At 38.1% G+C, this 288,358-nt stretch overlaps 3 protein-coding genes and 1 long non-coding RNA gene across 11 annotated transcripts; 2 read left to right on the top strand and 2 right to left on the bottom strand.

The window, feature by feature from the left end:
• Positions 1-47,426: 47,426 nt before the first annotated feature.
• On the bottom strand, positions 47,427-170,973 carry CEP128 (centrosomal protein 128). 6 transcript variants are annotated; one of them, XM_082059633.1, is made up of 25 exons: positions 170,835-170,947; positions 168,475-168,577; positions 165,707-165,866; positions 164,254-164,340; positions 161,973-162,099; positions 160,928-161,049; positions 157,946-158,037; positions 157,166-157,238; positions 147,754-147,870; positions 136,136-136,222; positions 134,580-134,654; positions 133,219-133,351; positions 131,377-131,537; positions 121,945-122,295; positions 116,931-117,581; positions 113,045-113,209; positions 109,200-109,376; positions 105,649-105,708; positions 103,809-104,001; positions 79,485-79,534; positions 73,671-73,694; positions 59,553-59,630; positions 57,765-57,878; positions 53,958-54,066; positions 47,427-48,008 (listed from the first exon to the last, which is right to left on the bottom strand). In XM_082059633.1, the coding sequence occupies exons 3-25, from the start codon at positions 165,851-165,853 to the stop codon at positions 47,902-47,904; spliced, it is 3,300 nt and encodes a 1,099-aa protein (XP_081915759.1). In that variant the 5' UTR covers positions 165,854-165,866; positions 168,475-168,577; positions 170,835-170,947; the 3' UTR covers positions 47,427-47,901. The 6 variants fall into 6 exon arrangements, with proteins under 6 accessions (XP_081915759.1, XP_081915760.1, XP_081915758.1 ...); XM_082059634.1 differs by lacking the exon at positions 170,835-170,947 and adding an exon at positions 170,105-170,226; XM_082059632.1 differs by lacking the exon at positions 168,475-168,577 and having other exon boundaries at positions 170,835-170,973.
• A 7,784-nt stretch (positions 170,974-178,757) lies between these two features.
• Positions 178,758-240,389, top strand: TSHR (thyroid stimulating hormone receptor; the record flags this gene model as incomplete). 3 transcript variants are annotated; one of them, XM_082058580.1, is made up of 10 exons in its annotated part: positions 178,758-178,927; positions 205,987-206,058; positions 211,389-211,463; positions 216,689-216,763; positions 217,958-218,036; positions 221,524-221,597; positions 222,573-222,641; positions 232,249-232,326; positions 237,200-237,388; positions 238,982-240,389. In XM_082058580.1, 10 exons carry the CDS (start codon positions 178,758-178,760, stop codon positions 240,387-240,389), a joined length of 2,289 nt encoding a protein of 762 aa, XP_081914706.1. The 3 variants fall into 3 exon arrangements, with proteins under 3 accessions (XP_081914706.1, XP_081914707.1, XP_081914708.1); XM_082058581.1 differs by lacking the exon at positions 211,389-211,463; XM_082058582.1 differs by lacking the exons at positions 205,987-206,058; positions 211,389-211,463.
• Positions 240,390-251,154: 10,765 nt separating this feature from the next.
• GTF2A1 (general transcription factor IIA subunit 1) lies at positions 251,155-282,445 on the bottom strand. The gene is made up of 9 exons (XM_082059540.1): positions 282,020-282,445; positions 274,586-274,687; positions 272,688-272,895; positions 270,059-270,123; positions 267,836-267,911; positions 263,855-263,988; positions 262,687-263,007; positions 260,149-260,238; positions 251,155-255,777 (listed from the first exon to the last, which is right to left on the bottom strand). The coding sequence occupies exons 1-9, from the start codon at positions 282,047-282,049 to the stop codon at positions 255,670-255,672; spliced, it is 1,134 nt and encodes a 377-aa protein (XP_081915666.1). The 5' UTR covers positions 282,050-282,445; the 3' UTR covers positions 251,155-255,669.
• On the top strand, positions 281,003-286,383 carry LOC309443034. Its single transcript, XR_014184726.1, has 3 exons — positions 281,003-281,083; positions 284,655-285,093; positions 285,625-286,383. It is a non-coding gene; the product is annotated as an uncharacterized lncRNA (long non-coding RNA).
• The last annotated feature ends 1,975 nt before the right edge of the window (positions 286,384-288,358 follow it).

Below are 288,358 nucleotides of genomic sequence, written 5' to 3'. Positions count from 1 at the left end.
TCTTTGTGGCTCTGTGCTGGACTCTCTCAAGCAGTTCCCTGTCCTTCTTGAATTGAGGGGCCCAGAACTGGACACAATATTCCAGGTGTGGTCTCACCAGGGCAGAGTAGAGGGGGAGGAGAACCCCTCTCGACCTACTAACCACCCCCCTTCTAATACACCCTAGGATGCCTTTGGCCTTCCTGGCCACAAGGGTACAGTGCTGGCTCATGGTCATCCTGCTGTTCAACAGGACTCCCAGGTCCCTTTCCCCTATGCTGCTCTCTAATACTTCATCCCCCAACCTGTACTGGAACCTGGGGTTGTTCCTGCCCAGATGGAAGACTCTACACTTTTTCTTGTTATATTTCATCAAATTTTTCCCTGCCCAACTCTCCAGCCTGTCCAGATCTTGCTGGATGGCAGCACAGCCTTCTGGTGTGTCAGCCACTCCTCCCAGCTTGGTGTCATCAGCAAACTTGCTGACAGTGCACTCTATTCCCTCGTGCAAATCATCGATGAATATCTTGAATAACACCAGCTCCAGTACTGGCCCTTGAGGCACTCCACTAGATTCAGGCCTCCAAATGGACTTCGCCCCATTGACCACGACTCTCTGGCTTCTCTCCTTCATCCAGTTCGCAGTCCACCTCACCACCTGACTGTCCAGAGCGCACTCCCTCAGTTTAGCTATAAGGATGCTGTGGGAGACTGTGTCAAATATCTTACAGTCCAGGTTCTTTAGCTCAATTTTCCTTCTCTAACCCTTCTTCTGCAATGAGAGTGGCATTTAACCAAAATTTCCATTTTAAAATATATTCACAAACTGTTCTGTTGTCCAAGACAAAGAACATGTCAACAGGCTCTGAGCGTTCAGTGTTGTTGGAAAAGACATTGGCAAACACTGAGGAACAGTGTGAGAACCTTCCTGTGCCTGTTCCCCGGTCCGAACCCTGCACAAGGCACACACAGCAGCCATCTGGCTGCCCAGCATCCCGCAGCATTCACACTACCAGATTTCTGGAGTTTTTTGATATATAGAATTAAGATGGAATTTGCTGTGTTATCAGAGCATCACCAACATAACCTCCACCTAAATACTTGTCAATGGTATTTTATTCCCAGTGTTTTGACTACAAGGTGCAAGAGAATTCCTAGACTTACGTCAACAGACTCTCCACCAGATGGTTTCAAATCACACAGAAGCATTTTATGTTCTGTTACATGCAGGATAAAATGTGAGGCAGTAGCTGAAAAACTACTAATTGACTTTTTCTTAACACCCTGAAAAAACATGCACAGAACCTGAAAACTCTCTGATTGCGTTTAATACATGGCTTTGGTTATTAAGATTAGAAATGTAATCCACCGTCAGTGAGCAATTATTTTGGGATGTTTTCAGGGTTTAGCCACAAAGGGAATGCATCCACTACTACTCCATGTATGTATTTGTTCCTTAGTGCAGTAACAGATTCTTAGACTGATATTTAGAAATCTTACGGGGGACTAAGAGTCTCCAGCACTGGTCATCTCATGGCCCACCTCAAAGGCTGGGCTCCATGGCAATATTTCTTCTAAAAGGTTCAGCTTAGAGGTAGAAGAGGCAAGCCCAGGCTTTCATATTTAAACATTGTCCATTGTGACAAAGACCTGTTGCCAGAGTCCAAAAATAGGTCAAACACCAATCAATAGAGGATGGAGTACAAGACACATCCCTTCATTTCTCTGTGAGAAAGCGAAAAATGCTGGATACCCAAATACAGGTACTATGTTCTGATTAGCCAAGATCAGAGAGTGGAAAAGGTAGGGAGCTACTGAAAGTATGATGAAATATACTGAAATTACGATGATTTTTTTTAAATAGCTGTATGCTAGCTACCAAGGTAACCACAATGAGTGAAGAATAAGCCACATCTTTTAAAAGTGCCCAAGTGAATCACATTATATCCAAACTATACTGAAAAGACACAAATATAGATTGTTTATGAATGTATCAGGATGGTTTTAATTTTTGAGTAGCATTAAAGAAACTTAGTTAAAAGAGAAAAAGAAACCATTCCTTGTTCCTTATCGACAATACTCTGAAGCAAATAAACACCATGACTCCTGGCCAAGATCCCTAACTGTTAACATGAAGTCTATTCATGCACTTAAAAAAATAGTGCAAGGGGAAGGGACAATAAAGCCTGAAATGTGAAATGTCAAGCTTTATGCTTTAATTATTCAGAGCTGGGTCTTGGGCTGTGGCCAAGCAGCATTTTTTACTACTCAGAGCAAAGGACTGGAGTGAATGTGTACATATGGCTTTGAAACCCCGGCTTGCCCCTAGAGTCTGTCAGAGCAGCCAAAAGATTGTTCTAATTAACACCTGCTACTAATGGTTCCAAAGGGTCATTCTGACATCTGAGGATCCCAAAACAAAGCAGTTGTAAAGGAAGGGGAACTAGACTTTTCTCTGCTGTTCTTGCTGTGAGCAGAGAAAGATCTTTCAATATATGGAAGAACTTGGTTAAAGGAAGTTTTGATGCACGAGAATGTCACAAAATATGATTTGCAGTACTGGAAAGGTCAGATCTATGATATATTTTGCTGCACATAATGAAAACAATTGTAAAACCTTTCTAGTTTTAGCTTCTTCAAATGATCCTGTCTTTCTGAGAGGGATTCCTTTGTGGAAACAGAAGAGGGACTTTTCCCTGAAGCTTATTCTTAGCCAAAAAACATGAAAGGGTTTATTTTATTTTCAATTTAAATGAAATTAATAAGCCCATTTAAGAAAAGGTAGTTGAATTTTGTTGTCCTCAGAAGAGCAGCAGAGTATCCTTTTCCCAAGAAATCCAGGTCTCCCAGATACACTAGAACTAACTTTTCATCTTCCCATGCTATACTTCAAGTCTTCCCATACTATACAACCACCAAGCTGTGGAAAAATACATTTTCAATGAATATTCTCACTGCCCCAAATCCTCCTCTCCCCTCATAGCATTTTTTTCTGTGGGATCTTAGTCTCCCATATCCCAATACTTAGTATTTTGCAAGAAATCCTGCATGAGGGGCAAGAGAAGAGCAGGACAGTCAGGTGCCATCAGTTCATGGTATTTTTTGGGGATCCTAATGATTAACAGGTCTCTGGGAAGCTCCCATCTACTGACCTCCCTCACCCTTGGCAATACTACTTGGAGTATTTTTATGAGAAGTTTCTTCTTTTATGAGAAGTACTTCTTTCTTCCTCAGGAAAAAAAAAAAATCTAGAAAATTAAATGAAAAAATAAAGTGAATGCACTGTTACGTTCCTGCAAACATTTATCTAGTGACTAATGTTATCCATGTATATACAAAGTTATACAAAGGTCTAAATATTTCAAAATCTGATCCAAATGTGGTAAACCACTTTCAAAATCAGGAAATTCCAATGGAAAGGTTAGTTACATTTGCATCTGTATTATTTTCTGCTCTTGCTTCCATTTTTGGTGAAAATTTTAATATAATCCCAGTCTCCTAGCTTATACTATAAAATAAATAAATGGTTCAAGCTTTCTTTGAGTATAAGGCTAATTATGCCACTCAAGCAAGTAAGAGACCATGGAAAATAATTATGTTAGTTCATGTTTACAGTCTCTTAAAAAAGCTAAAGGGATACAAAAACATTTTCTTGTACAAAAAAAAATCAAGTTTTGCAGAATGGCTGTGGTAAAGACCTCAGATCTGGGAAGCTTCTGACTAAAAGTCTTTCATCTCAATTTTTAACATTGGACATGTCCATTTTTAACATTGGACAAGTCTGCCTCTTTGGACCAACTTCAGCATAGATGAACTAGAGCACAACTAAGAAAACAAACAAAAAACCCTGAGGAAAATCAGAATGTAATGAACTATTCTGCAAGAATAACTAGTCCTTATAGTACATCCAGAAACCTGTCAGAACTGCACAATGCTGGCTTACATGTTGCATGAGCAGGACATATTTACAGTTCACAGGCATAATTTTTAACCTACAATCAGCACTGAGATATATCAGAGTATCTACTGACCTTCAGGTTTGGCTCAAATACTATACAACACATGAAAAGGGGAAAGAGGACAAAGGAGGAAAATGACAAGGAAAAAATACTGTGAAACAGTTTGTACTTTACTACGCCTACTCTACACTTACTGTTCAGAGCTATTTCCCTACTACAGGTGCACGTGTGCCTGCATGCAAGAGAGACTCTTCTGATACACATGGATACACCAGACTGGTTCCTGCTGCTGCTACACATGTAGCAACAGCCAAACTGTAAATGAGACCTAGATAGATTAAAATTTTACCACTTTAAGTATTCTTAAACTAGCAGTAATTTGAGTTAGCTCCTAAAAATTTTTAAAGGGTTACTAAGGAAGGAAAAATATTCCAACAAGCTTCTCGTATTTCATACCTCAGCTGGTACATGAATCACTGTCATCAAGACTTCACATTTTTCTCCAGGATCAGTTCTCTCAGTTGAGAAAAGAAACCCACTATTTCCTTCCACGAGTAATATACTCCATTTTCTAATGAAGCATGTACAAAGCTAAAGAATAAAGACAACTTGAAAGATTAACAGCATTCAGCTGTACTGCCAGAGGGCTATTATCTGCTTAGTGCCACACCCCAGCCGTGCTAATTGAAGTGAGGATAAGGTGGGAAAGACCAGCCCTCACAAGATGAGTCCTGGTTCTGTTTCATAACACTTTCCTCTGACATCATCTGCTCTACAGATAGAAAAAAAGAAAGGAGCGGTTTCCAATAAGTTCACTCAGCAAAAGTTGTCAGCCTGAAGTAGTAAAGTCTTATTTACAGAACATCTACAGCGTGGGAAGCTGTACTGAGAGCTTCTTCCACAGCTTTTTGCTGGCAGGCCTGCTCCCTTCCCTGGAAGAATGCTGGATATCTTGGGAAGTAAGAGCAACCACAATTAGAAATACAAAGAATATATATACTTTCAGAGTATATCTTCACCACTAACTCTCAAAACTGAGCAAGAATCATCATCGTATGGCCTGGACTGTTGTTTGCACCTTCTTTTCAAAACACTGGTATTGTTTCCACACTTTAACACAAGATACTGTGTTAGATGGAACCTGAGTCTGGTCCTTCTGCCTTTTCAGTCTGCTGACCCAGTGATAACTGTCCTGTGATCTGGAAAGATGGATTGTGACTGACCAGAAATTCACTATAGTCACCAGTTAATTTCCCAACAGTGTCAGGTGATGGTTTTACTTGAGGCCATTCACAACCCACACAGAAGAGAATGACTCTTAACAAGTTCACAATCACTTATGTGGTATGTAGCTCCAAGCTACTCTTTCATTTGGAATTACTTCTTTGATGGATTATGTGTATGGTAACCTAGTACAGTTTGTCAGAATCTGACTGCAAAACTATCATTTCTTTGTACTCTTCTTTCTGATTATGATATTCATTTTGCCTTCTTCCAAATTGTATTGTAAAGTCCTTAGAGAAGGGACCTCTCTTTACATGTCTGTAGAGTATTTGCAGTTTCTCATATTTAAAACACATTTTTATAATTTTACTTTTCCCAGCATTTAATCCAATTGTCTTATTTGTATAATAAATGAAAAAAAAATTACCGATTAAGTAAATTAAGAAGGAAATAACAAGACTTTTTGTGTGGGAAAAAGAATGAAAAACTGAAAGGAATGGAATAAAATCAAACACAAACTATTCACAAACATGCACAGCTTTACTAAAGATGTCATAGTCTGTCCTTTCACTGTGGAAATTTTCTAGGCTATGTACTTCAATGCATGTGGAATATAGGTGTCTATATGCCCCCTGGGGTCTTTTGGTAGTACAACAGCTTTATCTAACCAGTGCATTAGATGGACTAGCTCAGAAAAAGCTTTCCACTCAGAAGAACAAAGCTTGAGATATTCCCATCTCCACCACTCATTTCTAGACAGTGGTGTATTATCCCTCCACCACTGTTGGTGCAACTATTTGTGGATCCTGCTTCAAAATAACCCAGCAGAAAAGAAGGGTGTTTTTCAGCCCTGGATCCAGTTTATTACATGGTCCCATAAAGACTTGTGCCAGCAAAACTGAGAGGGAAAGTGCCAATGATAACGACAAAGTAGGGCAGTGGGTGCTTTCATTCTTGTCCCATAGGGCATGGCCTTCTAGAATGAACTGAGCTTTTTAGAAACCAGTTTTAACATTTGGACAGCACTCAAGTTTCAGTGGGAGCAACCACTGAGCTTTTTTAAGCACCTGGAAGCAGCAGACAAATGATGCAACATGTTTTCCTGATGCAACACATTTTCCTGATAGATAACCATAGACAAGACTAAATATTAGTTTTTTTCTGTTGGGAGTTCATCCAAAAGGCAAGCAACAAAATCTTTTTCAACTCATGGTCATTGTGTTAGACATTTTGTTCTATGTCTTCATTTGTTTCAACCACATTCCTTCTATTTAAGAGTTTCTATATCATAAAAGGTCCACTGTCTATCTAATCCATGAGACTTGTGTCAGAAGTTTTGGAGAAAATTAGCATCCTTGTGTGCTCTGCCTGTCAGAAGCAGCAGGTAGTCTCCCAGAGTTCTAAGCCTACACAACTGTCCTACCCCTGCCTCCAAACCCCATATAATTAATGGTCTTCAGTATGCAGTAGTGTGGCATGTGAAATGAAGACAGGGAAAAAGATCTATTCAGTTTCATTCAGAACATTACATCAGTTCCTGCTAACGTTTTCACTGGAAATTTATGACACAGTTTGCTTTTACAAAGGTGAAAAGATTTCACACACGGGAAGCTTATCTTATCTCTACTGCGCATCCAGACTTTGTACTAGATTCCAGGAAGTATTGATTTTTTATTTATTTTTACATTACTGGAATAGATTCAAGAGACCCATATTCTGAACACTGAAAGAGGTGAAGGTCTTGTATTTTATCTGGGAAAAGCTGGAACATCTCAACATTTCACAGTAGTAGCTTATCACTTTCAAAAGGCCATGGCCATATTTAACAAGTGTGGGGCCTGGTATGAAATCATCATAAAGCAAGAAGGAGAGAAAGATACTTGCGAGGTTCATGGCAAGGAAATTACGGAATCTAAACTGAATATGTAATATTATTTTGCTGAGTACTGCAAAATTACTTTCTGTACTGTTGTCTTGAAGATGGGCAACTTTTAAAGGGTATTACAACTACAAATTCATAACAATAAAGTTGGTAGCACATAAAATGGTATAACTCTACAAAATCAGGAATAAACTATAAAAAGACAAAAAATAGCTTCTTAGATCTGTATTCAAAATTGCAAACAAAAAACCAGAATTAACTTCATAACAAAATAAATGGCGTTTCACAACTGATTAATCATTTTAAAGTTACTGTATCAATTAAAATCAATATTCAGAAATGTAGTTCAAAAATGCCATATATTTCAGTTCTAAAATTGGAAATAATAAATAAATCTTCAATGTGCTCCATTCTACGTGAAGTGCCTTATTTTTTCTCTTCCATCTTCCTCCCTTCACTACAGAGTCTTGTGCAGAGGCACAGACAGCACAATCAGCAAGAGTTTAAAGATAATTCTGTATATCAGAGAGTTATATCAAAGCTTCCTATTCGTTCCTACACTGTACTCTGTGCTCACTAATGTTCAGTGGGCTCAAGGCAAAGATCTGTAGATCCACAAATGAACAATGGATCCAAGACATTTTTGAATGTTCTATATTAAAACTAAAATTGTAAGATACACTTGCAATAGAAGACAACTCTAAATCCCTTTATTTATTTTTAATGAAATATTTTAAAAAGTAGACATACGTCACAGCGTATTTATGCCAGAATAAATAGAAATGTTCATAAGTAATCACTGTGAATAAAAAAAATTTAAAAATAAATAATTTTTTAAAAAATTAGTAGTTTCCACTTCCTGGAGAAACAGACCACGGAAGTCAAAGTGGGTCCAGATAACTTTTGCTTGTATAAAGACTTACTACTGAAAAGGAAGAAACTAAAAATAAAAATAAACATACTGAAAGCTGAATATGCTGAGGATCATATGACATCAATAATCTAAATGTCAGCTTCTTATAAGCACTTACTGTAGAAATATTTCCTGTTGTGTTATCATTTCCAATTATTTCTACAGCCAGAACATGCAAAGTAATATGCCAGAGGTTACAAATCAGTGCCTGAGCTAAGAGAAGCAGCAAATGATGCAGTTCTGTGCCTCTCTTTTTAATCAGTAGAGACTATTACCATGTTTAAAAACCAAGTCTGTACACATACATCTCCAGATAAACATTTTTAATTGTCTGACTTTTTATAATTCACCATAATTTAACATACAGAAGTAACATTCTTCAGTTCTATTAAAAGAAAAAAAAAAAAGGTCATTCATTAGGTGAGTATATTGGTATTTTCTTCTCTTCATTCTGTGTATGTTTGTCTACTACTTGCATCTGGCAAAATGAAATAGTCAAAATAAAGAAAAATATAGACATGGGTCTTTCTTCTTTAAAATACGAAGCTAGCAGAATAAAGTACTGTTTCTTCCCCATATACTTCCACACATTTTACTATTTTCTTTCTCAAGAGAAGCCATATGCATCCCAGTTGCATCTCTCACATTTCCCATATTTAATCCTCTTTTCCCAGAACTGCCTCTTGAAGCAACCAGTCAACTGTTTGAGAAGGCTCCTTGAAAGCTGTTGACACCAATCTCTCTGATTTTATTTTCCTTCCTTTGTGGTTCATTTGCAATACTATTTAAGCCACTGTGCTAGTGAAAATGCTGACTTGCTAATGGGACTAAGATCATCCTAGCAACAGCACTTATATTATAAGAGTAAGAGAGATGCATCTGGTGCTTTGACTGTGTGACAGTCCTGAACTCTGAAGATCTGAGTTCAATCTTCTGCTCTACAGCAAACAGCCTATGTGCCTTTTAGCAAAATATCATGATCCTTAGTCCATCCAAACTGCATTGGTGAAGTATAAGTAATATTTTCTTGCTCTCCAATAGAGCCACATCAAGTTCCTCTGCACCTCTTCTTTCTTTTTACTTTGTTCTGTTCTACAGCCACCCTCCCTATCAGCAGCTTCCTCCCACAGTTTGGAATGGCCACCACTTATTGGATTCTTAGAAAAACTAGTACCACACATAAAGAAAGACTTAAGAAGGATCAGAAGAAATCCAACATGACTAAAAAGCAGGATACAGTCAGCTTCTAAAGAGAGAAAGCACCCTTCAGAAAACTCAAGTGCTGGCATGTTAAGTGAAAAAAAATCACAGTAAGGCACAGTAAGGCAATCCAAACTGGAGACAGGAAAAAAAAAAAAAAACGCATTAAGCATGGGAAGAAACTTGCAAAAGACATAAGAAACTAATAATAAGGCATCAGCAGCTGCTGTTCATCTCAAAGTTCTAAGGGAACTCAAGATGAAATAAGGAAGCACTAACTGCAGTACACTTCTTGTCTAAAGTTGTCTTGGTACTAGAAGATGGCCAATGATGCCAATCTTTTTTCAGAAGTTCCAGAGAGACCCAAGAAAGACCTAACCAATGAGCAACATAATGATCTGGGCAAGTTAGTGGAAGTTATTCTACATAATAAAATTAATGGACATATGGATAAATATGAATAGAAAGAGTCAACATTATTTGCTTGTTGATTTTGTTTTGAAAGAAAAATTGTGCCTCACAAATTTGTTTAATTTCTCTGAAGAAGCAATTAAGAATGTGGACAAAGAGTATTCCTTTGATATGGTCTAATTTTTTTCCAAAAGGCATTCAGTAATTTTTCTCACCCAAAGACTCTTAAATAAACTAAACAACATGGCAATGTCCTTGGACAGATAAAGAATGGTTTAGAAGATCTGAAACAGAGCCTAAGACTTAAAATGGAATGGAGTCCCGTACGGTTATGTGCTAGAACCTGAGGTCCTCAGTGTATTCATAAATTAAAGAGGAGAGAATATTTAGCTGACAAAGAATGGTGATGACACTAGACTATTCATGGCCATAAAGAAGAGAGACAATTTAGAAAAGCCTCTTGATAATGAGAAACTTGGCAAAGAAATGGCAGATGAAATTCAGCTCAGGTGAATGCACACCGGAAAATTCAACCTGAACTTTACATATAAACTGTCACTCTGGTCTGACTGTTACCAGGAAAGATGAAAATCTTGAGGTTTTAGTAAACAGTTTGATGAAAACATAATCCAAATACTTTGTAACAGTTCAAAAAAGACTGGTGAATATCAGGAATCATGAGGACAGGAAAATTCCACTGTGTAGCTCCCTGACACTTTGGTATCATGAAAATTACAAGTGGGTCTGATCCTCCTTTCCCAAAAGAAATAAGGTAGAATTGGAAAAGATATCAAAAAAGACAAGTAGTATTGCCAGAGGTAGGGAGCACAAACCAGAAAAACTAACTATCTAAAATTCTTCAATCCGGAACAGAGACCATTTAATCCGAAATATATTAGTGGTTTAAAAGGTAAACAGTGGAATGTAAAAGATTTTTCAGTGTTTCTTTCAATATAATAACTAGAGAATAGCAAGCAAGATGATCATGACTACATTCAAAATAATAGAAGGAAATATTTCTTGACCACTGTGATGTTTAAGTGATGGAACTCCTGGCCATAGAAAACAGTGGATGCTAAAGGTCTTACAGATTCAAAAAGGGAATGAACAAACTCACAGCAGTAAAAGCCATTAAAGTCTTAAAGGCATGTGTAGATTCCTGGCTTCTGGGAGAGTATTCTGGGGAAATATCAGTATGCACTTGCCTGTACTTATCCTTGCTGCCTTCTACAGGCCACTATTTCTGGTTTGGTTTTGAGACATTAATTGATGCAGCCATGCTACAGGTTTAGAACTGCAGATTCTGGAAGAACTGCTTATTCTTACAGTCCTGCATCTTTCCTCAAATTTTACCTCTGCTTCATACTTAGTTTTGCATATTAGTACTCAATGCTTGAATGAACCCTTGTTGGCAGCAGTTTTGTACAAAGGGATATCAACAGAACAGCTGTGGGCATCAGGTAGTTGTAGTTATAAATCTTAATAGAGTACTTGATCTGGAATGTCTTTTCACCTTCTCCTGTCCATTGTAGCTGCTTGTTCCCATGGGTAGCAATAAAGCTTGGTGCCTATGTTCTTCACTATTGTAGCCCTGAGCAGGGAGCAGCAACTGACTTAACATCCCTGCCTCAAAGACCCTGCTGCAACAAGACCATGTGAGGGAATCACTGCTCCACCGACCATTCAGCTATGACTCCAGTACATAACTCTGCTTCTTTTCCTGATATGAGTCCTGCTGGAGTTAAAGCAGTGGCTTAGATGATTTTTTGTTCTGACTTGGCATGACTTTTCTTTCATTCATCACTGTCTGCTTCCCTGCCTCCATTGTCCTGCTCACCTTTTTCCCCTGTGCTCTACTTCTCACTGCCTCCTAGAGTTGCTGCTGTACTTACTACAGTCTAATTGCCAATGCCTCTGCAAGCAAAAATGGCAAAAAGTAGCTGAAAAAGATTGTAAGTAGAAGTGGGAGGACATAGTGAACAAGGACATTTCCCAGCTTGCTGTCTGGGCAGCAGTGGCAGTAATTGTGACTTTCTATCTCTTTCCAGAGAGACAGAAAGGATGAGACTGCCTATTTTTCTTTACTCCACTTCAGCTGCTTCTTTTGTTCAGACTATCAGTTCTTTGCATCATACTCTCAGAAGTCTGTTAGCACAAAGGGGCCCTGACACTTGCAAGTATTGTTGCAATAAAAATGAAGTCTGGTAGTCATGGCCATTCTCAGCCCTGACGTTCTGTCCTAGTAACTGGATCTGGGTAGGATCCTTCAGATCCTGTTTTGCTGCTCTTCATAGCATTCCAGGCTGGGGAAGCAAAATGAGTGATCCAGGAGCAGGTTTAAGGCAAACACAGGGAAGAATTTTTAACTCAACACATTATTAAAATGGGAAATTTATTGCTACATGATGTGAGCACTAAATAAACAAAAAGGGTTCAGGAAATAGACTAGTGTAAAGCAGATCTATTATCATGGCTAAAAGAGCTCTAGATGGAGCTTCTAAGCCACAGCTTGAGGGAAACTGAACAGAGTTCACTCGATACATGCCCTCTAAGAATCTTCTACTGGACAGTACCACAGGCAGGCTGATAAGCTACATGGATCACTGTCACTGGTCAGACAATGAATAGCTGTTCACATGTTCTTACATTAGCATTTCTGTAATTGATTAATATCTTTAAGTCCTTGGTGGGGAAAAGCAATGAAGGATGGATTGGCTAGTAAAGTAACCTTTGGTAGAACACAGTTTGAAATTGTTGGATGCCATTAGAAATGTCAGCCATTAATGTTTTATTAGGCTGGGCACTCCTAGAACACAGAGTAGTTAAGCTGACAGATTCATACTGAACCCAGCAATATCTGTAATGTGAAGGTGAAAGCAAGAAAGCTGAGATTACTTTAGCAATCAATGTGACTGCATTAGCAAGTAAAGCTGTTTCCTTTTTAAAAGACCTAAAAGTTCCAAATATGTACAAATTAACTATACTTTTTCTCCTAACGTTTAAAAACACACTAACTTCTTTTTTCTTTGGCTAAATATTAAGAAAAAATAATTAATAGCTATTAATATATTATTATATTAGTATTTAGCATATGGACTGCAATACACTCCTGAGGTCTCTGCCAGTACCAGGACTCACTGTATTCACAACACAACAGGGGGACAGTACTTCAGTACAAAGGTTATAGCTTAGGAAGGCACATAGTGTACAGAAGATGGGAAGACAGAGAAGCAGCCAGACAAAACATTTTTGTGAACTTCATATTTAAACAGTCAATTACTCCCACTGGGGCAGCTGTGCACTATTGCTCCCTGTGAATATTCAGGAAGAAATGAATAGTAATATTCAAGAATGGACTCTGATCAGTCTTCTCAAGGTCTGGATAAACATCAATAGCACCTTAGGTAAGTGATATTAAAGGCATGTGCTAGATCTGAGATATTTAGCATATGCTCTTCCCTCAACAGGAGTTCAACGGTGAGTACAATCAGATCTCTCCCCAAAAAATGCATAATTGTATTTATGAAACTCATGTGTCACTGGAGACCCTACATCATGTTTTAAATGAGAGTGAAAACTTCAAAACAGGGACACGCTGAAGATTTTTGTCAGCATCAGGAGACAGCTCTCTGTCAGGGGAGCCAAAAGAAACCCAGAAAAAAAGAACCCAAAGGAAATTGGCATCTTGCCTTTTAGATGGAAGGCATTCAAATATAAACTTCAGACAATGGCCCTAACACCTCCCAAGTGATTTTTACCAGCCAAATAACAATCTGCAGTCACAGCTCAAAACTGTCCCTGCAGCTCTTAAATGTCGTTATGGAGCACTGGCTAATAGTAAAGCAAAGATGACAACCGCATCTGCATCTGCAGGACTGAATTCTGCAACAATGGAAGCAGACACTGTGGTCCAGATTCCAGGGTCTTATGGACTCCTTTCCATTACAGGGTGTAAAACAATGCAAATTAAACACAATGCTCATAAGCAAGATGTATTCTAGCAGCTACACAGTAAAAGCTATTTATAGCTTCAGAATTTCATTTCAACTATTGTTTCAGCTGTGGGCTTAGGTAGTATATAAGGTAATGGAGGTTGGCCTACAAGTTACAGAAACCAAACTGTAATTTGATTTAAAGCTTCCCACACAAAGAAAGTTAAGAGGAAAGACTGGTTTCCAGACTCTTGTAGCTTAAAAATAATATAGCTGGAGACCAAAAGCTGCAATACCAGTTTCTTCTGTAGAACACAAACAAATGCATCCAGATTCTGTCACACTGATGTTAGTCTCCTAAAATCTCTGAAGTTTCGCTGTTACAAAGTTACTGAAGTATTATTTTTTTTTCCTATCTTAAAGTAGATGGTAGTGTTGTAATACTACCTAAAGTACTTAAGAGAAGTCCTGCATGAGATGTGAAACAACACCTATGATTTTTCATTCATTGTCCTGTTCAGCCTATAGTCTTTGTTGTGGGGGAGTCAGCAAAATTTCAAATTTGTTATTACTTCTGTTGATACAAACTTGGGGTCTTTGAGTATAACTTGCTGTGACATGGCCATTGGCCCTGAAGACATGTCTAGTTTCCAAATTTGCGCTGAAAAGTACACAGGAACAGAGGAAATGTGCCCTTAACCAGAGCTAGTTAGAAGCTGTAACAGTTCCATGAACTTTTGGTGGACTTCTGATAAAGACAGAAAATGCAATTAAGAAAAAAAAGTACATATACTAGAAGTGAAATATACCTTATTTGCATATTTTAACCAATTAAAAAAAATATAATGGGAAAGGGATGCTTGGTTCTTAACTTAGAATTTTTTCATAATCAGTTTTACCTTGCTAATCTTCAGAAGAAGGTCTGATTTCAACAGCAATCCATAGCAAAGGTGGCTTGGGAACAGAAAATATAACACTACAGAGTTTTAATCTTTTTTTCTCAACTACAAGTTGTTGAACAGCTTTCTTGAATCCCAGTTAAAAATCCCAACTCATGACAGTTCTGTGAAGTTCTCTCTTTCCCTGGCAAAAAAAGCTAATTCATTGAAGATGTCAAGAAAAAGTGTTTTTTCCCCAATTTTCATTAACTATGTATTGGGCAAATTATTCACAAACATTACAAACTAAATCATGTTTGATTAGATATCAGCAGTGAAGTTAGAATGGATTTTGAATTCTTGTGAATGAAGACATTGTTCAAGGTTAAAGAAATATTGAAAGTCTCTCTTTTCTATATCTATACCTACAAAGTAAAACTTTTAATTTTTTTCTATAAACATGAAGTGACATCATTCTTATGAACTGCAAATGACAGTGCATCTCTTTGAAAGAAGTAAAAGTGTCAGCTGCTGCCTCAACATTAATAATTGACTGTGTTTGCAAGGGCCAACTGCAGACTTCGCCACTCTCCATGTATGTAGAATGGATATCACACTGAGTTCTGACACTAGACCTATTATCTTTGCATAAGATCAAAAAATGGTTAATGGGGTGGATGACTGGCAATCCCATGACATAAGTACAGTGGGCTAAGCCCTGAATCATCAGTATGGAGTACAAGAGCTTTGTCTGACAGATTCAGCTTAGACTATCTGGCCATGTCCTGCTGCTGTTCCCTGGTCCATCTAGACCAGTCTCCAGCCTCTATCAGTAAAAATTCCTTGAGACAGTTTCCCAGTTGCCATACTTTAACTCTATATTTTATCATTTTAGATCTTAAGTTTGGAGTTAAGTTCCATTCTCTTCACCAAATCTCAGCTCACAAAGACAAAGAGAATATCTCAGATATTCCAAAGGCAATAAATTAAAAACTCCTATTCCCGAATCACATGTTAAGGGACAGACATATTCAGAAGTCCCAGGATTCCTCCCCCTCAGATGACACATGGAATGACAAAAGAGTATATCAAATACACCTCTCAAAGACTCAGGGCTTCCCAGCTCTCGCTACTTTCAAAAGAGAGAATGTCAGATGGGCATGTTCTCTTACCTTGCTTTCACTATCCCAAATTCATTCTACTTTGCCCATCCCACAGCTGGCAGTCATGACCCCATTCACCTCAATTCCGCAACTTTCTAATCTTTTCGCGTCTTAGCAAGCATTTGTAGATACAATGTATTTTATTCATAGAGTAAGTGGAAAGCCATATGAGTTCTCTGCATAATTCAGATAACATTCCTACAAAATGAAATCTCACTTTGAGAGACATATTTTAGAAAAATATTAACTTAATTTTTCCTCCAATTTCTAAGAGAAGGTGGAGCTAAGCCGAAATAAGAGTGTTTGGGTGCTCTGCCTGTTACAGATCAAGCCCTAGGGCTAATATATGTCCCCTAAACTACCCACCTTGTACAAAAGCCAGCTGTCTAGAAGCTGCTTGGCTGTTCAGTGCAGACATGTATTGGTTTACTCTATTTGACTGTGTTCTGTGGAGTGGCATTCCAACTTCTTGGAATGCCACTTGAAAATTGCCCACATCAGGGAGCTCTGGTTTGTTCTCTACAAGGAACAGGACTGGCAGAACTCTCTATTAAAAATTTGTCTGGGAAAGAGTTAATAATCTCACTAACACAGTTTCTAACCCAAGATCATTCAAGGAACAGTGTGGGTCCAAAAAGAATCCAGGTTCACAGAGAGAGGCTTTCAATTTCCAGTCCGAAGCATCCAGTGTTCTCTAATACCAAAACCATTGTTCTGTTTCTCATAAAAAACAGCAAAACTAGATTTACCAGACATTGTACTCATCTAGATTGTCCCAGCTTTAAGGTGATTGAAAAGCTTTTTGCATTCAAGTGCAACTCTGATTATTAAAGACCAGGTATCCTCAGCTGGCATGGTCTGAGTACAGGCAGGATGCTCTCACCATCTGTCAAGCTTTGAATGTCATACTCATTTCCCAAATGCTTTAGGGCACTGGGAGGGCACTTCTTTGCCAAAGACTTAGCAAGAATTGCATTCTGTTGTTTAGCTGGCTGGCTGATTTGCGTATTACTTCTCCCTTCAGATGGCTGTTTCTGATTTAAACCATATGTAGCCATTTTTTCAATGACATTCAGGTTCCTCTTCAAAACCAACCACTTCCTAATGCAATCAAAACCTGCCATTTATCCTATAGTACAAATGTAAAACAGAATTGATAGCCATATTCAGCATACCTCAAGTTATAAATCACAAATTGAAGTTTTGCTGCTTTTACATGAAAGCATCTGAAGTCATCTATACCAATTCTGCAAACTGAGTCATGCATCCTAATGAAATACCCATTCCACCGTAGATATTAGCTCCTTAGAGCTGTGAATTTTTTTACAGGGCTTTATTTTATAAAAACATAAACTCAATGCATATATTAATATTATGAAGCAACTTGCAATAATTGGAACTATGGTATGTCAGAATTGAAGATTTTCAGTTCAAACATTGTGAATTTTTAAGATGGCCAAAATTTGAAAAGAGCTGAAAGTCTTGTAATTTGACTATACCTTCTAGGTTATAGCATGAAATACTGAATTACATGTTACTGTTGCAGGACTTCCAAAATCCTGTCTGCATGATCAAAGATGGAACTCTGTGCACTAGATTGTGCACATGAACACCATCAGGATTCCATTCTTGCTGACTTAGAGGAATCAAAAGACTGGAGACTGAAAGGCTCCTCAAAGGCACAAGAAAAGGGAATCCTAGTTATTATTTCCTTCCTGAAATTGATGGTAATTTTGCATTATACTTGACTGGGACAAGATTTTACCTGTGGTCTATATACAGCATCCAGAAACTGAACTTTGATAGTTTGATGTCTTGCCTTCCTTTTGATTGCAGAGAGTTGATTTAGGTGATGTCTCATTTCTAACTAATTTTGCTGATGACTGGAAGTTCTGCTTCCTACCTAGATTTGTTAGACTTTTCCCCCTTCTTTTCAAATGTCAATTATCTTCCAGCAAGTCAGAAACAAACTAGCAGGTATTTAAAATGTTTGCCAAGAGAAAAACCTTAATAAAGAAGTTACATAAAAGTACAAGCTCAAGCACTGCTTAATCAGTTTGAATTAAGTACATCAGGTTTTGTTCACTCAACTGGAAAACTAACATTTGTTCAGCTTGGCAACTTTTTGTGTTTACTGGTGTCTGAACATAATGTACAGATCTCTCCAGTATAGTGTTTATTTAGTACCTGTGCACGCATCCACTGATTGGTTAGATTAAGCTGAGAAACTTCCAGAGACATTTGGCATTCCAGAGGAAAATGTTAAAAAAAAAAAAATATCTTTAATGCTTGGAATGAATTTGTTTTCTTCTATTTAAGATTCTCAGCTGTGGAAATTGGTACACTTCTATTGTCAGTGAAGTTTTTGACCCAGTCGCATTTTTCTTTAATGTGTGACATTTCAGACGATAAATTCAGTTGATAAAAGTTGCACTTATTTTACCAGCAACTCAATAACTAACCTATTCTCAAAGAAAACTCAGACAAGCTTTAAGTTAGCTGGCTTGAGAGGCAGTCCTGCTGTGGAAGTCAAATCTTGGCAGGCTGTATATCCTGTATCTTGGATAAATTGAAAGTCATGCAGGCTAGCGAAGCACTGTCTTTTTTTTTTTTTTGAGTATATCTGAAGAAGGCTGGTTTGTTTCAGGAGCATGAGAGGAGGTATTTAAATATGCACAACAGTGAAGTTTTCATTTCTGGGGACAAGTTTTGTTGTTTCTCTCAAAGCTTTCCATAAACAGTTTGCAAACTGTTTTAACCTATTAGTAATAAATTTACATTCTCTCCTGCTTACTAATAAACAAAATTATGTTTGAAGTGTTTATTTACATCTCAACTCATTTGTCCTTCACCCTCTTAGGAAGGCAAATAAGAATCTAATTCTTCTTTTTCAGTTTCCTAATAAAAATCATCTCAGTGTTTTCAGCATGTTGTGTTTGGTCTTTCCCTGAGATAATGTTTTCTTATATCATATATTGTATCTTAAATCTCTTCTTTCTCTTTTCTCTGCACCTTCTTCAACTGGTATTTTTCTTAGCTCTAATACTCTTACTCATTTCTTCCATCACTGATAATGTGACATTTTTCCTACCTGTTGTCTCACATATTTGTTCTTGGCATTAGCAAGGAGTTCTCACTTTGATATCATTTTTTCCATCTCTAAATTCCTCTCCTAGAGCTGCCAACTGGCTACTATTTCCTTAGCAAAAGCACAGATACCAGATCTATTGCACAAATATGAGACAGTGCAGAGCAGCCATTGTTCTTAGGTGATCAAGCTAAATTTCTGCAGTGGCAACTCTATCCTCCCACATTCTCTGTCTTCTCTCATTTAGCATCATTTTCTCACTCTGCATTTGATGAATTCTGCTTTCACAATCTCCTGAACCACTCATTTGCTGCTGTCTCTCCAACAGTTGTGTTGCTCACAACTCTCTGACTCTCCTCATTCTTTGTTCTGTTTCATACATGTTCCTATATGCATTTCTCAGTGTTTGATAATTTTATCCTGTTGGCTGGACTTCCAGTGATCCATCAATCCATCCCTCTTTCCCACTGTCAGTTTTCGCTCATACTTTCCCAGCAATGACTTGAGGATGGCAGATTTCCTTGGTTTTGGCAGCAGCCCTCTACTGTTGCCATACAGAAACAGAAAAGCAGATGAGACTGTATTGAATAAGGCAGGAAGAGAACACATTCGAGTCAAAACCAGTGACAGCTATCCTTAAGAAGCTAGCTCTTAATGTTTTTTTTTTAGGGACAGCTAAACTACAAGGCAGATATCCCAGAAATATATTGCACTGAACTTTTCTGTGTATTATTTAACTTGTACGATCCAAATCATAACATCTTATGGTGTGAAATAATCTGAAACTTTGATGGAAAATGCTGGGCATAACTCTAGGTGTGATAATAGAAACTGAATATGAATCTTTGAGGCAGTAAAAGAAGTATGACTACAGAATTGCAACAAGCAGAGAAGGAATAGGAACTGATTTGTATCATGGTTTCTACACATATAGCGCCAAATTTCTAGTGTTTATTATTTTCATTCAGGTAGTTTCTAATCAAACAGCACCAAGTCTCTGTGAAGGTGAAAGTGACATTCAAGAAGAAGGTAAACATTGCCAGCTACTTTAAATGAAGAACTGCTCACAGACAGAGGAGCTGAAAATTCCCAAAGTCACAAGTGATACAAAAGGATCTGTAGATCAAAGCAGTTCGTTCTGAGACTCCTACATCTCAGCTGTCTGCTTTTCAAAGGGATTTTATGTCAGACTAGGTTCAATTTGGCCACCTAGAATGAAAGCTGTCATTAATGCGGTTTGAAGCTGTCTGAAGGCCCAGTTCCTGGTGCTGGTGTCATTAAGGGGCAGCTGGAGTGAAACTTCTAATTTAATTTTCAGTGAATTAAGACTTGTTCTTATGCACCAAAAATGCTAGCTGATCTAATATTTAACAAATTTTATTCTCCAGCATATTTACTCACTTTACCTTCATCAACAGAGTTTTGATATCGGTCAGATATACATAACTTGAAAGAAAATGTCCATCTTTCAAGCTGACTATCTACACCCTCAAACAAGCACGTTTGAAACAAAACACTAAAAGAGATATTTGCAACTCTGGCAAGTCCACTGGAATCCTGGAGTTTTTATCTTTAAAGATTGGTGCAAATCAGCTGCTTGTGCATCTGAGAGGTTTTTTAAGTTATCAAAAACTGGTTTCACTTTAACAACCCACAGAAAAGCAAGGGAGGTAGTAACGCTAGTTAACATCTTGTTATATCCTCATCCCTTAGCTCTGATGCTGTTTCTTTCACACGTTCCAAAGCCTTCTGTTCCTGAGTAGCATGGAATATTTATTCTCATTCATTCACAGATGACGGTCCACTTTGAGGTACACCAGGCAATTAATATATGAATACAGAAAAAGTCAATGTGACACTTAGCAGCAAGAGCTCCACTTACACTGCCTTGAAGAAACAAATTGTGGAAAAGGCAATGCAATCATCCTGGTATTTTAAATTACTCACAATATTGTGTAAATATATTAGGTTACACTATATTGGAAAAGAAATGTTTTTATAACGCACTATTAATAAAGCACTACCTTCAAAGGCAGATAAGAAAAGTTTAATGCAAGATAAAGATCATAACTGGAACAAACAGTGATTCTCTGCTTTTGTGTTTTTGAAGCAGCATAAATTGTATTCTTCCTTGCAGCTTTTTTGCAGGATATATGCCAATGGAAAGTCTGATCAAATTTAAAATACAAATAGCTTTGTGTGGCTGTTAGCGATATTCACTGGCCAATTTTTAAGAAAGGTTTGTGAAATTTTGGGAGCCAAAAGGTAATAATTATTTTTTTAAAGTTCTAATTAAGATGTTAGACTGGGCAGTGGAATGTATTTAGAATCCCACGTAATTTGATTGTGTTGGCCTATTTAGATAAATTGCTTTGGAAAGACAAATAAACCAGCTACTTAAAATGTCCAAGAGGCCCAGGCTTTGTTCCAGTGTTTCAAGCAATGACTGAAGCAACAGCCTTTTGCAACTAGCAGCCAGTGCAGCGACATCCAAGTGTCAAAGTCTGATACAAAGAATGATACAAGCGCCTGAATCACCATCACTAATAAAATAAACAGTACATAGTGTTATTTAAGCTCAAACTAAGCTTTTTTTTTTCCCCCTTTGAACTGCAGACCTTTGGAGACTAGCATTAAAGGAAATCAACACCCAAAGTTTGAAACATCTGCAGCTGAGACAGTGTCCCACATAAACCCCTGGGAATATTTGGGTTAGTTTAGTTAGTGTGATTTCCATTCAGTAGCTGTACTAAACCTGTATGACAAACCCAGGGTTTAGAACATATTAATATTTTGCTGTCATAACCTGAGATTCTAAAGGCTTAAAAATTCAAAATAGAGTCTGATGCATTAATATATATATACCCAGTTCATCAGTTTGAACCACAATGAACTTTACAATCTGTTGCTTTTTCCTTCTACCAGCAGGTAACGTCAAAAGTGGAAAGGCTTAGAAAAGCATGTTCGATTTCCAGAGGAGGTAGCTTGGTACCTTCTTGTCCTTGCATTCCTTGTCATAGGGTAAGTGTAGGCATGGACAGCAAGAGGCAGCAGATGAGCTTCTTGGTAATCTACCCAAACAGTGCCTTTCTGATGCTCTCAGAGCAGGTTTTCTTCCCTGACTGTTGATTTTGTCTCCTGTCCCTAAGAAAAGGACAGGATTTTAGTGCTCCATAGGACTCTAGTTTCATTCCTGTTTGGGGATTTTTGTGCCATTGATTCCATGTTTTTTCTTGCACTGTGCAACTCATGTGTCACAACCACTGCTCAGTTTCAGGGTCTTACAAGGGCAATTGTTCAGTTGCCAGAATAGATGAAACAAAACTTTCCCTTTGAGCTGTGGGCACAGCAAACATAGGAGGGCTCTGTGGCGCTTTGGTATGGCAGAGGGGACATGGCTGCCTTCCCAGGTCCCCTTCCACTTCCCAGGCTGCACAGCAGATTACGCCCTGAGCTCCCTCCAGGGTAGCAGGACACCCAACTACAGCCACACCAGGCAGCCTCAAGGAGCGTAAGAAAGGTAGGTATTCACACTTACTTGGGCAGACTTTGGTCATTCCCATTAGTTTTTTCTGTTTGGTTGGTTTTTTGTTGTTGCTGTTTTTAAGAGGAGGAGAGAACATTTTCCTAGCCAGCAGGCAAACAAAACTTTGCAATGATTTTGCATGTCTTTGCAGCTAATGTACCTGCTCTAACACTGCCTGGAGATGTTATTGGGACCCAATTTCCATCCCCTTCATTTGCATCTGAGTTTCCAGAGCTTAATGAAATAAAGTTATATTTAAATTTAAACTACTGGGTTTCTCTGCCATTCCTCAATGATAATGATGAGACAATAGGATATCAAAAAGTTATTACAACCATTAATTTCATGCTAGTACCTGAGGTACTAAATCAACCCAACTTCCAACTCATTAATCAAGTTTAAAGTAGCAGGAATAGAGTGTTATGCCACAAAACTAGAATAATCCAAAAGCCTTGGAAAATTACAGTTCCCATGACAGGCATGTATAGGAGCTCCCAGCCAAGGCAGCAGGCAAATTATGTGAAACATTAGATACAGGGTAGGCCCTGGCATGCTTAACTTCCCCAGCGTGTTATTTTATGTAATTAAAATTAAATTCTTCAGATTTCCTCTTTTTTTTTTTTTTTTTTTTTTTCCCTTAAATAGTGAAGAAGATTGGGACCAGGACTGGTGTTTCCTGACAGCTGTGACCAGTCACAGACTCCTGTCTTCTGAAGTAATTTTTTTCTTTCTGTGACTTGTGCATTTTCTTTCAAGGTCTTCCTGTGTTGATTTACTCCCAGTTCCCCTAACCGATATCTTGTTCTCTTCTGTGCTTGGCATGACTGTGCCCCCCAATCACTTACTTAGACAGACTCAAAATGAGTAGTGCAAAATCTACAGAGGTAATTCAAGCCTCTTGCTGGTTCTCTTAAAAAAAAATCAAAACTGGACATTAGAAATATATCTTACAATTTCTGATTAAAAAGTACCACTACACTCTTTCCTTCTGTTTAGCCTGCTAACAAAGGCAACTTGTTAGACTGTATAATGTCATTTTTAGTGCAGATAAAGAACTTTGCACATAAATAAATAACGTAAGTAGATTATTGCAGAGTCCTACAGTTAGAGCAAGGAGACTTGGGACTAGGAGTCTTCCTGGTTTAACCACAAGCTTGCCGCTTTACTTTGATGAAGGCACTTTACATACCAGGAAATTAAGACGAAAGTTAAAAGTAGATATCATGCCTTACCTACCATGAGAAACAAGATGGCAGATTTAATTACGGGTTTGGCAGATAGCAGGAAACACTACAGAAACAGTGAGAACAGTAAAACATCTTGCAGAGGTACCAGCTCACTGAGGTTACTCACTATGCAAGGGCCCAATTTGTACAAAATTATTCTCGCGCATAATGCTGATTGTTTTATTTATCAACCATCTTCTTCGTGTCCACAGTATTTGGCATAAAGCATTAAAAATATAATAAATAATAATTAAAATTTCATCAAACACACAATAGAGAAGACAAGCAAACACTAAACAGAGTAATGGAGCATTGAAAAGCAGGCTTTTACATCTCAGCCCCTGTATAGCTTCCAGCATCCTGCTGGGACATTGTTTCAGTATTGAAACAGATGGAAGAACAACCCCTCTTGAGTCACCCACATCAGTCCTTCTGGCACCATGGAGAATACTGCTGTCAGCACTGACTTCAGTGAATAATAGCCCTTCCTTGCAACCCCTCTCTACTGCCTGTAGCATAGACACCACTAGCAGCAGGCCAAGACTCTGGTGGTCACAGGAATTGTTAAGGAAAAGCACTCCAATATTCCACAAAACAATGGACTTCCCCCAGAATTGCTAACTTTGAAAAAACTTGGGTTCTTCAGGATCAGACAAGGATGAAAACACTTCCAGACAGGCAGAGATCAGAGTTGATTTAAGAGCCCAGTTGTGTGCAGTGGTGGCTGCTATTCTGCAGATGAAATTTTGTGTATGGTTAAACAAAACTGTGTCTGTATTGTAGGTTTGCCTGTACACTGTATTGTCTCACGAAGGGTAATTCCTTCCACATTAGAGCAGAGTGTTGAAATCCAGCAAAGATTACTTAGGCTTTGAGTTCCAGTATAAAACAATCCAATATGAAACAGCAATCTTCTATTGTTTGATAAAAAGACACAGTTGCAGTAATGTACCTGATTAGTCTAGGCTACTTGAGGAAACGGAGAACATCATTCCTCCTCAACTTCATTCAGATACTTCACCTTGAAAAAAACAGTTTTGCTAGGCCCCATATGTCTTCTGTCCATTCATTCCCTTCAACCATGGAAATGAGCTAGTCTATTTTATTAAGTGATCTTATCTGTTTAGCAGAAAAGCCTTGGTTCCTCAGAAAAACAACATGTTTTATTGAGACTAAGATGCATCTAAGGGACAGATCCTCCATCAGAGGTCATGAGATGTCTGGTTCACACATTGTTGTCCAAGTGTCACAGTATAAATCCAGAAGGGTCTAACCTCCCTCCAGTAACTAACAACTCAAATGAATCTTTCTTCCTTGACAAAAAATTCCCATTCACATGGTTTCCTTGCTGCTGAAGCACTTGTAAAATATCAGGCAGCCCGAGAAGAGACTGAGCAGCTGAGAAACAACTTGAGTCTTTTCTTTTCTACATTAATTTTAGAAAAGCAGATTTTATGATAAAAGAAAGGTCTTCAGGATACATTATCTTTTACTATAGTAAAAATCAGGTCACTTGAACTAGAAGCTTGTGAGAGGCACATTCAAAAGGGTGACTACACCCACACCACATGGTTGAGTAGCAGAACTCTTTGCTGAAGGATCTTATGTATGCTAGAAGTTACTACCAGTTCAAAAGTGTCAGCACAAATTCATGGAAGCAAAAAGAAACCCTGAGGCTATTATTATTTTGGCGGCTGGTCATAAGTGGTGTTCCCCCGGGCTCAGTATTGGGGTCAATTCTGTTTAATCTCTTTATCACTGATCTGGACGAGGGGATCGAGTGCACCCACAGTAAGTTTGCAGACAACAGCAAGTTGGGTGTGAGTGGATCTGCTTGAGGGTAGGAAGGCTCTGCAGAGGGAACTGGACCAGCTGGATCAATGGGCTGAGGGAAATTGTATGAGGTTCACAAGGCCAAGTGTTGGGTCCTGCACTTGGGTCACAACAACCCCAGGCAGCACTACAGGCTCAGCGGAAGAGTGGCTGGAAAGGACCTGAGGGTGTTGATCAACAGCCAGCTGAATATGAGCCAGCAGTGTGCCCAGGTGGCCAAGAAGGCCAACAGCATCCTGGCTTGTATCAGCAACATTGTGGCCAGCAGGACTACAGAAGTTATCGTCTCCCTGTACTTGGCACTGGTGGGGCCCCATCTTGAATCCTCCGTTCAGTTTTGGGCCTCTCACTATGGGAAAGAAATTGAAGTGCTAAAGAGTGTTCAGAGAAGGGCAACGAAGCTGGTGAGGGGCCTGAAGCACAAGTCTGATGAGGAGCAGCTGAGGGAACAGGGGCTGTTTAGCCTAGAGAAAAGGAGGCTGAGGGGAGACCTTATCGCTGCCTTCAACTACCTGAAAGGAGCCTGTAGCATGGAGGGTGTTGGTCCCTTCTCCCAAGTAGCAAGTGATAGGATGAGACAAAATGGCCTCAAGTTGTGTTGGGGAGGTTTAGATTGGATATCAGGAAAAATTTCTTCACAGAAAGAGTTGTCAGGCAGTGCAACAGGCTGCCCAGGGAAACAGTTGAATCGCCATCACTGGAGGTGCTTGAAAGATGCATAGATGAGGTTCTCAGGGAAGTAGTTTAGTGCCAGTGTTAGGTAAATGGTTGGACTTGATCTTTTCCAACCAAAATGATTCTATGATTTTATGTTTCTATGATTAAATACAAGGTTCACAGGTTCAGAAACTGAACAAAAAATGTTGAATTCTAGGAAAATACTCTTAAACACAGGTTGTATTTGCAAAGTTCTCAGTATTATTCCTTGGTATCGGGAGAAAGGATTCTAGATTAGATGAAACTTTTATTTGAAGTGGTACCACTGTTCTTGGGGTTTTTGTCTCCAAAACTGTACCTTACTTTGCATTCAGGTACTTTATAACAGAGCATTTGAACCTTTGGCAGTTTGCTCTGAGCTGAGTTCCTGCCAATAAATGTGCAATTAAAGTTGGCTAAATCAGGGGTTACTGCCAGCCAGTGCCCACTGTAGCCATAGCATCAAGATAGTTCAAGCCTGCACTGATGAAACACATGGAATACCTGGAACTGAGCAAGAAATTTTTCATTTGTGAATCTAAACAGAAAGACCCCAAAGGAGCTGGAATATATAACTTTCCTCGGATTATCAAGAAGCTTCCTTACCAGAAGGCTTATATGCATGTTAAGTAATTATGTGATATCAAGAAGAAAAAAAGAAAACCTCTAATCAACTTGTGACTAGTTAATTGCCTTCTGGTGGAAGAGGAGTAGCTGGCTCCTCCAAGGACAGAGGCTGGAGCTGAGAAATGGAGGCAGGAAGGAGAATTAGGAGACAGATTAGAATGGTTGGCAGAGAACAAACAGGAATAAGCAAATGAATGAAGTTGGCAGGTGCATGTAAATAATCCTGCTGAGGAGGAGGCTTGTGTACTGAGACCTTGAGGTAAAGGGTAACGAGCAGTACAGCTCCAGGATTTGGCCTGCTCTGAAGAGACAGAACTCTGAATAAGAGTGAAGTTGAAGACACGGCACCATGGGGCCTTGAGTCAAGGAAGTATGGAAGGTGGAGCTTTGTAAACACTCAACCCAGATAAAATTCCCCCTTCAAGGCTACAAAGATTTTAAGAAGGAAGAAAGAAGCATTGTCAGAATGCAGGTTAGAATAATTATCCTTTCTTAAAAAAACAGAGCTCTTAAAATATTTAAGTAAAACAGATTAAGATTAAAAGCAACTCTAAACAAATTTCCTCCTGCCCACAAATGAGTCCTTTCTTCCAGGCTTGGTGTCAGACCAGCAAAATGGTGTTTTTCTGAGATGTAGCAAATGATGCACAGTCCCTCCTTAAGTCCACAGGAATGCTTAAGTCCATCACCTTTCAGGCTTGGCTGTGAGTCTGTTCCCTCTTCTCTGCAGTGTGCTAGTTTTGCCTCTTGCTGAGCTATCCCTCCCTGAGTGCCCCACCCCACGTACTGAAAACTTCTCTGCCTAAGCACATTCAGTTGCTCCTTGGGGAGAAGTCATCTTCCTGCTTTTCTCCAAAGTTTCCTGATCCCATCAGCCTCTTTTTTTAAAGAAATGTGACATACAAACTCAAACAAAGCAAATGTGACCCACTGCATGGGGATTACAAGACAAAAGAATTTGGGAAATGGAAAGCTGCATGTGCCCTGAGGATAAGATGAACAGTTGAGATGCCAAGAGACGAACTCTCAGGAACTCTGAAAAAATGACCAAAAACCTGGCCATAAAATCCACAAACCTATTCTCCTAACTTGATTTATGCTCATAAACTTTGTTATGTCTGTATTTGGTTGGTGTCCTAAAGGTTGAGTTTATTCCATTTCTACCACAAAACTGAGCTTACAATAAACTAAATGAAATAACATTGCTTTTCTAGACAGGGTAGACTGGGGAGAATTTTTGTAAACATCTCTTGGTAAAGTCAGAGTATAGTTTGTTCCAAGGGACTGTAATGAAATCACAAGCAGCGCTCATCTCTATCACTGTTGTTGGTTGCAGCAGTCTATGCTGCATTCACTGTTATATATATCATTGCCTTTTTGGAAGTTATCACAAAATTGACTATTAACTGGCTTGCACATTGCTGTAAACAGACTGTTACAGAATTTTCAGATTCTGAGAAAAAAAAAGTAAATTTTAATTTTCAACATTGCCTATTGTTCTTATTTCACAGTTCTCAGGAATCTTTCATAGACCAAAACGTGTCCCCTGGTTTAGTTCCTATCTGAATTTGAGGCATTGGGAGGTGCACAGGGCCAGGCCAGGAAGCAACACCATTTTATAGTTCTGTGGGGTACTGGATTATAGAATAAGCATAAAGTGAGGTCACAGATCATCTAGTCCAATCCCCCTGCCAGAGCAGGAACACCTAGATGAGGTAACACAGGAGTGTGTCCAGGTGGGTTTTGAATGTCTCCAGAGAAGGAGACTCCACAACCTCCCTGGGCAGCCTGTTCCAGTGTTCTGCTACCCTCACTGAGAAGAAGTTTCTTCTCATATTTAAGTAGAACCTCCTGTTTTCCAGTTTATACCCATTGCCCCTTGTCCTATCATTGGTTGTCACTGAGAAGAGCCTGGCTCCATCCTCGTGACACTCACCCTTTACATATTTATAAACATTAATGAGGTCACCCCTCAGTCTCCTCCAAGCTCAAGAGACCCAGCTCCTTCATGCTCCACTCCCTTAATCATCTTTATTGCCCTGTGCTGGACTCTCTCCAGCAGTTCCCTGTCCTTCTTGAACTGAGGGGCCCAGAACTGGACACAATATTCCAGGTGTGGTCTCACCAGGGCAGAGTAGAGGGGGAGGAGAACCTCCCTGGACCTACTAACCACCCCCCTTCTAATACACCCCAGGATGCCATGGGCTTTCTTGGCTACAGGGACACAGTGCTGGCTCATCGTCATCCTGCTGTCCACCAGGACCCCCAGGTCGCTTTCCCCTACACTGCTAACAGGTCGTTCCCCAACTTATACTGGAACCTGTTTTTTTTCTGCCCAGATGCAAGACTCTACACTTGCCCAGTCCACAGTACTGACCTAGGGTCAGGTGGAGTGTCTGAGGACACAACAGATGCATTTTCCTGAGACTACCACTAAAATTCTCATGAAACCTATTTGCTCACTCTTTATATCAATGTACCTTCGTTGCTCATGGAAAAATCTTGTTTGAGCTGTAACGGGTTGCATAGCCAAGTGCGTCAGAGATGTTGATTGACTTATCCTCATACTCATACTGTCTTCTGCAGAGCCACTGGTGCTTCCAGCAGTGGTTTTCAAGCAGCCAGTTCCAGACAGTATTTGCTGCTTTTTTAATTCTACCCAAGGATCACAGATTCTTAAGGTATCCAAGAGGAAACGAGAATAAACTTGTTTACACTTCTAGAGGAGCCTGTAGGGTATTTGTCTGCCATCATGACAGTTGTATTGTCAGGGGATGCATCTCAAGCTGCAGTCTCCACTAGCAGCTGTACCTCCTTCAAAAGCAATAAAGACATGCCTCATTACTTCGGGATAGTACACTAGGCTACAGGAACCAGTACAAGACTGCCCCAATTAATAGTGATCACCATCCAAAATTTTCAGTAGGTTCGAAATACCTTTCTTCCATACCTACTGACTCCTGGGAGAATTCTATAACCCATTCTTTAGAAAAGGTAAGTTTAAACAAACTAATACAAAATTTGCATATACATTTCTAATATTAAAAGCTTTTAAAGGAATCTGTAGTAAGTTTTCTTTTTGTGGTATTTAATACAATGGGATCCCCATTCCTAACTAAGTGGTTTAGTAATGCAAACCTCATATAATAGGATATTCCTGGCTTTTTTTTTTTCCATTGTGGATTCCTAAGACTATTTATTGTGAAAAGCTTCCCTTGAAGAATAGCTACAAGACGGCTGAAAGCATATGGGTAAGAATTAGAGACCAAGACAACAAGGAGAACTTTGTAGTTGGTGTCTACTACAGGCTGCCTAATCAGGGGGAGGCTATTGATGAAGCCTTCTTACTCCAGCTACAGGAGGCAACACACTCTTTTCCTACAAGTAGGACAGGGAGCTGTAGGCAATCCAGGAGACTCCTGGAGTGCATCAAGGACAACTTCTTAAGCCATAGACAGCTCTACCAGAGGGGATGCAATACTGGACCAGTTGGTTACTAATCAGTAACATCAAGACTGAGGGCAGCCTGGGCTGCTGTGATCATCCACTGGTGGAGTTCACAGTCCTGAGAGATATGGGACAGGTGAAGAGTGAAGTCAGGACCCTGAATTTTAGGAAAGCAAACCATCAGCTGTTCAAGGAGATAGTCAATAGGATCCTTTGGGAAACTGCCCTCAGGGACAAGGGAGCAGAACAGAGCTGGCAGATCTTTAAGGACACTTTCCATAGAGTACAAGAGGTCCTGGTCCCTAGGTGTAAGAAATCAGGAAAGGAAAGCAAGAGACCAGCTTGGATGAGTCAAGACCTGCTGGTCAAACTAAAGGGCAAGAAGAAAACAGGCAGGGAAGCAGGGACAGGTATCCTGGGAAGAGTACAGGGAGACTGGCCAGTTGTGTAGGGATGGTGTCAGGAAGGCCAAGGAGCTGCTGGAGCTGAAGGAGCTGCTGGAGCTGAAGTTGGCAAACTCCTTCTCCACGTTGTTACTACTGTAAGACCATGTAATTTATATATAAGCAATGTAATTAAAAATGTGGACCAACAGATACAATTACAGATATACAGATTATACGTTTTATATATTTTGATTGCAATTATTTATTTATTTCTGTAGGACACAAGAAAAGTTACATACCCACGTTACATATATAGAGTGAAGGACAGCTCTTTCATACCACTCAGATTGCCTCTTGCATTTCCCTGCCGTGATCACTTTTGGACTAATCTATCCTTCCTCCCACAGGAAACAGCAGTGCAAAAAATGCAACATTGATATGATGAAAGAATTTCAAACTGGGTGAAATGCCAAAGGGTAGAAAAAGTGTATGTAACAAATTCAACTGGAATTTGGCCAGAGCTCCCAGGTTAAATCATGGAAGCTGGCAAAAAGCGTTGAGAAATCTATGAAGAGATGTGATGATCAAAATCCTTTTTTTGTTGTTTGATTTTTTTTTTTTTTAATAGTCTCAGCTGACAGCTATTCCAACTTAATACATTTCAGGCCAACCCAGCCCTAAAATCCCATGAAATGGGATTAGTCCCGGGCTAGCAGCAGCTGGAGCCAAAGATCACTTCTTTACATCTGAAGAAAAGATATCATTAGTTAATGAATAATTAATGTCAGCTACTAAACATTCCTTTCAAACTTTTTTTTTTTTTAATGCAAGAATGTATTCAAAATGTATTTCTATAAAATAGCATCTGTCTACTCTAATAAAATATAAAACATTCATGGTAAAATTTGTCCCTGACTCCGTTTCTGTGGCATTAATAACTACTCCTATTGACGTACTGCTTTTGCGTATGAAAACTTGTACATTCATGATTTCCATCGACATAGCTACAAGACACTGCCAAGTATTAGCTTGTTTTTTAACCTTGCTGACCTCAGTTTTACACACAAAATTAGAACAAACACACTGAGGAGAGAGAAAAAATGGCCTGAGAAGGGAAAAAGATGTTTGGCATAAAACAACTGCAGATCACAAAACTACATAACAGACATGCAAAATCTCTCAGCTCCAAAATGAAAGGGAATATGTAATTGAGGAGAACTGAATTAGTAAAATAATTACAGGCTTTCAATTAGTGTTTTCTCAGATTATAAAGAAACTTCAGTTTGGCCATGAGAAACCAGAATGAGAAAACTTCTTTATACAAATGCAACACATTTTATTTTTGGGTTTACTTTATGTTTTAAAATAAAATGCAAGGCTTTGCTTTTTCATTACATGCTTCCATAGAAATTTAGGTCTGTGGAACTTTCCAGCAACAATTATTTTTGTTCTATTAAATATTGCCATGTCTCAATCTCTTTGCCTGTTTAACTGCATCCCATTCCACTGACTCTAGTGGTGTCTTTTATTTAAGGTCACAAACAACTTACCCTGGAATCCAGACAAAGCACACATGGAGAGACTCTACCCTGTGGGTCAGCATGGTGAACCCTATCTGACTTAAGTGACTATAATGTAGACATATTGTCATGGAGGCACCACAAAATGGCTCCAGGCAAATAACAGGCTTAAACCCACCTTAATTTGGAATCAAAACTCAAAACCAAAACCGAATTGAGAGACTGAAAATAAACAACAGAAAAGTCAGGGGGTGGGGAGATAGTGGGGTGTGTAATAAAAAAAAAAATCAGTCAGCATCCTGACAACATTTAATAAACTGCAGGTTCAATATACCAGTGGGGGATATTATTACTATGTGACAACACGAGAAGATTATCCAAAGCATGCACACACTCAAAATAAACTTCTCTCCTCAATGGTCCCCAGAAGAAATAATCACTTACCCAGAGGGGGTAAACGGCTCACTCCAGGATACGTCTAGAAGAAATAACCACTCACCAAAGAGAAGGTGAAGGCACTCAATCCCAGGAAGTCTCCTTAAACGATGTCCATTTTTAAGAGGAGGGCTCTGATCATAGTTTCACTACTCCAAGAAGACCACTCAAAGGGTATCTTCAGAGGGGCCCCATTTTACAGCCTGGTCGCATCTGGGCTGTGGTTATTTATGGGCATACTACAGATGCTTTCTGGGTTCGGGGGTGCGTCATTGGCTGAGGACCCTGTCTGTTGACCGAGGGTCTCACCGCTACCGCTCCCACAACTGTGGAAATGTATGTGCCTGACGTCACCATGCCCCAGGATGGGGGAGATGCAATGGTCGACACCCAGCCAAGGTGCGTACATGAGGACGGTCACAGTGGGGCACAAAGGGTGTGAAAATGCCAGCAGCTGCTGTGTTGAAAGCCTTGGACCTTATCAGGGTGTGTGCAACTGCCACACATATGCGCCTAAGGTACTGGTGCAAAAAGAATTGCAGTTTTTGCACTGTTGAAATTTGCCATTTGATATTGAAATACATTCCTAAAAAAATGTGGTTATGTTATACATCATTTTAATGCTGTTTTCTCACTTTACTTTTTTTTCCTACTGACGTATTACTTGCTGTTTATTTTATATTTATTTTAGATTATGGAAATGATGTTATATATAAAGCAAATTCGAGCAATTTTCTTATTCAAGTTCAAAATGGGTTGTAAAGCAGTGGAGACAACTTGCAACATCAACAATGCATTTGGCCCAGGAACTGCTGACAAATGTACAATTGGAAAGGTGAAAAAGCTTGGTAAGCGGGTACCAACCGAAAATCAAAAGAATCCTTGTTTCGAAGTCTCATCTTCTATGCAACAACAAACAACTTCTTGATCGGATTGTGACATGCGACAAAAAAGTGGATTGTATACAACAACTGGCGATGACCAGCTCAGTGGTTGGACCTAAAAGAACCTCCAAAGCACTTCCGAAAGTCAAACTTGCACCAAAAATGGTCATTGTCACTGTTCGGTGGTCTGCTGCTGGTCTGATCCACTACAGTTTTCTGAATCCTCGTGAAACCATTACATCTGACAAGTATGCTCAGCAAATCGAGGAGATGCACTGAAAACTGCAACACCTGCAGTTGGCATTGGCCAACAGAAAGGGCCCAGTTCTTCACAACACCAACACCTGACGACACATTGCATAACCAATGCTTCAAAAGTTGAACGAATTGGGCTACGAAGTTTTGCCTCATCTGCCGTATTCACCTAACCTCTTGACAACTGACTACCACTTCTTCAAGCACCTCAACAACTTTTTTCAAGGAAAACGCTTCCACAACCAGCAGGATGCAGAAAATCCTTTCCAAGAGCTCGTTGAATCCTGAAGCATGGATTTTTATGCTACAGCAATAAACATACTTATTTTTTGTTGGCAAAAATGTGTTGATTGTAATGGTTCCTATTTTGATGAACAAGGAGGTGTTTGAGATTAGTTATAATTATTTAAAATTTCTGGTCCAAAACCACAATCACTTTTGCAACAACCTAATAGCTGTCCATTTTACCTTTTTGTTAATGGAGATCTAGTCAATATAGTTAGAGCAGCTGGCCACAATTCATTTGATCAAACCCTGGCTATTTATTTTGGGGAGAGATGAATGATGCCATAGATTGCAGGTACCCTGTTGACTACAAAGGCAAGTTCATTTAGATGAAAGCATGTGTTCTGTACAAATCAATCTTGGTCACACTCTGTGAGGCTGTGGGCATAACAGCCTTGTCCCATTCAGGGGTAACTCTGGAAACACTCAAGTGATTCATGGCCAATGTACTGGCCCACCCCTGTTTTAACACTATAATATGTTGCCAGATTTCTTTTTTGGTCCATAATGGTAAACAAATCTTTTACCTAAATAAGTGTTTTAAACACACTTCTGAGGAAAACTACTGGCTTGAAATGACCCTCTTAGTTTTCAAACAAATTTCACAGAAGAAAACAAAAAAAATCCGAGAGCATGTTGTTGTACTCAGTGGCAAGTTAAAAAGCAAAACCTGACAACAGAAATCCACATGGCACATTTATATTTCACACAAAACAAAAAAGATCAATTATAAAAAACAGGTCCACACAAAAGTTTGGCAGTGTTAAGCAAATGAATACAGATGCTAGGCACTGCTTGGAAAAATAATTTATTTTGTTAGCTTACAAAAATGACAACATTTCATGTTACACTTTAAATTACGAGTACAGCTAGCAACTTTGATCCTGCAAAGGTACTAACTATCTCCTGAGTTGCAGTAAATCCTTGTGAGTTTGCTTTCAGGAATAGCTTGGAGTAAGTCCCAACTGAATAAAAAGTAATGAAGTTCAATACTTTTGTTACTGCCTCATTGGCTAACATTTTATATTCTGATCACAGAAAGTAGGTACAAATGTTGACATTAAATTAACATATGAACTTTCCAGGTAGAGCCGTGACCAAATTCATACATAAAAATACTTGTAGACTCTGTCAAGCTATCAGCTTGCAGCAACATACTTATAGCACAACAGCTTTCATACACTCCATACGGTAATAACTTGACACAGTCTCAGCACTTAGTATTCTGATTGGTAGTTATGCTTTATACATGAGATTTGACTCTGGCTTCATTTTGGTATAAATCAAGCACAGGCATTCCAAGTTCAATGCAGCACCAAGAGAATAAAATCGGTAGTCAATTATTTACTAGATTTTCTTGAAAACTGATGTGAAACAAAACATTTAGTGCTGATTGTGAAATACAATTGATACACCTTAACAATGAACTCTTTCTCCTTTGAGAAGGTTTCATTATTTTGAAAAAGCTGAAGTAACACACAAGAGTGGAACAAAGAACTGTAACATTTCAGAACTTTGCAAATTTCATAAGTCTGCATTGATGCCATCTACAAGTACAGTAGCTTTCATTATATAGCTAAATTTTAGTTTTCTTGAAAACTAAAAGTAAATACACAAAAGCCTAAATGAAGTAAAATCCCATTTCTCAGGTTTTGAAAAAAATTTCTAATACAAAAATGAGTGCCAAAATATTCAAAATATTTACCATTTGTTACGCAATTATTCTTGTAAGATCCTGGATTTTTCAGTAAGTATTTCCTACTCCCCAGACCAACACATATTATAGACTTGCAGACATCCAAACTGCAATGAAAAAGTACACTGAGAAAAGATTTCTTTCCCCTTTTCTCAACCTCAGCATGAAATTGTAACTCCACTGGTATTAGAGGCAAGGCCTCTGCTAGTTTTAGTGTAGTCAGGATTTCCAAGCACAAAGGAGTACTTTTTTTTGACCAGTCAAGTTTTACAGTGTATAAACACGTTTATGCGTGTCTACGTCTATAAGAAAGATATGTAATTATGTGAACAGAATGCTACAGGAAGTCTGCATAGCTATTAAAAGTTTAAACACATCCTTACATTACAGAAATCAAGTTTGAAGGAAACTGGAATAGTTCTGGTTACTACAGCAATGTCAGCATCAACATTCTGCCTCTGGTGCATTTGACAGGAATGGAAGGTCGCAGCATGTTTACACGTACACACAGAATCAAACTTGGGAGAAAGTATAAATAAGATGAAAATTTAATAAAGAAAAGACAGATACAAATTTTTTCACATAGATGTCCCTAATACCCTGCTGAGAGTTGAACTTATATGAGAACGTGACAGGGAGCCTTTTCTATTAAATCAGGACTTGGACTACTTGCTTAACTACTAAAGGTCTTGCAGGGACTTTAGGTCAGGAAATAATTGCATGTTGAGGAATTTCATTCCACTGTGCCTATTCCCATTGCATTAGCAGGTACCACAAGGTTTAGAGGAAATAAACCAACCTTTATGACTTCACCCCAGTATAGAGACATCCTGCATACCTGTTATCCCATGAAATTCTGCAGATTCTTTAAGGTCATTTTACAGTATACTGCAGTGCCAATAGCTGACTGAGAAATGTGATGTAATACATGTATAAGATGCCTGGGAAATTATTAGTTTTAGAATTTCCCAATGTAAATGCTAGAACATAAAACTCATTATGTTGCAGTTTAAGACTACTAAATGTAAAAACCACTATTTTATTCAAATTAAATGAAAACAAAAGATCTGGAGGAAAATGACTCATGCATCAACCAACTTAATTAGTAGTGCTTCTAAGGAGGTATGGGATTAGCTGCTTTTCTATTATCACAGAATGTTAGGGATTGGAAGGGACCTCAAAAGATCAGCCAGTCCAATCACCCCACCAGAGCAGGAACACCAAGATCAGGTCACACAGGAATGTGTCCAGGTGGGTTTTGAATGTCTCCAGAGTAGGAGACTTCACAACCTCCGTGGGCAGCCTGTTCCAGTGTTCTGTTACCCTCACTGAGAAGAAGTTTCTTCTCATATTTAAGTGGAACCTCCTGTGTTCAAGTTTGCACTCATCGATCCTTGTCTTATCATTGGTTGTCACCGTGAAGAGCCTGGTTCCATCCTCATGACACTCACCCTTTACATAATGAGGTCACCCCTCAATCTTCTCCAAACTAAAGAGACCCAGCTCCCTCAGCCTTTCCTCATAAGGGAGATGCTCCACTCCCTTTATCATCTTTGTGGCTCTGTGCTGGACTCTCTCAAGCAGTTCCCTGTCCTTCTTGAATTGAGGGGCCCAGAACTGGACACAATATTCCAGGTGTGGTCTCACCAGGGCAGAGTAGAGGGGGAGGAGAACCCCTCTCGACCTACTAACCACCCCCTTTCTAATACACCCCAGGATGCCATTGGCCTTCCTGGCCACAAGGGCACAGTGCTGGGTCATGGTCATCCTGCTGTCCACCAGGACCCCCAGGTCCATTTCCCCTATACTGATCTCTAACAGGTTGTTCCCCAACTTATACTGGTACCTGGAGTTGTGCTTGCTCAGGTGCAAGACTCTACACTTGCCCTTGTTATATTTCATTCCCTGGATGGCAGCACAGCCTTCTGGTGTGTCAGCCACTCCTCCCAGTTTGGTGTCATCAGCAAACTTGCTGACAGTACACTCTATTCCCTCATCCAAGTCACTGATTAATATATTCAATAGTACTGGTCCCAGTATCGACCCTTGAGGGACTCCACTAGATACAGGCCTCCAACTAGACTCCGCCCCATTGACCACAACTCTCTGGCTTCTTCCCTTCAGCCAGTTCACAGTCTACCTTACTACCCAATCGTCCAGACCACACTTCCTCAGTTTAGCTGCAAGGATGCTGTGAGAAACTGTGTCAAATGCTTTACTGAAATCAAGATAGACCACATCCACTGCTTTACCATCATCTATCCACCTGGTTATGACCTCATAAAAGGCTATGACATTGGTCAAGCACAACTTCCCCTTGGTGAAGCCATGTTGACTGCCCCTAATGACCCTCTTCTGCTTGATACGCCTTGAGATGGCACCAAGGATAAGTTGTTCCATCACCTTTCCAGGGATGGAGGTGAGGCTGACTGGTCTATAGTTACCCAGGTCCTCCTTCTTGCCCTTTTTGAAGACTGGAGTGACATTTGCTTTCCTCCAGTCCTCAGGCACCTCTCCCATTCCCTAAGACTTAGCAAAGATGATGGACAGCAGTCCAGCAATGACCTCAGCCAGCTCCCTCAGCATCCACAGGTGCATCCCATCCAGACCCATGGATTTATGAATGTCCAGATTACTTAATTGGTCCTTAACCCAGTCCTCATCCACCAAGGCAAACTCCTCTATTGTCCTGCCCTCCTCTGGCCCCATGCGTCCAGGGCTTCTCAGGACAGCCTCTGGCAGAGCAGACAGACACAAAGAAGGCATTAAGTAATTCTGTATCTTCTGTCACCAGGGCACCCACCTCATTCATCAGTGGGCCTACACTGCCTCTGGTGTTAGTTTTATCTGCCATGTATTTGAAGAAACTCTTTCTGTTGTCCTTGACCCCTCTCACAAAGTTTAATTCCAAGGAGGGCTTAGCTTTCCTAGTTACCTCCCCACATCCTCTGACAACAGCCTTATATTCTTTCCAAGCAGCCAGCCCCTCCTTCCATGATCTGTAAACTCTCCTCTTCCACTTGAGTTTGCCCAGCAGTTCCCTGTTTAACCAAGCAGGTCTCCTGGCTCCCTTCCTACCTGTTGGGATGCTCTGAACTTGAGCCTGGTAGAAGCAGCCCTTGAATGCTAACCAACTATCTTGGGCCCCTTTACCTTCAAGCAGCCTCGCCCATGGGATTTCTCCTAGCCATTGCTTGAAAAGGCCCAAGTTTGCCCTACTGAAGTCCAGGGTCGTAATTCTGCTTGCTATTCCGTTCCTGCCATATGAGATCCTGAACTCCACCATCTCATGGTTGCTGCAACCAAGGCAGCCCTCAACCTTTACTGCTTCAACCAGATCCTCCTTGTTAGTGAATGAGATCCAGCAGCGTTTCTCTCCTAGTTGGCTCATCCACCATTTGCCTCAGGAAGTTATCATCAATGCGCTGGAGGAACCTCCTAGACTGTGGCTGGCTGGCTGAGTAGTCCTCCCAGCAAACATCAGGGAAGTTAAAATGCCCCATGACGACCAGTACCTGTGACTGTGAGGCCACTCTCAGCTGCCTGTAGAAGGCCTCATCAACTTCCTCACTCAGATCTGGTGGCCTGTAATAGACACCCACAACACTATCACCCAGGCCAGCCTGCCCTTTAATTCTCACCCACAGACTCTCAACTCACTCCTCATCCACCCCTGGACAGTACTTAATACACTGTAGTTGCTCTCTCACGTAAAGAGCAATGCCACCACCTCGCCTGGCTGGCCTGACTTTCCTGAGAAGGACATAGCCATCCATGACCACATTCCAGCCATGTGAGCTGTCCCACCATGTCTCCATAACTACCATCAGATCATAATCTCCTGACCAAACACAGGTTTCTAACTCCTCCTGCTTATACCCCATGCTGCATGCTTGGGTGTGCAGGCATTTCAGAGAGCAAGCTGAGCACACCGATTTCACCCTAGGGGGTGGGAGACCTCCCGGTCACCTCCCGGTCTTCATCAAAAAAAGAGTGTTGCCCCACTGGTACAAGCCCAATTACAATCCCATACCCCTTCGAATCTAGTTTAAAGCTCTCCAAATGAGCCCTGCTAATTCCTGTCCCAGCATCCTTTTGCCCCTGTGAGATAAACCTTTCCCACGTATTACTGTCCGGACTGGAGTCTTATAGAACCAGCCATTATCAAAGAACCCAAAGCCCTGCCTGTAGCACCAGTCTCGTAGCCAAGCATTTATGGACTGGATCCTTCTATTCCATGCCACATCATCACACAAAAATGGAAAGAGGGAAGAGAAAATAACTTGTGTCCCAGACTCTTTCACCAACTGTCCCGAAGCCCTGAAGTCTTTCTTCATTGCCCTCAGACTACGGGATGCAGCTTCCTCCCCACCTGTCTGGAAGATCGGCAGTGGGTAGTAGTCTGTCGAGTGCACCAGGTTGGGGAGTGCCCTGCTGATATCCCTGATCTGGGCTCTAGGTAGACTCCACACTTCCCTATGATGAGGATCAACTCTGCATATTGGGCCCTCTGTTCCTCTCAGAAGGGAATCACCTACTACAATTACTTTTCTTTCTTATCAGAGGCAGTCTTGAGGTGTGGTGTCAACTGCCTCTTCCTTTGTGACCTCATAGACAGGCCTTGCATCACATCCTCACTTACCTCTCCTTCAAGATCCAGGGCCTCAAACCTATTTTGCAGGGCCACCTGGGGAAGCAAAGCAGGTAGGGAGGGGGGTTGCCTGCAATGCCAGACTGGGACTTGCTTCCAACCCTCCTCGTCTTTTTGGTCTCCTACCTCTGCCCAACAGCGACAGGGCAGGGGCTGTCTCAGGTCTCTCCTTCTGCCTGACAGGGCGGGGGGTCCATCACCTTTTGGGGTCTATGTCCCTTGCGCCTTTCTGGCCGGAACACCAGGGAGTTAATCCACCAGTCAACCTCCTTGTCATACTCCCTGATGGTCCTCAGTCTCTCAACCTCCTCCTTAAGTTCCACCACCATGCTGAGCAGATCTCCCACCTGCTCACACCTCACGCAGGTGGAATGCTGCCTCCCTCCCTCAGCAGCAGCAGCCTTTGACACTCCTTGCAGCCAGACACCTGAACAGCCACACATTGGGGCAGGTCTTCCATCTGGGTCAACACAGTCTTTTTGGGGCAAGCTCTCTGTCTGTAGGAGACCATGGTCAGCTGCAGTCTGGGAGACTGCCAATAGGTGAGATGGTCTACTGAGCAAGAAGGGACAGCCTCTGCACCCTGCTGCATGAGCTACCACACCTGCTGCTGCAGCACAGTGTGGGTGGTACTCACAGCCTCACACGTTGGTCTCACTTCCCAGCGCATAGTGGGACGTGTCGCTGCCCTTCCTGAGGCTTTTTCAAGGCTGGGGAGGGGGTGTGATCACCGTTACCCTGGCAATGCCCACACCACTTTCACAAGAGCTGCTGGGTCACGCTGCTCTCACGCGGTTCCCCGTGAATCTCCTGAGAGGAGAAACCTTCTGAAACCCCCTTGTACTTCAAGATCTGCTGCTCTGACCAGTTGACTTCAGGGACGAGTGCTATATCGTCAAATTAAAGAGAAATTGGCAGCAGAAAATGACAAAACATGTTCCAGAACTGAAGTGACTAAAATTTTTTTTTCTCACACTCTCCAAGGAAAAAAAAAAAAAATCAGCATTTGCTAATAAGCAAATATAGATATTTCAGCCTCAGGTGATTCACCTTCAATATCACAGTAATACACTGAATGGACACTCTTACCTGCACTCTAAATATTTATCTATTTGTCACTTCCTTCTGATAATGTAATACCAAGGCTGAAATTTGAATATCTGATATATTTGTTAAGAAACATTGTACCAGTCAACACTCCATACCTAGCACATCAGCTATTGCATATGAAATTATTTTGAGTCTAATACTCAGAGCACAGTGCACATAACAGAATTTTCCAAAATATAGAACATAATTAAGTCTAAATCAAGGCAAGCAAGACTCTCACAATAAGAGGTGATAATGAAGTGAGATTGATAAAAGCTATAACTTAGTGAAGTTTAAGAAATTACTTACATTCTGGAAAAATAAAGCATTGCTTGACTTTGATACATGACTTTTCTATTTTCACAAAGATTTTTTTGTCTACCAAATAAGAATAATATATCCCACTTTTTAAAAAGTTGTTGATTAGTCTTTTGTTAATTTACAGGCCTCAAATCAATCGATGGAACACATGCTAACAGATTGACACTCCATGGCTAGTGAGCCTCACTGCTGATGTAGTTCACACTAAGATTTGTGGCTTTTCCAGCTTTATGACTGCACTGGAGGCCTCTCCAGTGAAAATGAAACAACTCCATGGTTTCTGACGGACTGACAAAGTCAGTCAAAACATATAACAAAAAGTCTGCCAGCTACATGATGTCTTCATGGTTGCAGCTGTTTGGATGAAAACATGTCAGTGCTGCAACCAGCAGTGAAGCTTCATTAAAAATGGTGCACACATTGAGCTCCATACACAAAATAGCTTATGTCAGAGAAGCAAACTGTTCTTTTAGCCAGCAGTAAAACACAGTTTATCTCCATTGTTTTCCACACTAAGTGCAAAACTGGGTGACTGGTGGTTTCTGTGAGGGGGTTTGGAGCACAAGTCTTACGAGGAGCTGTTGAGGGAGCAGGTGCTGTTTAGCCTGGAGAAAAGGAGGCTGAGGGGAGACCTTATGGCTGCCTACAACTACCTGAAAGGAGGTTGTAGCATGGAGGGTATTGGTCTCTTTTCCCAAGTAGCATGTGATAGGACAAGAGGAAATGGCCTCAAGTTGCCTCAAGGAAGGTTCAGATTCGATATTAAGAAAAATTTTTCACAGAGAGGGTTGTGAAGCATTGGAACAGGCTGCCCAGGGAAGTGGTGGAGTCATCGTCCCTGACGGTGTTTAAAAGGCATTTAGATGAGGTTCTTAGGGACATGGGTTAGTGCTAGAGTTAGGTTATGGTTGGACCCGATGATCTTGAGGGTCTCTTCCAAATGAAATGATTCTATGATTCTAAAAGCCTAATGGAGAAAACAAATGAGGCCAGCTCCCCAGTTCAATGCTTGTTTAACGATGTGAGTGACACAGAAATCCACATTTGCAGAATGATACTGTGTGATTATTTTGAGCAAATTTCAGTATCAGAAATATGTTAGACATCAGCAAGTGTTTTTACTGAGGGAAATTTGATATTGATACACTGAAGAAATATACTTTGCAAAAGAAGTTTTTTTAAGTTCTAGACTAAGCACTTAGGCAGATCTGAATTAGTTGTAGCCTCTTTTTCTGTCTAGAATCAATAATATTTCTGGGTTACTGCAGCAATGTCTATCCTTTACTATTTTGCACTACAAACTAAGTAGAATGAATGGTAGCATTTAGAAAATCTAGACAAATGTAGTAAGACACATTTACTTATGCCTGTGGGATAATCTTTAAAATTAGGCAGCATGTGACCTGGTGTTAGTTTATGAAGTTATGAAGTAGGTTTTATTTCAGTAAACAAGATTCTAAGAAACAACTGTTTTCATAATTAATAATTAATATAATTCCCTGGGCATATCAACTACCAAAATCATCGATAAGGGGTAAGTGAAGAGATGATGATATGTCTTCTAACATATTAGTGCACTGTGGATGGCAGATAAGAAAAGCACTCTAAGATCAGAACAATTCTGGTCTGAAAACAGATAAAAATAACAGACAACTGAGGCTGTACCTGTTCAAGAAAAATACCTATTACGAAGCCATGTTCCTAAATAAAGATAGCAGGATTACCCTAAAAGAGATGTCTTTATGCAGTTCCTGTATTTAAATGTACTACTTCAATGAAAACATGTTAGCAATCAGGTTCAAAAGATATTTAGTTCTAAATAGTACCAAGTAGGTACTTAAATAACTAGAAATTAAAAACAAACATGTATTTTCTCAAGACCCATGACATTTTTGCCACTCTTAAGGCAAAGAAAACAAAATCCCATTCACACAGCCCGAGAAATGGCAGATATGCAACTTTAGCTATAGAAACATAAGAGCTATTGTTGTCAGCACAAATGACAAACGCTGGACATTGTTGTATTTTAACCACAGCAATCTCTTTCATTTTTGTTGTCAACATTCCCAAAAGTATTAGTTTACAGATTTTTGAAAGACTGATGTTATCAGATTCTGTTCTGCTGTACTTCTATATACAGCACTAACTTCTTCTTCAGATTTAAATTCTAATTTAATTCTTTACATAGAAAAGCAAAACAGTTCATACAACAGCCAAACATGTTTACAACAAAAGGTTGAGATGAGCTGTGCTAGAGTAGAAAGTATTTTAGTATGTAAAAAAATAATTTATCCAAGATGGAATCTTATTTAAGGATCACATTTATTTTGATGTAAATACTAGCTCTAAAGTAGTCTTTAAATTAGGGCACCAAGAATAAAAGTGTCCTGACATTTTAATTTAATCATGAGCTGCTTTCCATTCCTTCTACTACTAGTTTTCCTTTACCTCTGCTTCCAAATTCTACAATTAGATCAAAACCACAAGAATTTGTGTGATGTCCTCCTGCACATCCATTTTTGACAAGGCTGCATCCCCAGATATTGGCCTGCAGCTCACATGAGCTTCAGTATCAATTACATCTGTGAGGTGAAGACAGGGTTTGGAGAGAGATAAATATATTACTAACACACTTCGAACATGAAGAGTTTTACAGAGCCATGGTAAAATTCTCCTGTAACAAGCACTCCCAGATAAGCTTATGAATAAATTCTTCTGCCTGTTGTATACATGAGAATGTATTCAGGTTTCATACCACTCATTTTTAGCCATAAAAATGGTATGTGTGTCACAAAAATTCCTAATCGTTTACTTTCAGAGTAACAGTGGCATTTTCATTCATGAAAAATCCATTCAGTGTTACACAGTGCAGAGACTATGCCTTGTAAGCCAGAGATGAACTGATAGGCAGATTCCTCAGCTTAAAAGTGGATTTTAGAATAGTATTTTCTTTGTTCTGAGGAATTTCAATATATTTATTTTCTTTGGTAGGTTAGCTAGTAAGAATGTGGCTGTGGTCTGGATATCCAAGGAGCACTTTTACCATCAATGAAGACTGGCTTCCATCAAAAATTTAATAAGTAAATGTAGGAATATTGTTTTATTTTACACTGTGAAATTTTATTTTTTTATCCTGGACTAAGTTTCATTTTTAATTTGATGTTTCTTCTTAGGATTGCATAATTACATAATAAAAATAAATTATTTGAATATTTAGTAAATACCATCTCAAAATTAAAAATAAGTACTCTAAAGACTGTATAAAACATTAAGTAACCAATGGGTATAAAATAGAAAGGTTATCCAAGTGACAATTATTTGATGCTGAAATAAAAGATCAGTGCATTTCTGAAACCACAATATTGAACCATTATATTTCAGGACAGTATTAAAAAAAAAAATGGCTGCCTTATACTAGCTTTTTTAATCTTTGTGTACTTAGCACATACATACAAAGTTGCCTGATTTACCAAATGCTGAACAGAACAAAGAAACAAATCACCATTTTTAAGTGTGATACCACATTTTTGATTTTGAAAACTACTGCTTTGGGCAGGAATGGACAAACAGGTCATTAAAGGGTTAAAGGATAAAAATAACCTGATTACCAGAAGGGACAGCAATTTTAACAATCTGAAATATACAAAATGTTTGATGAAAAAATTATCTGTTTTTCTACTTTAAAAACTGAAACTGGTCAGAGGAATATTATTTCAGGCCAGTATGGAAAAAATATTATTTCTTAAACCACAAAGGGACAGTTTCACATAATGTCATGAACGGAACTTTAGCCTTTGTAATACGAACCTCTATCAAAGGTGGAAGAGAGACAAATATTACATGTTATCTGGACTGCCTTGCCAAGAGGGTAAATTTAAAAAAGAATTTCCTGGCTTTGGAGTCCACAGGCCTACTCATTGAAAATTCCTCTTTTTTTTTTAATAGTGGTTTGACTTCTTCCCTTCTGTTTCCCCAGCCCTTTAGAAAATTTTTAAAAAGGATATAAACTCTGCTGAAAAACCAGCCACATGGCCAAAGGCAAATATACTAAGCACTGAGCATACTTAGTCTTAAAGTGAAAATTATGCACCTAACAGTCATTTCTGTCCTTCATTGTGCTTAATACTTAATGTAATAATGAGGGAATTCAAACTGCTTATCCTTATTTTTCTAACACTATAAAGCACCAGTGATAGTATTTTAAGGAAACATACTTCAAATTTCTTAGTTACAAGTGAGGGAAATATGTATAAAGACCAATCAATATGCAAAGTTTTACAAATTCCTTAGGAAAAAGAGAAGACATTTTTCTGTGCATCACTTCTCAGTTGAGACTCTTAAAGCCTCATTCAATTCCCAACAGGCGCTTTATCTTAAAAATTGTTTCAGCTTCAGTAAAGTGGGCTGGGCATACATTTATCCATCAGCAATTCATGCATCAGACCTCATTACAACATGAGGTGTTTTGAGAGCACAAGTTATTGTTTTATAATTAAAAATGACCTTTCTATATTTTAGCCATAACTTGTAGGTACCATAAAGCCTGCAAGCTGATGACATTTTATTTTGCAATTTGTTAATGTTTCACCAAACCAGCTAAAATATTTTAAACACTGTGTTTCCAGCTGCGCTCTGATGTAATTAAAAAAAAAAAATTACAAATGTTTAATACACTTTAAGTGAGTTTACTTTATGGTAACTGTGGCTTGAGCTAAACACTGCTTCATGAAATCCACATTTTTTACAGACTATGACACAAACAGGCTTCTATTTGGCCTGCCTTTTCCACAGTAGAAGTTTATTTGTTTCTGGTTTTGTCTTGACCCTGTCATTGCTTTTGAGATCAGAAGAAGACGGATGTGCGTGTTTTGCTTTCTTGACCTTCTGAACGAGCGGATGTGCCAGAAGTCTGCAAAAAGCCAATGCCAGCACTACAATGCACAGCACTCTACACAAACAACAGGTAACAAAAACTTTTTTAACCAAATTAGAGTTTTTTTTAAAAAATTAAGTAATTTAAGTGTATAGAAAATGAAAGGAAAATTAATTCTTTTTTTTCTCATTTCCTTGTCCGATTTTTATGTTCTCAGCAGGAAGTTCTGTTTGAAACAGACTGAATACAACAGCATTGTCAAGTAAGTGCACTGTCCAGAGAAGCCCCTGGGGCTGCAGAACACGTCTTCAGAATATTAATTAAAATTAAAAAAAAAAAAGAAAGGTCCTGTTTTCAGGTGGCACATAGTGACCTGCAAATTATGTCTCAGACACCTACAGTGCTAAGACAACACAGTGTTTTGGAGAAGAATCAGGTTTCCTAAATATGTAAGAAGCCTACAAAACAAAATTGTTTCAATGGTGTTCATGTTGCTGCAGTATGCTGATAGATTTGGCATAATCTTTCAGGCACATTTGTAGTGATGACATCAGAAGCACTAGAGAGGGGAGTAAAATGAAGACTACCAGAAACACTTTCATTTCTTTTGACATCAGAAAATTCTGCTGTGATGTGCTGTTTGAGAGCACAGTGACACAGAATTGTATCCACTTTGTTTAGAATAGAGATATCCAAACAAATGCAACTGTGCAATACTGTATTTCCATATAATTTAAAAATCTATATGATGTCTCTTCTAAAAGAGAAGAAAACAGAATAAAGAAATGATCATTAAACCCTCCTATTGAACTTTTCACAGCCACATAGCAATGCTCGTCAACATGCTTAATGCAGATGGGTGAGATTCAGGTGCTGTTTAGTGCCTTACCAGAGGTCATCTGATAAAACTGTTCTGGTCAGAAGAATAATTCTAAACAGCTGATAACAGATATATGCTGAACCTGAAATCACGATACAAATTCCCACTAATTTTGAGGAAATTTGGTTTTAATATTTATCACTTCTTTCTTAAATGAGTGTTGCAAATTGAAGAACCTAAAATCATAAATGTGTCTGCACAGCACTGTACAATGGATCTCACAATAAATATTAGGACAAAGGGCATTTCTGAATATTTTTTCATTATCAATAATGTTATAAAAAAAACAAACGTCAGAACAATTTCTGTGCAGAGGTGAATAAGCTCATAGCAAAGATTAATATCACAGGTCTTTAATTTCATAATATTTCCAGAATACAACAAATTTAGATTAGGAGGACTGCAGAAACAAATGCAATAGAATAGCATAATCCCAGAAAACCTTTGATGTACAAGTTCCATAACTTATCACAAGTGTTCATTAGAGTCACTTTTGGTGCTCTTTCATTTAAGTGTTTGGTAAGAGCTGAGTCACTAAGGGTGCATCACTCTTATAGCAGATGGAATCACTACTGTTCAAAACCAAAGAAGAGCAGAATGGAATTTACCACAGAGAAAGCTGGTGTGTTTTTGTAAAATGTGCTACTGCTTCCGTCTTTCTGTTTGCAGCTTCATGTCACTGCCAGCAACATTAATGGAATCTTCCTTGGTGGCACTTGTATCAAAAGGAACCATTCTTTTCATAAGCGCTACAAAGAAATCAGACAAAAAAGTAATTAAATGCTTTCAGAGAAACACATACATTTTGCTGAATTACGATCAATGTTTATATGAAATATATATTTGATTATACAACACAATTTACACAGTAAGTAATATGGTATTAATAAATATTCAATATTCATAATGTTATGGATAGAGAAACGGACTTATTTTTCTAGAAAAACAGATTTTAATTCTGTACAATACAGGCATGGCCAAGATCTTTCTTATACAGACGAAGAGTATACTGCATTAAAAAAAACAGATAATTCCATTGACATTTCCATTTAATTTCCCAGTATTTTTGTTTAAGACAAAACAAACTACTCAGAAAATTCCTGAAGGAATATCTTTACCAATAGCACAGACTAAAGTCAACAAGCAACACTGAACAGGTGTTCATAGGACGCCATACTGTGTATGTACCTTAATAGTCCAGTAAAACTGCAGCAGCATGTAACCAAAGGTTATTTAATAGAGAGCAAGTGTTCACAGTTCGATTACAAGGAGGGATATGTTTTCATCTTCTGAAGGAGAATTGAATCACTGTGTTCAGGATATTAGTAAAACAGTGAGTTATGATTTTTCAGCATAAAGTTTTCAGTATTAGTCCAAAACAATGCCACTTCATGCTCTTTCATCAGTATGTCCTGTGGCCAGTATTGAAAGTAAGGTGAAAAAACAAAATGAAAATTCATTGCTAAACTAAATAAATTTGCATTTTTCAAAACGATGATGTCAAGTTTCCAATCCTGACAAGTTCTTATCCTTGAGCAGCCTTGGAAGGTTTTTTTATAGAATGGTGTCCCACAGGATTAGGATGTTACAATGTCTTCTTACTTTTAATTAACTTACTTATTTATAAATGTCAATATAAATTGTCTTAAGAACTTATGAAAAAGTATGCATAGAGGGATAAAGACAGACATCAGCATACACTGAAGGAGTTAACTGTTATGACAATAAAAACAGCATTCAGGACAATCTGGTTTTATCTAAGCATTATATCATTCCTACTATATATCATGTTGACACATGAGAGTTGTGGAGCACCAAAGCAAAAGGGTCACAGAAGACTGCGGTCCCAGCTACAGAAGTTGGGAAAAATGGTGGCTATTGTCTTTTCCATCAAGTCACAGCTTATGAAGCCCTGGGACATAAATTCTCAACAACAACAGAAAGCCTGAAAGCCATGTGGCTTCTGGGAAAACATCCAGATTAAAACCTTGCAGTGATGAACTGTACAAAGGGAAAGGCAGGACTCAATTCACAAAGCTAATGCAAAACTTGTGTAACTCTAGGGACCTTTATAATATAAAATCCAAGAAAAATAAAATGGCCATGAAAACAATTTCTGGAGATTATTCTTTAGATAACAACTAGTGGTGACTTCTTAAACCAGCCGTTTTGGTCTGATAATAATACAGACTGCAAACCATGTCTAATGAATGCTTCCTTGTATAAATTATTTTCTCAGTTAAACCTCTTCCTTTCTAAGAAAATGGGTATAGAAACAAAAGCTCATTCCCACAGGATCTTTAAAGTAGTTTGTAATGGAAAAGCTGTTATAACTGTAGAAATTATACCAGAAACGTGAAGATTAGACATAAAACTGAATGTTCATGTTAATTACTTTTCCTTTTAACTGCCTGCTGCATTGGCAACTTTTTACTAAATATATATGGAAGCAGATTGCTGTTTCCCTATTTATTTTTTTATACTTTTTACCCCTCTTTCTTTAATCAATTTTAAACTTAAATCCCAGGATCCCACACACAGGTAAATTAAATTCTATCAAATATGTCTGCTCTCCTCCCTGGTGCTCGCTACAACTCATAAGAGAACCAAATTGGGAAGGAATCTTCTAGTACTACTTACTGACTCTATAATTTGTAAGGTTTCCTGAATTTAAGAGAGATGGAGTGCGGAAACATGAAATCACAAAGGCTTGGAAACTGTTCCAAAAGGTAAATAAAAAGTTCACTCTTCTGTTTCTGAAGCAGGAAGGAGACAAATTAGTCACAGAAAATAGGTGATGACATTTTTAGGTAGATTTATCAAAAGCTACAGGAGGTTTGGGAGCAAAAGAACTCAAATTATGCTTTGCTGTCAAAGTCTTAAATTATAAGTAATTAATATAATTACTGGAATTAAAAGTTCATAGTGTTTATGAGACTAATATGACTGAGGTAGCCAATTTTATCATTTGCCACTCACTGGCAATTACAAGAAAAGCTCCTTAATGTTAATACCACTGCAGAATTGTTACTGTCCTCAAGAACTATTGCAACAACTTCAAAAGACACATTTGACAGGTGGAGATCAGATTCAGCGTAAAGGTAAAACATACAGGCACTAGCCAAAGTCTGTGAAGTAATTCAAATACTTTAGTGCCATAAGGTATCAGAGACATCCACAATGGGCTGCGAAAGATGTTGGGACCTATGGGAAACCTCTGCATTCCAAAATGACAGCTAGAAGCATACTCTAAGACATTGAAAATGATATCAGGTGTCTTCAATGGGCACCTGACTTACTCTCGTACTTATTAAGCATAAAGAGCATATAATAGCATTAACTCTTAGGAGAAAAGAATCAGCAAAGTGAGAAATTAAGAACACCATCTTCATTCTATCAGAGTGAAATAAACACAGGGATAGAAAAAATGCTCTATGCTTACTTCTCTGTTTTAACAGAATTTTATAGAATACAAGTAAGAAACTAAAACTCTGAATATTTTTGTATCCAGTTCCTTTCACTTAAAAACAAATAGGAGAAGGTGAAAAGCATTCACTGTTTTCTTACTTTTTGCCTTTTAAAAAAATATTTTTTTAAATAGCTCTTTACCATCTGTGCAAAAGAATAAAACTAACAACAGTCTCAGCACAATTCTAGGATTTGGAAAATATTAAATATGAAAATCAGCTTAATTTAAAATGTGGAAAATACCTTCCTAAAAGTTTTAAGCAAGGAAAAAGAAATGGTTCCTCAGTCATGCCTCAACATGGTTTCAAAAGCAGCCTTCATCAAATGCTGAAGACTCCAAATATTTTATATTTATCAATATTGAATCACTATTGTCTTTCATTCACCACTTTTTAAACTCCAGAAAGCCTAGTGCTGGTAAAAACTGTTGAATCAGAGAATAATTATCCAGAACTGGTTCATCAGATTGGTATTGAGGTCATCCCCTGCAACTGTACTGGACCTGTTGTTCTCCTCTTTCCGCCCTCACAACAGAAATATTAGAAAACATCCCTTTCAAGGGCTCATTTAGTTTATGTCTTTGCAAAGAATGCCTACCAAGGACTGCAACCTTAAGAGGATATAGTTTGATATGAACATCTTTTCATAAGGAGTATGAGAGAATGATTCATATTTACCACCACTATTGAGAGGAAACTACTGAAATAGAAAAGACAAAGGTTTAATCCTACTACCAGGCTCCTACCCTAACATTAAGTCCCACTAATGCTATAAAAAATGATGTGGTTAATTGTGATTACTTTTAAATCTTGAAAGATAATAATATTTAAGCAAAATAATAATAACGACATGACTACATACACTTCAGTGTTTTTCCCAAAGCAACCTTCCTGTTCCCAATAATAATAGTTTCCTGTGTCAGGAAGGCCCCTGTGAAAGATAATCCATGTTTTATCCAAATAGCAATACAACCATGCTCCAGTTTCAAAACCGCAAACCACCAACATTATGTCACTTATTTGCAAGGTTGATCACTTTAAGCATTTTTAAGTCACTGGTACTTATTCCATCAAATTCAATGCTCTTTGCTCTTTCCCTTATTTCCTTTATTCCATATACTAATCAGCCTTTAAAAAAAAAATAAATCTACTTTTCTAACATCACCATTCCTTAATTGCCTCATTTAGCCACACATTAGAAAAATATGGGAAGAAGGTGACTGAAATTTGCTCTAATATGTGAAGACCTCAAAAACAGAAACTGAAAGCAGATATTGAAATTGCATCTGTACCACATAAAATTCCAAGATTAAACCACAGCCTACTCAATTTCTTGGCCTGTTTTTACTTGTGTTATATATGTAATGTTCACAGATGTATTCTTCTCTATTCCTTTCACTTGTTTTATTTTGTCCTATAACCCTTAAAGAGTGTTTGCAGGGGCATACTCTTTGCAAAATGTCTTTGCTATGCCAAGAAGTTTAAGGAAGAATAAAAGACTAAAGAATCAAATTTATTTACTTTACCTCGTAGTCAATAATGTGTTCCTTGAGCAAACCTGCTTCATCATTAACTTGCATCCTGCATCTCTACTCTTACCTATTGCACTTACCCAACAGTGCCACTTCCCACACCACGTTCCCACCTAAGTGTACTCTACTTGCAATACCTGCAGTTTCTCCATACATTTTGCAACATCTTCCTCCCCTAAGTGGAATAGAGAAAGCTGTAGCTGTTTTTAAGTTCTGCATATGAGCTGGCCAATAGACAAGGTACTGCCTATATAGCCAGCAGATCAAATAGAAGATGTATTTGAGCACATGGTGGAACTTTTCTTCTGTTGTGGTAACTAATTGGGCCTTTCTTCTAAAGCAACTACTGATTTTCATGAAATCTGTAATAACTTACTTGTCTTTGGGAACTCAATTCTGACAGTTTTAACTGAAATTTGCTGTATAGTTCATAAGTTATTATAGGAAAAAGTAAAGACAGATGGTATGATCAAATGGATCCTATTTCTCTGACAACTGTCTAAAATTGATTAAAAGTACTAAAGTAACTAAAGTCCTAGCAAGTTCCATTCAGGTTAAGCAATATAAAGATATTGTAATATTTTAGGAACATTTATGCTGCACATTTAAATTTCAGTGAGTTTTTGCAGTGGGATCACAGAGTTGCTGAGGTTGGAAGAAATTGCTGGAATACAACTAGTCCAACATGCCTGCAAGGTATGGGTTATTTCTTTTCTGTACCCCAACCAGGCTGGGCTGTACTTTGCCTTGCAAGGCTTTGATGGAAATGAGGCCAGGGAACATGGAAAAAACATCTGAGTCAGAGCAAACTGTTCCCAAAGTACAGATGAGATGGAGGCATTTACTCTTATGCTTTGTTCCCACTATTGGTTTTTCAGTATGCTCTGCAAAAAGATACTAATCACAAATTGCAGATTCTGAAAGGAAAAGAAACCAATCATCTTTAACCTCATCAGATCAAGTCAGGACTTACTGGAGATGAGCAGTAATGCACTGCAGTACTCATTCTAAGATGCAAAGGTCTGAAAGTACAATGAAGCCTGAAATTGGACTTTCCATTACATAGAATGCAACTTAGTGAATAGGTTCCCTGCACACAAACTGGCTGTATTGAAAAGAAATGGAAGGGGATGCCATTCTGAAGAAAAGTATTCTGACACTCCTGCAAAGGTGTTCTTGTACCAGATAAAGATCTAATATGTCCTCTCCTACTGAGCAGTTACTAGCTGTATCAGAGATCCCATAACTTTTCATGACAACAAGCTGTATATGCACTAGAAGACAGAAAGAATAGTTAAAAACTATTGAAGCAGAAGCAAAATTAGTGACTTCAGCTTCCACTGGCACAAAAGCATGAGACTAATTGGTACAAATGAAAGCTGAGGGTGTCTCTTTGGCCCTTGAAAAGATATACAGCTTAGACAGGTATGATTCTTCATGCAGAGATTCAGAATCCAAGTGCAACCTTCTTTTTTTTTGGCATATGTTTGGATGACAAAGAGAATATATTGTATTTCCCAGTTAAGGAAGAAAGAAAAAAAGGGGCATCTAAAGCTATTATAAAACACAGGAGGACTCTTAAGATGGCTCTAGCATTTTTTGATGAAAAGTAGAATATCTCACTCTCTCAAGTAAGACAGCTTTATAAGAGGAGAATACATTACTTGTGGATTTTTTTTTTATGTGAAACAATACTTACAACCTGAATCTGAGAGCAGTGAGCTGGACAAAAAGCTGTTTTGAGTTCGCCAACTGGAAGAGGGAGCAGCCACTTCTATATCAGAAATTTCAGCATCCATTTTCATGTCCTATGGCAGCCACATAGAAATAATTTTTCTCTGTTAATATCAAGAAGATGTAAACTTTAACAAAAAACATACACTAGCGAACATACAGGTATATGCTGTGATTTCACACATGCTGGAAAATACTGATTTGAATTCCCAGAATTCTCAGTATTGCAGTCAGGTTCAAATTAATTTGCTTATGAATTTCATGCCCACTTCATCACTACAAAATCTTTGGAAAAAACTGCTTTGCCTTGAGAAAAGCACTGGGAGCACTGCAAGTTTTTGTCACCACAAAAAGTTGCAAAATGCTCTGTTTTCCTGTTTATATCATATCCACGGTTCAGGGAGAAGCATAGCAGCAGGACAGACATCAGTGGATGATTAATTCCTCGTCAGTGAATGGTCCACATTAATTCACTGAAGTTCCACAAGTAAGTAGTAATAAAAATTAAATCAATTTTCCCTGCCACTGAGGAAACTCAAACTTCTTTGATTTCTCATATCAAAATACCTTCAGTTGCTTTTCCATATTTTCTGTTAAATGATTAAATAAAGCCTGAAGTACAATGCTACTATTTACTGTGAGACGCATAGAGTATAGCTTTTTGGTGAGTAAAGTCATTTGGTCTATAAGCTTTAAAAAAAATCATTTTCAAAAAGGTCATTTAAACAAAAATCTCTGTAAATCTGTATTAGCACTGCTGCAAGTAGTCCCCAGTGGCAATACCTTCCAAAATAAGATAAGAAGCTTGGCTTGGTATCCAAATTACTCAGTTTCTTGAAATGAGAAGAGATAATGCACAAATGCATCAGTTCATGAAAATACTCAGTTTTGCTACTGAACTCTTATCATAAAGAGCCTCAGGGAATTTTGTTAAAACATCTTGTGATTTATAATTCATGCTGATACTAAGATTTGAAAACTAAAAGAAAACAAAATAAAATTCAATATTAATTTAGAGACAGAATGAGCTTTTGTCCTGCCACTGAAGACGGATTTACTCCTATTAAGACTAATGGGAATTATACATATTAATCCCCTTATGTGCTGATGAGAGGCTTAATACCTTAAGGGTACATAGCACAATAGCAACTTTTAAAGAATAAAAAAAGGTTTTGTCTTTTCAATCTGCTTCCAGAAATTTTATCTTAGAAGAGATCTTTCAAACAAGTAAGGTGCTTCTACCAGCATCTACAATACACAATGGCTTTCTCTTCACAGAAATTTTAACTTACATAAAATACCTTTCCTCATGTATGCTGTGCTTGACTAGATGGTCAGTTGTTCGTGGCAGGGAAACTGTCCTAAAATATTTGCATTTACCTATCACATTTGCCTTTTGTTTTCTAACTTTCTCCTTTGTTTTTGCTTCAGTTTGTATTCTCTATTATTTATTTTATTTTTATACATTATATTTACTTTCTTTTTCCCCAGTTTCTTCTTTATCCACTATTACTTAGCCCTTTCTTAACAGAAAAATCACTGTTGTTGTACTTGATGGTATTCTGCCAGCCACTGGCCTCCTTTATTTCTGGAAATCTTACATTTTAGCACATACAAAGAGCAATTTTGATTTTCCTGGGCTTCTAAGCAACACATATTTTACAGTCGTCTGACAAGACTACAGAATATTGAAAAGATTGAGTAGGGACAAATGAAAAGGGAGGAAGGGAGGAAGGGAGGGAGGGAGGGAGGGAGGGAGGAAGGGAGGAAGGGAGGGAGGGAGGAAGGAAGCAAGGAAGGAAGGGAGAAAGGGAGGAAGGAAGCAAGGAAGGAAGATAACTGCTTTTAGAGTAACATTTGACTTTGGTTTCATTTTTGCTTCTTAAAATGAAAAGAGACTAGGGCACAGGATTAGATAATGTTTAAAGAAGTATAGTACAAGAAAGGCGAGAAAGCAGATCATAACAGAAGAGAAAGATTAAACAAACAAGTCGTTTTATCTCAAATTGTCAATGTAAAAATTATACAAGAACTCCCGTTTTTTTTAAACATGCATTTTCTTATCATCTACCAAATACCTGTCTACTTTGTATTGCAGTACTATTACATTGTGTTCAGAACATGAGACAAAACTATTAGAAAGAATTAACTTTGATATCCTCAAGCCTACGCTCTTCACTCTTTCAACCAATCAATTTTAGAGATTCCCGATTGAGAAACAGTAAAATAAAAGAAAAACAAAACAGATCATTTGAGTTAGTTCCAAGGGAGGGTAAGAAAGGCGAGCATTAAAAAGGGTTTTTTTAGACTAAGCTAGCCTGATCACTGAAATCAGATTAGCAACTGCCTGTTACTTGGTTTTGAACATTCTGTTCTATTCGTAACAGCCGTGACAGCAGACAGTACAGTATGTCATGCAAAAACCCAATTAGGCCTGACTAAATGGAAGCCATTAAATGTTCCCTGTTGTCTAAAGAAAGAGGAAAATAGAGCTAGAATCAGCTTTATACTGGATTCTGAATAGACAGTTCAAATCATGCAAGCTCAGTAAGCTCAGTCAGCTGAGTACAATATTATACTCTACTGTCAGCTGATTGCATTCCACTTAGCTTTTCAATGTTTTCCAAATTTCAATGGCTACTGAATTAGTAACTCTTATGTGAAGGCAACAGAAATTAAAGAAATTGAAGATTATCATTATCAACAGACCTGTTTCTTCCTTTCAATTCTTTCTTACAGAAGAGCAACATGGCTTTTTCAAGTAGCTTAATACCTTCTTCTTATAACAGCAACTTACTAAGATAAAATAATCTGTATTTATTTTACCTTTTCCATTTTTTAAAAGACTTACTGGTAAGTATGTCCTCATTTTACAGAAGGAAGACTGCTATGGAGGAGGTGGGGAACACAAACAGCTTCAAGTATTTTGATATATAGTGAGTGATCCTAGATTTTGAGCTTGACTGCTTAGACACACTGGGTAAGATTCATTGCAAGTGAATCTTGATTTGATTGTGCTAAGCACCAGAAACACTAGCATGCCTCTTCAGTGCTGATCACTTATTTCAACAGCATCCATAAGAAATTGTGGTTCTGCTAAAGGAAGCTGCTACCATTCTGTCACGCACTGAGAAGTGATATGACAATGAACAAGCCAATATGAAGAGAAAGAAAGTGTGTTAACAGCTGGAAAGGTGAAATCATTACAGGCAAATGTTTCTAAACAAGAGCCCTGGATTTGTATTGCAGGGAGTCAGGAAATCATGCTTAGCCCTGAGAGACCTCTAGCAAATTACTTCCCCTCTGTGTGCCTGGATCTCGTTTATGTATGAAGTGTATCTTTTGTAAAGACATAAAGATCAACTACTGAAAAATCACTATACATGATCTACAAATTAATCATCCCTTAATGGAGGAAACAGGTTCTATATTTATCTTTTCCATGAAAGGACAAAGGAAAATTGAACAAATCAGTCAAAAAATTGCTGCAGACAGCAATTTGACAAAGCAGGTAAGCGCTTGAGAGTAGCAAGGTACAGTAAGACATTTTTCTGCAACATTTTAAAGATTTTTTTGAAAATATCCATGGCATTTTACAATGAAGACAACATTTCTGTCATCAAGTTTTATATCTGTCATGGCAGCTACCTAAAACAGAAACATTCCTGTGTGATTCTAGTCTGTGTTTGTACTGGGAGTTAATATACATCAAATAAGCTTACACTGTTGATTAAAAATAATAGAGAAACAGAAGTGGAATACACACACATACCTTGAATTTTGGGGCTCTCTGTTTTGAATCTTCCAGTTGTTGCTTTAGAGAACTCACTATTTCTTTATACTTTGCATACCTTTCCTCAATCATCTCCCTTCGGCAATGGGACTCCTAGAAATGCATTGAAAGATCTAAATTATTTTGAAATGTGAAAAGCTGTTAATAAATGTTGGCTGGATACTATAAACACGTGTATCAGGAAGGATTTTCAATACAGTAAGAGTGAATTGATTACTAACTTTCAGAGGTTGAAGTGCATTAAGATGAAAATAGGTTAAAATGTGAACAGCCTCATCCTTAATTGGTGAATGACTTCTTGTACAACTACCACACAACTTTTGAGGTGTTACCAAAGATTTACTTCTTCTTTCTTTCTCTCTTCTTATGAAAACATTGAGGGAAGGACTAGCAGTGGAAAGCAATGGATGGCCTTGAAATTACTTCATTCATGCCTACCACTTCAGAGTAAAATATGCTATTGTACAAAAAAAAATAAGTGTATTATTTTCAAATAGAAGAATTAATGAAACTCCGAACTGGCATCATTCTCACAGGTAAGGTATAAAGATTAGCTCTCTTGAATAATAAATGGAAAAATTATAAATTAAACAATACACGGTTGTTGGCAGAGACTTATCTTAAGAAAACAGTCTTTAAAAAACTTAACTTCATCAGGGAGAAGGCCAGAGCTCAAATTAAACCAAACGATTTGGGTTCCAATCTCAGGAATGCTGGCTAAGTGATAACTACAGCAAACCAGAAAATTACAATGTCATTTTGTAGTAATGTTAAGCAAGAGAGTGCAAGTGTGAAGGAGACTGAAGAATCCCCACATTCAAGCTTCTGCTTTGCCTGAGAACAGAATTTTTTCTTTAGCAGTGTGAAACCATTGGAAACAGAAGGCAAATGTCAACCTCTCTGAAAGTAAAAAGCTCTTCTGGGGATACCTGGAATGTGAAATTAAGACTACACATTTCAGCAATATTTTCCTTAAAAACCCCCAAACATTTCAATCAGCATTTGTGTTCCTACCTCTGTGGACGATAGCAATAAAATAGTGTACAATTTTTAACACATGACCTCGTGCAAGAACACTTAAAATACAAAATGTTCCAAACAAGCATTTTTTATGACTATCTCAGTATGAGTAATTCTACATAGCAAATAAAATGCACAACATTATGCATTTGTTGATCTGTGATTTAATACCAATTTACCATGTGGTTCAGCCACATAGCCACTTAAGATCTAATTTGACGCTTATCACTCTTGACAGTACTCCATCACTACTGTCAATATGTCCCATTATGTTCAAACAAACACATCTTGATTTTACAGTGATACTGGGAAAATAAGTGGCAATTATTTGCATTATGTCAAAACAACAACAACAACAATATGTAAAGGTCACCCATTTCCACTCATTACTTTAAATATTGAAATAACTGCATAATTTATTTCATTACAAAATTTTCATTTTTAACAAGCAATAACAGAATTTGCCACTCAATACAAATATTCTGAAGCAGTAAACAGGACTTGATCTATTACGCCCAGTTATCAATGTTTTCTTACATTATGTAGCACCTCAGCAGTGCTACTTATTAGGGATAAATCAATAAATTAAAAAAAATCTGTATAAACATGAAAAAAAATTTCAGTATGTTTTTCTCTACATAATATGTACATATATGATTTTAAATATCTTATTAACCAATTTATCCATACATTAATTAACCAAAATATTTTAGAACTACTGAAAGAGTCAAATAAATTCTTTCTCACTCCAATATCCTTAAAATCTTCTAACAGGCTCAGTTTCTCAGGAACAGACTCCAGATGGTCTAAAGCTACTCGAGTACTCTAAAGAACAGAAGATAAAACACAAAAATTAATCAATTCTTCCAGCCATCTCAAACATTAAAAATCTATTACATATATGGATATATGGAAACAAGATCATAGGTATATATGTGTCTGTAAATTAAACAGGTCAACACTAAACAGGCTGTTAAGGAAAAAGGGCAAAATAAAGCACAGAGCAGTTTCCTTAACTTGAATCTCCATGGATAGTTGCCAGTTTATTGAGCAGAACAATACTTATTTACAAATTTGGAGTTTATGTATCCTTCAGAATGAAAATTTCTTTTATTGCACTTCAGGGAGTAAAGTACATTTAACAAAAGTACAAGTCGATACTCACAATGTTTACATCTTTGCAGTTAAATACAAAACAGAAATCTGTTGTGTTGTGTTTTGGTTTGGTTTTTTCTCCGAGTACAAATACATGCAGTTAGCACTTAGCTAAATATAGAACAATCAAATTTTGTATTTTTGGTTTAGACATATGGTATGTATTGCTGAAAGATGAATTACCACTCTAGAGAGATTTAGAATTGGACTCAACAACAAGATCTCACCTGCACACCAGGGAGAAAGAAAAAAATCCGGTTTATAGCATGACGCAAAGAATTGAAGAAAATGAGTATCACGTTGTGGGTTTTGTGCACAGGTGAAGTTAGTTGGTCATGCATAACAAGTAGTGTTGCCCCATAAGCCAGAATCTCTGGAGCTTCACAAAGGCTGCCCTCCTATTATTTGCTGAAGAGCAAGCAGAAACAGTACTGTTCGTACTTTCTGAACAACAGTTGGTATTGCCTCCACAATTCTATAAATCACACTTCTTCGGATAAGGTTCCATTAATGTGGTATGCAACCTGCCAGTAATAGGCTTCATTAACCATACTACTGCCTTGGCAATCAATAAAATTCAACAATCCTGATGTCAAATATCGTTATGCTGTAAAGTCTGTGCAAAGTTAATTAACTTGCCCTTAACTACAAAAGCTCTGTTACCAGTCTTGGAAAGTCTCAATCTGACCAACATGAAAAACATCCCATTTAAATCCCAGACTTAAAACCTGAAGAGACTAAAACCTTCAGTCACACCAGGATAAGAAAAATCAGTGGGAACCTCTCAGTACAAGTGCAGTCTACTCCAAAAACTGTGTTTCATACCATGTAACGCTCCCTGACAACCTTCAAAAGCAACCCAATGAGTCAAAACTGTAATAGCATTCTACGCTGGGTAAATAAACCACAAAACACAAGTAGTATTAGCACACAACAAAAATACCCAACCAATTATTAATTCTGAAGGAACTGTCTACGGGCTTCATTGTTACAAAAAAGTGTATATCCAGGTAAGTTAATCCCCTAGAGAAGAACGTGTTTCTTTAAGAATGTAGCTCATAAGAATACTTCCTTAGTTAAAAATCAATCACATAAAAAATTACTAAAAAACTGAAAAAGGAGGAATAGCAATGAAATGAACACTCGTGAGGAGCAGGCAGCTTAGGTAACAATATTGTTTTATTAATATTCTGTTAATAATCACATTACAAATAGAATGGATGTTATATACTGTAATAGGTATATTAATAATTCACTAATAAATTAAATAGCATTATAAGAAACATATATTGTATATATATATAAAGGCACATAGAAATATTACATATTTACATATGATCATACATTAAGAGCAGTATTATTAAAATTACTATTTATACTGCTACCATGACTGTCTAGCATCCACAAATCTTTTTTTCTACATGCTGCTATTAATTATATAGACAAAAAGTTACCTGCACAATGAACTAAACAAGCCATTGCGGCTGAAATTTATAAGCAATATTGCAAATTACAATAACATAATACATGTGAAGCCATCATATTTTGCTTTGAACCAACCACTTGCTAGGTTAAGTACACGCTCTCTCATTCTTACACCATAGGAGAGAGTCTACAATCACCCTCTATTCGTCTTCTCTCTGCAGCTTCTCATTTTACAGACCTCTTCCAATCTTTCCCATTCATTTCTTTTTCAGGCTGAAGAGTGTACCTGGTTCTTCCTCATATGGAAGAATTTTCATGCCTTTGATTGTTATTATGCCTTGTGCAGCCTCTCTAGTTCTGTGTTTAAGGTAGAGAGGGGGACTGAAGAGTGGAGAACCAGGACTGAACAGAGTAACCTCAGTGCAGACACAACATCAATTTAGAAGCAACAATGTCCTATTGTCTGCTTTTTTCCTAACAGCTCCAAACACACAGTTTTTAATACTTTAAGAAATATGCTTTCCATAACAAATGAAGGTCAAGTTTCATAAAACAAAGGGATTCATTTGCATCTCACAGGACTGAACTTGTGACCAACGTTCAGTCCAAATAAACTAAATAAAGTAGTGGGCACGAGACTCTTCTGTAATTATATGTATGCAAAAATACTATGCATTTAAGAGTATTTCTTCAATTTTCTGTAATTAGGAAAAAGATGTACTGGCAGTTAATATGCTGATGATACTAGGGGCTATTTTTATAAAACCACCACCTGGTTAAATCAGTTTTGCAGATATTTGGGTTCTTTTTACTTCTGAGACTAATGAGGTTCAAACAATATCTCCCACCTTCTAGGAATAAAATTTTACCCTTAGACTGTATGCTTCACTAAAAACAGTCTCTTTTACAACACCATTGCATTCTGCAGAAGGATGCAAGATGAGGTAGGAGAAAAATATTTGGGAATTCCCAAATCTGTCCCATTTTTCAGGATAGTTTCTACTCTTCATACAGCACAGAAGAGAACAAGAATACATTCCAGTCAAAGGTGCTAGAATAATAACAACTCCATTATCATAGGTAAGAGGAAAGAATTTTACAAGAGGTTGGATGAATTGCAGCTTCAAGAACCATAGAAAGAGTAGGAAGCCTACAAAATGGGATAAAAGGATTGACCAGCGCAGAACGATATGTTAGATTTCAAGAAGCAGAGGAAGAACTCTTGAAGATGAAACGGAGTAAAACAAAGATTCTTCAGTCATTTAGTGAGAACAGGGAAAATAAGGTAAGGTTAATTTAGGTATGAACCCAAAATGAGTACTTTGCTTTTATACTAACACATTAATTTTGTTAGATTTCAAAAAAATGTACAGGAATTATACAAGACTAAATATATGAAGTTATGCCTGAAATATGGGTAAACTACTTCCTGAAATGGGCAGCACTGAGGACACCCAGGTACAAAAAAAGTCCTTAATTGCATTGTTGACAGCCGACCATGGCAAATGCTGGAAAAAGCCTGGAAAGAAGAAAGGTGAATAGTTGCACTGGCTTCCACTGAATAAAGTATGGCAAATCAGTTTTGCAGAACTCAAAGGCAGAATTAATAAAGGTTATTTCTTCTAACAAGGAAACGGTAATTTCTTCTTTCTTACCTGCTGCATGAGAAAGGAAGGTAAGCAGATTTCACACTTAGATAGTAATGTTTGGACCAAATCTAAAATTTATTATATTATCTTCATAAGACATCTTGTATTATAATGTGTAACGTAATTTGCAATCAGGTCTTTTTTATTACTTGCAAAATTCACCAAAGAAGATTTTACAAGGAGAAAGAAAAAAATACTTCTCCTGTCATATATCTAGTTCTTTACCAGAAAATAATTACAGAACCTGCATTCATATATTAAAATTAATATGTAAAATCGATTCTTCATATTTTCAGGATTCAAACAGGCAGGTAGTCTACATAGTGCATTTAAAATGCTTTTCACAGATTATAGTGTAGAAATGTTTTTATAGCTATAAAATACTTTTTTTTTTTCAAATGCCACTATACATCTCTACTTGAAAGTAAAATTGCCTAGAGGTATCTATCAATCTCTAATATTTCCCTCTTATAAGAATCAAGCATTTCACTTTTACTACAGTAAAGCAGCCTTCATTCATATTTCATGCTTCATTTATAGTGGCCTTATGTTCAACAAAGCATTAATTTTCCACTCCATTAATTTATGATGAGATGTAATGTTTGCTGCTTCTTGCCAGAGTAGCCCCTGTTACTGGTCTGCATGTGTGTTTCTAAGTCTGGGAAATATATGAGAGATATCAGACCCTAAGCAATCCAAAGTTAACTATATGTGAAACAAAATACTGAATCCTAACGTTCAGCAGTCATCGTAGTGTCACACAGATCTGATGGACACATGTCCACAACGTTTTTTACTTTGAACACTAACAACTTCCCTACGCTTTGAGAAATAAAATCCTTCCTCACAGGAAATAACCCCAAAATTGGAATATCCCTCACTCTTCTTGGTCGAGTAGAAAATGAAATCATAAATATTTTAAGCTTATGTTATATATTACCTGACACATTTTGCTAAAATATTTTAGTTATGAACTGCAGAAAAATATACCTTTGAGATGTCACAGAGTTGAAATAAAGTTACCTGGGTCACAGGACACATTTCATGTAGTGGCTCCTCAGCATGCTATAAAGTATATTCAATTTACAGCATTTTTTTTTCCAACTACAAAAAGTTTTGCTTTTTTCCCCCCTATTTTAACAAACAAAACCTGTGATCTGTTCTCTGCATAAAAGGAACTCAGGCCCTAAGTGTAAGCCCATGCCTGACGCCATCTCATTTTTCAATTCTTTCTCTAAACTGCAATGCCAAGACCTCATTTCAACATTGTCTGTAAATGGCGTCAAGGAAGATGCTCATGATCTGTTCTCCCAAAGTGTCTCCTAAATATATCCCCTCTAATTCACATCGTTTTTGGGGAAACAAACAAATGTCTCAGCTAGTCCTCATTAGTGACATTAAGAAATGTAATCTTGAAAGCAGAAGATGAGCCTTTGAGTTACGTGCATACTCAGTCCTTGTTTTTTTGGTTTCATCAATAACCATGTTGATAAAAGATGATATAGGCTACTTAGATTTCTGAAAGCTTATTTTTTTAGATTCCTAAAATTTAAACCTAACTTCACACACAAAATTAGGGGCTCCAGGCTAACAGCTGCTGCTCAGGAAGTAGACCATGGGGTAATGACACATATTTCCAAGAACTTGCTAACTCAGTGCTCACTATCCATCAGAAAAGCAAAATCAGTACTGAATATAAACAGAAGAGGAAAAAAAAAAAAAAAAAAGAGAAAAAAAAAATCCAGAGAACATGGAGAACTGGGCAATCACCAACTGCATAAAGTCCAACAAGGGCAAGTGTCGGATTTTGCACCTGGAACACGGCAACCCTGGCTGTACATACAGGCTGGGGGACAAGATACTGGGAAGCAGCTCTGAGGAGAAGGATCTGGAGGTTCTGGTCAACAACAAGTTGAACATGAGCCAACAGTGTGTCCTGGCAGTCAAGAGGGCAACCGTGTCCTGGGCGCATCCAGCACAGCATGGCCAGCCGGGTGAGGGAGGTGATTGTCCCGCTCTGCTCTGCACTGGTGCGGCCTCACCTGGAGCACTGTGTGCAGATCTGGGAGCCACAGGATAATAAAGATATTAAGTTACTGGAGAGTGTCCAGGAGAGGGCTATGAAGTTGAAGGATTTGGAGCGGAAGCCATAAGAGGAGCAGCTAAAGTCACTGGGTTTGTTCAGCCTGAAGAAGAGTCTAGAGCTTCCTCACAAGGGGAGGAGGGGCAGGCACCCAAATCTTCTCTCTGGTGACCAATGACAGAACCCGAGGGAATGGCAGGAAGATGTGCCAGGGAGAGTTAGGCTGGACATTAGGAAAAGGTTCTTCCCCCAGGGGGTGGTGGAGCACTGGAACAGGCTCCCCAGGGAGGTGTCACAGCCCCAAGCCTGACAGTGTTCAACAAGAGACTGGACAATGCCCTCAGACACATGGTGTGAACTGTGGGATTGTCATATGCAGGGACAGGAGTTGCACTCAATGATCCTTGTGGATCCCTTCCAACTCAGGACATTCTACGATCCTCTGATAATTATTCCCAAGTATGAATTTACAGTGTGTTTGCCTCTTGACTACTGAGTGCAGCTGCAGACCTCTATTTCAGCACCAAAATAGGGAAAGGTCAGAGAAGAGCAACAAGAATGACCAAAGCCACGGAGCACTGTTTCCATGTGAGAAAAGATTAAACACAATGACTCAAAAAACTACGACTTTTCAGCCAGAAAGACAGATGCCTGAGGGGAGAAATGACCAATTTGCATAAAATCAGAAGTCACATAAAGATAGAAAAGTTTATACGGGTTTAAGCAGAAAACTGAGCAAGTTCATGAATAAGAAAGACCATGGAAGGGTTCCAAATTCACAGAAACTACATCTGGGTCTGGAAGTCTCTGAGCTTTGAATGGCTGGAATCAGAATGAATGAGTGGGAAACAAAATATATGTCAGTTCTGTTCATACGCTCTTCCCTAAGCATTTTATTTTGGCCATTGTTGGCAATGTCTATAGCTGGGCTAGACTGACCTCTGGTCTTAACCAGAACAGTTACTTTTATAGTCTAAAATTCTCACAGTCTTCTGAGCAGTTGGTGAAGTGATTTGAATAGGATAACTCACACGCTAACATTTTTCAGGGACGGAAATGTGTGCTTTTTTCATAAAAACAATGAAAAGAATGGTAGTGATGTGCAAATAAAAACAGGAAAAGAACAAAGCCAAGTTTGTTAGGGGTAATTCAATAAAGAAGGAGGCAACAAAACATGTTGAAGAATGGGAGGGGAGGGTGATGGAAGAGCTTTTAGTTGGTCCACAGAAGTGGTCTGGTAATTTAATGAAATGCACAGCAACCTCCTAAACATGGATCAAATGCCATATTTGTATCATTAATGACTACACTCTATTCTATTAAAAGAGATTGATTTAACTGCACAGATAAAATGCAGTGAAGGATGTTAGACGCACCTGACACAGAGGGCAATTAAGTACTGTTAACTTTTTTCCCAGAAATCAGAAAGCTGTATGCCATAATGCATACGAATAATCCTAAAGAGAGCAATCACATCTGTCTGCTCATTGTTTAAAAGGGAACAGAAGGTCCTGATACAGTGTACTGATGGTACTGATAAGAGGAAGAAAGACCAATTGTACTAATTGAAGCAGTATTAATGACATTTTACTTAAAAACAGTCTCTTCAATAGAGTGCTATTAATCTTGCTGTTTTTAAAATAAAGATTATTTACTTTGAAAAGGGGCGTTCTATGTTTTCACAGAGAATGACACAACAAATTACTCATTTTCCATGACTTCATACAAACACTTTGATGTTTAAACTGCATGTGAACAGTTAATCCTCTTATATTGATGTATTCTTGGTGATAGAGCATTTCATGCTGTCTCAAGGGACAGATCTAAATCAAAATCAGATACACATTTTATTTTCAGTCTCAAAGCTGCAATGCTAAATGCAAATAAATCAAAGCAGGTTTGTATACAGTCCTCCTAAAGTTTGCCTTTATAGTTGATATATTGAAAACACAAACATAAACCAGAATCCAAACTTCATTGACTTTCAGGTACAGTGGTCCTTTCTGTTCTGAGGTAGGTAAAAACAAATGGCTATCTGTATTGCACAGATATTTTTGAAAATTAGAGCTGACTTAAGTACCAGTTAGCTAATCCCCAAAGAATCCTCATAAAAAAATTAAATGCGACTGTAATTTTAACTGACTGCAATGGATGTGAGCAGGCAGTTACTCACAATTCAGATGAAAGATATAATGTTAAAGGTGACCTACAATGACTTATTTTCAAATGGCCTTAGCATGTTGAATACTGAAACAGCAAGAATATGAGGCACCCAGCACATACAAAGGTATCCTTTGCTTTCTCTGTTAACATCTGTAACACTATGCATTGTCAGCTTCTCTCTCCAGCACTAGACTGATCCATCATACACTTCTTTTAATCAGGGTGTCACTATACTTAAGAGGCCTGAGGTTCTCTGACTCTCATATGCCAGGCAAACTTCACGATACCTGTGACATCCTGCGATGCAGTACATCGTATGTTTAGAGGGAACTTTAAGAGCAAACAAAAAATGTATTTTGTATCTTTATATTCCATGTATACCATTACTCCAATTATACCACTGTTTGATGATTTCAGCACATCAAGAAATCAATTTACCTTTACAAAGATAGGCAACACATAAATGTATCAAGTTACACAATATGCAAGTTCAGTTGTTATTTTTTTCTATACTACATTGTTTCATCAACATTTAACTAGTAACACTTTTTTTTCAACAAAAAGTATATTTATACTAATGAAAAACAAAAGACCTTTGTTAACAAAGCATTGCAAATGTCAAACTAACTGAACTTTTGATTTAGACTCCAGATGTTTTTGTGTGGAGTGGGTGGACCACATTTTAATTAAGAAGGCTTCATGGATGCTTCCTTTCCTGTTTGCAAAGACATGGACCATTTCTTTTCTCATCCATGAGTATACAACATCTCTGTGGTAACTACAGGAAGTTTTTATATGGAAAAATGTTAGGAAAGTATTTTATGAATTTTTGCTTGTTTGATGCATACCAACAGCTGGAAATGTGGAGGAGGCAGTGCAGTTCTTTGGCAAGCCGGCTCTCTGTGAATCATCAACCAGTGCTCCAAGTACTACTGGGGATCCACAGGACTAATTTTTGAGAATCTATTCTTTATAATTTAAGATTTTCATCAGACATCCAGATACTGGAAATTAAAAGAAACATAACACAAGAGGCAGAGTGTGTAAAGTAAAGCAGTGTTAGAGGGCACACACTCATAAATGCTATCTTCAACTTTCTGGAGCTTTGCATGCTAAAAATTGTCACATGTAATTTATGATAATGTTTTGTATGCTAACAGTATTTCACCAAGCCTTCCAGAAAACACCACAAAACTTTAAGTAACACAGCCTTCATGGGAAAGAAGAAATTTCATTCAGTTTTACAGCTGAGAAAAGTTGAAATACAAAAAGAAGTGATTTAACCAGGGATACACAACAAATCAGTGTCAGAGTAGAAAAAATAATTAGGAATTTGGTGTATTGATTTCCCGATTTTAATCAAAAGATGCACAACAAAAGGAAAAAAAAATCTATGGCAGCATCAATATGTTTGTGTTCATAAGGTTATACCTTGATCAAATGTAAAACATTTTAATCTAAAGTGAAGGATCTAGCAGCATACTAGAAACATTTTAGTTAATAGTCTATGGTCAAAATTTATCTTGTTTTCTGATATATAAACCAAACAAAAATGCATGCTATGCCTATCTATGTTTTACTTATCAAGTTACAAGCATAGTATATTCTGTGAAAGAACTCATAGATACACATTCTACAGATGAAAGGCCAACATTTCTAAAGTGAATCCTACGGATGAAGCACATAGGATCTCTCTTTAAAATTATATTTACATACACACATAATATGTTCAAAAAAATGGAAGTTAAACTAAGAACTTAAGATTAAAAAAAATAGATTTATACTGAGATTTTTACCTTCTCTAATGGAAAAGAGATTTTGGTTTATTAAAATCTGGCAAAAACATTCAATATGTGGAAGACATCTTCACAATATTGAAAGGAGCTTTCTAGTTAGAGAATGTAAGGGTTGCATGAGGAGGAGTGTTGCCAGCAGATAAAGGGCAGTGATCATTCCCTCTAGTCAGCCCTGGTGAGATGCACGTGTAGTGCCAGGTACAGTTCTGGGTTCCCCAGTATGAGAGAGAGATACTGCAGACAGTTCAGCAGAGGGTAACCAACATTCCTTACAAGCCTGGAGCATCTCTCCCATGAGAAAAGGCTGAGAGAGCTGGGACTGTTTAGCTTGGAGAAGAAAAAGCTCGGGAAGATCTCATCAATGGGTAAAAATACCTGAAGGGAGGGGGTAAAGAAGAGGGAGCCAGGCTCCTTTCAGTGGTGCCCAGTGCCAGGACAAGAGGCAACGGGCACCAATTGAAACACAGGAGGTTCTGTCTGAACATAAGAAACACTTTTTCACTATGAGGGTGGCTGGCACAGGTTGCTCAGGGAGGAGTCTCCATCCTTGTAAATATCCAAACGCCACACAGACACGGTCCTGGGGAACTGGTTCTGGGTGACCCTGCTTGAGCAGGGGCACTGGGCCGGATGACAGAAGTTACTTGGTGGGAGTGAGCAGAGGAAAGGCTTGGGGAACTTTGGGAAAGTTCTCCACACCTAGCAAAGGGATGTGATACACTGGCTCAGCCATGAAAGGAAAGGAAAAGGCGAGGCAGGACAGAGGATCTCGGACTGTTGCTCCTCTCCCAGTCATTTTTATATGATCAAAGAACAGCTGGGGGGACCAGAAGGCCTTTGATGTAATGGTAGTTTTTGCCAGACACTACAGAAGCAAACTAAGGGGAGAAGGAAGTATTAACACTCAGATTCAAGGTTTCCTAAACATTCATGCTTACAAAGTACAACAAACATGAAATGGTTACAAGAGCTAACAGCAAAGTTTGCTTATTGATGGAAGGCATGTTGAGAAACAGAACCCTGAAATGGATAGCGTCAGACCATTACACAATCTCTCTGTGAAATGCATTGGGCATTGTCACCCTTCCAATTCTTCTTTTAAAATGGGTGATAAATCAGAAAAACTAATGCAAATTTGAGCCTGCTACTACAGTAGAAGAATCTAATAGCTTTTACATTGCTGAGCGTGTGTGGACAGAAATTTGTTTTACTGGTATTCAAAAACGTTACTGTCATGAACATAAAATATGAGTTACAGCAAAATACGTAAGTGTTCATACTGAAAAGGAAATTCATATTAAGTAACAATTTTACAGAATACTTACAGCATTACTGGAGTTAACCTAGATTTATAACATCGTAACAAAAAGCTGAATCATGTCCAGAAAAGTCTGATTCAAGCATTCTAAGCAAGTGGTAACCTCACTGCTGGGTTCTCTACTGAAAGCAATAAGCTGCCTTATTGATCAAAGGATATAGAATGCATACGTTCTCTGGAATAACTTCAGGCCGTGGTTGATTTCAAATTAGACTTCCCAGTCTTCTAAGTCAGACTAATAGTACTAAGGCAGAGAAATGTGACTTGCATCTTATGCTCCCAAAGAACGTGATGTAGTTTACAGAAATCCACTGAAATCACAAACATGGCATGTACCTACAAAATACACCCTGACCTCTTTATGAGAATTAGATACACTTCCCATTGTAGCTACATCTGAGAATACAATACTGACTCTTGTACACCCTTTGTATGTAAGAACCAAGCTACACTCAAGAATAAACTAAAACACCTTAAAGAGAAATCATATTCATTCTAGTAAAACATCAGACTACATAATTAATTCCTAAAGTATTCAGAAAAATTACTTGTTAACAGCTATGTAATAATTAAATTCACTTTATTAAATAATACTAAACAAACAAACAAAAAATCAAACAAAATCTCTCGGTACTCAAAACCTCCACTTTGCCCGTACTTGTTACTCCCCTGGCACTTCTCATGAGTTGAAGGATTATTTCAGAGTAGACCCTGGTTCTTCAGCTCCATTTCTATCTACTACTGAGTCAAAGTACCCCTGTTCTTCTTTCTAACCTTCCAGCTTCTGCTCCTGCCCTCTGTACCCTGCTGGAGCAAGAACTGGTGTACCTATCTATTGAGCTATACTGTAGGACAGATCTGATTGAAGAAAAAGAGCCAAAAAATCCAAAAGATTCTTGTGATGGGTACTGTTTGTTCTCGGGTCCCTTATGGGAGTGACCAGATCAGGTGTCACGCCCTGGTAATACAGCATTTTCCTTGGGAACCACATTAGTTGGATAAGGAAAAAGAAGATTCAAGAAACTGTTGGGTCAAGCAGACAGAGTGAGTAATGGGTAGGAGATGGAGCTTCCAGCTCAAGCAGACTGCTGAGAGGAGAAGGAGCTGCAACTCACAAATTCACTGAGTTCTAGTAAGGTAGGCCTGGAAGGTTTATTCACCCTGAACTCTGAAAAGAACCTGCTTGGTTCCTGTCACATTTCTTCCACAATTATTTTTTTGCTTAAGTTGCCAAGTTCATCATATGGTTACCACAACAATTTTACTGGCAAGTGCAGGAGGCAGAAATGAGTAGATTGTAGACAAAGAGTAAGGGCTTCTCTCTCATAGCTCATCCTGACACATTCATATCACATAAGTATTCCTCTGTGTGTATTTTCTTTTTAAGATCACTGAAGGGGAGGGGGAGAAAGAGAGAGAGAGAAAGAATGCTATCATCCTCAGAACTGAAATGGAGATACAAAGGTCAAAACCACTTCTTATTTTAAAGTATTCACACAATCAGCTATCTAACATCTGACTTTCGAGTACACCTAGAGATATATTTAGCTGGAACTCCCATAGAATTTACCTATTAGTAAAACTTTGTATTTCTAAAAATCAGGCCTGAAAAGTCACAAAGTCAGATATCCAGAAAATGAGGAACACAAAGTAATTAACGGTCTGTGAAAAATTTGGTTTAAGTGATTTGCCTGACATCATAGAGGAACTTCATGGCAAAATAAAACTGAGTGCCTTCAGAGCATTTGACAGCCTTCGTGATGACCATAGTTCTCTTGCCTGCAATCTCAGGGCTTAACATTACACATCTTCCAATGTCAGCAATAATGAAAGCAGTGATTGATTTCAGGCTCTAGGACTCAGCATCACAAATTTGCATTCAGGTGTCACCTCCCAACTTGCATTGAGAAATAAAATTATATTTTACTGATAATAATCCTCTTCTATCGGAACAATAACTTACAAATCTTCCTTCTTAAAGCAGAGGAGTTTAAAAGTAGAAAGGCCTCAGAAAAAATAGAAACAAATATTGTCACAAAACATGGATTGAATTTGCATGATGTTGTGCATTTTGCAAGCAGTTACCCTCTGCCTGTGTCAAAATGGCTTCTGGGCACAGAAAGGACAGGGCATTTGGAAGCAGTTTAACTCATGGTTCATCAGAAACAGATGGCAAGTGGTTACGTGCCCAACTGGTTGTCACGTAAGCAAACCATGAGTAAGAGATGCTCCTGAACAGAGCTAATGTCCTGGCAACACTTTACATTCACAGAGCACTATGTGAAGTGCCAGGACACAGAACCTGAGCATTAGGTCCCTGCTCCTACGAGGCAGGAGTTCCAACACTGTACTCTGATTTACAAAGGGACTTTTATTAAAATATCGAGTATCATTTAAATATATTTTTGAAATCTGAAGGTGTTTTCAGAGAGGCACAGACAATCAGGAAGGATAAAATAATAATTTGCACAAGCACATTTTAAAAGTTTATATTTGTAGCCTTGATATTGTCTCATTGCTGGTTTTTTAGATGGAATTTTCTGCATTTCCGATGAAAAGAAACTACAAGCCTGACACATACTATTGTGTGACGTCTTATTAGACATTCCTGTGCAAGGGAAAGAAGCACAGTTCAGAAATACTAGGGCAAGCCAAGACTCAACAAAGCTATTACACCTGACAGGCTTACTATAATAGCTTGATGCATCTGGATAATCCAGTTGCATTCATGGCATGTACATGCATGAAGGAAGACTTTTGTCCTTCCAACTTAGTATCTCATTAAATGATATTATTTAATCAATTAAAATGGCATTCCTTCATGTTTTTATTTGCAATGATGATGTGGGCAGATGAACTGATTCTGTCTGCATCTCCCACCATAAACATCTAAAACGCATCCACAGCAGTCACTGGAATTACTAGATCTTTCACATGGACTTTCACCATAAGAAGTGTTATCAGTAGAAAAATAACACCCTTTATACAGCTCAAATCTAGGACATTTCCCTTCCCAGGGAGGGGACGAGGACTGCACTGTACATAAAAACTACAACATTACACTGTATTTCATACAACTGGTACTTAAATACAGTAGTAAAAATGTAGTAAGAAAGATGCAGTATAAAATTATCACATCTTAAAAGTGAAGTGACAGTTAAGAACTCAGAACCTCCACTTCTTCTTTTAAGTACATAAAAATAATATTTTTCTTAATTTAGAAAAATATCAGCAACATCACTGTGATTGGTTTGGAAATGAATTTAAGACACTTACCACTTCTAAGGCCATAATACGTTCCTAAAAATAAAGTACAAGATCCCATTAGAAGGTAAAGAATATAAACGCAACGTAAGTTGAACAATGATGAAAAGCATTCATTTTGGTTTTTTGCTGGTCATGTGTATGAAATTGTGTAAAAATCTCTGAATAGGAACTGTTGTACTTAATTGGAGCTCTGGCTCATTTATCATACTATCTCACAATTTGCTCCAAAGAGAAGAAACTCCCCAGAAACAGTGTAAGAAAGAATTTGAAAATATTAACTCCATTATGTACTTTTTTCCAATAATACAATTAGATTTTCAATATTGTTGATTTTACTCTTATGTATCGCAAAGCTCGATTTCTTTTTTTGATAATCTGTGACCATAAATCTGCTGTGTTTTGGAGTTCATGTCACGTTAGCATCTGGCTTAGTTTTCTTTTAGACATTTCCTTAGAAAACTAAAAAGTAAATTCCATATCATTATTCTGTTATCCAGAAATAGCTCTGAAGAATGTTTTATTAATAACAAGATGACATTAGTCAAAGTCTAATGTCAGATAAAAATAAAATGCAAATAAAACAAGCTTGTGTCAGTTTTAATTCAGCACAATATATAGAGAACCAAGAATTTTAAATTTACTGCATGTATTTTAACTTTCAGTTTCCATTTAAAAGTACCTCCAAGAAAAATATTAAGAAAGTAAAATCAAGATCATGTAGTCTGGCACTATGTCTAGAATAGGTAGGATATTTTTGACTAATCTAAGAAAACACACATTAAAGTGTCTAGGTGAGCCCATACTTACAGTATCTGACCATTAAGACATTGCAGGAATTCTTACCTTGCTCAAATATTACCTTTTTGAAAATATGAGAGAGGAATTTTTTTTGTTTTCCTTTCTGGGTGGATTAGACTAAGAATCACTGTACTTCTTCCTGTTCTATCTCTCCCTAACAGGTAAAAATGATTGTAATAATCTGGACTTATTTCTGCAGCATAAAAGACAGACAAATCTGAACTGATTTCACTATTTTGGAAGAAACAGGTACAATAAAAATTTCTTAGACCAATGGAAGAATTTGGGAGCCAGAAACAGTTCTTCCCATTTGCAAGATTTCACTTGGTTTGTTCAGCCTGGAGAAGACTGAGGGGAGACCTCATTGCAGTCTAGAGCTTCCTCACAAGAGGAGGAGGAAGGGTAGGCATTGAACTCTTCTCTCTGGTGGCCAGTGATAGAACCCGAGGGAATGGCAGGAAGATGTGCCAGGGCAGTTTAGGCTGGACATCAGGAAAAGGTTCTTCCCCCAGAGGGTGGTGGAGCACTGGAACAGGCTCCCCAGGGAGGTGTCACAGCCCCAAGCCTGACAGTGTTCAACAAGAGACTGGACAACACCCTCAGACACATGGTGTGAACTGTGGGATTGTCATATGCAGGGACAGGAATTGGACTTGATCCTTGTGGATCCCTTCCAACTCAGGACATTATATGATTCTAAGACTGCAAAAGTATTTTTCTAAGACTAGATGGAAATGAGTTACAGAGACTGTTCTAGAGTTATTATTGTCATAAAAAGCTTTGGAATAATGGTTAAGTTTACTAACTGAAGAAGCATATGTATTTGTGTAAAAACAGTATTTACAAATTGCATATTTACATATTTCTGTAAAACCAGTGTCCCTTGGATTACTATAATCTTTTGAAGAAAACACTCAGTTCACCCTAGTGAAATGTTTAAAGCTGTTTGGGGTGTAAATGATGTCAGTTTTCCACAGCCAGTTAGAATTGTTGTACCTTTGATTATACTTCTAAATCATGGGCAGAAAGTGAGACAATGTACTGTAGGAAAAACAACTGCATGAAGTAAGGCTGACAAAAAAATAGCCTCTGGAATGGACTAATTGGTTTTGAAAGACAAGGAAGACTGTTCAGCAAAGTATGTACAAGGAAATATCTAAAGGGAAAACAGGAATGCACACATAAACAGATTTTATGGAAATCTAGCACACTATCAAAATATAATTGTTTAAAAACAATGCTAACATTTTGCCAGTAGTGGATGCCACTAAATTGGCTGATCCTATAACTGCAGACACAGTGGTTCAAAATTCCCTGTGCATAAACTGATGAAAAATAATAAAACAAACATATGAAGAGTAAAAAAATGCAATCCTCTTACCATTTTCAGTTACTGGAATCTTTCAAAATAGCAGGTTAAAGAAATAGACAAAAATGTTTGGGTTTGTGTTTGTTTTTTGTTTGTGGGAGTTTGGGGTTTTTGTTTGGTGTGTATTTGTTTTTAACACAATGGACAATGATCTTATTCCTAAGAGCTGGGAGTTAAAAAACTCCAGATTCACATCTCGGGTTTCCTATAGACTTATTTCACCTACATTTTAGCTTCTCATCAATAAAATTAAGATAATATGAGGTTCTAGAATACTTAACTTCGACCTGTCTATTAAAAAATGTTTGCTTAGCACCTATCTCAATACATAGTAGTTGTGGATTTCAACTACAATGTTGCATAAGCAAAAGTTTACCAAATTGCACTAAAATTTTTGCTCAGAAAAGGTCGTGTATTAAATACTAAAGTCTTAATTCATTATTGCAAGCAGGTCTGAGATACAGGCAATTTTGGTACATCAGAACAAACTTATAACAAAAAACATTATGTGAAAAACTCAAAAATATTTATTTTGAGATGCTTGTTCCTCCACAAACTTGCAGTTGCTGAGGCAAAACCTCATATTTATTTAAAGACTGCAACAATACCCAAACTCATTGCCATAAAAAAGATGGTATTTCCACATCTCATAAATTTGTGCACTTCAGACACAAATTTCTTCATTTAAAAAGGACTATTTTGAAGAAAAAAAAAAGTCTTAGAGTGACTGTATTAGTAGGATGGTTCCAAGGGTAGAATAAATATGACTCCATATATTAAATAAGGCAAATGATCTAGCTGCCAAATTCGAAAAACTGAATAAAACCTTAAAATCTTAGCAGATAATCTTCTGAAGACTTGCACGTAATACATTAGTAAATTTACCACAGATAATTTATAAATTATCAATATTTTATGTTTTCAAATTAAAATTATGTATTTATTATATATTATATATTTAATTTATATTATCATGTCACTAATTACAAAGCAAATGAAAATTGCTTGCAATTATTTCCCCAGACAACATCCGCACAGTTGAATATTGCGATTATCATGCATAGCATATTATTTCCATGAATGCAATCTTTTGTACCACAGAACAGTTTTCACTAAAATGAAGGTAAAAACCTTATAATCAGAGCCTTTTTTCTCTCCATGAAGTAAGAAAAGAAGTGAGGTTATATTCTTGGAGTGGCTATCAGAAAGAATGTAGAAAGTGATCTAGACTCCTCACAAGCTAAAAATCATTACGATGAGTATGAGTACACATGTTAACAACAGAAAGCAATCATACATGCAATGAGAACATAGATATAACCTAGAATATACATAAAGTCATATATAACTATATAAGCTCATATATAAATATAAATGTTTGTATAATATAGAAACTCTAGTAAAAAATATGCAAAAGGTTCAAAATGGAAACCAAGAATACAGTGATGTCACTCAAAGCATTGGCCTCCTAGCTCCCAAAACACCCTGTTTTCAAAGAACCACATAGGAAATACTACATACAGCTTCCATCTTGACCACATAATGTGGGACAAGAGATTCATGTAGAAAGATGTAGCTATGAAGACTTCCACTGGACTGTAGGCCTTGGGAGCAAAGAGCACTATTTTATTTGCTAGTGGTCCTTAAATTGACAAACAATTACCTTCTAGCAATCTCCTTTAATGAAAGCATTCATACATTCACCAACTATATACATGCTTTGTTGAACTTGGGCTCAGAAGAAACAAATATTCCATGTCACCTGGAATGGGACTGCCACTTTCAGCTCTGGGAAGTGCCATACTTAAAGTCTTACTTTCCGTTTACTTCCTAGGTTTTATATATTGAGATGCAACAGCTTGCAGAGATTCAGCCGTGATGACACAAGTTGTTTTTTACAACTACTTGCTAGCAAAGTTGTACATATTCAGCCACTGTCAGTTTAGAATACAACTTTACAAGAACAAAGGATCCCAGACTGGGACCATTTTGAAACATATTGAGTAAGATAGACATAATACTATCTAGAAAAATAATAGCTGGTTTTGCTGAGTATTTGGGCAATGCAAGCATAGGCATCTGAAGAAGTAAAAAACTGCTATCAGACATTTGAATATAAAAATAGCAGTCAGAGCAGTACAAGTCACCCACTTAACCAGAAGCACCAGTTAGGGATGGACATAAAGCAATTTGATCAGGAACTTGACAGACCATAAGAAATACAGGCAAGCACATATATGCACACAAGACACTATTAAGATGCCACTCTCTGCAGTATAAAATTACTCCTCATTCAATCAGCAGTATCATTAGGACAATTTGTCAACTACAGAGCTCCACATGAAAGCAGATGCAGAATTGCTTCACATGAAAGAAGATCTTTTTACATTGATGTAACCAGATACGCACCTGTGTAAACTGCTTGCGCAGACAAGCTCTCAGCCTTGTTGAACTTGAGCTGCCAGAGAGCTGGGCCAAGATTTTTGTTTCAACAGGAAACAGCTGGATTGGTGTGTTGTGTAACTTTTGGGTCTTGCAACTTGTCTCCTCTTACTGGATCAAGCTGTTTCTACACTAGCTCTTTGATACCTCTAGCCCTCAAAATGCCTTGTATTTATTACAAGAGAACAGAAGGCTTATCTTCAAACAAACTCTTATGGTGAAAACTCAGGTCAATACATAATTTCGTTTTCCTTAACAGCCTTACCTTCATTAATTCCCTCATAAATGGTCTAGTTCAATTACACTTATAGAACGGTGCTTCATGGATACACTCTTCATGTTCTATCTAAACTTTTTTATATCTATGTTCAGTATTGTTTGTTGCAATTTGTTGTTAAATATGTCTTTTTTCCTTCTGTATTCTGAAGCATACACTACCCTCCCTAATAACCTCCTGAGCTTCACAATTCAGACATTCCAGCTTGATTTTGCTTTCCCAGCCAATTTTTTTTTAAGTAGTACATTTTCTTTGACCATAATGCTAAAATACTATTCCAAAACTGAGCCTAAGATAAATCTTACTTTCTAAGCACAAATTTAAAGTGCTTAGCATAAGCAGCTTTACTGCTAGATGCCACAAAATGAGGATTTACCATATTGTATCAAGTCCTACCATGTATTGACTGGTCCCTTCTTCCTCTGGAAGGTGATTATGGACATTTAATATTTCAGAGATTCAAAATACTTAAAATCAGTAAAACTTTCCGTTTTATTCAGATGTACAGGAGAAAACAACACAGCCCAGAAAAGCTAACCCAATAAATTATGTATAATATAAAGCATTTTTGCAGTTCTGAATGCAGATTTGCACTGCCTCTACTCACATACAGTTTCAGTGAAGCCAGCAGTATGACACAACAGAACAACTTCACTATATAGTTTAAGCTAAAAGCAGCATTCTTATCACTGATGGACTAAATTTATTGACTCATTTATGATGACTACCTTAATCGCAAACGTGCAACTTATTTGCTGGGCAGAAACTCAGCAATGAGTATTACAAGCTATCTGGTCTGTATTTGGCTGCATATATTAATATTTCCAAAGCTGAATTTCAGATACAAGGGAGTTCAGAAAATAGCAATGTTGTAATACAGTTTAGTAATTTGAAGGGTGATAAACAGCGTAGCTAGTTAATTAAATAGAAAGTATACCTGGAGAGCTCCCACTTCTTCCTCTCTTCTGAGAGTCTTCTCTAGTAGCTCTGTAAAATGAAAAATGGAACTTATAAATTCAACTTCCTGTCTCATGGCCTGCCAGGAAAAGGCCTGTGGAAAATAGTGAGTTTTTTGTTCTACAGCTTTCACAACATTCCTTTTCAGCTGATTAAACTAATTGATGAAATGTGTCAGCAATATGATCCTTTCCAAGCAAGGGCTGTAGAAGTGACTAAAGAGCAGCCACAAGATGACGGTTTGACTAGAGGTGTGGGGGGAAAATCACAGAAAAAACTTACTATGTTTAAATCAATCTTTTGTTGTCTTTTTGGAATTGAATGAAAAAAAATCAAAGAGATTCAAGCTGAAAACTGATTAAAACAAAAGTAGATCAAAGCTATGCAATTGTATATGAAAAGTTACTCTAGGTCACTTTTTTAATAACCAAGTAACATCTGCTGGAGAAACGACTGCAGACAATTTTGACTGTTATCACAATAATGACCTTCTCTCACTAAAATGGAACGGATTTTATAACCGAAATAGCCAGTTTACTGTAACAAACATATTAGAAAACTTTTATAGTCTTTATACCATAAATACTAATATCTTATATTCACATGTGTGACAATTATATACACTGGCACATCCATGCACATATGTCACATTTCATGTTAGAAATTAATTTCTCTTTGAGTTCTGTGGGATCTGTCACTTATTACTATTTTAACTATCAGAAGATCACTCATGAGTTTTACAAAAGAAGAGCACTGCTTTAACTAACCCAGAGACTGACTTTGAATGAAGATATGCCCCAGTTTGCCAGCAATTAGGAGAGTTCTGAGATTATGAAATTATCCTGACAGCTTCATAGGACTGAATCCTGACTGTTAATTCCCTCAGCATCCAAGTACAGAACAGCTAACTGAAAGTACCTGTTTATACTTCTTTAAGTTTACTGATAAATGCACAGTTCAGTTATCAAAGATTAGCTTAAATGATTTACAATAGAAACTACTTAAAATATTCTACTGACATGAATTTGCCTTCTTTCCTTTATTTATCTGATCTTTTAATTTTCTTTCTCCTTTCTCTCATTATGAAGCCTCCTTGTGAGCACCCCAACCTCCTACCTCTTCTCATAGTTCATTATCCATTTCTGACTATGCAGATTATTTGAGACTTATTTTCAGGCAACAGTCCTTTAAAAGCAATGTACATAAGAATAATTTAGTTATTTCTTTCAGAAACAGAGAGATTGATTTGCTGTTCTTTCTTCCTACCTTCTATGCAGTTTTTTCAAATCCTTTCTTAAAATTAATAAAATGCCGTTTCCTCACTTTCTTTTGGCACATTCCTGTTTTTCTGGATTATTCTTTGGTGTGCTTTCCAGTACAGTGACCAAACTGCCATATAAATTACTGTAGCTAAATGTGCTGCCATCAACATTAGTTAGTGCAAGAATTTAGGTTTGGAAAGTGGCTGCCTGTATGTTTTCCTTGGGTATATTCCAGTATTATAACTGAGTTGGTAAAAATTAGTATTGTAATACTAGCTTTCAAAAAAAAAATGAAGAGGGACGAATAAGTCTATGAGAAAGGGATGGGAAAGAAGAGATTCTTTCCCATGATCCATCTGACCTAAAAAAATATTCTTATACTTCACCCTCTATTTTAATTCCAATGCATATTTGAGATTCTGTTGTACACATATGATTGGTCTAAGTGAAAAGGATGTTATTACAAGGTTCTTTTCAAAGGCCTTTTGCAAATGTTAGGGAAGTTGAGATGATTTCCACTAACAGTCTCTGAACTTGAAAGTTCTGTATCTGAAATTAGGGATATCTAGAAACCATTTATTGTACCACTTTCTAAATTGGCTGTCCTGCAGAGTTTCACAAAACTCTGCCCACAGAAGGGCAGGTAGATATTAAAGTGGTGTTATTTAACTGACAATATATGCCTGCTTTACAGAGTCATCCTTTATGACCATATATTTAAGAACCAAGTTCTGCATTTAACCTGATGATTCAATTTAATACTCCATCTAAAATAATAGCATGTTTTCTCCAAAGCTAAAGCAAAAAAATAAAAGTTAGAGCAATAGATATTAAAAAGTTTTATAAAAAGTTCCATAAAAACCACAGTATATAATTATTTTAAATGCTGCTGTTTATAATGACAAAATATCTTCACTTACTTGATCTGAAAAGCTTTGTAAATTTGTTTTATAATTTGTAAAACGCTTTCCATATTTAAGTTCTTGTGCAAACATGGTTTATATATTCAGTGCCAGAAAATCATGTTACAATAAATTCAGGTTAGAGAATGCATTGTGTCTTTAACATAGCAAGTATGGTCACTAGTCCTAGTGGGCACTCTTTTCATTCATCCTGTGAACAGCCTCTGAGTTTCTCTAATTATAACTTTCTTTCCTAAAGGAAGTGGCACAGTGGCATAAGTTTCTACATTTGTCAACAATCCTGATATGATCATCTTTCAAGGCCTAATATAACCACAGGGTTCTTATTTTTTTTCAAAGCAATATATCATTATTCTCATGGGGCACAGAACGCATCAATTTATGGATTGTCTAGAGGAATCAGCATTAATGAAAGGCATTACAAATGCACCTTCAGGCATTGATGGTTCTTCCCAAAAGACAAATAATACAAGAGAAATTACTCTTAGAAATAAAGATATTCATCAACGTATTCCCTTTTTTTTTTTTATTTTTAGCTCAATATGAAGCTTATAACGAAATATAAGCTAAAGCTATTTAAAAGAATCAAATACTGCTCAAAATCAACGGTAATTTCAGGATATTGCCTGCAAAATTAGGGATCATACTTTCATGTAGCTTTACAAAAACAAGTTATTTGCAGTGGTTAAACTCAAATCCTCTAAGGATTGTATCTCATTCAGCTATGCGTCAGTGAACACTGAGTGTCCTTGCAGTTATACCACAGTGGCTTAGATCTACCTGATAGAACTTCCAAGAAGTATGCAGGTCATGATTTAAAACATTCCATAAGAACCATTATATTTTGCAGTTTGCCTGACACTCAAACAACATAGTATGCTGCAAAATATTGCAAATGAAGATTTTTATATTTCATTATAATTCTCAGGTAAGGAAAAACACATTTGTAGTAATTCAGATAGACTTTTCACACACGCAGTTGTAATTTTCACTGCTGATGAAAAATATCAGAAAATAGATGTAGGAACAGATATTTATTGATCTGAATGAGTAAAACACAACTCTACTATCTTATTTATCCTAGTTGATCCATTAATGTGCCAATAACTAAGTCTAGAATGTTAAAAAAACAATTAAACTCCTTTACTTCTATGCTGGGAGTAACAAAGCTGGGAAACAAGACACTGGCTTCATATAATCTGGAGCAAGCAACGTCCCAAGAATTTGAATTTAAAAAATCACAGGCTTATTTCAGAAATAACACTGAACAGCTTTCATTATTAAATAGGAACTGGATTTTAAACACTACACAACCTCCCGTTTTAAGAACTGAAGATAGCGATGAACCACATTCTGCTTCACATTTTTTGTGAAGACTAAAGTGCAGAGAAAAGTCAACAAATTGGATCTATACTGAATTTGTATGTTCACCACTAAAAATTTAAATTTGCTACCTGCTAATTCACAACTTGTTCTAAGCAAAGGGGAAACGTACAAATACAGAACTCTACACAAAACCAGTTCTTATAGTCACGAGTATCGTGTCATATAGTAAAAAACCCTGAAATATGATTGAGGTTACACTGAAGATGACACTTGCACATCAGTTCAGTTGTGCATACATAGCTAACATGCTGTAAACTATGCAAGATATCTGCAAGCTGCCAGTAGATCCAATTCAAGACTCTCCTCCTTCCGAAGCAGCTGCAGATCACACAGAAACTATATAGCACCTCATATACCATGCAAAATACTGCTACTATGGGGCATTAAAACAAGAAATCTAGGTTAGTATCAGAAAAGAATGGCAGTTTGGAGAAAAGTGCCAACATATTTTTTTTAATCATCAAGCCAAGAACAGTTCTCCAAAGCACCAGTCAGGGCTCTCCATTATACTTCAGTAAAACTATTTTTGATTTCCTAAAGTTTACAACCCTAGAAATTTAGGGTTTATATTACGCAAACGTATGGCAAACTCTTGAGAAATCGCTTAGACAGACAGATCATTTTATCTTTAAATTTGTTTTGATCAAAATTACAGTATATTTATTTCAAGTCTTTCCTATCATTCTTCCTTCAAATATGCATCCTATGGCTTTCATTCATCATTCAGATAAGTTTCCCACAAAGCTGCTGAACAGAAACTGCAGCATTCCTGTAGAATCACAAGGCAGCCAAGCAGGTTTCCATCAAGTCTGAAGGATTTCCAAGCAGCTGAATAAACTGGTTTCTCTCATCTAGAAATTACTTACATTGCACATGTCTACAGAGCAAAGTTTTGAATCACATACTATACCAATTACAAGTTTTTCCCTTCACACAAGTCTGACATGAAGGCCCTGTTCTGGGGGGTGAATTAATTTGTTTCTAACTGAACCAGTTTAAGCACGATGTTTCAGAACAGATATATTCATGGATAGCAGAAACAGAACACATGCAATTTTGCCCTGTACCTGTGTTAGCATGATCCTGCTGAATGGCCTCACAGTACCTTGACAAAGGTCCAGAAACAATAATAAAAGATGCTTCAATGAGGCTGAAACTTTGTATATCAGGACAGATACCACAAATCACCCTAGCACTAGAACAATGGAGATACAAAACGGTACCGGAATTCGCTTCAGAACACTTTAATTGAAACAGTATTTGCCCTGCATGTAAGACATAAAGGGAATTTCTACATAAATACGTTATAATCTAAAAAAACTCTAGAGAAATAGGTATTTCTTAGAACCTTATTTTTTGCTGGTGTAGAACAATGCCCACATATCATGAGCATTTTAGGATATGTTTATGTCATTCAAGGCAAAATCTGAAAAAAATAAACAAATCTCTGAAGTCAGAGGTGAAACTGTTTCACCTGAATACAACATACATGATCTGTAAAATAAAGAATATTTCTATCCTGCTAGTTTCATCCCCAGTGCATTCATAGGTTTAGTGAATGAAAACAGAGCAGGGAGAAATCTCAAAAGTTCTTATTTTCTTTGGAATTGTATTCAGATGGCTAATAGTTTTCATTACAAACTCAATGGTCACTGTATTTTATTTGTAGCTTCTGCTAAACCTAAAAAGTCTCAAATTTTTAATAAAGATTAAAGGTTTCTCGTCCATTAGCAAACTGCTATATTAACATTCAGCACATTCCACTATCTTTAAAGATTATAATTCAGTTACAACCACTGCAACCGCCAAGAATGGAACAGCTCTTTATCTGTATCAAAATCAATGGCTTGCTCATCCCTGTAAAAAGACATCCAAACTCAATGGAACGCCATTTTTAAAAAGGGATTATCTTTTGCCATATTCTTTGCCTTTATAAAGCAAATCAATTTATTAGCCACTGTCATCTTTAGTAAATAACATAGTCTATATATCAAAAGAATATACTTTACACAAAACTTTCATTTAGAAAACCTCTTCCAACTTTTCATTTGCCCCAAGGAGCTGTCCTAAATTGTCCCCATCAGTTCTATAACCCCTCCGTACCTACCATTACCTGAACTATTCAATGCCTGCCTTACGCTGAATTCAAAAATACAAGAATGGATACATGTATACTTCACATACAATTTAAGTACACAAGATACTACGCTGAGTTGCTATAACTCCCCTCTACAGTCCAAATATATTTTCATTGGAATAGTCTGTCTGAATAGGAGATTAAATAGATACAGAGAGGTTCCAATGTGCTGCTTATGCATTTTTAAGAGGCCTTTATCAAAAGAACGTGTTTTGATCTTGTTTTGTTGTTTGGCTGGTTGTTTTTTAATGCTTACATAAGACTTTTTAGTTCTATTCCTGGCTCTGCCACGTGTGTTAGCATCTCCCTGGGAAATTTTCTGTGCTTAAGGAAAAAAAAAATGGCTAACGAAAATATTTCCCTGTCTTAACAGAGCTGATGTGAGGCTTAAAGTGCACTGAAATACATGCAAAAGATATTCTTATGAACTCAAAAGGTGTAAACAGTAAGACACAATGAAAATGCTGATGTGAATGGGAAACAACCTGCTTTGGCTTTTTGCAACTCTCTACTGTTAGCTGCAGTCAGCAACTGAAATACACCAGTAAGTCATTGGCTGGAGTAATTGAACCAAAGGTCAACTAGAACTTACTGTGCTAAAAGAGAGCCCTTTGACACTGGTCTACCAGGTTTACTATATAGAAGAACAGTAACTTGCCACAGTAACCAGCAGTCACTGGTCATTTTGGGTTCTGTGGCCTTTTCAACTTCCTTTTAAAAATGACAGTTTTGGGGTCAGCACACATTTGCTTCACGTAATGATTTCTTTCACTCATGATATCTGTCCCTGTGAAGGTTTAAAAAGGATATTTTCATTATTTCAAAAGTGTGCTAGCCGAGGATGCTGTAAATCCAGTTAGCAAGCATAGTTGTTAGAAATCATACTGACTTCATCTCTAAAATAGTCTAACTAACTCTTTTCTTCTACAAGTCCACATGAATGTGAATTTGACAGCATGTGAAAAGCAGAATCTCCTCTAGATGAAAAATATCAATCAAGACAAACAACGGTACTTCAAAGTCCATAACCTATATTTGGGTTTGGTGCTATCTTGAAAGACATCAGTCACAATGATTTCAAGCTTCTCTTTGGGTAGGTGTAGCCACTCTTTTAAAAACAGATTTAATCACAGGTTGCATAGAATTCTATCATCTGTGACAGGGTAACTATGATCTGGGCGGGGAAAAATTTAATGAAATATAACAAGGGAAATGTAGAGTCTTGCATCTGGGCAGGAACAACCCCAGGTTCCAGTATAAGTTAGGGAAGGACCTATTAGAGAGCAGCATAAGGGAAAGGGACCAGAAGGTCTTGGTGGACAGCAGGATGCCCATGAGCCAGCACTGTGCCCTTGTGGCCGGGAAGGCCAATGGCATCATGGGGTGTACTAGAAGGGGGGTGGTTAGTAGGTCGAGAGAGTTTCTCCTTCCCCTCTACTCTGCCCTGGTGAGACCACACCTGGAATATTGTGTCCAGCTCTGGGCCCCTCAGTTCAAGAAGGACAGGGAACTGCTGGAGAGAGTCCAGCACAGGGCAAGAAAGACGATCAAGGGAGTGGAGCATCTCCCTTATGAGGAAAGGCTGAGGGAGCTGGGTCTCTTTAGCTTGGAGAAAAGAAGACTGAGGGGTGACCTTATTAACGTTTACAAATATATAAAGGGTGAGTGTCATGAGGATGGAGCCAGGCTCTTCTCAGTGACAGCCAACAGTAGGACAAGGGGTAATGGGTTCAAATTGGAACACAAGAGGTTCCACTTAAATATGAGAAGAAACTTCTCCTCAGTGAGGGTAACAACACTGGAACAGGCTGCCCAGGGGGGTTGTGGAGTCTCCTTCTCTGAAGACATTCAAAACCCACCTGGACACATTCCTGTGCAACCTCATCTAGGTGTTCCTGCTCCAGCAGGGGGATTGGACTAGATGATCTTTTGAGGTCCCTTCCAATCCCAAACATTGTGTGATTCCATATACCACATAACGGTCCAGACCAGAGGATGTGAATAAATGTATGTTAAGTTTTTGCCTTTTCATTCAGTCATCTTTTGACCTGTGAATCACTCAATTGTAAGTAAGTGCAGGTACCATGTCCTTGCTGAATTACTGCCACTAAGCATTTTGTGAAGATTACCAATGCTAAGCCCTTAAATGCCACTATTTCAATAATAACTTGATTCTATGACAAGACACAATTGTTACCAAGTATGTAGGTGTTGATTACTCATGCAGCAGTAATGTTGCCAACTAGTGCTGGAATGTGGGCAAAAATATTCCTATTATTAAAAAAAAAAATCTAGAGAAGAGATGAACAGGTTTGTTGTTTGATTTTGTTTTTTTGTGTTTTGTTTGTTTGTTTGTTTTTAAATCTAACCTACAATGCTACTGAATAAGCACTTCAAATTTTACAAGAGCTTGAAAAATCAGCAGACATTTATACAACAGAGAAGGTTTTACTTAAAGGTGTTAGCTTTAAATGAGCTAGTTTGGGTACTTAGGGACTTCATGTCCCATAGAAGGTAGTGCAACCCTAGCTGAAATGGTGCTAGCAGTAAGTGCTCCAGTTCCACCAGATGTGGCCAGATCACCTCATGGATTGCATCTGTAGATTGCACTAGCTAAAAGGCATGAAGGTCTCTGCTCCCTGCCTCTGGTGTGCACTGCTCTTACTTACTTTGTCTGGCAAATGTGCTGGACTTGGACCTCCACAAAGGTCCATTTAGTTCACTACAACGAGAACAGAGTACGTGGCAAAAACCACAGTCCAATGTGGCTAATTGTGAGTAAAATATGGTTATAGGGGGATCCAACAAGGAGCAGATGTGAAACAAGAGAAGTAGCAAGTAGCACAGATGGGAGTGAGAGAAATAGAAGCAAGAATTTAGCCTTTTGTCTGCAGTGACATGAAATGGCTCTGTTGAATGAGAATCTGCAGTCTGACCCACTAACTTGTGATTATTTTGGATTTGTGTGTGTGAGCTGTAATCACACCAATGTCTGTAGCACATCTCTCCTTAAGCTAACTGACCAGTGGCTTTTTCTCTCATAGTCTTGATTAGAAATTCTATTAAATAGCCTAGAAAGAAAAAAAATCAGCATTACACAAAATATAGTAAGAAATGTTCTCAAAGAGAACGGAAGAGTTGACATTTTAAACAGAAAAATACAGTTGAACATTCTGTTTTGTCACTGCATACAACATATAATTGTTACAATTCTCTCCTGAATGGAGAAACATTTCCTTTTTGATGATGAATAAAATATGCCAGGAGTACACAGAAAGAAATTGAAACTTAATTTGTTTTCATTCACGAAGTGCAAGCTTGAAAAGATAATTTGTCATTTCTTGTTTTAGAAAATTATGTTGCTATGTTTATGGGCATAGCGGCTACATAAAAATTATGGTATGGCATATATAAATGACAAAACAGGAAATTGAATGCCGCTGTCTTCAGTGAGTTCTCTGTCTTAATATCCTAGGCTTTTCTTTTTTTGATGTTTATCATCCCAGCCATATTTATGCATATCAGCAAATTTCCTTTTGACTACATCTGAAAGGCAGCTGCACATCTTAATGCAAAAATACACAGAACTGATCTTGGACCTAATAGCTAAGGAAAGGTCAAAGATTAAGGGTAGCAAGTTTTTAAAACAATTAATTTGAATTGAAGTAACTGGGGAAACTGAAGGTGGCTGCCAGCTGCAAAACAGAAAGCTCTTCTAGCCAAGGACACTTGTTACTAGAGTAATTTGGAGCTTAGACATGTATTTCCTAATTGGGCTGTGTGAAGCTAGAGCTAAACAATCCATTTGCAACATCTGTAGCAAAAGACAGCAGATAATATACAAACCTGAAAGATACTGGTCCTGAAATTAAGTTTCCCTCCCAGTCTCAAAAAAAAGGATCTTTTAGCAGCTTGGGCATTTTAATAAACTGTCAGCAGAGTAAAGCACACAAAAAAGTTATAGCTCTGTGGGATTCAGTCCTTTACAAAAGCTTTTAATTCTACTAGGTGACCCCATGTATCACTAAGAACCAGACAGCTTCCAAGAAAACATTTACTTTAACCAAGCATACACACACAGAGGTCAGTTTTGTCTTGTTGCCAAACAAAGAACTTCCCCAGATTTACAGAAGTTCCCTCTTTGTAATTAGACAGGGATTAGAAACCACTATATGATACAACCAGTGGTTATATAATGCCCAAGCTCCCCATACACACTTTGGAGGAAGATGCATGGAACCGTAAGCTGGCAATGACGAAGAAAGCCATCATAATGACTCTTATTCCTGATTTTCTCAGCTGTACTTAGGCTGTGAGTCTCTTCCTTGGTGAGGGAATCCTGTTGTACTGTCCCATGGTAACTGATGATATACACATGAGACTTACCAACTCAGCTGGTAAACCTTTCAACTTTGAGTGACTGGCAACATTTCACTTAATAGCTAAAACCCTATTTTGAAAATTCTAACATCTAAATGCAATAACTTATTATTCCCTCCATACAGCCATGTCCAAAAATCTACAGTAAAACAATTCAAGTAATTTTTTCAGACAATAACATTTAATACAAAGATTAGAGGAATAAACCTTTTAAGACATATTAGGAAGAGAGTAGCATAAAACATCTAAGTTAGCCATTGCTTCTCATGCACAAGGGAAATAAACATAAATTGATTTTTTTTCCCCCCAATTTAATAAACTGCATAGCAACACCAGAGCATTGTTTTTCTCTTGTGCAGTGGAGTACATACCATTTTGAACTGACACTTTTTATTTCTGATCAATCTAATTCCGGGAGACTGATCACAACAAAACGAAATTTACACTGCTGTTTTCGCTGAGTTAAAAGGTACGAAGGTATTAGTCTCAGAATGGAAATTACACAGAGAAATAAATATGCAGTATGAGAAGTATAATAAATGTATTATAAAATTTTACTCGTTACACACAGACACTGTAAATCTTATTACGAGGTTGACAAGAGCTGCAAATGAGTTATGTTTATTATGGAATTCCTTATCCCGTTCTCCTAACACTTCATAATTTCTACAGGTAGAGATACTGAATTAATATTTAGCAAAAAAGTGGCAAAATGAATGTCAGAATCCCACAAAAATACCACTGTAAATGGGAGAACAAATTGTATATCTTACACACCTAATTCTTGTACCCGTTTACATCACAGTTGTGTGTCTGTTTAGTCTCAAGAAAATGCTAGAAACAAACTGAAGTTTGAAAAGCTGATTAAATGTTTCATATGATTTAATGATAAATGCCTCTTGAAGCAGCACACTTTATAAAGTACATTGACAAAGAGAAATCTAGAAAGTGCTTTTAATAGCTGGGGCATCATCTCCTACATTAGGAATGGATTTTTAACAGTGTCAGGAATGGAGAGAGAGGTACCAGGCAAATAGTAAGTGTTTATTCTTCTTCATCTGGATATGCCCCTGAAGTGTGTAACTGGTATGAGACATCAGTTAAAATGTTCATTGATCTCCTCATGCCTCTTGAAAACTCCCTACAAAAAACTAGCCTGTCAGAACTTATGCTCAGTGTTAAAAATCTGTACTATTTAGGTAAGATTTTTATATCCTTTAGCACCCTTAATAAATACCTAGATTTCTCTTCCCTTGTGTTTGTTTTTTGGTTTTGGGGTTTTCTTTTTATGTTGCATAACATAAAACATAGTGACAGCAAATTAAAGCTCCTGACCCTGAGAGTTTAAACATTTTGGCTCTCAAATACTTTGCCCTGTGAAAAAATGGCTCTAAACTTTTCAGAAAACAAGAAAAAAAAAACAAAATGAAAAACTGGTTCTGATTTTCAGAAACTTTTATGCCTCTTACCCAAAGGATTAAACCTGCTCTGTGAATTCTATAGTTTTTCCCCTTTGGTTAGTATAGTTTCACTTGCTGCAACATTGCATTTCTGCTGCCAGCATATTTATTTCAAAAAGTCTTTTGTTTAATATAAGGACCAGATTTTTTTTTTTCTGTATGGCGTTCTACAGAATTGACAACTGAAGTACAAACCATAGACAACTTTCAGTTTCAAAATAATCTCTGACATTAACCATGCTAGGTTTCTCTGACTGTATCAAACTTTCCAACAGTATCTTTTCCAGCCCTGTTCTTTACACATATTATGATGTCAGAGTTCAACACACAACCGTACTTCTCCTATACACATTTGATCCTCAAAGTTAATTTCATCCAAAAGTCTAACTTTATCAATCATTACCATTTTTCCCACTGAATAAGAACTTCTATTGTACCTTGTAAATGTCTGTCCTGCCGCTGTCTTGATGTATATTTCATGTACTAGCAAATCAGTGCACTTAGGCTGATAAACAACAGTATCAGAACTTTTCTGGAATAAACTCTGTTTTTGTTGGATCTTGTTTACTCTGCTGAGACAGTGCAAAGTCTTTAAAACAACTTAATTCAAGAAAACAGCATAGTCTCTTACAGGGCCCAGATCAAAAACAGGGAAAAGAATAATGTCTGATGACTACACACTTCTTATAGAGCTCTGTAAAAATGCTGTGATTATAGTTGGTACCACTGTCAGTGAACTGACACTATGATCACCATTTCTTCCAAAGCCAGATGCACCATGAGTGGTTTCTGGATCTGTCCAATACTGTAACAGTCCTATTCATGTAAGTTAGATTATTACAAGCTAGCAAATCATCATCAACTTGCAGTATTTCATTTCTCTTGAACAAAAAGATAAATTAATTTCATGAACTACACAAGATGAGTAGCAGCAAATAAAATGCTGTAATTAAATCTGTAGAGTACCATTTAAGGAAAAAAAGAAATCATAACTTTGTGAACTAAAAATATTTCACATTGACTTCCATTATTATGATAACAACAGGTCAGTACATGAAAAGCATAATTGTATAGCTGAATGACCTGTATCATCATACCATTGATTCTCAGTCACAGTAAGGATAAACATTTTCATATTTTAGTAGTAATAATATTGGTTTTATTGTAAATAAGTCTTTGGAAATCAAAATTTCCTTCCATACAACAAGTATAATCCACTGAATACAGCAAAACTGCAAAAGAACTCATTTTATTTAATCAAGCTGTTTTAGAAATCAGAATATGAAGTGTTTGAAGAAGCAACATAGGAGATCAAAACAGGAGTTCTAGTTGCAGTGTACAGTAAACACATTATATTTTAAAATATAGTCATTTTTAAAACAGTCTAACAAGAAATCTTAGGAGGTTTCCAGTTATTATTCCCCTCACAATGAAATCTTCCTCAGAAGTCATCATGGAGATGTCATGCTATATACACACTGTATATAAAATACATATCTCATGAAGGACAGAATATTTTGATCTTTTCAAATTTGAAATATTTGTGCAATAAGTTAGAAACATTCCAACCTTAAAAGTGAGACCTTAATACTACTTTGTTGCTTGCTCCCTAGCAGCCTGTGTTTCACTGTGATATATCAAAAGTTCATGGCCATTAAACCAGTCTGTGTACGTAAGCCTTATTGTACAAGAATGAAGTATTCCTAATTTTCCAGCTTTAAAGAAGAATAAGCATTTTAAGAAGAATAAGCACGGATATAGCAGAATACTTACACTCTACTCTTACTTAAGAAGCCACTTTCATAATGAAACATAGCCCAACATACCCTTTAACACACTTGAAAAGCATCAGCTCTACAGTCTTGGAAAAGGAATTCCCTTCTTCCTTGAAAACAAGGATGACATCAAGCTCTGTAATGGTAACTTCCTCCAAGTTTCATCACACATTTCATGCCTTGACAGAAGCAAGGCATCTAAAAAACTAAGTTCTCTGCCATTTAAATATGCTTCTGGTAAAAGTAATTCGTAATATTCATTAAGAACTTGATAGGGAAACTCTGGACCACCATACAGCCGTAAGATCATGACTGAACCCACTTCCTTCCTTAGTCCGACCCAAGCTAGTGTTCAAGGACTTGAAAGGCAAAAGATTGTCGCCTCTGACAGTTTGAGTCAAATAGGCTTTTTAACATTTACCCACTAGATAAATTGTAAAATGGTGATAATTATGAAAGAGCTTCTTTCCTTAGAGCGGAGAGATTATCTTTTGAAGGAAATTTTCCTTTTTCCTACTTACCTCAAAATATCCCCAATTTCTGCTCTTAGTTTAACTAATACTATTGCTATTCCCACTATACCTCTTCTCAGATGCTACATATGCATCTGCTAATGTGCCCTTAAGTCTTGTTCAACAACTCAAACTGGGAGGACAGAGACCTTAATGAAACTACTCAGTGTAATAGTTCTTCATGCAGTTAAATGCCTGTGTTGATTGACAGCATCCAACTAATATACCAATTCAATAATGGAGTCTGTATATTCCAAAGTAAAATATTACCTAGTTTTTTTACTGTAAACTGAGCATTAAGATTAATTAATTTCTCTGTAAGAAAAAAAAAGTTAGATTTTTTTTCCTTCAAAGTTGTTTGAATTTTAAAATTACCCTTTTAGATTGTTTCCAGTTCTTTAAAATCTCTTAACAGAAAAAATAAGGAATGAGATTGTAAAGCCAGATAGAAACTCTTTATATTTTATAATCTCACTTTTCAGCATGGATTACATCTTCATGAAAATGTCAAAAGCAAAATCAACCTAAAAGAAGATGATAGATGGACAAACCCCAGAACAATTATTCTATTATATTGAGTTATATTCAATCTAAGTAGTACAGTCTTTGGACCTTAAGTTTTCACCTTTATTTGATACTACTTCAGACATCTCATCAGTAGTCATTAGCTAAAAATTGCTTTTATTGACAGCATTCTATGAGCAGGGAATACTTTGTGGGAAGGTACTTCTATACAAGGTCTCTGGAAACCATCATTGCTTCAGCTAAAAGCCACCACAGTGCCTTCCCCAAGAAACGAACCGAAATTCAGCTTTTCTGTTATTTGCAAACTACACAGTTGACTGCCCACAATATTGCCTCCTTGCCACTGACTCACCTCAAGACTGAAACAAGAGGAACATTCTAAACTCAACCTGCTTGAAAGTCACAGCATTTCTTACCAAGGTCATGGGAGCCAAACTACTGTGCTGGAAAATGTGTTTCAAAGGCACAACTGTAACAACTCTACAAAAAACATTATGCTCTTCATAGCATACAATACTGCTGAGGGACAGAAAGTTTCCATTATAATTTTTAAAACATCAACTTACTCAGTTTCTGATCCTGAAATTACAAAACAATATTTGGGCAATTTTACAGTCTTTACATCATACTCAGGATTGTGCTAAGTTAATTCTGTCCTTTGAACTCTTCCTTGCTAAAAATGTGCTCCATGAATTCTAAGCACACTGCATTTGAGTAAAATGCTCCCATTAGGATTTTCCATTTGACATAGTATCTTGCAAGAAATTGTATCCTGTCTGGTCATTTGACTTCGCAAATGGAAATGTTTTTCCATACAGACAACATTCAAACATTCTTTTCCAAAAAACGCTAGAGCTTCAAACTAACCAAGAAAGTAATGATTTATGGTCAAGATGTGAACTGCAATTAAAATCAGAAAGACAAACTTTTTGCCCAGGCAGCTGAAGTATGTACATCATGCATTGATGCAGTATGTATGTATGCATATATTTCAATGAGTGCACATTCTTGGTTTTGTACTTTGTTTCTTTCTCTAGTGGCATCTCAGTTTACCAGATACACTAAAAAAAAAAAAAAAAAACCAAACACACCCACAACAAAATCAAACTTAAACGTGTAAGAATTGTGAAACAAGAATTAATATGGCGAATAAATTTTACATTTAAGTATTGTCTGTTAAACAATTTTACAAATTGGCAGTACATAAAGTTGCAAAAAGGTGTTGGTCAACTACTGCAAAAAAAGTACTGCAATATGAATGTTTGTATTTTAAAATAAATTCTCAAGAGTAGAAAGGTGCTCTAGAATTAAGAAAGACCAAGAAACAGAAGACCCAGCTTTATCCTTAGTTCTCCTTTCTTTTTTTTTACATAACCAGGAGCAAGGATGTTACGATTCAGATACTGTGTCTGTCCAGCAAGAAAACATTATTTTATAGCAACAATGTTTAATAACAGTGCTTAATAACCTGCAACTGGAGTCCTCTATAAAATAGGGAAACGTCTGCAAATCATGACCAAGACTACGTTATGACCTTCTGCTAAAAACATAATATACACAGACAAGAAAAACACTGTGATTCTCTTTGCCCACAACAAAGAAGACTGAAATTTAAGTGCCCATTATTACAAGGACTTTCTATTTGGAAAAAAAATATGTAGCTTGTTCTAGTCATTGATACTGTATGAACTATAGAGTTAATTTGCTTGCCTTGATTGACTGAAAAGGCAAAATCCCTAAACATGTTTTTAATTACAAAATCCGTAAAGCATTTAAAATTTAAAAGTATCAAGCACAGTTCTTGTGTGTTCTTTTATTTTGTAAAACCAAAACCAAGGAGACTCATTCAAAAAGTGCAGGAAACAAAAGCTGAATTTCAGATTCAGCCATTTATTACATTGGTTAGAACATAGCAATTTCTCATATTTAAACCACTAGAAGGAAAACAATGCAAATATTAATTAACCACTTAGTTAATTTAATCTTTATATATAAAAAAACCCAGCTTGTTTTCCTTTTTTTCAAAGATTCACTTTTAAATGTCTATTCTGTAATTAAAACTATTTTGTTGTATACAGTCAACATTAAGAGTTGTTTTTATTAGTGACTGAAGTTCTTCTCAAAGTGAGAAACTTTTTGGTAGTGAAACAGAACTGAAATTTCAATTCTGCAAATACACAATATCATTAGCGCGCCCTTCAGAAAAAAAAGGTTTTAAATATCATGTCAGCTGAAAGGATATAAAAACTGTTAACATATCAATGAACTACACTGAAATAAATATTCTAATACAGCCTGATAAATCCTAAGCAAAAACATAACATGAGCTCTAATTTTAAAAGACATTGAACATATAGCAATATACAAGATTTTGAACACCTTTTTCAATTTCAATACCTTTATTATGTTAAAAACCTTAGACAGTAAGTTGCTTTTCATTTCTGCTCAACTTCCCAACATGATTCATCTGTATTTTAGACTAAAATGACTTTGACTATGGCAATAGGTGGGAGGACCACAGAGCCCTAGGTTCAGTTTCATTTCCTGTAACACAGCATATTATTTAATTAAACAGGCATCTTATCAGTTATTAAAGAGTTTCCTGGGAACGTTATTTCTACCTAATAAAGACTGAGAGATAGATAGCATGTTTCTGTTATGTACTTCTCAGGAAAATACTAAATTCAAGGCACAAGCTGTGCCTGTGTTGGTTGTCTGGGTGGGGTTTTTTGTTGCTGTTTTTTAATAGTTGCAAATCAGTCATGCTGATTTGGTATGGAAACACTATATAACATGAAAGCATGACAATGCTTTCCATGCTAAGTCAAGGAGTTCTGATGAAGCTGTTGAGATGTTTATAAGATTCTCTTTATTACATGGTGTTAAAGCAATGTTAAAACTGTGATTATATACACTCTTGTGCCATCATTTTAACAGCCATAAAAAACAAAACAAAACAAAACCCAATAGTTCTTAGAACATCAGCTCTTTAGCTTGGTTTAAAGAAAAAAAGTCATCATTCACAAAAGGAGGCAAATATTAAATAATAAATTCTATTTATTTAATATACACTATATCCCCATCCCCCAGGGTACTTCTGTTAATTCTGATTTAATTTTCAGTATGTGTAGGTAAAACTAATAAATTTATTCTCTTAACTGTTAGTGTGCACTACAAACTCAGCAATTTAATGTTTAAAGGACACATCATGCTTTCTAAACTATAAATCTGTACGTAAGTTTCAGATAAACATTTAAAGTATGAGATTCAGAAAGACAGAGAAAAAAAAAAATCAAAGTCTTAAAAACAACTACAGTTTGATCCCATCTCTTACCTTCACTTTTTCACAATGGTAGCCATGTTTTTATGAGTGCATAAAAAGATAATGGCAAACAAAAACAGTTGTATAAAATATTAAGTAATTAGAGCAATGCATCTCCAGACTGATATTTCCAGTTTTCCAATAAAAAAAAAAAAAAGGTAAGATTTCCAAATGATTTGGGCTTATTTCCATTCCTCTAAGACTCTGAAAGCAGGTTCATTTTGGCAAAGTTTAAAATCACTTAGAAGTCCTCCCTCCTCCTTCCCCCATCACATTAAAAAAAACCCAAACATTATTTAAAGGGCAAGAACACTATTAAGAAGAAATTAATTATTTTAACAGTAATTATATTTTGACTTTATCATTTTGAAACTCACCATGAAAAACATGTATTACGAAGAGTTCCTCTGAAACCCTTCAGATTCTTTCCTTTAAGTAGGCTTAGAATAATTTTTCTCTACTTGATGTTTCCATTTACTGTTCAACAAGAGTTGACCTTAAAATACCTTGCAATGTTCCTTGCTGCCACAGAAAGGACTGTGTTGTCATACAAGGACAATATGAGGTAATATATGAAAAAAAGAAAACAAATGAGAAAGAAAGAAACAAAGCTGAAAGGGCAGAACAAAGCTTAAAGTTATATTCAAAACAGTACATGTAGACCACTATTAAACATAATAATTCATAACAAAGATTTTACAATATTTTGATTTTCACTGATTCTACTTCTCTTTTTCTCTGTTTAAGCAACAGAGATTGCTCGGTGTCAGCGCATTTGCACTCAATTTAGTGGATCGTCTCTGTATTTTGAACTTTTATGCTTTCTGCTTTAGTGGTTCTCGACTCAAAAATCTGACTTACTGACTTAAAAATATATGTAATTTGGAAGGCGAGATTTTGTCAAAGTCAGCTTTTATCTACATTTCAAATATACTTTAATGCAACAGCCTCTTTGAACCTACATTTTCCACAGCAGCTAGATAAAAAAATAATCCTCACTGAACCTAACTAAAAATAATAATCCCTCAAAATTAAAATAATGTCTTCAGAGATCACTTACCAAAATCTTTGTAAAATATACTTAATTTACCTTCACAAGTAATAAAACTGGTAGCTAACTGTATGATTAACAGAGATGACACCATAGCTTAGAACAGTTAAAAACTTCATTCAATTTTGTACCCTCAAATATAAGACAATGCAGAGAAAAATATTTTTGCCTCTGACTCTATTACAATGAAGGTAACTAGAATGAAAACAGAATGAATGATAAACTTAATGCATAAAGCCTAACACCACAGACTTGCCCAGCATAGGTTTGTGCTTGTGACAAAATCATCTAACATAAGACTACCCCATCCAGCTCAGGACTAGAATCAATGCCTTCTTACACCTTACTTAGCAGTATAGTCTACATCAGAGTAATTCTAAAAATGTAATAATATAAGCATGATTATAGACTGTAGATGCTGAAAAGTGGTACAGAATATGGCTTGCATCATGTGTGACTTTACGTAAATCAGAGAAATGCACCTGCTCTTCTTACATCACCACAGCCTTCCTAACACAGCTTTATAACAAGAGAATGCATTCGGCCTTGCCAAATACATCAGATGTTATTTTGCAAAACAATGTTTCTTTGTTGACTATCCTTGTCTCCTCTGAAGCAGCAGGATATTATGCTGAAACAAAAGAACTGTGCAGATTCCATGTCTCAGTGCTATACCACACCACATCTAGCTTCTATACATTGCAGTATATTCAAAGAAAGATTTTTATTGGAATAGTTACGTTTCAGGATCTATTCAAACTAAGTTTTCTCTCTGTACTCCTTCCCAGAGTATAAGTGAGCCTTAATGAAATAGAAAAATACATACTTTTGTACAAAAGGTAAATATTTATTAAAGTATTTAGTATATGTTACCTACAACCACAATGTTAATACCTTCAATTACAAAATTACAATATCCAGAATATTTTAAAGGGTTTTAAGCAATAACAAACAAACAAAAAATTGCTACAGCTTAATGCTGCTTTTTCTTCTAATCAACTACTCTTCACTATACATACACAGTATTAATTGTCTCCAGAACTAAATTCAAGATTATAAATATCCTGGCACACTAACAAATATGGCCAAAGCTACTGAAATCTCACAAATACAAAGATGGAAAGACAAAGAAAGGAACACACATTGGTAAATAAGGCCAGGGCCTGAGCTCAACAGTCAATGTTATTCAACTAGTTAATATATATTTTTGAAATGAACATATGGTCAAGATAATAAGTCCCAAGTAGGCTGAAAAAATAAATGCTAAAAGTATTCATGATCAGTAACTAAGAATTCAGACACGCAAAGAGGAAATAAATTACTATTATTTACAGATGAGATAGTTTGATTACAAAATTTAAAGGGAGTGGACATGGTAAAATATTTAAGTGGTTTGGTGTGAATGGAAATTTTTTCCTTGCAAAAAATAAAAATAAAATTGTAGCAAGCACCTTGACTATGTTTTCCAAAAATGTTGATGTCCTACTCCTGAAGAAGAGACAGAGCAGATACTTTGACTAAACCAGCCATCAACTGAAGTAAATCTAAGTCTGTAAGACCAATGGGTGCTTCCAGTATCAAATATAGACTTTCACTGATTTGTATGATAAGCTTTTCAGACTATCCACTCTGGCTGAACCATATAAAATGGGATAATCCAAAGAAATTTGGGGCTGGTCTTGGATGCAATTCAGGAAGATGGTATTTTTCCTGCCTTCAAACATTTCTCTGTAATGATAATAAGATCCTTGTGATTTGAACTAATTTTGAAACAAATCTGTAAGCTTGGCAAGCTCAGTGATTCCAGAATGCAAATGAAACTTAGTTAAAAGGTATAAATTCCAGTTTCTTATTTCCTCAGACTTTGTACCCTTTGTTAAAACACTGAACACTTAGTGCAGTGCTATTAAAATCAATTTGATTATGAGATCAAAATCTCTTCAGAAGAAGTCCAAGAAATTTTTATCTAAGTTGTTACTTACTGAAATATTCCATTGGGTTACATGCTAAAGAAAAAACTTGTTAAGTAGTGAACCATATTCAAAGCACAAACCTGCAAATCTGAAATTAGAATCCACATCCTCTTGAGTTCCTAGGTATTCATTATATTGCTACTCTTCTCAACTTTCCAGGACAGTACACTTATCAAGAAGGGAAGAAAACTGCAGCCAATCTCGAGGCACCATGAGAGAACCATGAAACTCCTGCTACTCTGTGAGAACGTTAACACTTGCACAGAAATTCACAAGGAGGATCCAAAAGCCTACAACTCCGTAGATATTTACAAATGCTCCAGTGAAGAAAAAAGCAAAAAACTATGTAGTTAGGAGTTTTAGTAGATGTATTTATGCTTACAAAACTTCCTGAAACATATTTGTCAATAAAGCAGTTTAAATATTAATCCTACCTACTTTTGGTAGGTCCACCAGAAATCTCTATTTTTATTCTTTCCCCCTAAAAAACATAAGTAAGCTATAGTATCAGATCCATTGAACAGAAACAAAAAAAGTAAATTATTAAGAATACAATTTCTCTGTTTCGTTTTTATAATTTGATTTATGCAATTTTAAATTAATGCAGTATTTTAGACAAATGGTTTGTGTTGCTGAGCACAGTCAGCCACATCCATGGATATTCACAGAATCAGTCTGATAAAAGTTCTACCTACAATCTGCATCATTCCAAATGGAACAGAAAATATTTTCATCCATCTACACCAAATTTGATTGAAAATCCATTTTATATATAATTCTTATATTTAATCATCACATTTGCATTAGTCATTTCCTACATAGTCCCACATTGAATGCTACACAGACAACGACAATACTATGTCTTCTGTAACATCTATCAGTTATCTGGTAATTGCCAGCTATCTCAAATGAATGAAATACCAGGAAGTTGGGCTCAGAATACCTGTAGTAAATCTCAGTTGTATTTAATTTCTCCGTCTCTAATTATTCATTTGGTAAATGTTCATTTTAGAGTCTTGAATACTATTAAGAGTAGAGAACCTACTGCTGGAAAGCCTGTGACACCACAGCAGCTAAAGTTAAATAAACACACTGCTTCTAGGTCAAATCATAACTTCATCTGTATCCACAAAACCTGTTGACTATTAGATCTAATAAAATTAAAATGTGATTGACTCATAAGCATAGTCTTCACATGTGCAAATTTAACTGTGTACATAAATAATTTTATTTGTAAATGGAAATAACTGTTTCCCTCCTCCAACACTGTTTTTTGTGGCAAAATAACAAAACAAAACAAAAAAAACACAACACACCCACACCAACCAAAAAAACCCTCTACCACATCACATGGCCAGGTTTCAAACTATCTTATTAAAAAGCGTTGAGTGTGAAGATCCAATAAGGTGTTTATAGTTACCTACAAACACTCATGACTCCCTATTTCCCTGTAAAACAGTAAACATCACTACCATTAATTGTTTAAGTCAGAAATATTTTTTAAAAATCTTATATGAATACTTTTAAGTGAAGACAGCAAGGAGGATGTTTTGGGAAAATCCACCAACAGCAAAGTTACCCGCCTTCCTCTGCTGCTGTCTTCATACCTGCTGGTTCTGGATGCTCAGTATGTGCACATATCCTGACCCCAGGCCTTACACCCGACCCTGCCTGCATTGTCAGCAGCCTGTTTGTTATCTCCTTGTAAGTCCTATTTCTCATCCTATCTTTGGTAGAATTTTAAAGCATGTTTACTGTTTTGTGTTATGTAGCAAACTTCAACAACTACACAACTTATTTCCTTTTTCTCACCTACTTTTAACCAGCAGCTGCCTCTAGAAGTAGACAGAAGAGAACATAATTTACTTAGAATTACAGAAATAGTAATATGCCAAGTAACAAATGGAACTGAGTGGACCTATAGGGAATAAAGAAGTGGCTCTTATTACTGGAAGGTATGAGATTAAATACTATTTTTTGTGCTCAGTGAATAGCATTACTTTTTACTACTCTCTTCCGTTTAATAATTTCCCATGATAACGTCACCTATAGCTTGAAATTTAAATACAGGCTGTTAAATTTTCCACAAAGCCTAAACCAAATTAGGTACAGTAGAATTAAAAACTAAATAAGGTTTGCTTTATTTCCTGTGCACTTAAAATTTAAAACGGCAAATAAGGACTCAGGGAGATCATGTTAACGGATAATTATGCAATCAAAGAACACTAAAAAGCTATTATATCAGGGTCTTGGAGATATATTAAACAAATGAAGGATAACAATAGAAACATTCAAGCTTGAAAGATCAAAGCATGTTCTCTTTCAAACTTCTTTGTAAGTGGAGGAAGAAAATCTTGATAGGATCTTACTATTCTAGTAAAGCAAATAACCTGCATTGTTCTATAAAATATTTAAAAGAATGTTTTTATTTGGTTTTGCTACTGTTTCATTTTTGCTACAATATTTCACAAAACTTTTTCAATAATATTCAAGTCAGCCACAAAAAACTATAGCTACACTTAAAAGTTTACTCTCATCTAATCTGAGTCTACAATCTAAATACAAAATGACTACTAATAAAATTATTAAAAAGAGTACTTATTCTGTTTGACCAAAAAAAATAGCCCACCATTACCAGTATTGAGTCCTGAAAGAAGGCCAGAATAAAGTTTTTAAAGAAAATGCAAGAAAACAAAACCTGAGAGGTGATGCCTTCTTTTAGAAAATGAGGCCATAGAATACAATTAAAGATCGCACCATGACACTTTGAGGTTTGCAAATAGCATTCTAACATACTACATAAAAAGATGCAAACCAATCACAAGTCAGCCCTACACTACATCAACCCATCCAGCACGTTGTTAGTTCTCAAGGTTTACCTACCTGCAAATTTTCAATGGAAGTACTTTATTCTCCTCCACAGTTCAGGTTAGCAACAGACTCTTACAGATGTTAAAATACAGTCTCCTCATCATGAAGCCTTCCATTTTTTCAGGTTTATCTAGACCCTCCAATAAAATTTTATATGAAAGAGGTGGAACCAAAGACCTATTTCAATATGGAAATTCTGATCTCTGGACCCTGCGTCATTTAGCCGGTTTTCTCAGTGACCATTTTCACGCACTGGCTTCATCTCTTTTTCCTTTGATCAAATTCCTTCTAGCTCTACCTGTAAGATTCCCAGCTATCCACATTTTCCTGAGGCATTCAGAAACCTTCTTTTCTGCTGGGATAGTACCTTAGAGGGAAAGTGCGACCAGGTATACACACATGCACAGGCCCTGGGGAGGTAATATTCTCAAAACATCCAGTGCACATCTTGAGATAATGTTATGCCTTACTGCCAAAAATTAACCTCGTATGACATTTCTTTCCTTCCCTCTTCTCATATAAAAACGTCTGGCTCCAGTTCCTTTGGTTACGGAATTCTCAACATCAGCTACATTATGCTTTTTATTATACCATTATGCATTTAGACAATGATACCTAGGGACAGAAAGTTGATAAAATACATCCAAATGTGCCACAGGAATTATAATTAGTAAAATTTTAAAATTCTTCCTCCCTTTTATTAACAAAAATGAAAGCAGCAACATACCTCTTTTTTCTCTGTGAACTTCTTCCAAAAGTTTTTCTTGCTTTTTTATCTGTTTAAAGAGAGACTGATGTTCAGCCTCTTTCAACTGTGTAAAGTGCTTGAGCTGTTCTCGGCTCTGCAGTAAGTAGCATCGCAGCTTTTTTTCCTTACTTTCTCTCTCCTTTACCTCCTCACACAGCCACTGAAGCTTGGTCTATGTTAAAAAAAAGGGACAATAAAAAGTAGAGAATTCTAATTCAAATAAGAATACATATATATCAACTGATCAAATTATTTTTGAGTCACAGATTACTTATTTGTACCTATTACTGAATAACAACAATAAAAGGGGACATTCAGATATATTAAGATGACATATGTTGACCTTCTCAAAAGACAGATGTATTTTGGCTAATAATTGGCTGTGAAGAAGTAATAAGCAGATTTGGTTTTTTGTGGGGTTTTTTGTTGTTGCTTTTTTGTTTCGTTTGTTTTTTGTTTCTTTTGGTTTGTTGTTTGTTTTCTAGGTTTTTTTGTTTTTTAAACAGGATCATAAATTTGCTAGGGCAGGTATAGAAATTCACTTTGAATTAGCGTACACACAAGCACCAAGAGATACTCCTTCCTTTCACAACACCTTTCTCTCTCTGTTCTATGCTGATGGAATTTAAAGCATTTATCCATTCTGAAAAAAGTGACATCGACCCTTTCTGGTCAGCAAAGGTTAATATTAAAGATTTATGCAGAGGAAAAAGAAAAAAGCTCATAGACAAGATAGGTCATGGTCAATACAATAGATCTAGAAGTGGTAAAAGAGAATACTTTCACTGCCTATTTAAAACAAAATTTAAAAAATGGGGGGTGGGAGGGCAGGATTTTAGGTAGTCATTCATTCTAGACTTCCCTCTAGTAGCTAAAGGAACTTAGATGATAAATGTATGCAAATGATTATTAGGTGCTCTTTGAAAGATCTTTTTAGTAATATGTCAGTGTCACTTATTTAAAATGAAGAAAATACTCCCTGCATAATATTTCTCCTTTGATTCCAATCTTATCTCTGCTATCTATAGTGGCAGTCGCTCTTAATCGACAAGTCTTACATAGTCCATATATCATCAATAACCTTAAATTATCTTACATCCAAACAGTTGCAATTTTCCTTAAGTCAATTTTCCTGTGGCTTTGAGGTTTTTTACATGAAGAAAAAAAAAGCATGTCTTCTACAGTTTCTCATGAACCACTTTGATCAGGAGAAACTTACTCCTTTTAAAAGACACTGGATAAGAAATATGTTTATGCGTGTGAATCGGGGCAGCAGGAAGTACCCTGCAAAATGAAAGGCAAGGGTCGTTAAGTTACCGGTCATCACTTTGAAGAAGTTTTCAAGCATGTGTGCACCCACATTACAGTGTTCAAAAGCTTCAGATAAAGGGGGAAGAAAAATAATTCATTGTCCAAGAATCCAATCTAATACCCTTTAGTTTTAATAAATAACAGCCTTATTTAAAATCATTCTTTCCTTGTTATAACCCTGTAAGAGAAACTTAACCTGTTGACTACATTCTCATGTTTTTCTTGACTGAAAATAATTGAACCAGATCTAAAGGGTATCACTGCAGTTACTTCAATGCATTACTATTTATTTTGCTATAGAGACAGCTATTTCTTGTTGATAGCAAAATTCAGAAAATTATTCCACCAGTTGAAATAACAGTCTGGGAATATCAGAATTATTGCCAACGGAATGCTGTTGTTTTTCCTTTTCCCTTTGAAGTGCCTTTTCAAACACACTTTCAGCTGAATAATTACAAATGTTGGATATTAGCTTATTCAGTAAAATTTCAGGAGGTTTGACTATTACCTTTGTTTCTGCTAACCAGCGATGAGGATCATTCAGAACCGTTGGCATAAGTGATATTGCCTATGGAATAGTATGGGAGAAAGAAATAGGCATAAAAAAAGGAATTAGACACAAAAAGGAGAGTCCTGCTTACTGGAAAATCATCTAATAAATATTGTTTCCTAAAAATCCAGCTTGGAAATCATATCTGTAAATGGTTTAATAGAACTATTTAACCATAAATTTGCCACATTTAAAAGTATAGAATCATAGAATTACTTCGGTTAGACGAGACCCTCAGGATCATTGAGTCCAAGCATCTCTAGCACTAAACCATGTCCCTAAGAGCCTCGTCTAAATGCCTTTTAAACAGCTCCAGGAGTGGTGACTCCACCACTTCCCTGGGCAGCCTGTTCTAATGCCTGACAACCCTTTCCGTGACAAATTTTTTCCTAACATCCAATGTAAGCCTCCCCTGGTGCAACTTGAGGCCATTTTTTCTTGTTCTGTCACTTATGCAAACCCACTGATACAATTTTTTTTTTTAAAAGTTGCAGCTTCAGTTGCAACAAAATAAGTTATTGTATTATGAATCTGTAGAGTTTTCTCCTAAGAATCACTACAATAATGTATTTCAAACATCCCCAGAACATAGGTCTGCATGAAGGTATATATTCTTGGTTTGAAACTGTTTGTCCTTTTTTGAAAATATCATTATTTCCAAATAATACAATCAGCCTCTACTTCAAAATGACGACTTCTTAAGAAAAGACCAGCTACAAAGTCATTCAACTCTTTTTTCTTCCATTCTGCAGAACAATAGTGGCTGCACATAAACCAGAACTAGTAATACCAATTGTCATTAGTCACTGAATTGTTATCAGTATATCTACAGAAATACTATGTGCAGCATCATAAATGTCTTATCAAAAAGTAAAAAAAAAGGACAAACCCCCAAAATCCTTAAATTATGCTTCGTTATGATGGTCTTAGTGTTTTCAGAAAAATGACAAATCTCTTGCTTTGAATATCTGATAGGCACAAAAAGAAAACTGAAATCTTCACTAAGTGGATAAAAAGAAGATAAACTGGGCTGGAATGCTTCATTAATACTTCATACAATGAGAAAACGTGATACGTCTTTTTTTCTGCATTCAAACTGAACTATGTTAAACTTGTTTTAAAGGTACTTTTACATATGTTTTCTATAGCACGTACTAAAAAGGTAGTGATAATGTGGGAGGTTTTTTTCCCCACTTTGAGTTGATGCACAAGAAGAAAAAAAGTCTCATACACAGCTCTCTCAACTGAAATCCATTCAATATCAAGTAAGCTACTTATATTATGCCCAGCTCATCTTTTATCTCCTGTGGTCCTATCCCATTATTACTACACTGTGCCTTTCTCTAATTTAAACATTTTGCGTGGGTTTTGTTTTTCATTTACCATATTTTGCAATTTAGCAAGTCTTTATGTATTTTTAGTTGTGGTCCAGCAATTTTTGTAAATACTTCATTAAGAGGTATTATATTTATCTGGGCTTTATTAACAAAACTGAGACCAAAGATGCCTAAACAGCATCATCTAATTATGTAAATACATATGTTTTACATGACAACTATCATGATATAAGGACACAGCTGAAAAGAAAAGCTTTAGTAGGCAAGTTGACCAAAACTTCACAAAGTGATGCACACCCAGAAGTTGTGACTTCGTGGCAGCAAACCTCATTCTGTGCAACCACATTCAAAGAAGGCAGTATTCAGTTTATAGTCTAAGAATAACTGGTGTAGTTATTTGCAAGCATAAGATTTCATACTACAAAAGACTGATTAGAAAAATAAATCTGAACAAAATATGTGGAATTCTTTGCTTAGAACACCAGTAAGTGGTGATTATAAAAACTCCAGTACATTTTTAATCAGAGAAGATTAAGCCTGGTGTCTAAGTTCTCTGAATACAAGTATTTATCCAGTGAATTCCTACTTGCTCACCTCAGTTGCAATGGTAACTTCTTGAAGTAAAGAACTTGTCAGAAACGTTTTAGAAACATTGGCAATACCTAAAGTACTGGGCAGAGGAACAATATAACAAAGGAAACCTCTTACCTTCAAAAAAGAAAATTCAGACCAGACACCACAAAACTGTGTAACATTTGTTTTCACATTAGCTGTCCAACCAAAATTTCAGATTCGAATCTGTTTGAACTTTCCTAGCGATAAATGGTCAAAGGGGATAAATAAGGAGAATTCTGAAAACAGGAATCAGCAAAACTTTACCCAGAGGACAAAAACTCTGCAGGAGTTGGGAAGCAAGTCCAAGACATCATGGTTAATGATCAAGAACCTGGCAACTACAGCAGATCACAAAGACTTAATAAAAAAAGACTTATCTGTAAGGATATAGAGGAGAAAGCTTGTTTGTGAAATACATTTTCTTAGATTTCTTATCTGTTTGTGTGCTGAAACATCCCAACTCCAGTGGTAAGTGGGAAAAAGGCACTACCATTTTACAAGGCTGAAAAAAAGTGACTTCTCTGCACACCTTCAACCAAAACAGGTGAGGAGACGAGCTTAAAACAGAAAATAAAAAAATATTTAAAATATAATGGACTTTGTGTCAATGCTGAAAATTTCTTTTTCAAAAGCAGCCTAGCCCAGTCAAGTGGCCATGGACTTTAAATTAGAAAGCATGCTCTGTTTAAATAGCAAGACAAAAAGGTGTAATCTGAGCATACTCTGTGGTTACAGCTAAGGCTAAAAAGCCAGCAGGCCAAGCACTTGTGATAGACTCACAATGCCAGTGAGCATGGCAACAAGCTGTCAAACCGTGTTTTCTTTCTTCTCAGCAGTGTACAATGCCAATTTAATAGGATTAGTCATGTAGAATCATCTAGAGGAAGGAAGAGAGGGTTCTGTCCATGGGTAGCAAATGAGACTGCTCAGGAAAAAAGCTACTGGGGCTACAGAAGAAGTAGTAAAGGAAGGGGGAAAAAAAAAAAAGTTACAGCAAGCTACAAGTTTCCTGAAAAGTTGAGTTTTCTGGATACAAGGACCTGCTGTGCACAAGGAAGTTATAATTTTTTTTTTTTCCACTTCCAGCATTTATTTCTCTACTTAAAAAAAAAAGGGGGGGGGGGGGGGGAAGGGGTGCATCTAAACGAGTTTTTAATAAAAACCTTTCTTTCTTTTTTCCCAATTTTAAAAGCATTTTAGGTCTTTCTTGGAGATTTCCCATCTCTAAGGAGGTGGCCTAGGAAAACTTGACTCAAAATTCTGGCTGATGTAAGGTCCTTTCAGACAAGCAAACAAAAGGAGAACAATTTCTCACCAAAAAAGATACTGTCAAAAGAAAGCGTTGGTGATTAACATATGGGCACATCTTGATAGTATCCCATTCTAATACCTAGCAATGTGCATCTGTACCATTTAAATCTAAATATCCATAATCCAACTGTCCATAAATTATCTATACCAATTAAGTGACAGGTGACAACAATGCATGCAAATTCTGCCACAAACATTCATTAAGAAAATAACAAAATCTGCAGCATACTTAAAACTTAGAATTACTTTGAATTTCTCCACAGAGTCCCGAGAAAAAATTTCACAAGCAGCATCAATTTCACTTCCTATCATGGTGAGAATGGATTCCTGTTCCATTTCTAAGTGACGCAGCTGGTCTTTAAACTGCAGTCTGGCCTCATCCATCCTTCTCAAATGATCTTCTTCATTGCTGATCTGTTTATCCTGGAGTGAAAGAGGGAAAACAAAACAAAGATGAATTATTGCATTATTAATATAACATAACTCATTAGCAATATATCTTTCAATCTTATACTATACTCTGTCATGCAGTTCAGTTCCCTGCCATGGAAAATAATACTTTCTAAGAGTACTCATAAGTTCCTCTCCTGATTCTCCTGATTCTTCTGTAAATCAGTTATGAAGAAACTGCTAGCACATCCAAACCCAACAAGCTCAGAGCCTATTTTCAGAGTCAAAACCAGACATTCTATTATAAATCTCTTTTTCATGAGTAGAGAGAGCGCCCACAACAAATATCGCTCTTATTATCTTTTGCCTTGAACCAGTTACAGGCATCTAATCCCTGTCATCACAAAAAGAGGTCCCTGAAGGAAACCTGCATTGGCAGTCAGTATGTTCTCAAAGGAAAAGTATTCAAAGAACTTCTTATGGGACAGTGACTGGCATTGAGGAAGCATTTTATGTTACCATCCAATGTCAGAAAGACAATTAAATATGTTATATATATTTTTAAAATTCAGATTCTCTTCCTTTATATCTGTGATAGAGCCATCATGTAAAACTGAACCCAGTAGCTTTTTTGTTACAAAATATATTGAATTAGGCATTGTAATTAATATAACAAAACTATCTTGTAAGAAGAAGGGAAACTGGTTCACACCTGTCCGCTACTGAGATCAGGAAGATGTAATGCAGTAAAGGGAAAACACTTCAACACGGAACATCTGAGTTATGTGCAAGCACACTGAGAATGGTGAGAAAAGCAAGAATAATAATTCTGAAAATTTATCAATTATCAACCCCCACAATGACAAGTTGTGACTCTTTAAAATGAATTTATTAGAAATCTTAATACACTGCTCTCATGAGACACCACTGTGAAAGAAGGTAATTTCTAACATACAAGTTCTGTGATTGGGACACATGGAATCACAGAATCATTTAGGATGGAAAAGATGATCCCTTGCAAAAGGGATCCAACTGTAAACCTAACACTGCCAAGTCCACCACTAAACCATGTCCTTAAGTGCCACATCTACTCACCTTTTAAATATCTCCAAGGATGGTGACTCAACCACTTCCCTGGGCACCTTGTTCCAATGCTTCACAACCCTTTCAGTGGATCTTTCCTAATACCCAATCTAAATCTTCCCTGGCACAACTTGAGGCCATTTCCTCTTGTCCTATCACTTGTCACTTGGGAGAAAAGATTAACACACCCACCTTGCTACAATCTCCTCGTCCTTTCAGGAGGTTGTATACTTATGTATGTATAGCTGTTAAATCTATTAGCAAAACAGATTTTTTTTTTTCATATAGGTGATCTTCACATATGAAAAAGCTATACCTGATAAGCAGCATGATTTTTTCATTTAATTCATACAAGAATACTTGAGTTAGACAGTAGCTATGTCAAACTGAAGGAATTACAAGAATTTTTAATACGCCAGGTTCTGGTATTTAAGTACCGCCCACATGGGAGTTGAAATATCAGTTCTGATGTAGATCAGTATTCTGAAGGTAATAAGATTGTATTATATTTGCTTCCAGTGTCAGTATTGTGTCAGTATTATTAACTGAACACTGTCCATCAGATGCCAAATTTCAGTCTCAAAGACCATGACTAAAAGAGTATTTAACTCACTGTTTTTGACTTTAGTTTACATCTACTTGATTTTCTGAGTGTGCCAGCACTCCTCAACATTCTACTTTCAGAGCCTACAGGATAAGTGAAGTCACTAATTACTCAAAAGTGCACAGAAGGAAAAGAAACAGAAAATTTTAACATTATTCTCTGCCCCTTTACCTTTCTTGGAATAAAAAAAATTCCAAGCTATAATACCTGTATTTCTTTGAATTACTATTTGTGCTTGTGATAGAATGACATTTGAAGTATAAAAAGTTTGGAAAAAAAAGAATTCTTTTGAAACACAGTAGGCTTCTGTGATTAACACAATATGACAGCTACCACGAGATTTCTCATGAGGTAATATTATCACTTGTACCAGCCTAACACCCCTTCTGACCCACAATAAAACCACAATAGTAAATACGCTCCTAAGTTAACCAATTAATGCAATCAAGTGGAATTCTCCATCTGCATTTATTAATACCTTTAAAGGTTGAGACCACATGATTGTGTACTTAAAAGACTCTCCATTGTTTTTCACCTTGGAGATAAAAGATCACCTCAGTCCAAAAACTCTATCTTCCCAATATTAGGTAACGTTGGAGCTCATTTATGACTGCAGAAGACTGTGTACAGTCCTACAAACACATTTCCTTAATAATTATAACACTAAATCCCCAATCTAGGAAAAATCCATTTTGAATTTTCATTTGAGGAACTTCTTCTTAGTCTGACAAGTTGAAGTTTTAAAGCACTTCCTGTTAGTTAAACAAGCTAAGAGAAATACCAGGTTTAAGATTTTCTCATACTTTCAAAAAAACAAACAAACAAAAAAACCAAAACAAACTACAATAACAACAACAACACCAAAACACATACATACACACACACACACACACACACACACACACACACACAAAAAAAACCCACAAACCAAACAAACCACACACAAACACCCACCACAACATTTTTCTCTCAGGGTTCATAGTCACAGCATACTGGCTGACAGACAATCAGCATATGTTGAAAATTCAAGAAGTATGCATGACAAAATGAGCTAATAGCATTTCCAGTCACTTTACCTACATTCAAAATAAGCCCATTAGATTTTAAGCTCAACACCTGAGTGACACTGTGCACTTCGCTTAAAATATCAAAAATTAAATTGAAAAACTGGAAAAGCCACAAAGGATCTACAGTATCTATGGGCCTCTTATCTGATGTAAATAGTTTCAAACTATTTAGCTGATGAAGAATTACCTGACGAACATTCAGCGGTCCATCTGAAATGAATGAACAAACCTCTTGTACCATGTTAATATAAGTGCCAATACAAACAAATTTATTTTCCCAAGGATGAGAAATTACTAAATTGACATATGGTTTAATCTCAGCCAGAAACTCAGCACCACACAGTGCTCACTCTCTCCAATGAGATGGGGGAAAGAATCAGAAAAGTGAGAAAACTCAGAACACCAGGCAACAAGAATGGCTGGCAGGCAGTGTCTATCTTTAGAAACACAATGCCAGTACAAGAGAGGAATGTGAATTTCTTTAAATATTTAAAACATGGCAAGTTTTTAAACAGAATAATATTTTCATCAAGTTATTTAGAATTTCTTTTACTGTGCTTACATTGCTTATCTACTTCAAATTAGCTCTAAAGTATTCATAACTGCACTGCAACTTTAAGGAAATGTGAAGTAAACCAGAAGTGTTTGGTTAAACATTTGTTAGTTACCTCTATTAGAAACAGGGTGGGCAAAAGGACTTACAATTCTGCTCCTAAATGATATTAGCAAATCTTTGGAGGGATAAAATTAATGACTTGGCCAAAGCACTTTTGCCTTCTTTGATTTATATAGAAACTGTATACTACAGTATGACTGCATATATTCTTTAATAGGTACATGTGTTTTTTCTATTTAAAGTTTACCATCTATTTCTATAAGTCATCATTTATTTTAGCTATTTATCAGTAGAGACTGAAAAAATCATGTTTAAAACCAGGTAAGTTTACCTTTTTTTCAAGTTCTTGTTTTACAAACTCACATTTCCGTCTGAGTTTTATATTTTCTTCTTCATTTTGGGATAATTCTTCTGTCAATTTATCACACTCAATTTTTATCTTCTCCAATTGGCGACATTGAGTCTTGATTACATTTTTCTCTTCTACAAGTTCCATCTGATGGTAATGGGAAAAAACATTATAAGGTCACTGTATGGGTTATTTTAAAACATTACCAGACTGTAGAGTTTCGAATCCATGGAACACTACTACAGAAGGATAATTTTATTTAATTTTTTACATGTAAGTTAGTTATATTAAGAGCAATCACTTATCTGAACATGGAAAACATGTATCACAGAGTTCTAGAACTATGTAGTGTTTTAAAAGCAAAAAGTAGAAGTCTCAGGGTCTGCATTTCAACTCTGCTACACTCATCAGCTTACATCATCTTAAGAAGCTTTCTGCAACTTTTCCATTACTGAAATAATTTGGAATCAGAAAGTCTAGAACTATAATTTCACTTCAGGACCTAAAGTTAAATTAATATCTGCAGGGAAATAACTGCAAAGATTTGGTATTTTTAATATTGTGTGGTTTTAATGCTCTTCATTTAACACTGGAGAGAAAAATTAAGAAAAAAAATCAATGGATTTGAAAGCCCTAAATAGGTGAGTGAATAAAGTATACTAACTTTCCAGTGGAAAACATAACTGACTGGAACTGACAGATCCAATAAATTCTCTAGATTATCTAAAAAATGAAAAAAAAAAACCCACACCCACATATATTACTCAAAACCAGGTTCATATTGTAAGAGATGAATTGTGGGATGCAGTTGCACACAAAAATAAACCTGCAGAGTAAATTCCTTCTTGAGGAAAAACAAAAATTCTATTCTCCCAATTACACTATAAATGTAACTTTTATGGGGAAGAAGGGTAAGGAGAGAAGTTTTACAAGTTAATTTAGACACCAGAGCTAACAGAGCACAAAAGCTCCTCTGAAGAACTATTCTGAGAAAGAATTTTGGTGTCTTGAGTCCACAAAGACTTATAGACACGAGGTCTGCAATGCCTAAAACATTTTCTGCGAATATGCTTATAAAAATCAACTTTTCACTTCCTACTAAAGGTAATTGCATTATAATGTCTATACAGATGGAGATAATCCAAGAACCAAATTCCTCACTTATATTACTTCTGAGACATAATGAAGAAACTCAAATTTTTTTGATTTCCAGTATGGACATGGCAGATGTGAGCATAATTTAATTGATCTGGATTGAACCCATTTTCCACATCTGATAATCTTCAGAAGAAAAATACACCCACTTGGTGTATAGGAAACAATTCAAGAAGAAATATGCATATATACACAACTTTATATGTATAGATACATATTTCTACATAATCTCACCTTAAAGGTTAATACTTGAAAGTGCTGTCAGGCATAAGCACATTTTGTATTTCATTATTCTAAGAGAATAAAGATATTTTTAAAGCAAATGAGGACCTGTAGCAAAATTAGGGGTCAGATTCAGACCTTCTGAACCTATAGCTGACTGGGGACCACTGAGCAGTTGGTCCTAGAAACACTGCTCTGCAGTCTTGGTTTCCTGAAACTAACTCACCAAAATTCCTCCTCTAGTTAAGTCTAAGGCTTTGAGTCTTCATAAAATAAATGTGTTAAATTTCCCTTTACTCCCCTGTTCTCTCCCAACTGACCTTTATTTTTAAGACACTAACTTTAACAACCTCTGGACACGGTTATGTATATTCTTTCCCAAAAGCAGTTACAAAGGCTGGATGAGGCTGAGGCATAAACAAGGTCAAGAATATTAGTATAACAGTAGAAGACGCATGATTACTGGGCACAATAAAAACCCAAAACTTACTAGTCTGGGGAAAAAAAAAAAAAAAAAAAGTAAAAAATTCCCTTTCTGTTGTATTTTCCTAAACTCTACTCTAAAACTGCAATATTCAAATAGAATTTGATAAAATGCATGGTAAGTTCACCTTAATTTGGAAAAAAAATATGTCCATAAAACTGAAACCCAATTGCAATGTAATGATGAGTTCAAGCAAAAAGTAACCAAATCAGCAGCACGATGACATGTTCTTACCAGATCTTCCCCGATTTTCTATTTTGTTTCACTTTCACCTACAGTCTTTGAATCAAGAGAAAGTTGTGCCTTATAATTTTATATACTTCTAAAAAAAGTTTCCTAACCTAATATCTTACAAAATTCATCTCCCTCAAGCCTTCTGCTTGTCTCTGTTTCAAACCAAAAATATATGTAGATTAAGGATTCTGGGAAAGTAATGGCACTGTAAATGAAAGAGGGAAGTGGCTTTTTAAAATATTCTGTTTAGGTATAAAAATCAGTACCAATATCAAGGCACTTTCTGCAAGATTCAACTTTCCATAGAAGAGGAACACAAGGTCATGATCAACTCATTTTTTGATTACTACAATCCAAAATACACTTTCCTTCTCTCCCATTGATGTTAAATGTACACTCTGAAATTCAATGCAATTGTCCAAGTAAAAAAACAACACACACACATATTTAGATAGATCATTTAAATAACGCTAGACACATTACAAATTAAATGCCCAATGTGAAACACTGCTGTCAAAATATTTTCCTTTTAATGATCCTTCCATTAACAATTATATTCATAATGCTTTCTGGGTTAGTAATTGCTTAAGAATTATTGTCAATTATTATGCCATGAATGATACATTAAATTTACATCCTTTTCTAAGGAATGTCAATTCATAACTGCAAAAACATGGAAAATATGCATTTTTACCTAGCTGCACATTTGTGAGAAGAAGAAAGGAAATAAACATGCTTATATTACTTATGACAAAACACATAATTAATCACTTAAGCTTTGATTAAGGATTTTATAGCTTTTTAAGGTTAAATTGATAGAATTTTGACATAAATAAAATTTTTAATTTGATGGGACTGAGGTAGAATGCATATTTATAGTGCTTCAGAAGCGCACTCAAACCATATTGGTAATTTACAACCTACCTACAAAACTACTGCCTCCATTAAGATGAATATACAAATTATTAGTACTATTAGGACATACAAAATACTCTCTTACATATACATTTAACCATGTAACCAAAATTGCTTCCATGAAAGTACAAAGTATAGTTTATACAACTGTTAACAGCTAATTCTGCAACTTAGACCACTTCAACTTTTCAATTTTATTCAGATCATTAAAGCCACTAAAATGCTCATTTTCTTTGCAATGCAATAGCCTTGAATCAGGAACAAATGATGTAAACTAAAGACAGTAACTTGTTTCTTCCTGAAAAAAATTCTATATTGTATCATTTACTGTAGGAACTTACTCAGTTTTTTGAGAAATAGTACAGAAAACAGAAATTAAAAAAAAAATCTTTAAAATAGATAAAAATTAACCTTAACAAGTGTTATACATTATCACTACTCACATTCTGAAAGTGTTTCCAGATATGACAGTGGTTTTGCACCACACAATTTAAACATTTAAAAAATACACCACCCCTGAAACACTGCAAGTTCTTTAACAGGGCCACGACTATAACTGTAAAAATAACAGTTGAAGAAAGAATCAGATCACATTAAAACACTACACGTATCCCCCTCTGTTCATAGCTGTTCTGATCACAGGCATACCGGTTTCACTACTTTTGAACTAAAAAAAGCTTTTTGTCTAAAACTGTTACTGTTACATTTTTTTTTTTACTCTGAACTTTAAACTTTTATGATGACCTACAATAAAATGTGTGTTAAATGTTTTAAAGCCCATGCTTTATTACCTTCATCACTCAATAGGAGGGGGAGATAAAAAAAAAGCCTGACATTGAAATTCTTCAGAATAAGTACCTTTAGCATTCTAATCTGAGCCTCTGCATCATCCTTTTCTTGTTCAAGGAGTTTCATGAGCTCTTGAACGTTTTGTTCATGTTTGATTTTAACATTTTGTAGTTCTGATCTAAGATCTGCCAACTCCTGTTGGTGAACTTCTCTTTCCATCTTCAGCTGCCTGCTAGCTGAAGTCATCTCTTCATGCTTAGATTCCTGCTGTTTCTGGAGATCCAAAAGGCTCTTATGTAATTCCTTTTTTACTTTCTCCTCTTCTGCTATTCTGTTTGCTAGTTCCACACGTACAGCACTTAAGTTTTTTACATCTGCTTGCATTTCTAGGAGTCTTTCTTGGTCTTTTTTATGGATCAAGTTACTAGTTGCAAGTTCTGTCTCCAAGTTTTCCTTTTCAGCTTGCACTTGATTTTGTAGAAGAACTTGCTTTTTCAATTCATTTTCTAATTTATTTACAGTACCTTGAACTTCTTTGATCTCTTCTTCAAGAGATACCTGGTGAGATTTCATTTCATTCAGTTCTACCTCTTTGCAGTGTAAGAGTTCTTCCTGCTGGGCTCTTTTTGTAAGCACATCATTCAGCTCTTTCCGAAGGTTTTCTATTTGGTGTATAGCAGAGAGAAGCTGACTTCTGAGGTCATCCTTTTCTTTGAGGGCCTAGGAAAGAAGAAAACGAAATCCAGTGCAACCTAAAGTAATTCAAGAAAATTGTTGGAAGCAAGTCCTTAGACATTCCTAATGCCTAAGGAAAAATTAGCACACTTTGTTCCATGAAAATACAAAATTTTTGCTTGTTATTACCTCAGTTCATATGTATTCAGTATTTCTTTAAATTTAGACACTGAACATGTGTGACCTCAAATATACACCTGTCCTTAAATCATGTCACTTCCTAAGCAGGGATAGTTTTGGTTAATCCCTTGCTTTTCTCATCCTCTTTGCAGACTCAGATGGATTTCTTTGCTGGTTCTTCCAAACAGCAAGATGGAGGAAGTGAGACAATACAGCAACACTGTAGCAGAATACAGGGAGGACTACTGGCCATACAAACTTTACCCACAGGTCCATTTCATAGGCTGACTTGTTTTGCTTATTTTCTGAAATACTATATACAAAGTGTATCAACTTCATTTTTGAAGCTACACACAGTTGATGAGTAACTAGAAGTTAAAAGCCTGGATCACTCGTGTATCAAAGCCAAAAAAGCAAAATGAAATACAAAAATAATAAAAGATATAGTAATGACTATGAGGCTTTTTTTTTCTGAAAAAACGTATTCAGCATTTCAACTTTCCTAAAACTGTCTTGTAATTCTAGCTGCATGATTTAACTTAAAAAAAAAAGCACCCACAACTAAAATAAAAATTTTAAAAAAAGTTTTCTACATTCCATACTTAGAAGAAAATACATTCCAAAAGACACAAGATGTTAGAAATTTCATTGTCAACCAATACCAAGGATAACCACATAGGCAAGACTTTAACCAAATTATCCAAATAACTCCAAAAGAATGAAAATCTAAACAGTCTTTCTAAAGCCCACCTATTGTCTGAAAATATTTCTAACATCTCACAAAATTGCAAGCTATGATTGTAACCCAATTCTGAAACTTTGCAATCAGCCCTTTGAAGTTCTATCACATAAAGCAAAGCAAACAGACTGCCATTTCTCCTTTTTCTTCATTATTTATTTTTATAGAGTTTTGTCTCAGATGTTCATTGTATATTTCACAGCTGGCTAAATTATGTTCATCTAGTTCCCTGAAGCTTATCACAAATGCTGCATCTAGATTGATTATATTCTCATTTGGAAACTGTCTAAAACTTTGTATTGAGAACATAAATAATGTTTGTATTTTTTTTTTTTTTTTGCTTACACAATGACACCGTTTATTTGTATTACATATCTTCCAATAAAGAGATTTTCCTCAGGAGTGACACTTACCCCAAGCTCATTGGTAAGATGCTGATGATTTTTGAAATAGGAACAAATACTGACAACAGTTCTTAAATGCAGCTTAAACCAAAGTGACTGCATCTAGCATTTTGATGTATTTGTGTCAAAAAAGAGGTTAAACCCATATCAAGGAATCTTATGCAACAAAGAAAATGTCAAGGTGGACAGCACTATCAAATGTCTACATGAATAGTTATTTCAGAGCATTTTGGGGCTCCTAATGCTTGTTATTCACAACTCTCCTCTACTTTTTGCTTCTCATTTATCTCTCATAGAGACATGTATGATTTCTAAATAATTCAGGTTTTCTTCCTTTCCTTCACACCTCCATATACCTAAGTAGGAGATCAGCCAACGATGACACTAAGCTGGGAGGAGTGGCTGACACACCAGAAGGCTGTGCCGCCATCCAGGGAGACCTGGACAGGCTGGAGAGTTGGGCAGGGAAAAAATTAATGAAATATAACAAGGGCAAATGTAGAGTATTGCATCTGGGCAGGAACAACTCCAGGTACCAGTATAAGTTGGGGAAGGACCTGTTGGAGAGCAGCGTAGGGGAAAGGGACCTGGGGTTCCTGGTGGACAGCAGGATGACCATGAACCAGCACTGCGCTCTTGTGGCCAGGAAGGCCAATGGCATCCTGGGGTGTATTAGAAGGGGGCTGGCTAGTAGGCCCAGAGAGGTTCTCCTTCCCCTCTACTCTGCCCTGGTGAGACCACACCTGGAATATTGTGTCCAGTTCTGGGCCACTTAGTTCAAGGACAGGGAACTGCTGGAGAGAGTCCAGCACAGAGCCATAAAGATGACTAAGGGAGTGGAGCATCTCCCTTATGAGGAAAGGCTGAGGGAGCTGGGTCTCTTTAGCCTGGAAAAGAGGAGACTGAAGGGTGACCTCATTAATATGTAAAATATTAATTAAATTTACAAATATGTAAACGGTGAGTGTCAGGAGGATGGAGCCAGGCTCTTCTCGGTGACAACCAATGGTAAGACAAGGGGTAATGGGTTCAAACTGGAACACAGGAGGTTCCATTTAAATTTGAGAGGAAACTTCTCAGTGACAGTAACAGAACACTGGAACAGGCTGCCCAGGGAGGTTGTGGAGTCTCCTACTCTGGAGACATTCAAAACCTGTCTGGACACATTCCTGTGTAGCCTCATCTAGGTGTTCCTGCTCCAGCAGGGGGATTGGACTGGATGATCTTTGTTAGGGATTGGAAGGGACCTCAATTGTGTGATTCTGTGATGAGCAACTTTGTGAATGTTTGCAAACCTCATTTCCTCAGACTACTATTAGGGCTAACCAACACAACAAGATTACTATGGAATTAATTGTTGGAGTATGGATAGAGCAAATTATAACAAAAAATAAGGAATATGCTAGGTAGCTCAGGAGAGAAACAGCAACCCCAGGAGTCACATCTTAGATTTGCTAGAGTTTATTAATTTCAACTTGTTACTAGCGCCACTGTGACTTTGCACTCTGACCACACTCGTACATTCATGTACCAGTTTTAGAATAGGTTACTGGATCAGGAACAACACAGGATAAGTGCAGACTTCCCATACCTCACACCACGTACCCCTTGGAAACTACAATATTTGAGCAGGGCAAAACAGTGGACGGCATGGAGCCACCCCAATCCCATCAGATTTAGTAACCTAAATTGGATGCACATCACTAGAAAAAGAGTGAGAAAAGGTTAAGGAACCTCTGTTAAAGCAAACATAGGCCATAAAATATAGCAGACTGCATCAGCAGAACATGTAAGTTAAGATAAACACTCACAGCATGAAATTTATCACTATACCAACCACTATAGGAACAGGCACCTTTTGACCCAGCCACTGGAAAATACAGAGACTCAGATTCATTACAGACAGAATGATGGTTTCTACTACTATTCCAAGACAGGATGATGAGTATTAACATTGATGCGAGTGCTTGCCTTTAAAGCAGCATCAGGAGCAGGAAAAGTCAAGGAATTCTGCTAAGTCAGAAAACAAAACAAAAGACCCAGTAGATTTTCCTGAGAAAATTTTTAGGAGGAGGAAGAGAAAAATAAGTGGTTTGCCACACTGAACAAAAACAAATTAAAAGCCCAGAAATGTTACGTGATCAAATTTCGAGCTCATTTTTTCAAATAAAAAGTTCTGAAAAAAAAACACAAGGAAGATGCTGAAAACATACATGAAAATAATTTTTTAAAATGTACGAAAATATAAGGAACACAGACTATGTATACGAACAAAAATCTAGGAATTTCATGGCAGGTATTGGCAGCATGTTCATCCCAAATGCAGGCAGAGTGCCTTTTTTGCTCAGATATCCAGATTTTGCTAAAAGCTCTGCACATTCTCAAACAAACAAACAAAAAAAAATCTACTTTTCTGCTTCAAACATCAAATCCAAACCGAGCTGCAGTCCTTATGGTATTTCAGAACCTGCTGTCTTTACTTGAAATAAAACACATCATTACTAAGCCTAGACTCTGAGAAAAGCTTAAATACAGAATGAAATTAAAAAATACACCAGTTGTGCTAAAGTCCACACAGCATTATGGTCTGCTAACAATTTGACATACATCGTGAAAATAAACACCTGCTTTCAAAAGATGTGACCACTGTCCACTACGTGAGACAATGCATAACTTGAACTTGGGTTATTACTTAATGTGATTAAAATTTTTACAAAAAATAACATCACATTATTTCTTTAAAAATAACTAAAAATAAGGTATGCTAACTGTTAACTGAAAAGATAAGTAAAAGCAACATTCATGGAGGAACTTTCTTCTCTACAAGGAGAAAGCCTTGATTAAATGAAGAGACTGAAATAAATATAGGATAAAAAGGAAGATGTAGAACTCCATAATAGCTAAAAAATATTGCCACCTATTAGATGTTTTATAGTTCACCAGAAAATTTGGTCCAAAACTTCAGGAGGAAGGTGGTTTAAGTCACAGTTTGCATAAATGAACTCCTTACCTTCATTTGTAAAATATATGGAAATGGTAATAATAATTAAAAAAAAAAAAAAAAACACACCACAGTCAATCTTACCTGACTGTTCTTGTCCATCAGTTGGTTGATAGTTTCATTTTGTTTTTCCACCTCAAGACCCAGTTTCTTACACTTCAGCTTCCATTGGCGGATGGTTTCCTGTGCTCTCACCTTCAGATCTTCTCTTTTTTTCTCAGTCTCGAGCCTGAGTGCCTCTGAATGCTTTAATTCAGTGAGGTACTGTTCTGCTTCTTTGGTAGTCTCTTCAACCTGTTGGGCTAACTCAGCAGACTGGAGTTCAGTTTGTCGACGTCCATTCTCACAAGCCTTGTAGCAACTCTGTATCTCCTTTAGCTGGTCCAGCATTTTTTCCTGCTGCTTCTCCCTGTTTTCCAGGTCAGATGTTAATACCTGGAATAATCACAGCAAAACATAATAATTCTAACTCGCAAGATATGCAATATGAAACCTTATAAAACAACATACAGTGATGTTAAATTACATTTCTATCTAAAATATGAATAGTATAAAAGATTTTCTTGACTACCAGGGAAAGCCCTGTTAGCTCACAGAATCTCCCCCCCTGCAATGGTAAAACACTTCAACAAAAGATATCAAGTACATGGTTATTCTATCCAGTATTTCACTTTCTGCATTTGTTCCTCTTCTGGTTGTTCTTATTTAAATTTTCAGTTTGAGAAGGAATCATTTACCAAAATCCTCATATGTTAAACACTAGACAAATATGGAATAAAGCAAATAGAAAGATAAGGAAATGAATATAAACAGATGAGAGTAAAAAGGAAATTGACAAGGAAAGAATAGCATTCACCACAAAAGTAATCTATAGTGTATGAGATAGGTCTTACCCAGTTTTACACTGGGCATGTTGGAAAGCAGTGATGAATACAAAGAGAATACAGCAGTTTGGTAGATGTTTCTAAAACAAAGTGAAAAAATGTTCAAAAATGTAGCAAGCATACTAGAGCAAACATTAGTTGATGTTTCAATACTGAATGAAACATGACAGACACAGAATGGAAGAGAATAAAACCACACATTTTAAAAATAAAAAGCGCTGCTTATCTCGAATCTGATGATATTTATCAGGACAGCCTCATAAGCAGGTCAGGAAAATGTTCTCTGTCTATCTTCTGCAAGGGCATATTCAGAAAACAGTTAATGAAGCTTCACTACCAAAACTGAATTTGATTAAGATGACATTAGTATTCTGTGTTTCAGGCCTATTTAAACTGTTTTCATACTAGTCAGTATTTTCATTAATGATTCAGATGCATTTCATTGGCCTGCTCTGTAGTCAGTCAAATATATTATCAAGCTTCAAGGAATGGCAATACATTAGAGAATTAGATCTCAGAATGACTGAAACAAACTGAAGATGTAGTCTGAAATAAACAGGGTGCAATTCAGAAGGGACAAGGCAAAAATACTTTGCCTAGGAAAGAATAAGCAGCTTTACAGATGCACAAAGAATGACTATTTAGACAAATGTCCTTTCAAAAGGGGGCGTGGGACATGACAAGACTTGATACTTGTTCTTTGTTTTTGTTGGTTTGCAGGAGGGAGGGGGTGGTTGTTCTTGGTGGGTGCTTTTTTTTTCCCCCTTCCCTCTGAACCTGGCCATGACCTCCTGGGAAGCAACAAACTGTACCAATCTTTTCAAGACAGCATTTGCTGCACTGGAAAGAAGACTGCAGGTGCACTCTTGCATGTGACAGACCCCCGGTAGTGCCAGAAAATACAGCAAACAGGAATGGACTGATGTTCCAGACAAGGACAATCAGTCCAGCTTGTTACTCGTACACATGACATGAAAAAAGGAGTAGGATAATCCACTGGACAATCAGCTGCTCAACTGTAGGATATTCCTGCTCTGGACACAACTGATACAAATAATAAAACAATAGGTGAACACATTACAGAATAATCAGGAGTAAATCTTACACTGGTGGCAAAATGAAAAAAGGAGTGTCTTTCTAGATGTAGAGTTATATACATTAGAAAAAAAACACCAATATTCTGCTTCACTATTAAACATGCATTTTTATGCTAAGGCAAAAATGACCATGCCTAACTTTGTAAACAAAGTCCTGATTCATAAAACAAAAAGAACCAAAAAACCTCACAAGCTACAACTAGCAAAATTATATCCAAATGAGTTAAATTTCAAACAAAAACAACAAAAAACCATTACCATACCTCTTCAAGGTAAGGATTTAAATTCTCGATGTAGCAGAACTTAAAAATAGCCTGATAAAATACAACCAGACATTACATTTACCCTTCTATAGTTTTTTAAATAGGTAATCATTTCTTCAGAGTCACGTGATTTTACATGCCATTATCACTTCCCATTTCACGTCCTTCCGGAGATACCATAGAGGATGTCATTTTAAATTAATGTACTATTCAAATCTCCATCATTAAAAAATAGTTGTATAATTTCCCCAGAGAACACACTTCATTAATACAACTACAGCTCCCACAGATTACACACTTATTTTCACATTGCTATCTCATATCTTAGCCTTCTAGGAAATGGAGAATGTAAATATTTTAAGAATTTCTATGACACATGAATACAGAGATTGTTGAGGGTTTTCTTCAAAAAACATATTTATCCAATTTTCTCCTTCTCAGTTGTGACTGTGCTAAACAAGAGCAAGATAATCTAAGAGAAAGCACAAGCTATGTCAGGAGGTTGCTCTTAGTAGAAGAGCAAAAAAAAAGAAAAAAAAATCATGTTCCTTGAAATCTCAGTTTCTCTTCCAAATAAAAAATTACTAAACTTGTGATTCCACAAAACTTTCTATGCAGATGAGAAACGCTGCCTTTATAGATTAAAACTCCAGATTCCAAGGAGCATCTAGTGTCTTTGGTGGCTGAAGGTCAGTTACACAGAGAACTCTTGTGAGCTACTCTGGATGCAACAGAAGCATGATGGTATTCTGTGACATACATCACAACAGTATGGAGGTTCTCCTGATAAAAGCAACCGAGGATATTCAGAACAGCTTGCTGTTAAAATATATTGTAGATATCTATATATCTATATATAGAGAGATATATATAGAGAGATATATATATCTATATATATATATGTACAGCAATTGTTAACATGTTCCACATCGCAGAAAATACTGATTGTGGCATGTTGTCTCTTCTCAGTCTTTCCACAAGATGAATGCGGGTCCTCATTTTTTCTAACCTGATTAATTTTATTGCTGCATTATCATAGTTCCACTGCTAACAGAACCAAAGGGAAGGTATTAGAATATTCATGTCAACTCACTCACCACCAACATAACATCAGATATTAAAGCCAGGAGGAAAGTATTTGAAGATTTTTATAAAAGAGAATTATGTTGGTGGAACACTTAAAAACATCATTAAGATTAGTTAGTAAATGCAGGGGTAACCTGGCATATTAATGCTCTAGAGATATGAATGCCATAATTTTTTTCAAAACTGAAAAAAGTTTCTGTCGGCCCCCAGACTGCAAGATGACCACAGACATTTCAATTGACAGGCTCTGGCTTGAGATCACACAGAATCACAGAATGTCAGGTAATGAAAGGTACCTTGAACGATCATCTAGTCCAATCCCCCTGCCAGAGCAGAAACACCTAGATGAGGTTACACAGGAAGGCGTCTAGGCAGGTTTTGGATGTCTCCAGAGTAGGAGACTCCACAACCTCCCTGGGCAGCCTGTTCCAACATTCTGTTACCCTTACTGAGAAGAAGTTTCTTCTCAAATTTAAGCGGAACCTCTTGTGTTTCAGTTTGAACCCATTATCCCTTGTCCTACCATTGGTTGTCACCAAGAAGAGCCTGGCTCCACCCTCATGACACTCACCCTTTATATATTTGTAAACATTAATGAGGTCACCCCTCAGTCTCCTCTTCTCCAAACTAAAGAGACCCAGCTCCCTCAGCCTTTCCTCATAAGGGAGATGCTCCACTTCCTTAATCATCTTCATGGCTCTGCGCTGGACTCTCTCCAGCAGTTCCCTGTCCTTCTTGAACTGAGGAGCCCAGAACTGGACACAATATTCCAGGTGTGGTCTCACCAGGGCAGAGTAGAGGGGAAGGAGAACCTCTCTGGACCTACTAACCACCCCCCTTCTAATACACCCTAGGATGCCATTGGTCTTCTTGGTCACAAGGGCACAGTGCTGGCTCATGGGCATCCTGTTGTCCACCAGGAACCCCAGGTCCCTTTCCCCTACGCTGCTCTCTAATAGTTCCCTCCCCAACCTCTCCTGGTACCTGGGGTTGTTCCTGCCCAGATGCAAAACTCTACACTTGCCCTTGTTATATTTCATTAAATTTTTCCCTGCCCAACTCTCCAGTCTGTCCAGGTCTTGCTGGGTGGCAGCACAGCCTTCTGGCACATCAGCCACTCCTCCCAGTTTGGTGTCATCAGTGCACTGACAGTGCACTCTATTCCCTCATCCAAGTCATTGATTAATATATTGAATAGTACTGGTCCCAGTACTGACCCTTGAGGGACTCCACTAGATACAGGCCTCCAACTAGACTCTGTCCCATTGACCACAACTCTCTGGCTTCTTCCCTTGAGCAAATTCACAGTCCACCTCACTACCTGATTGTCCAGACCACACTTCCCCAGTTTAGCAGCAAGGATGCTGTGGGAGATTGTGTCAAATGGTTTACTGAAGTCAAGATAGACCACATCCACTGCTTTGCCATCATCTATCCACCTGGTTATGACCTTGTAAAAGGCTATGAGGTTGGTTAAGCATGACTTCCCCTTGGTGAAGCCATGTTGACTGCCCCAAATACCCTCTTAACCTTGATATGCGTTGAGATGGTACCAAGAATAAGTTGTTACATCACTTCCTTGGGAATGGAGGTAGGCTGACTGGTCTATAGTTACCCGGGTCCTCCTCCTTGCCCTTTTTGAAGACTGGAGTGACAATTGCTTTCCTCCAGTCCTCAGGCACCTCTCCTGTTTCCCAAGACTTAGCAAAGATGATGGAAAGTGGCCTAGCAATGACCTCAGCCAGCTTCCTCAGCACTCATGTGTGCAGCCCATCTGAATCCATGGATTCACGGATGTCCAGATTGCTTAATTGGTCCTTAACCCAGTCCTCCATTGTCCTGCCCTCCTCTGGCCTCAGGGGTACGGGGCTCCTCAGGGCAGCCTCTGGCAGCATAGACATAGAAGGCATTCAGTAACTCTGCCTTCTCTGTATCTTCTGTCACCAGAGCACCACCTCATTCATCAACGGGCCTACATTGCCTCTAGTGCTAGTTTTATCTGCCATGTATTTGAAGAAATTCTGTTGTCCTTGACCCCTCTTGCAAGGTTTAATTCCAAGGAGGGCTTAGCTTTCCTAGTTACCTCCCCATACCCTATGACAACAGCCTTAGACTCCAAACTTCCCTATGATGAGGATCAACTCTGCATATTGGGCCCTCTGTTCCTCTCAGACGGGAATCACCTACTACAACTACTTTTCTTTCTTATCAGAGGCAGTCTTGAGGTGTGGTGTCAATTGCCTCTTCCTTTGTGACCTCATAGACAGGCCTTGCACCACATCCTCACTTACCTCTCCTTCAAGATCCAGGGCCTCAAACCTATTTTGCAGGGCCACTGGGGGAAGCAAAGCAGGTAGGGAGGGGGGTTGCCTGCAATGCCAGACTGGGACTTGCTTCCAACCCTCCTCGTCTTTTTGGTCTCCTACCTCTGCCCAACAGCGACAGGGCAGGGGCTGTCGCTTTCGAGGCTGGAGGGGGGATGTGATCACCGTTACCCTGGCAATGTCCACACCACATCAGCTGCTCTCACAAGAGCTGCCGGGTCCCGAAAACCCCCTGCACCTCAAGATGTGCTGATGCAGCTCCAGCTTCGCTGGCTCCGACCATGTGACCTCAGGGATTGACTGAGATGACACAGAACAGAGATGATCAACAAACTCTAAACCAGATGCAACATTTGCCCCTACTAAAACAGCTGTGCATCTAATTTTCTTCATATTCAAAAATCTCAATATGTAATCTAGCTTTCAACTTTTATAAGAAACTGGAGGCACAGAAAGATGCCAACATTTTCTACTCGGAGCCTAGTTACTTATTCATATAAGGTGTAAACTAATCACCATAGGCACTAAACATGTTACCATTCTGGTAACAAACATCGTTTGGACTTCTAGTTACTAGCGTGACTACACATATCATACTTTTGACTTGCATTTTCAACACCTAATTTATAAAATCAAATCACCACAAACTGCAAACCAAAATTCATTCTAGGTATAGAAAGCAGAACACATAGGGTAGTTAGTGCCACATTCCTTAAAACTTTTATGAACAGTTAAAAATGCAAGTGAGGATTACAAATTTGCTACAATTTACAGAACTAATTCCTTAGATCACAGTTAGGTGCAAACATTCTATACTGATAAAAACACAGCCACATGTCACCCCACCATGCTAATTACATTAGTCACCTAAAGTAGATCTATGTTTATTTTTCTCCATCCTCTCTTTTTTCTGCTCTGTATCTCAGCAGTGCAGTCACCAGATTCTAATGCTATGTAATCATACTGCTTGTCATTGATACTGTTTTCAACAATGCTATCCAAATCATGCACTTAATTATTTCTCTTATCAACTTTTCCTGAATTCAGAGCTCATATATCAGTTTATTCATCTAACCTAATCTGCATCTCTTCCTAATCATATTTTATCTAACCATCAAGAACTTTTAATCCAGAATTTTTCATGTAAGCATAAATTCTGTTAATCGAATAATCAAAGATGTGCACATTGAATCAGACAAGAAGGGTATTTGTTCAGTAAAAGGTATATTGTACCTGCCTCCTCCATATTTTCCCAAAGCGTAACCTCTTACTTGCTGTGACAGGAAATGGTTTATCTAAATATAGGTAAAACACTTTTTTTTTCAAGTTGATATATGATTCTACATAGAAACTTTATCGAAGTGAATAGCACCTGTACATTTGCAATCTATCTGTAGTACTATTTCAGCATTTGAACACCATTGAAGGTATTGATTTAGCTTATTTTATAAGAATCTCTTTTTAACTTTAGAAAATAGTTACTTTTTGATTTTCAGATATCTTAATTGGCTCATATAATGAAAATAATTGGCTAACAACTTCATCTTTAGAGGATGAAAAAGACATAAAACGAATTTTAATGAGGAAAAGATCTTCATCCATCTTCATATGGCTGAAAGACTTATTTACTAGAACACTTCTTATCTTAAATAAACAAATCAATAACTTTCAGAAAATTTGAAATATTTTAACAATCTGACTGCTGTTACTGTACCAGACAATACTGTAAGACTACTTTAACCTAATTAGAATGAGAAGTAATTATAGTAAATCAAACAATTTCATCAGCATTAGAGTCTAAGATGATTACAGAGAAATTAGGGCACTGCATCTTCATAATCCATTTATTTCTAAGCCATAATAGTCACATCAAAATAGTTAGCTATAACAGCCTCATATCTATATAGTTCCACACAGAAAAATATATTTAAGATAGTTGCATACATCAGCAAGATCTTACACAAGCATCCTCAAGTAAACTATAGCAACTGAAATAAATTTTCTATTAAATGTAAAAATTAATTTGAAACTGAACTCACTTTTAATAATGAGTTCAAGAATGTGATTATAATCAGTTTTATCCTCTCCATTTTACATCATATTGTGAGTTTATGGCAACTTTCAGGTACTAAATGTACAACACATAAAACTCAAATGTTGAAAATAATGACATTTAAATAAATCAAAAGAAATTTCTAATATCACATGTACACCAGAGGGAAGTGCAGTTACATCCTGCCCACTAACCAAAGGTAAATAACACTCAAGTCAAACATGACTGGTCACTTCCAACTGGGAATCAGACTATCTGATAGGAGCAGCTGTTAGAACAGGCTTGACAAAATGCTTTGTTAGCATATAAGTTTAGAAATTCACATCCTTGCATTCCTTGATGTCTCATTAAAATAAAAATACACCAGTTATTTTCCTGTTACTGCCTCTGTAGGAGAGTGGCAGTGGGAAGCAGATAAGAAGTACAAAGTATGTTCTGTTGAAATAATTGGGGAAGTGAAAGATTTCTAACTTAAAGCAATGGCAACGACCCCAACTGAGCACTCTTCCAGTAGTATTTTCACAAAGCAGGAAATCAGTATTAGAACATCATTCTGACCCCCAAGAAAGCATGTTTGACAAGCAGAAGTTTAAAAAAAAAAAAAATAAATAAAAAAGGGGCTTCTATGGGTTTTTATCCCATTAACTCCTGCCACCAAAGTAACTGGAATTTCTCAGGCCCAAAAAAACAAAAAACCAGCATGTTTTGGGTTAGTCTGGAGTTGCATTGGCCAGCTAGAACACAAGTGCTCATGGGTATCAGGAAATGAGTTCTGCTTGCTTTGTCCTCTATAGGAGCACTCTAGGTCTTTTTAAACCTGTTCAGTGACCAATTTTTATGAAGCATGTAGGAATTTATTTTGAGACTTCAATCTTTTCCAAATGTAACTTGACATGGGAAAACAGAAGTAAACCGAACAAAAAGAAAAACAAAATTCCTACTTTTGAATTTCCAAAGTGATACAACACTCTTTCAAAGAAAAGTACCTTCGTTGGAAAAATAAACACATAATACAAAATGCCCATTTTACTCAATGTCCCAACACAAGTACAACAAATGTTATATACTTGACTACTGAAATACCGCATGGGGTTTTGAAAATACCCTAATTTCTCCTGACAGTCATGAAACACAGTAGAAAACAGTTACTGTTCAGGGATCTTACTACCAATAACAAATCTAGACAAGATCCAAAAATACACAAATATCCTGTCTAAAAAAAAAAAAAAAAAAAAAAAAGGGCTACTGCCTCCTTATACCCGTTTTTTTTGTTCAAGGTAAAAGTCCTATAACTAAAATTCCAGGGTCACAGACTACTGTTACGCTTTTCACAGAGAGTCACTTCAAATAGCATACGTTTACCATAAATAAGAATGCTAATATTTATTCATATAATTATTATATTTCATCTAATTGTTAAAAGAGAGAAGTTATGATATATTATTGTTACTCTACTGCACTATCTCACAGAACAAGGTATCCCATTTGTTTAAAGTTTAACTTTAGTTCTATAGCACAATGGAATAGGGAATAAGGAAGTAAATTCTAACTTATAAAAGTAATTCCAGAAATCATTATTAATGGTCACTGCTGATAAAAATCAGATCACCTTTATTTTGCATGTGTGAAAGACAAGTAATCCAAACCAAAAATTCATGAGCAATAGCACATACCTTTCTTAATTTATTAACAAGAATAGGAAGAGCATGACAGTTACTCTTTGTTTTAAGAGTTACTCCCTAATCTGGCACATCACCTACCTTAAACACATAAGAAGATATTAAAAAACAAACAAACAAAAACACTTACCTGTATGTGCATTACAAGCTGGGCTTTCTCCTTGTCCTTACGTTCTATGCATTTCTTTAGTTCTTCTACCTCTGACATTACAGTATTATGACTCAGCTTTGCTTTAAGCTCCAAAATGTGTTTCTCTAGTTCTTGCTTCTCTCTCTCATATCTTTCAGCTACTATAAAATAGTAAGAACAGAACAATAGGCCCAGCAGAAACGTCAGCTTGTGGAATTTTTTTTTCCCTCATTTCCCTTTTGCTAATTTTCTTCTCTACTTAAGACTATTCTACAACTATTGATTTTGACCAAAGTATCTGCAAAAACATGGCTATGCCTATATCATAACCTTTTAAAGAATGTGACACTATTTTTCTGTTTATCCAGTCATTTTATGGGGGTTTTCCCCCAATAAAATAAAATAGGCTGGAAGAAACATTGGGAAATTCTGGTGTAAACAAAACTTGGCTGCAAACTTCAAGGCTGGGATCTTATCCCAGCAGAGTAATACCTCTTGATTTGGAAGTCACACTATCTATGGATTTTATGTCTAAATCCTACAACTACAACAGAAGTTCTTGATGGGAGTAAGCTGTAAATTTCATCAAACAGAAATTAAAAGGTCTTTAGTCATAAACAACTACTAGAGGTAAAGAAAATCTCCATGTGCTTCCCATACATCTTTGAAGAAACAGAAATAATGCAGTAAGAAGAAACACAGCTGCACAAATTCTATAAATAAATGTGTATATCTTAAGAGCCCCAGTACATTTTTTATATGGTTCCTAATTTTACAACAGTTTTGATTTATAATTATAAAAGAAATGGAAAAAATAAAATACGCTTTCTCTAACATGATAGACGTATTGTTTCAAATAAATTCACTTTTAAGCAGATACATTAACATGACTGGAGAAAAGCTATTAAAATGACTACATTGTGTTACATGTCTGAAGCTAAGCCATGTACAAAATCTACCCATTTTCCAGTGCTCTGTATGAGATTTGTAAAACAGAGTCAGAGTCCTATTTTAATAACCAAGATAATTCAGTAGCTGAAGTATGAAAATATAAAAAGAAGCCATTAAGCAAACCAATTAAACATTCACAGAGACACTGGACTTGGAATCACTATTCCTCTGTTATCTTGAGTAATACATTTCTGTGTTAATAAGGAGAAAGACAAATACTTTCTCTAATGCCTTTTTTTATTATATTTGAAAAGTTTAAATACAGATAGATAACTAACAAGGTAGCGAAGACCTTGCTAAAGTGGTAGTTAAATATGCAATTACATCTTGAAAGTTTTTAAAATATTTTTCTTCAAAACATGTTTCCATCTCTAAAATTCTGACATACTGCAAACAGAAGCACTGAATGCATCATACTGGAAAAAATTCTTAACCTCTCTGGAATATGTTGTTACCCCTCAGAAATTCTACCAGAAATTCATCAAACTCATCTTTTAAGCCAGCTAGGTAAATGACTTCTGTTAGAATTCTCAAGATGGCAGAATTTAAACTGCAAATGGACTGAAATGTAAAATTTCAGAAAAAAAACATTATTTAAAAATATTTTAAATGTTTTTTTCCCCACGAGAAAACCCCACTATCCACTTCTTTGAAATTGTCTCTAATAATCTTCATTTGTCTTAGCCACGCAAATCATGGTATTTCATCCTAAATTTTAATTCTTATTGCTATTTATTTGTTAATATTCAGGTGCCAGTACTTATTAACTTAAAGCCAAGCTGTTAAATGACTGCTTTTGTTGAAACAGTAGAATTAGACTCAAAGAGAGAATTAATATCCAGGCTAACTAACTAATTTGCAGGTCTACAGTGCAAAACCTGAGAGTTGTACCTGTTCTAATCCTCCTGTCATCATCTTGTACATTCTGGTAGCTCTGGCGGTGCATAGTAACACGTGAAATTTGATGCTGCAACTCTACACGCTCCCCTTCTGCTCTCAAAAGCTGGGAACGAAGATCCTCAATCTGAAATGCATGTACAAGTATTAAATATTTAGTGAAAAACAGAATGAAGATTAAATTGCATACTTTTGTTAAACACTATAAAATACAAAATAAAGGCTATGTACAAGTAATATTTATAAATTAATCCCAAGAGTTCTGCAGATGGTAAACAAAAAGACAAGTTCTTTCCTAATTATAGGCCACAAAGTGATTTTTCAAAATTAAAGGAAACATTTTAATTTGTTATTTTTACCACAGATGAGCATTAATTTCTCTAGACCGAACAAAATGCTAACATTCTATGTGTTGCAATTGTCTTTTTACATTGCTAGTGAAAATATCTATACAAATTTAATAAGGAATATATTTTATGTAAATTCTACTAATTAAAAATACAATGTATTTATTCTTCAGAAACAGGCTTTTTACATTTTTCCTTTCTATCACATACAGTCTAATACTTACAGACAGGACATTGTGTATGTGAAAGTAAAGAAAATATGACATGCTAAAATTGTACTGAAGGAAAATAGCTCCAAATCATATTACCCATATAGCACTACAATCCAAGCACGGAGAGCTAAATTAAAAACAGTAATACAACCAGCACAAACTTCTGCTAGATACAAAAGGCAAACAACTAATGCTAACAGATAAGTGTGTCAGTTGCCCCCTGCCTATTTATTTCAATCTTTTTCCCCAGCTCCCTTGAAAGACTGCATTATTAGAAATGTTTAGAAGAAAGGACACTTTTCTAAAGCTATAATCCAGATTACTGCAACTTCTAGATTTAATCATATGTGCATCAATAAGTCTTGTTCACAGCACACTTTAGTTTTTCAGGTGTTTGCTTTTTATATATTTTTATTACATGTTAGTATACAATATAGCAAATACTTCTATGTCACTGGTTTATCTGAATTCAGCAATTATAGCATGCACTTTGCATAACAATTACCAATATAGAAGTTGTTCTAAAGCATACTATGAAGGGCAGTTACAAATAACATGTTTATGTACTTACAAGTACCATTACTGTAATTATTATCTATGAACATATATATATATATAAAAGTTTGGAAAGTAGAAAAGCATGAGAGCTCAGTCCCCATATTTTACTCTTAAACCTGTCTTTCTGTATCTTCTTCTTCCCTCCCAAAACAATGTTATCAGAGTATGAGGCAGGAAGATTAAGCAGAAAGACTCAGCTATGAAAACTTTAGGATTTTCACCACACCAAAGCAGTTACCTGATGCAAAAGAGCTTCTCTACTGCCTTCTGATTCACTCAACTTTTTCCGGGACTGCTCCAATTCCTGCTCAAGCTTTCATTTCAGAAGATGTTGAAAGAAAAGCAATGTTTTCATCACAGTACAAAAGAGCATTTTAACTATTTAATTCTGGCAGTAATTAATTGGTATAAGCATCTATTTTAAACGAGATATAATATACACAGTATTCTTACTTGTCCAAAATTTTAAAGCAACTTTGATTTATACTAAATCCATGCTATATTTATTTAAATTACACAAAGAATTTAACAGACAGTCTATAATTTGTATACAACATTCTGTGTCACATGAAGACACAAAATGGAATATATAATAAACAAATTAAGAAAGCATGAAAGCCAATTTTTACCCAGTTCAAAGTAAAAGAATGGAAGAGAAAGTTTTTAAAGAAGTTTCAAAAACATTGTCCCTGGACTTGAGACATACTTTCAAACTAAAATTGACAACGACTCAACATTTGAAGTTACATAGTTCATTCACAAAAATGTTAAAGACTACATGCATTAGTAGAACTGGTAAGTGGTAAATTCTGTGCTTTTTCTGAGTTGTGCAAAATGTATTTGAATTATTCTGGAAACAAGACGGTTGAAAAACTGAAGTGCCCAGAATTTCATATAATTAAAATTTTTCCTAAAAATATAAACTTATGGGAATTTTAAAATGTTTTATCAGATATAATCAGCAAACTGATGACCACTTAGGAAAAAAACAGAAAACAAAAGCTACCAAAATATTTTCTGACTTCTACCATAAATAGTTCAAAGATCACAAAGATCCATATGGAAATACAGTTTTTGACAGAGGAAATTGTTATTGCAGAGATAGCAATCTCAAAGGATGTTGAGAGGCTGGCAAACAGGCCAAGTAAACAGGGCAACGTTAATGGAACGAAGAGAGTAACATAACATGGAATAGACAGATACTACACAGATGCTTTAGCATAAAGGGGTATAACTTTGAAAGCATTGACAGAAAGTCTAAACTCGATATTAAGAGGGAAAAAAGCTAGAAAAAGTGTAATATGGCCCTAGAACCCTGTCACAGCAGAAATAAAAGAAATCTTGTTTTCTATGAAGAGAGCAATATGGCAACAGATAGTTCAGTAAGATTAATTAATAATAATCATGGTGCAAAACAACTAGCATGCATTAGTTGCAGGGATGAAGAAAAGCTGCATCTTTGAGCTGCTGCAAATAAGCAACAGCAGATTATGTACAATTTCAGAGACAAACCAGAGAAAACTCAAGGATAATCCCCAAGTTATAAATGTGCCTGCCTGGCAAGATGGAAGAGCTGTTACAAGTAACACACTATAACTAAAGATATTTGAAGGAAAGACAGAAGTTCAGCATAGCTACATTTACAGTGCCTCTGATGCAAAACACCTCCTGTTATCTTCAAGAATAAAGAAATTTTTATGCTCCTGTTTTGTCTGAAAAAGGAAGCGCATTCTATAACATATGACACTAGACTTATTTAAAACCAAACAAGAAAGAACAAAAATTAAGTCTTACTTGGTTCTTTTCACTTTCATATTTCACAAGTTTATTTTTCAGAAGTTCTTCTGTTTCATCTCCTTTAGCAACTTGCTTCCTTAAAACCTTTAGAGGGGAAAAGTATATTGTGAACTTCGTCATAAAAGTTACAGAAGTCTTCTTTGTAACATTGTCAAAATGAAAGAATGGTGATATATTTAAGATAGAGGATCTAGACAAATGCTTTCTGACTCTCTAATATTCCCATGTGGAGCCAATGTATATTGTCATGAAAAAAACAAATAAATCTGTGCATACATAAAACACACTCAAGCACAGAACTGGGCCAAATACAAAGTCAAAACTAGCACTAACATCCTTCCGATATATAGAGCTCGACAAGCTCAAGGCTGACCCCAAGGTCAGACTTTGAGATGAAGGTCTAAGAGGCTCAAGAGATCCCCTACAGATAGGCTGTGAACATATCAGATGAAAATAATATATTCTCTAATATAAAATATGCATGACATGAACTACAATGCACTGTAGTAAGGAAAATACTACCATAAGGTTTTGTTACAAGCCAAAAAAAGGAAAAAGTTATTTCTATCTGAATCTGGACAGATACTTAGAATTGCAGTATCAGACAGAATCAACTGAAACCTTCCTGATCAAAAGTCACTGACATTGGTGTGCCTTTGAAAATAAGAATAATAATAAAATCACTGGGGACTTTTCCTATCATGTCCACCCCCACACCGCCCCACCCAAAACTGAGATATATAAAAAGACTTCAGTACTTTTTCTAAAGCATCTTACAAAAATAAAATTGCCATTAATATAAATTTCAAAATCATTTCCCTCTGCAAACCAACACTATTTGCAGAACCTGGTCAATCACTGGTAAAGGAATGCATTGGACATCACAGACATTAACAACACATACAATTTGCAACATAAACAACAGAAGTTCAGAAGTTTCAAGGCATAACAATGTCATTGGCTCATCTTAAATATCACTTTGGAACACCAGCTCAAAGAGATTACTGGTCGTACTGAGAGAATCTGCTGAGAATTTGAGTAACTTTGTTAATAAGTCTTGTTTCTTTGCTGCAAAACATGGCCAAGTGGTTTTCACAGTATCCACAAATCAGTTAGATACTGTAGCACACACCTTTTATTTTCATGCAATATCACAGACCTTAAGTACATCTATTCCTTCCACCATTACTTTCCACAGCTACAACAGAACTACATAGCCTGTCCAGAAGAAAAAAAAAAAAAGTTCCTTTCCCAGGCTGTTCTTGCTGAGCAGCATTTTTTATTTTACGTTTTAAAGGAAAATCTCCTTAAACAAATATCCCTGAAATTTGCCCCTTTAATTAGTGTGATTTCGTTCAAGTTTTTGAACATTTTCTCTTCGCTGTATATTGGAGAACAATTTCAGTGTATGAAAACTGAAGGCAAGATATTAATCGACCTCAGTGAAGCCAGGCATTCAGCTTTAGAAGTTTTGCTTTTAAAAGTAGCTTTGTAGAGAAAATAAATGGATTATACACTTATCTCAGTCTTATATCATCACCTCAGGAAACATAAGGGTTTCAGTTTTAGTTTGGACTACTCTCCTGCTTGAACAGTTTATACTAAAACCAGAGATGGTAGAAGAAATTTATCATAACTACGCCACTGAAAATGTTACGCTACATAAAGAATTATAGTTTTAATCTTATTGATTCACAGATACTTTAAGACTGTAACACATTTAAGATTTTTCTCTAAGCATTCAATACAGATTCAGATCTATCATTCCAGTCAAGTATAAAACCCAGGGCTGCACAGAGACCTCACATACTCCCATTTTACTTAAAATCTAGAGAGATCTCAAAAAAAGCTACATGAACAAAATTTAAAGATGAACATAAATTTAGCTAATGCCTTTATTGCACAAGTTCTGTTTGGTTGGTTGTTTTGTGGTTGTTTTTTTTTGGTTGGGTTGGGTTTTTTTTTTGTTTGATTTGTTTTGGTTTTTGTTTTTTAAATGACTACAAGTAGCAATAAAGAACAGTCTACTAGGGACACATGATGTGTCCTAACTGCAGATGAGCTTCATTATATAGTCAACTGTATGCCAACCTTATCTTTGGCACTAAATAATCAATGTAGGACCAAAAATGCATGTTTTCAATTTCAACTTCTGCTAGAGATGTCAGCATCACAAGAAAAATGCTAAAGGTGGGATGGAATTAGAAATACCAGGAAAACCACCAAAGGTTTCCCTGCTGAAGGCAAGAAGTATGTCTCTGCAGCAGTAGTACATTCTAATTCCCAGAAGAAACCACTAAATTAAATTAAATTAGAACATTAATTCATATGCTGTTTCAACTTAATAGCCTAAATACCATTCAGTGATCCTCTTAAATAGTGATAATTTCAAATACAAAGGCAGTCTTTTCCTATCACTGATACTACAAATATGATGCTCAGTTTTATTTTCTGTATACTGTAAAAATAGCCCATAACCATTTCATTTGTAATAAATAACTTATATATATGACAGTTAAAATACTACAAAAAGAATGAGATGTTACAATAAATTAAACATACCACATGTGCACTGCTTCAACTGTCAAACCTGCATTTTTCCAGTAGGTGCTATGTAAGCAATCACTAAACAATCAAAACATCATCAAGAAATTGAAACACGTGGTCATTCACAGCCAGACAAGCATCAGTTGTTACTGACAATTCAGAAACTACATAGGTAAGAGCTAATTCTGGGTTTTCTCTCCTTCTTGTACTCCTTTTTAAATCATTTTCTCTCACTGGTTTGTGCCACTCTTGTTTTTACTCCACTAGAGGTTTCTTTATGTGAGACTTCTCTTGGGAAAAAAAGGGCTGAAGAAAAAAGGGAAAAAAAAATACTACGTAAAGACCCAACTGATTCTTTGATTTCATTTGTTGTCTGCAAAGAAGGGGCTGGGGAAGCCAAATGGCCAAAAATGGCAACTAGGAAGGTGATGCTGGGCAGTTCCTACACATGTTCTTCTGTGATTGCTCCCAAGCAACAGGCAGACGCTGCCCAGGATAACTCTGCCTGGCGGTGCTGAAGCACCAAGGAAGGGGAACAGGCCTGCAGTCATTAGGATTCCCCCACCAAGATCCTCTTCTTGAAAGCATTTGTGTCCAGGTTGGGCAGGAGGAGGCTGACAAGGAGGCTGAGGAGGCCTTGGAGGGGTCAGGCATGGAGGAGGCCACAAGGAAACAGAGAACTTTATGTAAAGAGGTTTTCACAGCATGGTTTCAGGAGAGACCAGCTAGATTTTACACTGCCTGCCTAGGTGGTCAGAAACAGGCTCTTGTCCCTGCCAGGACAGATGAACTTTTGGTTTGACCCAGTGGAGTAATTCTTAAAGGTCTTTTTAAAGAGTTCACTACCATAGACAGTATTAGAATATTAACATACGTTGCATATCCCAGCTCAGCTTACCTCATCCACACACAGCATATCAAACCCCAAAACTTCAAACAGATAAAATAATTTACTCCCTGCTAGACAGATATTTTTTCTTATATATGGTGAACACTATGTGGAGACCTCTGTAACAACAGTACTCAGTCCTTCCAACTTACTAAAATCTTCCAATAGAAAATCAGAACTTTTACTGGAATTTAACTCTACTATTCTTAGGGTCTGGGGGTTTGTTTCCGTTTGTTTGCGTTTGTTTATTTTTAAATAAAAGCAGATTATTTGAAAGTAACTTTGAAAGTAATGTAAAGACCACAAACTGAAATTTTCTCTTTCGAAGCGAAACTGTTCAGTGAATTATATTCCTAAGAGCAAAAATACACAACTAGACCAACGTCCTGCCATATTTCAAAATAAAGCAAAAATGTACCACATCCTAATCTGAATGAAAATTCTTGCCCTAACTTGATACATTAGCAGCTAGCATTGGTCCAAGCATGTTACATAGACATACCAGCCAGGCATTTAAAGACTGCCTGGATATTTCAGTGACAGATATGTATGAGACTTGCTTATGTTGCAATAGTCAGAATCAAACTACAATCAAAAGATAAACCATTAGCCACAGGTGGCACAGCCCAGAGCCAAGGGGCAAGTATGAATGACACATTGAAACATCCAGATGGCTCAGAGAACAGACCAAGTTTATGTCTGCCTAAAAAGATCAGAGATAAAGACATGCATGGAGAGAATTTTCAACAACGCTTATGACCATCAGTCTATCCCACTTTCTCTTGAAAGTCCACCAGCCTCTGGCACTTCACAGTATGTGCAGTGGGAGGCAAACAGAATCTAAGTATCCAGTTGCACAAAGAAAATGGGAAAAAACACTTCCTTGCCTACCCAAGTTATTAGTGTAAGACATAACTGTAGCCATTGTCTTACCACAGTTCAAAATGTTCTATAAAGATGATTCTGTTCAAAGCATGAATACATGGACTTACTTCACAGAAATCCAGGAAGCCAAACACAGGAATTAGGAGAGCCATCCAGGACAACTAATACATATAAAAGCTGTTTAAAGCCTGTTATTCAAAATGATACTTGATCTTGTTTTAGAAAATGGATGCATAAATACAAACAACCAGTCCAAGTTGATGGTATCTTCGTGTTCAAAATAAAGCAGTGAAGAATCTCAAAATAGTTTTAGTTGACACAACAAATGTATTTTATTAGAGCAACCCATATATATATATATGTCAGTAGCACTGGCAAGATGAGCATATTTGTTCTCCCTTCTAATCAGAAACATCCCTGAAGACATTCAAGGCCAGGCTGGACAGGCCCCTGAGCAAGCTGATCTAGTTGAAGATATTCCTGTTCATTGCCGGGGGGGGTTGGACTAGATGAGCTTTGAAGGTCACTTCCAACCCAAACTATTCTATGATTCAATGTTTACATCAGGAATATGGAAGAAAGTGAAGATGTATGATTTGCACTAATTTCTCTTTGCTAATTGCAGTTTTCTAATTTGCAGTAATTGCTGTTTAAAAAGATAGTGTGCATTGCTATGTTTAAACACTAACTTAAAAGATACATAAAAATGTAGAGAAAAAAAATTATCCACCTGCACATAGCACATACAGACTACAGATTCAAAATCATAATACAAATTTGAGAGTTAAAGATGAAAAATTGTATATGTCAAGCTTTCTTTATGGCCAGTATACAACTAGATATCATCTTGGTTAATAATCAGCCTATGACTATAACAATAGTATAATACACATTAAAAGTTCATACATCATACAAAAGACAAACAGAAAGACAAGACAGACAAGAGAAAGACTGAAACAAACGTATTATCGTGTTCAGCTAGACCCTGCAAATACATAATTTAATAACTGAGGTTTAGGAAGATGATCCTGTTAAGATGGTAAAATACTGACAAGTAGTGGTCAGTTATGGGCACTGCACTTTCCTTAAAAATAACAACTATTAACATCTAAACCTCACAAGATTTCCTAATTAAAGCAGATACTGATCAAATCCAAAAGTCAAATATTATATTGTTTGGTTTGAAATGTACAACAGGCAAACTAATGACAAAAAAAAGGTTTAATTAAATAGCCACAAATGCTTTAAATTAGACGTGTCAAACTCGTTTTCATCAGGGACCACATCAGCTTTGCGGCTGACTTCTAAGGGCCGAACATAACTTTAGGACTGGATAAATGTAACTACTCCTACATTTATCCAGTCCTAAAGTTACATTTGACCCTTTGAAGTCAACCGCAAAGCTGATGTGGTCCCCAGTGAAAACGAGTTTGACACCTCTGATTTAAATAGTATTTCTTTGTAAATCATTCAGGTCATATTAAATGACAGGATTTCAGAACTCCGTCCAAACCCTACCCTCCTTCCAGTAATGTTATTTGAGAAGTATCTTTGAGAAATAAAAGAGGACAGAAAAATACTTTAATAGAACTTTACATCCACACAATGATCACCACAAGATTGAGGCCAGTGACAGCGCTAAGAGCCCATTTAAGTGATAATTTGAATTACAACGGACAAGAAACAGAATAACAAAGTAAAAAGCTGCTCTTAAAATTGTGTAGAAACACGCTTCATCCAAATACCAATTGCAGCAAAATATTCAGTTATTTACTTTGTTCCCGTTAAGGTATGCAAAAGTACACAAAGCAATTCAAGTACCTTCTTTCTCACATACAGCAACTCAAGGTACAGAGACACACATTATGCCTTAGAAACACTTATACGTTATAAAGACTATTTCTTGATACATTCCTCAGTACCTACTGTCCACACACACTTCAAGCTCTCAGATGGAAAGCTCTCCTAATCAGTATCTGAATCAGAATCATAGGATAGTTTGGGTTGGAAGGGACCTCCAAAGATCATCTAGTCCAACCCCCCTGCAACAAGCAGGGACATCTTCAACTAGATCAGGTTGCTCAGAGCCCCATCCAGCCTGGCCTTGAACATCTCCAGAGATGGGGCAGCGACCACCTCTCTGGGCAACCTGTGCCAGCATTCCACCACTCTTATTGTAAAAAATTTCTTCTTCATGTCTGGCCTGAATCTCCCCTCTTTTAGTTTAAAATTGTTACCCCTTGTACTGTCACAACAGATCCAGCTAAAAAGTCTGTCCCCATCTTTCTTATAGGCCCCTTTTAAGTACTCAAAGGTCACAATAAGGTCTCTCTCACTGGAGCCTTCTCTTCTCCAGGCTGAACAACCTCAACTCTCTCAGCCTGTCGTCATAGGAGAGGTGCTCCAGTCCTCTCATCATCTTTGTGGCCTCCTCTGTACCCTCTCCAACAGGTCCATGTCTTTCCTGTACTGAAGGCTCCAGAGCTGGATGCAGTACTCCAGGTGGGATCTCACCAGAGCAGAGGGGCAGAAACACCTCTCACGACCTGCTGGCCACACTCCTTTTGATGCAGCCCAAGATACAACTGGCTTTCTGGGCTGCAAGTGTACATTGTCAGCTCATATCCAATCTTTCATTCACCAGTAACCCCAAGTCCTTCTCAGCAGGGCTGCTCTCACTCCCTTCATCTCCCAGCCTGTACTGATACCAGGGGTTGCCCCAACCCAGGTGCAGGACCTTGCACTTGGCCTTGTTGAACCTCATGAGGTTTACATGGGCCCACTTCTCGAGCTTGTCCAGGTCCCTCTGGATGGCATCCCATCCCTCAGGCATGCCAACTGTACCACTCAGCTTGGTGTCATCTGCAAACTTGCTGAAGGTGCACTTGATCTTGCTGTCTATGTCATTGATGAAGACATGAAACAGTACTAGTCCCAGTACAGACCCCTGGGGGACACACTTGTTACTGGTGTCTATACAGACATTGTGCCATTGACCACTACTCTCTGGGTACAACCACCCAGCCAGTTCCTCATCTGCAGGAGGCATGTCTACCCTCCTCTCTCCTTCAACATAGTGTATTTGTATAAATGGAGGACCATGCCCTCACAGTCCTCAGTCCCAAAGATATTAAAAAAAAGGTGCAACGGAAGACGACGAGCAACGGAAGACGACGAGCAACGGAAGACGACGAGCAACGGAAGACGACGAGCAACGGAAGACGACGAGCAACGGAAGACGACGAGCAACGGAAGACGACGAGCAACGGAAGACGACGAGCAACGGAAGACGACGAGCAACGGAAGACGACGAGCAACGGAAGACGACGAGCAACCAGGCAAATGGCTATCACTTCTCAAAGAAATTCAGGTTAGCGATAAGCAACGCTGCTCTTAAGGGAGTACCCATACAAACATTTACACAGGTGAATCCAAGCCCCCCACTCCAAATGGAGTAGGGACCAAAAAATTCCAAGACCAACACTATCCAGATTAGTATTATTATTGCAGATAAGTGTCACTAAACAAAATTTGAAAAATAAAACCTAAATTGCTACTGTCATCTCCAAGCACAGATATTCATTAGAGTTTACTGGCTCAGGTTTACGCCTAAATGTATTCACCAGTGCTTCACCAGTGGAGGACATCTCATTCACTGGAAAGCAGCTCAGCTGCTTCATCGGATATAGCTGATATTTCAGACCAAATTTAAGCCATCACAAGAAGAACAGGGGATTAAAAAGTGAAACTGCAGAAAAAGGCAACTAGCCTCTCCCTCTGTTGATTGTGTTCATCAAGAGTAGTTTCATCTACAATGTCCCTTAAGAACCTTTGAGTGAGTACACACTTATATGGATGTAGTAAATGCAGAGATCCACCTTCTTCAGTAGCCAGTCCAGCATCATTCTGTATATCCCATGAGAGATCAAAGGAGTGCACTGATGAGACTGTTGCGAATAGCATCTGTAATAGCCGAGTATCAAAGCAGCATGAAAGATGATATTTCACAATAAGGGAAAAAAAACAGTAATGTCATACATTGTGTTAAGAAGCTGCTGTTCTTAATATACAATGTAGTCACACATCAGCTGTAAGGCAGTGAAGATATAAATAAGCTTCCACACTGGAGTCTGAGAATCTTTATTCTTTAAAATCCTCTCACCTATCAAGCAATTCTTGTGGCAAATGCTACCGTCACATGATGCGTGACCAGCAAGAAAAAAGTTAAATAATATCAGGTATTTTACACAAAATCTAATTATTCTCATCAGGAGTTTTATTATTTTCTTATTTTCTTTTTTTAATAATTATCTTGTAGGCTTTGCTGAAATTGCCTACTTAAAAAATAGGATTTTTTTTTAAATCATTAAAAATGGTGGAAACTACTGAGTTTTTCTAACAGCTTTGCTCAGAAATGTTTAAAGCCAAATTTAACTTTGCCTATTGTACAGAAAAATAAAAAAATACATTAGCAAAATACAATTACACTGGTGCAAGTAATGAGCAAATCAACAAGAAGCCAACTGCTACTCAGCTTGAAAATACACTGTTGAATAACTATCTTTTTAAACTACTCACATTCAAATAATTTAGATATTTCATAGTCATAAATTACATTAGTCATTCTACTTGGTTTGCCATACTGACTCTATTCATCTGTAAGACCACATGCAAAGAAAAAAAATTCAAAAAATTAAAAACCAGAAGCTCAAAAGCTTAAATCTGCTACACTCAATGCTCAGACAGTTTTGGTGTTGGAATTCTTTCCTGTTTGTTTTTAATTTTAAATTAGACCAGTTCCAAACTTTTTGCCCCCATAGACATTCTCATATTCCTATTTCTTCTGTAGTTTATATTCCATAACAAAGTAATTTTCTTCAGAGAGCCACCTCTCAGTACAATAGTACAGAGAGAGGCAGCATGTACAGGATCTAGAGTATTTTGCTCTCAAAATCAAGCGTTTTTCACAAGGTAGTCCAGTTTGCCAATGTGAGAGCTAAAGATCTCAGCCAACTGTTCAAGACATGTTGAACAATTCCTGATAAATACAAACACCATCCAGAAGTGAGACCATTTTCTACCTAGAGAAGGACAAATTTACATGAATGTTCATTGTGTAAGGAAGATGGGACAGCTGGACGGAAGCCTGCAGTAACAGTCTGAGATTTAAGGGCCTTAGCAATATTGGGGTCTGAAGACAGTTGGTATGTAGGAAGTTGCAACTCTGCCACAAAGATCTTCTCCAAGCTGCTAAGATAGCTATAAGAGAAGATGCAGCAGGAAAAGGACGTACTGTTTGTTGCTACTGGGAGCGTAATATGTTTCAAAAGCAATGGATACTGTCTCCATATTCCTCTGTAATCTATCAAAGAAAGATTAACTAATACCTATTGAAAGAAGCTCCTTCCTACACTTGTCATCTGACGCCACCATGCATGTTAAAGGTTATAACCTCCTGAAAAATCCACAATTCATTGCAACAATAATAATCTATTTTATTAGGATTCCCAAATACAGTGACACGAGTCCAGTCCAAGAAACACAGAGTCATGACTAGGATCAGACACCCAGAAGGATGATTTGAAGATACAAGCCCCTGCTTGAGAGAGTGAAGATAACCACCAAGAGTGTGGTTCTCCTCCAAGTAGCAGCAGCTATGAATGTAGAGCATGTGGAAGAAGCCTGCTCCAGTTGGGAATGGCTTTGAATCTTGGCTTGGGCAAATTCCTAATAGTAAAAGTTTACCAAGCAGACTAATAGGTGTTGAGCTTTCCTGCAAACTAAGAATGAGGATGATACACCACTGTTCAAAACTTGGATGTAAAAAAAAAAATTTTTTTAATATCTTTTAAATAGAAAGGAGTTCCTTGGGAAAAATAATTTACAAAAATATGCATGGAACAAAATAGAATTTGCAGGAGAAAGGATTAAAATGTCTTCATCTGCAGTGGGAGAGCTTAGGGGAATGAGAGGTCAGGGATATACTTAATATTTCATATTCATTTTGCATGAAATTCAAAAGATGAGCTACTAGGAAAAAAGTATCCAGTTTGAGGGCTCACCTTTGCATAGCCAGTCATATTTTAATTTAGTCACTTGAATTCAAGTTTTTCTTCTAAACAACGGTAGTGTCGATGTACCTTTACAGATACGTGTCATTATCCCCTTAAAAAGATATAAAATATTGTTCCAATCTACAGATAACACCATAAAATGACACCAACTCATTTCATTAAGCATCCCTCTACTGGACTGAAGGCACAACCAAAGAATCTAGAAATGGACATAGGCATATTAAAGAGCAATGAAAATTGTAATATAGTGCACTAGTTCTTTTCGGCCACTAAGACATCAATAGGGGGAAAAAATGAAATAGTAACGCTTTCTGAATATGAGCAGAAGCACTACAAGAACTTTGGTAAACATTTTTTCTCTATACCAAAGAGCATCTTATCTTCTTAAATATGACCTATTTGAAGAAACTCTAGCCTTACATGAAACATAAAACATCAATTTAAATTAAGGTTCCTCAAGACCACTGCGCAGTATCAAACAATTGCCTTCCAAAAAGCATGCATACTGTTGTTAATATTAAAGTGAAAAACAAGGAATTGCACATTTCTTCTATTCTATTGCATACAGAGATAATCATATCCTAAGGAGAGTGAAATAAAAGTTACACGATGTTAAGACACAGATTTTTCCAAATAGCAGTAAAATAAGGAACAGAGAGGTGTATTTTTCCTACGTTTCCTAAAACAAGCAGAAAAAAAGCTACTAGCTGTCTCCAATTTTAATCCATAGTCTAAACATTTGTATTTGTCTCCTAAAGAATATTTTATACTTTATCAGACACTGTTGAATGAAAGTGTTTGAAAAGCAATGAAAAGCTGTGTAACCACTACAGTGCATTTGATTGCTTTTTGGAATAAAAAATAAACTGCTCACTGCAAGCAAACTTTATATTTTAGAAAACTAAGTGTTTTAATTGAGGCAACCCAGCTAATGACTTGCTATTTTTTGTTTGGGGTTTGAGGGAGGGCACAGGTGGCGGGTTCCTCTATAGAATGTTTGTGCCAGTTACCAAAGAAGTCTAAACATAGACAAGATAGTATCATGAAGAACAGAGACTATAGTTGTTATCATCTGGTCAAAACAAGCATAGCTGGACTGATAGAGTTAAAAGAATCTACCAAAGATACAAGTACTTTTGACAGTTTGACAGGTACAGGCTCACAAATGCAGCACGTTCCTAACTTAATCCAGAATACACAGGAAGTTTTCATTTGCATACCTCTTGTAATTGAAGAGACATATGTCCCAGCTGATCCTGGCGCTTCTCTACAAGCTGTCTTTCAGTGCGCATTTCTTGTTCTATCTCCTGAAGTCTTCTCTCTACACGTTCCGATACCTTCAAAAGGAAAAAAACCACCCTGTGGGAAATTAGTACATCTTTTACCACATATTAAGATAACAATGGCAAAAAATGTAAATACAGCATGGGGCAGAAAGCAGAACACACCTTTTATTAAGATTCAGAATGGCACAGAAAATAACTAGTGTTATAGCAGTGAGTACTCCAGAAGTACTTAAGCAGGGAACTGACCTGCTACCTTGCTAGCAATATCGTCCTTTAGGTTTACGCATATTTTTCTCTACTGTGGTGGCTCTACTCGAGTGCCAAATAACCCAATATCAAGCTTGGTGCAGCTTAATCTGAAGCTGCAATACAAAAATCTGAGCTTCTCTGCCACAGGCCTGATTAAACTCTGGAGAATCACCTCTTTCACATCTCCAATTCGTAAAACAGACCAAGGTTTGCCTCTTTCATACTCCAAACTCTGTGAGCGAAAAGTAGTAAACAAGAGCTAAGTACATGAGAATTAACGTAATAGCACAAAATAATTACATCATTTTAAGACTTTTTCTCAATATTTTGTGAATCTATGTATGAACTAACATAAGTAACACTAGTTACTTGTAAAAGCAATCTGGATTATAAACACAATAATTCAATCTTTAATTACAATACCACAACTACTTTATTTTTGCTTTTCAAGCCACTAGTAGACAGCACCCTCTCGTGGGCAGCAGATTAAATTTATATTGTTGAAGTTGAAGATTAGCAGGGAAAATAATTACATATTATTTCCTCTCTGCCTTAAAACTAATTTTTTTAAGCAATTACTAGAAAGCAATGTATCTATTACGAAATGGTATTTAGATAAAAAGAGAAAGACTTAAAATACCATTCAATTACTAGTTTCTGATATATGTGGAGGGGAAAAAGTTTCCCTATGTACTTTTACCATTAAGCATGCTTCTACAACCACTATGTATATGCACAGACAGAAAATTTTAACAGGAGCAACACAGTTGTGTAGTAACAGAAACATAATTAAGATTACATTAATATATTCCGGGCTTCACAAGAGCCTCAGGTTTAAAGAATGAAACAGCTTTTTGCTTTAAAACAGAATACATCGCTTTGAAAACATTTCTTATTTGCACAGCCAGAATAGTCAGTTTACAATTTGGAATTCTGTATTTTCTCTTAAAACCATCAGGAGTTGCTCAGAAAACATACTACATCAAACCACACTCTTTCATGCAAGTTATGAATACTTTGCAGTCATAAACCAGAGTAATCAACTACTAAAAGTAATGACACAGGTCTAGGTTACTGCATGCACCGCAGATGACATTACGTAAGGCAGCACTAAGCAAGCTTCAGATTCCTGCATATTTCAGATTTCACTGCAAATTATCACTAATGCAGAATGAGTAAGAAAGTAACTTTTTCCTCACAACAAGATACAGCAATTTGCCTTCCCTCTGACTTCTTTCAGCTCCCTCCAGAAAACAACTGTTATCTCTAACAAGGTACTGAAAAGGATGCCTTCATTATATTTTTCAGGTGCACAGAAATTTCAGAGTTAGACATAATACTCTTAAAAAATAAATTAATTAATTAATTAAATAAATAAATAAAGCTATTTATAGCTCATTGGGAAAAAAAAAAAAAAACCACACACACACCTCTCTATCAAGATATTTCCTTGCTGGATTTTACACCTATTAATATCGTTCTAAGCCACATCCAAGACTGGATAGTGGATTTCAGTTCTGTTTTCCAACATATCTGAAGTACATCTGCCTATGTAAAAAGCATCTCTATATTGCATCATCTAGACTATTAACAAAAACTTCAGAGAAAAAACAGATCAACTACACAAAATTCACTTCACTAACTTCTCTAATTTTCACCATGAACAGTTTACTAGCTACACAGGTATCTGGACAGTTGTGTGTTTATTCTAACCTGTATTCAGTTTTACTATATTTTAGTGAAAAGCTTATTAGAACAATATATGAAATCCTGTCCAAAAAAAGCTCAAAAACTTGCATTAAGATATAGAAAGCTATTGCTTCATCCTTGTTAATTCCTTCTACAATATAAGCACATTTTTTTTTACAAATCTGTGTTGTCTGGCACCTAAGTTTCTGTTTGCTCTTGAACGTTTACAGATCAAGTTCTGGAAAAATAATCAGTCTATTTTCTCCTTTTCCAAGATTTGCCCTTTTTTTAATATTCCAAAAACATTTTTCCAACTCACTCCTGCAGATGTCTATCAATACTCCAAAACAGTCATTAGTGGTTTTAAGATAACTTTGGACAGTTATTTAAGTTTCGTGGCAAATCAACACCAGGTTATTAAAAAAATATTTTACACACCTTCGTTTCTCCTCCAGTAATTTATGCTGAGGTCTTACACCCCCATTACTGTCACTAACTTACAGCTTGCCAACAAATATCAATGCTAGAATGGTGTTAAACAGGAATCAACTTTCTTGGTACACTATGTCAATAGTGTCCCCTCTTGTGCAAGGAACAAACTGATTGCTTTGGTCTCCCTGGGAAATGGTGATGGATTTACAAGTGAATCATCATCACTCTTGATGCCTCTTGGTTGGTACATCCTATTATCTACCACCACGGCCTTTCTACTCTCGTACATTCACACTATTTTTTGACTGTTATCATTAATCTAATTTAGCTTCCACTTTCTGCGCTCTGTCTCTTTGTGTCTGAAGTAAATGCAGAGCTTCTAATTCAGCCAAATAGATACACGGCTACATTTCTTACACTTCGTTGTTGACTTCTCCTTTTTAAAGAGGATTTGCATAGAATATGCTTGAATATTTGCCCAACTCATTTCCTCCAAAGACTGAAGATTTTTCTGCATGTAATCAGTCATTTAGTAAATTTAAATTTGCAACCTCACAAACTATTCCAAACATGTAAGAAATAACAAAAGACATAGCAAACAAAGAACAAACCTTAGACTATGAGCAATAACTTTTTCCATCAAATTTTTGTTGATTTTTTTTAAGACAGAACTTGGCACACAGCTCTAATTAAAGATGTTTAAGAATAAAGGAACATATACCACATTAGTTGAGATTTCTTCAGAAGGAAAAGTATTTTCTGGTAGATAAAATGCTTACTATGAAGCATTAAATTAGCATTAATCCTGAAAAAAGAGGATTAAACAAAGGCAGCCTCATAAACACTACTTTTCGCCTACTTTATAAAGAACAATATTCAGGAGATTACAGTCTTTCATTTGTGTTCCTCATTCCCTATTTTCCCCAAAACTCAGCCAAAACTGGCCAATAGATTCAAACATTCAGTGGTACAGAGCTCTCAAATATATTTAGACTTTGTGATATATTTCAGGAAAATAAGATCCTAGGTAGAGGTGAGACCTCAAGGAGACCTCAGCCTTTATTCCTTTGTTTTGGCTGTCAGCAAAGTACATGCATTTTGTCTAAAATTAAGTATCAGCCTATTTAGCATTGTAAAGAAATATTAGGTTGGAAGAAAATAAAGCTAGCAGTGAAGTCAGAATGATGCAAAGAAAGTATCATGGGACTTTGGAGGTGGATCATGGTAGGAAAGCATAATATGTGAAAAGCAAAGTTCTCGTACAAGAATTTAGATGCAAAGTAAGTTTTTGTGGGGTGACACAAACCCAAAATTGTTCAAGTTGTAAGGGAGGAGACAGGAAAAACAAGGCAAAGAGCATGCAAGTCCATAGCAAATTAGGCTTTATTATGTTGTACCTTGCATCAGTGCAAAATAACAAAATACCATCACTTGTGGCTTCCATCTGGAAAAGCTGCAAAGTCACATTCATGTCCCAGCAGTGTTTAGCAATAAGACTTCCTGGAATGCAGTAAACTTTCCTTCTCCTTTTTGGAAAATTTAGTATCACACTATCATAAACTGGGTCACTTAACACCACATTTTACAAATTAATTGCCATTGATGACATTTACGGCATAAAACAGGGTTTAAGAGTGTATACAATTTTACAACACCTTTGTCACTTTTTTTTTTAAGCCTGCCTTACTGCATTTTTATATTTAACTGCTGAAGTTTATCTATTTCTATCACTTAGCAATACCTTTCGGAAGGACTCCTTTTTACCTTCTATAGTTACATCAGCTATCTTTTGATCTCTTTCATATCTTTTAATGCATTTATTTGAAATCACTACTGTAGTGTATTCAGATCACTTCCACATTGTCTGAAAATCTTCTTGGGCTGCATCAAAAGGAAAGTGGCCAGCAGGTCAAGGAAGGTGTTTCTGCCCCCCTGCTCCACTCTAGTGAGACCCCACCTGGAGTCCTGCATCCAGTTCTGGTAGTACAGGAAAGACATGGACCTGTTGGAGATGGTCTAGAGGAGGCCACAAAAATGATCAGAGGGATGGAACAGCTCTCCTATGCAGACAGGCTGAGAGAGTTGGGGTTGTTCAGAGAAGGTTTCAGGGAGATCTTATTGCAGCCTTTCAGTCCTTAAAAAGGGCCTATAGGAAGGACACGGACTTTTATCAGGGCCTGTTACAACAGGACAAGGAGTAATAGTCTTAAACTAAGATGGGGATATTCAGGTCAGACATGAGGAAGAAATTTTCTACAATGAGAGTGGTGAAACACTGGAACATGTTGCCCAGAGAGGTGGTAGATGCCCCATCCCTGGAAACATTCAAGACCAGGCTGGATGGGGCTCTGAGCAACCTGATCTAGTTGCAGATGACCCTGTTCATTGCAGGGGGCTTGGACTAGATGACCTTTAAAGGCCCTTTCCAACCCAAACTATTATATGATTCTACCATCTTCATTCTCCAACAGTTTTCTAAGAGGCTGCTTTATTTTTTGTGCAACTCTCTTTTAGAAACCAAACATTATTCTAAGAGGTTTAACGTTTTTCTCCAGTAGGGATGCCAAATCTAAGTTAGTTTTGGTAACTGTTAAAAGGTGAATATTTCACAGATTAAAAGCCATGCACAGGACCCTTGTTTATAACAAATAACTGTATGGCTTTTGTTTGGTTTTCTTCTGGAATATTTTGGCTTATTTGCTCCACAAAGCAGATAATGCACCAGTTAAAAATGTAGTTCCCCCAATATAACAACCTACTCGGTCTACAGTGCTGTAGACATTAGCTCCCACAAGAATTACGCTCCCTGTTTTTGTAGCCTCTCTGACCTACCTTAGTTTGCCACAGAGCCTGTGACACATAACAATAGGGATAAAAAAAATTAGAAGCACTTCAGTGTTAATTCATTAATTAGTACATGTAGAAGAAACTCCAAAACTCACTTCTCGTCCTTTGTTCCAAATGACCCTGATTCAGGACAACATTTCTACCACAAGAGTATGTATCTTGTCCTCTGGATCTTATCAAAAGCCTTAGTGTAGACAAGTGATGCACTGAAGAAGAGCAAAAAGAACATGGAGGTTCCACATAATGACATAAAATGATAGTACTAAATTTTTGCATTCACAACATATTAGAATGTGATTTCAGAGATGCATTTTTAGCAACACAGACTACCTGAATGATAATCGTGATATTAAGAGCTGTGTCTCTGCATCAGGCTTTCAGGTAGCCGCAAAACCTATGAAAACAGATTAGGCTATCGAAAAGTTCCCCCGTCACCAATTAAGCACAAAGAACAGAATGTCCAGTTTAAAAACCAAGGTGACATTTTAGTCATGCAGCTAAATATAATCTCTTGGAAGATGTTGGATGCTTCATCTACAAAAAGCAGCATCTTGCTTCTTGAATTTCTCTCCTGTTTTTCAGCTTTCCACTGTTTTTTCTAGTGCACAAGTTCTACTAACTGAAATCTATTTCAACAGATTCTTGTTACCTTTCTTGTTATGACCTACTTCATCAGCAATGCAGACTTGAAACAGAAGTATTAAAATCATAAAACAGCAAACTTCTTTCACATTGTCACTTTAAATATTGTTAAATTTTTCCCTCATGGCAAATGATAATGTGTGATACCACTTTACAAGTCACCTGTGGAGTGCCAAAAATCCCTGCATCAGATCTTCTGAGGGACAGTTCCTTCTCTGACAATAATCCTGGCTCTCGGGGATACCGTAACCACATTAACCCCATGCAAGAGCCATTTCCCTTGACATTGTCATCTTTTTCAACAGACGCAGCCTACGCTAACCTTCTAATGGCACCATCTCAATTAACCATCTAAGTTGAACAAACCTCTGCTTCAATTCAGTTCCTTTTTATGCATAATGATCAGCTTCCTGTGCTATCTGGGATGTGCTTCTGTACCAGGAGATTACAGCAAAACATCCAAGAGGGGTACCTTATGTAACCGTAAAGTAAATAAATACTGTCTCAATTATTTATAGGTCTGTGTGGACATTACTCTAGCAAACATCTGAACTCTTTTCAAGAAAAGATGAATCTCGCAATATGTCTAGGCAAGATAGGAGATTTTGATATAGAGTCGTAGAATCTGCAGTCTTTATACCAAAACTGCACTTGGATTCTCAAGTACAAGGCCTTGGAGAGTGCTTGATTTTAAACAGGCATCCAGCTATGCCTGTGTCACCACCTCAGATGCCCTCTGGTTTTTGTACTGGGGTGGAAAATCCTTCCTTTAAGGGTAAAATTAATGTGCATTGATTGTGTTGTGTGGCTCTTAAAAAAAGTTTTCCGATTCAGCATCGAAAAGACCCTAAGAATCATAACCTCTAATAAAAATAAAATCTGAACTAGTGACTCAGAACAGCTATAGTGAGTAGACCTTTATCACTACACATCCACATACAAGCAATTTTCAAACAATACCAAACAGTACAGCTGTGAGAATTTAGATATGTGTGCCTACAGAAATGAAGACTTAAGGATACTGAACTGAAAACCATGAGTTCTACCACGAACTCATCCTGTCAAATTGTCAAGATTTCAAGTTGACAATCTAACACCAAGAATCATACAGTCAAATACAAATAAAAGGATGGCAATGTTGGAGGTGATAAACAAACACTCCAAAGTAAAGTGATAAAGACATGAAAATAAGGGATGAAAAAGCAGCTAGATTAAAAATAAACAAACAAAAAAAAACCCACCAAAACAAACAAAAAAGCACAAAGCAGCCAACAACAACAACAAAAAAAAAACATACCAACCAAAACATCCCAAACACAGAGACAAAACAACCAAAAAAAACTACGCCACCACAAAAGTGGCAGCTCCTCTCTCAATATGTACTCTATCAGAAGAACTCCTTGCTATATGACAAGTAAGATGATAAGGGTATGCAAGTTATAACAAACACTGGACAAGTTCCAGGGGGAAAAAAAAAAAAAAATCCACAGAGGGATTATTAAGTACAGAAAGTACAGAAATCAATTCCAGACGATGAAGCTACCAAGTCACAAGTGATTACACTAGTATTGGGCAGAATTATCATTAGATGCCTTTCTATTCTAACATTGTCCACTGAACATTCGCTTTTTGACCATTCATCATATATGGTTAGGTCTTTCCTAACTGCATATTCCTCCTGCAAATCGAACCCCAGCAACTTTCTCAACTTTTCAAGGAAGTCTTTGAATGAGTGGCCTTTGTTTGTTTTTCCCCTTTTTCGCTTTTTCCTCTCCTCTTTCCAGTTGTCTCTCCATTTGGTCAACGTTCTTCCTAATGATATGCAGCAATGAGCAGTATACTCCAGCTTCAATCTTTCTAGTCCTACACATGAAAACTATCTCACTGCAGCTTACTGCAGTGTTTGTGTCTTCACTAAAAGAATGTCACTAAACACTTCAGCTTTCATAGCTTTTTGGATGATAATGTTCCCTCCCAACTAAGAGACTTACTCTTCTGGTATTCTCCTTACCATTAATAAACTACAGAAGGCTTCCTTGTTATACTTCACATCTCTCATTTTTGCTTCTCTCAGGTCAAAAGTTGTAACATTTAATTTCAAATCTTGAAATCCTACTATAGTAGGTCACAAAGAGCTAGCTACTTCTTTCATTATTGAAAAAAAAGTGTCTGCCATCACTCCAGAGGACTGAGGAGGAAGGCTTGTTTCTCTCATTTAAAGATGTTAAACAACTGTAATGTAGCCAGCCATAGCAGCTACTTTCTTGAGGACCATCTTGGTTAAAACTTACTGAGTTTGCTAATTTCCTGGTACATGAAAGAGAAAAAAAGATACTGAGAAGTAGGCCAGAACAAAAAAAAACCCAGAGTTTTGGAAGTATCAAGAATTCATTACCATAGAAAGTTATTTTATCCTACCACGCTATCAGGGAAAAGCATTCTAACAAAGACAGCCTATTATATTTTTCTCAGAAGGTTGACACAGCAAGTCTTCCTCCAATGATGGTTTATTTCATATGAAGTATGTAACTGGTACTGACAGATTATAGTATCTTGAATTCCTGTCCAACTTCATCTAGAGTCAGGAACTTACACCAGTACAACTGTTAAGTCCTGGTATCGACAAGTGGCCTGTACCAACAATATTATGATCAGCAACAAACTTCCCTAAAGCTCTTTACAGAGCATTTAGTACCAATTCATGCAACGTTAGGGCAAGATGAATCATACCTACGCGAAAATAAGGACAAACAACACCACATTAATACTTAAATAAAGCATACACTCAAGTCTTATGCATCAAGAACCTACAGTATTGTCACCACCTAAGTACTGGGGAGATTCTCAACTTCTCTTGTTCCTACAGCAATATACTGTCTGACTTCTATCTCAGCAGCAGATCTCTTTCATATTTAGGTGATACAGCATGCAGTTAGTCTGCCTCCAGCAGATACAGGAGGCAAAAAAGAAGGGACTGTCATGGCTGTCCTGCCTCCTTTGTTAAGTTTGTCACAAAGCCTTCAGAGAAGAGTGCAGCCCAAAGAGACTCTTTCCCATTATGCTGCACAGATGATTAGAATTGTAAAGGACAGGGTCAGGGGGGAAAGAGGAAACAATATTCATCATCGTCATAACATGGGAAAGCTTGTATCTTTCAAAAGGTATCTTCAAGTGTGATATTGTTCAAACCAACGTTTAAAGTTAAAAAGCAGCTTTCCCCAAGACCATGAATTTTGAAACCAAAATTCACTACACACACTTGTAAAACACTTTTACTTTAAACAAGGACTTGAAACACAAAACTTGTCTTGCTGATTTCATTATGGAAGGGTAACATTTTAACAGCCTACAGTAGCCTAGACAAGATCATGTTCAGATATACCTACTAATATGCGGTACTGATTACCAACATACACATTAAACTACAAGCCCACATCCTGCTTAGAATACTAAATATAAATCATCTTTTCATGTCAGTCACACTCACCGTTTCTTGCCTTTGGGACTCAGTGAGTTTTTCAGACAATTCTCCTAGAGTCCTCCTTAATTCAGCATCAGTCCTTCAAAGAAAAATACCAGTAAGACAATATTCTACTGTGCAAAAATTAAATATCAACTGTGATGATTTTAAGCAGCGAGAATCTTTTTTGCTACTTCGATTTGTTCTACATCCTCTAAATTCCTAGAACAATTAGAGATCAGCCTCAAGTGGAAAATTCATGATAAAAAGCATTTCCATTCCTCAAGTGAAAATAATGGAACATCTAGTTTGAAAGGGTAGGTATCAGGTCAACAATTTCAAAATTATGAACACATCTACACAGTCCTTTTGAACTGTACTAATTCCTGTTATTGCTATTAGACAAAGCATCATACTTGAAGACAGTACATACTTTAAAAAAGCATTATGGCCTGCATAAGAGCTTGTCCTCAAGAGACTCCAGTACCAAGAACAAATAAGTAGAAAAGTTGCAATAAAAGAAATTCCCAAGTTCCTTGTCATTTTGTCCATATATGAAAAAAGGGGGGGAAAGTCACATATACTATATAAATCAGAATTGATGGGTGTTATTTACATTTATAAATACTGCACAAGATGACACGAAACAAGCAGTTCATAATACTGCTCTCATCTACATGTTGTGCAATCCACCATGCTTTCCAATTTTTTTTAAATACAAAAGAACAAAGTAGCCTAAGAATTATTTAAAAGCACAGCAATTATTTTCCACACTATTCTTCACATAGACTTATATTCTGTTTATACCGGTTTCTTCTTGAAAGCTCCCGACTGATGTCATCTCCGAGGCGAGCTTGTTCACTACTGAGATCTCGAAGAGACTGGTGGAAAGAGTGCAGCTGTGAATTAAAGTACACAAATTAAGCCAAGGCTTCGGAACCTGTTTTTCTGTGATATTCCAAAGATGCACATATACATACTTCATAAAATAAAACAGATAAAAGTAACCTACAAAAATTACAAAATTCCATGAATTGCAGATGAGCCTGGATGAGTGGATGAGGCTTGCATGCTTCTATTTCAACCAAGCCTTGCTCACTGAAGTTTAATTTTCAATACATTGTTTACTAAATCAACTTTTCCAACTTTTTTTTTTTCTGTGGTTCAGAGCTGGATCATTCCAGTTACCTCACGCTGGATCACCTTTCTAACCTAATGCAAAGCAAATTGAAAGATGTGAACAGATAAAGTCAAGAGAGACACACTTCCTGCTAATAAATGCTAGTAAAGTGAAACGAAGTTCTGCCCAGCTATATGTATAGCTATATATTACTATAAAAAGATGGCATACGAAATTGAAAGTGACCAAGATGAACACTATGATGTATTCAGGGATTACTGAAGAAAGGTATCTTATCTTGCCTAAGGCTTCACATACTCTACTAGAATGCTTTTTTCCAGAGTTTGGGGTGGTAAATTAAAAAAACACCACACACGCACACAAACACGCACACAAACACGCACACAAACACGCACACAAACACGCACACAAACACGCACACAAACACGCACACAAACACGCACACAAACACGCACACAAACACGCACACAAACACGCACACAAACACGCACACAAACACGCACACAAACACGCACACAAACACGCACACAAACACGCACACAAACACGCACACAAACACGCACACAAACACGCACACAAACACGCACACAAACACGCACACAAACACGCACACAAACACGCACACAAACACGCACACAAACACGCACACAAACACGCACACAAACACGCACACAAACACGCACACAAACACGCACACAAACACGCACACAAACACGCACACAAACACGCACACAAACACGCACACAAACACGCACACAAACACGCACACAAACACGCACACAAACACGCACACAAACACGCACACAAACACGCACACAAACACGCACACAAACACGCACACAAACACGCACACAAACACGCACACAAACACGCACACAAACACGCACACAAACACGCACACAAACACGCACACAAACACGCACACAAACACGCACACAAACACGCACACAAACACGCACACAAACACGCACACAAACACGCACACAAACACACCAAAAAAAAAAAAACCACACACATCTATTTTCCTCTGTAAAACCTCCCATTTCCCGCATTCAGCAGGTCCCCAACTTATAGTCCAAGTATTTAAGGGAGCAAATAAAGTAATAAATCACTCCATCCCTCATGGGATAAAAAGCAACAATTAATCCATCCAAATCCAGCCTACTGGTGTCAACAGCTCAGGAGAGACTCAAATGTGTTAAAAGCTCATCCACCTAGAAAATCACTTCAGCTAGAAGCAGCCAAAATGGGAATAAAGGGACTGCAGCTACAGAAAGAAGAAAAAGCCACAGCTTTAGTTAAGCAGTATTGCTTATCTCTGCCCCAGTTTCTAGCTATGGTCATGATCAATGACTACTTCTAGTTCATCATTCCTCAAAGCACTACACTTCTCTTACAAAATAGTTAATGATTAATTAAATCCATATTCACTCACTGAAAAGCAAGAATAAGGAATAAACCAGCAGTTATCATCAAAACACGAAAAAAGCTATTTGCTTACATACTTACTTAATATGAGCCAGACATTTTGTATGCATTGCAGGAACTACCTTAAATAAAATTTCTAAGTTATTTATAGAATATTTAGGAGTAGTCTAAAATAGTTATGAGCTTTTTGGAAGCTTAGGAAGAAAGATTTCCATAAAATGTTATTTCCTTCCTAGGATTACATTTCACAGGAACCTTGGGGGTGGAACGAAGGACAATAGAACAGAGTTAAATAGAAGTCTAGAAATTTCTGTGGCACTCAGACTTCCCAAAAAGTCAAATGGGAGAATGTATTCTGGTTAAGTTTAAAACTAATTATTTGGAAGTTGAGACTGATTCAATAAAGTCAACATGAATGTGTTACAGTCAGCTGCTTTAATATTAGTCATAATACATTTCTCCTGGACAAATTAGTCCATACAGAGGAATTCACTAAAGAAGGTCTCAGCACTCTGCCTGAAAGAGCAAAAACGGGTACTGAAATCTCCTCTCTATCTGTAGGATACAGAAGGCCTATAAACATATCCATTAATTAATTTATTTTTTCTGAAGAGTCTGCAAGTAAGCCCAAGTCAAGAGGTATGAAAATTACCAGTGCCATACATATCCTCTCCTCGCACCATCTGCCTGAAGTATGGGTTCAAATTATCCCAGTCACAGGTCAGACCTAGAATTAAGATGGAGAACTAACTAGCTCAAAAAAAAAAAAAAACCTAAAAAAAAAAAGAAAAAAAAAGAAAATAATCAGTCCAGCCTACACTGAGGTAAGCAGCAAAAGTACTAAGATCCTGTGCCATTAACTCAAGCAAAAGAATCGCCTTTATAATCACACTGCATTTCAGCATGTGAATGTTAATCACATATTGAGATATTATTTTTTCTTTCTCATACATGGCCTAAAAAATACAGAGATTATTTTCATAAATGCCTTTTGATATCACTAGCATCTGCATATTTTTCTATAGAATGACAGATTTGTACAACACTGACGTATACAGGTGACTGCCTAACAAAGAATGGCACGTAACACCGAAAGCACACTTCATAGCTGACACATTCTCAGCTGCATCATCAGAATGACATAATTCAATGTAAAAGCAAAGTGCCTGGCGACAACATGTTGCCTATTTGGGGAAGCAACTTGCATTAGTGCTCTGTACCTGGTCCAAATTATCTGCCTCATTGACAAATCGAACATTTGCAGATCTAGACCTTCGATGTTTATTGCCCTGGGAGTCTCCATAATCCCTGAAAGGAGAAGTAGGCACGAAGCGGTGGTTTCCTTCATAAAATAAGACATAAAAAAAAAATAAGCAGGATGACAAAACTCTGTACAAGAAATTTTTCACTTTGGTCACCAAAAGCATTGTGTTTCATCTGCCAATATCCTTATAGGCTACATTACAGACAAAACAACTAGTAAAGTTACATCACATGCACGTTCATACTTCTTGTTTAGCTCTTACCAGGTTTCTTCTTCAATTTAAATATTTCTGCATTACAAGTATGTGATTGGTAAGAAAGATATTTCCTTTTTTCCTCCAAGCTTTTTCCTCAAATTTTGCTTGCCAAAGCAACAGCTTTTCCTCCACCCAGATCTATTATATCTTCAAACTACAGTAACTGACAGCTTTTACATTTGAAAAATGGAAGGTTCAGAGGTTTGTACTAAAATACATTAAGTGCTACTTATAGAAGGAATACTCCTCCCAAATACACTATTCCCTGAAATAGAACGAATTTTCAGACTGACATAAAAGAAAAAAAAATACTTTTCTGCAGATTACACATTGGTTCAGTTTTTCCTTTTGCACTGAGACCTACATAATTTCATCCACACATCCATAACCTTATGCATTTAAAATTTAACTATCCTTTTTGCTGTGAAGCAACCTCCGGAGGCTCCAATATCTTTTAGATTCAGCTTTAACTTGTATGTACCTACAACTCATGCAGTGGACAAGAAATTTTCTCTACTGAAAGAACCAATGTTTCATTTAGATCTCTCAAGATATCAGCAAAGGACTATGTAACAGAAAGCTGCAAGAATTTACCAAATAAACAACTGTATAATTTCAGGCAGGTCTCCCAAATTCCTAAACTGAATTTATTTGAAGTAATCAATGATGACTTTTCAATTTCCTCTTTCCATACAATAGTTATATGACATAATTTAAGTATACTTAAGCACCTTAAGTATGTTACCTGACATTCCTTCTCCATCCATATCACTAGGGTATAAGCTTGAGAGAGAAGCACTTCTCATTGCAGAGTTTCGGGTTAATCGTTGGCTCCTTAACTGACCTATAGACTGTTCCAGTGTTTCTTTTAACTGCAGAGAAATTACAGTTTACTGAAATATGAGCATAGGTTGATTTTTAAAAAATGAAAGTAAAGTATTATTTTTCAAAAAAAGTCAGTAAGGGAATCAAAACTATTTTTAAGCCAAGCTTTTCCTACAATGTATTGCATGTCATATTCCCATAAGTATAGCAAAACATGTTTCCAACATTAGCAGCTTCAAATATCAAGTTTCTTAAAACAGTGGTGCAACACACCTGGAAAACTCAAAAGAAAGGTATGTCACAAACAAAATAAGACCTATTTGCCAGCAGTGCTCAATAACAGCCCTGCAAAATCCAGAAAACAAATTCAAATTAACTTTTTTAATTGGAATTTTTCTACCAGCCCTACCTGGAATCAGTCTGACATACAGCTATCAAATTTCACTACGCAGCTTTACATCAAGCCCTACTTTTAGTAGTCATGCTTCCAGAAAACAGCAGCCATTCCGATCTTAGGAGTTCAGAACTAACTATACTGCTAAATAAGTTCCTCATTTTTTCAAACTTGCATCTTATTTTTTAAGATCACATTTGTTAACTGTGATTCTTAACTACTTGCTTTTGTCACACCTTTATCTGACAATGCACAAAACATCAATTTCTGAAGATTCACCTCTCCTCTCCCTAAGAGACTTGTACACAATGGTTAAATTGCTGCTTTATTCTTGCAGAATTATACGCACTGTGCTGGATCTCTCTCTAGGTGGCACTTTTTTCCCAAAGTAAAAAACACTACTTTAAATATTTTCTGAGTCTTTCAATGCTTGTTTAGGTTCTTTTTCAAGTATTATGTTTTTGTTATATGATATTATTAAAACAACTTTATTATAATTAAGAAACTCTCAAACCAAAACCTTAAGGATTTTCTAATGCTTTCTCAAAAAGACAGGGGCTGCTTGAGGGGAATAAGATATAACAACACATTTATGTAACAAAAGATTGGGTTTGTATTCAAAAAGCTAAAATTTCGGGGGGAAAAATAAAAAGCCAGAGGATCAAAGAACAAACAGCAATAACTCAATTTTCAAATCTAACTTGCCTCTCAAAGACTTATCTTGCATCTTTAACAGGGCAATAAAAACTCTGAATTAAGCTACAGATGCTCAGTTGGCATGCTTTAACTTAACAGGACTCATTTACATCATTTCTACACAAAACCAAACAGCTAAATTTTATTCTTTTTATTTCTTTAAACAAAGAACCATGACAGCGTCCACAATTAATAACCTTACTGATTCAGTCTGTTTCTTTAGAACAGAATAATGGCCAAATATTATTTAAAAATTGAGTTACATATCAAGTTTTGCACTGATTAACTGGCAGACACTCTACACCTCGAAGCGGAACAGTGAGACTAAAGTATAAATTAGAACGGAAAATAGCTCCTCAGCAGCCCAACAGTCACAAATTCATAAATGGAAATGTGCTATACAATGGTCTGCAGAAAGTCTTTCAGAGAAAGATCACAAAGAAGTCAAGAGTCAGACATTACAATATTCAGCATAACTGACAAAACCTAAAGACATATCCCATTTGGAGCAAAATATTCTTAGATAAACAATCTTGTCTAACATGGTAGAAACACTTGGCCAACTATTATTGCGAAAAAAAGCCCACCACGTCACCATCCGAATGAGAAATTTATTCAAGTTTTTCTTAAATATTTATTATAGAAGGAAAACAGATTCACTGCCTCCTGATCCCGGCTGCTTCTTCCCACATACCAAATTCATACAACATCTATTCTATGTAGGTGGAAACTTCTGCTTCAGAAAGGAAACAAGAGCTCGGAGAAACATGCTGTCTTTACTAATAAGACTAGTTTTACTCTCTTATTTAAAGCTCATGCAGGAGATGGTCGGAGTCTCTAGATTTCTCCTCCACTTGAGCCATAATCAAAAGCACCTTGTGCTTGGCATAGTATCATAGCATAACGATCTATTTGGTACTTCTAAACCAGAGAAGTCATGAAGCTATAAAACCTGCCAGAGTTTCATTATATAACATTATATAATATGAAAAGTTTGTTTACATCTACTTAACTCTAGATCTATTCTGTCCATTACTATTATAACAAGTTTTTAGCCATGAATGCTATTAGCAGAAAAGATATAAGTTAAGATAAACTGGAAGTTGCTCACCGTTGCTATTGCTTCAGTTTGTTCCTTGTTGTATTCTCTGTATTGTCCTAGCAAATGGTCAACATGTCTTAGATTCCTGTTGGTATCCTTTAAAAAAAGTTTGAGGAAGATAAGTCAAAACAGAAACCTCCTTTAATCAAACATTACTGTTATCTTTATCATTCTTGTTTTATAAGAGTAAACTGATAACACAAGTGCTTTTTAAAGCATCTGAGCATTCAAAATTCTATTCAAGTAACCAGAATCTGAAGACATACAGCATGGCTAGAGAAGAGGGAGAGAGAAAAAACACACCAAACACTATCATTTATGGTACAACAGTAAGGCCTTGGTTTCAAATAAAAGTTTTATACATTTCAGCCACTCTGTAGAAAAACTTTTTAAATCCAAAGGAACTTAACATTACCTGTCTATAAAACAGAACTGACAAATATTTTTAAGATCAGCTACATTAGGTAAGGTTCCTGCATAAGGTCTCCACGTGAACGCTCCCTGATCAGATTAAGAGCCGCATCAGACAGCAGATCTGCTGAAAAGCAGTCCACAAAATGCAATTAACTTAAAATCAGAATTTCAGCAAAGCAGCAAGAGAGAGGTTAGACAGAAAAAGGACAATACCAAAGAGTCCCTTTAAAAAAAAAAACAGTCAGATGACATTCTTAATAACTCATCTCTTTTCTAGTTTGACGATTATTTTCCAGCTAAGAATTTTTGAAATGTAAATTCAACATTCTATATAGATTTTTCTCTTCTCACATATTAAAAAGAAATAAGAAAAAAATATTGCCAGCCAAACAATACTTCAACGCGAGTGATAATACATAAGCTCACTCTAGGTATTCAGAACTGTCACCTAGAGAAAAATTGGAATGACTTCTCAAGCAATAAATGGTGTCAAGATAGCTAAATGTCTCTTTCCAATTGCAAAACAGATTCAGATATTTCCTCCACTGAAGAAGCAGGAATTAGGCAAACACTTTTTCCTGCTCAGAGATGGATCTCTTACAAGTTTACAAATACTGTTTTTCACTGTGTTGTCTCACATCTAGAAAACATTTTAACTGACTATATATCATTAATTAGGAAATTTTACACAGTACAAGAGAACAAAGATGGGGCTGGAACTTTCTGCCACAAAATTTAATGCCTCTTGTGAGAACCTGATGAAGTTCATTTGGCATGATTGAGTTTGCTAACTTTACAAACAGTTTACCAAACACATCATTTCAAACAACATTCTATTGCTGTCTGAAGTAACAGCTGTATAAAAGTCTAACAAACCACATACTTTCAGCTCAAAAGCAATATGATCCATTTTCCAAAGCCTTTTTGCTTTGCACAGAAAGCCCCATTTCCCATCAGTACAGTATTTTCCACAACTTCAGAAATGAAAATTCTATGTTGCAGAAATGCAGACTTTGTAAATACTTTAAAAATTTATTTTGTAAGCAACCTGTAAAGTGCTTGCTAAAGTATGGATCTTCTCTGTAACTTCTTCAGCACCATAGTTCCGAGTTCTGTTGTGGGATGCTCGCAAAGGCGGCCGCCTTCCTATTCGACCCCTAAGAAAGTTGTCTGAATCGCTGGATGAATCTGTCATTACTACTTGAAACCTAGGCAAGAAGAACAGATAAAGTAATGAATGTTAAATCCTGATTGCAACGGAACAGTCTCTGACTTGCACAGTATTCCCAAAGCAACTCTATGAACTCAGACTGCACCTAACATCAGCCTTTCTGGTTCAGGTCAGCAGGATGCACTCTTGAAGCAGATCTTCCAGCTGCTACTCAGTTATAATGTTTGTTCACCTCAGTTTTATAAGTTTGCAGCTGACAATATTTGTCCAACTGGACAAATACAATAGTGAAAACAGAAGTTTATAAGAGAAAGAGGGGTGAAAAAAAAGGCTATTCAAGACCTTTAGTATTTCAAGTTGAACATCAGCAAAGTCATGTTCTAGAAAGAAAAAGCTAACACCACACAAGATGTAAAAATAAGGGTAGTTTTGTACATTGTGATTTTTTTTTTTTAATCCAACATTAATTCAACATAACCCAGACTACTATGTTGATGCTGGGTCAAGTCACTTGACTAGAATTCAATAATTATTTGAGGCAGAAGAGATAACAGCTTGTAAGGAAAGAATGTGGACTGCCGAGTCTTAAGAACGGCAAGGTTGACGAGGGGAAAATATGACAGCAATCATCAGACATTGGAAAAATAAATTAGTAAAAGCTAAAGACAGCTATGACTGGTAAAGTCACACAGTAACTGATTAAGATTCTAACTATCAAAAGGTAGGTTAGATGAAAGAAATTTTTTCTTCAGCTATTATGCACTGCAGCAGTTTGCCTGAAAGTCACAGAATCACCATCCTAAGATCTGTGTTAACAGCCATTGTTGGGAGAGACAGTCTGAGCCAACTTTGGGAAAGAGGAAATAGATTGGACAACCCTCAAGCTCCCTTTGGTCCTGCAGTAAACATAAAATGCCACAGTAAAGGTGCCATTCTTATGGCTATTAGAGCTGAAATTTCCCAAATAATGGATGAGATTCAATTCCTATATTGTATTTTATAGAGAGGCGACTTGATGCTTATCCAGAGCCTTATATTTCATTTTTAAAAGGTTGTAAATTTTTGCCCCCCAGACTTGGATAGAAACCTCTCAAACATGAAATGAGAGTGAATGAACTTACTCAGTCTGTGCTTAAGTACACTAATATTCCTTACTTTTTCTGAAGCGATTAATTTATTTCATCTTCCCTCCCTTTATCTCACTAGAGCACACTTTTATTGCCAGTATCAGAAATCACTGTTCCAGCGCCCCTCATTCTAGCCAGCTGTAATGAAGTCTAAATGGGGCTGAGAAAGCATAAACACTGAGCAGTGGGAAACAGGAAATATACGATATTTTCAAAGACAGAGAAGAAGAAATAAAACACCAGTAGAAATAACATAATGGAGTAATATTCATTTTTACCATAATTGAGGGGAGAAAAACCACAAACACACACCCCCCCGCTTCATCTGTCCTGCATCGAGCTATAGTTTTTCACCTTGATCTTTACTAGAACCTCATACAGACATTAGCAAGATCCATATTCTAGCACAAAGACCAGAGGTATCACCGATGAGCATGAAATGAGACTTCTCTCAAACACATTTTGCATCACCAGTTCTAGAGTAATTTTGAATTCCTTCTGTAACTGCAGTGTCAGTTCTTTGAGCTAAACCATCTCTTTTCAACCTTACCAAACATGGCAAGCAGCATAATCGCTCCAAACACAATAAGCAGTTGATTCAGTGATCCATTTCCTCCAAGCTTAACAAGCATTTTCAGTTTCAAAGCATTTTGTGAGAGTATCTAAGACACCAAGTAATGAGGAGACATACTAAGAATTGAGCACAAGATCAGCCTTATTAGGGATCAGAAACTCAACCCTGAGACATTAATCCACAGGAATTTAGTCTTCATCTACTCATGGACCTATGTAGCAGCATATTTTCCCTGACGGTTTTCATTCTTACAGTCACAACACATTTAATTGCAATGATCATAGCAAACGGTTGATGGTCTGTATCTGTTATATATTATTAGGGCAACAAAGATGATTAAGGGAGTGGAGCACCTCCCTTATGAAGAAAGGCTGAGGGAGCTGGGTCTCTTTAGTTTGGAGGAGACTGAAGGGTGACCTTATTAATGTTTATAAATATATAAAAAGGGAGAGTGCCACGAGGATGGAGCCGGGCTCTTCTCGGTGGCAAACAATGATAGGACAAGGGGTAATGGGATCAAGCTGGAACACAAGAGGTTCCACTTAAATTTGATAAAAAACTTCTTCTCAGTGAGGGTAACAGAGCACTGGAACAGGCTGCCCAGGGAGGTTGTGGAGTCTCCTTCTCTGGAGACATTCAAAACCCACCTGGACATGTTCCTGTGCGACCTCACCTAGGCGTTCCTGCTCCAGCAGGGGGATTGGACTAGATGATCTTTTGAGGTCCCTTCCAATCCCAAACATACTGTGATACTGTGATATTATCTCAACTACAAAGTCACACTAAATGTCGTTTTGGCAACTTAGACTCTTCAGAACTCCATTCACAGTTTCACGAGAGGCAAATTCTCTTTTCTTCCCAATCTGAGCAGAAAAGCATACATTGGATTTACCCTGTGTGTAGAATACTGCACGGAACTATTCCATGAGAATTAGAAAACTAACCTTACATGATGCAATTCATATAGTTTGTCTGCAACTCAAACAGCTCCAAGTGAAAGATTAGGCTTAACTCTTAATTCCATCATGTCACCTTTCTTTCTAGAAGCTGAGAGCACAAAAATAACATCACTTACAACATTATCAGTTTCACATTAGTGAAAGATGAATTTTTAAGAATACTTGATTAGACAAAGAAGTTAAGAACAATAAAACATGTAAGAACATTCAAATTATAGACAGTGCTTTATCTCATTTCCAAGTGAAATGGTATAGGCCAGCAGAATTCCAAAGGTTAGTTACTGCATCTCAGCTGATGGTAACTAAATATTTTAAAATTTCTCAAACTCTCCTGAGAGTGAGCCTCTAACATGGCCCTACAAATACATCTGGTTAGACAAGTACGGGAACTTCTAATATCAGAAGAGAGGCACTAATAGAAATTAATGAAAATCAGCCATTCACTTATCTGCTGAAAGCATCCTTCTGAGAAGCCTCTCAACTGTAAGAGCCCTAACTACTGAAAAGCTTTGACACTGGGGAAAACAAAAGGAAAATAAACATTTACAGTAGAAAAGACTAATGAGTTTGTTTTCAGCTGTCCAAAAATAGGCTCATTAAATACTTACTGGCCAAAGCACTGAAGAAAGGCTAGTAAACAAGGTAAACATAAAAGAAAATGCTAGACACAGCAGGACATTTTATCTGAAGAAAGCTGTCTATTTATAGTTAAGTAGTATTCCTCTTTGTTCTCATGAGCAACCTAAGAGGAACCATAAGTACTTTTAAGTTGAAGAAGTTCTGTTGCATACAAAGCAACATCCTCATTTTTAAAGGAATTAAAGAAGTTTCATTTTAGATTAAAAATAATATCATAAAGAAATTTGTACAAATATTCCATAGGCACAGTTGCCTATGATTTTTTTTTAAAAGCCTATTATCACTTCTTCAAAAAACCTAGACTGATTTCAGCACATGATCATACAACCTACTTGACAGTGAGAATCATTTGTCTTTTACCGGTTTTTAGTCTACCTAAACAGATTATAATGTCTCTTGCACTGAGGAAAAATATCAATACTCTCCTGTAGTAAACAGGGCACTTCGGTTTCACTGAGGACACTCTTGTTAAGACATCTGCAGGATAAAGCAAACATGAAGTACGGCTGACAGTCTCAACAGAAAGTTCTTCACCTCAAGTAAACAAGAGATGAACTCTGGATACACAACCTGATTACTTCTCAAGTGTTTATATTTGTTTAGCTATGCACAGACTAATCTATCACTAGGTAACTAACAGCACATAAGGGATGTTTGAAGTCTTATAATAAAGAATAAGCATTAAAAAAAAAAATAAATAAATAAAAAAATCCAGAAAGGGACACCTGAAAGCCCCCTTCCTTCAGCGCTTTCAAATGAGCCAGAAGTTCTCAAAAAGCCAGGAAGGTGACCCAACATGGTGACATTTCAACATCGCGCCTTCAGACACCGGTATACAATGTATATTGTCACCTTATGACACCATGTTCCCCACACTCTCCGCTACCACGACACAGAAAACGGTTCCTCCGTACCGTTCACGGTAAGTTAGCTCAACTACAGCCCTCTGCAAGTCCTCCTCCCGCCGTGCATGTACCGAACTTCACTAACACCCGACCTCTTCTCCGAAGGCGTCCGCGATTTTGCCCCGGACAGGACCATGAAAGCCCCGAGGGCTGCGAGACAACCCCAGAACGGCTCCGTGAACGCCGACGGCCGGGCCCCCGTCAGGCCCAGCGGCCGTCCCGGCTGCCGCCGCGGCTCCTGAGTAACCCCGCGGCCGCCGCGGCTCCTGAGTAACCCCGCGGCCGCCGCGGCTCCTGAGTAACCCCGCGGCCGCCGCGGCTCCTGAGTAACCCCGCGGCCGCCGCGGCTCCTGAGTAACCCCGCGGCCGCCGCGGCTCCTGAGTAACCCCGCGGCCGCCGCGGCTCCTGAGTAACCCCGCGGCCGCCGCGGCTCCTGAGTAACCGCGCGGCCGCCGCGGCTCCTGAGTAACCCCGCGGCCGCCGCGGCTCCTGAGTAACCCCGCGGCCGCCGCGGCTCCTGAGTAACCCCGCGGCCGCCGCGGCTCCTGAGTAACCCCGCGGCCGCCGCGGCTCCTGAGTAACCCCGCGGCCGCCGCGGCTCCTGAGTAACCCCGCGGCCGCCGCGGCTCCTGAGTAACCCCGCGGCCGCCGCGCCCTGTGCCGCCCAGCGCCGTTCACCCGAGCGCCCGCCCTCCCGCGGCCCTCCGCACCCAGCCGGCCCCGAGCGGCGGCGCGCCCCTGGCCGCACGCCCCCCTGGCCGCAGCCCCCGACTCTGCCCTTCCCGTTCTCCAGGACCCACCGCACAGCAGCCGCCGGAGGACGTCACACCTCCAGAGGCGAAGCCGACCCCTTCCCCGGGCACGCCCCGCAGCGCCACACGCCGATTCGCCTCGCCGCTATGGCAACTTGAACTAGCCGCCCTGCCACCAGCTGCCGGAGCCGCCTTCCGGGCGCCAGCCCCGCCTCCGCTCTGCAATGCACTGTGGGATGGGTAGTCCACGAGTGGCAAGCCCGCGTGGGAAAGACAACCTGACGGACTTCAACTCCCAAGAGGCCTTGCGGCGGCGACGCCGGCGTGGCCGAGCCGCGCGCGCCCGCAGAAGCGGTAACGGCAGGCCAGGCCCCGCCTCCTGGGAAGCCGTTGGCCCTGCGGAGGGGGGAGTGGGGCGTGGGTGGCGGAGGCAGGGCGCACTCATACGCTGGTGTTTATGGAAGTTTTTGAAGCGGTAAAACTTTACGAAACACACATTGGCGTTTACAAACACTACAGCCAAATAAACTTGAAGAGCGGCAACAACAGCTGTTGCCCTGGCAAAGTAGGTGTGTCTGTTCTGCCTGTGAGGAGACGGGACACCTGCCTCATGGGCTGGGAAAAAGGAGCCTGTGAGCTGCTTAAAGCAGCTATTTCTATCTCCATTCCTATCCCTCGACTTTTTCTTGTTTCTATAAAGCCAGGCGTCTCCCTTTTCACAAATGTTGTACCTGCTGCCCTTATGTGCAGTAAAAATGACGAAGTATTACAGACTCCTACACTGGCCTTGAATAGACAAAGGAATGAAAGGTGCTGGGATTGATAATGGGAAACAGCACCTGGGCCTCTAAAACTTGGGCAGAACTTGCAGGAGTCCTAAAATTACTGGAATATTTGACTGCAGACCACCTGTAGATGAGCATTCAAGGCCAATGAACTGTTGTGGTTTTTTTAAGGCAGATATGTCTGTATTGCCTCTGAGATCCACTCCAGGGAGTGACCATTGGCCTTTGAGCACAGTAATAAGGCATGGCTGACAATCCATACTGCCCACCTTTGGCCTGTCCCACAGGACTGTTTCACTTACTCATAGTCTCTCATGCAACACACCTCAGGATTGAGCCAGGCCCTCCACACTGGCAGCATCCACCAAAAGCCCAGGCAATGGCTGCTGGCCCCTGCTGCTGTGTCTTTGGTTTGTGATCATGTTCAAGAGGCATTATCCTCATCCAAGCTGAAGGCAGGTGAGGCACAGAACAGGAATGTAATGATATAATTTACGTCACTGTGAGCTGAAGCATTAGTGAATAATTAGTGAAGAAATAAATCTTCTGTGGCTCCCAGTGCACAACCATTGCTCTGGCCTTCCCTCTGCAAACCACAGCATGGTCAGGTTGTGCTGGCAGGTCTAAATGCAGGGTAAGAGTCAGGGCTTCTGCTCAGTTGCATCTCATAAGGCTGCTTATGGTGGTCTCTGCAAGACAGGCCATGAATCTTCCTGAGCTCTCTGAGGGATTTCCTCTCCTGTCAGTTTTGCACCTGGCAGTGGGCATAGACTCCCAAAATTCATCCACGAGCAGATTATTTTCATCAACACAATGTTCCAGTGGAAGCTGATGCCAACGCCTGAGACTGCCAAACCAGGTACAACCACTGGTCTGAAAGACCATGCTAACCATACATGTATCAATTGTGAAAGTAGCCAGTCAGCAAACAGCACTTGCCATCTATGTATATATTGGTCTAATGTAACAGAAGAGAGCAGATGCTTCCAGTGCTTCAGCTATTTTTGCACACACCTAATTGTGAGCTGCAACATTACCACAAACATCGCAACTCTTTCACATATGCATATGAAATGATGCTTATGTCACTGACTAACACATAGTTTTCCCATCCTCATGAAGCTGAGGCTTGGTATAAAAAGCGAAATGCCAATGACTGTTACAGAAAACATGTAAGTAGGCATGTATGCCAAGAATCCTAGACTGTGCATATATTTGCAGAAAAACATCCAAACCATCGAGATCCCACCAGTCTCATCAGAAAAGAAAGCAGCAATGTTTTCAGTGTCAGCTGACTAAGGCAGCAAACTGCTTGAAGCTCACTGTGGCTTTTGCACAACATAATCAGTGCAAACTTCTGGTGTCCTCTGTTCTTTTCAAAATTCAAGGAATGAGAGAGGGAACAGGTAAGTGTGATAGGATTGTTGACAAGGGTTGCTAATTTATCTGTGTGATGAACTGTCAGCTCAGCAAAGTCTGTTTCTGGTACCTGTGCTTGTTAAATACCAGACTAAACGGATGCACCAGGGTTTTTTTGTTGCACTTTTCTTTAGAGTAGGGAGAAAGCTAAGATTTGTGTGCATGTATTTGACACCATGTCCAGACAGAAACATGAAAAATGCCCTGCTGGTCCATTTGGCCCAGAATACTGTATTCAACAGTGACAGCAGCAGATGCTGTTTAAAAAGAACACATGAACCTGCTTACTTTCTGTGATATGACCCTCTCTGTAGTTTCCTCCAGCATCCACATTGTTCATGTCAGAGGACATTTGTAAGAGAACTATTTCCTTTGGTATCTGTTTACAGGCCTGTAGCCCTTAAATTTGTATAATCCTGTCTACCTCTCCAGCCTCCTGGCAATGATTTCTGGAAGTTTGCTTCTGGGTGTGTGGAAAAGTGCTTTCTTTCTACTCTATGGCTGCATAATTTAAGGGCCTTTGCTGAAGGCTGTGCTAAAGGCCGGTTGAAAATTTAAGTAAACTGTATCTAAAGTTCTGTTGACAGTTTCAGAAGATTTCCCAAATATATAATGTCTGTCTTTCAAAAAAAAAAAAAAAAGCTGTTTTAATTCTTCCTCCAAAGATCTTATGTATACATGCATCCACTGATTTTATTCTGTATCATAGTTTCTGCTAATGTAGCCACTACAGTTGTCAGAGTTTAAACAGTATTTTTTATTCTGGCTTCTGTCATTCTGTGCTCTGGATTCTGTAATCTGTATTCGCTGGCTCTGAAATTCCTTTGTTTTCCTTAGAATCACCATTAAATATTAGCATAATATTAATTAGTCTTCTGGTACAAAAAGGGAGTTGAGAAGTACACCACAGTCACTAGTTCTGTTATTTCAGTCACCAAGTAAATAAGATTTTCACTGGTTATTTTTCTCACATTGGATTTCTCTGTCCATAGAGAAATATTCATCTGAGAATCTCTCTGAGCTCTTTCACAGTAAGCATAGAAACAAAAGGTCATTCAGTTCTGAGTTATGGCTTTATCTCCTCTACATGCACCTTTTACATGCTAATTAATCTACCAGTCCTATAGACTCTGGCAGCATTCTTTGGTCTGTTGTATTTCAAAAGGGATTAATACTTTTTGTTTTTTACAAGTTGTTCCTCAACTGCTTTTAACCTTCTTTTGCTGTATTTTACACTTAGCTTTCTAGCATTTGAAAGAAAACTTTTTGTTCTACCCTAAAACAAGACATTAAGTTTTTGAAGGATGATTTCTTGTTTTTAATAACTGACCTTATCCTAGTGTTAACAATGCTGCCTTTCTCATGCACTTCCTGAAGCCTTATTTACTAGGTATGCGCTTGCAGTTTGGTGTCCTTAATGATGCACCATGAGGCATGCAAGGTAACTCCCTTGTCTGCCTCTTTTAGCAAGTATCTTCATATTTCTGTAATTATCTTTAATTTTGTTATATTAAATAAGAAATATACATATCCCAGCATTCTGTTATCTGAAGTGCTATGCTGGGACAATCACTTGACAGTGCTTTCATTTAGAGAGGCCAGCATGATCTTACTATTTAAGGCTACTGCTGCTTGATTACTGCTATTGTGCCCTTGACTCATACACTTAAGAAAGATAATTGTTTTTAAAAAAAAAAAATATAATGAGCCATTACACTACTATATATATAAATAAATATATAGGGAGCCTGAGGACACAGGCCTTAAGGGTGGCAAAGAGTGTCAATGACAATAGGAAGCAGTAGACAGGAACTTGATTCAGGGATGCACAGGCTAGAACCAGGATCAGGATCGCAGGCAGAACAGGCAGCATCCTCTTCATATGTCAGCCATGGACGAAGAGAGTGAGATCCTTGTGATCTCCCAGTTTTATATAGTGTATGAGTGGATGGCATGGAATACTTAGTTGGTCAGTTTTGGTCACCTGTTCTGTTTGCTCCTCCCTGTGAGTACACCCCTCTTGTTATGGTACATACAAAATTTATCAGTGAGCTTGGCTGACATAGCAATAAGGATAAACCTGGGCCTTTTCTGCATACCATTCCTACCGTTAGCTCAGTAAAACTGTAAATATCAGCCGTTATCAGCTCCAGAGCAAACACTGAAAAACATGCATCCAATTTCAGAAAGATGCAGTTATTTAGAAGAACATAACTGAAAGGAAGATTCACTAAAAGAGAGTTGGTCTCATTTTAAACAAAATCAGGACATGCATGAAGTTCATTAAGTGGTTGATTACTCCCTTGGGGTAAAGGACCCATGGCAAGCCTAACTCCAGTAACCTTTTAGTTTTGTTTGGTCTCTGATGTAACTGCATCAGTATAAATCATGGAAACCACAACAGCATGAGAGAAAATAAGGAGTCAAGTCCTGAAGATCCTGGCAAGTGCCTCCGTGCAGGATGGGTGGGCACTGAGGTACTGTTTGCAGATCTGGGAAGGATCAGAGGAATTATATGGAGCACACAATAAGGAACCCTGAGCTTGCACCACAACCTTAGCCCCCATTCTTATGAGTTGTCCTCAGAGATTAGTAAGACTTTGTAGTATTATGAAATGATACAATTGTATCCCACAACTGATATGATGGACGGATGAGAATGTGTGTCTTATCTATGGTCACTAAAACAGGCCACGCCTTGTGAATGCCAGGCAATATTACCCTGGATGTCTTGGACAACAATGAGAGGATAGACTAACCAGTAGGCTTTTGCAGATTGTAGCAACTGTGGTAATATTGCACTTGCTGATCTTGAATTACTGTGCCACATAGGATGCAGTATGACTGTCTTCCACTGGGGACAGGATGGGGTTGGACAGGACGGGAAGGGATAGCAGCCTAGAAATAGATGTGCTTCCACCCTTCCAACCTGTACTAGCTTCTGGCTTTGTTCTTCATGAAATGTGTCATTAGCCCTTGGCTGGTAGAGAGTGTGATCCCATCACAGAGAGACAGCAAGCCTGAACACACTGGGAGCAGTGAAGCAGCCTCCAGCAGCTTGGGCTGGTTGACACTGTACTGGAGTCTCTATCAGCACTGACCAAGGATGTAAACAGCTACAGAGCTGCATGTCTGAATTTACAACACAGAGTCACACCTTTTCCCTTGCTTGTGCCGCAGTGGAGTGTACTGATCCCTTGTTCACTGGCCTTGACATTCAGTGATCTGCCTGTGGCTTCTTTTTTATGGAGTCAGTTTGGTATGGACACCAAAAAGTGGTGGTGGATGGTGGCTCTTAGGGCTGCAAGGTGAGTTACAGGTATGAGCAGTGTGCAAGGACATGACTGAGTGGGGCATGGGACAGCCAGCGTTCCCAACAGAATTCCATGCAGTACAGTGTGAAGTTGTCTAGGGCACTCTGTGGTGGGTGCTTCAGCTTGTCCCCTCACTGGGACCCTGTCGAGGGTCAAGATTGCGAGGTGACAATAAAACCCTGGCAGATGTATTGTTAACCTCCTCTCCCCCTCCACTTCCCCCTTTTGCCCCTCCCTCTCCCCCCTTCCACTCAGCACAGGCAATCGGGAGGGAAAGAAGGACAGAGAGAAGAGAGTTGGAAAAAAATTAAAGATGTTTTACTAATGCTACTAATAAGAATAGAGGAAATAATACAAAATATACAAAACCAATCTTGAAAGTCTCAGCAACTGCAGAGCCGGCCACCAAAGTCCTGGATTAGACTCCGCAGCCAACCGGAGCTGGATTCAGTCTGTCACTAGGCCTCAGTTCACAGGGATGAGTAGCAAGGTCCTTTCCTAATGTCAGCCATAAGGAAAAAGGGAAAAAAGGGACGAGATCCTCGTGATCTCCCACTTTTATATGAAGTATTCACATGAATGGAATGTTATACACAGTTGGTCAGTTTCTTAGTCACTTGTTTCTTGTTGCCCCTCTGGCGAGATGTCCATCCATGCTTATCAATAAGTTTGCATTCCATTGCTATGTTTACCAAAACATGTGTCTGGTTCTCCAGGAAAATGCAGTTAATATGGAAGCTTTAGCTGACAGGCAAAATTCACTGAAAGAGAAACTTGTTTTTAACAAAACCAGGACAGACGCCCCGTAAGGTTACCCCTATCCTAAACAGGATAAATGTGTCTGATGGGATTCCTCACACAAGATCTAAACACTAACATAAGCAAGATCAGGATTTATACTGTATTTCTTTATGGGCACAGTATTATTTTCTCACCCTAAAAAGATATGTTGAGGGCATTAATTATATTTAGGAAACACATACTAATGAACTGACTTAAATTACTGTTAAAGCATTATATCAAAATAATATCTGATGTGTTGTACTCTTAAGTTTTTGGTAATTCTGATTATCTGGAGGGGACCTATTTATCCAAGAAGATTGTGTTTTATTTTTGTTGACATTTTGTTGATATTTTTCTTGTTGTGTACCTACGGATGCACAAAAACTACATGAAGGAGAAAACACTGGCATTTGGTTGGAAAAAAAAAAGTTAAAGTAATCGAGGCAAAGTATTAAAGACCTTTTTTTACTGCCTCCTTGAATTAAACAATGATATATCTTTTTTTTTTTTTTCTCGCACTACTTTTAAACATTTGCTTTTAGAGAAACCATCTCTTGTTTATGAAGAAACCCAGAATCAAATTAGTATTAACCAGATTTTGACAGCTTTTAGTATGTCTGTCAGGCACAGATAGGACTGCTTCAGTGCGGGAAGCTCTGTCCTATATCCATTCTAAACCTGTGTCCCTAACATTGACCAGAGTAGGTTGCTACTTCAAGTGACAATTATTTCACCTCATTTCTCTCAAGTTTTCTTTCTCCATTTTTTCTTTGGTGAAAGGATTTTGGTTTTGTTTGTTTGTTTGTTTGTTTGTTTTCTGTTAATGTGGAGAATGCTACTCTCTCCGCTTCATTTTGCTCTCTTTTATCATGTGATTTTCAAAATCACCTTTTTGAATTTTCAGTGCTATTTTAAGCTGCTTTTACGTTTAGCGCATATTGCCTTTGCAGTTAGTGAATTTTTACCCGGTGTATAGATCTATTTTAATTTCACTGCTTTTACACGTGAGTTAGTAGTGCGCTTGCACAGTCCCCTCCCTCCTCCCTTCTGCAGATAAACTAGAAGAAATCTTGGCGGTAAGACGTCGCGCCGCCGCGTTTGACAACGGCTCGGCGGGCTCGTCCCGTACCTGGCAGCTCTGGCCTGGCCGCCCGCCCCGGCTGGGCTGGGCTGGGCTGGGGGACCACTCGCCCCGCGCAGCCCCGGCCGCCCTCGGCAGGTGGCCCCGGCGCCCCACGGCTGCGCTGGGACCTGCCGGCTGAGGACGGGAGCGCGGGGAGCGGCGCTGCCCCGGTGGCGGGGTCCCGGGCGGCGCGGCCGGGCTGGACGCTGCGGCGCTGCCCCAGTGAGCTGCCGGGAACAGGCCCGGGGGTCCCCGCGGGAGGGGTGCGGAGGAGCAGGAGGGCAGGTCCTTGTGGGGCGGGGTGAGGCAGGGAGGGATGGCGGGAGAGGTGGGCGCGGGGGCCGGGGCGAGGAGAGGGAGTGTACCCGGAGGAGAGGGCGTGCAGGGTTTGCTGATACCTTTTTTGTCCGCACTTAGGGTGGAGGTGGCGTTGTCCAGCAAAGGTGCTGCCTTTCCCGAGCAGCTTCTCCCGGCGGGGCAGTGTCGGGAGACTGCAACTCTGGTGCCTCCTCTCTTCCCCCCCGGAGAAGCGACGGGCAGAGCAAAGATGCTGTGCCTCCCAGTAGCCTTCCAGTTGCTGCTGGTGCTGGTGCTGTGCAGCCAGGGCACAGAGAGGTGTCCTTCAGCCTTCTGCGAGTGTTCTGACTGGGATGACCACAAAATCACTTGCAGGGACATCCACTTCATTCCCAACCTTCCGGAGGACACCCAGACCCTGTGAGTACATAGGGGTGGTTTAGAGCGGACACTAGCTGGTTTTAAGTATTCATATTCTGCAAGCAGGACACGCTCTGAGCTGATGCCCTGGGACATGAGGGAGGGAAGTGGTGAGGGGAAGAGTGGGGAATACAGCACAGCAGGGCAATACAGCATACAGTGTTAGGATTGTGTATGTGTCGGGGAGACATAGGAAAAGTGACTCTCAGACCTTACAGATGTGAAGAGATTATTGCACCTTAAAAGTTCTAGGTAGGATATGGGAAAATTAGTTTCTTGGCCGTTTGTTTGAAAACTGAGTGGAAGGCTGGATTCTGTGTGGCATGTGCCTAGGTGGTGAGGGGAAGGATAGATCAAACACAGTTTTCTGTTTAAAAAAAAAAGAATAGCAATTAGAGGTACCACCACACAAACAGCTCCACAAAAGCTTCTGTGCACTTTCAGCTTCTTTGTCAAAGCCTGACAAAAAGAGTCATGGGAACTGAGAATTCCAATATACTGTCTGGGAGACTAAGTACTTCAGATTAACAAAAGTGTGGATATGGGATAAAGCAGCAAATTTGAAGCTTGCCAAAGAGACAGAGCTATTCAAGTACCTAAACCTAAGTGTTTAGTATCATCACAGGCAACGTAGAATGTCTTGTCTGAGTTCCTGCGGCCAGACCAGGAGAGTGTCCTGTGTTGTATTTGTCAGCCCATAGACATACATCAGATAAATACCCTAGGGAAGCCAAAATGCCACCAGTCAGCTATAGCTAAGGAGCTGAATCACTCTTGGCTTTCACTTTGTCTCATAAAGCACAAAATGTTTCTAGTCTCCAAGGGAAGGTTCATTTGTAAGTAGATTACGTTTTGATAAAATAAACAAACTCAACCTCAGCTGTTGTAATGGCAAGATAAAATGATAACAGGTTGATTTGTTTATATCTTGATAATGGTTCTCAGGACTTTATTCGAAAATCTGAGCCATGTAGTTATTTGAACTTATATGAGTGGGCTTCTCAAGTTTTTTTAACACCTGAAAGTAAAGGCTTAGCAAAGAGATCACTTACCTGAAAAGACGGAGAAAAAAATATTTATGTTATTCCATTATTTATTAATACCTTTAAGACTTTTGATTATTAGACTGCAGTATGTGAGTTTGTAAGGCTTTTAAATTATATGAGTTTTGGTTTGGTTATTATACTTTTGTATATGCGGCTTATTTAGTTCGAAATTGTCGTAATGTTGTTGCATGTAACATGTTCTTTGAAATCTACCACACCAAGCTAGAAAATAAAGCAGTTTCAATTTACAGGAGAAATATGCCCTCAAATAGGCATTTAAAATAGTTAATATAAACAATGAGATCACATAATGGAATCGGATACTTTACTTGAAAAATGTTTGTATGATGGCTGAGAAGAACCTCTACGTATAGCTTCACAAATAAAGCACTTCGGCTCCTGGAGTTCTAGTGTTTTAAACACCTGTTCTACTGGGGAGCTCTAAGATCATAAGGCACTGTTTTTAAAAGACAAAAACACCCAGTGAAAATCTTATTTCCATGGAAAAAGTAATTAACAAAAACAATTGCAAAATATTTTTTCTGTTTATTTTGCATGTATTTTAATAATCTGGGGTGACAATTGCAAACTTCTCAAGAAGTGTACTCCATACCATAGCCATTATAAGACAAAAAAAATTCCAGGTAGACAATTTTGATTTTATAGTACATGGTAGAAAAGCTAGAACATGCACAATATAGTCTGTTTGATTAGAAAATAACTGGAGACATTCTCTAAGGAAATAAGGAAAACAGAGCTCTTTCACACACACACACACACATACACACAAAAAAAGCCAGTTTGTAGTTTCCTCTCTGGATAAGGTATGTATATTTTCCTTCTGTGTTGTTACATGGATTGCTGAAGTCTGGTGGACTGTATCTAATTCTGTAGTCCATTGTTCTCAGCAAATGACTAAATCTTTCTTTCTCTCCATGTGTTAAATGGGAATCATAACGCTTACTTGTATCTGTTTTTCATTCAGAGTGCTTTCAGATGGTTTAAACTAACTTACTTGCACACAGAGGATAAAAATAACAGAAAGAGTTTTCCTGGGAGATTTTAAGGTGTGTGCCCCTGCTTCCATGATATTTTGCATCCTTCTGCCTTACAACTGGCAACAGTTCTGAATTAAAGACAAAAGATTCCAATAATTGAATTTTCTGTTAACCTTACGAACAAGTGAACACCTCTTTGAAGTGAAATATGCAACTTTGCATATCTGCACGTTATATATCCCCAAATTCAGCAACTTTGTTACTTTAGGTAAAGTAACTTTGCTTTTTGGTGGTTATGCATGAACTTCAAGATTGCAAATTTTAAAACTTTCTTATATGGCTATTCAGTTTTGCAGGGTTTGTACAGCTAAGAGGCTGGGGAGTCTAGGAAAAAATTTCCAGCTTTTGGAGATAATGAGATCTTTTCAGTGCACAAGATCTTGAAACTCCAATTAAAGTTTCATTGCAATTATTCAGTCAGGAGTGTTCTCATTTCTCTACCCTACTTCGAGTGGCATAAGCCTTTTTAAACAAGCCATGCTTATAAGAAATTGCAGAAAATGTTTCTTTCTGAACTCTCTTAGTGAAAAGTGTCATAAACTTCAGCCAGCAAAGTGTGTTTGTTTTAAACTGTTTTTAATGTATTTGTCCAAATATAGTTAACAGACGTGCTTATCCAGAATGCCTGAGTGCACAGATATTGTTCTTGGAGATGCTTTTTTTTTCAGTATGAGATTTTTATCCTTTTTTCTTTTTCCGTGGAGTAAAGAAAATAAGTAGAAAGAAAAAGGCTTGTCGTGTTGCATGAAGAATTATATACTCATATACTACGGTAGGAAGGTAATTCTAAATGGTATTGAAATACAGTACTAAAAATATGAAATTAGGTATCAATAATTTTGCCACATCTATAATATTTTTCATGCCTTTCTCCGCACAGCCAATATCGTGGTCTGATCTCCCGCCATTTTACCCTTGCCTGGGCCTCCTTTCCTTCTGCCTCTGCCAGTCCCTGGCTCCACTCCTCTTTCATGCTGTGACACTGTGTGCAGGGCACTGAGGAATCCCGGTCCCAGCTGGGCTGGCAGCGCTTTTCTCTTTCCACAGCACAGTGCTGGTTGGGACTATAACCTCCTCCGTCTTTGGTGTAATATGCTGGGGGAGATCCTGGCCTTTCAGTGCCAGCAGATCCACTAGGAAGTGGGGGTTAATGACTGCAAAGAATTACTTACAAATCACCAAAATTACACTGAACATTTATCCAAAGGTATAACTACATCATGTTTTTCATTTTAAGAATCTATTTTTAGTTGTTTGTTTTTTTTTTTAATTTGGCAATAAAGTAATGAAGTTTTGCTTCCTATTTATTTGTGATCTACATCACCTGCCTTTGCTTACTAAAATAACTTCAGCTCCCCTTCCCATCCCAAATATCCTCAATACCCTCTCGTAAGTTTTCCACCATTAAAGAACAGCCATAGCAAATCGGTCCAATGGCTCTCATCTAATGCAGTATCTTGTCTCCAGGATTTCCCTTCTCTTAATTTTCCTTTGGTATCAGCGTTTAGAAGCCATATATGGTACTCTCCATTAATTGTGGCTCAGCTTTCAATTATTTTTACCTGCAGGAACTTTCTAACCTCTGTGTGGTTTTGTTGTAGTAACCTTCAAAGGATTGCTGTTCTGTGTTTCTTGAGTTTTGTGTCTTTGCCTCATTCAGTTGTCTCTTGAGCCCATTTCAACATCCATAATATCCTTCGGCAATGAATTCCACAAGTTTCATAGTAGTTGCAAGAACTATTTTTGTTGTCGTTGTTGAAAATACCACATTGTCCTACCATCAGCAGCTAAATACACAATGTTTTCAGGTCAATGTTAGGTCCCTTAAGCTTGCTGGCAATATTCTCATCTCCTCCCTATACCTTCTATTGCAAGCCAACAGTAGTGTCCTGTGTTCCTTCCCATAAATGCTACTCAAAGCAGTCTCTTCTGCTGCCTAAACCACATATATATATGTGCATATATATATTTATATATATGACTGCACAGAAGGCAGCATCAGAGCTGTGTGAGTGCTGAATGATTATTCCCCACAGAATGGATAAGGGCTGAGCCCTCCCAGTTTCCTTTCCTTTTCCTTTTCCTCTCCTCTCCTTTTTCCTCCTTTAGCATCCCATGAAGAAATGCTAAAATGGTTTATATCCTGTAGCCAGGTGCTATTTTCACATCACTATAATCAAATTTGTTTGTAACTGGACAAGAGGGAGTCATGGAAGGACAGTGGAACTGGCAGATAAATAAACACAAACCAGTACAGTCTTTAAGAATACACTGTTTACATGAGGTACAAGCTACCATTCTGTAACTGCTCCAGGATATTGGCTGTAGGTAGGATATTGCTTTTTGATAAATGCAAGGTAGCTCCCCCTTCAGGGGCAAGGTGGCTGGATTAATGTATGTTTACTTGATGTAATAAGTCAGCTGATGTAATGAGTCAGCTGATCTGTTTAGTTCCCCATGTTGTTGTCAGCTTTTGATGAAAGAGATATGGGAACTGTGTGATGTATTTTACACATATACAATGTGATATTTAGGACTAGCAAGGATATGTCAAATATTAATACTTATTGATAAAAATGGTTTTTGAACTGGAAAACGAGATCCATAGGAACTTAAAAGTTTCACCTGTAATAGCTGTGTCACTGGCATCCATGTATTTATATGCTTACTGAGTAGTTTAGAGCACTTTGAGTTCACAGAAGCTACAAGTAAAACTAAAGGAGATGATGTCTGTACTTTATATTGAGCATAAATTAAATGGATTCAAAATATTTTTCCCAAAATCCTAGTCTTAGGATATGTCTGAAAGTCAGAGATATTCTGACTTCAGGTAACTCTATCATGACCTTTTCATAGACTTCAATATTTCAGAATTAAGTACGGAGCCTCATAAGTACATCTTCATAATAGCCTTGCAACATAAGCACATAATTATTTCCCTGTTTTAATGATGAAGTACCAAGAGTCTGAAAGAACAGGAAAAACACTGACATGGTTCAACAGACAACTGAAAGAGGCTGTTAGGGCATCTTTCAGAAAATGGAAGTCATGCCCAAATGAGGAAATCTTTTGACACTTCAAGTAATACAGTACAAAAATATTTTGAAGAGAAGCTCGTAATATCACAAAAACTCAGTACAGTCTTTAAAACACAAAAGAGGGTAATTCTGAAAAAAATCTGTCAAACTGAACTGTTAGTATGAAGCTTGTTGGAAACAAACTGAAAAATTGAAGAGAATTAACCTCCCTGAGCCAGGTAATGCTTGTGTAAGAGTTCCAAAGACATTCAAATATGAAATTGCTTCATTAACTACTCTGGTATGTAACTTACCATTTAAATCAGCCACGGTGACAGGGGCATGGAAGTTCACAAGTGTAGCATAATTGTTTAAAAGAAGTGCTTTAAGGAATATCTTAGGAACTAAATGCTGGTAGATCTGTCTTCTTTGGATGACTGGAAAAAGTAGGAAGGAATCAATCTGGTTTTGATAAAGGGAAACTCACCTCACAAATATCATATATATATGCTAGTTCTTTAAAGGAATCAGAAATGTGAATACATTGCTTTTTTGAAGTTACATTAAAAAAAAATCAGCAAGGACCTTAGGAAAGACTTGAGACAAATTAGCTATAGACTTAGGAAAGAAAGTTGTTTTAGGGATTGACAGCAGGTCAAGGAGAAAAAAAAGGTTGATAACAAACTCTTAATTTCCAGAATACAGGGAATTGCTCAAAGGACCTTTATCTGGAACTATGACATCAAACAGTCTGGGTGTAGTCTGCTCCTTGTTTAGGCTGTTCCTAGTTTCTTTTAATTTGGGTGTTGTAAGAAGCTGCACATAGATATGCTGTGATATTGATGAGTGAGCTGCCATCAATACCTGCCAATTGTATATCCTGCTCTTTCTATTCAATACCCTGCCAACAGCTATTATTGGTATCTGAAAAGACAAAAATCTTACAGTTCCCTTTGAGTGAGGCTAATTGTGCTTAGGGTGAGCAGGAATTACATCGATCCACTGCAGGGAGATTAAAACAGTTTACTGTTTTAGTTTCATAAAGGTTGATAACTTTGCTTCTTCTCTGCATCTTTTAGAAACCGGCCTCATAAGATTTCAGTAAGATCTAATCTTAATTACATTGTAAAAAAAAAATTGGGTTGTGAATGGCCTATGATCTACTGCCATTTAACTGTAGCAGGAGCGTGTTTGCTTTCTAACAGCTGTTGAAGTAAAACTCACCATCTGTTAAAAGTCATATGGTAAAATAAAATGCTATGTGCTTGTTTGTGAAGTTCACTTGTTTTCCCTTCTTAGTGAGTTGTAAAGGCATAGATTTTAAGACTAAGAGGGCTCATCAGAACATCTAGTCTGACATTCTGGATTACAAAAAGCATAAAACTTTGCGAGGTATGGTTAATTAAAGCTCCTTTTTAATTTTTTTTTTTCAGGGGAGCAGGGGATGAAGATAGAATAATCATGAATTATTGGTTTTAAAATAGTATTAAAATAATAATATTAAAAATAATCCCATACAACTAGTAAAAATTTGTTCAAATGCTCCATCATCCTTGCCTTTTGTCTGTGTTTGTGGCTACTGCTGTGCCATACAAAGTAGGGAAATTTATTTAGACATTGAGTTTAGACAGTTTGAATTGTCACTCTGGTGTGAATTGCCACTCTCTGCATTGACTCCAAGAGATTCAGGCTTCTAATTTTGATCCTCTGAACTGTGCATAAGAAAAGTGTCAGAACTATCCTGGAGTGAATGGCTGAGATAAATCCTTTCTCTCCTAAGATGAAATCTGGGCAACTGTAGCTTCATAGCACTAGATTTTGTGTACCCATCAGATGAAAGAGCCCTGCATTCTCATGGTTAACATGATCAAATTGCTCCTTTTTGTTTTGACAAATTAAACAACTTATGATCGTGGTGTCTTCCACTGTAAGGCATATTTTTCAATACTTATTTAAACCTGTGGTTCCTTTCTGAACTGTCTCCTTCTTAACCAATGAGCATTAGAACTGAACTACCCATATGCTATATTAAACATTTTTGGGCATAGAGCTCCAGTCAGTTATCCACTTAGCATAACCCTTAAGTCATTTTGAAAGGCCTTGGTTTTGAGAATAGTGTCTGCTCAACCTGTAAAAAAAAAAAAAAAAAACAACACAACACATTGTCGTTTACTGTTCTTACAAACGCTTTTTTTCTGCTCATCTATTTCAATGGACATTGTCTGCTTTACTCGATTTACCAAATGTTCCAGCTCTCTGTTTATCGGTGATTTGTGTTCTTCACTATTTACGGTTCTCACAATGTTCTCTGCTTGAGTCACATAATTGTCATGGCAGGCAGCTGAACACCACATGCAGCTCCTTGTTCACTGCCCCCATTCTTCCAGTGGGATTGAGGAAAAAACAGAAAAAAAAAAAATAAAAAAGAGTTAAATTTGTGGGTAGAGATAAAGACAGTTTAATAAGACAGGAAAAGAGGAGAAAATAACAACAATAATAGCAATAATGATAAAAGAATATACAAAATAAGAGATGCACAATGTGATTGCTCACTACCCACTGACCAATGCCTAGCCAGTCCCCAGGAAGTGGTCCCTGGCCAGCTTCCCCCAAGTTTATATATTGATCATGATGTCGTATGGCATGGACTATCCCTTTGACCAGTTTGGGTCAGCTGTCCTTGCTGTGTCCCCTTCCAACTTCTTGTGCACCTCCAACTTCCTCACTGCAGGTCAGTATGAGAAACTGAAAAGTGCTTGAGTTGGTGTAAACAGCGTTTATTGACGACTAAAATATCAGTGTGTTATCAACATTATTCTTGCCCTAAATTCAAAACACTGCACTATACCAGCTGCTAGGAAGATAATTAACTTCATCCCAGCCAAAGCCAGGACAGTAATTCATCACCTTTATCAGTCTCTTCATCCTGGGGTGTGTTAGAAGGGTGGTGGTTAGTAGGTCCAGGGAGGTTCTCCTTCCTCTTTACTCTGCCCTGGTAAGACCACACCTGGAATATTATGTCCAGTTCTGGGCCCCTCAGTTCAAGAAGGACAGGGAACTGCTGGAGAGAGTCCAGCGTTGGGCAACCAAGATGATTAAGGGAGTGGAGCATCTCCCTTATGAGGAAAGGCTGAGGGAGCTGGGGCTCTTTAGTTTGGAGAAGAGGAGACTGAGGGGTGACCTTATTAATGTTTACAAATATACAAAGGGTGAGTGTCATGAGGATGGAGACAGGCTCTTCTCGGTGACAAACAATGGTAGGACAAGGGGTAATGAGTTTAAGCTAGAACATAAGAGGTTCCACTTAAACTTGAGAAGAAACTTCTTCTCAGTGAGGGTGACAGAGCACTGGAACAGGCTGCCCAGGGAGCTTGTGGAGTTTCCTTCTCTGGAGACATTCAAAACCCACCTGGACACATTCCTGTGTAGCCTCATCTAGGTGTTCCTGCTCCAGCAGGGGGATTGGACTAGATGATCTTTCGAAGTCCCTTCCAATCCCTAGCATTCTATGATTCTATGATCAGAAAGTCTATTTTTTTTTTTTTTTAAATCCAGCAGTGTTTTTTGTTCTTATAGAGATTGGAAGCAATTTATTTCTTCTTTCTCCCTCAGACTGTTGCAGTTCAAACAACTCAGCTGAAAGATTTCTTTCATCAATTTAATCATTCATTTCTGGGCTTAAACATCACAAGAAATAATCACTCGCCTGGGTTAGGTGAGAGCTCACACTTGCCTGGGTTAGGCAAGGACTCATTCAAGGATATATCCAGTAAATAACCTCTCACTCAGACAAGGAGGTGAGGCGTTCTCAATCCCAGGAAGTCTCCTTAGACAGTGTCTCAATCTAAGGGGAGGGCTCTAGTTCACAGACCCACTGCTCTGAAAAGACCACTCCAAAGGGGGCCTTCAACAGGAACCCTGTTTTATAGTCTGGTCAGATCTGGCTGTGGGCACTACAACATGGTCCAGAAGCTTTGCAGCTACTTTGGGCACCTCCTCTGCTAACGACCCTGTCAATTGACTCAGGGTCTGTCACCGAGGCACCCCGAGGTGAGTTCAAGTGACAACAGGGTCCAAAACAACTTTTATTAAACCGGTGAGAAATAGGACACAGTCAATTAACTGAGGGTTCCACCCCTCTTGCCCCACCAGCTGCTGGAGGTGAAGTCACCCCGCCCCGTGGTAGGGGAGGATATGAGTATCAACACCTTGGTACCACCCTAGGTGTGTATGTGGGGCACAAAAGGTGCTAAAAGAGCCATCAACTGTCCCATTGAAGGCTCCAGATCTCAGGGGGATGTGCAGCTGCCACAGGATCTAAGTAAAGATACAAATAAATCTATTACCATAGAAACTGCTGAATGTGCTCTCTTTAACCAACCTCAAAACTCAGATCTATTTACTTGTATATTATCAGCCTTATCACAGTACCACAGTACCATGTTCGCTGTCTTTGGCAGTTTGTCTGTTGTACAGTCTGAAATATAGCTGGTACCCCATTGCTCTTCTAACAATAAAAATGTCACGGATGCCGACCAGGTTTCCATACTAGCATTTGTTAGTTTCCCTTGTCCTTCACTAAGGATTTCAGACAATCTGACAGGCAGAAAAGAAGTCTTTGAAAGGCTGCTGCTGGATTTTTAGTACTGCTCTGGATTGCCTTTTAAAAGAGGTTACATTTTGAAAGCCCATTTGCATACCAGTTGCACTTCTTATACTTACCTGTATTTAACTTGCATTGTCACCACCACAAATCAACTCCAGCTCATTCCTTACATTCCTCAAATAAGAAAAAACAAGCAAATTGCATTCATGATTTCATTATCTGTGTTACTGTCGTTTGTGAACCAAAACCCTATAACTGTGGGCATTGTACAAGGAGAGGACGTAGATGGTTCCTGCCTCAAAAAGTAATGTAGGACTGCAGATAGATACAGACAAACATGGGCATTTGTAAGGCAATAGAAAGCTGTATATTTACATATGTAATATATGCCTGTTTCTGGAATAGGGTTGTGTTTTTTTTCCCCTAAGATCTGCCACTACGGTAATTTATAATTGAAAGACATTTAATCTAAGCAAATATGAAACCAAAATTACTGTTTGTGTGTGTTTTCAGTAGAAATTCAAGCAGTTTTGAAGTAACTTCCTGGGTAGTTTTATTTCTAAAAGTCCTTTGGTGAATCTTAACAGTATTATGATTAATGTTTCTTTACATTTTCTTATGTGCTTTTAACATTCTTCACGTGTACAAAAAATTAGGTTTCAGAGATCTTTCTTAAAGTAATTATTTATAAAGGCCTCTAATGTTTTTAAAGCCTGTTTCCTTTCTGTCACATATGATCTCAGACCATCTTTGTCTCATAAAACCAGATGTTGCTTTTCTGTTCAAATGGAATAGCAACAGTTTTCTTAATTTACATTTGAAATGTAAATAAAATTATCAACTAAAGAGTGGTGTTCTGTAATCCCTGCTCAGATAGCCAGATTCCAGTCAAATTCCCTCCTTTTTCCCAAATAAACATACAAAGATTTCTTCAAAGGGACATGGTTCAAGTGGTCTGTAGTACAAATAGGACCTACCGAAGCATTTTCACAGTCTAAGAGAATAGCCTCTGTACTGCAACAACTTTTTAATCCATATGTTTAACTCATACAGAAATCAAGAAAATGAACAAAAAAAAGTTGAAAAAATGCTGTACTCATATACAAATGGTAAGGAAGGAAGGCTAGGTAGAAAATGAAGACATCATTTGGTGGAAAGGGTGAAGATTCTCCTCTTGTGGCTCTATGGTAGCAATTTTTCTTCTTGACCATCAGAAAAAAAGGTAATGCTCTTGCTCAGAGTTGTGATTTTGCAGTCATTAGAGATACATGTGTTCAGAATTATATGAGGAGCAAACATTTTCTTCTGGGCTGGACAAATTTCAAAATCACCATCAGGACTGACTCAACCTCAGTTGAATGCATGTGGTCATGTTCAGGTATGAAAAAACATTGTAAGGGAGATAACTTCTGAAGTCCTTGAATAATTTTTGTCTTTGCAACTGAATTTACCCATGAAGAATGAAAATAATTATTTTCCTAATAGTTAAGCTCTAGACTTTCATATTTTTAACCATTGTTTACTCTCTTGTTGTGACAAAGACTTCCCCTTTGCCCAGCTTACCTCACTCCTTGTGGAGGAAGGGAAAGGAATTCCAGCACTTAAGAGGGGTTCTGTAGGAAAGTTATATTTCATATAGTTGTAGTTTATGTTACCATTTGTGAAAACTCCCTAATTAAGTGGGTAAGGAGAAAACTGCATTTTTTAACATGGAGCCTTTTGAACTATTTTGGTGGGCATTTCCTTTCTGATTAATGGTTCCAAGTTGGAAGAAACTTACTTCATTAGTTCCTGGGGTGTAAGTGTGTGTACTAGCTCTCTGAAGTGCTCTGGAGCACAAAAACTTAACAGGTCCATCTCACTCAATATCCTGCCCCAAACATTGACCAAAAGCAAATATCTAGGGCACAGGGTATGAATAGTCTTATATACAGGTATCAAATTAGGAGAGCCAAGCTCTGCTGGAGCTGAAGCTAGCAGGGGATGTGAAGGGTAACAAAAGGCACTTCTGTAAGTGCATGGCCAGCAAAAGGAAAACGAGGGGTACCGAGGGCTTACTGCTTAGGGGGCAAGGGACTTAATGACAAAGGACATGGAAAAGGTCTCAATGCCTTCTTGGCATTTGTTTTGTTTTGGTTTGTTTCCTTTCTTCCCAGGCCTCCTAGGCCCCTTCACCTCGTAGCACAGCCTGGGGAAACAGAGCGTTACCTGCAGTAGAAGATAGACTAAAGAAACACTAAAGTGTACTGGACATACGGCAATCTCTGGGACCAGATGGGATGCATCTAAGGGAGGACTGATAAGTGACCTCATTGTGAGGCCACACTATCATCTTTGAAAGATTATGGTGATCAAGGGAGGTTGGTGATGTCTGAAAAAGGCAAACATCATGCACATCTTCCAGTAAGGCAAAAAGGACCATCTGTGAAAACATAGGCTGGTGACTGCTATGTATTTATTTTTTTGTGTGCAAGTAATTCTGTACCTTTGAACAGCCTTTTGAAGGTGCTATTTACACAACTAGTGGCAAAACAGTTTATTTTGTTCTATAATTGTCTTAGTAATTTCTAACATTCAGTTTGCCTTTTTGACCTCTGCTGAGTAGATGGCAGCAATTTAAAGGCATTTGGTGGTCCTCTGATTAGAAACAACAGCAGCCAGCAATTACAGCCTCTTCTCTATTGTCTTCAGCATACATGCTGTTCCTGTTCAGATGCATCAAGGTAGTGGGCTGTTTGGAAAGGTGGCCAACAGAGGGACCATGTACTGCCAGCTGGATCTTCTGCCCAGAATTAGTTAACCAGACTAAATCATTGTGATCTTTAAAAAACACTTAGGTGCAAGCTGAGACTGCTAGGACCTTTAGAATCGATCACACTGAAAGTATGCAATGTTTTTAGGAAAGTATTAATCTTATTAGTGGTCATCAGAAAAAAAAAAAAAAATCTAGGCATAAAATATTCATCCATGGGACTCTCTGTTAGATACCAGGGCTAAGAGGCAAAACCAGAAGAGAAATCTGCACTATTTCTACATAAAACTGAAAGATTGCAATCTCTGGTAGTCTTGAGTCAAGAAATTTTTGCCATAATGCTAAAGACATTAAGCAGACAAAACTAGGGATACAGTGAAAGTTACAGAAGAAAGAAAACATGTTATTAACAGCCATAAGAGTTCAGAGCAGAGAGTCTCTATATGGTCTTTCTACCTGTGGCTGACAGACAGGCTTAAAAGAGTTTTTGTATTATACCATCAAGGTAGTTTAACTCTTTCCTGAATTATAGATAATTTTACAGTTAACATGCTGTCTCTGAAGAATAACCACGAGCAGATTGAATGCTTATGGGTAAGAATTAGAGACCAAGACAACAAAGGGAACCTTCTGGTTGTCTACTACAGGCTGCCTGATCAAGGGGAGCCTACTGATGAAGCCTTCTTACTCCAGCTACAGGAGGCATCGTGCTCGCAGACTCTCATCCTGCTAGGTGAATCAACCACCCTCACATCTGCTAGAAAAGTAGCACAGCGAGCTGCAGGCAATCCAGGAGACTCCTGAAGCACATCAAGAACTTCTTAAGCCATGTAATAGACAGCCCTGCCAGAGGGGATGCAATGCTGGACCTGTTGATCGCTAATGCAAGTGAACTAATCAGCAACATCAAAACTGGGGGCAGCCTGGGCTGCTGTGATCATCCACTGGTGGAGTTCACAGTCCTGAGAGATATGGGACAGGTGAAGAGTGAAGTCAGGACCCTGAATTTTAGGAAAGCAAATGATCAGCTGTTCAAGGAGTTAGTCAATAGGACCCTTTGGGAAACTGCCCTCAGGGACAAAGGAGCAGAGCAGAGCTGGCAGATCTTTAAGGACATTTTCTGTAAAGCATGAGAGCTCTCAGTCCCCAGGTTTGAGAAATCTGGAAAGGAAAGCAAGAGATCAGCATGGCTGAGTCGAGACCTGCTGGTCGAACTAAAGAGCAAGAGGGAAACAGGCAGTGGAAGCAGGGACAGGTATCCTGAGTACAGGGTGGTACAGGGAGACTGGCCAGTTGTGTAGGGATGGGATCAAGAAAGCCAAGGAGTAGCTGGAGCTGAACTTGGCAAGGGATGCAAAGAATAACAAGGGCTTCTACGGATGCATCAGCCAGAAAAGGGAGGTCAGAGAAAGCGTATCGCCCAATGAACATGACTGGCAAACCGATAACAGCAGACAAGGAGAAGGCTGAGGTGCTCACTAACTTTTTTGCCTCAGTCTTCCCTGGCAACCTCTCTTCCCAAACCTCTGAAATGGATGAACTACAAGACAAGGGCTGGGGGCGCAAAGTCCCTTCCACTGTAAATGAAGACCAGGTTTGAGACCATCTGGGACCTAACATTACTGAGTCCTGAGGGAACTGGCTGATGTAGTTGCCAAGCCAATCTCCATGATATTTGAAAAGTCATGGCAGTCGGGTGAAGTCCCCGGTGACCATAAAAAAGGAAACATTTCACTCATTTTTAAAAAGATAGAACCACTGACCTGGCAGCCTCACCTCTGTGCCTGGGAACATCATGGAACTGATCCTCCTAGAAGAAATCATCAGAGGTCTGGAACATCTCTCCTATGAGGAAAGGCTGAGAGAGTTGGGGTTGTTAGCCTGGAGAAGAGAAAGCTCTGGAGAGACCTTATTGCAGCCTTTCAGTACTTAAAGAGGGGGACAAATTTGTAGAGAGGCCTGTTGCGATAGGACAAGGGATAATGCTTTTGAACTAAAAGAGGGTAGAATTAGACTAGATATAAGGAAGAAATTTTTTCCAGTGAGGGTGGTGAAACATGGGCACAGGTTGCTCAGAGAGTTGGTAGATGCCTCATCCTTGGAAACATTCAAGGCCAGGCTGGATGGGGCTCTGAAGAACCTGATCTAGTTGAAGATGTCCCTGCTCATTGCCAGGGGGTTGGACTAAATGACCTTTAAAGGTACCTTCCAACCCGAACTATTCTATGATTTTAGGATTCTATGATTCTATGCTAGGTTATAGTGTTAGATTTCAATTACCTTTACTGGCTCTTCAGCCTCTATAAGTATTTCCCTATTCATGAGAAAAAAATAGCTTAACCTTTCTGTGTTGTGTAACTCAACCTTTCTTCTTAAAGATTTCAATTTAAAATGTTGTTTTTCATTAAATGGGTATATACTAAAGGTAATTGCTGCATACTTCAGTAGCCTCATTTTTATTTCCAAACAAGTTCAAAAGTTTTCCATAAAACTACTCTATGACACTCTCTTTAGATCCAGACAGATCACACTCACTGTCAAGAGCAAGAGAGAATTAGTCTTATTTTAACATGTGTCAGCAGCTCATTATCTATGTTCGGGTTTAAATTGCAATGAATTTAATCTAGGTGCTATCAGTGCTTTTACTTGAGTCCGCAGACTGTTTTGAGGTTCTATAAACATGTTATGGAAAACATAAAACGTTTATTGATTTTGCAAATATATAAAAAAATCTGTATGAACCAGATTTGTGAAAAGTTGCCTTCTTAACTGACACTAACAGAATACACACTATTATTAGCTTTTTGTAAAATACCCTGTAAACAATGTCTGAGTAATTACAGTATTTTGTGAAAATTATGCTTTTTCTTTCCTTTTACAGTTAGATCAATAAGCTCTGTTTCTCAATTCAAGAGAAGGCTGTTGTGTGCTTCTGAAGTGTAGCAGGTTAGAAATTTAATGTCAAAAGAAAACAAGCTAATGAAAGCTCACTGCAGTAGCAATTCAAGATTCAGTAGAGTGCAACACTTACAGAACCAGTAGGTTAAACCACTGTTGAAATCTCCTCCAAAACCAGAGTTTTTTAACTACGGTGTAAACCACTTTTTTGCTATTAAGTTGATCAAAACTAGTAATTTCTACAGACAAGGAAAAGATAAAAATGAGTTTCTACTGCCATATCACCCGTGTCTTTTATGTGTGTTATTTTCATTTAAGTGAACCTCTTCTTATCATCTACAAAATAACTATTTGCAATCCCTCTGCTTTTCTGTTGAGCAAGCTATGTGTGTAGTTTAAGTATGCTGAAGTAGTGCTTGTTTCTACTGGTAATGGGAATACCTTTTTGTTTTGTGCTTGTACAGTTCCCAGCACTCACTGGGTTTCTGTGCCATGACACAAGAAATTTAAATGTTCCAAACGTACAAGAAATGCTACTGATAGTCTATACGTACTAATTTTTTTGACCTATTTTGTATCAACAGCAGGATTACGGAAGTAATACCATGCCTTTTCAAGCAAAATATGCAAGTGCATACAATAACATTCACAGGATTTGAAAGGAAATTTTTAAAGTACAGATTTTTGCAAAATGTCGTACTTCTGAAGCATTTAAATTGCAGCATGTAAATGAAATTATTTAAATCATTACCTGAAAGACAACTGGCAAGATATTTTAATTTATTTGGTAAGTATAATAGTGTTTGGTACAAAAGTAATTAATTATTTTAAGAAAGCTCAAATCTGGTTTTGGCTTCAGAAATATTTAAACACTTTTACAAATGAAAACAACCCAGTGTTGTTTGGAAAATGAACTAATTGCAACAAAAATACTGTTTCAAAAAGTGTAGCCATTTTATATTTTTACCTACAGAGTATCCGGATATTGCCAAAGGTCAATGAAACATCTTCCAGTTGTGAGAAATGTGGCCAATTAATAGGCTGCATGTCTGTATTTGTTATTTACATGTGATGTCTCATCATGGACTTAAGTTGACTTCTACTTTATTTGATGCACAAACAGCAGTTACACACTGGGTTTACAGGTACCGTGTGTACTGTGAAGTGTATTAACAATTTCCTTCGAGGAATGTGAGCTATATCTTAAACTGATATGAACTGAAAATCTTTAAAGTAGCTCCCAGTTTTGTTTAGAACTCACTTCATGGATATATTTGTAGGACTAGGAAACACATTTTCCCCTGAAAATAAGTTATTTAACTTATTTTTGGAGTTTTGCGTGGGGGTTGGGTTTTTTGGGGGTTTTTTTTTGTTTTTTTTTAAGTTAAATATTTCACATAGTAATTTTTAGTCTTTTCAACAGTGCCTTGAATAAGGAGAAAATGTTTAAAACACCTTTAAAATGAGGACCATTGACCAATAGTCCTAATGCTTATACATAAAGGCAAACATCAATGGAGAAAATAATTTCTATCCTTCAAATCTTACACACAAAGGCCTTATAAAGATCTTACCACTATGCAAGGCAGTTGTGTATTATTTTTATGAAGACCAGTTTTAATGTAGCATAAGTTGAAATATGACTTGTCACCATTTGAAACCCCGATATTTTCCTTTAAATCCTTTAAAATTGATTGGCCTTTGCTGCTTTTTCTGGGAGGATATTTTGTATTTGAAAAACAAATTTGGAAAAGTGAGCACAAGAGATTTCATGACATATTAAGTTCAGGATTTTACTGAATCACCTGTTTCAAATGCAGCTTTAAAAATAGCAGTTATCTCTTCTCATTTCTTAGGATATATGACTGTGTCATTGCAAGCATATTATTTTAATTAAATCATCCACAGAAATTTTCAAATGTATAATTAAGTGTTATCTTCACTGTGACTATCTTACTGTGACACCCAAGAAATACTTCTGTCTTTTACATTTTGTATGTACACCTTCCTTTAGTGTTGAAATGTATACTAAGGAAAACATTAAGCTACTATCTAGTTTCCTATTTGGGTTTGGTTTGTTTGTTTTTTCAGATTTTAGTGGTCCTGATTATGTTTTTATATGCTGGGCCACCCTCTTTCAACAGTTCTCTGTGTCAGTGCAGTTCCTGACTGGATTCTTCCTTCTTGCTTTTTTTTGCAGTTCTCAGTATCTCATGTAGTCTTATAATCATATAATCATTTAAGTTGGAAAACACCTTTAAGATCAAGCCCAACCGTAAAACGAACACCGACAAGTCCAACACTAAACCATGTTCCTAAGTGCTAAACCTACCCATCTCTTAAACACCTCTAGGGATGGTGAGTCCCACCACTTCCCTGGGCAGTCTGTTTCAATTCTTGACAAGAGTTTCAGTGAAGAAGTTTTTCCTAATATCCAATCTAAACCTCCCCTGGCTAAACTAGAGGCCATTTCCTCCTGTTGCATCACTTCTTACTTCGGAGAATAAATGGAAACAAGAAACCCACCTCACTACAACCCCCTTTCAGGTAATTGTAAAGAGCAATTAGGTCTCCCCTCATCCTTCTGTTCTCCAGGCTTTCCAGTTCCCTCAGCCCACCCGGCCTTTATTATTTTTTTTGAAGGGGTGCTAGTAACATTTCTATCCTGTAGCCAGGTGCTATTTTCACATCACTATGATCAAATTTGGTTGAAATTGGACAAAAAGGAGTCAGGGGAGGCAGATAAATAGACACGAAACCAGTACAGTCTTTAAGAATACACTGTTTACATGAGGTACGAGCTACAGTTCTGTGTCTGCTCTAGGATACTGGCTGTAGGTAGGATATTGCTTTTGATAAATGCAAGGTAGCTCCCCCTTCAGGGGCAAGGTGGCTGGATTAATGTATGTTTACTTGATAATAAGGTGTAATGAGTCAGCTGGTCTGTTTAGTTCCCCATGCTGTTGCCAGCTTTTGATGAAAGAGATGTGGAAACCGTGTGATTTATTTTACACATATACAATGTGATATTTAGGACTAGCAAGGACATGTCAAATATTAATACTTATTGATAAAAATGGGTTTTGAACTGGAGAACAAGATACATAGGAACTTAAAAGTTTCACCTGTAATAACTGCATCACTGGCATCCACGTTTTTTATATGCTTAATGAGTAGTTTAGAGCACTTTGAGTTCACAGAAGCTACAAGTAAAACTAAAGGAGATGATGTCTCTACTTCATGTTGAGCATAAATTAAATGGATTCAAAATATTTTTCCCAAAATCCTAGTCTTAAGATTTGTCTGAAATTCAGAGATATTCTGACTTCTATCATGACCTTTTCATAGAGTTCAATATTTCAGAATTAAGTACGGAGCCTCATAAGTACATCTTCATAATAGCCTTGCAACATAAGCACATAATTATTTCCCTGTTTTAATGATGAAGTACTAAGAGTCTAAAAGAACAGGAAAAACACTGACATGGTTCAACAGACAACTGAAAGAGGCTGTTAGGGCATCTTTCAGAAAATGGAAGTCATGCCCAAATGAGGAAATCTTTTGACACTTCAAGTAATACAGCACAAAAATATTTTGAAGAGAAGCTTGCAATATCACAAAAACTCAGTACAGTCTTTAAAACACAAAAGAGGGTATTTCTGAAAAAAATCTGTCAAACTGAACTGTTAGTATGAAGCTTGTTGGAAACAAACTGAAAAATTGAAGAGAATTAACCTCCCTGAGCCAGGTAATGCTTGTGTAAGAGTTCCAAAGACATTCAAATATGAAATTGTTTCATTACCTACTCTGGTATGTAACTTACCATTTAAATCAGCCACGGTGACAAGGGCATGGAAGTTCACAAGTGTAGCATAATTGTTTAAAAGAAGTGCTTTAAGGAATATCTTAGGAACTAAATGCTGGTAGATCTGTTTTCTTTGGATGACTGGAAGAAGTAGGAAAGAATCAATCTAGTTTTGATAAAGTGCTTTAGGTCCCTCAGCTGATCCTCACAAGACTTGTGCTCCAGACCCATCACCAGCTTCATTGCCCTTCTCTGAACTCTCTCCAGAACCTCAATATCTTTCTTGTAGTGAGGGGCACAAAACTGAACACAGGATTCACTGGTGCCCCAAGGGGACCATGACTTCCCTCATCCTTCTGGTCACACTGTTTCTGACATAAGCCAGGATGCTGTTGGCCACCTTGGCCACCTGGGCACACTGCTGGCTCATGTTCATCCAGCTGACAATCAACATCCCCACGTCCTTTTCCATCAGGCAGCTTTCCAGCCACTCTTCCCCGAGCCTGTAGCGCTGCCTGGGGTTCTTGTGGCCCAAGTGCAGGACCCAGTACTTAGCCTTGTTAAATCTCTTAAAATTGGCCCCAGCCGAATGATCCAGCAGGTCCAGATCCCTCACACCTAACTTGATGTCATCTGGAAACTTACTGAGGGCGCATTCAATGTCATTGTCCAGATCACTGGTAAAGACATTAAACAGAAGTGGCCTCAATACTGTGCCCAGGGAACACCACTTGTGACTGACCACCAGCTGGATTTAACTCCATTCACCACAACTCTTTGGGCCTGGCCATCCAGCCAGATTTTTACCCAGTGAAGAGTACACCCGTCCAAGCTATGAGCTGCCAAGCCATCACAGCTATTTAGGATTAAATACTCCTTGCCTTGTAGGTATTTAAACGGCATGCTTTCTTCAGCTCTGACAGTTTGGAAATCTATTAAATGACATTAGCAACCTACTGTTTTGCTGTAAATGGAAGGTAACATTCTGTAGGGCTAGTGCTTCCTGTCAAGTCTTCAAGATTTACTCAAATCCAGCAAGAAGCAATGGGTGATCACGAATTGAGTAAGCACAAGTTCCAGCATTGCGGATTAGTGTTTTCTGTTTGCTATAAATTAGCAAATAACCAATCTGAATTCTTGCCTGTCAATCTGACAGTGTCCATATGCACCTCAGTTTGTAGGAAAAGTATATGAAAGAGCTTACTTTCAGTACAGAATTGTCCCAAATGCTGACCTGCACACTTTCATTTTGAAAGGGCCTAGTATTTCTATCATTTCTTAGGACTGGGCAAGTTCTGACATATACTTTATGTTATTGTTTTGCAATGCTAGTTAACAGTAGGAAAGTAGCCATGTAGTCTTCTAGCGTATTCAGACATGATTTCCTGCTTTTAGAGTTACTTTGCTGTGAGTCTTTTCCTCACTCCTGCCATGTTGGTAATACTAGCATTAGACGCTAGGTGGTAATCGTCTTCTGATAAGCACAGCATGCATTTCACTATGTGAAATGCCTTTTTATAGCTATTTTTGCACCACTGGAAGACTGTGATGCATTTATTTCGGAACTGGGGAAAAAAAAAAGTAATATTTTTATGTTTGTTTAGTTTCTGTTGGGTTTAGTTGTAAATAAAAACCTAGAAGTTAATGTGTCAATAAGTGTTTACCTAAACATTATCTTAGCTGTTGTGATTATTTCTCCTATATAAAAGCTGGAAGGTCATTGCTTATCATAATTTTCTTAGAAAGTTGAAATTAATATGTAAAATGTCTTACTTTGTTTCACATATGGTCAGTTCTTTTCCCTGTCTTTGTGGATAACAGTTCATTTAAATACTTGTAGCTATTGTTGCCACAATTCAAATTATAAACCATGTCATTTTAATCTGAAATTCTTTGGGTGATCCCTATTTTTTTATTATGTTTTGTTGACAGACATTTGAAAAATGTTTTAAAGTGAAGAGGCTAAGTATGTAAAATACATATTTACTTTCCTAGTATATTTTACTGAAGTAACATCACAAATACTGCTGAAGAAGTTGTTAAATCATGTATATATGGTTAGACATATATATTTCTTAATGCAGAAAATGTGAAACAATTTTATTTGAGCAGACTTTTGATTTCACTCGGATTTTTCACTATTAGCCTCCAGCTTCTGCTAAAAGATAATGTCCTCTCAGCATTTGCTTGGCCTTCTAGATGCTTTTTGCTTCCTTATTTAGGTCTTTGAAGTAGCTGCAGTGATTGCTGCAGACAGGCTACGAGTGAGCAAGAAGGGTTTCCTTACCTGCCACTTACGGGAGCATGAGGTCATGTCGCTTGTTACTGACAATTTCTGAGTCTGAGGGAAGCAGTGGCCCGTGAGAAGGGATGGTGGAACCATCAGGATTGAGTGAGTAGATTCTAAGTCCAAGAGACAGTAAAGGAGAAGAAAGAACCATCAAACCTTGTACTTATCCAAGAGAAGAGACTTGTTTTCCAGATTTGTATGTTAGGTTGAGTTCTTTAGTAGGCTGTTGTGCACCGAAATGATCAAATGTGAAGAAAAAGAGTGAGACTCTCAAGCAAAATCTAATGTGTATGAGAAATGCTACTTTAAACTGAGTGCTATGTACTTTGTACAGCTCTCTTCCCAGGGCAGATTTGGGAAATCTAAAGTGACATGAATGTTGAATTAATCTGACATGGAAATAAATAGTTTAAGTGAACAGTTTAATGAAACACAAGGAAATGTTGCCATTTACATTACAACACGTTTTCTCATAGGGGGCTAGGGGGCATTTGATGAGTTTTCACTGCTTGATTAAATGAAGGAGGTTGAAAACCAGGGGTTGGATTTGTTTTGAGGGATTCAGACATGCAAAATTTAAGAGTATTAAAATCATTCTATTATGCAGAGTAATCATGCAAGTTATCTGTAAGGGCACGTGAAATGAGAGAGTGCCTGCTCCCCTAAGGTTATCTGATCAAGGACCTTGTCAAATGCGATACTAGGTGAAAGTGCATCAATAAACAAAACATACAGAGACACAGACCTCACAGAAAAACAGTAACAACAAGAATGACAAAAGAACGACAAGAATCCAGCCTGGTCAGTCACGTTAAATTATGGTCTATCAAGAAACTGGAGACATCACTTCAAAGTCAGGCCAACCTGGACATCATGACTGATAAGGATGCAGATCTAGGGTCCTGGATATTGTGGTGGCAGAGTGGGGGCAGACAGACCATGGTGAAACTATGCAAATTGATAAGGCACTGTGCAAGGGAAGGGAATCAGGGGAGCAAAGGAGGAATAGACAGAAAGGGATATAAAGGGGCTCAGTTATATGTGAAATGGAGCTGGTCAATACATTTGACTGAGCCCTACACCTGATCACTATAGTCTGTCCTATCTTCCTACTAAATAGTCATAATACTATCTATTATGTGTAATCACAGCTGAACTTTTATTAGGTTTTGCTGAGATATAATATTTAGATATAATATGAAGGTCATATTTATATATGGTACAAACCTTAATGAAAAGACAGTATAGATGAAATCAGAGGAGGGAGAACTAAGAAGTGAACACCCAGATGGTCCAGCCACTTCTGCCAAAATCTAGCAGAGGAACAAGTTTTGACTATCCCAGTTAAATCTACCTGATAATGTGCATCAGAGTCCTCCTCTCACTCTGCAGCTAAGTGTTTAGCTTCTTTATTTACCACTCTACTCTGTATGTGTTTTTCTGCTCTGAGATCTCAGGTGACAGACATGGCTGTTCAGCCTGATCCAGGCTTGGTTTATGGTACCAGAGAATAGTGGGGAGAAGTCATGGTCAGTGTTGCTCAAAGGAGGAATGGCCTCTCCTGTCAGTCTCTCACAGGTGACAGATAGGAAGGACGCCCTTCTTCTGCTGCCCTGTCTTGATGAACGGAATCTTGTGCTTGGGAAGCAAACAAACCCTCAAAAACCCCACAGGAATTCCACAGCAAATAGATTTAAGTTTTAATACTTCACTTATGTATACTCGTATTTCTAAGTTACTAAAAAAAAAAGAATTGTTTCTATGCAGATATAAAATACATTGATGTCTATGTGGTCTTATATTTAAAAAAAAAAAAATAAGTGCTTTTTCTCATTAATGAAAATAACAGCTAAATTTGAGAAACAGAGTCTTTGCTAAAGATTGTTTGTACTTGATTTTTGATCAAGAAACTCTTACATTCCAGGTTGACAGATGTTTGGGGCAGAGGAAGGCAAAAATGCAAAGTTCTGCACAAGTAGTCTTATATGTTTCTTATGAGTTGTTCATGTTTCAGTTTCTTGATATATGCAATATAGAGTTCCAGAAACATACAGGCTAAACTTTAAGTGTAAATATCAAAGCAGAAAGAAAATTCTAAAAAATTCAAACTGACTTTCTGACTTATGAAACTAAGAAATGCAAACTAAATGTCATCCTATAAAACTTTAAACATTTTTCTAAAATATTTTCTTGCTACTTCTAAAACAACTAATTTAGCAAAAATGTGATTTATATGCTTTTGTATCTTTGCAAATAGTGTAGCACGTTTGTAATGAAAATTACCTCAGACTTTGGGTTCTTCTTTTTGAAAGATTTTATGGAATAAAGAACGAAGATTTTATCTGCATTTATTGGGGCTTTCGGTTGGAATGAGAAAATAAAGGTAAAAATAAGCAGTAGTGCTCAGTTTATCACAGAAACAATTTTTTCACTAAATACAGGATATTTCAAAAAGATGGACCCAATTTCAAAGCAGTATATTGGGTAAATTCGGTCCATCTTCTTGAAACACCCTGTTGCCTTTGCCTTAATATAGAAAGGCTATTAAGTGAGCTTATTAAGTATGTAAGTGCTTATAGTTACAGTTTTTCTCACTTGGAAAACTAATGCACATTTCCCCAGTAAAATTTTTTCCATTATTCCGAAAAAGCTTACTTTCTTTGTGAAGATACTGTGGCTGGATGGATACTGGAATCACTTGCTAAATTTAAGATTGAAACAGGCAGGTTTAACAAAATTTCCCATTCATGCAAGACAGGAAGAATCAGTCCATTAATATGAATTCTCAATTATTCATCATATGTTCACACGGTATGTTATGGTTGGTGCCAGCAGCTGGCAGGCTGGAAGCTCTGGCCTGTCTTGCCTTTCTTGTTTCCAAAACTTACTGTTTTCCCAGCCTGAAGAGTGTATTAACACAGTTGGTACACTTGTGATCTTTGTATGCAGTTACACTGGGCTAAACTAAAGCTAATCTATTTAAATTATTCTCATTTTAAATCCACCATAGACTTTTCTGGTTGAGAATTTTCTCAGCCTGTCTTCTTCCCACTCCCAAGAATTAATATCCATCCCACAGCTTTCCACACACCACTGGTGGCTCTTGGTCCCCAGCCAGTAATTATCCACAGACTCACACTTGGGAAACAGGAACTGAAGCACTGCTATATTCCTGCAGAGTTTTGAATTGCTTTAGGAAGTGGCTTAAAGTCAGCCGTAATGTATCAGCCCACAGGTTTTTAAAACTCGGAGGGAAGTGTAGCTTTGCAGGTGGTTGTACGTAAAGGCTGGCTTCAACGGTTGGGCCTGGCCCCAGGCCTCCTGCGTTGACTCCATTTTATGGTGTGCATAGTCACTGGTTCTTTGAACTCAGTCAGCAATCTGTTAAGACAGCAACTAGCTGAAGAACGGCAGCTAGCAAACACCAATTACTTCTATATACTACACACTCTTGTTTAGCTTGTTGTTTATGTAGTAGGTGCATTACATGAACTTGGAGTCTTTTAGCTTTGCTGACAATCTCTGATACTGTTTTGCCTCACAACTAAGTTTTTGTCATGAAATGGGTTATTTCTTCTCATCTTCTGCCTAAGGTTTCTTTCTATTTATACGTCACTATCTCTCTTCTTTATGAGTCTGTTTATAAACACACCCTGCACCCCATATAGTTTTTTGTCATATTTGCAGAATGTTGATGAATCTTTAAACTCCAGTAGATAGATAGGAAGAAATGTGATACTCCAATTTCCAGGCATTCAGTCACAATATGGCCTTTAAGGCTACATTTCTTCATTGTGTTTTTTCTTCATATATTAGGAACCTTGTCTAGAAATGTATAAATGTAAAGTCATTTCCTAATACAGCAACTTTGGTCTAACCGATTAATAAATATTATCAAGAATTTCCAGGCTTTTCTGATGCGATGTGTAAATTTCAAGTATGTCAATACAAGACTAATGTGAGCTCACTTAGCCCATGGCTAGCTCATGAATGATGGGTCTGACTTCATTCATTACCTGACAAAAACAGAGAGGGATGAATGTCTGACATAAGAGCAGTAGGTCAAGAAGAGACTTAGGATGGCGTTTAAATTATTGCATTTCTGGTACATGGGATTATGTGTGAGTGATAGGTTAAGTACTAGTTTCTGTAATGACTGGTGATAGGAAGCAACTATTGTGTGAGTCAGGATTTTGTAGGTGAACAGACGGACCAGAGGGATATAAGAGGGATATAAGATAGTCAGAATAGTCAGAAGTGGCTTAAACTGTTTTTCTTGGCTTTTGAGTTTTAACAGTCTTAGGGAGAAGCCTTAGAACTGCTTTCTCCTTCTAATGCAGCCCAAGATATCATTAGCCGCCTTTGCAGCAAGGGCACATTGCTGGCTCATGTTCAACTTGGTCTCCACCAGGATCTCTATAGATCCTTCCTGCAAAGCTGCTTTTCAGACAGTTGGCCCTCAGCACATACTGGTGCGTGGGGTTGTTCCTCCCCAGGTGCAGAACTCTGCATTTTCTCCTTGTTGAACTTTGTAAGGGTCCTGTTGGCCCATTTCTTCAGCCTGTCAAGCTTCCTCATTCACTCTGTTCTGCTTGAAGACTTGTTAAAACCTGTCCGAAACCAGAACTTCCTCATTCATCACTGTCAGCCTCCTCAAAGTCCTGGAAATACAGACAGATGTTGAAGCAAAACAGCAAGGTCAGCAGGCCATGCTGGACTAAGCAGCTATGTTTTACAAATATTTTGTCTAGGACTGTGATAATAGAAGGAAGCAGTAGTATGAAGTGGAGAAAGGCAAAGGATGGGAGAGCACTGGTATGGGTGTCAAGGTACTATGGGTGCAGGGGACCAGCTGAAATTCCTTTGGCTTGGTGGGAGCTAGGTGGATTGAGGTCAGGAGAAACATCAATCCGCTGTTGGATAAACTTAAGTCTTTAAGTTCTTCTTGCTCGTTCTTGTAACAAGTATATGGAGTAGGGGAGGTATACCTGAAAAGTAGACAAAGCCTTATCCTGGGGTGGTAGGAGTGTACATTCTTTAAATGTATATTTTTACTCAAGATGGAAGCTTTAAGAATTTCTACAGATTTTTTTATTTCCTGTATGCAAGTTCCAGAAGCCTGATACATCTTATGATGATAATATTTTTGTCTATAGAAATGAAATATAATTATTATAATCAGATACTTCACAGTCTGAAACAGAAAACAGAATTGGGAAATCAGCCTAATTTGTTTATTTGTTTGCTACTGAACTGTTCTTAAACAGCAGATATGGGAAAAGTTTATAATTTCTTCTTGATTATACTTCAGACAATTTAGTTACTATAATTCATGTCAATTTATTTCCAGATGTACTAGAAAACCAAAGATTACCTCGTCCAGCAACGACAGGTGGTAACTGTAAGCTTAAGAGACATTTTAGGCTGATTTTCGAAAGCACTGGAAAACATTGGGAAACAATGGAAACATTGGGGAAACGGACGATACGAACAGAAATATTGGAGCAGAGCTGGAGTTGTGTAGGACTTTTTAATGTTAAATTGTACTTACTGAAGGATATTAAGTGCCAAACTTTTATTTCTATAGGAGGTTTATGGAGACTCATCTAAGAACAATTCCAAGTGACGCTTTTTCCAATCTCCCCAACATCTCTAGGATGTAAGTTTTGTTTCTGATATTATTCTTTTATCTCTTTTATTAAAAATCGCTTTCCTTCTCCAAAATTCTGTCTTTATGTGTAAAATTTTCTGAAATGAAAATACTATTAAACCTTTGCTACCTTGCCACTTACATTTTAGAACTGCAGGTAATAACCCCATTGTTTGTAACCTGAACCAGCTACAGGAAGACATACTAGGCATTTTTGGATAAGAGGACACCTTTATGGAAGTAGATGTGATAAATAAGGCTATAAAACTTTTTTTTTTTTTTTTTTTACAGTTCGCAAAATATGAGAAATGGTTTCATTCATAACAAATGAACATATTATGTTACTGGTCCTAGCTAAAAATGAACATATTATGTTACTGGTCCTGTGCGACCTCACCTAGGCATTCCTGCTCCAGCAGGGGGATTGGACTAGATGATCTTTTGAGGTCACTTCCAATCCCAAACATACTGTGATACTGTGAAAAATTTGTTTCCAGCCCCCAGCATGATTTGTAACTCATTTAATTGGAGATCCTGTGACCTTCTAGGCTAGGATGGACTTTCACCAAAACATTAGTATTTGAGCGATATGAGAAGGACTTCCATTGTTTCACTTTCTTTGTATGTAAATATATGCATGGGTACAATCTGTAAATGTACAACCAGCAGCCTCTACCTATTTGCCTCACGTCAACACCTGTCCCATTGGAAGTGGCTACCTTTGCACTGCACTGCTTGTTGATGTCAGCAGTCTTGAGACAAAGTTGTCCCAACTTTTTTTTTCCTTCTTGGTGACTGGCCCATAATCTACCATCCTGTACTTGGCTATTTGATGCAGAGAACTTCTCTGACATCTCCCAATTCACTCCCTAGAACCAGAGCGTCATGTAATTTAGAAGGAAGCTCAGGAGGCCTCTAGTCCACCACCTGCTCAGAGTTGGGCCAACTATAATGTCCAATTAGATTGTTCAGGGCTTTATCCAGTCTGGTGCTTAGCTTCATCCGTGTTCACTTTTAACTAAACACTTCATTTAACTAAAACACTTCATTCAGCAAGAGGCCCATTCAGCCTTTTATAATGAATGTAGCAATAGGAGCTCTTCTTGTTGTCTTTGACATTCTTTGCAAATCTCAACTCCAGCTGAGCTTTGGCTGAATGGCTGAGATGGACTACTATTTAAGAATTAATGAAACAGAACATTGGGGTACATGGAAGTCTGCCTACTTACATTTTATAATTTCATCCAGGTGTATTGAAATAATGACTTTCTAAAATCCTTATAAGTAATTGTTCTTTAATATCTGCAGCCTCATTTACCATCTCAGTTTAAACAGATAGATGTTGCATTGTTTGGGGTTTTTTTGGAGGTAGGAAGTTCCTCATATGGTATATAGTACATATAAACCTGATAAACCTTGTTCAAAACAGAATTTTATTAAATGTAGAGGAACGTAAAATCTTCAGCTTTCAGTGACACATAGTCCATTGCTTAGATGCTTTTCAGATTTAAAAATTATCAAATTGTAATATTTATGAATTTGTAAAGCACAGATGTTCATCTGACAAATTCAGTGAACTCTTCTCTAACGATGCCTAGCCTCCAGAAACTTACAGTGGCCAAAATGCTGTTACACCAAATTTCCCCAACCTTCATGGTGTGGGAGGTGAGGAAGGGTTATTCACTGCCTGTCCCTATATCACTCAGCAACCTTGTAGGCTAAGGGCACTCAGCCAGAGTCTCTCCATGGACATTACGAGTCAATGACAAGCTTTTGCCTGTACTGTTTGGTAATATTATGGTAACAGATAACCACTCTGTTGCATGCTTTGATCACATTTCAGTTGAAGAGGAAAGTCAAAATTACAAGATATTATGGTCTTGAATTAGATCAATAGTGATTTTTAGACATTTTAAGACCATATGTTGGCATCCATGTCAGTTCATTTGGTTCATGATTTCAAGGCTACCTGGGAAAAAGAAAAAAATAAAGGCAATATTTTCCCTGAGTTGTTCTTTACAGAGAGTATCTGAATATGGAGTTTTACCTTCCCCTGCTCCACATTTATGTGTAGGAAAATAGCATAGATACAGCTAAATATAGCAGTAACCTACCTAAAATCATGACCTGATGTGGTAGCATTACATTCTCTGCTGCTGTGAGATGCCTTCAGGATTACCACATTCCTCTTGTTAATTTTGAAAAGCCTATGAAGAATAGACAGTGGTTTAATCTGAATAGTGTCAATGCCCTGCTAGATTTTTCTTACAGCATTTCTACTACTACAAACTGCCACCTTGTTGATGAAAACTTTATGTTAAGGAACCAGTACCTCTATTTTAACTGCAGCTCTTGTGTGTATGCTTGGCGTTTAATGTACCAGATGTCTCATTTGCCACTCCCAACCCATCATTTCCATCAGCAATGAAATTTACCAGATCAATCCTTGTTTTATAAACTCATCGAGAAAATATGGTAAAGTTTCAATAAGGTGATAGAGACTATGTTTACAGTTCCAAATATAGCACTCTGTTTTGCTATATGGCTTCTATTATATAATTTCCACAAATAAACCCTTTTTTCCTCTGTACTGAACAGAAAGTTTAGATGTCTTCTTTATGAACCTTGTTTAAATACAGATTTTTGAGCTACCATTTCTCTGAAATGAATGCATATCTATGTACTCTTGATAGGCAGAAGCAGAGATAGTTTCCCTGTGCTACTTTGCCACAGGAATGAAACAAAAACCATTTCAATGAAGTGCTCAAGTGCAAAGCTCATTCCTGCCAGAAACACAGCAGTGCAAAAAAAAAAAAAAAAAAAAAGGTGTATATGGTATTCAGATGCAAGAGAAATTTCTGTTTTACATCCTTAAAGTTGCTTGTACATTAAATCTTGGTAGTAGGGCTTCACCTGGTATTTCCTACTCACTTAGGAGGTTGAACATTCGGCATTTTTAAAGTCAAAGATAAGGAACCTTTTTCCTGGGCTCAGGATGATAATTTGGGTTCACACCCATGAGTACCTAACAGACACCTGACTTGTAGCTCCCTGAACAGTTTTTTCCACAGTTGTCCATGCAAAGTAGCCTCCCTGCATTGCACAGTGCTCTGCCAGCAGCAGGTCCATGCAGAGCACATTTCCCCTGTGCACTTTTTCTTCTGTGCCTCTTCATGCCCCGTGCCCACTCTGTCCCACAGCCAGTGTCACCACACGGCTCCTCACACCTAGGTGATTCTGCACCCCCGTGGTCCCACACTTCCCTGCTCCCCAGTACCAGCCCCTACAGCACAGTGCCAACTCAGGGCTTCAACTGCCTTACCTGCTCCTGGTTGTCCTCTTGTGATGTACCCCACGTGTCGCTGAGCTGCCCTCCATCAGCAGCAGGGGAGAACAGGGGCACCCAGTGGGCAGCAACATGGAAGATGCTGAGGCTGGAAAAAAGTGAAGAAAAATGGTGAGGGGGAGAAGAAAATAAATGGAGAGGGCCTTGTGGTTACTGCCACATGCCGATCTACTTTAAATCCCGCGTTCTCAGGCTCTTTCTGAATGGGCAATGGTGATTCAAGTGTTATCTGCAAAAAGACTTTCTCTGAAGCTGTGAATTTGGTGTTTAAGCTACAACTGTATTCACGAGGGGTGTTGAGGGCATTTTGAAATCCCGAGAATTAAACACAGCTGGTAAGGAGAGGAGATGCTGAATTGTAACATGCCTTCAAAATGGGAACTTAAACACACTTCCCCTCTTCTTCTGATGCAACAGCTTCCAGTTCTGATTCCTATGATTTTTATTTCTTACATATAACATGTTGTGTTATGTGTGCATTAGTCAGAGCCCAAAGGTTTTTGAAAACACTCTGAACACTTGGGATTAAATATTTATACACCATTAACACAGATTTCTGTTTGACCTTTCTGTCTCAGACAAAATTTTGATTGTGTTTGTGTGGTTATTAAATGTTTATCTAGATGACAGTAAAGAAAATAAAATGTCTCATTTCCCTGTCATCAATGATTACATGGTTTAATTAATGTACATGAATACATCTGCTAATGAAGCAGAAGAGTGGACATTAGCGTGCAAAGAAAATAAGCAATTTCCTGTAACTCAACCAGCTCCAAGCCAGGCAGAATAGTAAAAATGTGACATGCAGTGTGGTGGGAAAAGATGTGGTTGCTGGAAGGGCAAGGGAGGGAGAAGGAATCCTCATTGCTGCTCTGCTGCCTCTTCTCAGATGTGAGAGGAAAGCACTTGCCTGCCTGATGTAAGGTGACCCATTCTGATCACGGAGTACACAAAAAGTACTCGCTAATTCCTAGCCCAAACATGAGGATGCAATGTTTGTTCATTATCCATTTTTAATTTAATTTTCTGTCAAGCTGATTTATATATAACTGTTTGCTACATAGAACAATTTTTTTTTACTGTGTCATTGATAGAACCTATCTTTTGGTATGTTAAAATGTAGGCTCTGTTAAAACAGAATAATTAATTTTCTCTTAAGACTGACATGTACTTAAAACTAAGGGATATTTTGAAAGAGAGAATCAGATAGTTTAACCCAAATATTAAAGTCATTTACTCTGAAAATCAGCACTAGTTAGTTGTATTGCAACTTTATTCACACTTCAAAGTCTTTAACAGTAGTTCCAGTGTGACCATCCTCCTAATGATAGTGGAGAAACTCCATAGAGCTATTTTCTCATCATGTTCAGTAGATCACTAGCAGTAGAAATTCTACTCATTCTAAATGGTGTGCAAATAAATATGTCTTAAGCTTGCTGTCTGGTATTGCTTCTGAGCCACGTTACTCCTTACATCCTTCCACTGTATCACTGCAGTTATTTTTTTTCCTCAGCAATATCAAAGCATAGGTGGCTCTGATCATGTTTCCCTCTAGAGAAATTGCAACAGTTGTTGCAATGATGGCCCAAGAACCATCTTTGTTTCTTTCCCTCCTTTTTAATTCTTCAATATCGAGAAATATGCCAATTTGCCCAAAGCTAGATCCCTCTAGAGAACTCCAAGGTAATCTTAAGTGAAGAAAAGGGAAGAACTACGATTCTGAAATATGAAATATGGGTATTTGCTTTTTTTTATTATTAATAGCACTCTTGTGGGGTTTTTTATTTATCTGTATTCTGCTGTACAGTGTGTGTCTACGGCATCAGTCAAAACCAAAATCCTGTTAAAAGTTCCTCCCTCAGACACTGTCCATGTGTTTGGCAGTTGGATGAGAAAAAGAATGAAAAAAAAAAAAATAAAGTGGCATGATGAGCCCTGGCCATGGCTTGACAAGGTCTGAGACTCATTTCTTTTTCTGTTTGCTGATTTTTAGCTACATCTCCATAGATGAAACACTTCAGGGTCTGGAGGCCCATTCCTTCAACAGTTTAAGTAAAGTCACTCATATGTAAGTACTGTAAGCAAATAAATGAATACTGTGACAAAATACATTTGGAGATGTGTGGAAATAACATACATGTTCATGTTTGAGTTGTCATTCTTGTCTCTTTTATAGCTGAATATTCCTTTTCTCATTTCCTTTCTTCATAATGCGGAGTCAGTCTCTTGTTTGATTGTGGTTTTTTCCCTACGTCTTTTCGGTTCCCTTGCTCTTCTGTGTCCTGCCACAGAAGTGTAAGAAAGTGGGAAAATATGTGGGACTACATTATGAGCTTAAAGGCAAACTGAAATGAGCTGGCAACTAGGAATTACTTCTGTCAAATTACTGAAGGTAAGTGTAAAACAGTAGTATAAGCACCAGAAATAAAATCGGAAGGGCCAAAACACAGAGAAAAATGGCACTTGCTGTAGCCACAAAGAATAACAAGTAATAATTCTGGAAATGCACCCGTAAAATGAAGAGTGTTTATCTGGTTATTAAATGGAACAGGAAAGTTATGGACAAAGACTTCTGGGAAGTGTTTTTATACATTTTTGTTCTGACTGGTCCTCCTCAAATGATGCACTAGGGCAGTTACCAAAGTGGTAAGATACCTGCACCCAGCTGCATCATCTCTCTTTAAGCATAGGTCATATTTTTATGAACTTGTGTCTGGCAAGTGCTGAGCAACTTCTACAAACTAAGGATACTCATCACCCGCTGTATTTTAATGGACCAGCTCTAATTTTGGCTGTAATTAATGGCAAAATTCCCACTCTATGAAGATGAAAATCAGGGTCAAGACTTTATGAGGTTTTTTTTCCCCAATTGTGTTAAATTAGTTTCACAATTGTTTCTTGTCCCTTCTTCCTGTCCTTACCTTTTTTAAGTATGTCTGTGAGACAAACTTAACATATTTACAACTTCAGAGCTGTCTCTCCCATATGATGGCGTATTTATTTTTTCTGGATATAACTGAGTCTGATTAGCAGTCAACATCACTGTGTAGTGGTCTTACTAATAGAGCTGCAGCTTGGTAGTGTTACACTAAATAAAAAGCTTTCACAGTTAGGTCATTGTTTCTCAGGAAAACATTCCTGTGGAAGGAACCCCAGAAAAATCACTCTTCCTTTTCTCTGTGCCTCTGCTCACTCTCCTCTGATCTCTCCCTACTGCCTTCTCCTCCTCACTCCAAAAGCTCTCTCCTCTTATGCAGCCACATGAAGAACCCTCTCAGCATTTGGGAACAGGGCCAAAGGTTATGGTTCAAGTGACTTGCCCTCGTGTCATTTGGGAAGCTGGTGGGGCACCGTTCTCCATCTCTGCAGTGAGCTGGAGCCAAGGGCTGGGACTGCTCCACCAGCCTTCAGACCAGGGCTGCACTTCTCCTCTTGGACAGCTTGTGGAGCCAGGTCGAGGGATAGGGTGCTGCAGAAAGGAGAGGTGATTGTATGGAAATATCCGAGAAGCAACTGGAGAGTGAGACTGAAGAGATTGTTGGGTACTGTTGTATAACTGCAGTGAATTTCAGGGCACTTGAGACAAGTGCAGGGCAGAAAAATCTTGTTAAAATCTGCACCCTAGAGGTAGGGAATAGACTGTTGGGAGCCCAAGCTAGTTTTCTAGTGCTGGAGGTACAAAGGCTTGACAGGTGCACGCAGATGAAATAACACAGATACTTTGGCTGTAGTAGATCAAAACATGGAAGTACATATACAAGTGAGAGAAGCCAAGGAAACTATGGGCAAAGTAAGTTTGAGAAGGTAGAGAGGGGTCCCAATTTATTACAAAAAAAAAAAATTTAAAACATTCCAGAACTGCTGACCTGGATATCTTTAGTCTTCATAAGTATCTCAGCATAATGTGATTATATTGAGACACTATGGCCAGATTTGCAATTTCAAGATTCTGGTCTCAAACAAATTCGAGGATATGTCAATAAGGCAAGTGAGGTATGAAATACATGTCTGGTAAATGAATTTTAGAAGCTGTTTACATATGTAAATATTTTTGCTTTTTTTAAATGTTGCCAAATTCATGTTGGATGTTAAGTAGCTTAGTAACTTTTCTAGAAGTTATCTGGTGAATTTATGTCTCACTAATTAATTCATTAGACTAAAACTTGAATAGTTCTTATTATTAGTTTCATTTTTAGATTCATTTGGATTTGGAACTAAATATTTATATCTTTGTAATCAAACAAAATCATAGTTATTTATAAGTATTGACACAGGATTTTATATCGAGTGACTTTCTCTACACATCTGTTCTTGATGTGTTAAAGCTTTTTAAGTGTTTTCTTTAAAAAGCAAAACTGAGTTGTTGTTCATGGACAGTCAGGTCATGGTTTGTTTGTGAACCTTGTACATTTTTAATTACTAGTCTGAGTGCCAGAAATAAAATTTAAAACATTGATTACCTTTAAAGCACAAATAAGCAAATACTTAATTGGTTTACATACTTTTAAAAGTAAAGCAGTTTGTAAAGTAACTTTAAATAATTTTGTAAATATTCCGCAAATAATTTCATCTTGCAGGTAGGTAACAGCCTCCATCTTTCTTGTAAGCATCTCTAAGTAATTTTAGCTGAGACTGCAAAGTGAAATGTTTGTTAAGGGCACCTTTTGCCTCTCTGCATCAATGGTCAACAAAGATGACTATTAGCCATCTTAGAATTTTTATATCTCTAAAGCACTTCATTCCCTGAAGGACTCAGAATTATTACATTGCTATTGGATGCCAAATTCAAGCACTGTTTGCTAAGACTAAGCTGTATTTATAGAGTGTGTCAAATTTCCATTTCAAAAGTCACTTAAAATCATCTCTCATAGACAATTAGATACTTGGGAACCAGCCTACTAGACGTTTTTAAATATACACCTTGGCATTTTAGGCAGCTAAAACTACTAATAGCTTTCCAAGAGCTGCTTTTCAAAGGAACCTTAACTTTCTAAATCAGCAGGTTTCAACCTTTTCAACTTACCAATTCAGAAAACCTCACCAATAAAAGTGTGAACCTTGTCTAACGAATCTACCAGTAATCAATTTGCTTTTCTTAATTTTTTTAATCTTTTGGAAGTAATCTTTACACCACAGCAGTCTTTTGACTACAACTTGAAAATTATTATCCTATACCATTTAGGCACCTTTGAGTGTATTACATACGACTAATGTAAAAGAAATTGTGAAATCCAGTGCATGTATTGACTATCCTGTTAACTGATAAGATCAGACCTATTCAAATACCTTTTTGCCTTGTGGGCTTAACTTCATAGGCTCCAATATTGATGGAGCTATAAATATCCTTTAAATCTGTGATTTTAGGGGGAGGATTCCTTCCACTACCCTGAGATGAGTGATGTTTGAGTGTGTAGAACAAGGACAGCAGCACAGTTCATGAATGGAACTGAATTTGAAGATTTTTCTCTTTTTCATGCATATGAAATTAGAAGCCACATATTCAGCCAATCAAGAGCAAGAGGCACATTTGACTGGACTAGAAGGGAAAACTGGATTTTTCTCCTAATTTTTCTCTTACACATAGCATTCGCTTTGGTCAAATCACCTTTTAGCTGTTTATACCTCTCTCATCTATGTTGACTAGAGACTTCTGAGCAACTGTCTGTCTGCTGTTGATTTCTGTAGAGCCGACCACAACGGGCCCTTTTGTTCCTTTGGAGCTTTAAGAAACCTCTGTAATACAAAGTGTAGGATGAAAATATAAATACAGTAAATATTTTAAAGCATATATATTTCCTAATTCCAGCATTCCCAATTCAAGGAAATTGAACAGCAGGGACATAAACATTTCCCCAACATTCAGTTGAATCATATTGATTTCCTCATATTATTTAAGCTTTTCTCTGACTATTGTGCCAACTGTCTCATCTAGCAGTTTTAGATCTTGTTCCCAGATTAATTAGTTTTTCATTATGCTTTATTAAACAGCACATGCCCTCTTGTGGCCCAGTTAATAAACCAAAATCTGATAGAATCCCATTGCATTATTTTGTGCTTCCAATTTTAGTACCACCGGTAGATTTTGAATTCTTACTTTCAGTACCCTCATCCAAATCCTTTACACAGAACATTAGGAATAACAACAAGTCAAAACCTGATGACTCTATGGTACTCCAATGGATTATCCATTTCCAGAGTGAAGGTTGATCTGAAGGCTGTCTTTCTCTGGAATACGTTTCATTCACAACAAAGGAATATCTGGCCAGGAAGCTCATGAGTCCAGCATTTTAAATGTAGTCAGTGGTGGAAAAAACATGTCAGTTAAAGTTTACGGAGCAAATTCCACTGTGGGGAGTACCATAGCTACCTAACTAATAAAATAATTTGGAGAAACAAGAAACTGACACTGAGACTTATTTTAAATACAGAAACAGTGCTGTTCAAAGTAGCTAACAGACATGAATATTTGAATACAGCTCTGTAACAGCAGTAGTATAGCTACTAATTTAATTAGTTTAGCATAACTGTTTAGTCAGTAAACAGTATCCAGAGGAGCTGAAGCCTTGTACCTGTATCTACTGTCTTAGGTCTCTTTTCACACTTTTATTTCTGAGACAACTTGACTGTGTTGATTTTATCCTGTAAGTCATTCCAGTGGCAGAGGTATCCGTAAACCCCAATTTCCTGCACCACACACAAACTGCACCACTATGTCATCTATACCTGTCGTCTTCATCAAATTTCTCTATATAAGTTGCAAGAAGTGCTTCCTTCAGCCACCTGCTCCACAGCTGGACTCAGGAGGAAGAATGACACCATTCCTTCTATATGGTTTCTATATTAAGGCTGAGAGTTGTTCCAGCAGAGTTTTAAGACCAGTTGTAAGGAATTAAATGTATGTTACATTTTGCAACAGTATAAAGCAGAGATACACTATCCTCTATACCCTTGGAGGTGGTTATATAGTGAATGGTGTGACCATTTCAAGACTCAGAATGGACTTAATTTAAGTCACCTGAGCCATCTTTTGGATCCAGTGATGAGTTCTGTAAAAGAGACAGGAAAAATGGTACAAAATACTGTTAGAGACATGCTTCTTCCTCCCTTACTTAACAAGCCAGTCTCCAGGACTGCACCCATCCAGAAGAATGATTGCTCAGAATGCATTGCTGGCCAATACAAAAGCTCATTGGAGGAATTAGGTCCATGAAATACCATTTTAATATGGCTGATTTCCATTATGATAATTAAGTATTAATGATCAATATGGTAACATTTCTCCTTTTTTTACAGTGAAATTCGAAATCTTAGAAACTTGGATTACATAGATCCAGATGCCTTTAAGAATCTCCCACTTTTGAAATACCTGTAAGTATTTAGCACCTGTAGCAAGTTGGCACTTAAGCCAAATGTCTCTTCATACTATAGCAGGGGTTTTTTTCTTTGTATTTCATTTTGGAACTGATTGTAATGTTTTGCCCTGTTGCTTTATTTCAATGTCAGAAAGCCAGCCAGGGTAGGGGTTGGAAATTTGACAACTTTTGCAAGAAAGGAAAACACGTTCACAAATTCAATAGCGATTTTGCTATTCTTCTTATCCATTAAGTGTCTGGAATACACTAATATTTTATTGGAAAAATTCCACAGCTAGCTTTCTTCTTATGAAGTGCTGTCTTGTGATATTTTTGTAGGGAATAGTGGGAAGAAAAGACACAACAGAAATATACACATCTTTTATATTTAGTAGATATTTACACAAGGTTTTAAAGCATACCTGTCAGCTAATTGTGACAAGTCCATCTATAGGCACCTGATTTCACATGACCTTTATGGCAGAAAGAAATCCTGAAGAATTCTCTGTGTCCCCATGAAGTTTCTAAAGAGTGACACAGAGTAACCGAACAATGAAATTCCAAACTTATGGCACAGGAAAGAGAAATGAAAAAGATAATAACTTCTGTGATTTTAAGCAATGTTTGGAAGACTCTAGAAAAGGCTATGTCTGTGCATGGTGGAGTAGCAGCAAGGAGGAAATATTTTTTTCAGATTTTATTCTATAGATCTGAAAGTAATAAAAATAGTCAAAATAATTTCATTTCAGGAGAATAGTTTTAAAAATTGAGAACTATATTTTCCTAAGTTATTTCCACTCTACAGGAGTTCAGAAATAAGGGGCATTAACTGCATTCATGTTTGAAGACAGTTTGTCTTTTTAAAGCTATTTGAACAGCTCTTAGTCTCAGTGAAAGACAGAGGATTTGGGGGTCCAGACTATTGCCTGAAGTAGTCTTAATCTCTCAAGTGAATCCAGCATTCTAGGTTTTTTTCTCCCTATGCACCTCACAGGCTGCTTCCCTCTGCGGATCTCCTTACTTGTCTTATTGTTCTGTATTCCCATCTTCTTCAGTTGCTCTTGCATCCTTATATTTTCGACAGTTGATTATAAGTCATTTGGTTGTCAACACAGAGGATAAAATAACTGTTCTGTACTGTTGAAGGCTTTAAATACATTTTGTTGTTGTTGTTATTCAGTACAAGTAATTCTTTCTGTTTCTCTTTCAGTGGTATTTTTAATACTGGACTCAAAGCTTTTCCAGACCTCACAAAGATCTACTCATCTGATGTGAACTTTTTACTGCAAGTATCTGTCCTCACAGATGGTCTGCCATCCTCAGACACCAAAAAAACCCTATAATGGAGGTTTCTGTTTTAGAGAAAAATATCAAATAAGTCAGACAAAGCACTTTTCCTCAATCTAAATTTCACTCATTGTTAGTACCAAATCTGGAAAATGTCCAGTTACCTAGCACTATACCTTTGACCTAGATGAGCGACATGGGGACACAAGCACATTTCTCTTGAATTAGCCAAAGCACAATACACAACTTCTCCAGGCCTTTTGCTTTTATTTTGTATTTGTAATGGCTGTGCACTGCCTAAATTAGTCTGAGGTCAGAATAGTGTGACACACAGGACCTGATCTGACATACAGCCTGCTAACACAAAGTCATCCTGTCAACATTCTTCTAACAAATTTGGCTTGGCATGGTGACCTCATATTACACATCTTCTGATACTGCTCTTCGTTGAGCTCCTACATTGTTGAATCATAACCTCCACTGGCTATCTGCCTTCTTTCTTCTGACCTCACCCTGAACACAGGAGACCCAAGAGCAGGAGAACTGGATAGGCTTGAGAGCAATTGTTTATCATTACACCTCAGTGTTGGCTGAGCTTACATTTTTAGGAAGATTTTGGTGAAGACTTATTTTATCCAAAATATGTTGCTTCATACAACTAATGTTTTAATAAAGAAAACAGAAAATGAGCTTAAATATCAAAATCCTAAAGCTGAGAAATAAAGTAGAGCTTTTAAGTCACTAGATCAGCACCCTGCTTTCATGACCGCCTTAGTAGTGGGTCAGTTCAGACTGGCACAGCATGTCTTTAAGAAAGAGGACTACCATTCTCCCTTCTGTTACTCACCCTCTTTTCATAGCAGTTGAATTAGATGCATACTCTTCTAGATGGACAGCATAAGCTTCTGTGAACACACACTTTTGCTAAATACCTTTGTCCAACCTTACTTGTAGAGTCACATTTCAAGTACAAGTCCATAGTCACACTGAAAGACCAAAGGACCAGGATTGACAATTGCCTACTTTTAAGCTAGACTTCCTAGGTGGAGCCGTCTCTCATTAACTATGGTCCTCAGCTGGAAAGAATTTTCCTACTAGCAAGCTTTGCTAATTTAGTTGGGTTCGTACACATGAGGCACCCTACATAACACTAAAACCTTCCTCCTTTCTCACATCTTAAAACCCATTTACTTTAACTGCTTAAAAGATATTCCCCACCCCCCTTTTTTTTTCAGTATGGCTTGAAGCAATTGCAAAACAATTTCTTGCAGAAAAAGAATAGGAACACAAATGGGGAGTGGTGAATCTCCCACTGTTATCCTTAAAGGTATTTCAGAAACAAAGATTTCTGTTGTGAAAAAAGCAAGTGTTCCTTGGTATTCAGAAAGCAAAGATGACATCCATCTTCGTGCCCTAACCTGCAATTTAAGTTCAAATTTTGAAGCCAAGAGGGGAAGATTTGCAGGCTGACACATGCAAAAGTATGTTGGTCATTAATTATTCCTAAAGAGGAGTTATCAATCTTGTAGCAGTGTTCAGCTGGAAGAGGCTTGACTGCTGGACAGGCTGCGTAAAAGGCTATTAAAAATTAGTATTAAGCTAGAAAGTGACTTACAAAGCCATGATTAATGATCTACCCCAGGTGTTGTTTCAGTGCTGCTAAGGGGCATTCTTAGTCAAGAATGGTCAGTCCCCACTGAATTCATGGTCTACCATTGGCAAGATGAGCCTCAGAGCAACATAGAAACACTGGTTGTTTTGCTAAAGAGTCTAGACCTGCAGTGAGCAATGACATCTTCCCTTCCAAGGATCTTCTGAGACTAGAGGTAAATCTTGTGCTGACTCACGCTCCATAACCTGGAGCTGCTATGTTTGCCTTGGCTGTAGGCCTCCGAGATTGAAACCTGAGTCAGCCAGAGCTCTGAGTGGAATACACCTACATCTTAAGTGGTATTAGGGAGTTCCTCAAAGACCAAAAGGATTTTAACTTAGATTAAGCTCTAGTAGATTGTAAATTAAACACTACAATTACTAACTAGAGAGAACCAAGAATTAAACAGGCTAGATAAAACAGAATCAGTTTATACAACTATCTGTGTCCTTGCTTCCAACCAAATCAGTCAGTTTCTAAGTGGCAGATAGCAAAACATTATTTTACTTCTACCTCAAAAATTTTTCATAAAGATCACTCTCAAAATATAAACATAGGTCTTATATACTAAGGACTTTTTAAAGAGTAGACCTGTACTTTCAAGGGAGGTATTTCTAAACATTGCTATTCAATGAAAGAAAGCCTTGTTGCTTTCATCAAGAAAAAGAAAATCTGCTCTTAAAGAGCAATAGGTTTCTAAATTAGGAATAAGGTATAGCTGGGGAAAAAGCATTGGTTATATCACCAGTGGCCTCCGAGGTCAAGCAACATACAAATAAACATTTGTTTATAAATGTGACCCAGTCTGAAAAATGTCAAACCAAAATAACTTGTGGTGGAAACCACCTACTAGTGGAAACTACTTGAATTTAAAATGGTTGTAGTACAGTTCAGTGTTAGCATGTGTATAACACAGAAAATGAATTAAATTGTTACTATCACATGGGCAACTGTTAGGACTTCTTGGCCCATAGACATTATGGTCTGGCCTTATAAGACCACATCTAATCCACAAGCTGAAGAAAAGAAAAATTTGTAGAATATTTTGGTTTCCATACTCCAATATGATTCAGGAAAAAGCAGAAAAAAGACAATAAGACACCTTGCTTCATCCTTTGTTTCTACCAGCTTTGTCCTCTTTCCTTTCTCCAGTTTAGTGACAGTAAAACTCTTTAGTTTTTATTTGTCATTTTTGTCCCAGCAGAGTTTTGGTCTGAAAATACATAGTATTATTTAAGACTGCAGAGTGGGAGTAAAAAGGTATTTAAGAAATGACAGATAGTGAAATGTTCTTTGGACAGGAGTTGAAAAGAATCTTTAGGTTAGGTCACATAAGTTATTTTACTTGTGTTAGAGGCAGTTCTTGAAGTGGAATGCCTCTGTCCTGAATAACGTATTGTCTGATGTCTAGCTAGGGAGCTTAGCTTACAGCTCTGCTCTAAGCTCTGCTTAGCTAGAGAGCAGGATCTCAGCTCTAAAATCACTTGGGTTGGCCCAGTTGACAATGCAGCATTATCTACTTTTCTAATTCTCTGGCTTATGAGGCAAAAGACCTGTCTGTGCTGTTAAGCATCATAACCACCCAGGCTGGCACACCTCACCTTGAATACAGAACCCACCTATGTCACCAGATCACTTCCTGGATGCTGGAACACGCTGGATTCTTAATCATCCCACATGTATCTTCTGGCCTTAGATATAACTAAACAAGTTATCCTACACTTTTTTTTTTTTTTTTTTTTTAATTAAGGCATAATAAAAATAATAATAAAACCATGCTGGAGAAGCTCTATTTAGCAGTTGTTCAATTGTGATGTTTTCTCTTCCTTCTCAGTGAAATTGCAGACAATCCTTTCATGACCTCAGTGCCTGCGAATGCTTTCCATGGGATCTGTAATGAATCTTTAACTCTGTAAGTTCTTCCAGTTCAAGTCATGAGGCAATTACCTCTTTCAAGCATATGGTAGAATGTTAAAAAAAATCTCTGTCCTGCTCTTTAGCAGTTTGTAACAGAGAAACACCATAGACAGGTAATATCCATAATCCAGTTTGCAAAAATCCTTTACTTTGACAGTGATTTGAATCAGGCCTGCTGCTTTCCTTTAAACTGGCTTGACCAAAGTCGTTTTGCTTTTGTATGACCCTAATGCCAGTGAATGGCTTTATAGGACAACATCAAAGGGGAAGGCTTGCAGAGTTTTTCTGTAAAATTAAAGCATGGTTAGAACTGTCTAACATTTTGCAACCTAAGTGGCACATACAGTGAAACTTAATGTGTGGCAAATGTCAGAAGAGGCAAATTGTTAAATAAAGTTCAGTAATTCAAATCATACTCAATGTGAGCCACAAGAAATGGCTGAGGGGAATGAAAGTTACTGTAAGGAGTTATGACCTGAACTAGGTGAAAGAGCACTAGAATGCAAGAGAATGGATTCTAAAGAATTTCTTTAAAAAAAAAATAATCCTTTAGCTCTAAGGGAGCAAAAGAATAAATTCTGAAAATTCAGGCAGGCCTGATATAGTAAAATCACACCTATTTTGATAGGCATTAGTTCATTCCTTTAGCCTTCCTTAATCAGTCCTAGCAGAACATTGTTTCCTCGATTTTAGTTCGAAGGTGCCAAAGCTATAGTGAAGTGTTTTAGTTTACTTCTGTCTTGCTATGAAAAGAAGTAAAAGATGGCATACCTGCCACATGGTATTCTTGATTCAGCTACACTCAAGAATGCTGCTGGCTCTTTGTTTGACCTTGTACTATAACGGATGCTTCTTCAAGAGACTAAAATAAAGCATCCATAAACGTGCTGTCACCAAGAAAAAATATATGTAAATGTAAGGTATTCAGGTGTCGAAGCAACCCAAAATACGCAATTTTTTTTTCTTGCAGCAAACTCTACAACAATGGTTTTACCAGCATCCAAGGCCATGCTTTTAATGGGACAAATCTGGATGCTATGTAAGTACCAGATCATTCTCTTATTTCATAAAAATATTATATAATAAATACACTCATTGGAGGCTCTCAAATACATATCTTATTCTAATTATTTTTAAGAAGCAAAGAGAGGATATGTATTTCAGCCAGCAATAAAATCATGGGCACTTATATTTTTCAGTGTGCTTTCATTTGGTATGTATATTTATAGCTCAGAAATAAAATCATGGCAGCTAATTCCAGGGTGGATTTTGTTATGGTTTGAAGTTACATTAAAATTTATTTTGATAAGTAACATTTCTAAGACAATTTGGAAGATAATGGTCCTGGTTTACTTACAAGACATTTTATTTTAGTAAGTGTAACACTGATAATGGTAGCAGCTCTTTCACAGAAATCTCCTGTCTACAAAAGAGAGAGTGGTGTAAGGTGCTGGGAGCAATTCAGAGGAACCAGTCATTTGCACGAGAAATAAGAGATAGATATCTCAAGAGCATGAAGCAACCATTTCAGCTTTCGTTCACCTTGTCATTGTAGTTTATGGAAAACTAAGTGAGTGAATATCCTTTTCACAGCATACCCTAAATAATCTGCCTCAATCACTACCACAGGAGAAATCGAAATTCCAGAGGCTCCATTCACTTTGGCAAAGCTTACTCTGGTCTTACAGAGGCTTGACTGAAGAATCTCTCTGGCAATCTCATGAGTAAAGAGGCATTAATCATAGACACATGAGGATAGATATTATTATATTCAGTACTTTATTTTAAATTGGGCTTGAATTCTGTAAGAATTCTGTAAGAGCACCCTTCATGTGGCCTTAATCTTTCCCGGTTGACCTCTTTTCCTTAACAGCTAGCTAGACTAGTTCGATTTTAAAGAGGTTTGAGTTAAACTAAAGACCTGGGAAAGGTCTTGTTTTACTCACATTAGTTCAGTTGCTTTAAACTTCTGTATGAGAAAGCAAGTTTTTAATGATACTTAGTGTTTGAACTAGTGCCCAAAAGAAGGGCAAGATGTAAAATATGGTAAAATGAACCCAGTATCTTGACTGAATCCCTCTAAGCTGTATACGCAATACTTGAAAGCTTTCTAAGCCTTAGCCAATATATGAACTATGTTTCCTCTTCCATTGCTTACATTTTGATGAAACACAGGTTGGAGATGATTTTGTACAACTTTTTGTTTCTCTGATAGTGTTCAAGTGCTATGGCTTCTGACCTCTTTGGAATTTCCCTTATTAAAGAATCAAGTGAAAATGTATTTTAAGATGATCTGAAGTCCTGAACACCTGCTTTATTGGACTGGGTAGAGTAGAGAAGTAGAAAACACATACTAGGTTCAGCAGATACTGCTTGCTTACTCTCAGGAAAAGTTTATAATTAGTATTCTTTAAGGGTATTTCAGTATTTTTTAAATCCTTGAGTTTGGAGAGGCTTACAGAGAGATATGGATAGACTTGAGAGCTGGGAAACCACCAACCTTATGAAATTTTACAAGAGCAAGTGCTGGATTCTTCGCCTGGGACAGAGTAATCCTGGTTTTACATACAAACTGGGGGACAAGAGACTGGAGAGCTGCCCTGCAGAAAGAGAGAGGGGTTGGCTTGATGGTAAACTGAATATGAGTCAAATGTGTGCCCTGGCAGCCAAAAGAGACAAATATGCCCTGAGGTGCATCCAGCACAGCATTGCCAGCTGGTCAAGGGAGGTGATTGTCCCACGCTGCACTACACTCGTGCGGCCCCACCTCAAGTACTATGTGCAGTTTTGGGTGCCTCAGTATAAGAAGGATGCCAAACTATTAGAGTGTGTCCAGAGGAGGGTGACCAAGATGGTGAAAGGCCTTGAGAGCAAGACTTTTGAGGAGTGGCTGGGGTGACTTGGTTTGTTCAGCTTGGAGAAGAGAAGGCTGAGTGGGGATCTCATGGCAGTCTACGAATTCCTCAAGGGGGACAGTGGAGGGGGAGGTGCTGATCTCCTCTTTCTGGTGACCAGCAATAGGACATGAGAAAACAGAATGAAGCTACATCAGGGGAAGTTCAGACTGGACATTGTAGAATCAAAGAATAATTTGGGTTGGAAGGGACCTTCAAAGGTCATCTAGTCCAACCCTCCTGCAATGAGCAGGGGCATCTTCAACTAGATCAGGTTGCTCAGAGCCCCGTCCAGCCTGACCTTGAATGTTTCCAAGGATGGGTGTCATGTCCTGCCCAGAGGTATGGGGGGAAGAGGTGACTCAGATTCATTGATCCCCTTGATTGGAAAAGAGTATACGTGATACTTAAGGTCCGCAAACAAAAAAACTTTCATTTTGCAGCGGCAGAAGGATTTACATCACTTAAGCCTAACCGATGAACAGTTGAACTGCAAAGGGATTTACATAAAAGAGTTTAGTGGCACATGTGGGGCTGTAAGCCTTTATGTCCCTATATTACTCATAAAAAAGGGGAAACGAAGAAGAAGGAAGGGAGGGAGGGAGGCAGGCAGGCAGGAAGGCCCCACCCTTACGGCTCCTGTGGCTGGATGTTGCAGAACTGGTTTGGCCACAATGTTTGAGACATTGCCCTTTCAGTATCTTACAATGGGGAGCCCACGACCTCTCTGGGGAACCTGCTCCAGTGTTTCACCACCCCCAATGTAAAAAATTTCTTCCTCACATCTAGCCTGAATCTCCCCTCCTCTTCTTTACTTTAAAACCATTACCCTTGTCTTATTGCAACAGGCTCTGCTAAAAAGTCTATCCCCGTCTTTTTTATAGATCCCCTCTAAGTACTGAAAGGTCGCAAAACATCAGGAAAAGGTTATTTGCTGAGAAGGTGGTCTGTCACTGGAACAGGGTCCCCAGCGAAGTAGTCACGGCACCAAGCCTGGAAGAGTTGAAGGAGTATCTGGACAATGCTCTTAGTCATATGGTTCAGTTTTAGGTAGCCCTGCAAGGATCAGGGAGTTGGACTCTGTGATCCTCACAGGTCCCTTCCAACCTGAGATATTCTGTGTTACCACGATTTTAAGTGAATCTTTCCAGAGACTGGCTATAATGCATTATTAAAGCAAATTAAACAAACTAACAAACACCAAACAAAACAAACAAACAAACAGATACACAAAACAAAAAAGAAAACACAAAAGCACACACAAACTAAAAGTAGTGCTACTTCCAGGACTTTATCTACCAGCAGTAAAAAAGGTTTATTATAACAAACAGTTTTCTCCTAGTTAAATCATATGACATTTACTTGGAGCAAAGCACTACTCCAGATTTACAAGTCAAACTGGGGAGCTGAACATCAGCGGTAAAGCCTTTATCTGTTTGATAAACTACCTGGAAATTTCAAAATTAATTTTCTGAGGTGGTTTGGTTACCATATACTAAGATAAAGCATAATTTTGTTAAGTGCAGTCTTGGAGATTTGTTGTTTCTAGCAGCAGCATTAAGTTAATGCAAAAGCCAAATATTTAATTTTCTGTATTCTGACATTTCTAATTTGAACTCCTGTTTAGCTACCACTGTACAGGGAAGAAACTACCTGTTTCCTCTGGGTTTGATCTAAGGTCCTTGGGACTTGATGAAACTAGGAGCAAAAAGAAATTAAGAGAAAAAGGGTGAGGGAAAGAAATTTTAATGGGTTTTGAATGTTTTTTAGCAGACTTCTGCAAAGTGGTACTCCTGCACCAGTGTTTATTTCTGTAAATAAATTGGTAAGGAAATATTTTTTAACACATATTTCCAGTGAATGGCAGAATATATTTGTGATGAGCTTTTACAGAACTGTCTAAATGACTGAGATGGAAAGTGTGCAGCCTCAAAGTCTAATTACAAAAATAAACTCTGAAAGAATATCTTTACTTCTGTATACATTCTTAGGGATCATTTGTAACACTTGACTTAGCTCAGAGTCAAGATAAACAATGGTGTAGAAAAAACATATAATGAACCTTTTAATACTGTTCATCTACCAGTGCATCCCTTTTGCCTGTTCTCCCTTTTTTAACCTCCATTTCGTAACCCAACAGGATGCACGGATACGTTAACAAGTTGCATGTCCAGAACCCATTTAATACTCTAGTGGTGATACTTAAGCTCTGCTGTGTTATTTTAATATCAGAAGCTGAAAGCAGATACTATCAAATAATGCATAATTCCATAAGCCAGTGAGGTATCCCAACTAGAAACTTCAGTAACTTTACTTGGTTTTATCTAAGTGATCCTTTGGAAGAAAATTTTGCAAAACCTCCCTTCTTGCCTAATCTGGCTGTTCATTCTTATTCCATCACTCCCTGGGCTGATAAAATTGGGTGTGGGGCTGCAGTAAAATATTGTCAGTTAAATAATCTATCTTATTAACAACAACAAAAAACAAGACAAAACCAAACCAAACAACAACAAAAAACCCCAACAATAACAACAACAAAGAAAGGTGAAAACCACACACACGAAGAAAGGCGTGTCCATCTACAATATAGGGGATGGCATGACTGACCTTGGACTATGGAAGAAGGGAAATAGAAATATTTTACACTGAAAAAAGAAAGGTAAGTGGAACTACATGTTAGTTGAAGTAGCTGGTCAACATTTTTCATTAATATCCTTTACCCCAAGGACAAAATACACTTTTGATAACAGTATCTTCAGATCTTTCCACAGTTTTCTGTTTTTCATATCAGTTGAAAATTCTTAATATTTTGAATATTCAGGATTTTGGTTTTCTTTTGCCAGCTCATGCTTTTCACTCCAAAATGGAGTCCCTAAAGAGCTCCCCCGAATGCCCTCAATAATTTTTCATCCTTTTGTTCATTTTTAAGCAAGTTTTCTCATCCTAATGTATTTCTCCTTTTTGGAGACTAGCTGTAATGTATTCTTCAGCTTTTTCAACCTTACAGAGTTGCTGAATATCAGCAACCAGTGGTCGCACTTATGAAACAGACTTTTGATTGTAACATTTTGAAACAGCACAAGCGTGCCACTTGAGCTGAAATCAGAAACTGCTTTTTCTCATGCGGACTCTCTAACCTGTTGCTTTATGAAGCATGCATTGATAATGTCTGAATACTCAGTATGTCTCTCATGCCCTGACACAACATTGCCCTGTGTTACATAGCAGCTGAAATATCCTGTTACCATTTCATGGCCTCAGAAGATCCTGCTCAGCATACTGCAGTTGTGTTGTTTTCTGGTGGGACTGAGACTTAATGCAATATTTTACTCACTTACCTCTGGAACTTGAATCTATTAGTCAATGACATAGTCAGCTTACTGCTCTGATTTTATTAAAGGAAAAACAAAATGAAAGAAAAAAAAAAAAAGCCTTCTTTAACTTATAGCACTATGAAACCATCACCACATCCTTCTCCAGATTCAGTATTTACTACTCCAGATTTCCTGCATACTTTGCACTGCAGTATTCGTGTCTATCTGATTGTCTTCCACCAGCTTCCCAAAATGACTATTATTCTAGTGTCCCCCTGGGGATGGATAGATAGATAGATAGATAGATAGATAGATAGATAGATAGATAGATAGATAGATATTGCACTTCGCCCATGTGATTTCTAAGACTTCCAACATTTGTTTAGACATGTGGGTAACACTGTTGATCTTCTTTTCTGCAGTGTATTTAAATGACATCCTATACCATTTATTTATCAGTAGCAACAGGTTTAAGGGCATTTTCAGAAGGAGCTGTACTGGCTATACATAAACTTTCTCTGTCAAATTAATATTTACCAAAGTCTTACTCTATACATTTAAGGAGGTACATTTCAAAATAAAAGAGCTTAAACAACTGAAATCAATTAGCATCAGGAAATTGTATATTCTGATGAGCCTGACTCATCTGTGTGAAAACTGGCAGCTAACACTGCAGCTCTCCTTGGTAACACGTGGTTATGATCTTCCCCAAAGTCTCTAGATGGTCATTTCTATTTGTAAATTTGGAGATTTTTGTCATGCATGTAAACTGTTGCATTTCAGCTTTATCACTCACTATAGTGCTCAAATATCAGGGGGAAATATTTCAAAATGAGACAAGCAATTACCTGTTTACTAAAGCAGACAGGTTTTATTAGGTCAGGCAAGTTTTTGTATCCTTCAAGACTACAACCTAGATGTTGAAATTTTGGATTAATTCTTAGCTTTTGCTCTGGTTTTAATTTTTGTATTAGATTTGCAGACAGATTCACAAGGAAATTTGCAAGCTGAAGTAAAAGCACACAACAAAAGTCACTAGGTTGTCATATACAGAATATGAAAGCCAGTTCTCAGAAAACACAAATGCCAGGTGGTACTAGAATGCCACATATTTCTAAAGAGTGAAAGCTTATTTCAGACAATAGCTGAGCAGATGAATGAAGCTATTTTCCTCTGTAAGAAACAAGGCTTTAGGCATGAGTGATGTCCAATGAATGACATGCCAGAAGTGCTACTCTGGCTTGGCTCCCTGAGATGTTGTATTGTGCAGCCCAACCATATAGTCCATCTACTTATCTTTTCTCACCATGGTGATCAATATAAGCTTATGTTCAGTGAATGTTATGGGAAATTTGCCACTGACTTCAACCAGGAGAGGATTCATATCTTTACTTGATGTTTTTCCACAACAAGAAACAATTGTTCTGACTTCATTATTTTTGCAGTTAAACCCCAATTCCACTATCTGAATTTGAAAGACTCTTCCTGCACAATGATAAAATAGTGGCTTTCTGCATTTTTCTGAGTCAATTCAATTATCTCTACAGCCACCATCTCAAATGGTGTTTTTGTTACAGAACTTACAATAATGAAAGGTTTGACCTCTGTATCTTTGTCACTGACTGGCACAATGGGCACAGCTCACAGCAATTTCATGAACACCCTCTGAAATCTTTTGTGACAACCTTTCTATTGTATTTTTTGCCTTCCTAGCTACGTCAGAAGCTAGCTTTAAAGTGTTTGTAACAGTTATAGTACCAAACATCCCTCTCTGTTTGAGATATTACTGCCTGCATCAGTAGAATCAGTTTCTTTCTCCTTTCATTTTATTTAATTTCTTTAATATATCTGGTCTGGGCATGTTATCTTTCCTGTTCCAACTGCACTCTGAAATTTTATGAAATTCCTCGTTTTAAGATAATTATGTTTAAATTCTGAGCAACGTCACCTGGCTTCACTTGGGCGATATTGTTGGTTTTCTCATATTTCTCTCTTTTGCTGCTGATTTCTTCATTGGGAATTTTCTCTGCTTTTATCTATCCTGTGAAACGTGACCTTCATAAGGCAGTCTGTCTGCATTTCTTGCAAAGTTTCTGTCCTTTAATTGGACCGAGGGCCACATCATCTTCTCCTGAGCAATGCTTTACGGTCATCATCTCCAGTCATCTAATTTTTCTGCATTCTTGCATTACAAGGCCTCTCCCAGCCCTGTGCCCTTTTTGGTGAAATATCAAGCAACACTTATAGTTGTTGGGCCAGGGTCACCGGCTGTTGTCATACTTACGTCACTATGAGTTCCTCTTTGGGCTTCTGCTGGACTTGAGCTACCTATTATATTGCTGTCTGTGGACCCCGTTGTTGCTCATAGACTGCAGCCTCATGCTTTAATATGTGGTTACTACTGGGGCCATTAGAAGTTGTCTTTTCCGCTATACAGAAAATGGATAAAATTTATAAATGAGATAGTCGCAAGTGCTACGAGTCTTTTCTGCCTAGGCACCATAGTCCTTCAGGGCCTTCACAGCATTGACCATTTTGTCATCATTTCATCAAGGGGAACATACATTCCCCTTCACAACTTTCCTTGGCAATTTTCTGTCTTCTCCTACTTACCAGCTTTCATTGCATTTCTGCTCCAAAGCACAGTCCAGCAGCTGTACCATCCCCTTTGCTGCCTTGGTTTAAACTTCTCTCAGAGGTCCTTTCACATCACAGTGCAGAAACAAAACACTTGGGCTGTTTTTTCTCCTTGCTTATTTAGTAACCCTCAACCAAGAAAGCTAGATGTTCCTCCAGCCTCCTCCACAGACTACTATATTTGAGAAATTATTCTTAATCCCATCACAAGATTTCAATTTCCATCTAAATTAAGTTAAAAAGCATGACCATATTTGATGTCTGCAAGCTGTTTCATGGTGACAGAAGTTGATTGAACTAAGTAAAAACACCGCCTAGGGTTTAATTGCTGGCTTAAGGAAAGAATTATCACAGCAGTATCCACGTGTACATGTATATATATATACACTCACATATATATGTACATATGTATATATTGCAACCTAATCTTCAGTCTCTTTTCACTGCTCAGCTATTTCAGCATATTCCTGTCTGTGTGTTTAGGAGATCTAGCTGCTTCTACCTGCAGTTCTCCTCCCTCCTGGCCAACCAGGAGGAACCATCTCAGCAAGGAAATCAACCTGCCTGTTGCATTTTGTGAAGTATAATACTTTTTAGCTGGACAGTAGTTCCCAAATAACATTTTTAATCTAACTCTGTGTCAAATCTGCCGAATTAATACACACAAGCTGGCACAGTATGCATAAAAATAACACTCATTTTTCCATTTAATCACGTTCTGTGTATATCTGCACTTCACAGAATGTCATAAAATGTGCTCAGTGCCTTACGTTCCCTGTGACTCTGGCAGAAAAGCAGGATGGCTGTGCTGCAGCTGCTCCTGCAGCTTGTTTTAATTTATGCTTTCTCTTTGTTTCTCAAATGACAGTTTCAGACCATGGTAAAGAGGAACCCAGTCAGTTTTAAATCTAAAACCACAAAACTGAATGTAGCATTGATTGTTCTACTTGGGTTATGTTATTTTTTTTTAGTGTTTCATAGCCTTGCATTGCCTGTCATTGATCATGCATCTTTAATTCAACTCTGTAAATTCCCTCCTTCCTCAATCCGCACTTTCCTATAGGTCAATTTCCCAAGTGATGGGAATTAATGTTGGTCCTTTATTACATCAGTCATGTAATGACATGAGAAATTTGCAGCATTCTATAGTTCAGGAAAGTGTTGGCTACTCAGGAAATTGTTAGCAATTTTCCCAAGACTTTGGACTTTTTTTAATGTAAGCTTTTCTATTATTTTTTTCCTTCAGATTTATCCTCCTTCTCACTCCCTTTCTTGCTCTTCTTATAACAAAGCTTTGTTCTTAGTTGTTGACCTGTATATGAGAGCCTCCACTTGGCTGTGGAAATCTTACAGCATTTAAAACTTTTATTATAGAATCATGTTTGTTTGTAATGTGTTCCTGTAAGTATCATGTAACTCCCCACACCTCATTCTGATGAGAGAAAAACAATCTGTTTCACTTCATTCTCACATGTATTTACGTGAAGATACAGTATGTATGCCTGTGTCTTTATGTGTATGACACAGAGAGAAAAATAATTTGGAGCAAGATAATTTATTTTGCTAATTTATTTATTATTTGTTGAGGAATTTAATTTATTTTCAAGATGGCTAACCTGTATTTTGTTCCTTGGTTATACGGAAAATGAAGTAACAGATTATACTTCAATATGTTGTTGGGATAGGATGGCCATTATACATATTGCTTTTATAAATCTGTTTAGGCAAGTAAACAAAAGATCATCTTCTTTAACCTATGGATAACTATTTCCAAATCGCTGTGTGTTGTGTGTTTCTGCAGCTATCTGCACAAGAACAAATACCTGGAAGTTATCAATGACGATGCATTTCTGGGAGTCTACAGTGGACCAACTCTATTGTAAGTAGGAGAAAATGATGTAGCAAAAGCTTTTAAAATAATACTATTTTACATTGCACTTCCTTTGCAACCATTATTAGCAGCAGAGCAGCAGGGACAGGAATGGCATAGTTACGAAAAGAATTTCAACAACAAAAGCTGTGCTTTAGGGAACTGATCAAAGAAATTATTGCATCTTACGTTAGAAAGCATCTTACTGTTCCTATGAATTTATTTTCTGAAAGATTATGTACTACAATCTGTATTATGACTGTACAATTGTATTACAATTGTAATACAAACTAAGGACTCTAGTAAGACCCATGTAAAAGAAATTGAAACAGAGGAAAGAATAATTTTAGACAATAAAGTTACTTCTAGTGCTGTCTTTTCATCTTTCTCATGTAATTTGGCTTCCAGTCTGATTTTATGGTCTTCCCAAGAACTCTTCGCTAAAATTGGGAATCACAATACAGGATGGAACAAAATAACTTTAAGAAGTTTTAGAACTTGAAGAATCATATTCCCTGACTCAAATCATCTAACAAGTGACATAGTGCATAGGACTAATGACAGGGAGAACTGAAGTGCTGAAAGTGGGATTCCCTCCTCTACTGCAAAACCAGATGGTGCTGGCAGTGCTCAGTCCATTTAAGAATCATAAGAATCAGTTTTACTTTCCGCTTCTCTCGAAAACAGCATATTTATATCAGAATAATGGTGTATTGTTCACAAAAGGAATTCTAGTAGGTAGCTAAATAACAAAAAGGTGCAGAAGACATTCTTTTTCTCACAAAATCTTCCCAGTTCCAACATAGCAACCTACAGTTGAAGTTGTACTGGTCCTAACCCCCCTGCAACGAGCAGGGGCATCTTCAACTAGATCAGGTTGCTCAGAGCCCCGTCCAGCCTGGCCTTGAATGTTTCCAGGAATGGGGCATCTACCACCTCTCTGGACATTTCTATTTGAGACAGATCCTTCTGACAAATCTATCAGATGCTCATTCTCTGTGTTTCTTTAGGTGACGCTGCTATAACTTAATACTAGCAAGACACTTTTCCATGCAATGTAAACATTGCTATGTTACCAATATTATTAGATATTAATGAGGCTGATGTAAGTGCGGTCAGTTCCCATTTTTCTGAGCAGCCCAAAATCCAGACTGATCATACAATGATACAGAACAAGGAAAATTTAGGAAAATATGTCTTCTGTATGAATGCAGATACAGATACTATAGTCTAGCAAACTCCAACTGCTTGGATTCACATTGCTCTGAAGATTAGTAATTATTATTTAAAATCTTTTCAATCCTATGCTTTCTAGTTTGAAGACAGCTGCTATGCTGCTTGCAGTAGATTGTGAATCTGAATAGATGATTGTCAAGACTGGATTTGTAAGGTAAAAAATACCTGTCAATCCCAAAATTTCCTCTGGCCAGTTGACACACACTTTGTTGCTGACAAAGTGTGGGCCTAGGTAGGGTAAGAAAGAAGTTATCTTCTGCTGGGAGACAAATTATCATCAGACTCCCAGGAGGCTCTTCCATTTGCAATAGCAGTGGTACAGAGAGGTCACAAGACCTCTCGGTGGCAGACTCCAAACCATCAGGTTAAGGACTTTCCAAACTGAGAATTTTTGAAACTTCCAAACTTCTGAGCCATTGTGTTCAATATGGCCCATGGACGGGACCAACCATCTGTTGTTAGCCCCGCAACATGATTAAACCTGAGTCAAGGCAGATGTGCCTGCATCTTCTCCCCAGGCACCCGAGTTTAAAACGAGCAGAGTTTTTGAAACTAAATACTGCAATATCTAACTGCTTAAATACACACCCATAAACAGATACTTGAGAGACTTCAAAGGATTTGGTAAGATAGAACTGAAATGATGTCGTCTTATAACTAATTTGTCCAAGCCCTTTCTTCTCACTGAACAGATTTTTCTTCCAAACTTTTCAACATCACTTGGTAACACTTTGAGTTGCGACAGAGTTTGCACTTTCCCCTCTGCTCCCTGGGAAATGGTTCCCACCACCTGAGCCCTGGGCTGTCTGCTCCCTTCTGCTCGCAGCTCTGGGGAGCTGCAGCTCCCTCCTCCGCACACCCCGGCCCCCACAGACGCTCCTCTCTGTGGCTGCTTCCAAGGCACAAGCCCTTGTGCCCCAGGATGTTTCTCCTGACCCAGTCATTTCTGATGGGAACCTGACACAACTCTGAATAGAACCAGAACAAAGAAGGATATTGTCCTTCTTGTTGCCTCATTATTTGGCCTGCACAGTGAACCATGTCACTGACATTCACAATTTAATGATGCAATTTTGTGAAAAGATTATACCTTTTCTCATTTTTAAGTCTCTTGCTTCACATTCTTAGGTGCTCCAAAATTTGTTGCAGAGTGAACAATCATTCCCCATCACCTTCTTTACACAATGCATGGCATCTCTAGTCTCCTACTGCTTCCAGTCCTAGTTTTTCCCCAAAAGAAAAGTCCTGTCTGCCCCTTACTACTTAATTTATAAACAATTTGATACGTTTAATCATTATTGCTGTAGCCTTCTGTGCTCTTATTGTAAACTGCATATAGCATTTATAGCACTGCATATCGTATTTAAGATGCAGTCATATTAGATTTACAAAGCAAAGTTTTTCTGGGCTATTTTCTATTTCCTTCCTAAAAATTCTTAGCATTCTATTGTCTTTTAACATTACTGCATAGCACTGACCTGATGTTTGCAGAGAGGACTCCAAGATCTTTCCACAGTGCTAGGTAAATTAAGCCCTATTGTCACCCATGTAGTTAAAATTGCTTTTTCCTAAATGCACTTTACATTCTTCAATATTGAATTATGTCAATTATTTTACTGCTCAGACATTTAATACTGTACGATCCTTCTGCTTCTTTACACAATCAGCTTTAGCTTTCACTGCCTTGTATTATTTTGTGTGAGAAACAAGCTTTGTTGCAGCTGCTCTAATTTCAGAATAGTTCTATAAAATGAGGAAACTATTACAAAAAGAAAAAAGAGCAGGCCACTAAGTCAATTAAGGGCTGGCTCATCTGTCATACAATGATAGGCTGGGAGAGCTGGAGTCGGCCAGTCTGGAGAAGAGTCAAGGGAATGTTATCAATGTGTATAAATACTTGAAAGGGCAGTTGGAGCAGTAGGGTGGTCAGAGAACTAGGAAGATGGAGCCAGGGTCTCTTCAGTGGTGTCCAATGACATGACAAGAGGCAACAGGCACCAACTGAAATACAGGTAGGTCCATTTCAACATAAGAAAAAACTTCTTTACTGTGAGGGTGGTCAAATGGTGGAACATGTTGTCTAGAGAGGCTGTGGAGTCTCCAGATCCTGGAGATATTAAGAAGTTGACAGGACAAATCTCTGCTCAGCCTCTCTATCTAGGTGATCCTGCTTTGAGCAGGGAGGTCAAACTGGATGATCTAGAAGTTCAACTATTCTGTGGCTTTTTAAAAGATAAAAAGGTAGCAGGTAGTATTCAGACTCTCCTAAGAGCCAATTCAGGGGCCCAGCAGAAGCATATACTAGCTATTGAAAGGACTCCAGAAGAAAAAAAATAAGTTTATGTGGCTGAAATCAACTAGTTGTGACATATTCAAATACGTATGATAGCAAAGAAGCTATTAGAAGTAAAATAGCCCTCCTACAGAAGAGGGAAGCAATTTCTAACTCAATTTAAAAACAAATACAAGCAAATCAAAAGAAAAAAATAAAGCAGATCAAACCGAAGTGTTTTAGAAGCAATTTGTTTAAAGCATAAAATTAGTAATAATTTTCTTTTAGGTGCAAGAAACCAGCCAGTGGGTGAGACTTCTGGAGGGATAAGAACAGCACTCTTGGGAGACAATGCATACAAAAAAGCTGAATTATTTATTATTAGCATGTTCGTGATGAAAGTGCTCAAACAATGTTCCTACGCTAGAAGCTTTTTTACAGGTTTACTTCTTTACAAAGTATAACTCTGAGAAAACATCGTGACTTCAAGCATCAGTAGAAGAGAGTTGGGGACAAGGCAAAAAATTAGCAGAGATCACTAGCAGGACCAGATGACGTTCCCTAGAGTTCTAAAGAAAATTCACCTCCCCCATGAACTGTGCAATGTATTCTGTTTCCCTGAAAATAAGACGGGGTCTTTTGCGTTTTCTGCTCCAAAAGATGCTTACTTTTTTACATGTATAGCTACCTTTTTTAATGAACTGTAATTAGGGCTTATTTTTTGAGTAGGGCTTATCTTTCAAGCATCCTCAAGAATCCTGAAAAATTGTACTAGTGGAGTAGGTCTTATTTTTGGGGAAACAGAGTATCTGCTGAGGTGGCTTCAGTACCACAGAAATAGAAAGCAGCAAACATACTGCTAAATTTTCTGAGGGTTTCAGGCTGCACTGAGAGAGGACATTTTAACTTCAGTTTATGAACAACAATGTTCTAGTAATGACAATGCTTTCTATTGAAGCATCCCAATAGGTTAAAGCGAGTCTAAAAAGGACTATAGGAAAACAGCTTTTCCAATGGAAGATGTGATATATCTTTAAAGAATTTTTAAAACTTTGGTTTTGCATATGCGTTTGTCTATGTTTGGCTTTTAAAGCGTAATTTTAAAAGCCTTGATATTTCTTCATCATCTGTATTCTGCCCTGTGAGACAGTAAAGACGAGCTTTAAAACAGAGAAACTCACAAGAGAAATTCATATCCTATTTGTATTTGAATGGTATCAGAACCTAGCAAGCTGATATGAAATTCCCACCTCCTCTGGATTTGATTTTTGCTGTAGAATTCTTTGAAACTCCTACATTACTGCAAGAATCTGAAAAAAAATCTGATTCAGTCCCTGGATATTCTGACATTTGACTCTTTCTTCCTTTGCCTAGGGATGTCTCCAGAACAGCTGTTGCTAACCTTCCAGCCAAAGGACTGGAAAGCCTTAAAGAACTAATGGCCAAAAATACATGGACTTTAAAGAAATTACCAGCTGTAAAGGTATTTCTTCAGCTAATGCGAGCTGATCTATCATATCCAAGTCACTGCTGTGCTTTCAAGAGCTGGAAAAAAAACAGTGGGTGAGTTTCACTAACTTTAATTCAATTTTAAAGCATGTAACTGAAGACAAGGTTTTTATTTTTAATATAAAATTACATGTATTGGTACTTTTGTGACCATTTTTCTAGGTATAGAGGACATTATTTATAACAGAAATTACAATTTCAAACTGACAGAGGAAAGAATTTTTGATATCACAATTTGTAGGAGCTTTCGCAACAGCTCTTCCCCTTTTGTTGAGCCCAGATTAAAGGGAAACTAAAGGCTAATGTGCTATAACACAGAATGTGTTGTAGAAAGGCCTGGAAAAAAGGTTTTGGGGAGGTTGTAGTTTCGTGTCTCGTGTTTTCTAACTGAAAAGCTCAGAATAAATGATCCCGTAATAACCTTATAGACAGATAATTTCAAATTCCATTTTGGCAGGATTTCCAGCCTCCCCTCAGAATGGGTGTGGATAGTTTTTGGAAAGAAAAACATACATTTATTGATGTCCTGATGCAATACAGCGAGAAATCTGCTTGGGGGAATGAGGGAGAGGGGATGACTTACTGTGATTAGCAGCAGAATTTTACTGCAGAATCCAAATCCATTGTAAATTTCTCCTAAAGTTTAATAAGGTTTAGAGAATTCTTATCCAGGTCAGCCCCTGATTTAGGAATGGAGCCCTGGTCTTCAGTATTTTAGGATTTGTGGTTGGAATGCATAGTATATTAAAAATGCACTATGGTAAGTATATGAATTATTCAATAATAAACCAGAAAACAGTAACATTCACAATTACAATGGACTGGGAAAGTGAAGACAGAAATAAAACAGAGGACTGGAAAGATTTAAAACATGGACATGAAGAACGTGCAGAAAGAACCCAGCACAATCTCATGACTGAAAGAATCAAGTATTTCCATGTCCATTAGTAGAGATGAAAATTTCTCAGACTGAATTGTATCTGATCTCAAATTGCAAGCAATCTGGAAATGAGAAATGCTAAAGGTTATGTGACAGTGGATCACAGTGACCAAACAATTGGTGCCAAATAGCTTTTTTTGTTTTCACAGTAAAAAATATGGACAGTTTTCAACTACAAATACAGGTGCATTATGCCATGAGGTACAGGATTCCCAGCCACTTCTCTGCTAGTTAGTTGTAAAACACCTACAGAAAATACACAGAACAGGAATTAAAATGATGGAAATACTGGGAGAAATTGATTTGTGAGCAGAAATGAAAAGTAATACTCTGTGTAATATCTAAGAAGTTATAAACAGTAGATTAAAAGTCTTGTTACCTACTAATACTGTAGATCCTAAGAAGGAAGAGTAATTATGGACGCTGAACAAGTGAAATTACTACTGGGGATAGCTGATAGCAACAGATAAAGGAAAAATATAGTTAAAAAACAACAACAACAACAAACCAACCAACCAACAACAAACCAGAAACACTCAAGCTTATTGTTCACTACATATTCTGTTAACAGAAATATATCTGATCATGTCCTTAAAGTTATGTTTTCACTCACAGTGATTTGCTTTTGAAGTGTGTTCCCTTTGTTATCTCACTGTACTCCAGCCAGACTATAAATGCCAGCAGTGATTTCCCCTCTATTCTTTCAGAATCCTGGAGTACCTGATATGTAACCAGAGCAGCAGTCACAGCTTTCGTAAGAGAAGATCAGTCAAAGCTCTGAGAGATCCATTTTACAAAGATTTTGCAGAAGAATACACAGACCACACCGATAGCGAGTATAACGAAAACACCAAGTTCACAAATTTTCATGACAATTCCCATTATTTTTTTTTGGAAGACCATGGAGAAGGAAATCTTGGGTTTGGCCAAGAGCTCAAGAACCCTCAAATGGAAGACGTCCAGACCTTTGACAGTCATTATGACTATCCTGTCTGCGAAGGCAATGAACATGTAATATGCACTCCAGAGCCTGATGAGTTTAATCCCTGTGAGGATATAATGGGATACCAATTTCTGAGGATTGTGGTGTGGTTTGTGAACCTGCTGGCCATCTTAGGCAACATTTTTGTCCTTTTCATCCTTCTCACCAGCCATTATAAACTGACTGTACCACGCTTTCTGATGTGTAACTTGGCCTTTGCCGATTTTTGCATGGGATTATATCTGCTCCTGATCGCTTCAGTGGATCTCTACACCAGGTCAGAGTACTATAACCACGCTATAGACTGGCAGACTGGGCCTGGTTGCAACACAGCTGGCTTTTTCACAGTCTTTGCTAGTGAACTTTCTGTATATACCCTGACTGTGATCACCCTGGAGCGCTGGTACGCCATCACCTTTGCTATGCGCCCGGATCGGAAGATTCGCCTCCGACATGCCCTGGTGATCATGCTGGGCGGGTGGCTCTCCTGCTTTCTTCTTGCCCTTTTGCCTCTGGTTGGCATCAGCAGCTACAGCAAAGTCAGCATCTGCTTGCCTATGGACACTGAAACACCGGTGGCAGAAGCCTATGTTGTCTTCATTTTAATATGTAACATTATTGCTTTTGTCATCATTTGTGCCTGCTATGTAAAAATCTATGTAACTGTGCGAAACCCTCAGTACAAGTCAGGGGACAAAGACACCAAAATCGCCAAGCGAATGGCTGTGCTGATTTTCACTGACTTTCTGTGCATGGCTCCCATATCTTTCCATGCTTTGTCTGCCATTATGAACAAACCACTGATAACTGTCTCCAATTCCAAGATTTTGCTGGTTCTCTTCTACCCACTCAATTCTTGTGCCAACCCCTTTCTTTATGCTATTTTCACCAAAGCTTTCCGAAGAGATGTGTTTATCCTGCTAAGCAAGTTTGGTATATGTGAACATCAGGCTCAAGTCTACAGAGGTCAGACAATCTCAGCCAAAAACAACAGCGGCTCTTACGGGCAGAGAATCAGCCGAGGGATAGGTCAGATTCTTACAAGCATTCAAGACCCAGTCAATGATTACCTTCCTGCTGTGGCAAGGCAGAACCAAATTCTCTTGGAAGAATGCAAGCAAACTGAGCTATGACACTACAAAGTACCACAGCCACAGTCTGGTCAAGAGGTTGTTGTGCATACAGCGAACCGAGTGAGAAGATAGCATATTCTCCATATCCTCTTCCCCTAGCCTATCCTGTGTGATGTCTCAAAGTACCTTCAGAGTGGTCTACTTTTAGACAAGTCACTCATTTGAACCTCTTGTGTCACACTCTTAATAGTGCAGGTCAAAAGACACTGTTCTGGTGATAATACTGGAAGTAGATGTGAACGCTCTATCTAAATAGGAAATGTAACAGATATCAAATCAGCAAATATGACATATACCCTCATCTAAAAAATTTAAGGCAGCAGGAGAGCAAGTATAAAACTTAGGGGTACTTGTATGACTAAAAAAAGGACACAAAGTTTTATAATTAAAATGAGATTTAAAAGGGAAAAAAAGGTTCAAGTTTTCAAATGCCAACTGCCAATGTGTCAAGAGGTTCAATTAGTTTTCTAATAGCAAATTTCTAAAACTTCCACCAGGGCCTAAAATGGAACAGATTCCTTCCGCCTCTGCCACACTGACATAAAACGAAGCTAGTCTTCTGTTTGCAGTTCTCAGTTTAGTTGTATGAGGTAAGAAAAGAAGCCTCTTCATATTGCCTTTATAGTGGTGAAACGCAGATGTCATTGATTTTGAGCGTGTTCATAACAGGTAATAAACATTAGTGCATTTGTCTTTCTGTGCTGCAGAAATTCCCTTATTATCACTCTCTCACTTTTTGATAAACCTACTGGTTTAAGTTGGATTTGTTTTGAAGACTAACCTACCCAGTCAAGTTAATGACGTTTTGTATTTTTTGGTGGCTGAAACTTAAGATGGTGCTAAATTTTCTCGCAATTATCCATTCCCTATCTGTCTCCAGTACTGTTTAATCTGAGCATGTTTATTGGAACACCCTGTAACTGCTGCTTTCTCATCACGAGTGCTATCCCCACTTACCCCTCTCTCACAGGGCTAGAGTGACTTTCCTTCTAGCATGTGCTATGCTGAGCTGCCTCAAATCTACACTTGGACAAAGGGAGTGGATCATACCTTCAGGTTACTTTGTGCCCTTCAGTCACTGCATTGAAGGCTAATTGCTGGCTCCTCCAAGACGTTTTAGGAACATCTCTCCATGTTGCAGTGAGATCTGTTACCCGGGCACCAGTACTGGGTCCAGTCTTGTGTAACATGTTCATTAATGACCTGGATGAAGACACCAAGTGCACCCTCAGCAAGTTTGCTAATGATAACAAACTGGAAGGAAGGGCTGACGCACCAGAAGGCTGTGCTGCCATTCAGCGAGAACTGGACAGGCTGGAGGACTGGGCAGAGAAGATGAAATTCAACAAGGGCGAGTGTACAGTCCTGTACCTGGGGAGGAATAACCTCATGCACCAGTACAGGTTAGGGGTGGACCTGCTGGAAAGCAGCACTGCAGAGAAGGACTTGGGATTTCTGGTCAACAATTGGTTGACCATGAGCCAACAATGTGCCCTTGTGGCCAAGATCAATGGTATCCTGGGGTGCATTAAGAGTGTGACCAGCAGGTCAAGGGAGGTTCTCCTCCCCCTCTACTCTGCCCTGGCGAGGCTGCATCTGGAGTACTGTGTTCAGTTCTGGGCTCCCCAGTTTGAGAAGGACGAGGAATTACTGGAGGGAGTCCAGCAGTGGGTTACGAAGATGATCGTGGTCCTAAAGCATCTTTCTTATAAGGAAAGACTGAGAGAGCTGGGTCTGTTCAGCTTGGAGAAGAGAAAGCTGGGAGGCAATCTCATCAATGTTTGTAAGTATCTCAAGGGTGGGTGTCAAGAGGATGGGACCAGACTCCTTTCAGTGGTGCCCAGCAATAGGATGAGGGGCAACAGGCACAGACTGAAGCATAGGAGGTTCCATCTGAATATGAGGAAAAACTACTGTGAGGGCGACAGAACACTAGAAGAGGCTGCCCAGAGAGGTTGTGGAATCTCCTTCTCTGGAGACATTCAAAACTTACCTGGACACATTCCCATGTGATCTGCTCTAGGTGAACCTGCTTTAGCAGGTGGGTTGGCATAAATGTCTCCAGAGGTCCCTTCCAACCCAAACCATTCTGTGCATTACAGATTAATTTATCTGCTTATTTTGGGGAGGGCCATGCTTCCCTTTTGGGTTGATTCTCAGCAAATTCTGAAAGCAAAACTGCTGAAAACAATGCAAATAATAGTTTATGACCTCCTCTTCTGTGATGTGGACTCACCCAGTGTTGATCAGCTTCTGAAGTGTGCAGATCAGCAACATTTCCTGCTCTTGAAACAGCTGCTTTTGGAACGCCCTGGCCACAACCGAGACTCGCACACAAAATGTGTCATGTTGAGATGCAACCCCTGGGCTCTGTCACCACTCTGATACTGGGATAATCATTAAAGGGAGAAAGAATTTCCTGAGACCCTTTATTTAGTATCACAGCAGCAGCTAAGACAATCAAGTTCTAATGGACAAACTGTACATTTATGCTACAAGACTTCATAGATACTAGTGCATCCGTGGAAAAGAAAATCCAAGCGTGAATCCTATTCTTTTTTCAGAAAGACAGGAAAGACTACATCAACATTTATTTTAAAAGTAGCACGGATCACTTATTTTAAACCTCTTTTTACCTTAAAGCAAACTAGAATATTCGTTGCATGGAAACTAGTAGGACATTGGAAAGATGCAGTAGGTTGGACTGATTGCAGTATGCTTTTGAATTAATACAGCTGTTTGCTGTTACTAATGGATCATGGATATATTTACACATTAGTGAACTTTGTCTCCCATCATCACATATATTTTTGTCTATTAAAATAATTCTGTGATATTGCCTTTTTGAACAAAGTTTGATATTTCTGGTTTATGTCTTGCATATTCCTTCTTGTGTTTAACTTGGTAAAAAGTATTTTAAAAGCTATTGGAAAGATCCAGACAATAGACTTTAAATAATTTATTTGCTAGACTTTTTCTTGTAAATGTTTGTATCCTATAGATACTCTCTTCCATTTCTGCTCTGGTAGTCCCTTCAGCTATTTTAGGTGTTATTAGGTGTATTATTTCTGGAATTCAGTACGTTTGCTCTAGGATACTCGAGAAATAATGCAGAGCATTAGAATAAAATGTTTTGTTTGAAACTGTAAGAGGCTCAGCAAGTTTTTTCTGAAGGTTTTAAAAATCTGTTTCCTATAAAAGAAGTTAATACTGTTTCTTTACCCTCAACTTCATTGTTCTCCTTGGCTGGCCTACAGCCAAGAAGACTGACCACGTGACACACTGTTTGACAGGGGGTTTGTGTTTGTCCCCACCACTAGCTGGGAAAGGGATGTCCTAAATGGCCATCTCAGGCAGTACAGCAGGGATGGAAAGGAGCAGTAGGAACACTGCTGAGCTCTGGGGTTCCAACACCATCATTCATACATCCGAGATCATCAGAAGAACCACCCAACAGCCACAAGGTCCCCTTCAAAAGACTAAATCTGGAATCTCATCTTTTCCATTCTCCTTTCTAAACCTAACGTGTATGTGACAGCCACAGTGACTAAGGATTGGATACTTCATAAGAAAACACTTACATAGTAAGAAATCTGTGTGGTGGAGAAATGCTACTGCAGGAATTCTCAGAATAACTAAATGAACCTCCCCAAGTGCAACGTTACAGAAGATCCCTCCCTCCCACTAGGTCTTCCCTCACAGCAAGTATCTCTTGCCCCTTATTTGACAAAATTTATGCTGCTAAATTTTATGTTCAGTAATTCTCATCAGTGAGAAAAGAAAAAAAAAAAAAAGTAGTGATTATTTTTGCTATATAGATCCTTGCATTACCTGGACAAAAACACAAGTGACAATTCCCACTGCTGAAAACTGTAAAAGTGCTCAAATATCAGTTAACTCTTTACATACCCTCCCTGTCCCAAAAAAACCCAGCTGACTCAGTATCTGTGCACATTGCCACCGCCTGTAATTGTACCTCCCTCCTACACAAAGCTTTAGGGTGCAAGGGAAGCTTTTTCTCAGTTGTAGGCATCAGCTGGGATAATTAAGCTTATTGGCAAGAAGAAAATTCAATGGGCCAACAAGTGACAAGGGAAAAACAGCTCTTTCTAGGAGGCCTGTGCTGTTCAGTAAGTGCATAAGGGACCTAGAAAACAAGTGAACAATAAGATGACAAAGTTTCCTGTAATATTAAGATATCCAGAGCAATAAGAAAAACAGATGGCTACAAAGAACTGTAGGAAGATTTCTTAAGATTCAAAAACAAAACAACAGAGTGAAAAAGAGCACATGCCCTGTTCACAGCACTAACTTAATGGCTTTGACCTCTTGGCTCCAGCAGAAGGGCAGAGGCTACCTGCCTTCTCTCAAACCCTGCACAGAAATGGGAAAAGCCAATGTTACCACTCTTCAGGGCTTCAGCTGGCTCTGAGATTTTGGATTGGAGAACAGTTGGTTTTGGAGAACTGGTTTTTGGTGGCATAGAATCTCTACATAAGCTTCTATGATTCTATTTGCATAATTTGATGGTAATATATACACTATGAATGATTTCTTCATTCTCAGACACTGTAGGAAAAGTTGTGAGGTTGAGCTGGAGCCCTAGTTATGAGGACTTGGAACTTTGCCTGAGCAAATTAATTGAAACTGGCTATCACTGATCTCTGCTAGTGTCCTTTCTCTTCACCTATGGAGAGAGAAGTCATTTTCCTGATCGAGTAGGCATCTGTTCTAGATGGCACCATCTGCAACAGGTCAGCTACAGACAAAGTAAAGCACACCCTGCTATGGGATCCTGGAATGTGAAAACAGCACAAGTAATAAAAAGTAAATTTTGAATCACTACCATAGCATTTTGGTTTAAGATAAACAAAATTCACTTTTGTTTCCTTTCTTGCTGGATAATTTAAATATTAATGGTCACAACACAGTCTTTGGAAAATCTGTACTCAAAAAACTCCTTAAAAAGTGAAGTTTGATTTGAGCAGACCTCCTATGATTATGTGTTAAAACGAAGCAAACCCTCCCTTCCAGGCTGTTTGGGCAGGCTGATGAGTAACAGCAGCATAATCTGTATTGTTTTTCTAACACATGCCAGGCATCCTCACTCTAAAACCACTCAGCAATCACATGTTTTCTTGGTTGCAGTTAAAACTGGACAAGGTGAGGCTCAAAATTAGTTGGATATCGTGCCTTTCCATTGTGCACTCCACTCCTGCTTGGTAGGGAATCTGAAAACATATGGCATTATACCACACTTTGATGCAGGTTCTGTGGGCTAAGGCACAAGGTGTTGAAGGGCCATCATCATGCCCTGGAACAGAAGATGGTTAAGAGGTCTTAGTGACGCACACCTAGAGATTCTGACAGCATAGTCAACCTAGAATTCACGCTGGCTTAATGATACACCTCCACAAAGCTGAAATACTTTTAATCTCTTTAGTCACTTCCATCTGACCCAACTTATTTTTCTGCAACTATAAATCGTGATGTGAAAGTGAACAAATGGAGGCTCTATGAGGTCAATACACAGTGTCTCATCAGCAGAACCCGTCAGTTCTAACTTCCTTTCCCCATCCCATACCTGCCCTCCCATGCACACACATTGGTATGAATTGCCAACAGTACCTCAAGTTACCAGGTTCTCAGATTAGAGAGGACACCAATGCTGTGGAAATTCCTAATTTTTGAAACTGCCTCTCCTTATTCTCCACCCTGAAAGCACTGGGTAACTATTCCAGAACATGGAAGAGCCTCATCAACTGTAGCACAGGACTTGGACATCATTAGCGCCATCCTGAACTTACTCCTTTCAAGAGCTTAACTTCTGCAGGATTAATACGAATCGACTTGAACCTTACCCCTACTTTTTGGGTAGGCGATTTCTGTGTGCACTGGTTTGACCAAAAGCAAGTTAATTTTCTTCATGCGGTTAGAAACTTTTTTTCACAGCTAGCACAATCATTTGGGTTTAGTCTGAGAACAAGAAGATAACACTCTGGGAGATAATGCTTTTCTTCAAGTAACTTTCCAGTGTTTTTGAGTGAGAATGAAGAGAATGTAAGAACTTGCTGTTGTCTTAGTTGTTGTCTGGAAGCAAAGGTCTTTCTATCTGCAGGTCTGAGGCAGCTGGGAAGAGGGGCACAGATGGGGTAGACCTTGACTGACATCCAAGGCTGATCAGTGAGACTATTCCATGCCATTAGCATCACACTCCGTATTTAATGAGAGTCAGGTTTTCCGGCTTGGGAGACTCATTCCAGTTCTGTTCCATTTGGATGGAGTTCCATTCGGGAGCTCCTTTAGTTCGGCCTTCTGCCCTCCTGCTGGTTTGCGGTGGCCTCTGGGCCCTTCTTTCTCTCCCGGATCGGCTGTTTGGGACCAGGGTGCTCTCTCTTCCTGGGACTGGCTGCTCAGCATGATGGAGTTTGTGAGGAATTGCGTTGAGTACCTTCTATTTAAAATTCTATTTCCACTTTGTATATATATTAGTAGCATATTAGTATTATTTTGTTATTTTATTAAACTGGTTTTATCTCAATTCACAAGTTTATCCCCTCCCTTATTCAGGGGTGGGGAGTGAATGAGCAGGTGTCACAGGTATGATCACTAGCAGGGGGTAAATCACAACATTGTGCTGTCCCGACGACATGCAATGCCAACCCATCAGAGGCCAAATCCTTACCCATCCGTGCAGTTCAGGTGCAGCTCATGGAGGAGGAGAGCACACTCATTTTGGTTCTCAGTTATTCACTATGCAGCTGTGATGAGGAGTGTCCTCCGGGTTCTCTATTTTTCTTGTCCCTTTTAAGGAATGAAATCTGTTGTGAACATCAACTTCATTCACAACACATATCTAAGGGCTCACTGAACAGTCATTACAAAGCAACTAGGATGGCTGGATTGTTACTTGCATATACACAGTGATACTTTTTGTAGGACCTATTTTGATGCCAAGAAGAACCTCCGGGTTGCAAACGCTGAGACTGATAACTGTCCAGACTGGGCAATGCTTGCTGTCTGTCTTACAGCTGAACAGCTTCAGCTGAAATGACAGTGACTTTGCTTTGAAAAGTGAAGATAAATGACAGCTCTCCCTGTCTTTTGTGAAAGCAAAGCTGCAACAAAGCAAATCAAAGCAGCAACATGAGTTTTAACAAAAAACTTCACACTGCAAATTCTGAGGCACCGTCTGAATGTCTGTCATCCCCGTGGCTTGTGGCTGACTGACATGTGCGCAACAGCACTGAAATACCAAGCAGCCTGAAGGTTGTGTTTGTGCTGGATGCACAATACTGGTTTCAGTTTGATTGTAGTGAAAGAATTCCCTAAATTATATGTGGTTTACTACTGCTGCCTAGAGGGAGCTGTGGAAACAGCCGATCAGATCTGGTTTAGCCACCTACAGAATTCCAACTAAATCCAGCACTGGTATCTCAGTATAAAGCAGAAAGAAGTATATTTTGTTAAAAGGCAAATAGGAGGCATGGCTGACACTCTGGAAGATGCACCTTCCCATGAAAAGTCCAGGGAAAAAAAAAAAAAAGTTTTTTTATTTCTTACATACACTTATCTCTGGACAACTAAGTATATTTGCACTCTCTTTGAATTTTGGTTGTTTATTTTCACAAGGGTGGCTAACTTCTTTTGTCTTGATCCTCTGTTCTCTCTCAGTTTCCTCTTTCCAGATTGTCTTTACATTCCTTTCTCTACTACAGAAGAAACTCCGTGCCCTATTCGATGAAGTACTTTACATTTTCCACCTATTAAAGTTATTTAAGCTACATGGCAACGTATACACAGCAACCTCAGAGAGAAATTACAAAGCCGTTCAATGATTTAGGACAGAAAATGAAAGCCAAAAAATAATCTGAATCTCTTAAAACCAACTTAAGTGATATGTGCAGAAGTGTCTGTGATGGGAATATATTTCTCCTTTTGCTAACCAATTTGTAACATCAGTAGCATCATCACACCAAGCCATTTGTCAGCTCCCTACACCTACATGGAATTTTATTACAAGCTGCTTTAATGTTTAAGATTAAACCTTATTAAAATCAGACTGACAAATTCAGTCCACAAAAAACAGTATGTCAGAAATATTATTCCCATCATTCATGCTTTGTCTTCGTTAAAAGCTCAAACAAGGTAAGCTCAGGAGAGCTTCCATCCTGCAAAAATCTGAGTTTTCTGAAAAAAAGGCAACGAAAGACAGAACAAAACCTACAAGCATAATTTCCACAGGGTGAATTCTGCAATACATCCTTTTTAAGAAGGCAGCACTCCCCAGAACACCATGTTTCCTGCAATATATTACCTGTTGAATGCAGACAGCCCACCTGGAGCCAGCCGTTGTTCCTCTGATGGGGAAGGTCTGTACAAAATGCTCAGACGCTGGTACAACAGGACACAAGAGGAGCCCTGTCTGCGGGGACCCTGCAGCAGGATTCCTAGGAGAAAGGGGAATGAGTCTTTGGAAAAATCAGGAAGCCAGATCATTTGGGGAAAAGACTGCCTGCCTTCTTCTGCTACTCCAAACCGTTTTCTCTGTCACCAGCTAGGAAGGGTTTTTCTTTACCTTGGCATTAAATCCTGCCAGCTCCGGCACTTGTAAAGCAGCATCCCCGTTCTCTTGGGATTCACCAGGATCTTCTGCTCCAGACACCCAGAGGGCTCACCTGCCCTGCAGTTCTGCCTCATTTGGTACCACTAGCAAAGGAAAAGCGTTTCTACCTTGACAGAGCCACCCTTCCACACGCATTCCTTGTGTTACAAGATTTTTTGTTTTGGTTTGTTTCTTTTGCAATTTAATTATAGTCTTTGTTTTGGATTTGTCATTGAAATAGACTTAGCCAAATTAAACGCTTGCTGTTTTCAAATCCAATAACATTTTGTTTACAAAACTGAACTCAAAATGAGAGCAAAAACTAGATAGTGTAAACCAAATACACCCAGCTATGTATTTTCTTAAAATGGTTATCACTAAAAGGCACTTTAAAACACCAGCTCACCGATATCCACCTTCAGAGAGGGGTTTTGACCTATGGAAGCGACTGGGCAACTCAATATCACTTGTAATTCAACACACTATTTTCAATTATTTATTCTCTCTGTATTACCTCATTATTTCAGATAACCCTCTTTCAGGTCACGCAAAGACACATGCATTTATACTCTGTAAATAGATGTAATTGCACAGGCATTTCACACAAAAATAATTGCAACAATTTTCACGCAAAAGAAAAAAATTGCCATAAAACCAATTTTCTGAACGTTATATATGCACACTGAAGGTCAAAAGTAGTTCAACTGCACTTCATTTGACTATACTAAAGATGCCATTACATCTGAAAGGTTGAGAGTGGTTTTGGATGAGAGTCTGCTCTGAAAACAAGCAGCAGGACTGCAGTCTTCAACAGAGTATTTTGCAAACAAAACCAAACAACCACAAACTCCAAAGCTGATACAGTTTAAGACTTAAGTTATAAGGAATAATGTGCAGCTGAAACTAAATGGGGATACACTGAAAGCTGTGCTAATATCCCAAGATTCTTATCCTTTCATACCTCTGCAATTAAAATAATAAAGCCAGAAAGAAGTCAAGTTGATGGGGCGGGGGGGGGGGGGGAGGCGGGAAATCAGGTACTTTTATTTTGCACAAAACACATCCTTGAAATACTTTGCTCATGCACAGGTGGGGGAACACAGTTAACACTCACAATTATTCACAATGATAATGTTCTCTTCTTTCCTTACTGGGATAAAATCCAGCTCTTTTGTGTTTTGAGTTTGCTACTAATCTGTTAGAATCCTGCTTTCCCTCCTCCTTTTGGGGTCCATTTGAAAATATTTTGGTCAGGAAAACCAGGCCACTCTCCAAGCAGTTTTTTTCTTACACATTATGCGAGCTCAGACAGAAGTGATTGTTTTTGGTAAAACAGAATTGATTTCTGATAGTTAGTTATGCAGAATTGGCTCCAAATCCTTTTCAAGGTGACAGTTAAGGCAAATTTTATGGGAAAAACAGTACTGTTTTCTTTCCCAGGTGTTGAGGGCTGGAGGGCAAGAAAAGTATTAGAGAAAAACAAAAACACTCCTTAAGATTCTTGGTTTGCTGTACCTTTACACCAATACAGCTACAATATTTCTTCAAAATCACGTTTCAAAATACAACACTCCCAGCCCCCCCAATATAGGCAGTCTAGCCTATAGCTTACATTCTTTCTAATTATATTTAGAATTTCAAGTTGAAAATCTAGCTTTAAAAATAAAGCACAAGTCACATCTCAAGATACTGCTTTTAGCCAGGAACTAAAAAGATGTCACCTGCTTCCACTAGAAAGCAATTCTGTCAAATCAGTGTCACAGATGAAAATGAAACATTTACAATCAGCCAGCCACCATCCAACAACTCTACATCTCACTTCAATATTGTCTTGCATTTTCATTTACAGGATGGCCATCCAGATGGCACTCCAAGTTACTCAACCCACCTTGCCTCAAGACCTAAGTCTCAAGTTACCATAGGGAGAAAATTCTTCAATAAATACAGAAATCTGGCCTCAAGATTAAAATGTGAATTCTTTTAAACTATATGAACATGTTAAATGGACAGCAAAACTTTGCAAAGCAAACTCAACAAGCGTGTGACAGTGAAGTTACCCACGTGTGATGAAAATAAATTCAGAATCTTCAGTGTTATTACATAAGTCATTAAGCCTCATATATTAAACAAATGCACATGCAAGATAGTAAACAAAGTGGCAAACGTTTTTAAATAACATCTTTAATTAAAGTTTTTGCAAAGGCAAAATATTAAACTTAAAATAGGTCTTAGTACATCAAAATACTAAGTTCTCTAATCGTATTCCAAGCATGGCCTTTGAAACATAATATCCTGTATATCACAGAGGAGCAACCTTGATCTGCAATTGTACAGAATGAATTTTACAAACATAATAAATATATTTACCCCCTTACACATAACAGTATATGTACAACAGCAGTTGACAATAGTAGCTCAGAACAGCAAAAAAGGATATTCCCCCACTCCGTAATCTATTGGTACCCCACGCACTCTGGAACGTGTCTCACTGGATGACTGTACATATAGCTAACCCAAGGTAGTTCTTCCTGTTAAAAAAAGCTCCTTTTGTTCCACAATGTCTAATCCACTAAGTAATAATTAAAAGACACACTGCATGAACTGCCTGAAAAAAGCAGACAACACAGAAACCAGTGGACTGGTTTTTACACATTTCCCAACCAATCACAGCAATGGGAAAACTAGACTGTAAATGCCAGACACCGACACATCGCGATATGCACGTTTCTTCATCTTGTATAGTCACTAATCTCAAAGTCTGCAAAGAACTCCAGTTGCAGCTGGGGGTGTGGGTGGGGTGGGACAGGCCACCCCACGCCGCTGTGTAAGGCAGCCCAGTATCAACCCGGTGTGCGTTATCCTGAACCCACTGCTCACTTCCTTCTTATTTCATTTCATTAGGAAGCTTTTGCTTTGGGGGAAGTTTGGGGGGGGGTTCTTGTTTTTAAAGGAGCTTTTACAAATTAAAGAGATTGAATCAAAATGAACTTTAGTTAAGCAGGTCTCTAACTCCTTCACTGGAATTAAAAAAAATTTACTCTGGTAGTGCTATGTGGTGACATAATTACTGCTCTAACTGTCAAGCAGTGGAATTGTTTTCGCAGACTCAATGACGTTTATTTTAACACTCCTAATTGTGCAGCAGAAATAGAGAAAACAGTTATATAAAAAGAAACCTGTTACAAGACACAACACGTTCTTTGCTCTTTTCTAGAAACTGTGCTTCAGAATCACGTATCAATGCTTGGAAACAAACCTGGACCACAATTATCACTTTAAATTATGTTTAGGCAACTGAATGATGTTTCAAATGCAACTTGTGAGTACAATGCAGGAACAAGGAGTATGAAGCCTCAAAGAGATCTTGTCACTAACCAGCAAATGAGGGGGAATAAAAACATATTTTATTTAAATAGTCCAATATAAAGTTCCTTATGTGACTAAATTCTCTATTAATTCCTTAAAAGAAAACATATTTCAATTTGTTTTCAACTTAGATGTTTTAAAATGATTGCACACACTAAAACCAAACAGAATTAGAGCAAAAAAAAAAGCTTTTCTGATTGAAGCACTGCAGGAAATTTACTCTCTCAGGAATCAAGAAAAGTCTTGTCATACTGGCAAAACAGGTATTCAGCAAACTGAAAAGGCACGAGACTCCCAGTTTTGCCCAGTTGCTCTACAAGTTTCCATCAGCCATCATGGTTATAATTATGAAGTTATCTTTCCCCACTTTTTCCATCATAAAAAGGTGCTCCATTATCTGTGCAAATTTTAATATAAGCCCTCTTGAAATTATTGTTTCCATAATACTGAACTATTTAAATGGGAGGAAAACAACAACAACGACGACGACGATGACAAACAAACCACAACTAAAAAAAAGGGGGGGGGGAGTGTGGAAAAATCATTTATGATCTATGAACATGGGAATCCTTTGCCCTCTGAAAGGAATGGTTTCTTTGGAAACTAATGAAATGGTCTGTTCAGTTACATTGTTAAAACCATGATTAAAAATTCAAGTACAATAATAAAATTAAGCAAACTACATTCTTACAGCAAGCTGCTACAATAAAATGAAATTAAACATGCTTTTTGATTTAAAAAAAGGAACACTTGATGTAGCAATAAGAGCACAGTTTGGTATGTTCACGTTTGACTGGCTTTCTGAAAACTTCACAGGTTATTTGTATTTGAAGACAAAACTTCTTATCTGAAAAGCATATCATACAATAAGCTTGCAAGAGACCGTGCAAGTTCAGAAAGCTTTGAACATCCTTCAGAACAGTCTAAGCTTAAGTTACTTTTAAAGTTCTGCTATCCCTTAAAAATAAATAAAAGGCTATGCAGTTTCTAGTATATGTATGAGGGTGAAAAAAAAAAATCGCTACGATGTATGAAAACAAAGTGTCGTACAAATAATCTGGATTCCAGTAGTATAAACAGGAATCTACAGCTAAAGGGATTTTTTTTCCTTTTATTGGTTTGGTTGTGCAGCATTATGGGAATTTTTCTGAAGTCCATTACTTAAGACCTACTGGTAACAGATATGGAAAAGGGGAGGGAAGGAATTAGTTGGTACATTATTGATTTCACTGCAGTTGTACATAGAAGTGTCAACAGTGGTAAAAAATTAAAATAAAATATCTGCTTTGTTCAGAAGAAAGCAAACACCGATCACTTTGAGATACCCTGAAGCCAAAAATGCATTCTAAATGATGATTCCCTTACTGAAGAATAAATTAGAAGAAACATCAATTAACTTTTCATAAATCTCATGTATGTAGCTGGCTTACTAACCACAAGGCTCCTGACATAGCCTACAGGCAGTTTTAGGCTGTATCACTGGCAGCACCAGTGCCCAAAATAACAGCGAAAAAACCCTCTTTAGAATGTGTTTTGAGTTTTTTATGTACTACTGAGACTATGAATGTACTTGGAGGCAAGGAAATTGAAGAGAATGAGCAGTTGTTCCATAATGCTAAAATACATTTGTGTCTTTGTTAAATCATGTTTCAAAATTTTCATTCTCAAGGAAAAAAGCTCGAAAAACCTTGTTCAAATGCCTGCTTCTGAAGGTCTTCCCCAATTTAGTTATCTGCCCTGTCCTTTTTTCCACCATCTTTCAAAGCACTTGATGAAACAAAAAGTGTTTTTGAAATGGTGAGCCAGATGAACATTCCTTCCTCAACAGTTCTGAAGTATAATGCCCATTCCCTCTCCACATTCAAAAGCAACTGCAGCTCTGAAAGCAGGGTTTGCAAGAATAACCTATGCATGAAGAAAAGGTCTTCGCTTCTCAGGAGAGGAAAGGAAGGAGCAGGAACCAACCTTACTGCTTTTCACAAAAGAAAAAAAAAAAAAAATCCACAAAACCACCCTTCTGGAAAAGGCAAGTGAAGAAGTGACTACCCAAGGTTTAGTGCATCCAACTCCTCGACCTTCTGTTACCAAGACAGTCTAAAGATATTCTGACAAAATCTGTGTTCTCAAAGCTGTGCAGCTCTCTTCAGGAAACTACATGCCACCTGGAAACTTTAGAGAGATTAACTGCTGCAGGTCATTTATGCCTATACTTTTTAGTAAAGCAGATCTTTGATTAACAGAGCTGTAGCCAGGATGTTAAAATTTTTATGTGATTTTCTGTTTTAAAATTTAGTCATTCTTGTGGTCTGTTGAATTATTTGTGAATGTCTGGACTACATATGTAGTAAGCAGGTGTGCATCTGTTATGCCATTACCCACACATTTGATTCAACAGGTCTCTGAAGCCTTTAAAAAGAAAAAAAAAAAAAAAAAAAAAGAAAAAAAAACAACAACAACAAAAAAAGAAAAAAAAAGAAAAAAAAATAAAATCAGTAGAAATTGATTCAGTGATGCTGAACCACCACCGAACAGCAAGAATATAATGAACAAGTTAAGCAATCTGATTTTCGTGGGGGGGAGCTACAGGTGCTTAGTATTTAAAAAATACAACCCTAAATAAAAGGTATCACTTACATGAAATTAAAATAATTTTGAAATATAAATGATCATTTTACCATTTTGTAACTGCTAGAAACAACAACCTGTTCATGGGGAACTGAATTGAAAACAACAAATAGATATAATAATTAATGAGCATATCAGAATTAAAAATATTTTCCTTATACAAGTTATTTAAAATTTAACACCTTAATTCTTACCCTTCTGTACAAAGCTTGCACGCAGTTTAAGTAACATTCTGACCATCCTCACTACCAAAAGGAAGTGTTCAAAGCAAAGATTTGTACACACAATAAGCATTTTCAGATTAATAATCTATCAAAGGGAACAGTTCCTTCAATCAGTGGAAGAAGTATTTTAAAATCTTAAGGGAAGAAGGGGGGAGAACAAAGCCTTACATGCTAAATACCAGCTGTAGGTACCTGTATGTAGAACTGATAAGTAAGGTAATTCCTAACACACAAAACCAGCTCCCAGACAATGCTATAGCTGCTACAGTCCATGGCTTGCTCGTTTGAAGTAGTGTCTTTGTTGCCACATTTTACCTTTGTTCCAATACTTTTGTTTATCGTTTATTTCTGATGTGCAGATACACTTTTTGATTGGAGTATACGTCCAAGTCTCAACCTTTCCTGCTTTTGATTTTTTTTTCCTTTTACGGGGAGTTTTTTTGTTTTGTCTTTTAAAACTTCACCATTCTGCGTCCCCAATGGCTTTGGAAAATACATAATCTCTTCCGTTAAGATTCATGATGCCATCTTTGAGATGAAATTTCCATTTGTTTTTACTTCTATGAATCTGAAAACAGGGAAAAAAGTTGAACTATTACTCTGCATCAAAAATAGGTATTAATGTGTAAGTAAATTATAAGGGCAAGAAAAAATGAAAATAACTACTAGACATACATTACTGAATTGCTACAGATAACCTGAAAATCAATTCCGCATTCAGATATGAAAAATGAAAAATAATTATGCACATACCAGTATTTTGCATTTTCATTTTTTAAACCAGGGACAGTAACTGTCACAAAACCCTGCAAGCACACAGGCACTCCAAAATCCAAAGCATATAGCACATTTTTAGAGATGGTTGGAAAGGAAGAAGAGAGATATATCCACCTGTGCTGCTTTAATTTCATTAAATTATCTCTGATTACAACAGCCACAAAACTCCACTTGAAAGCCAGAAATCTCAATTTCTACCGCTGTAACAGAAAAACTAATGTTTTAAACCAGCCATGACAGGGACAAGCACTAAGCTTCATTATTTGTAGCTCATGTCTAAACTCCATTCTGCATGAAAACTAGTCTGATTATGTTACATACAGATAGACAGCAGGCCTATCCAACTGGCTACTTCTAATATTAGAGTGTGACTTTGGGTTTCCGAAAGTTAAGTTTTGGTTAAAAGGCAAGGGGATTATTTACAGTGTTTTCAGTCTGAAAAGCTCTCTGGTACAAAATGCACAAACTGTATAGAATATATGTACCATAATTACATTCCACAATTTCTCCTCAACAGTGAGTAACTGTATATGATTTATATTCCAATTCTCATCGTAAAATGTCAAGTGAGAAAAGTAATATCTCCAGTATTGGGGATGATGACATGAAGCTTCAACTTCAACCTACAGTCTTCCCAATTACATTATTGGTCCTTTTAAGACTTTGTTTAAAAGAAATCTGTAAGATTAAGCTGGGAGATCAGTCCAGCTATTTGCAATAACCCAAGACATGCTAGGACAGAAGAAAAAAAATTTAAAAATGAAGACATTCATTCCATTCTTGCTCCCCAGGGAGTCCATTACGGCTGCCTGTGACATAACGAATCTTCAGGTTATAATGGATATTCCTGTTGACACAGGATAATACAAAGAATAAAACAACATTTTAATCAATATGCTCTCAACAAAAATATTCCATACAGAAGTAACTCTTCTTTCTTCATGCCTATTCCCAAACAAATACAAACCGACTACAGGAAGCAGGTTGATCAATGTGGTGAAGAAGATCAGAGAAGATACAAGGACAAGAAATAGTTGTAGTTTTAGAAGACTTCTATTATCTTATGTCTGCTGAGGAAACATCAATGTGCAGCATCGAGGGGGTTTTAGATACTATACAGTCAAGTCATGAAGACTTGATTCATGTTAATTCATGAAGAAGTCAGGAACCACAAAACACACAATCCTTTTCTTAATTCAAGACAGTGTGCAGGACTTAAGTTAGAAAATATCACCAGAACTAACAGCAACTACATTTACCAGGAGTATTAAGTCAATAAATCCACTAGAAGAGTGTTTAACTAAATTTATGTTCTTATGTTTCATTTAAAACGAAAGGAAATTGAACAAAATTCAGTCTAAAGGTAGAAGAGTAAATTTGGGAAAAAAACAACAACAAAAACCCAAACAAACAAACGAAACAAAACAAACAAAAAAAACACATACAACTCCACATACTGTAAGCGCAGAGCAAATACCTGCCACCTACCAAAAAGGGCATCAGAAAGAGCAAAATACCACCAATGCAATTAAGCAGCTGGACAACAAGATATTCAAAGAAAGCAAAGATCTTTCAGAAAGCTGAAATGCTGTCCCAAAGAGAAAAGATAATCATAAACATTTGCAGATAAAAGATAAAAATGTAATTCTGTGATCTCAAAAAGTTGAGAAAGTTTTTCAAAAGGCATACAAACAAGGAAACCCCATTCCAATTTTTCAATTTCCATCAAGGACTGGAAGTCTCATCACGTACAATTAGTGCTGCAGAAACAAACAGGAAAGCAGCACCAGAACGGATATGACCGTAGAACTCAATCAGTTATTAGTACTACTGTTTGGTCTGTGCTCACTTTTAAGCTAAAAAGTCAGTGGCAACAGCAAATACATGAAAAATGAAAGGTCTGGATTATATACTCTACTTGCCCTTCTAAATGGCATTCAACAAAAATCCTTCATCAGAAGCATGTGAGCTGCCACGAGGCATGAAGGAAGGCCCTCATATGAATAAATAACTGAATAAAGATGGGAAAACCAGGGTAAGAACACAGTTTTCACAGAGAAATGAGATCATTCCAGATGAGATTTGTGCTGGCTAGATTGTGCAAGGTTTAAGAATTCACTAATCATCTGGCAAAGGACAAAACATCACTGATGATATGAAAGAATAGTTATTGAAGAGCTGTAGAATGATCTTACTGCCCTAACTCATTGTGTAATAAAACAATGGCGGCATTCAATGTATATGAAGGTAGTAATGATGGAAAAAACAATTCCAGTTTACATGGACAGAAAAAAATGATGGCTTTGAGTTGACAATTACAAGTCAAGAATGAGATACCAATGTTCTAAGACTTTTCCACAAGAACATCAGCTCTGTGCTCAGTGGGGTCAAAAGCAGACATGAACTGTTGCTGAACATTTCTACAACACTTAATAAACTGAAGGTTCACACCTGTGTTATGAACAGCTCTGAGCCTACATCAACCTTATCTATCTGAATCAAATGAGAAAAATTCTCCAGATCTATTTTGTTGAAGTAAAAATTAACAAATGTTTGGACAGCTGTACAAGTATCAACCAAGCAAAGTGTAGCTCTGATTTCAAAGAGATGACTGAGGACAGTTATTATGGTCTGCAATATCATAACAGGCACCAAAAAAGCAAAGAGGAAACAATCTAAATAAAGAACTAGGAGGTATCATATGAAACTAAGGGGTTAAAAACTAGGTAATTCTCCAAACTTAACATTATTAATTTATGAAACTTCTTGTCATAAGATAAAGTCTACAAGGATTCAAAAATAACTCAGTTAATTTCTCACAAATTAATGAAAAAACCCTCTGCTGGCCATTGATACAAAGCCACTCTTCCTCAAGAGGCAGCTCACAGAAGGATGGTAAAATGCTCTACATGAGCATCACTACCTGTTTGCCCTTGTCTCATTGTTACAGAGGCACCCACCACCAGCTGGCGCAGGACACTGTGCAAGAGGGAACTCTGCTCACAACTGAGCTGATCCTGTGCATTTAGAGCAAACATGAATGATTGTTTAACAACTGAAGTCATCCTTTCAGGGCACATGGCACTAGAGGTTAATGATGGACACTGTTCCCTACTGAGTTCACATTCTTAATTTTTAAGAGGGTTAGGACTTCAGAGCAGTTCCTGTTGCTCAGCTTTAGCAGCTGCCAACAAGCTTTTCTGACTGCTGTTCTGAGGTCCCTCACTGTCCTCACAAACTGCCTTGAAACGAACAGGTTTGGATTACAGTCTGGAGGAGACAGATGGCTGCGATGTAGATACCCTCTTCTCTGTATTAAATTCTCTGTTGAATCTGATGACAAGCCTAAGCAAAGTCTGGGCATAACTGAAGATTTTCTAACCAAGCCATTCTTTGCAACATAGGAGCTTTTATTCAACAAGCTTACAGCTTTCTTCTGTTTTAAAAAGGATGCTTATTCATCGCAGTCCAATTAATCTAGCATAGGAAAAGAAAGAAAATATGCACTGAATACTCTTTCTGCATACTACCTCAGTAGAAAGGCCTCTGATATCCTCTGGACACATTTAAAACAATTCCAGACACGAATGAATCCTTGCGTATTCCAGTGCAAATGGGCAAAAAGAAATCAGTCATTATAGAGGAGGCAAGACAGTTCAGCAGAATTTAAAGCAAAGTAAGCAAAAGCATTCCACGCTGCCATTTCAGTAAAGAATGCATAGCACAGAAAGAACCTTCTCCTCTGATAACTATTCTATCATCAATAAGAGATATTTTTAGTAATCAAGGAACAGTTTTCCACAAGTCTAAATCATAATGACTACTTGTTCCATCCACGGCAAATGTACAAACTTACTTACAATAGCTCATTTCTCCTGAGCCCAGAGGACTGACCTTTTGTTAAAGGTCACAGGAAAACATGATGAAGAGAAAAACATGCAGCCAGTTTTCCTTAGCTTTACTCACTACCAAGTTTACTACAAACATGCCCCACAAGCCTGTTTTAAAAACAAACAGCTAATTTTTATATTACCATTCACATTATAATCTTTACAGATCTACCTGTACTTAACAGTCACAAAGATATTACTGAAAAATTATTACGTGATAGGAAGAAGAACAGAGACAGCACAATTCTTGGATTCTGTTCTGTAGAGATTACCTTGTCATACTGGCACACAACAACATTTTCTGTATCAAACAGTTCTTGTCCTTCCTCATCACTCACATCATCTTCACTGTTAAGAGGCTCCTGAAAGAAACACATGCTAAAAGTTATACTGTTCAGTAAAATCAGAGCTGTTACTTTTATTAATCACATGAGGCTACAGTCATGTCTATGAACTACAACACCTAAAATGCATTTGTGGTGGGGAATATCAGGCTTTCCAGCAGATGGCTGATGTACATACGTTTCCATCCTGCCATCCATCCTGAGCAGACATCCTTACCAATTTTAGTCTGGAACTTCAGTGCCCAGGCCAGATTCTGGGCACAGCAGCCTTTTGTCACTACAAACACTCTTTTTCTTTTACTGTAAATGTTCTAGTGTTTGCAATTTGTCTTTACAAAAAAAAATTATCATTACACAGACTTTCATTTTTCTAAAGCATCCAAGCAGTAGGAGAGATGGCATCAGTCACACCACTCCCGATGTGTAAAAATAGAAACTCCATGACTTATTCACATTTGGCATAACACACACAAACAGAAACAGACCTCTACATGCAGAAAGCAGTGGGGGAAAAAAGATGCTTTAGGATGTTCTTGCACAGATACATACAAAATAACTTCTAAAATGTATTTTCATGTCCCTTAAAACTTACTTTTGGTTCTTCCTCTTTCTGCTAACACTTTGTTCCAGCAAAAATTTGGGGGTTTCCTTTTCAGGTCTTGTAAATAACAAACATTTCAAAAGCTCAAACAACTTCTAATAAATGCAAAACAGCTTTTCTGAAGTCTGCTTTATAATCCTCATCTTCCAAACTACTTCCAAATATATAAGCTAAATTGAGATGCTAGTGAGAGGAAAAAAACATATACTAGAGGTCCTAATTCCCTCCAAAGTAATGCTATATTTAAGTGACTTTGAAAGCTTTAAGGAACTCGTCCACTTACTAAGTAACTGCTGATGAGCAAAGGTAGCAAAAAATGACAGACCTCTGGCATGCTGATAATAAAGTCTCAGCAAGAATGCTAGCATTAAGGCACTATTAAAGAACACTTAATATTGAAGCATGATGACCTATACTTAATAAGGCACCTTCAGTTTATTATATATTGCCAAGAATGCTGATTGATTTTGGATTACACTCCCCCTCCTTCCATCCCCACTTGCATTGGTTTCTGTCATTTGGTTTCAGTTTTGGTTCCGAATTCAAGTAGGTTTAAGCTTATTATTTGCTGGGAGTCACTTTGGGGTGCCTTCGTGACAGCTATCAACCTTAAAGCTGAATGAGCCAGTGAGTACGAAGGCCTTGGTCAGGGCTGGGGTATTAGGCAGGCAAAGGGGTCCATGCTTATATCCAAAGGTACCCATGAGTATGGGGTGCCTGCCAGACGAGTGTGAATACTACACGCTTGCTGGCAAGCACCAGCCTGGATGAGCCAGTCAATAGAAGACACATTCAAGGAGGGTAAAAGGGGCAGAATCTGGGTAGGGGCTCTGGAGGGACATACAAATTTGTGTGTGCCGCCTGTGCTTGTTTTACATGGGTCCTGTACATAGATGCAGTAGAAGGTATGGCTTGTCTGTGGCAGTCTGTGACCAGCCATGTCAGTACTATTAAAACACTCAAAGCGACAGCAGTGCTGATCGACATAAAAGTGATGAGAACCTAACCGCTAAGATGTAACGGAAAAATACTGTTAGACACTGCTGCAGATGTACTACAGAAAACATGATTTAACTCCTTGATAAAAATTAGAAGTTTCACCTACATGTACTGCATGGGTGACACAGACTGAGATTTAGGGACCACCAAGTTTCCTACTAGAGACTGAAATAACAGTACTTTTAGTTTATTAGTATCCTTCTTTAAAATAAAAATAATAATTATTCTTGTGGGGCTTTTTGGTACAACACACCAAAATTTAGTACAAACCATTGGCCCAAGTCCAAAACCAAGCAAATTCAAAGTCTAAATCAAGCACACATTGTTAAGAATGCAACACGTTGCAAAGAATATTTACTCTTGCTCCTGTCTCTTGATTTCACTAAATCAAGGTCAGATGACAAAAGCATTGGAACAGTTAGTGAGATACAGGTCAGACACACTGACTGATCCCCTCAGTGAACTAAATATATGCTCTCCTTGTCAGTCTTCCGAACACCTTGCTTTTGTGTGCACTTGGTCCCAAATGGAGTTGACAATTTCTGTTTACTTATTAGGGCTTCATAACTTCATGGCTGACCTCTCTACAACATCAGAAATATTACTGCTGAAGTTTTTAAAACAGCATTCATGACAATTAACAGTTTTTGATGTGTCCCTCGCCTTCCTCAGCTGCATTTCAAGGTGCTTTGCTAATCCACAGTTGCCACAACTTCAATATGGGAAATAAAAAACTTGAAGTGCAAGGATAAAAGTTATATTCTCAAAATTACTGGAATATATTATTTAAATAATATAATTTTCTTTCAAATACTGAAAAAAAAAAATGAAACACAAGTACGCTCCAGTCTCCTGAAACAGTTTACCTCTTCAACTTGGCCATCTTCACCCCCATCTTTTTCTTTGTCTTCCTCTTCATCATCATCATAGTCTTCTTCTTCATCTTCTTCTTCTTCAGATGACGTGTCACCTGCTCCATCAACTTGGAGAACAAGTGGTGCTTGTGGTTGTGCCTGTTGTTGTTGTGGTTGCTGCTGACCAGCTGCAGGAATCTGTGCTTGAGCTGGTGTCGGTGCAGCCACTGTTGTAGGTATGACTTGTGTTTTATTTCCTGTAAACAGGATCTGCTGAGGCTGAATAATCACTCCTGTCTGCTGGGAAATCCCTCCAGGGATAGGAGCCAAAACCTGATGGAACATCATTGTAAGTACGGTGTCTGCTAACATAACAGACTACCATATCACTTATTCACAGAAAAGAATTAAATCATATCAATCTGATTTGCGCTAATTAGAAAAAGAATAATTACAAATATTCCGCGTGTATCAGATACATAATTTAACCTTCAATAACATACCTTCTTTCACTACTTGGTATTCATTTTCTGCATTTTGTGTTGCTAAATCTAAGAAAACCTACTGTCTTTCCATTCTAAAACACACCTGAGTCTCAACTATGGCAGAAGAATATTTAAATTCAACCAAAAGACTACTTTTAAATGTTCTCTATAAAATACTTAACTTTAAACTCTATAAATTGTTACTCATGCTTAAATTGCAAAACTGTGACACAATGCTAAATTCAATGCTTACACAGTCGGGACACACAGTTGACCTTGTGCCTGAACAAAAATCCTCATAAAATACACTGTATTCACTACTAAAATAACCAAGAGGGGTGTGTTTGTTTTAGGTATTTTATTCTATGTGTTATATGACACTGAATCATTTTAACTGATAAACACATTTTTTAAAAGTATGTAGAGTAGGATTATCCACATAATATAACTGTCATCAGGGGACAAATTTTAAGCTGCAGAGAGTCAGAATTTGGCAAGAAAAAAAGTGACATTGAAAACAACATTTCAAAATTGTTTACTTTTAAAAAACACACTTAAGGCAATTATCTTTTTTTAAAATATACCATTTCTGACTTCGTGTTCTATTTCAATTTGCTCACAAAAAGCAAGCCTCTTTATTAATTACTGTAATTTTTTTTTCTTTCAAGAGTACCTACTTAAATTTTTTTCTTTACCTGCTGTATAACAGGTGCTTGTACTCCACCAGGCTGCATTTGTGGTATGACCTGCTGCTGTAAAACAACTTGCTGCTGCGGCTGAATGATATACTGAGCTCCATTTGCAGTTCTAACTACTTGGAGGATCTGGCCTGTAATAAAATAAATATCAAATTAATCAAACATAGAAATTTACTTTTTAAATTAGTTTACAAGTTTGTTTTGCAGAAGAACACCAATAACAATGAAAGGAGAGCACTTAAGTTTCACTTTCACTGGTGAAAAGATACTATGCTATAGCAGCTGTGTCAGAACCAAAGAATGAATACAGTTGTTTACCATCTAAATATGATCATGAGGTATGCAATCAGAAAAAAAAAAAAATTACATATGCAATCCAGAGTTTAATCCTTTAATGCAGCACAGTATTTTAAATATTAGCTCCCACTTACGAACATACCACATGTTTCAAAAGGTAGATTTCACTAATGGAAAAACAAAAGAACATATACCAAAATAGGAATACAGGTATTCACACCACAAAAACTACATCCAATGCTAACACTGGTATTTTTCCAGGGTCTTGTCAGATGATACCCCTTCCTCAGGTTCTTCTCCCTAACATTACCACATTACAAGAAATTCTTCTATGCATAACTCTTTACAATATTATTGTAAAGTTGCCTTCTTGAAAAAAATCTATCCTTGCACTTATCCACCTCTCCTTTCTGTTACCACAATGCCTGTACTTAATTTTCTTTTATTATCCTACAACTTTATCATTTTATACCTTTCCTCATTTCACAAAACACATCTGAGACTCATGCACCTTTGGAGATGGCCTCCAAATCTGACAAGCAAGAGCTAAAATATATTCTAACATTAGCTTTCCACATTTTTAAACAGAAAGATGGAGGAGGAGAAGAAATTAAATCAGATAATCCTGAACTTCATACATTTCCCTCAAAGACTGATTTTTACTTCCTGATAGAATCATAGAATCACTTAGATTGGAAAAGACCTTTAAGTTCATCAAGTCCAACCCTTACCTAGCACTGCCAAGTCCACCACTTAACAATGTCTCCAAGCAACATGTCTACATGTCTTTCAAACACCTCCAGGGGTGGTGACTCCACCACTTCCCTGGGCAGCCTGTTCTAATGCTTCACAACCCTTTCTGTGAAGAAATTTTTCCCAATATCCAATCTAAACTTCCCTTGGTGCAAATTGAAGCCATTTCCTCCTCTCACTTGTCACCTAGGAGAAGAGACCAACACTAATCTCAATACAAACCCCTTTCAGGTAGTTGTAGACAGCAGTAAGATCTCCCCTCAGCCTCCTTTCCTCCAGGCTAAACAACTTCCTCAGCTGCTCCTCAGCCTTGTGCTCCAGACCCTTCACCAGCTTCATTACCCTTCTCTGAACTCTATCCAGCACCTCAATGTCTTTCCTGTAGTGAGGGGCCCAGAACTGAACGCAGTATTCAAGGAGCAGTCTTACCAGCGCTGAGCACAGTGGGACAATCACTTCTCTAGTCCTGCTGACCACACTATTCCTGATACAACCCAGGATGCTGTTGGCCTTCTTGGCCACCCGGGCACACCGCTGGCTCATATTCAGCTGCTGTTGACCAATACCCCCAGGTCCTTTTCTGCCAGGCAGCTTTCCAGTCACTCTTCCCCAACCCTGTAGCACTGCCTGGGGTTGTTGTGATTCAAGTGCAAGACCCGGCACTTGGCCTTGTGAACTTCAGACAACTGGCATCACCCCATTGATCCAGCTTGTCCAGATCCCTCTGTAGAGCCTTCCTACCCTCAAGCAGATCAACACTTCCACTCAACCTGCTGTCACCTGCAAACTTACTGCAAATTCAATCCCCTTGTCCAGATCACCGATAAAGGACATTAAAAAGAACTGGCCCAAATATTGAGCCCTGGGGAACACCACTTGTGACCAGCCACCAACTGGAGTTGATTCCATTCACCACAACTCTTCAGGCCCGGCCATCCAGCCAGTTTTTTACCCAGTGAAGACTACACCCATCCAACTCATGAGCTGTCAGTTTCTACGGGAGGATGCTGTGGGAAACAGTGTCAAAGGCTTTACTAAAGTCCAGGTAGACAATATCCTCATCCACTAAGTGGGTCACCTTGTTACAGGAGATTGGGTTGGTCAAGCAGGAGCTGCCTTTCATAAACCCATGCTGACTGGGCTTGATCACCTGGTTGTCCTGTATGTGCCACATGATGGCAGGATGATCTATTCCATGACTTTCCCTGGCACCGAGGTCAGACTGACAGGTTTGTAGTTACACCGGATCCTCCTTCCGGCCCTTCTTGTAGATGGGCATCACATTTGTTAACCTCCAGTCAACTGGGACATTCCCAGTTTGCCAGAACTGCTGATAAATGATGGAAAGTGGCTTGGTGAGTACCTCCATCAGCCAGTACCCCTGGCTGGATCCCATCTGGCCCCATAGATCTGTGCACATCTAAGTGGTGTAGCAGGTCACTCACCATTTCTCCTTGGATTATGGGTACTGCATTCTGCTCCCCATCCCTGACTTCCATCTCAGGGGGCTAGATACCACAAGAACAATTGGTCCTACTATTAAAGACTGAGGTAAAAAAGGCATTAAGTACCTCAGCCTTTTCCTCAACATTTGTTACTAAGTTTCTCCCTACATCCAATAAAAGATGGAGATTCTCCTTAGCTCTCCTTTTGTTGCTGATGTATTTATCGAAACATTTTTATGGTATTCTAATTTTCTACCTGCATAACCCCATGACATCCTTGTAGTCCTCCTGAGTTGCCTGCCTCTTCTTCCAAAGGTCATAAACTCTTTTTTTTTGCCAAGTTCCAGCCAAAGCTCTCTGTTCAGGCAGACTGGTTTTCTTCCCTGCCAGCTTGTCCTTCAGCACATGGGAATGAGTTGCTCCTGTGCCTTTTAAGACTTGCTTCTTGAAGAATGTCCAGCCTCCTCCTTCCACAGCTGTTCTCCCTCCACAGCAAAATGCACAGCCTCAACTACTGAAATAACTAAGGATATCTGAAAGAAGGGACTAACCTCGCTCCTTGTTGAAGAAAACATACCATAAATATTTCTAACTGAACAAAAAAAAAATTATGACCACAACAAAAGTAACAAATATGAGCCACAAATTATTCTATGCTATGACAAACATAGATGTGCTTCCTTAAAAACTGGAAGTATTTTAATTTCTAGAACAACTACTACATATTTAAATTTTATTTCAACTACATATCCATTAAACATTCAAATGATTAAAGCAGGAAGATTAAGTCCCAGGTGATTCTGAGCAGACTACATGAATTACTCTGGTAAAATCAGCAACTGATTCTATAAAATAAGCTTTTTCAGATATTTCTTTACCCTCCATGCAGAATAGATCTAGAATCAAGCTTATAAAATCAGAACAATACAAAAGGACATGAAGCATCAGATAACACTGTTCATAAAAGTAACATTTAATAATATTCTAAATGTACCACACAAGAGTATTTTAAAATGGTAAATCTAAAATAAAATTAGCATTGCCAGCAAAATTAGAAATTCCACTGTGTATGCTTAGCAGGTATGAGAAACCTTAGGACATTCCTCACCTGAAGCCACAGATAAAGTGACCCTGCTCTTTTACAGCCAGTCTAGTACCTGTGTTCACATCACAAAGCTCAGAAATACGCAAAGGCGAAAGGCAGCAACACCTGCCTTCTCACTTCATGTGCTTCTCTAAAAAGTGGGGAAAACTTGCACAGAATCTAACCCAAAGCACTGTTAGGTCAGAATCACAAGGTTTGTAAGACTAGCAAGTCAGTGAGGAAACAGCCCAGGAGTCTAGTCAACGGACTGCACTTTTTTGTAACAGTGGATTCCCAGGTTCTGCTTCTTAACAGTACACAGCAGGGAATAAAACCCAGAATTTCTCCCTCCCGAGCACCCTCAAAATCATTGCTTAATCTCAGTATTAAGACATTTACCTGAATTTGTAAGTATCTGCTGAACTGGAGTAACACCAGCAGGGAGAGCCAACGTAGCTGCAGTGGCTGCAGCACTCTGAAATACAAGAAAAGCTTTTCAACCACAGACATTATCACCAGTGTTTCATCTCACAACACACTGCCTGAAAATATGTAACATTTATTGCTGTTTACAATGTTCGCACACTGTTTTCTGCATGTATTTAAATGCAAACATTAATCATCTGTACATTATACTACATAAAAAAAATTATTTTCCTTCCTCCTTAATAGGAAGATGACTGGAGCAACAATCACTAAGCATCACACCTTAACACAGCTCCATGTGGTTTCTTGGTTTATCTGCAAGCTCAGCAGACTTTTTTCTCTTCTGTCTTCTCTGCTGATCTACTAATAGAGTACAACACTGCATTGCTTATATGGCAATTTTACTTACGCTTTTTCAAAGCAGCTAAAGACAGAGGCCTACGAATCTGAAGAAACATAAGGTACTGAACCAATGATCATGTTCATCTGTCTTGTTTTCTCAAGAGGCAGTTATCAGGTTTGCACTTTTCTTTGTTCTGTAAATTATTTGCATTTCAAGTCCCACATAACACAGCTCTTTTGAGTGAATATATGCACACAGTGTACTGATTGTTCAGAGAATGACTACCTTTTCTCTCAAGTCAGCTGGTTAGAAGAGAAAGCTGAAGACTCTCAATGGGTAATGATTTGAACTTGCAAGGAAATTGAATTCCAACACAATTATGGGAGCTTAAAACACAAAACTCTGCTTTAAGTCCTCAACTCTCCCTTAAGGGAAATGGATTTCTCCAGAGGCCTCTCCATTTCAAAGGTTTGACTTAAGCTGCCTATGGGAAAGCCTCCCTTTCCCCGCTATAAAGGAACCATAGCTCTTTGCTACTGAAAGGATTTAAACTTTATTACTGAGTAGAACACATACTTCCTGTTTATAAGATAAATGATCTCTCCATATCAGCTGGTCAATCTAGTAGTTACAACTGCCAAAATTAGAGATCGCCATACAAAACTGGAAAGTGTTTGCATCCTCACATCCCAAAGGCAGATGAGTAACTCTCGTTACTCTCTGCCTTCCAAGGTATTCAAGGTCAGATACATTCTTTAGTACCAACTTAAATGCTTCTAATAAACACATACAGTAATTCCAAATAAATTCTGTAACTATTTGCTGAAGAGCAGTTTTCTGCAGTATACAATTCATCTACATTTTGACAGCAGCAGAGTTTTAAAAGCATGGCATACTCATTTTTGCAATACCCACTAACAAGATGTAAATGAATGAGACAGAAAAAAATGTTTAACTATTGGACTTATGAAGTTACGAATCACATTGAAACGGTTGTAAAGCATGTAAGAAAAAGGTATTGTCAATGTGTTCTCAGCCTCTGGGTAAATCATGCTATTTGAGTAAACAAGTTCAGGGTTTTTTCTATAATAAGGTCAGCAGGTAATGGAGAAGTGAAGGCTAGGCAAGCTGTTGCAGCTTTGACTAATCATTAAACTTTGGTTCATGTGCTTTTACCATAAAAGTCGTAAAAATGTAATAAATTCTGGTCTTAATAAATGTATTTAACTTGTATTAGCTGTTGTTATCGTTGCTTTGCAAGCATTTTTTTAATTGAGCCAGGGCATTTAAAGCAAGATCAGATAACTAGAATTAACCTCTGGAGATAAAAACTGCAACAAAAGGGTAAATGACCAGGCTCAGTTTTATATGCTATTACTAAAATAGTGAATCAAAATAATGTGACCAGTAAAGATTGATGTGAATTGCTAAATAATCTCTCATTTTATATAAGCTTAAGTTTCAGAGTAGTTAATGTTTCTTCCTGCAGCTAGCAAATACAATAGGCTTGCATCAGTTCATAGTGTTGTGTTGGTATATGACAAGCACATCATCATGCAGATTCATATCAACAGTACTCCAATTTCTGATTAGAAAAAAAAAAGTTTTGGTTAAATACATTTAAAGCAGAGAATCAAGGTAAATCCTAGATTAGTTATCAAAACTGAAGCCCTGGATAACTGTTCCTAGATTGTCAGTGCAACAACAAAACTCAGAGAAATGGCTGACAGCTTTATCAGTGTCTCCTAAATTACTTTTACGCATCTGATGACTAATACGAGACTTGTGTTTACTATTTAATCAAATCAACCTACATAATGACAGTGTATGTATGTATAAAATGCTTTTCTTACCATGCCTGATGCATTCATGTGCGGTATCAGCTTGGAATCTGGCACAATAACCTGTTGCTGAGGTGCTAGAAACAAACAAACAAAAAAAAGCATTTCATGAAAACTACATAGTCTGCCCAAAATAATATCCAAGCCAGAATAACTTAGAAAGAACATCACCCAAACATCAGCTGAGCTTCATAACAAAGCCAGCTACTGAGCAGTCTCTGATCTTATTAAGACAATCAAGACAATCTACAACAGCAGCTCTGAGGTGATAGGGCTATTTTAGCTTTACAGATCTTATTGCAAGGGCTTCAGTCACCTTTTCTGACCCAAGGTAAATCAAGACTTAAAATATATTTCTGAAATCAAAGGTATTAGTACAATGTTGGTAAACTTGCTGATGTCCAGTATCAAAGTTCTCCAAAAGCACCGACAGTGGTTAACTCCTAAAACAGACTTAAGCAAGGATTGTTGCAAGTTGTAGAGTGTGTTTACAGGATGCAGCAGTTAGCTTGAGTTAGGTCTAGTTAGCACAGCTGTCAGCATAAGCTCACAATCTTCACTGTCTTTCTAACGCAGTAGAAGCAGATGAAATATCATCAACTACCTGTCCCAAACAATAAAATAGTTTTGGTGGGCTAAAGGAAATAGGTAGCTTAATTGTGAAAACAACCTGTTGATCATATAGAAATGCAAAAGTGTCCAACTCTATGGAACAAACAGGTTGCCAGTATTAATACCAGTGACAGCAAACTAGAAAGTGACAGAGCAATTTGAACAAACTAATCACAGACAAGGTATCCTCCATGCAATCCTGTAACCAAGGACATTTAAGAATACTGGGGATAATTCAGTTTCTGGAAAAGATTCTGGGGAGGGAAGCACCACAACCTTGCACCATGATCTGAGGCCACCTCTCCAACCTTTAGGGAACCCACAGAGGGCAAAAGAGCCCAAGAAAATCTCGTGACCCAGTGTGGCAGATGCACTTGACCCCCCTCCAGCCAAACCAGCAGCAGTTTGGTTCAGGCTCTAGAGGAGGCAAAAGCCTGAGCTGTAGCCAGGCCAAGAACTCCAAGAACCTCCAAGGAAGCAGAACAGCACACTAAACACAGACAGCAGGAATCACCGTGCTGACCATCTTGATCTCCTTCTGAGACCACACCAGGCCACACAAGGAACTACTACACCATCTCTCCCATGGAGCAGGGAAGCCAAGTAATTCATAAAACTGCATGTCTGTGATTAAAGTGGTTTGATATCCTAATTTCATTTAGCCTCCACACCATCATTTGGTCGTAAGCCACAACACTGGGCAACAATACATCAGTTTTCATTGCATTACTATAGGTAGGAACTTAGTGCACCCTAAGACACAAGCAGGAGGGCAGGGACAACCTCCATTTAGTGGAGGGAAACCTGGTCAGTAGAGTCACAGCTATTCAGCTAGGGAGCCACTAGATGTCTTGGTGAGCAGACTTCCCAGGCTCTGCTGACTGCCACTTAAACTGAGACACTCAGATCATTTAAAGCCACGTGTATTTAGGGGTCTTAATCTCAAAATCAATTCTATCCCAACAGTTGAAACCGATTTACATCCCACCAAAATACAAAGTACTCTAAGAAAAAAAATAAACAAAACAACAGAGACAGACACACACACAGACACACAGACACACACACACAAAAGTCCCAACAACAGGTTTTTGTTACACTAGTGCTCTTCTGTTTTAAATATATAGCAGTTGGGTTTGGTGGCTTTTTGGGTGGTCTGGAGGAAATCAAATCATAGCTATCTTTTGTGTCTATGACAACATAAGTTGTGATCCATGAAATCTGATAAAAAACCTGAAGTCTGTGACTGACTACCACAGATAAATATTTTATGCTACAATTTTAATAGCACACTGAAAACTCAACCATTTAACAGGTTGCAGATTTGTTTACACAGCATATACGCAGTAAAATCCAGTAGTATTTACCTCAGTTTTCAAACAGAATTTTAATTGGCAAAAGTATTTCCCCTAAATTATTAATGAAGAATACACAAGAAAGTAATTACAAGACACAATACTGCTATGGCTAGCTAAAATATACCTCGAACATCCACACCTGCACAGTGTGCCATCTTTCAAGATCACAAGAATACCTAGACATTAGGTTATTCACTTGAAACATGTTCTAACCTGAAAAACCATCTCCTACATAGACTGTTATGGAAGTATTTTTTCACATCCTAGCATCCACTTATGCTAAATAATATTTTTTTTAATTTATTTGCTCACTACCTCATGACTAAATTGTCAACAGTATATGCATATTGCCTTGAAATTAGAGCTGCTAATGAATTTTTGATAGAATTTGAAAGTCGTGTATTCTGAAAATATAAGTTACATAGTAGATGACCAAGAGATGAATTCAGCTTTTCCAGAATCTTGTGAAAAATATGCTAACACAAATACCAAGATATTTTTTGCCAGGACAATTCTCTTGATCCATTAAATAGAGGCAAATAGAGACAAAGCTTAACACGAAGACACAAAGTTATTCCTCAGGTAAACATCCTGCCCTAAATTTAGAATATGTTTAGCAGTTGGTCTAACTTGGGAGTCTTTTGCCAGAGAGGTAAGAGAGTAGGTCTGACCTTGCTGAGACGCTGGAATAAGGACCTGTTGTGGCTGAGACTGTTGCTGCACAGTCTGCTGCGGCTGAGCTTGTGTATGATGGTGGTGGTGGTGATGCTGCTGTTGCTGCTGCTGCTGTTGCTGCTGTTGCACCTGCAATAAAAGCTGCTGCTCTTCTGAATGGAAGCCATCTACAGCCTTGGACTGCATCAGCTTGTTCTCCCACAGCTAGTTTGGAAAAGGAAAGAGAAAGTTCTGTGTATGATTTTTACTCAACAGGATTTGTAACAATATAGAGACAGAACTCCAAAATCAAATTTGTTTTCATTGCTTATCTTGTATAGTCTACTCAGCCAAAAAGCCCTTAGGCAACTACAGACTGAAGAGAGAACTCCAGAGACGTAATGTTTTAAGAAGATGAATTAAATATCCCTTAAGAATTGTCAGTCCGAGTTTAAGCTTTAACCTTTCTTTTCTTCCAAGTGTGGAAGATACATAACAACCCTAATAGAAGCATTAATAGAGATAAACTGGTAACTTTAAATTAGCCTTCAAATTTTCACTTCTCTACCTTCTTGCTTTCTTACCTCTTTAATCAGAAAAACAATTCTTTATTACAGCTTTCCTCAAGCCATTTCTTCTTAGAACTCCTCAGTTAAACTTGCTTGAAGACTACTGCTTCGTAACACACAGAAACTACCTGTACACCTCAGAAAATGCCTCTGTACAAGCATTTACCCAGTTTCTACCACAATATCAAATTCAGCTTCTCCAGGCCTTCAGTTCTTGATGTCAGCTGACATGCCTCCCAAAAAAAAGCCATAGATACAAAAAAAGCAGCTCTTGCAAAAAGACAACAATGTAAGCATTCTGCAATTTAGAGTCAAAAAGCCTACAGGCACCCAGGACTCCTTATTTCAAATCCTGCTTAGAGCTCCCTAAAGCCTTCCTCTTCAATACTTTGTTTTCCTTCTTGCCTTTTTCCTCATTCAGTCTTTTCTGGCATCATTTGCAGAATATGTCTGTGACAAAAACACCAAGGTGCTTTTCTTATAGTGCTCGCTCCATTTCCACCAAGACAGGTCAGGGTTTCATGGAAAAAAGGCTTCACCTGTTTCTGTCTATCCAAACTCAAAATTCCTTTCCCCCTCCATCCATTTTTTAATACTTAAAAAATACTGAGAGCGTGGGACATCCTGCATGCTGAAGAGTCCATATTCAACATCTAAGATAAGCAAGCACGTACTTTCCCAGTTTCCTTTTCGTTTATTTCTCCTTGGTTTCACCACCCGCCTTTTCTCTTCCTTTTTGAAGGGCTACTTTTACTCAGGAAGAATTTGAAGAAAGTCACAGCAGACCCATTAGAGCTCAGGTCAACACGCTGCCTTTCTTTTCGACCCTTGGTGACAGTTCAAACCCACTGTATGTAAAATAATTCTGAATCTGAGAGCTTCAGAAAAGTGTGATGCGCACATTGCTGCAAATGACAAACCATACAGGTGAAAATCTGACAACGCATCCGACAATGCAACTCCTCTTCTTCAGAAAGACAGAAACATCAATCAGAGCAGGCATTTTATTTTTCCTGTAGAGAAATCTTAGGAATTGTCTTCCTCTAAAATAAACACGTTCTCCCCCTTCTTTTTTAAATACGTAAAGTTTTGGGGACTAAAATAACACTGTGAATTCGGATTCCTGCTGTTAGCTTATGTCAAGTTTGACATGCCAGATTATGGAAAGTAAACAAGCAGTGTATATACAGCAGTGTAGTTCAAATGGTATGGGGCTACAGATATGCAGATTAATACAATGCTTAGCTAACTAAAAATTAGTATTTTTATTGTGTACAAAATTAAGCAGATCCCAAAACAAACTGCTGTATTGGTCTATTCAAAAAACCTCTTCAGTTGCAACTTACTGTTTTGAGTTCCATAAGAACTTGTTCATCCACTCCTTCATCCAGAAAAACTTCTCTGACATCATTGATGACATCTTCAATTACAGACCTGTACAATTTAGGCTTAAAAAAAAATAACTAGTCAGCATTGTTTAGAAAGAAACTTATAACTTTAATGTTAAAATAAGCTTTCCCCCCCAAAAAAATCTCTGAAAACTGCACTACAGAATACAGTGCACGTTTCTGAGTGACTAAAATATCCAAGAAGTATAAATCAGCAAGAACAGCTCAAACGAGATTAAAAGGGAAGGGACTGTACAGTGTCTCTTGTGACATAACTATGGCACTGGAGTTTTCAAGCCATGAGGAATGTAATTCAAAACAGAGAAAAGGAGATCGTTTTCTCTACAGTAAATTTGTTTCCTGCTTGCCAGTGTACATACTGAATATGCAAAAGTATTCGCATGTGTACAAAATATTCACGTCAAAGAACGTTAAAAGTTCAAAAGGATATTATATAAATACAGAGAAAAGAAACTTGTTAATACTTGTTAGTTCAACAGAAAACAAGCGTAGCTGAGAATGACCTAGAGCTGAAAAATGCTGAAGGCTCAGAAAACTGGAAGCATTCATGTAAATGTCCTGTTCTTCCCTACACATCTGTTTACAGAAACTATTGAAGACAGGATATTAGGCTAGACAGACTTCTGTTTTCAATCAGTACTTATGTTTTTACACTAGAAATTCTTCAGGGGGAAATACTACAAATATATTATTTATTATGCTGATTGCATGCCTAAATTGTCAATGATAAAGTGAATTGCCAATTCACTTTAGGTTGCCAAAACAAGCTGTGGAGTCCCCATCCTTGGAGATACTCAAAAGCTGCCTGGACACAGTGCTGGGCAACCAGCTGGAGGCGGCCCTGCTTGTGCAGGGGGGTTGCAAGGTGGCCTCCAGAGGTCCCGTCCAGCCTCAGCCACCTTGTGAATTTCAAAATGCAGGTACAGTTTTAAAAAAAGAATACTTAACCTTATCAATTAAAGCACAACATTTAATTCATAGGATCATGAGATAATTATACTATGCACATACTGTATCTTTTAAACAGTACAGGTTATACCTCTCCACGTACCTGTAAACCTCAATGGTATTTAGGTTGGGTTTAAATATCTGTGCTATCTAATTGCAAGGTAGTACCTACAAGCTCTAAATTTGGGTTAATCAATCTGGAACCTGTGAAGCATATCTACTTCACTGACCAAGACTGTTCATTGGGCTGGGGCAGACCATTTTTAAACCAACCTGAAAGCAGCTGCAATTTTTGTAAGCTGACATCTTTCTCTACCCATCCCGTAACTTGCTTAAGCAGTAAATCCCCAATGACGCCACACACATCAGATATGTTGTACATATGCAAAACAATCATTCTGTCCTGGTGCAGTGGGTTTGGCACCCCAGGCGGCCTGTACCTCCAACACACACACAGAAAACCTGCACCAAGCACATGCAGTTAAGTCCAGCAGTGCGGGAGCTACACAAATTTACTACACACACTTGAAACATTAATTTTATGTCTACACCGTTGTTTGATGCATCCCAGAAGTGCTGAATTTGTTACAGATATGCTAAAGATTATATTGCACACGTTACGGAATTGTTATGCCTATGTTATGGAATAATGGTGGGGAAATAGCAGCACATGATCTACTAGTCCAGGAAAATGCTGTGTCGCCAACAGACAAAAAGAAGTTGAATATCTTTGCTTTTAAATGTTTGGAGTTTTGGGGGATTTTTTGTTTCTTTGGTTTGGTTTTGTTTTTTTCCCTTTAAAAAAAGGGGGGGGGGACGGCAAACAAAAAAAACCCACCCACACTTCGAAATTCATTGACATTACAAGGGGAGAGAAGAACCTATGTGGAAGCCAATAACTAAGGACCAAGCAGTCTGATGACTGCTTTGTGCATTACGTCCTTAGCGTTTAAAACAAATTTCACATCAGTGCATACTCAAGAGATTTTTCTTCCAAAAAACAAACCACACCACAAGTGGAAAAAACAAAAAACAAAAAACAAAACAGGAAGGGGAAAGAAACAGACAACCAACCACAAAACATATCACCGTGTTACTGACCACACATCAATATTTCAGTAAATGGCACACTGTTAGCACCCTATTATTTCCTTCACTTTACATTTCATCAGTTTGCTACTTTTCAGCTCTAAAACATGCTGCTGCAAATGAAGTAGCTGAAATGTTAGAATTCATCCATTACTTGTTTCTCAAAAAAAAATTTCTAGCCTCAAGTAATGGTAAGTTTGCCATCTTTGAAACTACATTTATAGCACCGATGTCTAAAACTTCTCCAGAAGAAACAAAACATACCAGACTACTTGCAGATTCTTGTCTTTCAAAACAATACCACATGATCACCTATCCAGGTTTCAAGTTCAGCATTAATTGTGCGTATAGAGACATTTAAAACAGACTTTCAAAGCCAGATGACTCTTGAGCACTAATATTTTAAATCTGCATACTGTATAACTTAGAAATACCAAGCATCATTTACAGGATTATTTTTCAATTTAGATTAATTCATAGCAGATGCAAAAAGACATTCTACTTAATAACATTAAGTCCTATTATTTCTATAATTAAACAAATTGCATAAAGCTTGTACAATTCAACTAGCATAGAAATGCCACTTAACCTGCTCCATACATTGTTCCTCACTGTATTAAAAGCATCTGTTTCTTAATGCCAAAACCACATTCTGCAAATAAACAAGTTTAACCTCAGGCATGTGAGTTGCTGTACTTATGTCAAGAGAACTACCCGTATGTCAGAAATTACCATCAAAATTCCTGCAGGATGGCAATTGCATTTGTCCTTAAATCCTCCTCTCCTTAAATCATCTATTAGGTCCACTTTTCTAATAAAACAGGTTTTACACAAACAAGTCCTAGTAACTTCCACCAGCAGTTACCATCTCCTGTCTCCACAGTCAGGCATTTTTGTAAGGTTTATTTACAAAGCATCCTCAATCTATAAGGTCCTAGGAAAAAAATACCAACATTCAGACACAAGAAACTGACAGATAAAATCTACAGCCAAACAGTCTGCTTGGGAATGTTTCCTTTTTCCCCTGTGTAGTGAGGGGAAAAAACAAATTCAAAGAGCAGGATGCTGGTTTCTAGTGTCCAGCATTAGTTCAGCACGAGAGCAGAAAGGCAGGTTAAGAGCACAGATGTTCACTCTGACACAGCCTCCTTCTGCACACCTTCCAATAGCCCCAGCTGTGGGGTTGAGCCCCCCCAAAACACAAGAGCACCACACAGGTGCAGTAAGCCGAGTGCAAGACAGTTTACGGAACCCCGAAGCACTCTGTGTGTGCATGTACGAGCCACACAGTGCACTGGACCTAAAGATGGGTCAGAATATTTGGACGCTATTCTAATCACACAGTATCACAATATATGATACACCCACGGCTGTACCATTAGAAGGAAGGGAACAGTGAAGAAAGTATCTGCACACTTAAAATGAAACAGCGTCTGTCTGATTTCTCCTATACATGTTTACTTAATACTCAGAAAAATCCTGTCTGGATGAAACCTCTCTTGTGTACATTCCTACAGAGCATCCAGCCCAGGCTGATGCAACAACATCCACAGAGGGAGCAGCAATGCCTTCAAAAGCCACGCACAGTGGAATATTGAAGAATCACACAATGCTCTTCTACCTCAACAGACACAAATCCAGTAAAATTACAAAACAGCCTAAAGCCCTGGTCTCTAAAAGGAAGCATATTGTATTGTTTCAGATACACACCAAGTGTTGGCTTTAAGCATTACTTATATGATGCTCAAGCTGTTTATACAAGCCATCTAAAGCTCTGGAGTTGAATGACAAAATTATTTTCATTCACTGCTTACTCAAAAAATACATGTGGGAATACCTTCACTGAACAAGACTAAAGATGGGATGGCAGGTGAGTTAAGCATTCCAATAAATTTCTGCATTCAGTCAGGGAAAGCAATGAGAACATAATGGAAACTTTAAAAGACTGCTATTAAAATTATCGTGCTTTCATCTGGTTTATATTAAAGTGTCTCCCTCATAAAGAGTACATTGCTGTAAACTTCAAGCTCTTTTAAGAGCAAAATACTCAAATCACTCTTCAATAAACACTATTCCAAACACTTACTATAGATTAAAGACAACAATTAAAATTCCTGATTTATTAGATACAACCACAAACACATAGAAAAGACTTGAAATCTGGTACTTCCCCCTCTGGGAACATGAGGAAATGATTATATTTCACTTTCTCTGTGCATCTTGTAAAGAAAACTCTGAGTATGCTGAGACTGCTACACACGCACACACTCCAAATCCAAGGAGCAACCATTAAGCTATTTTAAGAAATGCCACATGCCTTTAGGGGCTTACACTTCCTACATTCCTTCAGTTTTAAGCCTACAAAAACTGCATCTCTCTGTAATGATTATCACAACACTTGGGATTTTAGCAGTTTGGGTTTCCAACAATCAACACATTATGGAGAGATACTCCACAGCACACTTTGTGCATTTGGCAGCAGTTGGTTCCTGGTTGCTTCTGCAGTTCTCTCTGAAACATCACTCATCTTCCTCCTGCCTGTGCGGTTACAGTTGGAAGCGAGCTGTATGACAGCTGGAAGAGCACACTGCAAAGGTAAGTAGTTTGGGTCACAATTACATCAACGGTGTGTGTAACAAAAAGAAGTAATACATAAAATCTACATCGTAAGCATTAAAATTTGAGCTTTTTTATGTCGTCGTGGACTTGTACAAATAAATTATATTTGTCATTTACAAAATTCTATACTGCATGTAACTGCTAACATCTTATATTTGTCCTTTATTAGGAAGAACAGATTTCTAGCCATTCAGATTTGACTGGATGGTGACATGATACTGTTGACACATTAGACCCAAAGGCCGGCTTCCTGAAGTATTTAGAAATGTTCCGATTAATCTTTGGTAACCCTATGGTAAGCATCATGATCCTTGCTATTGAATGACACCTGAATTTGACAAAGTTGACCATGCACTGTTGCAAAGTTTTACTACTTAACTGAAAATTAGCCTAAAGCATACCTATGTGAAATAGGCTCATTTTAAGCTTGGCTTTTGCCATTCCAAACACAATCTTTAAACACAGACACTTTCCAAGAGAACTTTACAGAAGTTATGCCAGTACAGAAATACAGCAGCAAGAAAGCAAGTCTTAGTAAATTGCTGAATCAAAGATATTTACGAGTACTCTGGAGATTGCTCAATACATACATATTTTGCTATTCAGCAAAAACTCAGTCAGAAATGAGATGCAAAACCTCTAATTTACTGTACAGAAATCAATCCTTTTCCTTGCAATTAAAAAATAAAGCCAGAAGGTTATTAACAGAAGGATAACTAACAGATTCTGCTCACACACATTTGATACGCATCTTACTGAGTAACTGCCCTGCATGTAACAGCTTACTAGTTCCCTAATATTTTGTGATACAAAACCTGATAAAATGTGAAAGCAACAATGCTATTTCACAATTGCACGACCCTAACTCCCAGGCACGTCTGTAAAATTTCTGATTTGGAAAGGAAAACTAGGATGTTTTTCTTTTGTATACTGGTGTGCAGTATACCAAATATTGTAGTTAAACCAAATATTACTGAAAATTCTAAAACCTTTGCTCTGTCTGGACTGTAATAAAATATTTCCACACTTTAGTCACCAGAAGCACACAGAAATCACTGACTAGCACCTGCAGTCCCATGACCCATGGACAAAACTTTAATATTAATATTACTTTTAGGGTGACAGCTGTAGCCAGACCGTGGCAAAGCGCCATAAAATAAGTACCACATCTCTCCTTGATGTACTAGGTAAGAACCGTTTAAACCCTACTTTCCCCACCCAGCAGAACTACTTCTAAGACCTTATGAGAGCACAGGAACGTTCGCTAGCTGTATGCGAGGGGCACGAAAGAAATAATAGAAAAGAAAAAAGGCAGAAAAAGGTTAACAGTTTCAAATGCAGGAGAGGATGAAAACCGTCTTTGTGCAATGCGTAAAAACAAGGGCAAGTCCATTTACACCGGCCGGGGGACACCCCCCGCCCCCGGCAGCAAGCACCACCGCTCCGCAAGCCGCCGGGGCGCGGAGGGAACGGACCCCGGCGAAAGCCCTGCCAGGCTCGGAGGACAAGCCGCCCGGCTCGCAGCCTCCGCCGCATGCACCTCCCAGCCCGCGCTCCGCGGCTCGCTTCCTATTTAAAGGCTGATGTGGTGTTTAAATGGAGAGGCGGTGACGTGGGGCTGGAAAGCACCTTCCCATCCTCGCAGAGTCTATATTAGAGAGCGGCAATAGCTCTATATAAACAGGGCAGCCACAGGGAGGAGGAACACAAGGAGCAGGGAAGCCATGATGGATCTGAGAGCCACAAACAAGGGGGCCGAGCCCGCCGCCGGGACGCCGGGTTTGTCTCCTCCAGCGCTTCGGGGCGGGGGTCGCGGCCGGGGGGCGCGCAAGGGGGACAGGAGCGGAGAGGAGAGCGGCGGCCGGGGGGGCTCGGTGGCTGCGCAGGTCTGTGTGACTGCTTGTTGCAAACCTCTGTGAGTACAAGTGCAGCAGCCAGCCACCCGCCAAGGTGCAGAAAGCACGAGAAGGGAATGGGGGGGGACAGGGTATATTCTTTTTTTTTTTAATCTCTTTTTAAAATAAATACTGCCTCGCTCGCCGGAGAGGAGTTGAGGGCTTTCGCCCGGCTTAGCCGATCCGGCCGGGCTGGGATAAGTGCTTTTCAACCATCGTCTCCTTCTTAAAAAGCAACATAAAATGGCTCCAGCGGAGCCCGGGCGGACTTCGCCGCCACCGACACCACAAAACGAAACCTGGCTCGGGCGCCGCTTCCCCTCGCCCCGGGACGGCGGCGGGGCTGGGGCAGCGCTTCCCCCGCCGCTGACTGCAGCTCTCGCCCCTTCCCCGGGCGGCTCCCTCCGGCGGCGCCCCCCGCCCGCCAGCCCTTCCCCTCCCCGCCGGACCCCCAGCCCGCGGGCGGCGGCGCGGCCCCGGCCTCCCCCGCGGGGCTCCACCGCCCGCCGGGCCGCCCCGCCGCCCCCGGGCCGCCGCCCCGCGCCCCCGCTCCCACCGCCCCGCTCCCGCCACCGCCGGCTCCGCTCTCTTCCCCGCCGCCGAGGCGGCCGGCGCCGGGCGCCACAAGTTGGCTGCCGGCCGCGGGGGGAGGCTGCGCCGAGCCCCCCACCGCCCCTTCCCGCCGGGGGGAGGGGGCCGGGACCACTCGAGGCGGGCGGCGGGAGGGAAGGCAGAACGGGGGAGGGGGCGGCGGGCCCCGCCGGCCCCCTCGGCCCGCGCTGCCCCCGGGGCCCCCCTCACCCCCCGACCCGGTCCTTACCACGGGGTTTGTGTTAGTCGAGCTCGCCATGTCCCGAGCCCCCCGGGACGCCCCCAACCGCGGTGGGGGGAGTCGCCCCTAAAACAATAAACCTGCCCGGCTGCGTCCCCCCAGAGCCCGCGCGTCCCGCCCCGGCTCACGGGCAGCCCCGCGGCCTGGCCCGGCCTCGTTCGCCGGCCCTGGGGCTGCAGCCGCCGCCGCCAGCCGCCCGCTCTGCCCGCTTCGCCCCTTTATATAGCGAGAGCCGAGCAGCTGCGCGAGCGGCCAGGGCGAGAGGGGGACGCGGGCGGGGGGGGCGGCCCAGGCACCGCGAGAGCTGCTGCGAGACCGCGCCGGGCTGGGTGCCGTCACGTGAGGGGCCCGCCCCGCCGCCATGACACCTACCGAGGCGGAAGTGGTTGCGCGAAGTCGCACACCTAGCTGCCGCGCAGCCGGGCCTACCGAGGCGGAAGTCTCCGCGTAGCCTCAGCAGGCGGCGCCGTAGCCCCGCCCCTCTCCGCGCGTGGCGTCATGGCGCCAGCGAGGCGGTGGCGCCGGGCGCAGCCGCGGCCCGATGGCGCCAGGCGGTCCCGGGGCTCTGGCGGGACGGGCCCGAGCAGAACGCGGGCTCGCAAGGGCCGCAGCCTTTACGGGGGAGGCGGCCGGGACTGAGACGGCCCGTGCTGCCGGTCACAGCCGGTGTCAGGCTGGGGAAGACATGAACGCGCCTCAGCTTGGCCCATGGCGGTGGAAAACCGCTGCACCGGGCTGTTCCCGGCCCGCGAGGAGGGGCTGTGCAGCTCTGCCGGGCCCGCCGGGCGCTGCTGCCTCCCTCGCGGGTGGGTAAAGACCCAATTGGCCGAGGAGTCCCAGGGTGCTGCTGGGCTCTGAGACACCACCTGGGCTGGGAGCTGAGTCCAGAGCTGGTCAGGGGGAGGGTAGCAGCAAAATTTAAGAAATTACCAGTATCCTCCATCACAGACTTACTATGGGCCATCTGCACTTCCCAGTGTGCAACACCGATACTTTTAGCAGTTCCTCATAGAATCTGCAATAGGATGTCCCAGCTGTGCAAGAAGTTATTCAGGCCCTGCCAGCTGACTTGACTCCCATTTTCCCCTCTGTTGCCATCTCTTCCACTCTCTCTCTTTCTACCCTTTCTCTATAGCAACTTGTGAGACGCACATAATTACAGGAAAATCTTCTCAACCATAAGGATTCTTCCATCAAATGTAATTTCACCCCTGCCACCTTGGCTCAGTCTTTAGCACAACTTCTGAGCTCCGCTCATCCCTTAGACCTCCACCGATAAGTCACCTGTGCAAGTCCCACTCAAGCATAACTGAAAAATAAGATTGAATTCAGACCCAGCATACACAAGGCATAGCAGGTTACATCCCTTCAACAAATACTGTGGTGCAGATTACATTTGTTATATTACCTTCAGCCTATTAACTAGCCCAAGTAACAAGCTCAGGAACTCCTGTATGGTATCTCATAATGGGAAGGAGTTTGTTTATGGGTACAGGACACTTTCTCCTCCCATTCCTCTAAATCCTTCATTTCTATAGTCATGAACACTTTCCTCCCTTCTGGAGTGCAGAGTTCCTATAGGGACATGAGTGATTTACAGTGGGCCAGCTGGTGAAGCTGCTGTTCACTGCTAGAGCCCTTGTCAAAAAAAAACCAACCAAACATAGTTTGCAAAACTTTACTATTCTCAGCTGTCAAACTCCACCTTTTTGCTGGAGTTTTCCACCTGCACAGCACAGCAACAGAGCGGAAGAGGGTCTGCCCCCTCAGAAGCCATGATTCGTGGTCTGATGAATGAACTCTGGGGACTGATTGAGGTGCTAGTGTTACTTGACTTCTGATGCCTCTGATAAGAAGGTAGTGATCTCTCACAAAGGGTTTGTACTTTGCTGTGAAGTGACTGGCATGCCACCAGGAAGGAATCAGATTGCTGTTCATACTTTCCCTCTTTTTGACAGGAGATACTGGATAGCAACGATTCCCTTCCCTGGAACCCCCTCACTGTTTTTCAGAGTGGTTTACCAAATAATTAAAAACAAATTAACATATGGGCATGGTAGCAGTAATGGCTCAGTCTGATATCATGCTCCGTTCCATAGTTCAGCAGACTGTCTTCCCAGAAAGCAAGATCTGTCTGCATAGTCCTGTCACAGCTTCTTAGACACCAATATCAAGCTGCAGTGCAGCACCGCAAACCCCGAGTGGCTCTAAAGAATATTGCTGTGAACAAAATCAACCACTCATGAGAAATGCCCCATTGAGTCAGACTAATGGTCCATCTAATCCATGGCAATTCAACTGCTGCTTGGGGAAAGGAAGCAAGTTAGCTGCTTGCTGAAGTCTGTTCATGTTGGGTTTTCCCCAGCATCACAGCTGCCTGCTGTATCAATGTTAGGGGATTCTGCTTCATTTAGCATTTTGTTAGACTGGAATAGTGTACATGTTTATGTACAGTGCAGTAGCAACACTGTTAATTTGGGTAGCCTCAGTAGGCATAAGCTACGTAACAGCATTACTTTTATAGTTAACTGTATTTATCTGCCAGCATTCTCTTTTGTTTGTCCATCAGGCACAAATTATATTAAGTTTGTGTGTTATCCTGTCTGTCTTCTTGCTCCCTAAGGTTTCTACCACTGACAACTCAGCGTGGTTTCACCAGGTTTGGCAATAATGTCAACTTTACTGCTGGCTGGACACTTCTGTTTTAGCCATTGTACTGTCTAGACTTGAACTCCACAGTGATAATGGACATTACATCCAGAGCAAAGACAATGACATTTTGGTAAACTTCCTCCTTCACTGCAAAAATCCTGCCAAGAATAGGAGAGTGTAGGGAAAAACACATTTGTGAGCAAGATCAAAAGCTGATCCTAGGTGTGCTAGAGGAGGAAATAAAAAAAATTGCCTCTCAGTCCTAGGCACTATCATATTTCTTCTTCTACCAAATGCTTAAGACAAAGATAAGTCATCTTGAGTGCCTGGGATGATTCTGACCTGTTACCAGAAGCATCTCTTGCTTCTCCTCAGCAGAGCAAGTGACTTACTACTGCAACAGGAGCTCGGTAAGTTAATATAAAGCGTCTTGGATATGGAGATGTTTTTAGTTAATCTCTTTTGTGGCCCATCAGAGAACTACATATTTTAGAAGAGAGATTTTTGAACTTTTGAGTAGGAAGCAGCAGGGTCAGAGAAGAAATTTTCTTCAGTATGATTTGTGGGTTGATTGCACTTCTAAACTTCTTGGCAAGTACTAATACATTGTTCTTCACAGCATATCTTTCAATAAGATATTTTGCAAAGGGATAACCGATGTATAAGTGTTTGCTAATGAGGGGAGGGAGGTGGGACACTTCCATCTAGAAACTCAAAGGTGCTAAGTACCTGTGATTGCCACTGAAAGCCCCCAGCTAGCAATTCAGCTGAAAATAAGAACCACAAGAAATCTTGATGCTAAGTCAAAACATATTAAATTTGTGATCTTCAGTTTGTTTGTGTGTTTTGTGTTTTAAATGAAGAAGTTTTTTGTTCATCTGAAATAGGCAAAAATAATATTAATAATAATAATAATCTGAAGCTACTCTTCTGTCTTCCAGGAGCAGACCATGAGTACTCCTGATCTCCTGCACCTGGAGAGATGATCAGCATCAGTGTGCCCTCATTGCTCTTTGAAAACATGTCTGATCATACAGCAAAGCATGGAGTACTGAGTATGAGGTGTTGCTGACACAGTGGTTTATAATGTCTTAGTTCCTGAAAATCAGAAAAGCTCGTTAAGTCCAATCAACACGAACTGGCTCCCCTCCCCACCCTGGGGGGTGGTTAAGCAAGGAAAACAAAAATTGGTCTTAACTATATTACAGGAGTGCAAATCTTAACATAGACAACAGAATGAGGCTTACCACCAGCACGCCGTTCAGATTTGCCGTTCTAAATGGTGTCCACATTGACAATCTGCTGTTGTACATGGGCTGGCAGAGTCTCCCACTGTGGGAATGAAGACAACATACAATTTTCACTCAGCATATTACACTCTTTCCTTATAAACAAGCTAAGCCACTGAACACTTTTCAGAAGGCTTTGGTGACATGGAATTATTATTAGTCATGGAAGTAAACTTTCTGACCCAACCTCTAAAATGAGAGTTTTCCAGATGAATGAGTAGATACACATTTAACTTTAAATTGCAACAGCATGTGTTAAAAACATAAAACAGGAGCATATACAGAACAAAGCCAGTCTAGCAAACGTTAACAGGTGAAAAAAGCTGCTTGAAATCACACTCGCACACTGTGAGTTTAGAGCTTATGTTCACCTCTGTGTTGAACTTGCTCTTGCTGCTTCCACTCGCTGTACCAAAGAGACTATAACCTTAAATAAAATTTGAGAAAATGAAGTGTGGGGTTTGTTTTGTTTTTAAGTGTACCTACAAAGCTCAGAAATAACCCAGTAAGCGGCCCAAACCACAATCCAAAACTTCGGGCACAGGCAGAAGTTAACAATAGACACATCATACCAAAGCTTTTCTGAATGCAACCAGCCCTCAAGAGTCAGAAAAGATGCTGACACATAATAGAGCTTATATGATATTAGTTTCAGGCAGTGTTCGGGTGGTGTATAAACATTCTTTAATTAAAAGGTATAAAATAGATGTATAGAGAGAGTGACATTTTCCTTCTAACAGCCTGCTCACCGTAATCTAGTGGCTGGAAACAAAAAAGGGTAAACATATCTCTCTTGCCTTGAGCACTAGATTCTCCCCCAAGGCAGAAATGGAATGAAATAGCTCCCCTCATCCTTATTCCAAGGCATCTCTATTTTTCTAGATGGATTTACATCTAGAGCTTGAAGCACTGCAATATGCTTTACCAAAGCACATTAACACCAGTTTTAAGGATCTAACATACAATTCAACTGCTCTCCCCACAGAGAACCAAACCTTGTCATCTGTGTGGTTTGTCTCTAGTGACCTTTCAGGGGGCAAAAGTTATCGTTTCAGCAAGTTATCAGCTTGAAGTGCTAGAGCTGGCAAGGGCTTCAGAGAAGCTTAGTGTATATTAAACTTTTATTTCATGATCAGACTTTTAGAGTCTCAGGCTTGCTCGGCTCTTACTAAGTGCTTAATCAAAGTAGGAAGCACAAATAATTTTTCTTTAATATGGACTAAGATAATAATTTACTGCTAGAATACCTATAGTTGTTTGAAGGCAACTTACCTAATACACCTTTCTCATCAGGGCATGTCTAAACAGGACAATAAAACTTAGTTATACAATCAAAGTCACATAGCTACAAACCTTAGAAAGCCATCTTCCCACCTCCGAACAAAACACATAAGTTGCATCTTGACAGAAGATTACGTTAGTAGGTGACCAGCTACTATTGTTTCGTTGCTGTAACTCCTCCTGTCCCCATGTGTCCCCAGTAGACCTCTCAGGCCTTTGAAGACTGAGGGACAACACCACAAAGCTCAGAGGCCTGAACACCCACCAGAAGATTTTCTTCTAATTCTGCCACTAACTGCCAGACCCTTTCCTCTCAACACTATGACTTCTCCTGTACCACAATTACAATTCACTCTCTGTTTTATACACAAACTCTATAACACATTTTGCAAAACCGTTCCTTTTCTAGGACCACTCGTAACTCCTCTGCTTAAAGAATTAACCTCCCTCAGCCAATCCCTCAAAAAATCACTTCACACAGCTGCACCAGGGTCTTTGTAACAGCTGTTTCTAGTAAAGGATCGGTCACAGCTGGAGAAGGCAACAAGTGCTTTTCCAGGCTGTTGCTTTGTGCACCATTCATTTACACCTTAGCAGAGGTTTCTGCTGCCGTAGATTTGTGGATCAGAGATTGTTTCTTTCATGCCTCTGGTTGACAAAACTACACGTAGTTCATAAAGGCAAAACTTAATTGAGACACTGACCCTGTCGTTCCCACGCCCCCCAGACATTTAAGCCATAATGAGGATTTCAGGCATTCGGATTTCCTTCCCATAGCACTGTGCGCTCCTTCCCTCCCTGTGCCACCACGTTCTGCTTTTGCAGTTGTGCCAGTTCCTTGTCGTGCCTTTTTTTTTTTTCCTGTGCTGGCTGATTTTTAACCTGGATCAGTTTCCTGATCTGATTCATAGGGCAGCCCTACAAAAGACGTGTTAGTGGGACTGAAAGAGCTGACAGGAGTAGAAATAAGTGACCAGAGGAGGAAATGCTTCAAAACAACATTGTTGCCAAATGCTTTGTTATGTAGAAAAGTCTCCAGGCTTCCCTTTATTGAAGAAGAATTGGCCGTTACTAAAATGCAGACTCCACTTGCTGTAAGTAAGCT

This window comes from Streptopelia decaocto, assembly GCF_964273445.1.
Source record: "Streptopelia decaocto genome assembly, chromosome: 7".
In the NCBI taxonomy this organism is placed as follows: Eukaryota; Metazoa; Chordata; class Aves; order Columbiformes; family Columbidae; genus Streptopelia; species Streptopelia decaocto.
Note: the sequence above shows the minus strand (reverse complement) of the source record. Positions and strands in the feature narration are given on the sequence as shown.

Coding starts and splice junctions, on each gene's coding strand:
- CEP128 (XM_082059632.1), bottom strand. CDS start 165,853: ATGACAGATTCATCCAGCGATTCAGACAACTTTCTTAGGGGTCGAATA. Junction 164,341..165,706: donor CTTTAGCAAGCACTTTACAG/GTTGCTTACAAA, acceptor CTTTTTTTAAAG/GATACCAACAGGAATCTAAG. Junction 104,002..105,648: donor GCTGGTTAGCAGAAACAAAG/GTAATAGTCAAA, acceptor TTTTTAACATAG/ACCAAGCTTCAGTGGCTGTG.
- GTF2A1 (XM_082059540.1), bottom strand. CDS start 282,049: ATGGCGAGCTCGACTAACACAAACCCCGTG. Junction 272,896..274,585: donor TTCTTATGGAACTCAAAACA/GTAAGTTGCAAC, acceptor TTTCCAAACTAG/CTGTGGGAGAACAAGCTGAT. Junction 260,239..262,686: donor AAGATGGCCAAGTTGAAGAG/GTAAACTGTTTC, acceptor TGTTTCTTTCAG/GAGCCTCTTAACAGTGAAGA.